Source organism: Pelophylax lessonae, assembly GCF_965119305.1.
Source record: "Pelophylax lessonae genome assembly, chromosome: 2".
NCBI classification, from domain to species: domain Eukaryota; kingdom Metazoa; phylum Chordata; class Amphibia; order Anura; family Ranidae; genus Pelophylax; species Pelophylax lessonae.
The window spans coordinates 540,887,285-541,175,642 of NC_138769.1; the positions used below are offsets into that span (position 1 = coordinate 540,887,285).

The 288,358-nt window shown below is 44.3% G+C and overlaps 1 protein-coding gene across 1 annotated transcript; it reads left to right on the forward strand.

The window, feature by feature from the left end:
- Positions 1 to 14,174: 14,174 nt before the first annotated feature.
- On the forward strand, positions 14,175 to 203,242 carry AKAP11 (A-kinase anchoring protein 11). Its single transcript, XM_082244878.1, has 12 exons — positions 14,175 to 14,275; positions 61,821 to 61,930; positions 72,637 to 72,747; positions 94,765 to 94,812; positions 98,356 to 98,490; positions 107,848 to 108,109; positions 131,502 to 135,819; positions 161,664 to 161,819; positions 180,101 to 180,184; positions 181,173 to 181,219; positions 198,988 to 199,148; positions 202,041 to 203,242. Exons 2-12 carry the CDS (start codon positions 61,868 to 61,870, stop codon positions 202,173 to 202,175), a joined length of 5,520 nt encoding a protein of 1,839 aa, XP_082101004.1. The 5' UTR covers positions 14,175 to 14,275; positions 61,821 to 61,867; the 3' UTR covers positions 202,176 to 203,242.
- The last annotated feature ends 85,116 nt before the right edge of the window (positions 203,243 to 288,358 follow it).

The following is a 288,358-nucleotide window of genomic DNA, read 5'->3' on the forward strand; positions in this document are numbered from 1 at the left end:
ACCATATACCCGTGTTCTCTGCTTCCATGGCCAGGACGAGATACGAGCAAATTCTGCGGTTCATGCACTTCAGTGACAATGAACTCTGTCGTCCTCGGGGAGACCCTGGATATGACCGGCTCTACAAAATTCAGCCCCTCATAAACCACTTCAATCAGCGGTTTGCAGCCTTGTTTACCCCCCCCCCCCCCCCAACAATTTGTCTGCATTGATGAGTCCCTGATTAAGTTTACTAGCCATCTTGCTATCAAGCAGTATCTCCCCAGCAAGCGTACCAGATACGGGGTCAAGCTGTATAAGCTGTGTGACAGGGCCACAGGCTATTCAGTTAGTTTCCGTGTTTACGACGGTAAAGATAGCACTGTGGAGCCCCCCAACTGCCCAGACTACATAGGGAGCAGCAGCAAGATAGTTGGTGTCACCCTTATTCGGAAAAGGGTACAATTTGTACATGGACAATTTTTCTTCAAGCGTGCCACTTTATAGTCACCTGCTCGAATTAAAAATTGGCGCTGGTACAAAAAAGTGTCTGTTTATTTATTCCAATTGGTTTTGCTGAACACCTTTGTGCTATACAAAGCTTCAGGATGAACTGGATTCTTTCTAGAATTCCAGGAAGAGATCATCAGTGCCTATCTGTATCCAGGAGGTGCTCCTGCCCAACTTCCCTTACCAGATTCAGTGAGCCGGCTGCATGAGAGGCATTTTCCACATGTCCTCCCGAGTACCCATACTTAAAGACACCCCCACAGAAGATGTCGTGTCTGTTGTAAGCGCGGATTTAGGCATGACAGCCGCACTTATTGTCCCTTCTGTCCTGGCCAACCTGGTCTCTGCATCGGGGAATGTTTCCAACGCTACCACTTACTAGTGGAGTATTTGCATAGGGTACAGCACGGTACAGTCTAGGGCACACTTACACAGGGTCTCGAAAGATGCTCGATGGCTATCTTCATTTTGAGAGACCCTACGCTGGAATGTTGCAGTTGAAGAAAAAAAAAAGTGTAAAAAAAAAAAAAGTTACAAAAAAAAATACAAAAAAATATAAAATAAAAAAGCCAAAAATAGTTGTCGTTTGAGTTATTTTTCTGTTCTTACTCTGCTCTTCTACTTCTACTCTTCCAACTTTTACTGTACTTTGTTACTGTTTTTCATTGGTAACCATTTTTTACTTTTCAGGTACCAATGTAATGTTTTATTTCTATTCTATTGTTAACCAGTTTGCCTTGCAGGTACACTCATCAGCTGCCACACTGATTTTATATATTCTGACACAAACAGCGTTTGCGCTCAGCATATTTGGAAATCCCTGATGGCAGCGCTGTAGGAGGTGATTTCACCACCGCAGTTAAAAAAAACAATAGGTATACGTGGCGTTTGTCATGTATACCCATCATTAGAAAGTGGGTTGGATGTTTGGGCAGATAATGATGGGTATACTACACATTTTCTGGCAGATATTTCTTCATCAACATCGATCGATGTGAATGAAGGAATCTGTTAGGTTCTCTTTTTTTCGTTCAGGCCACAGGCTGCATGAAAAAAAAAAAACCTACAATATATGCCAAACAAAGACCAGCAATGTACTGGTACATTGCTGGACTTTGAGTGGTTATACCAGGATGATGCCTGCAGATTTAGGCATCATCTTGGTATCGTTTTTTACAGCCAGCAGTCGACTTACATGTAAAAGTGATCCTAGTGCATAATTGGCCGCTACACTGCCTTTACAAATAGCCTTTACCCCCTCTCCCACCACCTTCCGCGGTTTTTCTTGGGCTCTCCTGTCCCGCTGGGTAACGAGAGAGTGCAGCCGGTGGTTCAATTATCTAACCATAGAGCTGATTGGAGACGAGAATGGCTCCAATCATCTCTATGGCCTAAGATACTGGAAGCTATGAGCATTTCATGACTTTGGTTTTGCCAGAAATAAACAGCGCCATTGGAAAATTGGGAAAGCATCTTGGTGTGGTCAGATGCTTTAAGGTCAGAGGAGAGATCTAGAGTCTAAAAGACCCCAATTTTTTTAAAAATGAGTACCTGTCACTACAGATTGCTATCATAGGGGATATTTAAATTCACTGTGATAACAATAAAAATGATTAGAAAAAAATGAAAGGGAAGGTGTCAAAATAACATAAAAAAGCAAAATAAATAATAATAAAAAAAGAATGAAGCACCCCTGTCCCCCCGTGTTTGCGCACAAAGATGCACTCAAGCATCGGTCTAGTGTCATATGTAAACAGCAATTGCAGCATGCATGTGAGGTATCGCCGCAAACGCCAGGTCGAGTGCAGTAATTATTGCAGTAGATCTCCTCTGTAAGTCCAAAGTGGTAACCCGTAAAGACTTTTAAATGCTTTTAAAAATGTTCGTATTTTTTTGCCGCTGCACGGGCATGTGCAATTTTAAATTATGTCATGTTTGGTATCTATGTACTCGGCATAAGATAATCTTTTACATTTTTCCAAACAATTAGGAATTATATAGTGTATTTGTGCATTAAATTTACAAAAAGGTCCACCATTTTGTTCTGTAGGGCCTCTGCTTTAAAAAAATATATAATGATTGAGGGTTCAATGTAATTTTCTAGTAATCTAGTAAAAAAAAACGGAAAATTTATATCAAATACTTACCGTAATTTTCCTTTCCTGATGGACTCCATGGCAGCATACGTTTGGGTAGTCCCGCCTCCACTCCTACCCTATAGGACCCCACTCCCATAAATCCTTGCTCCCTTTCAGCATCCGTGTTCTGTAACTAGCCTACTCAGGAACTGGGAGGGGACTCCTGCTGCCATGGAGTCCATCAGGAAAGGAAAATTACGGTAAGTATTTGATATAAATTTTCCGTTTTCCTGACAGACTCCATGGCAGCATACGTTTGGGAAATAACTCGCCAAAACACAATTGGGTGGGCAGATGCTGACAAATTTTAATTAACACCTGCAACAGATAACACTTGAGCACCAAAACCAACAGAAGAAAGAGCCGCCGGCTCAACACAATAATGTGACATAAATGTATGAATGGACGACCAAGACGCTGCTCTGCAGACCACATCCGGAGCGACGTGTCTTGAAGCTGCCCATGAAGTAGCGACACCACGCGTAGAATGTGCAGTCACCGCTTTTGGAGGAACCAGGCCCTTCTCTATATAAGCCCACTGAATCGCCTCTACTATCCAGGAGGCAACTGATCTTGAAGAGGCACGCATACCTTTGTTCTTCCCAGACAATAGGACAAAGAGATAATCTGTCTTCCGGAAAGAGGCTGTAGCTTCCAAGTACTGTCTGAGCGTGTTGCCCACATCCAGAGGATGGACTTCCGGAGGTTCGGCCGATGAATTGAAAGTAGGGAGAACAATTTCTTGGTTCTCATGGAAGACCGACGTGACTTTAGGCCTTGCTCCCACCATTGGAATGAGGACAACTCTGTCCGGGAAAAAAGTCAGAAAGGGTTCCTTACTTCCCAGACTTTGGATCTCTGACACCCTTTTTGCAGATGTGATGGCCACCAGAAAGACCGTCTTGAGGGTGAGATGTTTTATAGATATAGGATCTTCAAGACTTGAGCCAACTGAGGATAAGAAATCCAGGACCAAAGGCATGTCCCACTTGGGGAATCTCAACTTTTTCTGTGGCCTTAGCCTTACTGCCCCTTTGAAGAATTGCCTGATCAAAGGATGTGTAGCCCAGGAAATGCCTGTGAAAGCGGATATGGCTGAGACTTGGACTCGTAAGGCACTCACTGAAAGAGGTAATTCCAAACCTGACTGGAGAAAAGATAGAATATCCTGCACGGAAGGAGATGACCAGGACTTTCCTTTGGACTCTAGGAAAGAAGTAAACCTAGCCCAAATCCTTTCATAGGTTTTATTCGTGCTTTGTCTTCTAGCACTCAAAAGAGTTGGTATGGCTACTTCCGGACATCCTAACGCTTCCAGCCTTCCCCTTTCAAAAACCACACCCGAAGGTGCAGACGGGCTGGGCATGGGTGAAGGATGGAGCCCTGGGACAGCAGATCTGCCCTGAGAGGAAGAGGGACTGGATCGCGGTAGCTCAGCTGGAACAATAGGGGAAACCACAGTCTGTTGGGCCAGAACGGGATTACTGCAACCACCTTGACTGACTCCATCTGGACTCTCCGCAGAAATTGAAAGATGACTGGCACTGGGGGAAAGGCATAAGCCTTGTGAAACTTCCAGCAATCTGTCAGGGCATCCACCCCGAATGCTCTGGGATCTCTGTTCCTCGAGTAAAACTTCTGCAACTTCCTGTTGTTGAAGGAGGCAAATAGATCCACCTCTGGGATGAACTCCAAGGACAGGATCCAGTTGAACACATCCTCGTGGAGAGACCACTCGTTGTTGTTGAGTTGTGTTCTCGAGAGGAAATCCGCCTGTGTGTTCTGAGCCCCTGGTATGTAAACTGCCGACAGATTGACCAGGTTTTTCTGAGCCCAGGTCATTATTGGCTCTACTTCCCGAAGCAGGGATGCACTGCGAGTTCCACCTTGTCTCCTCACATAGGCTACTGCAGTCGTGTTGTCTAACCTCAGCATGACTGAGGTGCCCCGAATGAGGTGGCTGAAGGCTAGTAACACTTGAAAGGCCGCTCGTAGTTCTAAGATGTTGGACACAGTCTGGCGAGACAAAAAGTCCCATTTCCCTTGGGCCATCTCTGTTCCGCAATGACCGCCCCAGCCGGTGTTGCTGGCGTCTGATGTCACTATCACCCAAGATATGGGGGCTATGGAGTGACAATTGTGCAAATTCTTCAGCTGTAGCCACCAAGGAAGCCAGCTCTTCATGGTTGCGGTTATTACTATTCTCTGAGAATTGCTGACTCCGTTCCATTGCTGAAGAAAACCCCTCTGAAAAGGCCTCATCTTCCAGAGAGCCCACTTCACCATGGGGGCTGTTGACACCATGGTGCCAATTACTCTTAGGCCGACAAAGCCATAGACACTCTGTCCCTGATTATTGGAATCTTCTCCTCTGGCAGAGAGATGGTACTGTTCTTGGTGTTGAACAGCGCGCCCAAAAAGACCAGGGACTGAGTGGGAATCAGATGGCTCTTTTCTCTGTTCAGGATCCAGCCGAACTTCTCCAGAGACGAGATGACCAGAGCTAGATGTTCCAGGATGACAGACTTGTCTTGGGCCAGAAGAAGGAGGTCGTCCAGATAATGATAAAGACGGACCTCTCTCAGTCTTATTAAGGCTACCACCGCTAACAAGACCTTCGAAAAGGTACGAGGCGACGTGGAAAGCCCGAAGGGGAGACATACAAATTGCAGATGACGTTGGCCGACCGAGAACCTCAGATATTGCTGAAACTCTGTTGCCACTGGCACGTGGAAGTATGCATCCTTCAGGTCTACTGAGACCATCCAATCTCCCGGTTGAACGGCTTGCTGAATGGAGAATAGAGTCTCCATCTTGAATTTTTCTCCTTTGATGAAGCGATTCAAGTGCGTCAGATCTATCACTGGTCTCCAGGCGCCGCTCTTTTTGCGCACCATGAAAAGAGGGGAGTACACTCCGAGTCTTCTTTCTGATTCTGGCACTGGAACCACTGCTCCTTGAGTGACTAGCGAGTCTACGTAGGATAAGAGAATCTCTCTCTTGTCTCCTGACCGCGGAAGGGAGGTAGGAACAAATCTGTCTCCGGGAATACTGATGAAGATCCAAGAATGACCTGCAGAGACTGTGTTGACGACCCAAGCATCTCGGATTGAGGCCGCCCAGACCTGCCGAAAGTGAAAGAGACGACCCCCCACCTGACCGGCCTGAGCGGGCCCAATCTCAAAAGGACTTTGAGGTGTCTCTATCCCCAGATGGATTGCTCTTGGGGCCTTTCCGAAAGGAAGACTGCCTGGACTTCCAATTTCTTCCAAACTCCCTTCCTGGCCTATAACTACGTGCCTCCCTGGCACGGTCAGTACTTGGTTTTCTAGGAGGAAGTCTCTTCTGACCAAGAAGACGCCTATCCTGGGGAAGGAAGCCCGACTTACCACCAGTAGCCTTAGAGATGGCGCTATCCAACTTATTCCCAAAGAAGGAAGAACCCTCAAAGGGAATGCGGCACCATACCTGCTTAGAAGCAGGATCAGCCAACCAAGGGCGTAGCCAAAGTGCACGCTTTGCCGTAACTGATGATAGCCTCCCTGGAGCTAACAGGCGGATCATATCAATAGACGCCTCCCCCAGGAAGGCTGATGCTAATTTCAACTCCTGGATAGGAGAGCTCTTGGCTGCATCTTCAGAGAAACTTCTGAGGGAGTCATCGACATTGTCCACCCATACTTCCATGGCTTTGGACAGGGATGCCAAGGCTAGGGCCGGCTTGCAAGCAGCACCCACTGAAAGATAGACACGCTTCAGATCCGTGTCAATTTTCCTGTCAAGAGGATCCTTAAAGGAAACCGTATCCTCAAGAGGCAAAGTGACATGTTTCACAAGCCTCATCACAGCCGCATCCACAAGCGGAGGAGATTCCAGGTGTCTGACTTCCTCTTCCTTGAACGGATAAAGTTTAGCCAATTTTGAGACCATGGAGTTCTTTCTCTCCACCTTGCTCCATTCTTCCGTTATGATTTCCCCCAATTCGGGAATAAATGGAAAATTCAGCCGCTCCTTGCTCAGCTGCTTAAAGTATTTTCTCTGCTTTGGGGCGGAGACCGCTGGGTCTTCCCAATTTAAGGTTTCTCTGACGGCCTTTACTAACGGTGGAACCAGATTGAACGAAAATCCTAAGCTAGGCTCGTCTTCATCCGAATCGCTGTCAGACTCAAATACGGAGGGATGGCTAGGCTCAGACGATTCCAGGGCCCGTCCGCCAATGGACTCTCTAACAGGGGAAGCGGATGGATCTGGCGTTGGAGACTGCCGCTTATTAAGATCAGCCAGGGAGTCTTTGACTATGCGTTTGACCATAGATTCAAGATGCTGGTCAGAACCTCCTCTTTCACCCGCTGCCCGGGAATAACAGGAGTCGCATAGCGATTTTCCGTCCAGTAATCGGATACCACAGCCCCAGGACTTTGTCTCGCTGGATTGGCGTGAAGACCTAGGAGGTGACCGGTCTTTACTACGGTATCTGGACTTGGATGAGCCATGTCTGGAGGAAGAGCGATGAGGCTGCGTTTTAGCATGGCGATCTTCCCGCGTGCCCTGAGGTTGTTCGGACCTAGAGGAGGAGCTGCAAAGAGAAACATAGGGAATACAGAATAAGACTGACCAAATGTCCTGCTCCCCCCATTCCAGCCCTGTGCTTACCTAAGAGAGGGCTGGTCACAGGGGAGCGGTGCAGTATCCATTTGGAAAGCAGCAGATACACTGGAAGAGATGATGCAAAGTATGCTAACAACTGGCATAATACTATTATAGCCACACATAGTAAGCCCCCCATAATGTAGATCCACATACCTGTTAATATCAGTGAAAAAATGTGGGAACGCCGATCTACAGTCAGTCCCACCGAATGTGGGACTGACATCTCTTTAAATTTGGCGCCGGCCGTGACGTCACGGCCGCGTCAACTGCGCATGCGCGAATAGCGGCATTTGCCGCTACTGCGCATGCGCGAACCAAGCCTCGTTCCCGGCCGGCGCGCATGCGCAGAGCGGCCGAGAATCACCGGAGATGGAACGCAGAGCGTTCCACGGCGCCATAGAGCCTCCAGGAAGCATACCGAGAGGAGATTTAGTCCGCACACTAAACCACCAGGGAACTGAAAAGACCACTAAGAGCCACCAGGTAAGAAGGGGAATAAAATAAGGCAAAGGTACTTACCCCCTCCAGAACGCTTACCACTAGACACCAGGGAAAACATCAGAGTCAGCCACCGGGACACACATACTCCATTGTTGGGGCAAAACAAGACGGCCACCCGCAGCAGCAGGGCTAATTGGCCATGCCATATGGCCTGCTTAGTCAGGCATCTAAGGCTCCTCTTCGGTTTGCCCTCCCCATACCCCGCAGCAGCAAGGGCTTATCGGGGACTCAATCCTGCCGACTCCAGTGACCCTGCGTCTTTTCAAACGATCATCAAGTAGCAAAAATGTAGGAATTCAGCACCAAACAGGTGCAGGAGGAGGACAAAAAAAGAACACGGATGCTGAAAGGGAGCAAGGATTTATGGGAGTGGGGTCCTATAGGGTAGGAGTGGAGGCGGGACTACCCAAACGTATGCTGCCATGGAGTCTGTCAGGAAATATATTTTTTCATGTAAACAAAAAGTCACAGAAAAGGATTGGTCTTCAAGTGATTAGAAGAGTGGGTGATGTGTGGCTAAGATTGAGCATAAAATGCCAGGACAGTTCAAACACCCCCCAAATTACCCCTTTTTCGAAAGTAGACACCCAAAGCTATTTGCTGAGAGGCATATTGAGTCCATGGAGTATTTTATATTTTGCCCTAAGTTTCAGGAAAATGACAATTTGTTTTCTTTTTACACAAAGTTGTCACTTAATGATATATTGCTCACGCATGTCTTGGGTATATGTGAAATAACACCTCAAAATAGATTCTGCTGCTTCTCCGGAGTACAGGGATACCACATGTGTGAGACTTTTTGGGAGCCTAGCTTTGTACGGGACCCCGAAAATCAATCACCAACTTCAGGTTTTCTAAGGGCGTAAATTGCTTATTTTACTTCCTCACTACCTGTCGGTAGTTTTGGAGTTTCGGAGGCCCTGAAATTTCAAGATAGCACAAACCCCCCCAAATGACCCCATTTTGCAAATTAGACACTCCAAGCTATTTGCATAGAGGCATGGTGAGTCAATGGAATAATTTATATTTTGCCACAAGTTTTGGGAAAATTATTATTTTTTTTTGTTTTGTTTTTAACACAAAGTTGTCACTAAAAGATAAATTGCTCACACATGTATGGGGATATCCCATGTGTGAGACTTTTTGGCAGTCTAGCCGCATACCAGACCCCAAAAACGAATCACTGCCTTCAGGCTTTCTAAGGGCGTACATTGTTGATTTCACTCCTCACTACCTATCACAGTTTTGAAGACCAGGAAATGCCAAGATAGCACAACCCCCCCCCCCCCCCATGACCCCTTTTTGAAAAGTAGAGACCCCAGGGTATTTGCTAAGATGCATGGTGAGTATTTTGCAGCTCTCATTTATTTTGAAAAATAAAGAAAATAAAGGAAAATTTATTTTTTTTCCTCTTTTTTCCAATTTCAAAACTTTGTGACAAAAAGTGAGATCTGCAAAACACTCAACATATAGCTTGGAGTGTCTACTTTCCGAAAAGGGGTCATTTGGAGGGGGGGGGGGGGGGGGTTGTGCTGTCTTGGCATTTCATGGCCCCTGAAACTGTGATAGGTAGTGAGGAGTGAAATCAACAATTTACGCCCTTGGAAAGCCTGAAGGTGGTGATTAGATTTCGGGGTCCTGTACGCGGCTGGACTGCCAAAAAGTCTCACACATGGGGTATTCCCATACTCAGGAGAAGCAGCAGAATGTATTTTGGGGTGTCATTTCACATATACCCATGGCATGTGTGAGCAATATATCACTTAGTGACAAATTTGTGTAGAAAAAAACAAAGATTCCCGAGACTTGTGGCAAAATATAAAATATTCCATGGACTCATAATGCCTCTCAGGAAATAGCTTGGAGTGTCTACTTTGCAAAATGGGGTCATTTGGGGGGGGGGGGGGGTTTGTGCTATCTTGAAATTTCAGAGCCTCCGAAACTGTGATAGGTAGTGAGGAAGTAAAATAAGCAATATACGCCATTAGAAAACCCGAAGACGGTGATTGGTTTTCGGGGTCCCGTACACAGCTAGGCTCCCAAAAATCTCACAAATTTGGTTTCACTGTACTCAGGAGAAGCAGCAGAATGTATTTTGGGGTGTCATTCCACATATACCCATGTCATGTGTGAGCAATTTATCTTTTAGTGACAACTTTGTGTTAAAAAAAATAATAAAAAAAAAAGTTATTTTCCCAAAACTTGTGGCAAAATATAAATTATTCCATGAACTCAACATGCCTCTCAGCAAATATCTTGGGGTGTCTGCTTTGCAAAATGGGGTAATTTGGGGGGATTTTGTGCCATCTTGACATTTCAGGGCCTCAAGAAACCGTGATATGGTAGTGCAATGAGAAATTTACGCCCTTTGAAATTCTGAAGGTGGTGATTGGTTTTCAGGGTCCCGTACAGAGCTAGGCTCCCAAAAAGTCTCACACATGTGGTATCCCTGTACTCAGGAGAAGCAGCAGAATATATTTTGGGGTGTAATTACACATATACCCATGGCATGCGTGAGCAATATATCATTTCAATGGCAACTATGTTTTAAAAAAAAAAAAAATGTTTATATTGGATATTTTTTTTAAAAGACAAAGTAGAAAATTTAATTTTTTCTCAAAATGTTCACTCTTTTTTTATTAATATCGCAAAAAAAAAAAAAAAAGTGCAAAGGTGATCAAATACCACCAAAAGAAAGCTCTGTTTGTGGGAAAAAAGGAAGTAATTGTCAGGTAAAGTCACGCAGTGCCAAGTTGAAAAAAGTGGCCTGGTCATTAAGCAGGAAAATGCTCCGGTCTTAAAGTGGTTATAGGAATGAGGGTTTTTTTCCCCTTCACAGAGGAATTACTTATTTGGTACATGTGTGTATATATATATATATATATATATATATATATATATACACCCTTACATAAAATACATTTAGTAGACAGAACACTTTTAAAAAAATATATATATTAACCCCCCCCCCCCCAGTGTTGCCAACCGTCCGTATATTTACGGACAGCCCGTAAAATCAGGGCACTTTAAGGCTGCCCGTAAATGCCCGTAGGAGCCAGTAAGTGCCAGTAAAAATGGCTGCTTCGGGCTCAGGTGAGAACTGCGCATGCGGAAATCATTGAGTCAGTCATCCGATCTTGAGTCTGCGCCGCCGCCGCCACCCACTGGTGATGTTATGCCGCACGGGAGGCGGGAGCCGTCGTAAAAATTTAAAATGATGCCGGGCAGGAGGAGGAGGGAGAATCCTTTCATACCGGATGCGGTTCACCGCCACGCCACCGGGCCCATGCATCGGAGGGGGGTAGACTAGAGGGGCAAAGGCACAGCTGCTGTAATTAGCCCTCCTAATGAGGCGAGCACACACACACACACAGCGTCAGCAAGAGGCGGGAGGATGCAGCTTTTACATCTGGCGCTGTGGCTAGAGAAGAGGAGGACAGAATGACACTCATGTAAGAAGGGGACAGGAAATGACAGTGCTGTGGGGTCTGAAGGGGACACAGGACAGTACTATGGGGTCTGAAGGGGACACAGGACAGTACTATGGGGGCTGAAGGGGGCACAGGACAGTACTATGGGGTCTGAAGGGGACACAGGACAGTACTATGGGGGCTGAAGGGGGCACAGGACAGTACTATGGGGTCTGAAGGGGACACAGGACAGTACTATGGGGGCTGAAGGGGGCACAGGACAGTACTATGGGGTCTGAAGGGGACACAGGACAGTACTATGGGGGCTGAAGGGGGCACAGGACAGTACTATGGTGTCTGAAGGGGACACAGGACAGTACTATGGGGGCTGAAGGGGACACAGGACAGTACTATGGGGGATGAAGGGGACACAGGACAGTACTATGGGGGCTGAAGGGGGCACAGGACAGTACTATGGGGTCTGAAGGGGACACAGGACAGTACTATGGGGGCTGAAGGGGGCAAAGGACAGTACTATGGGGGCTGAAGGGGACACAGGACAGTACTATGGGGTCTGAAGGGGACACAAGACAGTACTATGGGGGCTGAAGGGGGCACAGAAGGACAGTACTATGGGGTTGAAGGGGGCACAGAAGGACAGTACTATGGGGTCTGAAGGGGGCACAGAAGAACAGTACTATGGGGGAACAGAAGGACAGTACTATGGGGTCTGAAGGGGGCACAGAAGGACAGTACTATGGGGTCTAAAGGGGGCACAGAAGGACAGTACTATGGGGGCTGAAGGGGGCACAGAAGGACAGTGCTGTAGAGGGTATATGAAGGTGGGCAGAGGAGGACTCTGCTGTGGGAGGGTGATGTAAAAGGTGGCAGAGGTGGACACTGATGTGGAGGGTGAAGGGGGGCAGATTAGGACACTACTGTTGGGGGGGAATGGGGGATGTCTGCAGCCTCTCAATACCTCCTGTACCATGTCCGCGCAGCCTCTGACCATCTCCTGTAGAACGTCCGCAGTCTCTGACCTCCTCCGGTATGATGTCCACAGCATCTGACCACCTCCCGTATCATTTCCGCAGCCTCTGACCACCCTCAGGTAAGTGACAGCGCTGCCAGGCCAGTTTAAGGAGGGTCACTGATTTAAGGGCTGGGTGAATACAATAATGTAAGGGGGAACTGATATAAAGGTTTCCCCCTTATAGCAGGGAACCCCCCCCCTTACCTTAGTGTAATTAATCTGTGGAAGGTGGTCTCTGGTCACCAGAGTCCCCCCACCCCCCTATCAGAGTTCCTGATATTCCTCTCTACATCAGAGTCTGCAGGATTCTCCCCTTACAGTGCAAAGGGGGAACTCTGCGGACCCTGATGAGAACTCTGATGTAAAGGGGAATGCAGTGGACTCTGATATAAGGCGGTTTCTGGTCACCAGAGCACCCACTTAAATCAGAGTTCCCGCTTAAATCAAGATCTGCAGCATTCCTCTTTATGTCAGAGTTACACTGTAAGGGGGAATCCTGCACACTCTGATATATGGGGGAACGCTGTGCTAGCTGGGTTATATTAATCTGATCTTCATGTAAATGGAGAAATATGTTTTTTGACTTTTGTTTAACCTAAACACATTGCTAATAGCACTATCTACATGTTTATAGTTTAAAGCGGAGTTCCGGGCACAAAAAAAAAAAGATCGATTTTGTGCCCGGAACTCTGCTTGTTCTCCTTCACCTGAAACAGAATTGGATAGTTAGGTTTTTTTTTTTTTTTGTACTCACCTTGTAATTGTAGATCGAATTTACTCACCTATTCTTCACTTCCTCCCTCTGCGACGCGGCTCCGCTGTCACTTCCTGGCTTGCAATGATTCCTGGGAGCTGAACGTCATCGCTCCCAGGAATCAATGCGACGGCACCGGCCCCGCTCGTCACTTCCGGGGCGACGCCGCATTCCCTGCTAAACAGCTTCTGGGCATGCCCAGAAGCTGTGGAGGAATGCGGCGCCGCACCGGAAGTGACGAGAGGGGCCGATGCAGGCGCATTCTGGGAGAAGAGGATGCGGAAGAAGACATGGAAGAGGATCACGCCGGCTTCAGCTGCCCACAAGAGAGATGGCAACGCTGTGGAAGAAATTTTAAAAGTGAGTATTTCTTCTTGCAGGTAAGTGCGAACCGGGACAGATCAGAGGCTATCCATTGTGGAATGTACTAGCCCTGACTGTCCCGGGGTATGTTCACTGAAAATGTTTTTCTGTGCCCGGAACTCCGCTTTAAGTATTGATATTTGCATGGTCTAGCACTGAAAACAGCCTGTTTATGTACATTTTTGCAATGCCAGCAAAAAATTTGTGCCGTCCGTAATTTTGGACGTTCTGCCAGTAAATTTCCCTCCGGGGGGTTGGCAACACTGCAACCCCCCCCCCCCCCCCCCACACACACACACTTTTTTTTTTTTTTTTTTTTTTGAGGGAGGAAAGAGAAAAAGGGGAAAGGAAAAGAGGAGTAAAATATAAGCTGAAGACACCTAAAAATATTTTTCTAAAGTTTTGTGTAAACCAATATCTTTCCATATTGTCATATCTTATTTATTCTTATTGTTTGATTTGTTATGTATGTGAAGCAATGTAATAAAAATATTTAAAACGTATTATAAATACTGTAATGTACTTAAAAAAATGAACTTCAGCTTTAAAAATCCACTTTCAGCTCATACCCTGTTAGAGACATACAGAGACTCATGGGCAGCCTTTTCTGAGATGACTATCGCTACAATTTGCTGTGTACTGATGAGTGATGAGCAGAGGCAGCCTCCTACCCACTTGCCAATCACAGCACTCCTTTGCCAATCAATGCGCCACAGGCAGCGCGCTGGATGATGACGTCAGAGCCGTCAGTGGATGGAACCACAACACCTCCGTCAGCTGCGCAGCTGAGCCTGCCCGGGATCGGGCTGTAGGGAGGATGAAGATGCTGCATGATCGTGTTCTGGGGTCCTGAGCTACCGAGGGCTGCAGTCAGGAGGGATCCGCTAGGCCGCAGCTGTCCTCCGGGAGGAGCAGTCAGTAGGGGGGCCTGAACCTGGTAATGACGGCTGTCCTGTCACTTGTTGGCTTCTCATGAATCTGTGTCCTGTGCGCTGCCTGTCATGTGCCTATGCCCTCCATTATTCCATCTTACACATTACTGCTGTTTAGTACATAATTCAATGTACAGGGGGTGGGGACTTATCAAGACTGGAACTGATGTGCATGACAGCCAATCAGCTTCCAGCTTCAGTTTGCTCAGTGAAGCTTTGGAAACGAAAGCTAAAAGCTGATTGGTTGCCATGCACAGTCCCTCCAGTCTTTGTAAATCCCCCATTGTATTGCAATGCAAGTCGTTGAGATATGTCTGTGTAGTATCCATGCAAGATCAACCGCATGTCAGTGCGCTCTTCTGTATAAGAAGGGTATTTGTGTAATCTCTTCTTCAATCCCTTTCTGGGCAAGATGTAAAGGTGCCACTTCCTGCTGGATTGCTCATACTAAGTGAGCCTGCTTCCCATCCATCGCGCCTGCCAGTATTCCCGCACACCATAACATGATCTGTAACTGCCGCATTGATTTATAGAACTCCTTTCTAGAGGACCTAAACCCACAACAGTAAAATCAGTCTGTATATGCAGTAAGGAATGCTTGTTATACCCACTGTGGTACCTCCTCTGAATTGTGTAAAAAGGCTGTTTGATCCTGTCTTCACTGATCCCCCCCTTCTTTTACTGTCCCTTATCTGCTGATAAAACAGGGCCTGGGGGCACATGCTCAGTTTGGTGTGTATTTCTCTCTCCTTCCACTGTCCCCAATATATTTCCTGATAACACAGAGCCAATGGACAAGCTGCACATGCTCACTTTGGTGTGTATTCCTAGTATTGTTTTTTCTCTCCTACTTCCACTGTCCCCAATATATTTCCTGATAATAGAGTCAGGGGACAGGCTGCACATGCTCAGTTTGGTGTGTATTGCTAGATGATTGTTTGTTTTTTTTTTTTTCTCTCCTTCTTCCTCTGTCCCCAATATATTTCCTAATAATACAGAGTGCAGGGGACAAGCTGCACATGCTCAGTTTGGTGTGTATTCCTAGAATTTTTCTCTCTCTCCTACTTCCACTGTCCCCAATATATTTCCTGATAATACAGAGCCAGGGGACAAGCTGCACATGCTCAGTTTGGTGTGTATTGCTAGAATTTTTTTTGTCTCTCCTACTTCCACTGTCCCCAATATATTTCCTGATAATACAGAGCTTGGGGACAGGCTGCACATGCTCAGTTTGGTGTGTATTGCCATAGTTTTTTTTTTTTTTTTGGAGGGTACATGTGATCAGCACAGGGCCAATCAGTACTGTCCAGATGGAGGGTCTGTGGTCCTGCAGCCTCATAGGACAGTCAGAAGAGAATGAAAACTCCTACAAAGTTTAACTAGGCACTGCTAGAAGTCACAAGACTGCTATATACTGCTAAAGAAAAAAGTATTTTGTTTATATTTACTAAAATATTTGTGTTTCCATGTTCTGTGTACTGTGGGAGACCAGATATAGTGAATGCAGGGTCCTGGGTTTAGTAACACTTTAATCGTTTTCCAAAATGGTTCCATTCAAAAAGCATGCCTTGTGTAATAACTGTCATAGGTGCTTGGGATCTCAAGAGAACTGTCAGGCCATCAAATGGCTGCTTTCTTGTTTGCAAAGGATAGAAGGGTTTATTTCTGTTTTTAATACATTTTACAGTCCGGGAGTAACTTCTGTTGGATGGAGAAGGCCATGCAAGATTTATTTGAATGTTGGCTGCCAGGATAGTGTCAAAGCTACAGATAACAATGACTTGGTATGTGATGTCTAATATTGTGTCTAGAATGATTCCTCCATTTAACATATATAATAAACAGGAGGGATTTGATTAAAATCAAGTCAATTTAAATTACTAGTAAAAAGGCTTAATTTAAATCAACTCTAAATTTTTTTTTCTAAAGCGCAAATGTCATTTCTGTCCTACAGCGGCTTCCGCTGTTGACTCACCGGCAGTCCCATTCACTTTAATGGGACGGCTGGTGATGCGGCAGTGACACAACAAGGGGAGGGATGTGGGGGCAGCAGGTGAGTGGATGCCCGCTAACAGGTGCTGCCATGATGGATCTGAAATGACAGGTGCTCTTTACATATAAAAACACATTCTTGCCGGTAGTTAGTGTGAAATTGTGTATGTTATCCCAGCTTGCAGAGCTTGGATTCATTGAATGAGTTTACCAAAAATGTCAATATTGCAGAATATACAGCCTGATGCTACATAACTACTATAAATATTATAAGTATTAGTTTTCTATTTAATAAACACTATCTTTAGATAGCTTTATACTCCAAAAGCATTTTATTAAAATAAATTTGATAAAAAAAAAAAAAAAAAAAAATACTGATTTAAATAAAAAATCTGATTTTTTTTTTTTTTTTAATTTTTTAAAAATCAATTGATTTTTTTTTTTTATCCACACTGATAAATAATCTGCATGTTAGTTGCACCTATTGTTAGAAAAGCCTCTTCTCTTTTTTTTTTTTTTTTTTTTTTTTTAATGAAAATATACTTTAGGCTGGGTTTATGCATATGCAATGTGGCAAACCAGCGTGATTCCAGTGCGGGTCCCCGCATCGCATTTAATGTGCAGGCAGTTCACACTGCTCTCTGCTGCAGATGTCAATAGAAAGTTAATGACACCCTCAAATTGGTTCGCAGATCAGTGTGAAATGTGAAATCAGACAAGAATTGGATCGCATGGGTGTGAACACCCATGCGATCTGATTCTGGTGCAGATAGGAACATGGGTCCAGCACCAATTTGGTCCTGAATGTGATGCTAATTCAGCCATACAAACTGTATGGCTGAATTCACATCGCAGGTGATCTTGTACAGCAATGTGGTGCGAATCCCATGCAATGTTAGTCATTGCTTTAGTGTGAACCCAGCCTTAAGGCCTCCATTTAATGCATACCTCATGCAGGCAGTCACATTGATGTAAATCCGGGCGCAGTGGCTGGAAGGACACAGGCGCTGCTCCCAATTTGACGCACTGTCTGTGTTCAGAGTTAGTGCACAGATATCCTATAAGGAGCAGCACCTGTATCCAAAGTTGCACGATTTCCAGAGCGACTCTAAGTGCGACTTTGATCTAACTTTACACTCTCTTGCACGAAGTCCCATCAAAGTAGTGCGGGCACTGCGTCTTTAAGTCACACCGATCTGAGTGGGTGCCATTAAAAACAGTGGGCTGCATCTTGTCATGCGACTTTATGTTCCAAAGTCGTTTTCTGGTGGTTTTCATGCTTACCTGGCTGATTGGAAAGCCCGAGAACCAATCTGGCGCTGGCGGCTGACCATAGAGATGAGCAGAAGAAAGGTGGCCTCTGCTCATCTCTATGGCCTAGGAGGACCACAGCGATGTCACTTCCGGTTCATGGCCGATGTAAGCAAGGCCTTTTTTTTTTCTTTTGTATTAGATCAATTTGTTTTTTTGTTTCCAATCAAATGCTTTCCTTTTGTGGAGGAGAGATATTATTGACCCCCGATCTCTCCATACAGAGGCCCTATGATGCCTTATTTCTATCACAAGGAATATTTGCATTTCTTGTGATAGGAATAAAAGTCATCCAAAAAATCTTTTTAAAGGGACAGTGTAAAAATTTACAACGGTGTTGGCACCACACATGTGAGGTATTGCCGCAAACGTCTGAGGGAGAGCAGAAATTTTAGCACTAGAACTTCTCTGTGATGCTAAACAGGTAACCTGTATAAAATTTTAAAGCGTCGCCTATGGAGATTTTTAAGTAGCAGGGTTTGTTATATGAATAATGTTTGGGGGTTCTAAGCAGTGTTAATTTTGTCGACTAAAACGTTTTTGTCGACTAAATTAACACAATTTTAGTCGACTAAAATACGACTAAAACTAAAACAATTCAGATGACTAAAATACGACTAAAACTAAAATGGCATTTTAGTCTTAAGACTAAAATACGACTAAAACTAAAGTGGCATTTTAGTCAAAAGACTATAACTAAAACTAAATCGAAATTTGCTGCCAAAATTAACACTGGTGCATGCTCAAAGCTTAATACCATAAATAATAACATGTTCGATTTTTCACTCCAGGAACAGCAGTCGTATATAATGAGTTTGGAAATTGTAGAGAAATGCTTAAATAATGCATTACAAATTACAATTGAACTACACCCATTCGATTATAGATGACTAAAATGAGTTATAGTCGACTAAAATATAGGACGTTTTAGTCGACTAAAATGTACTGGAGTTTTAGTCGACTAAATATGACTAAAACACTTGCAGAAGACTAAAATGGGACTAAAACTAAAATGCCATTTTAGTCCTAAGACTAAATTGAAATTTGCTGCCAAAATAACACTGGTTCTAAGTAATTTTCTACAAAAAATACATATTTTTACTTGTAAACAAAAAGTGTCAGAATAGGCCTGGTAAAGGAACCTTGCGGTAAGGAACTAAGGGGCTGAAATGTATAATTAACTTCATAAAAGACTAGTTGCCTTGCTGTCACAAAACACAGTTCTGCTTAAATCGCTGATCTGAGACTAGGCAGACGGCCAGATTTAAAGTGTTACTAAAGGCTATACTGTAGTTTTTGTTTAAAATAAAAAATAGGTCATACTTAACTACTCTGTGAATTCATATTGCACAGAAAGGTTCCTTACCTTTCCTTCTGGCAGTCCTCTGCCTGGTCCCCAAGCAAAACATGACTTAGTACTTGGTGGAGAAACCCTTGTTGGCAAGCACAGAGGTAAGACGTTTCTTGTATCTGGTTACCAGGTTTGCACCATCTCAGGAGGGATTTTGATGCACTCTTTACAGATCTGCTCTAAATTCTTAAGGTTTCATGGCTGTCATTTGGCTCCCTCTATAAATTTTCTATAGGATTAAGGTCTGGAGATTGGCTAGGCCACTCCATGACTTTAATGTGTTTCTTCTTGAGCCACTCCTTTGTTGCTTTGGCTGTATGTTTTGGGTCATTGTAATGCTTGAAGACCCATCCATGACCCATCTTCAGTGTTCTGGCTGAGGGAAGAAGGTTCTCCTCTAAGATTTTACAATAAATAGCCCCATCCATTGGCCCCTTGATGTGGCAAAATCGGTCTGTACCTCTAGCAGAGAAACAGCCCCGAAGCATTGTTTCCACCTCCGTACTTGACTGCAGGGATAGTGTTTTTAGAGTCAGCATTTATCTTCCTATAGTCGAGTTAATGGCAAAGAGCTTAATTTTGGTCTCTGACCACAGCACTTTCTCCAAGTCTTTCTCTGAATCATTTAGATGTTCGTTGGCAAACTTCAGACGGGCATGTGTCTTCTTAAGGAGGGGGACCTTGCGGGCGCTGCAGCTTTTTAATCCATGGTGGTGTGTTGTGTTACCAATGGTTTGTTTGGTGACTGTGGTCCCAACTGCACTGGGATCATTCACAAGCTCCCCCGTTTAGTGCTGGGCAGATCCCTCACTTTTCTCATGATCATCCTTACCCCATAAGGCAAAACTTTGCATAGAGCTCCTGACCGAGGGCAAATTGATGGGTTTTTTGTATTTCTTCCATTTGCAAATGTTCGCTCCAACAACTTGTGCAGGTCTACGATCTTGTCCCTGACATGCTTTGACAGCTCTATGGGCTTGCACATGATGTGAGATTTGAATGGAAGAAAGAGATTCTGTGGACAGGTGTCTTTTTTATACACATTACAAGTTATTAGGAGCACCTTCTTAAATTGACAGGACCAATCTGTGTACCATATAAGCACATACTGTTGCCAGTCTGTGGGAGCCAGAATTATTGTTTGTTGGTCGGGGATCAAATACTTATTTTACTCACTGAACTGCAACTCAATTTATAACATTTTTATTATGGTTTTTTCTTCCATTTTGGTTAATATTCTGTCTTTATCATTTAAAATGCACCCATGATAACACTTATAGATCCTTCATTTCTTTGTAAGTGGGAAAACTTACATAATCTACAGGAGATCAAATAATCATTTTCCCTACTGTAGCTGGTTAGTTATATCTACTACTGCATATACAGTAGATGTTCAAGAATATTTTTTGTTTTAAACTTCTTAACTAAATTGCATAATACACTTTTTTGAGGTTTCTTTCCAATTTATCAAAACAATATTCAGCCAACTATCTGATTATGAAAATATTAGTTGCAAACCTAGTCTCAACTGCTCTATCTATTTTTATATATTGGCCCCAACTGTTGGATCTATTTTTAGATCACGGTCTCAAGTGTTCGATCTATTTTTAGATCCCCAATCTATTTTTAGATCTTGGTCCCAACTGTTCGATCTATTTTTAGATCCCTGATCTATTTTTAGATCTTGGTCCCAACTGTTCGATCTATTTTTAGATCCTGGATCTATTTTTAGATCCTGGATCTATTTTTAGATCCTGGATCTATTTTTAGATCTTGTTCCCAACTGTTCGATCTATTTTTAGATCTTGTTCCCAACTGTTCGATCTATTAGATCCCCGATCTATTTTTAGATCTCGGTCCCAACTGTTCGATCTATTTTTAGATCTCAGTCCCAACTGTTCGATCTATTTTTAGATCCTGGATCTATTTTTAGATCTCAGTCCCAACTGTTTGATCTATTTTTAGATCCCCGATCTATTTTTAGATCTTGGTCCCAACTGTTTGATCTATTTTTAGATCCCCGATCTATTTTTAGATCTTGGTCCCAACTGTTTGATCTATTTTTAGATCCCCGATCTATTTTTAGATCTTGGTCCCAACTGTTTGATCTATTTTTAGATCTTGGTCCCAACTGTTTGATCTATTTTTAGATCTTGGTCCCAACTGTTTGATCTATTTTTAGATCTTTGTCCAAACTGTTCGATCTATTTTTAGATCCCGGATCCATTTTTAGATCTTTGTCCCAACTGTTCGATCTATTTTTATATCTTGGTCCCAAACTGTTCAATCTATTTTTTGATCTTGGTCTCAACTAGGGCTGACACAACTAATCAACATAATCGACTATAATTGATAATGAAAATTGTTAACTATTTTTATTAGCAATTAATTGGTCAGCTGATTAATTGGCTTTCATACATAATGCATTATTTGTTTACATGTCAATATGCACAGTGTACTGAGCTGTATGTGTGCTGCACTGTAGATACGTGTCAGACATACAGCTCACTACACAGTTCACACATCAGTATATACAGTACAACACATGTGGAACTGAGTACACCTTCCATGCATGACAGTAAGTTCCTGAGAACGTGAATGTGTGAGAAGCAATGTCTCATGGGACATGTAGTCCTTGGCAGGAGAAAGAAGTGATTCTAAAGGCAGATGGTTTTTACCTTAATACATTCATACATTCCTCCTCTGTATACTTTACTGATCCCAATCTTAAACCAGCATTTTGGCCGGGAGCTGCAGCACTGCTCTCTTTCTTCCTCCTCACAGGATTCAAATGGTTGTCCATCACAGTCAGTGAGGAGGGCCAAGCACACAATGCAGAGCGGATCGAGGCTGCTCTGTGCAAAACAATTGCACAGAGCAAGTAAGTATATTTTTTGTTATTTTTAAAAAATTCCAACATTTATAGTCCCTTTAAAGACTGTGCAGGGAAGATCCGCATCTGAAGCCAGAGAAGGTAAAGGCTAATACGCTAGAGGTAAAACAGGAGTTCCACCTGGAGAAATTTTTTTTTTTAAGTCAGCAGCTACAAATTCTGTAACTGCTGACTTTTAATATATAGACACTTACCTGTCCAGGAAGCCCACGATGTCAGCACCCCAGCCTATTTTCAGATCGGCTGACTTGTGCTGCCGCCACCATTTTTTCTAAGGGAAACTGGCAATGAAGCCTTTTGGCTTCACAGCTGGTTCCCTTCTATATATATTATACACACACACAGTAGATGTTTGGCTACTGGAATTTGGCTGCAAAAGTGGAAATACACTTTAAATCAAGGACTAAAACGAAAATTAAGTTAGGAACCACATTGTGTATTTTAGTTCTAACAAACCATTTTTCTTACATAGAGCGTCAAACAATAGACTCACATTGTAAACAAAAGGAACATGTACTTGCTTTAATTAGGCTGTCCATCTTCCCTGCTCGATTACTGCAAAGTGTTATATGTTAGAGACACTATTACAAGTTTTATTTGATAAAACTTACTTTTTCCCCATGCACTGGGCACATGTATTAAAATCAGTTTACGATGCCAAAAAACAGTACAGGATCTCTTACAGCCAACATGCAAGAGGAAAGTTAAAATTAAGTGGTTACCTTTCATATATTTTGGGGTTCAAGTATTTGGAAACACTTTTCTATTTCCTCTATAGGTCAAATGTTATTCATTAAAGAAAATATATATATCGAGTGGTTTTGGAAAATACCTCATTAAGACCACTAGATGGAACTGAGGAATTTTCCATCCAGTGGAGAAAAAGCGGTGTATTACCGAATCCTTCCATTTGTGAGCAGCTTTCCAATTTTGCTTAAAACAAATGAAAACAGGACAGTGGATGGAGCCAATTAAATCATTACTTGATACAAATAACTATAACTTTTTTTGATGACCGAAGAAGGTTGGCTTTCACTGTACCATTTTTTTCTGTTGTATTTTGCTACAGCAGGTTTCTATTATTTGATGTATCAGTAAATAATTTTGCGCACCAGCTTAATAAAATAGAATTTACAAACCAGTGATAAGTGATAGAAATGCACCGAAACTTCAGCCGCCGAAACATATCTGCCAAAAATGGTGTTTTGGAATATAGTCAGTTTGCATCTCAAGATAGTGCCGCGTCCCAAAAATATAAGAAATATGGAAAATCTCCTAGGGGTGGGACTTCAATGGCACCAAAAACTAGTTTTAGAGAAAAGCGCTTTTATTTAGTATACATTCATAAAAATACTGATACAAAAAAATACATAGCAGCATAAATAAACAGATATGGTACAGCCAAAGAAAAAGGACATGGAGATATCAAATATATAACACCATAGGATACAACGGTATGACCTCAATCACCCAACGCGTTTCGGGGCTGAAAAGCTCCTTCATCAGGGGTATAATTGAAGATGACAACCTACTGAAAAATGTAAGATATAAATATATTTGAAATATCATAGTCTGACAATATTTGTAATTAGATAAAATACAATATACTATCAAGAGGTGGTGTATAAACAAAATCCATGTCATAATTAAAAGCAATACATCGACAAAAAACGAACTCCCAGAGGAGTGTGTCAGTACATCCTGCCCATCAAATATAGTGATATTGTATAGGAGCACTAAAGTATGCAGAGAAGCTATGAAATCACCAGCTGAGTCATCTTGGATGCTGGGGTCAAAAAGGAGTGCAAAACCCTGAGAGGTAGATAGTTCACAACAATATCAATGTGTCCGTTTGGAGGTTTAACTATGAATCAAGTAATATGTCAGTTAGATATATAAGTCATTGGGGGGGGGGGGGATGAAAAAAAAGGGGGGGGGGATAATGGCATCTCACAAGCATAGAAATGACAAAGGGGTACAACCATATGTGATTGAAACCATATGGAGGTAAAAAAACGCTATATAGCAAATAAAATTAGAATTAAAAAAGCACTCAAGTAAAGTGGCGTTATCTGCATTTTGCTGATCCTGGCCCCCGAAAACGCACGGCTGTTTTGCAGCGATTATACTGTACTTATGGCTTGTTTTTCATAGGTCATGTGACTCAAAAACTGCAACAAAAATGTAACATGGGTGCATTATTGATGCGTTTTTGCTGCATTTTCAATGCATTTCAACGGGGAGGTGTGCTTTTGGTGTGGTTTTTGTAACTGATCAAAAATGCAGCAAGCAGAATTTTTAACATCACAGCGGAAGCACAAAAGACCAGTGTGGTGATTTAAGCCTGGATTCACACTGCTGCGGTGTAAACACGGCGTGTAATTGGCACTGGAATTGGAGCATATTCCTGTGCGAATTACATGCAGTGTCTCTGGGGTGCGATTTGAGCCATGGATTTGCATTGCATTTGCAGCAAACATGTGCAGGACCCTTTTTTTTTTTTGGCCGCATTAGAATTGGATCGCATGGGTGTTTCTGCAAATCACACTGTGTTTTGCAAACCGATTGCAGGGTCCTTAACATACACTCCACAATCAAATTCGCACCGTATCTAGTGTGAACCCAGGCTAAAAGGATGCATTTTTCTTCAGCTTTTCTTGCGCTAAAGGTGCCATTAATGGGCAACAGTAAATTCATGATACTGAGGCCTCATGCACACGTGGGGGTTAGAAAAAACATGCTGCAAAGCTAGTTCTGACACAGGGAAAAAGCAGCTGTAAAAACTTGCTTTCAGTAGTTTTTTCCATTGGCGTTATTGCACGTTTGGCCACGTAGCTTTTAGCAGCGTTTTTTCTGCCTCCATTCAAAATCAATGGTTCCCTATGGGAGCCTATTGATTTGAATGGAAGGCGCACCGCAAGTCGGATCAGTATGATCCGACTTGCGGTGCGACTTGCGCTGTGAGAATCTTGAGGGGGAACTCCACGCCAAAATGTGAATAAAAACTGCGTGGGGGTCCCCCTCAGGTGTCAAACCAGGCCCTTCGGGTCTGGTATGGAATTTGAGGGTAGCCCCATGCCGAAAAAACGGCGTGGGGTCCCCCCAAAATCCATACCAGACCCTTATCCGAGCATGCAGCCCGGTAGTTCAGGAAGGGGGAGGGGACGAGCGAGCGGCCCCACCCCCCGCTGGACCATACCAGGCCACATGCCCTCAACATGGGGGGGGTGTTGGTGCTTTGGGGCAGGGGGAGCTCTGCACCCCCCACCCCAAAGCACCTTGCCCCCATGTTGATGACAAGGGCCTCATCCCCACAACCTTGGCCGGTGGTTGTGGGGGTCTGCGGGCAGGGGGGCTTCTCGGTATCTGGAAGCCCCTTTAACAAGGGGGGCCCCCCAGATCCCGGACCCCCTCCCTATGTGAATGGGTATGGAGTACATTGTACCCCTACCAATTCACCCCATAAAAGGCAGTGTATGTAAATAACGACAGAAGACGTTTTGGAAAATGTATTAAAAATCTTCATCCGGTCTTCTACACTCCGGTCTTCTCCTCTCCGCTCTTCTTCTCCCCCTCTGCTCTTCTGCTCTTTTGCTGTCCACTCTTCTGCTCTTTTGCCCTCCGGTCTCTGCAGCTTGTTATATAGCCATTGTGGGCATGGCCGCCCAGTGACGTCATCAGGGGACCCCACCTCCTTATGTCACAGATGACATCGTCTGTGACATAAGGGGGCGGGGCCTCCCGGTGACGTCATAGGGAGGGGGTCCGGGATCTGGGGGGCCCCCCTGCCCGCAGACCACCCACAACCACCGGCCAGGGTTGTGGGGGATGAGGCCCTTGTCCTCATCAACATGGGGCCAAGGTGCTTTGGGGTGGGGGGGGTGCAGAGCCCCCCTGCCCCAAAGCACCCACACCCCCCCATGTTGAGGGCGTGTGGCCTGGCATGGTCCAGGGGGGGTGGGGCCGCTCGCTCGTCCCCTCCCCTTTCCTGGCCTGCCAGGCTGCATGCTTGGATAAGGGTTTGGTATGGATTTTGGGGGGACCCCACGCCCTTTTTTCGGCATGGGGCTACCCTCAAATTCCATACCAGACCCGAAGGGCCTGGTTTGGAACCTGGGGGGGACTCCCACGCCGTTTTTTTACAATTTTGGCGTGGAGTTCCTCAAGATTCTCACAGCGCAAGTCGGATCTTCCTGATCCGACTGATCCTGACATCGTATTTTCCTTCCTTTCCGTTTTTTGAACGGAACAAAAATAGGGTTCTTTTCCGTTCCCAAAAATGGAACAGAACTGAAAGGATGAAAATCGGATGTCAGCGGATGGTCATCCGCTGACATCCGCAATCCCATTGACATTCATTATGTCCGTATATCATCCGCAAACGGATGGGGTGATATACGGACATACGGAACACCCGTGTGAAAGGCCCTAAGAGCTGTGAAAATGTGGAATAGACTCCCTCCAGAGCTGGTTCTGGCTAGCTCACTAGATTGCTTTAATAAAGGCCTGGATTCTTTCCTGGGTGTACATAATATAAGTGGGTACTAATATTTATAGGTAAAATAATATAAGTGGGTACTAATATTTATAGGTAAAGTTGATCCAGGGAATATCCGACTTCCTCGCGGGGAATTAGAAAGGAACTTTTTTCCTTGCTGGAGCAAATTGGATCATGCTTTGCTGGGGGATGGGGGGGGCGGTTTGCCTTCTTCTGGATCAACTGTGGGTATAGGATTGTGTATATGGGATTGTAAAAAAAAAATTGCTGTTTTTTTTTTTTTTTTTTTTTTTTTTTTTTTTGATTTGAACTAGATGAACTTTGGGTCTTTTTTTTTTAACCAGACTAACCAGACTATGTAACTGAGGCAATGTGGATCCACAGAAAAGCTGCAACCTTTTTTCCACTTTAGGCATTCTCTCACCTTAAGGCCCCCTTCACACTTGTGCGACCTAAAAGTCTCGTGATTATGCCGGGATTTTGACTGGACTTGAAGCAATACCTGTGTAATCTTGAGGTCTCGATCTCAAAACGCATACAAATCTGACCAAAGTAGTACAGGGACTACTGTGAAGTTTCTGCGACTTGAAGTCGCACAGATATGAACGGTACTCATTGGAAATCATAAGATACGACTTGTCGTGCGACTTAGCAGTCCTAAGTCGCAGGGCAAGTTGCACAAGTGTGAAAGGAGCCCTAATGCATGACCCTCTTTACAAAGGCCATATATGAGCACTTTAAAACACATGCTAATAAACCACCAATCATGGAACTTCCAACTACAGATGTCCCACGCAGATTCAAGCTCATCATCAAACCTAGGTTACTGGTATTAATATTACTATGCAAACTTCGGCCCTTTTCACATGGGCGATCCGATCTGCCTGTCAGTTTTTCAGGTGGACTGGATTGGATGCTCCATTCATCCCTTTGGGGCAGCGGATGTCAGCAGAGACATCAGCGGAGACACCCGCTGTTAATCCGATTCCGTTCCTGTCCATGAAATTCGGATGGATGGAAACCCTATTTTCCATCCGTCTAGAGAATCGGATCAGATCGGATGAGAATGGAAAGGCGGTGCGTTCTCATCCGATCTCCCCATAGGGGACAGCGGGGATCTGACAGTTCCGTCTCTGCACACAGAGCGGAGCTGTCATCCGCCTGCTCAGCGGGGATCGGTGGATCGATCCACCGCTGAGCAGAATGGACTCCGTTGCCGTGTGAAAGGGGCCTTAAGGAAAACAGACATAGTGCTCGCTGCTGAATATTTTATTAAAAAAATATCAAAGGAGAAGTTTACCTTCTGGAGCATGTTACATCTATGTTTAGGGTGTAACATGATCTAGACATACCCTCTGAATTACCTGTGATAGTGGGTTGGGGATCCTCTCCTTGCACCCGCTGTCACATTTTGAAAACAGCATTGTTGTGTGGGGCTCCGCCCACACAGCCATGTTGTTTATTTACAGGAATCTGTGCATGAGAAAACTACAAGTCCTGTCTTCCACCGTGGCAAACTGATTTGTAGTTTGAATGGGCTGTGCGCATACTGATTAGCTTTCTCTTTGTCCATTCGCACGCACTCCAGCTTGCAAGCTGACAGCTCTTACGTCGGTACAAACTTAAAGCCAGAGGGAGACCGTGTAGGAGCCTGAAACTGATCGCTGGTGCAATACTTTGCAGGCTCCGGTTAAAAGAAATAATAGATGCACGTTTTTTTTAACCTGCAAACAAATGTGCATTTATTATTATTATTTTTAGTAATAGAATAGGTTAGCCTTTAAAATCACACTTGTATCGAAAAGGTGTAAAACCTCATGGCAACAGATCCCATGAAAACGTGCTGCTGCACCGGAACCAACCCGTGTGTCTTAATCTAAAGAGATCCACCAACCAGCAGACAGCCTCTTCTCTCCACCTTCACTTGAGACTCCACCCAATGCGTTTTCCTATCCCTGAAGATGTCAGTGTGAGAAAACCTCTTTTCATTTTTTAGTGCAGTGCATACACAATTGATGTATGCTGACATTTGTTGGTGTTTTGGGCTACTATGAGTTGTTTACTGATGTGATTTGGTATTTCCCTCTGTCCTTCCCTCTTATGTAGTGCTAGCTAGTTCAGTCCTAACTAGACCTTCCCAGTTTACATCCTTGTTCCTTCAGTCAGTGTCAGTGCTTCACTAAGAAAGACAATGTTGTTGATTTACTAAAACTGGAGCGTGCAAAATTTCGTGCAGCTGTGCTTGGTAGCCAATCCGCTTCTAATTTCAGCTTGTTCAATTAGAGCCGGTTCTCACTGGGGCGACTTGTCAGGCAACCTGGTCGCCTGACAAGTCGCCGTGGGTCGCCTGCCATAGATTAGCACAGGACCCGTTCTAATAGGAGCGACACAAGTCGCTCCGACTTAGAAAAAGGGTCCTGTACTACTTCGGGGCGACCTGGAGCAACCTGCATTGACTTCAATGATATGAAGTCTGTGCATGCCGCTCCGATGTCGCGGTGCGTGCTGTGCACCGCGACTTCACAGGTCGCCCCGGCAAGTTGGGTCGCTCCTATGTGAACCGGCTCTTAGGCTTTGACAACCTGGATCTGCACCAGATTTTTCACTCTTCAGTTTTAGTAAATGAACTCCATTGTCTTCTTACACCTTAACCACTTAGGTTTTACCACCCTCCAGAAGGTTTTACCACCCTTAATGATCAGGCCATTTTCTGCAATACGGCACTGCGTTGCTTTAACTCACAATTGCGCGGTAGTGCGACACTGTACCCAAAAAAAATTGGTCTTTTTTTTCCCACAAATAGAGCTTTCTTTTGGTGGTATTTGATCACCTCTGCGGTTTTTATTTTTTTGGGCTATGAACAAAACAAGAACCACAATTTTGAAAAAAAAACAACAATATTTTTTACTTTCTGCTATTAAACATTCCCAATAAAAGAATCACATTTTTTCATCAATGTAGGCCAATATGTATTCTGCTACATATTTTTGGTAAATAAATCCTAATAAGTGTATATTGATTGGTTTGCGCAAAAGTTATATTGTCTACAAACTAAGGGATATTTTTTTTTTATGGGATTTTTATTTATTTGTTCATTTGTTTTTCTTTTACTAGTTATGGCGGTGATCAGCGACCTATAGTGGGACTGCGAAATTGCAGTGGACAAATCAGACATCAAGTGACACTTTTTGGGGACCAGTGACACTAATACAGTGATCGGTGCTAAAAGAAATGCACTGTTACTGTATAAAAGACACTGGCAGGGAAGGGGTTAACACTAGGGGCAATCAAGAGGTTAAGTGTGCTCCTAGGGAGTGCTATCTAACTGTAGGGGGAGTGGATGCACTAGACTAGAGGAAAAGAGAAATCTGTGTTTCAGCTTAGCTTAGTTGAAACACAAGATCTCTCTTTTTCTCCCTGGCAGAACAGCGGTCTGTCTTGTTTACATAGGCAGACCGCAGTTCTGTCCTTCTGCCGAACGACTGACGGATCTGCTGATTGGCTCCTGCTGTGTCCAATTACAGCGGGAGCGGTGCTTCGGGGGCACGAGTGCCCCTGAAAAACCTGTGCACAAATTCTGCGCAGCCGTGCCAACCTGCCGCAGTATATATGTGGCAGGCGGTTTGGAAGTGCTTAACAGACTGGAAAAACATCCTCTGTGTTGGAATTAGCTGAAATAAAAGTTGGTTGATTTCAGCTTCTGTATCCTGTTGAAGAGTTACGCTGCCTGTGGATATTGTCAAGTCAGAAGGTGACCATGCTGTTCGGTCTGTCTGGGTCTTTGGAGCCAAGTCAATGTATAAGGCATTTTAAACAGAACAGTATGTTTGCTATTATTGAAGAAACATTGCAAATATTTGACTTCGTAGTGTTGATAGAAAATGCTTAGCCTAAACCTCTTTGTTATAGGAACTAAATGTAAAGTCTTCTTGTACCTGTTTGGACAACCTATGTAAAATAATATTGTATTGTGATCATTGTGCAGTTACATGCATAATATATATAATGCCATGGGTATAATAATTCATTTTCATTTCATACATCTTTAATTTATGTTCCACTCTACCTTTTACAAGCAGGTTAATGTGTCCAGAAAAGTTACATTACCAGGGGTACTTGTGAAGTTACAGCAACTGTTTTGTTATAAAGATGGTTTAAAGTACAGTATAACTAACTAAAGGCAAAACTTTTTTAGTTTTGGATAGAGTTGATTAGAACCCCTGTCAGTTTTTATTGCTGTTAGTGCCCCTGATTCTCCCTCTCTGTTTCACCTGAAAGTAAAAGAAAATCCCAAATTTTGGGTTGTCCACAGAAAAGTAATAGAGGGAAAATCATCCAATGGGGACGCTAGTTCTGGTGACCTGGGAGTCCCCAAGGAATCTCTTAATTTGCAGGGAATGCTTCTCATTTCCTGTTTTGCTATGGGAGAGGAAGTGATGGGAAACCTCCTCAATGGGACACAGATGGCCAAAAAAAATGACAGGGGTTAAAACCATCCCTTACTCTATCCACAATGGGGGGAAAAACTTTACCACTTTAAAGCAGTATTGAACACAAAATCAGGCTTTTATTATAATGCAGGTTACCAATTCTTAGATGTGATGGCTGCATTAGTTTTTCCTTTTTTTAGATTTTTTCCTATTTTCATCTGGCGATCCAGCAGGCAAGTTTGTTGTTTTTTCACAGCACAGACTCTCCGGCAGAATTTATCGGTTTACATGCATGAGGTAGACCTTTAAACACTAGTAGGCGTGAATAAACTGATTAGCCGTTATTTATTCATGCAAAACCTTTATCGCAAAAAAAAAACTGTTGCTATAACTGCATAAAATTGTTAGATGGATTTTGGCTTCATTTTGTTAGTGTATCTAAATCTGCTAATACATTTTTAACACTCTTCTTCTAACAGACTGACAATGCTACTGTCAGCTGTGCTTCCTGTGCTCATTCCTCCAGAGTTGTCTCGCTAAAACAGGAGATGTTTTACTGGCCAGGTCACCAGGTGAAAACAGAGGGGAAAAAAGACAAAGAAAAAAGTAATGCAGCCACAACATCTAATGATTGGTATGCTGCAATATAATCAGGGAACAGGTGGGTGGATGGCTGCTAACAGGCGCTGCCATGATGGATGGTGCTCTTTAACCACTTCCCGCAAACCTGTACTTGTATGTCGCCCCCACCCACCGCTCTGCCCGGGTCTCCTGTCCCTTCAGGAGACCCGAGCATGTCCGTCAGCTGGTTAAAGTACCGAATGAAGTCAGATTCGGCTTTGATCGGCTCTCTGATCATGTAACCCAGGAGTGACGTCAGGATGTCACTTCCGATTTACTTGGCTGCCAACAGCGCCGATTTAAAAAAGTCAGTATTCAAAAATGCCAATTTCGGCCTTTTGAGTACTTTGAAGTGCAGTGGAGGGGTTTGGGTTCTTTTAGACCCCCAGATCCCTCCATAAAGAGTACCTGTCACTCCCTATTACTTTCACAAGGAATGTTTACATTCCTTGTGACAGCAATAAAATGAATCAGATATTTTTTTACTTTTTTTTTTAAAAACAGTGTTAAAAATAAAAAATTTTAATAAGAAAACATTTTTTTTTAAAGCGCCCCCATCACCATGAGCTCGCCCACCAAAGAAAACGCATACGTAAGTTGCGCCCGCAAATGTAAACTGTGTTCAAATCGCACGTGAGGTATTGCCGCAATCGCCAGAGCGAGAGCAATAATTCTAGCAAAAGACCTCCTCTGTAACTCTAAACTAGTAACCGTTAAAAATGTTTAAAGCGTCGCCTGTGGAGATTTTTAAGCACTGTAGTTTGTCGCTACGAGTGTGTGAAATTTTAAATCGTAACATGTTAGGTATCTGTTTACTCAGCGTGACATCATCTTTCACAATATACAAAAAAATCAGGCTAACTTTACTGTTTTTTTTTTAAATTCCGCGTGTAGCACTGCCCCCTTGAGGACTGCTGCATTTTTCACACTTTCAGGTCCCCCCTGGGTTACCGTTAGCAACATTGATAATTGATCCAGGGGTATGTAGTTTGGTTTTTATTGTATAAATTAGGGATGGGAGAAGGGATTAGTGGGATACTGCAGATTAACTATGCACAAAGTTTGGAGGACATCTATCTGTTGGTACAGCCAGGCTGTTAATCCACCTTGCCACTAGATGGATTTAAGATTAAGTCTCTTTCCAGAAGACTTGATGAACTAAAGTTATCTTCAGGACACTCTCCTAGTATCCTCTTTCTTGACCACTGACATCCATCCACTGACTATCCTACTCCGGGGGTGGCCCCACCTCAGGTCAGGCCCCTTGACATTCCCTGTACTCACGATACTGTTTTTCTGGGGTCTCCAGTGTCTCCCCCTCAGTCAGCTTTCCTGGATCTCTGGGTTCAGCTCCATTTCTCTGGCCCTCAGGATGACCTCCTGATGCCACGTGCCACTACTACAGAGGAGGAGGCAGCCGCCACCCTCCCTCCGGGACTCTGCTCACCAGTCAAAGGCCCCGCAGCACATATGCTCCTGGCTCTTATACAGTATCCAAAATGCACCGAAACAGCCTGTCTCTCAATCACCAGGACTGTATCAAAGCCTATGTACCCATTGGTCAGGTTTCCTCCCACTGTCCAACATGCCTCCCTATTGGACCAGTGTTAAACACTCCTCTAGACCCAATGAATCACATACCGAGCACACTGAACAGACCTCACACACAGATCCTTCTCTCTGGTAGGCAGAAAGCAATATAGATTCCCCTGCTGCTCCTCTGATAGGCAGACAGAGCCAAAAACTATTCTCTCTCACTAGCACCTACCTAGGAGGGTGCTACACGTGAAATGTATTTTTTCCAAAAAAATTGTGTTTGAAAGACCGCTGCTCAAATACCGCATGACAAAAAATATTGCAATAACAGCCATTTTATTCTCCAGAGTCTTTGCCGAAAAAATATTTATAATGTTTGGGGGTTCTAAGTAATTTTCTAGAAAAAAATACTGATTTTAACTTGTAAACAACAAATGTCAGAAATAAGCTTGGTCCTTAAGTGGTTAAGACTCATTCTTGCTGGTAGTTAGTGTGAAATTGTGTGAATGCATCAATGCAGTGCATGTTATCTCAGCTTGCAGAGCTTGGATTCATTGAATGAGTTTACCAAAAATGTAACTATTGCAGAATATAGTCTTATGCTACATAACTAAGCTCAATTTCATGCTGAATAAACTAAATTATTAATGTATATTAAAAAGAAAAGTATCTTTTAGATAGTTGTTTTTTTTTTTTTTTTTGCTTAACCACTTAAGCCCCGGAAGATTTTACCCCCTTCCTTGACCAGGGGGTATTTTGCGATTCGGCACTGCGTGACTTTAACGGTCAATTGCGCGGTCGTGCGACGCTGTACCTAAACAAATTTGGCGTCCTTTTTTTCCCACAAACAGAGCTTTCTTTTGGTGGTATTTGATCACCTGTGCGTTTTTTTGATCACGAGCTATAAACAAAAAAAGAGCGTCAATTTTGCAAAAATAGCAATATTTTTCACATTTTTTTATATGAAATTTCCCCAAAAAAAAATGTAAAAATCTAAATTTTTTAACATTTTCGGCCAATTTGTTTTATGCTACCTATGTTTGGTAAAAAAAATCGCAAAAAGCGTATTTTGATTGGTTTGCGCAAAAGTTATCGCGTTTACTAACAAATGGAAAGATTTTTGTCATTTTTGTTGTTTTTTTTTTAACGCGTAATGGCGGCGATCTGCGATTTTTTTTTTTTTTTTGCGGTACTGTGACATTGGGGCGACAGATCGGACCCTTGACTGACATTTGTGACACTTTTGGGGTTACCAGTGACATTTCTACAGTAATCAGTGCTATATATATGCACTGTTACTGTAAAAATACACTGGTAGTGAAGGGGTTAACTTTATTTGGGAGGGAGGGGCTGTTTGTATCCCTAGGGGCGTGCTTTCTACTGTGATTGGCTGTGGCTTGAGCTGTAAGGACACTGATCAACGGATCTACATACTAGATCCGTGTGATCAGTGTCTTTACAGCGAGGAGAATGACAGGTGGCTTGTTTACACAAGCTGCCTGACATTCTCCCTCTCCCCCGCCGATCGCCGAGTGACCGGCGGACATCGGGTCCGCTGGTCACACGCGCGGGGGGGTCCGTGACCACGCGGGAGCGGGAGCGCGCCTCCGGCGGCGTGCGCTCGCTCCCTAGACCCTCACAAGCTAGTGACGTAGCCCTACGTCACTTTGCCTGTGAGGGGCTGACTGCCGACGTAGATCGGCGTTAGGCAGTCGGCAAGTGGTTAATGCCCCGCTCACACTGGGGCGATCCGACTTCCCGGGGCGACCTCCAAGGTCGCGGTGCGAGCAGTGCGCCGCGACCTCGGAGCGGCCGGCACGGACTTCATAACATTGAAGTCTATGACGGTCGCTCCGGGTCGCCCCAAAGAAGCTCCGGACCCTTTTTCTAAGTCGGAGCGACTTGTGTCGCTCCTATTAGAACGGGTCCGCAGCTTCCCTATGGAAGGCGACCTGTGAGGCGACCAGGTCGCCTCACAGGTCGCCCCAGTGTGAACGGGGACTTACTCTAAAAGCATTTTATTACAATAAATAAATAAAAACCAAACAAATCTGATTTAAATTAAAAATAAATAAATATACTGTATCTGATTTAAAAACCCTGAATATATTAAGTTTGCTTTTAGGTGCATTTATGATGCAAGCAAGGGTCTTCCTGACCTTCTTTGAAGTCCTCTCAAACTGCTTTTGCATTTCCATTGATGCTTATGCCTTTTGCCAGTGTTTTAGTTTGGCCTAACTGCTGTTGCTGTCATATTTGATGGACGGCTTAGTTTGCTTGTAAATGTGTAGAGGCCTATTATTAAATACAAGAAATACTATAATTACAAGCATTGACTCTATAGAGTTATTAGAACCATTTCCTTGTTAACTCTGCTTGCTTGCTCGTTTGTCTTGGGTTGTACAGCTGTCTTCAAGGAAGTACAGGCATACCCCGTTTTACATACTTTACGTACACTCGCGAGTACGGATATACCCGAGAGTGTACGTAAAGTGCCTCGCAAGTACGGACATTCCCGCACCGCGCAGCCGCAGTATAGCCTGGGAGAGGCGGAGCTGCCGCCCGGAGTTGTGAGGCAGCTAGTGAAGTCTAAAGATGTGAATATCCCCCTGCTTAACTACACTATGGAGATTTCTTTTTAAATTACATGCATACTATACTCGGCAGGAATATCCATTACCTCCTTATATGCTCGGATATCATTAGATGCCCATCTCTCTATTTGTTCTGGTGAGTGGGTTCACTATTGTTTGGAATACAGCACCAGCACTTTTCTATGAACTAATCCTTCAACACGGTTTTCCATATTTACCACTATATTTATAATCTTTTTACTATGTTTATTTTAGTTATCAATGCATTATTTATATCAGTTGTGCATGTTGTAAATGGACTACTGGAATGCAGTACATGCATTGAGAAGTGAAAAAAGGTATTGCTTCACTTTAAGTACATTTTCGTTTTACATATATGCTCCGGTCCCATTGTGTACTTAAAAGTGGGGTATGCCTGTATAGGCATTTGCACAAAGAAAGTTATAGAGACGGATATCTTTATTGGAATAAAGATATAAAAAGAGATGTACAGAGAGTTCGAGGACCCCCCCCCCCTTTCCATGTCTTATTTCCCCCCCTTACATTTTCTTTGTTGGGTTATCCACAAATAGCATAGTCATACGCCCTTTGAATCCAGGGGTGTTCTTTTGTGATCCGCTGCTGCTTACCCAGTCCTGCGTCGCAAGCACTAGGACTTCCTAGAACTAAGAAGAGATGGCTGACTTCCTGATTAAGTGCTGTGGCACATGCACTGTGGAGTACCCAGGTTCTCCTGGGATTTGTGACTTAAAGATCTTAGGAGGCTACAGACAGCTATGTCATTCTCACCCTTTGATGTGAGTAAGAATGATTCACTTATGACCTTTTTTCCTCCAAAAAAGCGAATAGCGGAAAAAAAAAAAAAATATTCTGATTTATGCTAGTTTAAAAATGTATCTATTAAGAATCCATAATGCACAATAGTGGTGCACCGAAATGAAAATTCCGGTGCCAAAAGCTTAGGATGCACTTGTCCGAAAACCAAAATAGCCAAGTTTCTAAAAATGTTTTTAGAATTTATCTAATGTGACTGGTGTTTTTGCATGGATGTCACTATGGGATGTTTTTGCATTGAAGTCAATGGGACGCGATTTTGCATTGATGTCAGTAGGATGCAGCATGCCATTATTGCCACTTTTTTTTTTTCCCTCTATCTGCAAAACGCAGATAACCCTATTTTCGGCAGCCGATATCGATGCATCCCTAATACACAATTATTTCTTTAGAGGATTCTATCCTTTAATCAGGGACTTCAGTCATTTCTGATGGTTGATGCATACTTCTGTAATGGTAAAAAGGAATCTTGATCAGGGAGCAGAGGCAAAGCCATGTGGTAAAGTAAACTCCTTCCTCCCACAATTCCACTTTTGCCAACATCTCTTCCTGTTTAACCAACCCTTCAGACCAGCTAAGCAAGTTCATTAGCATTTACATAGAGGAAACCCAGCAATGGACAGACAGCAAACTCAAATTAACACCTGCTTACGGATGGGTTAAAATTTTATTCATTATTTGCTACAAAGAAAAATCATTAAATCGCCACAGCAACACACGTAACACTAAATGGATAAAGCTGTCATTCACACATGTTTGCTTGGAGTAAAGTCAACAGTCTTTGTACTGTGCAGTATGCGAGAGTATGCACAGAAATCCCTATGATGTTTGATGATAGAACAGTTGTCTAGTTTTTACTGCACCGTTTTGTAGTTATAGTATGATCACTGTTCACAAAGACCTATTAATGCCCTACCCCAAGATGTATTTAGTATATCCTGGAAGGACAGTAACCCATAACCAATGTAGTGATGTGAATGGGAGCAGAAGAAAGCCAAGAGCAGAGGAAAGGCATCAAGCCTTTGGCTCAAGTCTTTCCTTGTTCTGCCCAAATCAACAAGCTTCTCATTAGCTGATGTAAAGCTCTTACGGAGGTATCACACCACGTCATTCAGTCTAAGGACACTGATACACAATGACTTGGGGGCCCTGGACCAGGTGGCGGTAGATGGCTTATCGCCCTAAAATTCTTCTTGTACGGCTGTGCACACTTGTTTGGTGTTGGATGGCTTTCCACCAAGCCTGTGCTGTTTTTTTGTTTCATTGTTGTTTTGTGTAAAGTAACCCGTTCATTGGAGAGAATTACAATCAGGAGAGAATGCCCCACAAAGAATGATCCTTGTTAAACTGCCAGTATGTTTGAATAGGGGATTTACCGTGATTTTAAAGCCATGAGTAAGCGCGAATCTAGCCTGAAACGTGTTGACTTTTTCTTTGCCCCCACAGTTTTTTTTCTAGTGTGTTATGTTTTTTTTTTTACATATTCAATAAATATCGACGCTTTTTTTCGGAGTGTAGCTGTCCAGATTTCTTCCACTTTCTACTGTGCAAGGCTAGATGAGCTGAGCTGGCACCTGAATATATGAGAGTTATAGAGGATTGTAGCGGCAGACCCACCTTGATCAGCGGCACACTTCTAGCCATCTTCTCCCTATGTTCTGTACTCATTTATCTCTCTCACTTTGTCACACCTGTGTGTGAATTTGGGGTCGTATTTAGAAGTCATGGGGCCCAGTCACATCCATACATACATACAACCATGCAAACATACAGAGGGGGCGACAATCGCACAACAATGCAAACCCAGAGGGGGTGACAATCGCACAACAATAGAAGCACATGGGGGACGGCAATCGCACAACAATGCAAACACAGAGGGGACAACAATCGCACAACTGTACAAACACAGAGGGACTTTATATGCACAACTGTACAAACACAGAGGGGACAGCAATCACACAACAGTACAAGCACAGAGGGGATGGCAATCACACACAAATACCTAGATGTGCAGTTATCTTGCAAAGCGGAATCATTTCACACAGTTACATGGATAGGAGGGTCCGCCATCCTCCACACAGCAGGACAGTGACCAGGATACACAAAGGATTCTCTCCTTACCCATAAGATGTGATACCATTCAGTGCTTCCTCTGGGGATCTTTACACTCTTCAAGCTTTTTTAGTCAGGTGACCCCTCTGGCTGGATTCTTCTGGAGCTACTGACACAATTCATTGCAATGGCAGCGTCTTACTTAGCACACAGGCCAGCCTTTGGAATGCTGAGTGTGCACAGTATCGCTACACACTCCAGTCAATGTGACAACTTCTTGGCACCATGGCAATTGAGTCAGCACAAGAAGGACTCTGCACCGTGCCACCTCTTGGCTGGCTTTCCTTATTCCAAGGATTATTCTAGTGTATGACTGTATGAAACATGGATATAGGCCTCCACTTCCCAGTCGAACCTGACCTCATCTGCTGACCTGCTGGGGCCCAGGCCTGGTATGGGAGCTCTGCCTTTACCCCTCTATTAGTGGCATTGCTTGATCCCAAATAGTAAGTGTCTTTACAGCTTTCTGGCTTGGGTGTTTTGGGTAATTTGGCATTATCCAGCTTTTTTTTTCCAGTTCCAAATTGTCTTAGCACTGAGGAGGTATGTATAGCATTATCATACATACTGCCCCAGAACACCTCCAGTGGAAAGGTTTTCTTTAAAATGAATTTTCCCTGACCCATGTTACCTGTATGTATAACCTCTGATGGATGCAGCTTTTCTGTAATTCCCACACAAGATCTGAATGTGCTTTTCTGGTCCTGCAGGCCACAGTTGCAGAATATTATGCCTGCAGTGTAATTTTGAACATCTGAAATAGTTCCAGATGTGTAAAGCTTGGAGCTTGTGTGAATGTATGGTGCATTAAATTGTACTGCTTATGTCCATTGTGCACAGTTCAAAACTAGGCCAATCCAGCATCAGTGATGAGATCTGTTTTTTGGATTACTGATAAATCCTTCTGCAGTTGCATATCTTAGATTTTTCTTTGTCATTACTTAAAGTGGTTGTAAAGGCAGAAGGTTTTTTTTTATTAATTTTATTTTTTTACCTTAATGCATTCTCTGCATTAAGGTAAAAGAACCTTCCATGGTCAGCTCCACCCCCCAATACCTACTTAAGCCCAATCTTGATCCAGTACTGCGCCTGAAAACAGCGATGCTGCGCGTGCGTGCTGTCTCTCTGTGTCATCATTAGAAATGGAAGCAGCAGCAGGAGCCATTGACAACAGACAAAGGTACAAGAGCTTCCTTGGGGCGTCATGCGTCCCGCGATTTTGTTTGCGCGATGTTACCGCGATTCGGCAGGTGGAAATCGCGGCAACATCGCACAGCGTTTGGGGTGCCATTGCAAATCACAGCAACGCACAGGCGTCCTGCGATTTGCAATGATTTTCGGATCGCGGGCAGAATCGCGGTGATTATGCCCGCGATCCGCTACTCCCACGTGTGAATGTAGCCTAAGATTTGCTTTACCCTTAGGCGCATAGGGCTTAACATGTGCGATTTTTTTTTTATTTTATTTTTTTTTTTATTTTGCGGGTGTACAATGTTACACTCCATTCATGTCTCTGCATTGCAGCATGTTATGCAACTGTGCCATCTAAGTGCGCTGCCATCTAAATTTAGCATATCTTTATTACACCTCAATAGGGTGTGCTGCTTGGCATTGATTAACTGTAGAAAAAAGGCGGCTCACCAACTCTCTGTGTGCAGCCCACTTTGAGGTGCATTAAAGCCCATTCATTTTAAATAGTCTGCCTAGCTTGATGCAATGTTCCTCAACACACAAAAGTGGACAGCTATTGTGTGGCCCATCTGGAAGTTTTGTTAATGGGATTGGAGATCCTCTATTATTTTCAAGTTGACCACCACCGCTCAAAGGCTCAGACATGGATGTTCCTGCTCTTCCTAAATTCTGTGTTACATGTGCACTACAATTGTGCCTGGATAAAAATCAGATGTATGCGACTGTAGGCTTTCAGTTTGGGTTTTTGGATACACCTAGGGGGGGATTTACTAAAACTGGAACACTCCGAATCTGGTGCAGCTGTGCATGGTAGCCAATCAGCTTCTAACTCCAGTTTGTTCAATTAAGTTTTGACAATAAAGCCTGGAAAGGAATTTGTTTCTATGCAGAGCTGCACCAGATTTACCTAACAGCTAAGAGCTGTAGGCCGTGAATGGCGGTGTGTTTATGTGGCTGGAGCTGCTAGGTACTGTGTGTGCAGTCCATCCATGCAAGTGTATCGGGATGCAGTAGCTGCACAGACACAGCTGCTCATCCCAATGGCGTGTGTGTATAAGTGGCTCCAAATGCACACTGTGACAGGAGTCATTTTGGGCATGGGGTTTGTGGACCCCAAATTCCTTTTAGGCCCCTTTCACACAGGCGGACCGTTCAGATCCGCCTGTCCATTTTTTTGGCGGATCTGAACGGTCCCCCCCATGCATTCCTATGGGGCATCGGATGTCAGCGGAGACATGTCCGCTGACATCCGACCCGATCCGATCCGTCAAATCTGGACGGATGGAAACCCTATTTTCCATCTGTCCAGCGGATCGGATCGGATGGGATCGGGTGAGAACGGACTGACGGTCCGTTGACATCCGATTTTCCCCATAGAGATGCATGGGGAACTGTCAGCTGTGTCTCCGCACACAGCGCGGAGACACAGCTGTCCTCCTGCTGCTCAGCGGGGGATCGGCAGCTCGATCCCACTGAGAAAAACAGACTCCGTCCAGCGAACAGAGTGTGTGAAAGAGCCCTTAGAGAGGTTGGGGGGCACCATGCCCAGCCTTATGGGGCTCTCTTAAGTTTAAGTCACCCTGCATCTGTTATGGATGCAGGGTGACCAGGAGGGTGGTGAACACTGAGAATATGGTTTGGACTACTACAAATGGGACAGCCATATTCAGGAATAATGTCTCCCTTGTAATATGAAGATGTTATTCCCTGTACAGTATGAGGTCTCTGACCAGGAAGTACAACTCCTAATATGGTCATTCCAGGAAGTTCAATGAGGAGACTAACAATGTTGCTTTTGTCGGAGTTGGCTTTCCATTCACCTATTGTCGGGTGTGCTAATGAACTCACCTGTTGTCTGCTAAGGGATGTATTGACACTCAGAGTAATGTGTATTGGGGGCTCGTTATGGAACCATTGTTCTGTGTCTGGCTACTGTGTACATTGATTGTCCCCTGGGGGTTTCTGTCTCATTACACATAACAGTCCTTCTAATCAAGCTATCGGACCAATCCCTGCTGACTCATTTTCAAGTCCTCATTTGCATGGCTAAGGAGGACCTGAAGGAGAATGACATGTACTTTGCAATTGACCAATGGGAAAGCGGTTGTTGGGGGCAGGATGTTCCAAATTCTGTATAAAAGTGTGTTGTGTACTTCCAATAAATGTCTTCCTGTTTGAACTTACATACAGCCTGCCTGGTGTTTGTTCTAAGGGATTCCGAACGGCACATAGCTGTAGTTCGGATCCCGGAGCCTTGGTTGACCGAACCATCAGACGTTGCGATCTGCAAGCTGACTCACTGGAAACAGAGGAGCGTCGGGAGAGCGGAAGCGAGCGAGGGTCTCGTCACACACACTGTCTGCATTCAGGGACACTCACCCACACCCGCATGGCTGTCATATATGGACAAGCGGCTGTGTCCATGCAGCCATGACATCCCCATATATTTGCACGAACTGCCTGCATACACAACCTGGCAGCTCAAGCCACAAAAACACGCTTCCTATTAACGGACTACAGGCCTCAGCGCCTTATGAATGAGGCCTTTAGGAGGTAACAGACTGCTTGAGGGGTAAACAAAACTTGTATATCAAATTCATAAAATTTTTTATTGTACACAACTAATATATTGTAGTAGCAGTAGTAGTAGGGTATGCTATATAAGATTGATTACAAACTAAAAACAGTTCCTTTCACACAAATATATGACAAAGTAACTTATTTTTCTCTGTCGCTCATTGACAGACGCAGTCCTCTTTGATTAATATCAAATTGGGTTATACTGCCCTCTACAGGAGTAGGACACTAGGCAGAAGAAAACGTTCTGGCCACACCTTAGGGGCAGTCCCAGAGGGTATATCCTCTCTCTCTCTGCTACAGGATGTCAGTTTTTTTCTGTCTAGTCAGGAGTAAGGACCTAAGTTCCTTGCTGGGATCTTCGGTCCTGGCAAGATTTTTCAGAAAATTTTTTTCTTTTTTAGGCAGCTTTTTTCTCCAGTTGTTCCTGTGAGATCTTCAAGCAATTATGCCGGATCTGGGCGACGGGCTGGATTTTGAGGTCCAGTGGTCACCCCAGCCGGCCTACAAGCGCGTGCAGATTCCAGCTCCGCGCTGGATCGGCCGCGACATATTTCAACAATTTTGCTGGAACTGGGCGACGGGCTGGATGTTAAGATCCAGTGGTCACCCCAGTCAGCCTACGAGCGCGTGCAGGCCCTAGCTCCGCGCTGGGTCGGCCGCGACATAGTCCCACTGGACGGGGACTGGCCCTGCGAGTTAAGCGTCTCGCCGGGACGCCGACGACCAGTTGGAAACTGAGTCGCGGCGTCCGTATTGGTTGACAGCCCCCCACCTCGGTGGAGAGGGGTTCTGTTAGGAGTGGGTGCCCGCCGGTTCCGGTATGGTGAGTAGTATGTTCCCCCTCTCCCCTGGCGGGTTTTGGGAATAGACACGGGCCCCTCTGTGGATGGGCCCCTCTGTGGATGACGTCATTGTGACGAAACGCGTAGGGCGGAGTCTCCGACGTCAAACGTCACTTCCGGTTGTCGGCCGTGGAACGCGGAAGCCTCCCGGCGAACACGACTATTCTGATCCTGATCTACTGTACGAGTGAGTCTACTACGCCGCTTATTTACAACTGTGTGTTACTATTATTCACCATGGGGTATTTTTCCTTTCATGTGAGCACTCAGGGCACCCGCCGCTGACTTCTATGACTGCTCGTTCATCTCGGAAGGGAACATCTCCATACATCAACATACAGGTTGTACCAAGCTATTTGCGCCACCTAGTGGCCACTCGTGAAATTTCACTTATCCACTTTTTTTATTTTATTTTATTTTTTTCACTCACGCTGATACAGATCACGTGGCACATTCATTTGGAAATCACTCACATATCTTCGGTTGTGGGTCTTTTGTCACGACATCGGTTTATATATATATATATATATATATATATATATTTTCTTCGCATTTATTGTTTGATTTGAATATATCTTTGTTATCCATTTCTATTTATTATTATTTTTAGATATTGCACCATTTGTGGGTTATTTTTTACCAGTATACTTCCCCTTACACTTCACAAGGGGCATTTTTTATTTCAGAGGTAGCGCCACCACCAATCTTCACACTTCTTTTATAACCCTCTGTGGATGGTCGGACCCTCTTGATTCTGGGTCCCCCCTCTATCCTATAACGTGTGTCACAGATCTCCCTCTTGAGTGTGATTTGGTGAATAAGAACCAGGAGGCTTGGTTTGGGAGCTGACTATCGGATAGTCACTGTAAAGACTGAGGTCAGGGGCTGGCATTACTATTTAGGATGGCCATGTAAGAGGGTGATATGATCCTACCTTATGCATAAGGTTGCAGTTACCTGGACTACCGCCATCCGCCGCCGCCATCCTCCCGCAGGCCGCACACCTCCCGCAGGCCGCACAGGCCGCTGCCTTCCTTCCGCAGGCCGCACGTTTTAGCAGGCCGCCGCCAGCTTTCCACAGGCGCAGGCCGCCGCCATCTTGGCGTAGCCTCATGTCTCCTGCATGGGGGCGGCCATTTTGGAGACGCCCAGCTACCTCGAGGAGTAGCAGGGGCAGCGCCGGAAGGCGTGTAAAGGGGCGGAGCCGCCTCCTTTACCCGGGAAAACGATCCACAAGACTTCCTGTCTGTAAAGGACAGCGCTGAGAGCAGTTTGGTAGAAGCTTCTGTGCATCAGGTGGTGAGCCCTTGGGGTCTCTCTCTCTCTCTGTGGGGGTCCGAAGCAGGTAACACTGAGGGGCGCTGTTGCGCTGGGGGATTAAAAAAAAAAAAAAAAAAGTTTTTTTCTTTTGCAATTTTTGTTTGCTGGCAAGTGTCTTGGATTAATCATGGACCCTGCCACACATGTATCCCCACCTGATCCCCTCGAGGTGGCCGCAGGACCCTCCAGTGCCCCACTTATGATTGATGCATTGTCAACGGTTTTGGAGTCTTTTGTATCCCGGGTGGAGGTGGCCTGTCAGGGACGGGGGGGCAAGAAAGCGACCCCCGCCTACCCCTATTTCATCTGACACTTCAGATACGGATTCTGAGCTTGTCACTGCAGCTGCAGGTCCCTCTTCTGGGGCTGCTGTCTTGGGTACGGTCTCCTCAGACAGTGAGGAGGACGTTTCTGCCTCCGCCATAGCACAAGAAGAAGCGTTGGTGGATGCACTAGTTGTGTCTGTCCGGGAAACCTTAAGTCTTGAGGTTACACCGGCAGAGGTAGCTGATACTGAAATTCCTTTTGGTACTAGCAAGCCTACCAAAATGGCGAAGGTTTTTCCCTTGCCCAAATGTTTTGGTAATCTAATTAAAGAAGAATGGGGTCGTCCGAAACAAACCTCTGCTATTTCCAAACGCATTGCTAGGCGCTATCCGTTTGAGGAATCCCTCCTTAAAAAATGTACGGTACCACCATTGGTGGACTTACCGATTTCCAGACTAAATAAAGCCACTGTTATCCCGTTGGAGGACGCTCCGTCCTTTAGGGATCCGGTGGATCGTAAGGTGGAAGCGGAATCCCGCTCCATTTTTTCCCTGATAGGGTCAGCCTTTAGGCCAGTGGTTGCCATTGGTTTAGTTTCACAAACTTTGACAGAATGGACCAAATTGTTACGCCGTGACCTAGAGGGGAGAAGTATCCCCCCGGCAGTATCAGATTTGCTGGAGCAGATAATACAGGGGCTACAGTTCATCTGTGATGCCGCCCTGGACGCCACTCCATTGTTGGGGCGTGCATCGGTTTCAGCAGTGGTCCTCAGACGCGTGTTGTGGTTAAAGTGCTGGTCGGCGGATCAAGGTTCCAAAAAAGCTTTGGCTAATCTCCCCTTTCAAGGGAAACGCCTGTTTGGGGCCACCTTGGATGAGATTATAAAGGATCTCACTGGGGGCAAGAGCACTTTTTTGCCACAGACTGCTAAGGGTAAAGGACCTCGTAACAGACGAGGACCTTCCTTTTCCGCTCATAAAAAGTTTTTTCGTTCCGCTGGGGCGGGCGATAAGGCGAAGCCCTCCAAAGCCCCTGCAGGGGGTTTCAAAGGGCGCTGGTCGGGTAAACAAAAGTCCGGCTCAGCCAAACCTGAAGATAAGACCAATACAGCCTGAAGGTGCGCCCCCATCCATCTCTGGGGTGGGGGGACGTCTTCACCGGTTTCCGGATCCATGGCTTTCCAGAATCCTGGACAAATGGGTTCGCGAGGTCATACGGTCGGGATACAAAATCGAGTTTCGATCACTTCCACCGGTGCGATTCTTCCCTTCCAATATTCGACTATCCCCGGATCGCTTAAAAGCTTTGCGGGGGGCAGTAATGGACTTGATGCAACAAGGAGTGGTAGTTCCCATTCCTTGGACAGAACGTTTTCAGGGGTTCTATTCGAACCTGTTCACAATACCCAGGAAAGAGGGCAAGGTGCGTCCAATTCTGGACTTGAGAGCACTCAAGTGTTTTGTCCGGGTACAAAAATTCAAGATGGAGTCCATCCGAACAGTGGTGGCCTCTCTGCATCAGGGGGATTTCCTGGCGTCCATAGACATCAAGGATACCTATCTTCAGATCCCCATCTTCGCAGGAAATCAGCGTTTTCTTCGCTTTTCCCAAAGATCATCCCTGGTTCCCACCAGGAGACTGAACTATCTGGGCCTAACTTTGGATACATCCTTGGAAAGAGTGTTTCTCCTTGCGGAGAAACTCCAGAAGATTCAGTCAACGATTCGGATGTTGCTGTCCGTCAACTGGCCTTCCCTTCGGACTTGCATGAGGGTCCTGGGACTGATGGTGGCCTCCTTTGAGGCAGTACCGTTTGCCCAGTCTCATACCCGAATTCTCCAAAAGGAGATTCTTCTCAAATGGAATCGGAATACCGATTCCCTGGACAATCGGATCCGGTTGAGCGAGCGGACCAGGGAGTCTCTGGTCTGGTGGCTTTGGTCTCCGATGCTCAGCCAGGGGAAGTCATTTCTTCCGATAGAATCCAGGTTACCGATAAATGTATTGGAACTGAGAGCGATCAGACTTTGACTGATTTACTGGACCGTGCAGCTCCAGGGCAGCCCGGTTCGGAACCAGTCGGTCAATGCCACGGCCGTGGCTTATGTCAATCACCAAGGGGGCACCAAGAGTGTCCTGGCGGCCATCGAAGTGGTCAGCAATCTTCGTTGGGCGGAACGGTTTGTTCCGGCTCTCTCCGCGGTATTCATTCCAGGGGTGGAAAATTGGCAGGCAGATTATCTCAGCCGTCAGATTCTGGATCAAGGGGAATGGTCTCTTCATCCAGAGGTATTTCACCAGCTGTGCCTTCATTGGGGCACCCCGGATGTGGATCTGTTGGCATCTCGGCTCAACAGGAAGGTGCGGAGGTTTGTAGCCCGCTCCCGAGATCCTCTAGCGGATGCAACAGACGCGCTGGTCGCCCCGTGGGGACAGTATCAGCTACTGTATGCCTTCCCTCCTCTCAAGTTGCTGCCGAAACTTCTTCGCAGGATAGAGGTGGAGGGAATTCCAGTTATCCTGGTAGCTCCGGACTGGCCTCGTCGACCCTGGTACGCCGACCTGGTCAGGCTGGTCGTGGACGCTCCTTGGAGACTTCCTCTCAGGGAGGATCTGCTGTCTCAGGGACCCATCTTCCATCCTGCTTTACAATCGCTGGCTTTAACGGCCTGGCTGTTGACCCAGGTGCTGAAGGACAAGGGATTGTCAACTTCAGTTATTCCTACTCTAATTAAAGCAAGGAAAGCGACTTCCAGAAAAGCCTATCATCGCACATGGAAGTTTTATATTGCGTGGTGTGCATCCCTTGGATTTTCTCCACGTGCCTATTCGGTGACCCGAATCTTGGCTTTTCTGCAACAGGGGGTTGAGCAGAAGCTGGCCTTGAGTACTATCAAGGGTCAGGTTTCAGCGTTGGCAATCTTCTTTCAGAAACCTTTGGCTATTCATTCCTTGGTGCGGAATTTCATCCAGGGGGTGCGGCACCTGGCTCCGCCAGTGCGCGCGCCTTTACCGCCCTGGGATCTTAATTTGGTGTTGTCGGTTCTTCAGAAACCTCCCTTTGAAGATATTAGGGAGATTCCCTTGCTTACGTTATCCCAGAAGGTGGCCTTCTTGGTGGCCATCACTTCTGCACGCAGGGTGTCAGAACTGGCCGCATTATCTTGTCGTTCCCCATATCTGGTGGTTCATAGGGATAAGGTGGTTCTTCGTCCGAATCCATCCTTCCTTCCTAAAGTGGTTTCAGAATTTCATCTGAATGAAGATATTGTGTTACCTTCCCTGTGTCCTAAGCCCAGTCATCCTCGGGAGTTTGCGTTACATTCCTTGGATGTGGTTCGAGCAATCACGGTATACTTGAAAACGACGGACTCGTTTCGTAAGACGGATTCACTTTTTGTGATCACGGATGGGCCCAAGAAGGGGTTGCCTGCATCTGCCGCGACTATCTCCAGATGGATCAGACAGACGGTGGTACAGGCTTATTCTATTAAGGGTCGGAATCCTCCGTTCCCTGTTAAGGCGCACTCCACTCGGGCGCTTAGTGCTTCCTGGGCCTTCCGCCATCAGGCGTCAGTGGTCCAGGTTTGCAAGGCGGCTACCTGGTCGTCGGTTCATACCTTTACAAAATTTTATAAAGTTGATGTGATGGCATCGTCAGATGCCTCTTTTGGCCGAAACGTTCTGCAGGCCGCAATTTGAGGAGACCGTTGGTCTACCTCGAGGGTTTTTTTCTGTTGGGTTTTCAGTTGAGTCTCATCCTTTTGTCTGATGAGCCTTTAAGATTTCTAGTCGGCACCGGTTGGGCCTTCTAGATTGGATTTTGATTTCCGTTATCCCACCCCTCATTTGTGGCACTGCTTTGGGACGTCCCAATTTTGATATTAATCAAAGAGGACTGCGTCTGTCAATGAGCGACAGAGAAAAATGGATTTTTGTAAGATCTTACCGTAAAATCCGTTTCTCTTAAGCTCATTGACAGACGCAGTACCCGACCCCTCTATTTTTGAGTTGGGTTGGGTTAAATTCTCTGACACTGCTTTGTGACATAACTGACATCCTGTAGCAGAGAGAGAGAGGATATACCCTCTTGGACTGCCCCTAAGGTGTGGCCAGAACGTTTTCTTCTGCCTAGTGTCCTACTCCTGTAGAGGGCAGTATAACCCAATTTGATATTAATCAAAGAGGACTGCGTCTGTCAATGAGCTTAAGAGAAAAGGATTTTACGGTAAGATCTTACAAAAATCCATTTTTAAATGCAGAAATGTGAATTGGGCTTTTTATCTTAAAGCAGAACTTAACTGTATCTGAGCAACACAAATCAAAAATGCTGTTTAATTCATTTTTATTATTCAAAGCAAACTTGCCAATCCATGCGTTGATTTTGTTGAGAAATAACCTCCTAGTAATTCTAGCTGCATCCATCTTGAGTAAGGGCAGATGATTAGTGTAGTACGTCCTGGAATCCATCTACTCTTAGCTCAAGCATGCAGTCAGCGGGGTGTGCTGAAAGCGGTTGTATACCGCTGGATGTCTTTTTTTTTTTTTTCCCCCCCCTGCAAGGTAAAGTAAATAATGGGCTAGTATGTGCCATCTCATACTAGCACATTATGCAAAACTTGCCTTAAAACAAAGCTGTTCCAGTGCTGCGGAGGCTCCCATCTTCACCCATCTTGGTTCCAGGTTTGCGGGCTCCGGCTCTGTGACTGGCCGGAGCCATGATGACGTCACGCATGGGAGTCGCTGTTCACGGCACAGGGCTCTGAAGGAACGTTTAGGGTGGACCTTCCTTCAGAGCGCATGTTTCTCCTAAAGGGTGCATGTTTAGGAGATGTTTACACTACCTATAGGTAAGCCTTCTTATAGGCTTACCTATGGGTAACAGTTCCTCTTTACCTGAGAAAGCCCCTTCTCCCCCTCCTCCAGGTGAAAACAAAAATGCCCATGAAGACTCCTGGGATGTCATCATGTTTGGCCTAGGCCAGAATCCAGGAAGCAACTGAAGAAATGTACAGGGGGGAAAAAAAGTTTAAAACACGTAAATATAATATATCTTCCTATCTGTGGCTAGGATTAGAAATAATTATGTTGATTATGAGAGTAAAGTTCAGCCTCAACTAGCTTACACTGTTCTAGCTTTATTTAGAAAGGTCCTAGGGGGCTTGTTAACAACTCACCTGGTGAAAGTTTATAAATAGTGTTTTGTCGTACGCTCTTGTAGTTAGTACATCTGTTTTATGGCTTTTAACTAGATGCACCGAAATTTCAGTGGCCGAAACTTGACTGAAAATGGTGTTATTGGCATTTTGCCGCTAAGAGAAAAAGGTTTTGTGATTTTACAATGCTTTTTGTGACTCAAACATAACAGTGGTGCGCTATTGATGCGTTCTTTCTGCGTTTTCAATGCATTTTAAGGTGTTGTGCGTTTTTGGTGTTTTTTTTTTTTTTTTTTTTAACTGACCAAAAATGCAGCAAGCAAGATTTTTACACTAGTGTACAAATGTGTGTGTAGACATACATAGAATTTAAAGGAATACATTTTTCTTGAGCTTTTATTGGTCAAGAGGTGCCAATAATGGCTAACTAGAAATTCATATTCATTTAAATTCATGCTATTAATTAAAAAGTCGAATATAATACAATTAAACATAAAAATATATGTTTTTAAAAACTGTCCTTTTCAGTTTTCGGCCTAGTACATCCTGTATTTTCGGTTTCGGCACCAAAATTTCTATTCATTGCACCTCTCATTTTAACTGTTGCCCGAATTATTATGGGTAAAAAAATTTTTTGGATTAATCATTTATTGATTAATTCACATACACCAACTATATGAATAAGCCTGCTTCTGAAAAACCTGCAGCGTATCGTGCAATACCAGGATGTCCACAGTCTTCTGGGCTTAACGACACAGGGTCCATAGCTCTAAAGGCTCGTACACACGATCAGATTATTGAACGATCTGTCGTCCATTTTTTGTTGCATGCTAGTCTCATGTGGAAAGTGAAGAGGTTTCTTTCATATGAAAATTCAACTTCAGAAGTGATGTCATGTGTTGAATTGTTTTGTATGTGTTCTTTCATTTCTGAGCATGCCTAGTCCTTGCTCTTAAGATTTTTTTCAGACAACTGTACTAATTAAATGAAAATCGGACGTTGTATTGACGTATGATAAAAATTTTATAGCCTGCACATCCAGTTTTTGTCGTCCAAAAATCCGTAATCGGCTGTCGAAAGCACTATATTAACAATCCGAAAATCGGCAGATCGTTCGATTTTTGTTTAATGTGTACGGGCCTTAAGTCTGCTGTTCATTTTGGTTTATGGTTTTCACTGGAAACCTCCACTTACGTTTATCATTTTTATGTCAGTTGGTAAGATTATATATTTCATATATTCATATAGCCAACGTTTGGAGTTTTAGCCTTGCACATTTTACCTACTGGACAAGCCCATCTCTGTACTGTATATAGGTATATACTCTAATCTATATTCCAGGGTTCGTACGGTCATGAAAAAGTTGAAAAAGTCATGGAATTTTAAAATTGCAATTTGCAGGCCTGGAAAAGTTTTGGAAAATATTTTAACCCACAAAGTTTTGGAAAAGTCATGGAAATTTGTTTCACAATCACTGTACATTCGAATATGCAGAAAAGAGAGAAAGGCGCCACTCAGTTGAGCAGATGTAAATAATTTTATTGACACATATTAAAAACTTACACAGAGGTAAGCGTCTATCTTCATAGCTCGGCGTCCTTCCGGGTCCGCTGTGTTTCCGCCCCTGAGGCTGGCCAGCAGCAGGGAGATGACACTAGGGGAGAACCAATCAGGGGACCCAGTCTGATCGAGGCAGCGGTGAAGCGCATACCTCACTGGAGGGCCGCAAGAACGTGAAGATGCAAGGGGGTGGGGGGGCGGTAACCAGTTTCGGAGCATGCGTGAACCACTCCTTCTTCAGATCCCTGAAGGAGCGGTTCACGCATGCTCCAAGACCGGTTCGCGCCCCTCCCCCCCCCCCCCCGGGGTCATCACGTTTTGTGCGGCCCTCCAGTGAGGTATGCGCTTCACCGCTGCCTCGATCTGACTGAGTCCCCTGATTGGTTCTCCCCTAGTGTCATCTCCCGGCTGCTGGCCAGCCTCAGGGACGGAAACACCGCGGACCCGGAAGGACACCAAGCTATGAAGATAGACGCTTACCTCCATGTAAGTTTTTAATATGTGTCAATAAAATTAGTTACATTTGCTACACTGAGTGGCGCCTTTCTCTCTTTTCTGCCTGTTCGTGGGACTGTTGCTTCGGCCTAACAAAGAGCTGCCCTTGATGTAAGCGCCGCATTTGTGCATCTGTGCCATCCATACCAGTCCAGCTGCACCTTCTCCATCATGACTGCCTGAACTGAAGCTTTATCCCCAAGCAGGAGCGCCCATCACATTTTTTTCTTTCTCCAGTATATTCAAATATAGTTGAAAATATTGGTTAAATTACAATAGTTAACTTTCGTGCGATCCGTCACGTGACATTCTCCACGGGGGGTAACCTTTTTTACAGTCTATGGGGGTAACGCAGTTTCAGCTAACGTTAGTGTGTAGCAAAAATATGCTGGGTGTTGCATGGATTTTCTTCTTCATTAACATGTATACATAGACATATCATGAAACATTCGGTCATGAATATCTACTTGAAGTCCTGGAAAAGTCTTGGAAATGTCATGGAATTTTATTGGTAAAAATGTGTACGAACCCTGATACTCTTAACGTGTTTTACGTGTGCACACTGGCACATGAGGCCGTAAAATGTAAATTACTGCTGAATTTTCACCGCCAGGGGATACACAGCTGCCATGTGGTACACTGCTCAAAAAAATGAAAAGAACACTTTGAAAATACATCATATCCCAATGGGGAAAAATATCATGCTGGACATCTATACTGATATGGAATGGGTAATTTTTTAGGAACGAAAGGATGCCACATCGTTTGATGGAAATGAAAATGTATGAACCTACAGAGGGCTGAATTCAAAGAAGATCCCTAAAATCAAAGTGGAAAAATGATGCAGCGGACTAGTCCATTTTGCTGAAAGGTCATTGCAGCTACTCAAAATGGTACCTAATGAGATGACAGATGGTGTCCTGGGGTATTTTCTCCCAGGTCTGGACCAGGGCATCAATGAGCTCCAGAACAGACTAAGGTGCAACCTGGCGTCGTCGGATGGACCGAAACATAACGTCCCAGAGATGTTCTATTGAATTTAGATCAGACGAGTACGGGGGCCATTTATCGGTATCAATTCTTTCATCCTCCAGGAACTGGCTGCATACTCTCGCCACATGAGGCCGGGCATTGTCATGCACCAGGAGGAACCCAGGACCCACTACACCAGCGTAAGATCTGAAAATGGGTCCGATACCTAAATGGCAATCAGGGTGCCATTATCTAGTCCGTAGAGGTCTGTGCGTCCCTCCCAGGCCTTCTCAGACCATCACTGACCCACCACCAAACCGATCATCCTGAACAATGTTACAAGCAGCATAATGTTCTGGATGGCTTCTCTAGTCCCTTTAACGTCTGTCACATGTGCTCAAGATGAACCTGCTCTTGTCTGTGAAAAGCACATGGCGCCAAGAAGGGAACTTGCCAATTCTGGTGTTCAATAGCAAATGCTAATCGAGCTCCACGGTGCCTGGCAGTGAGAACAGGGCCCACTAAAAGACGTTCGGCCCACAGGCCACCCTCATGAAGTCAGTTTTTTTTTATTGTTTGATCAAAGACTTTCACACCAGTGGCCTGCTGGAGGTCACTTTGTAGGGCTCTGGCAGTGCTCACCCTGTTCCTCCTTGCACAAAGGAGCAGATACCGATCCTTCTGATGCTAAGGACCTTCTACAGTCCTGTCTAGCTCACCTAGCCTGTCTCCTGGAATCTCCTCCATGCTCTTGAGACTGTGCTGGGAGACACAGCAAACCTTCTGGTAATGGCACATATTGATGTGCCATCCTGGAGGAGTTGGACCTCTATAGGGTCCAGGTACTGCCTCTTGCTACCAGTAGTGACACTGACCCTAGCCAAATGCAAAACTAGTGAAAAACAGTCAGAAAACATGTAGGGAAAAAGATGTCAGTGGCCTTCACCTGTAAAATCATTCCTGTTTTGGAGGTCGTCTCATTGTTGCCATTTAGTGCACCTGTTCATTTAATTAACACGAAAGCAGCTAAAACTGATTAACAACCCCTCTGCTACTTAACCACTTGCCGACCGGTCACATTGACCGTACTGCGGCAAAGTGGTTCGTTATCGTCCAGCGGCGTAGTACTACGTCGCTGGACTCCTCCCCCTGTAGGCGGCGCTCGTGCGCCGGCGGAGGCGCGCTCCCGCTGTTTTCATTCACAGCGGGAGTCGGGCCAGGGGAGGAGCGGCGGCGATCGTCGCTGCTCTTCCCCGATCGTTGGGGAATCTAGTTTGGAGATCCGCCCGCCTGTGTAAACAGAGCGGATCTCCTCAGTGACAGGGAGTGACAGATCGCAGTGTTCAGCATAGCTGAACATCCGATCTGTCCCTGACTCACTCAGTCACCTCCCCCCACACACGTCAGTAAGCACCAGGCATACATTAACCCCTTCCCTGCCAGTGTCATTTTTACAGTAACAGTGCATATATATAGCACTGATTACTGCAGTAATGTCACTGGTAACCCCAAAAGTGTCAAAAATGTCAGTCAAGGGTCCGATCTGTCCGCCGCAATGTCGCAGTCCCGCAAAAAAAATCGCAGATCGTCGCCATTACTCGTTAAAAAAAAAAACACCAAAAATGACAGAAATCTTTCCCTTAGATAGTAAACACAATAACTTTTGCGCAAACCAATCAAAATATGCTTATTGTGATTTTTTTTTTTTACCAAACATAGGTAGCAGAAAACAAATTGGCCAAAAATTTAAAAAAATTTTGATTTTTACATTTTTTTTTTGGGGGGAATTTCATATAAAAAAATGTTACAAATATTGTTATTTTTTCAAAATAAACACTCTTTTTTTGTTTATAGCGCAAAAATTAAAAATCGCACAGGTGATCAAATACCACCAAAAGAAAGCTCTGTTTGTGGGAAAAAAAGGACGTAAATTTTGTTTGGGTACGGCGTTGCACGACCGCGTAATTGTCAGTTAAATTCGCACAGCGCCGAATCGCAAAAAGTGGCCTGGACGTAAGACAGCAAAATCCTCCGGTGGTAAAGTGGTTAACTGACCATATCAATATCCCAGGGGTTTAATTGACTTGATGCTTCACTCTAAATAGAAAGTGTTCCTCTAATATCTTTGAGCAGTGCAATAAATGGCTGTATGCAGTTTAAGCCGCTGCTTGCACATACCCGCGTATGCTTAAAGCTGTTTGCCTCTGAATGCAGACTAGCTGTGTCCGGGGTAGTAAGCCCATACTAAGACAATATACTCCTACAGGCACACTGACTTAAAAGTTCTATAGACACAAGGGTTAAAACAACTAATCGATTAATCGTCAACTAATCGATTATGAAAATAGTTGTCAACTATTTTCGTAATCAATTAATCGGTCAGCCGATTAGTTGTCCTGCATACAGAATGCATTATTTGTTTACATATCAGAAAATACAGCGCAACGCACATATAGCTCAGTACACCGTCCCTACATGTATGTAGATGGCCGAGAACTTGTGAATGTGTGAGGAGCAATGCCTAATGGGAAATGTAGTCCTGGGCAAGAGAAGGACCCAAGTGATTCTAAAGGCAGAGGTTTTTTTTAACCTTGCTATAGGGACACTCTATACAGTACTATACTTTGCTGCTTCCTATAAGGGCACTTTGAAGGCAGGAGGGGCCAGAAGTGCCGAGGGAGGGGGGGGGGGCGCAGGGCGCAGAAGAGGAGAATCAGTGCTGCTCTGTGAAAAATCATTACACAGAGGGTAAGTATGTCAAGATTGTTGTTAAAAAGAAAAAAAATCCAACGTTTACAATCACTTTAAGGGCTCTGTGCAGGGAAGATGAGCATCTGAACCCAGAGAAGGTGGAGGCCGATAGACTAGAGGTGATATAAGGCATTACAACATTTAAAGTAAAAGTTTACTAGTATTTTGCATTATATTTAAAATTATATCCATGAAAAAAAAAGTCTCAGCTTTTAGTACTACTTTAATATATAAATGTTATCCCCCCCCCTCCACCCTTCATATTCCTTCATGTTTGACTCCCAGTTAAAATATCCTGCATATCCGACTTCTGGGCATATTTTTTTTTATATACATGCACGATACAAAATATAATACTTTCACTTTTTCACAGTAGAAATTATAATTATATATTACAGTAGCGATTTTTGCTGTTTTTCTACTATAAAGGGCTATTTTTTTTTTTAACCCCCATCATGACAGGTGATAAAAAAAAAAAGCATGCTGCTGCTACTAAATGTCTTCTGCTGCCCATACACGTATTGGATTTTTGGACAGAAATATTTGCATCTATATTTGTTCAAAAATTATTTGTATATTCGTTGAATGGACGAGTGGTGTTTGAAAATTTCACTTGCTTTTAACAATACATTTTAAAATGAATATAACTTCTGAGCAAAAACCACATATACACTTTTTGTTTCAGAAGTTTTCTATTCTGCTCCTTCAAATTTTAAACCTCTAATAATACATATATCTGTCTCAGAGTGGATTAAATATCCAACTATATAGCTGGATAGTTATATTTACCACTGCATATAGATATTCAAGAATATTAACTAAATTATACACTTATTTGTTTGTTTTTTTTTTTTCAGGTTTTTATCCGATTAGTCGATTAATCGAAACAATAATCGGCCAACTAATCGATTATGAAAATAATCGTTAGTTGCAGCCCTAATAGACACTGGCCTCCTATTTAGGCCGTTTTTATAAGCAATGCCTATTTAAATTGTAACATGCACACTGACACCTAGGACCGCACCACAACAGCACCTTGTATTTTACCAGTTTTAAAACCAAGACATAGTAAGTGAAGAGGTCTTACTAATCCGTTTCTGAAATTTTAAATATCTGTTGTGACTCTTGACCACTAGCCAGATTTAAAGTGGTTTTAACCTCTTGCATAAAAATAACAAATGTCATGCTTGCCTCCTCCTGTGGTTTTGCACAGAGCAGCGCAGATCCTCCTCTTTTCGAGTCCCCCTTCGGCGCTCCTGGCCCCTCCCTCTTGTTTCTCCTCTTGTTTCTCCTCATTGGCTCACTGACTTTTGAGTTTTGAGCCAATGGCACTCCGCTGCTGTCTCAGCCAATGAGGAGGGAGAGTCCCAGGCAGCCGAATTCCTCCTGCAACATCGTTGGATAGAGGTGGGCTCAGGTAAGTGTGAAGGGGGGGGGGGGGCTGCTGCACACAGAAGGTTTTTTATCTTCAAGCAGAGTTCCGGCCTCAAAATCTAAAACGATTTTGGGCCATCCGCTTGCTGAGGGCAACCTGAAAGAGAAATGGATGGTGACGATTTTTTTTTTTTGGTCACTTACCTTTATTATAGAAGAAAATATACTCACCTTCCTTCCACTCCCTCCCTCTGCGGCCGTGGCCCGCACCGTCACTACCGGTTTGCGATGATTCCTGGGAGCTGAACGTCATTGCTCCCAGGAATCAATGCTCCTGTACCGGCCCCGCTCGTCACTTCCGGTGCAGGCATGGAATTCACTACCAAACAGCTTCTGGGCATGCCCAGAAGCTGTGCAGGGATGCCGCGCCTGCACCGGAAGTTGCGAGCGGGGCCGGTGCAGTGCATTGTGGGATTTCAACGTCACGGAAGAGGACACGAAGATGGACGCTGAGGCTTCAGCTGCCCACACCTGAGATGGCAGCGCTCGTCAGTTCCGGTGCAGGCACGTCATTCACTGCTAAACAGCTTCTGGACATGCCCAGAAGCTGTGCAGGAATGACGTGCCTGCACCGGACATGACGAGCAGGCCAGTGCAGGGCATTCTGGGACGAAGAGGACGCCAAAGAGGATGCGCTGGCTTCAGCTGCCCACACCTGAGATGGCAACGCTGGACAAGACATTTTCAAGGTAAGTATTTCTTCTTACAGGTAAGTGTGACCCGGGACAGTTCAGAGGCTATCCATTATGGAATGTACTAGCCCTGACTGTCCCGGGGGTAAATTGACCCCCGAGGCCGGAACTCCGCTTTAATGCATAGAATGCATTAAAGTTATACTAAAAGTCTTGTGTTTTTTTTTTTTTTCTGTAAAAATAACAAACATGTTATACTTACCTGCTCTGTGCAGTTGGTTTTGCACAGAACAGCCCCGGTCCCCCTCTTCTGGGGGCCCTCGCTGGCTCTCTTGGCCCCTGCCTCCTGTTGAGTGCCCCGACAGCAAGCCACTTTCTATGGGGGCACCCAAGCCGAGCCGCAGCTCCATGTGTCCATTCAGTGATGGAGCCGCGTTTCGGCCCCGCCCCTCTCTCCTTTTCGGTTGACTTTGACCGCAAAGAGAGGCAATGGGGCCGCTGCTGTGTCTCAGCCAATCAGGAAGGAGAGTCCCAGATGGCCAAGGCACTCATGCACATTGCTGGACTGAGATGGGGCAGAGGGAGACTGCTGCAGACAGAAGGCTTTTTATCTTAATGTATAGAATGCATTGTCTGTGTTCAAGTAAAACAAAACCTTCCAATGTTGTGGTTTCCCATCCACACCTCTCCTCTAACACTTTCCTGAGTTCTTTATCGATCCAGCGCTGTGCCTGGCTGCAGGTCTTCTGTTCTCTCTTCCTGCTTTCACAGCCATTGGCTCATACCGATGTCAATCAAGTTCTGTGAGGTGAGAGCAGGGGGTGGGACCAAGCCACACTGTGTGGTCTGTGGATGCACGCAGCTCGGCAAGGGAGTGAGCCCACACATGTGCCCCCCATTGCAAGCAGCTTGCTGTGGAGGCACACACAGAAGAGAAGTGGAGAGCACTGGCTGGGGACTCCAGAAGAGGAGGTAAACAACAGGTAAGTGTAAACCTCTTTAACCACTTGAAGACCACCCACCGTACATTTATTGCACAGGGTGGCCGCTCTGTGTCGTGATCTGACACTTAAGAGTCTGGGGCGTGCGACCGCCGGTGACTTGCTCCCTCTGTGATCACAAACAGCGGGAGCCCAGTGGTGGGTACCGCGGACTCAATGTCTGTCAGCACCTGTCGATTACACCGTACACAGGCAAAACGACAATCTTTCTATGTACAAGGCAGATTGCTGTTGTGTCAGAAGGGAAGTTATCGATCCTGTGTTTCTGCAATGCAAGAACATGGATCAATGCCTTCCCCCTAGTCAAAGCAGCTCCAATGCAGTGAGTAAGCACAGGCTAGACCTAGTTAACCCTTTGATCGCCCCTGATGTTAACCCCATCCCAGCCAGTGTCAGTACAGTGACAGTGCATATTTTTTAGCACTGGTCCCCAAAAAGTGTCAGGTGTCCGATTAGTCCTCTGCAGGAAGGGGGTCCTTAGTCAGGAAGGGGGTAAAACCTTCTGGAGCTGAAGTAATTAAAAATGGGGGTATACAATCACTTAATGCAATGGAAAAAATGGAAGTTGGGATGCCACTTGTGGATCAATGGATCAATATGACTTTAGAGTTGGGTTTCAGTCACTTAGAAGTTAGCAGTAGCCCCCTTTCCTACTGCTCATTCCATCTAGGGAGGAGACCTTAGATTGATCCCCTGTCAAGTCAGATCAGAGTGGAAACTGATGTCGTCCTATATGACATCAGTGTCCATTCTGATTGTTCCTGATTTTGGTTTTTCCTTTATTTTGTGATTTTCTATTTGTAGCACTACTCCCAAGGGAGCTGCTGGTTACGGGTCCCCCTGGGTTACCATTAGCAACAGTAAAACAATCTGGCATTTTCCAAGTGTTTTTACCTCAGACAAGAATCAGTCCAGTTTCTTTGGTTTTTATGTATTATTAGGAACTTGGATAGGAGAAGGGATGAGTGGGATACTCCAACTGAACAAAACTATGCACAATAGGGAGGGACGACTTGAGTAAATGCTGGTTAATTCTGAGTAACCCTGAAATTGAGCTAGTCATTGCTAGGCCGCTGGTTTCATTCTGTCACTAGCTTTGACGCAGAACTGAAGTAATTCTCTGAGGTAATCTGTACTCCGAAGTAATCTGTTCTCTGAAGCAACTGAACTGTACTGCTGAAAAACTTCAGGGCCCTTCCTGGCACCCCCTTTGTTCCCAACCTTCAGGGTTCACTACACGACACCCCCTTTACTATAACACTCTGAGTGAGCTGGTTCCTTGATCCCCTGACTTCTCTGGAGTGGTCCCCTCTCTTAGGCAGACCCCTAGGCAGATCCCTTGGTACTCACGATTCTGTTTTTCCCAAAGTCCTCTACCCAGCAGCTCCACTGGTCAGCACACTGGATCCTCTGCAGCCTAGCTCCACTCCTGGTCCCTAGGCCGACCACCTGGACCACCTTCCTCACTCTGCAGGAGGAGAGACAGCCGTCCACTTCCTCTTGGGACTTTGCTCCTGCCAAAAGTCACATGCTCCCGCCCTATTTTTGGCCAATCCCAGGATGCATTGCCCCGTGCCCTCCCACTGGGACTGCAGTGAAACAGGATGTGTCACTGGCTAGGTTTCTTCCACTGTCCAACAAGCTCCCTCATTGGATACAATGGGAACACTCCCTCAGACCCAGTGAATCACACCTGGGAACATGTGACAGGCAAAACTAACATCAGCTCCCCTGATAAGCAGCAGGAGCAAAATAGATGCTTTTACCTAGCACCTGTCTAGGAGGGTGCTACATACGCAATCCTTATGGGTAGCCAGATGTAACCGAATAAGAGTTAGCCTTTACCCACATTCATTCAAGCCAGTAAAGGAGGACCTGAAAGAAAACTATATTTTCGGACTGACAAACCTGATAGGACCTTGATGTAAATCGATGCACATCTACTTGCATCTGACTGACCATAAAAGTATATTGCAGTCCATTTTTGATCCCAATGTTTACCTTAACCAGAAATTTTCTCCTTTACATCCCTTCACAATATTTTCAATTCTACAAATTGTGTCTAATCCATGACGTTTACCAATCCTTTCAATTAAATTGCTGCCCTCTTCTAGCTGATGATGATTGTTATTTTGTTTGTTCTTTCAAATGTGTTTGTGTTTTTTAGTCACTCAGTATTTGGAGATTTATTATTTAGCCTATTTAGCCTTCTGAAATATATATTTTTTTTAATTTAGTTTTTTTTCAAAAAGCAGTATAAAATAAAAGGGGCAATGTTTGAAATGTTAAAATGGTTGTTTGATGACTGTAAACCCATCTTGGCAATGCTGAGAAATGTGCAAGTTATCACTGTCCTATCTTGCTAAGTCTTTAAGTGGATTGATTTACAAAAGGAAATAGAAGATGTGAATTCTTGTCATGTACTCTGAAACAAAAGTGAAGTGGGTTTTTAGTAGTTTCCTGTACTCTTGTAAACATTTCCTTTCCACCGACCAAAGATGAGTAAAGGTCTTGCTGAGCATGTAAAATAACTGCCATGTCGGAAATGCTTTGCAGCCTTTTTTGATCATAGGGCCCCAATAGACAGCCATAGCCAAACAGATTATACATTCACCTTTTTATAGAAACAGTATAGTACAATTTTACCTAGTAACTATTGGACAGTCTCAGAGCTAAAGACTGCTTTAAGCCCCGTACACATGGGCCAAATGCCGGCCGACATCGGTCGGTTCAATAAAGACAGGCTGACATTCAGCCTGGGTGTATGCCAGCTGGTCCGACAGAAGCCGGCCGTGGGAAAATACCCTCCAACATTGGTGGTCAGGGTTGGAAGAGATCAATGTTAAAGGAACCCCTAGAATCCTCTGGAGGAGCCACAGGATTCATTTGAAACCCAATTTTTTTTTTTTTTATTGATACTGGTATTTATAAAGCACTATCAATTTAAGCAGCACTTTACATTATATATTGTACATTCACGTCAGTCCACTCGAAAGTCCCTTAACTTGCATTCAAACCCTTATTGAGAATAGCTGCCTTAGATTGTATTTGTGCTTTTTCTTTTGTTAACAGTATTATCAATAGTATGTAAGTATATGCATGTAATTGTATAGCTTTTTAATATAAAGAGCTGGCTGGTGGAACTCAGTTGTTGTGCATTTTTTTTCCCCACAGATATGCCCTAGTGGACTGTATTTTTTTTCCTCCATTTTGCACCAAATATGGACACCTGTACGAGAAGCCAGGTTGGCCAAATGAAGCCTAAAATATCGGTGAAAAAAGAAGTAAGCTTTATGTTTGTGGCATTGTATGTCCTGCACGAGACCATGTGTTGTTTTTTTTTTAATTGTCTAATGTGGTAACAATGGACACTAATGCCCCGTACACACGTACCAATTGTCGGCCGTAAATATTCGGCCGACGACCGATCGGCCGATTGTAGGCTTGTTAGTATGATGCTTCCGACAGCGCATTTTCGGCCGAACAGAATCTGTCGTGCAAGCATTAAAATTTTTGTTGGCCAACACCAGAACGGCCGATTGTTCGCCAGTCAGTACAGATTTTGGCCGACAGACAGCAGATTTGCAAGACTGGGCATGCTCAGAAAAGAAAAAAGACAAGGAAACTTAACCATCAAATGACATCACTTCTGCAGTCGGCTGTTGTTGGCTGATAAAATTCGTGTGCAGTCTTTTGCAGTTTTCAACAGACACGACAGCCCTGGACAAAAGACGGCTGATCGTTCGGCCGACGATCGGTACGTGTGTATGGGGCATTAGGCCCCTTTTGGATGGGTGGACTAATTGGATTTGCTTGTCAGTTTTTTAGGCGAACCCGATTGTCCCATCCGTTGCCCACATGTGTCCGTTGACATCCGATCCTATTCTCTAAAAACAGACAGATGGGGGATACTACCCAGCCGTCTGGCGGCCCGGATGACAGTCATATGGAAAGGGACAGGCGATCAGTTTCCATCTGATCGCCCGTAGAGGAAAGCGGGCCGTGTCTGCTCTACATAATCGGAGAGGACACGGACCTGTTATCCACTTGCTCAGCAGAGATCAGTGATCATATTCTCTGTTGGCGGAGTCTGACCATTTGTAGGGGCCTTAGAAATTACGTTTTTAGCTGTTTTCTAGATATAGATATGTATACCCACAAATTATTCTTGGTTGTCAAATTTTGTTTTTCCATGTTGAACACCTTCACAAGTTAAAAAAATTGTAATGCCTAAGCACACTTTTGCAACTTTGACATATGCTAGTAAAACCGTACATATCGACACAACTACTTTGTGCATCCATGTGGATTATAATGCTTTTTTTTTTTTGGGACTAATTGGGCTTTCATTTTGTGGTAAATGTTAATGGTTTAAATTTTATTATCAGAGGAAAACTGTCCCGTATAAAAATTATTATTATTTTTTTTTTTTAATTTAGCTGTATATTTCTTGTTTCTACCATAACCTTCCACCAAAGAACAACCCAAAATAAATTCTCCTGATGATGGGAGCGATACCACATATGTGTATGTTAGTTGTTGTTTGTACCCGTAGTACAGCCCAAAAACAATAGTGCTCATGTTGCTTCTTTTTTTTTTTTTTTTTTTTTAATCCTACCTAAAACACACTGGCACTGACTATAAGTGACACTGATAATAATTAAAAAAAATAAAAAAATCCTGTCCAAAAAACACGTGAAAAAATACTTTGACCATGACCTTGACCCAAACACTAACCTAGATCAAATCTTGATGTAGATATTTCTTTGTATTTTTCATCATTTTATTTTGTTGTTCCTTTTTTTTTTTTTTTCTCTGCAAGGGTAGAGAGTCTTTCGTGCACGCTCTCTCTCTCTCTAAGAGAGAGAGAGCGAGAGAGAGAACACAGGGAGGGGCTTCACACTGACCAATCAAAGGCTATCACAGTGATAAGGTGACCCGGAATCAGGAGTTCCGGGTCCCAATAGTTAGTGCGGGGCCTGGGACTCTCGGGGAGATCCTAGTTTCTGTGCTGGGAGCATGCCGTATGGTGCTGCCTCACGGGAAAAAAAACCCGGTCCAGTGGGGCCGCATACTTGTGTACGCTTGGCATGAAGGGGTTAAAGGAGAATCTTGTTTGTTCTCCATTTTATTTGATGGAAATGTCTATCTTCGTCAATAACAAATAAAAATATTGTTTGTATCTGGTGTTTATGAGCAACACAAAATACCCTACACAAGTCTTCCATGCAACAACCTAAGGGCTCATTCACACTTGTGTCAATACCATGTGTTTATGCTGATTTATTCAGTATTTTAAAGCCTCATATCTGCCCTTAATGCCTGCCAGGAATATTGCTATGGTCCCACATAGTGCTGATCCCACAGGAGACGTAGCGTTGTGTTGTGTTGAAAATAAAGCTGTTAAAGATGTTGCTTTCATGATGCATTGACACATGTCAACTGCTTTCATTGCTTTCAATGGTGATGCCCTGTAACCGCACCTTAACAGCACCTAGAGCATTTATATGTTAGTGAAGCTTTTATGAAGTGTTAGCTGGCCATTGGCGGAGAGACAGTGGAAGCTCCAGTATCCCAGAATGCACTGGGAATTAATAGAGAACTGGGACAGAGCAGCTTCAGCCTCTTCCTGCTTGTACCGGGCAGCCATGGGGTAACGCTATTTGCTTCTGTGCGTGGGCAAAAGCATCATCCAGCCAGCAATGATAATACCAGGCAAGAGCAGAAGCATTATTCATTATTGCCAGTGCAAATCTATTTGTGTCGGCAACATTGAGCTGGACCAAGTTAAGTGTCAATGAGATCAAAGTAAATAAATCTATCTTGTAGAGAATTCACAAAAATGTCACACCACAACCTAACCACACCTCAAATTTTGATGATTTCCTCTACATCACTCCCCTTTAAGCATTTCCTACTTAAAAAGCAATGCTTCAATTGGCATTTTTGGAGCATTCGTGATCTTTTTGCAACTCTATAGAAATACGTCATCAATGCTATACACTGATGCTATATAATGCTATATTGGTGAGCATTACTTTATTCTTTATAATCGACACGTGTGAATGAGCCCTAACCTATCAGGCCTAGTATTGTCTTATTTAAGGAGACTCTGTCATCCACACCAAAACGGGAACTGCTGTAGGCATAAAATGCAGGAATCTAGAATACACGTGTATAAGTCTACTGCAGTCTCAAAACCCATTCTCTCTGGGCCAAACCCAAGATGTTCTTACAGGCAAAATTCATACACGAGTAGTTTCAGCCGCCAAGCCGTGCCTCCACACTTTCCAATTTGCTCAACAAATTTCCATGGTGGGTAGCCCATACCCCTAAATCATCACTATGGAGCAACCTTACTGGCCCAATAGGAATATGCAGGAGGTGAGGAAAGCTCACAGCCATGTCATTTATTCAGAGATCTGTAAATGAATGAACTACAAGTCACGTCTGCCGCAGGCTTGTAGTTCCCAACGGAATACAACTTCCGTGATCACTTCACTCGTACTTACATTTCCTCCAGATCTCCAACCGACTGCCTGTACAGGCGGTCCCTGGGTTACAAACAAGATAGGGTCTGTAGGTTTGTTCTTAAATCCAATTTGTTTGCAAGTCAGAACAGGTAAATTTTTTACGTTTTTAGATCCAGCCAAAAGAATAATTTTTTAAGTTTTTTGGATAGCATAGGGAAGGGTTAAAACTAGTGATCGACCAATATAGTTTTCTCTTGCGTCCTTTGACAGTCGCCGCCGACTCATACAGTCTTCACTTATGGGTATTGGTCTTATCCACAGGAGCAAGCTAGGCATAAGATTTTGTTATAAACATTCACAAAACACTTTGCATAGACACACCTATAGGGGGCTGTCCCTCTGGTACAATACCCCCCTGCTAGCAGCATTCCCAAATCAGTTTGTCTTTTGCCTAGTCAGGAGTAGGCAGGCTTCCCTTAGCTGGGGCTACAGTCTCAGCCTTTTCTTCTGTTTTCTTGATTTTTATTTCTGCTAAGTGTTTTTTCTTTACACTGATAGCTTTTTATTTCTTCCTGCACTTAGTTAGTCAGACTTCGGAAGACTACAGCGTTTGCGGAGCTGGGAATCGGACTGGTTGTACTAGAGCCTTATGGAATTCCAGCCCGCCATCGAGCGTTTAGCAGGCTATGCATACGCCCTGGCTTCGCAAACGACCTGTCCCTGTCCTCAGGGACAAAGCCCGCGAAGTGGCTCCTTCGCTAGGATGTCTCAACTGCGGTACGCCGCGTGTTGCTAGCGTCCTGTTTGGCTGACGGCACCCCCACCTGGGTGGGAGGCTTCCCGTCGCAGAGTGGCACCCACGCTTTCACTGGATTGGTGAGTACCATGCTACCCCCTCTGTCTATGGCATTGTATTTCGGGGGGTGTGTGTGGGGCCTCTGTCATGGGGATGGCAGTCTGTTTGGAGTCTGTGATATCCCCCTCATGTCTGTCTGTATGGTCCCCGTGTGTCCTTCCCGGTCCCTGCGGGGGCGCTATTGTGGGTGCCGCTGTGATGTAAAAATCGCGGGGCCACCATTTTGGGTGTGGGCAGGCTGTTCGGCTTCATGTGAGGGCATCAGCAGCCATTTTCTCTGTACTGTTCTGGCGCCCTTTCGGGCGCCATCTGTAGTGTGGACAATGTATTTTCCCATGTGCTCGGCTGCCATTTTCCCGGAGCCTCCCCCATAGAATTACATTGGCAACCATTTTTCCTTGGCTCAGTCCTATTTTGGCCTCTAGCGGCGTGACATCATTTCCTTTCTCCAGGCAGTCGGATCGAGCTGAAAGCGTGGTATTGTACAGATACACTTCTGGGGGTTTTTTTCTGCTATTTTTATGGGATAATACCTTTGCTGGCAGTTATATTCTTCAATATTTAGTAGCCCAGGCTAGTCCTCATTGGGGTGGGATCCGCCGCTATCGCTGAATTAAATGGACAGCGCCATAAAATTTTTATGGAGTCCCAGGACAGCAAATTCCCCCCCAGCTCTGGTGGAGGGTTCAGGTACGCCTGAATCCTCTGCGATGGGCTCCCTTACTGCTGCACTTGCGACTTTAGCGTCTAAAGTGGATCTGTTGATGTCTGAGCGGGCTTCTAAGAAAAGACCCAGACTTTCTCATTCTTCTGATTCAGAGCTAGATATGGTTGCCATGGACAGTGTACCCCCTGAGGGGTCTCAGTCCTCTCAGTCGGAAGGGGAGGAAGAGGAGGGGGACGACCCCCCCCCCCGGGACGGCCAAAGAACGCGCTGCTATGTCTGCGCTTATTAGTTATGTTGAGGATACGCTACATTTAGAGGATGAGCCCCACCCGCCGGGTAAGCGGTCTTCCTTTGGGACCCGCAGAACCCAGAAAGCAGCTCAGGTTTTTCCCTGTCCTGCTGAGTTTCACGAAACGGTGAACGAACAATGGTGCAATTTGAAGCGCAATTTTGTTGTACCAAAGCGGTTTCAGTACCGTTATCCCTTTGCATCTCCAACGGATTTGCGCTGGACCGTGGCCCCTAAGGTGGATCACATGATGTCCAGGTTGAACAAGGCCACTCTGATGCCCGCGGAGGATTCTCCGGTGTTTAGTGACCCGACGGATAGACGGGTGGACTCTCTTACTCGCCACTCCTATAAGGTGGCGGGTTCCTTAATGAAACCTGTGTTCGCCTCTGTAATGGTTTCTCAGGCTGTGGTGGAGTGGACTAAGGTGCTCAGACGCACCCTTGTGGCTGATTCCGCCCCTCCTGCTACCTTGGAGATGGTGGACCTAATTATTCAGGCTGTTTTATACCTGTGTGACGCGGCCTTGGATGAGGCCCCTTTAGTCTCACGCCTATCTGCTGTCGCAGTGATAATCCATTGTATAGTGTGGCTGAAGAGCTGGTCGACCGACCAGACTTCCAGGAAGACGGTATCTGACATCCCTTATGCAGGGAATCGCCTTTTTGGGGACTCCCTGGACGAGTTGATTAAGGGGGTCACTGGGGGCAAAAGCACTCTGCTGCCCCAAGTGTCCAAGGGTAAGTTTTTCCGCGGTAAGCGGGGCCCTTCCTTTAACCTTAACCAGGGGTCCTTTCGTGCCTTTAAGGCAGTGGTTCTCAATTCCGGTCCTCGGGACCCACTAACAGGCCAGATTTTAAGTATTACCTTGGGGGATGCAGACTAGAATACTGCAATCACTGAGCAGCAAATTAGATCACCTGTGATGTAATTTAGTTATCTTGCAAACCTGGCCTGTTGGTGGGTCCCGAGGACCGGAGTTGAGAACCACTGCTTTAATGCACAAGACAAGGGCAAATCCTTCAAGGCCTCTGGTGGCCAGAAGAAACCTTAGGCGGACAAGTCAAAAGCTGCCCACACTGGCACGGCGGCCCAGTCCGCCTCGACCTGAAGGGGCGCCCTCACCCATTTCAGGAGTGGGGGGACGTCTGCGCTGTTTTCCCGAACCTTGGCTGCCCCGGATTCAGGACAGGTGGGTTCAGAAACTCATTCGGTCAGGGTACAAGATTGAATTCCGATCGCTCCCAGCAGACAGATTCTTTCCCTCAAATCTTCATTTGACCCCAGATCGTTTTCACGATCTTCAACGGGCAGTTCAAGATCTCATCGCCCAGGGGGTGATCGTTCCGGTGCCACATCGGGACAGATTTCGGGGGTTTTACTCGAATCTGTTCATGGTGCCCCGGAAGGAGGGCAAGGTGCGTCCGATTCTGGACTTGAAGTTTCTGAACCGCTTCGTGCGGGTTCAAAAATTCTGTATGGAATCCCTTCGATCGGTGGTGGCCTCCCTGAGCCCTGGAGATTTCCTGGCTTCCGTCGACCTCAAGGATGCGTATCTACACATACCTATATTCGAGGGTCATCAGAGGTACCTCAGATTCGCAATCGCGGAGGAGCACTATGTGGCGTTACTTTTCGGTCTCGCTTCGGCTCCAAGGGTGTTTACCTAAGTGTTGGCTCCTGTCCTGGCCCTGTTGCGGGTGCAGGGTATTGCAATCCTGGGATATCTGGACGATCTCCTGTTAAGATCGAGTTCCAGTCTAACTCTGTTGCGCGGTCTGTCAACCACGGTTCAGACGCTCCAGGAGTTCGGGTGGACCATCAATTTTCAGAAGTCGACATTGTCCCCTTCTGTTCGTCTCCCTTATTTGGGGATGGTTCTGGACTCCGCCCATGCAAAAGTTTTCCTGCCGGAGGACAAACCCTGGACTCTGCAGAACGAGGTCAGGTCCCTCAGGGATAACGACTCATCGCTCAGGACCTGCATACGGTCCCTGGGATTGATGTTGTCAGCCTTCGAGGCGATACCATTTGCACAGTTCCACACACGATCTCTGCAAGCGGAGATCCTGGCCAGGTGGGACAGGCATCCTCATTCCCTGGAAAGGAGGATATCCTTGAGCCACCAAGTCAGAGCGGATCTTCTCGCCAGCCTGTCGGACTGGGGTGGCGTTCTGGGTAATTTGTCTGCCCAGGGCACTTGGTCGGAGGAGGAATCCTCCCTACTGGTAAATGTCTTGGAACTGCGAGCGATCAGACTATGTTTGCTCCGTTGGTCGGATCATCTTCGGGGCCGCCCTGTGCGTGTGCAGGCGGACAATGCAACTGCGGTCGCTTACATCAATCACCAAGGGGGCACCAGGAGTGCGCCGGCGGCCCAGGAAGTGACCAAAATTCTTTCATGGGCCGAGACGCAGGTCCCGGCAATTTCGGCAGTTCACATTCCAGGTGTGGAGAACTGGCAGGCCGATTATCTGAGCCACCAGACCCTGGACCAGGGGGAATGGTCCCTACATACAGAGGTGTTTCAGAGGCTGTGTGCGTGTTGGGGATCTCCGGAAGTGGATCTGTTCGCGTTTTGTCTAAACAACAAGGTGGGAAGGTTTGTGGCAAGAACACGCGATCCTCTGGCAGACGCCTTGGATGCGCTGGTGGTGCCTTTCCCCCGATTCAGTTGTTGTCCAGGTTCCTTCGCAGGTTGGTCTCGGAACTGAAGTTGGGGATTCTGGGGGCCCCGGACTGGCCGCGGCGGTCTTGGTACACAGACATCATGCAACTGGTCGTCGAGCCTCCCTGGCGGCTCCCATTACGAGACGATCTGCCGACTCAGGGGCCGATCTTCCATCCTGCTTTACAGTCGCTGGCTCTAATGGCGTGGCTGTTCAAAGCCAGGTCTTGAGAGATCGGGGTATCTTGTCGGCGGTCATTCCTACCCTACTCAAGGCTAGGAAGGCCTCGTCCGGTAAGATTTATTATCGTACCTGGAAGGCTTATTTCGCCTGGTGTGAATCGCAGGGTTTTCATCCTCGCTCCTTTTCGGTGGCGAGGGTGTTGGCCTTCCTGCAATCTGGTGTAGACCAGCGTCTGGCGCTGACCACTATTAAGGGTCAGTTGTCTGCGCTAGCAATTCATTTCCAGTGACCTTTTGCCGTCTAATTCCTTGATCCGCACTTTCATTCAGGGGGTGCGTCATCTGGCTCCCCCTAGGAGAGCGCCCTTACCTCCTTGGGACCTGAATTTGGTTCTGTCCATTTTGCAAGTCCTCCATTTGAGAACATCGGGGAGATTCCTCTGCCTGCGCTGTCACGGAAAGTCGCTTTTCTGGTGGTGATCACATCTGCTCGCAGAGTGTCGGAGTTGGCGGCCCTGTCTTGCTGCTCCCCTTACCTGGTTGTTCATAGGGATAAGGTGGTCTTGCAACCTCACCAATCTTTCCTTCCAAAGGTGGTATCCGATTTCCATCTTAACGAGGACATTATCTTGCCTTCGCTGTGTGCGAATTCTAAGCATCCTAAGGAGTTTGTTTTGCATTCCTTGGATGTAGTCCGGGCGATCAGGGTTTACCTGTCGTCTACTGAATCCTTCAGAAAGTCGGATTCTCTTTTTGTCCTTCCTGAGGGATCTCGGAAGGGTATGGCTGCATCTGCGGCAACCATTTCTAAATGGATCAGACAGACGATTGTACAGGCCTATTCAATTAGGGAATGGGTGCCGCCCTTCCCTGTCAAGGCGCACTCTACCAGAGCGGTGAGTGCGTCCTGGGTTTTCCGCCATCAGGCGTCGGTGGCCCAGGTGTGCAAAGCGGCGACTTGGTCGTCCGTGCACACTTTTTCCAAATTTTACAAACTTGATGTTTTGGCATCGGCAGATGCCTCCTTTGGCCGCAAAGTTCTGTGTGCGGCAGTGCCTTAAGGGTGACATGACGTTTAGCCTGTCCCCGCCTGTTGGGGTTGTTCCCCCTTTGTTAATTTGCTTTCCTGGATTTGTTCGCTCCTGTTAAGCCTTCCTGTTACCCAGCGTGTTACCTTTCTGGCTCAGATAAGGTTCTTTTCTCTGACCTGGGTGCTGCGTTGCCTTTGTGACGGTTGCGCTTCCCACCCCTCATGTCTACACTGCTTTGGGACATCCCATAAGTGAAGACTGTATGAGTGGGCGGCGACTGTCAGAGGACATTAGAGAAAATATAATTTTTGTAAGATCTTACCGTAAAATTATTTTCTCTGAGTCCTCTGACAGTCGCCGCCCCAACCCCTCTTTTCTGGGGTTCTTGGACTATCTACTGCTTGCTACCAAACTGATTTGCGAATGCTGCTAGCAGGGGGGTATTGGACCAGAGGGACAGCCCCCTATAGGTGTGTCTATGCAAAGTGTTTTGTGAATGTTTATAACAAAATCTTATGCCTAGCTTGCTCCTGTGGATAAGACCAATACCCATAAGTGAAGACTGTATGAGTGGGCGGCGACTGTCAGAGGACTCAGAGAAAATAATTTTACGGTAAGTTCTTACAAAAATTCTATTTTTTTGATGCCCATACCGATATTTTGGTCATTGGATATCGGTATCAGCCAATATCTGCTGATATTTTTTTTTTTTCTAAAGGTACTCCTTGTGGAGGGTTCTGGGGGTCTAAAAGACCCCAAACCCCTCCTCAGCACCGAAAAACATTCAAAACGCCAAGTTTGGCTGTTTTGAATGCTGTCAGTTTTTTAATTCGGCGCAGAGTACCCAGAAGTGATGTCATGATATCACGATATCACGTCTGGGTTTTTTACATGGCGATCCAGGTCTTCTCTTCGGCGGCGGTGGAGGTAGGATGCCCGGGTCTCCCGGTGGGAGGGTAGACCCGGGCGAGCCGCGGAAGGCGGTGGGAGGGGGGAGGGGACTTCCCCTCCCGCTCCTTGTAATGACAGCTGAGCGGCTTCTCAGCCGTATCGGTTGTCATTACAAGTCAGCCGACCGTTGGCTATGGACTCCGGTAACGGGGTGATGCCTCTAGCTGCAGGCATTACTACAGTACAAGCCCTTTACCTAAATATCGGCAATATCGGTAACCTCAGCAGGGGCCGATCCTGATATATCGGGGAAAGTGCAGATCGGCCCTCGATATATCGGTGTTGCTGATAATCGGTCGATCCCTAGTTAAAACTCCTGTAATGTTTGTTTTGCTGTCTGTGCCCCTGACCAGAAGATGTCACCTCCCTTTCTGTCCCTGTGACAACTGAATTTTGAACATTTTGGGTTGTTGTGGAAACCAGGATTGGCGATGAAGCTTCAGTGGACACCTTTTTTCCAAGAGAACTCTTAAAGGAGTGAATTTCCCTTCCTATGGGTAGATTTTCTCTCACTTCCTGTTGTCTCTCTCCGTTTGTAAGTAGGAGTTGTTCGTAAGTGGGATGTTTGTAACCCAGGGACCGCCTGTACAGAGGTATGGACAGGGAACTGGAGGAAGAAACTACAGGAGCATGAGATTGCACCCCTGATCCACTGATTGCAGATGCAGTGCTTTGCAGGTTCCTGTGAAAAAAATAAATGCACTTTTTTTTTTCTCTAAAAAGTATGTACATTTATTAGAAGGCAAACTTTCCATGCTTGTTCTATTTTAGAGCGAATAATAGCTTTTCTGAATAATACCCCAATGCATTTCAGCTGTCTGTGTGCATGTGTGGTTAGTTATTTCACTTCAGCTTTTTCTTTTCTTTTCCAGAATATCGGTGAGGGGCTGCTGAGTTCTATGAAATCAGTACTTCAAAGTAGGAAGGAGCTGTGTTCTATCACAGACTGTCTGAAGAGTGGCAACAAAGAGGATTTCATTGAGGTCAGTTTTTTCCACTGCTAACAGTTCAATTCCTTTTCATTTTTACATGTTACCACAACACTGCAAAGTACATAGCATTACTCCAAAGAGATCCAAAGCCTTTGTCAGTTTGTGAGCTATGTGAATCAAAGAATATAAACTTCTGTGAGAAGCATATTTTGTACATGGGTGTTCTGACAGTTAATACAGGCTTTTTGCTCAACTGCTACTACAGTGAATGTAATCTGTATGACCATCCCGAGCCGCTTGTTTTTGATGGACTTTTTTTTTTTCTTCTTTGTTCATTCTGATAATATGGGAAATCAGCTGCTTTGGAAATTAGGTCGTACACAGTTATGGCCACCCAGGCTCCGGGCCATTGCATTGTTTAGCTATTATACTTTTAAATGGTGTGAACTTTTCAACTAAGAAATTGGAGGAAGTTTATTCTTAGCATACTGCTTGTTAACTGGTAATACTATTGTCTAAGCTTTGTGGATGCCTTTTAGCTTAACGACATTTAAAGGAGATTTGAGTATTATTTACATCTATACTGGTATCAAAACCTAACCCCAGTTTCATTTAAAAAACTCCAATCACAACAAAACTGAAAAAAAAAAAAAAGAAGAATGTGAACAAGCGTAATTGCCTATTTTGTTCCATTTTCATAGAGAACAGCAAAAGTGTGCTTTCTGTTACATGGGATGAATATAGAATAATTGCGCATGCAGTTGGCATGTCAGTGAAGTGACAGTGAGCTTAGGAAGAGGGGGCAAAGTGGGGGTGAGTGTAGAAGTGCACACCGGTGCAGTGGTGGTGAGTGTAGAAATGCACAGCGGCGCAGTGGTAGTGAGTGCAGATGGGTACAGTGGCGGTAAGTGCAGAACTGCACATCAATGCAGTTGCGGTAAGTGCAAAAGTGCACGCCCATGCAGGTGGGGGGTGAGTGCAAAAGTGCATGCCCATGCAGGTGGGGCGCGAGTTCAAAAGTGCACGCCCAGTGCAAAAGGGGACCCCCATGCAGGTGGGGGGCGAGTGCAGAAGTGCACACCCATGCAGTCAAAATATCAGTGTAGTGGCTGTGAATGAAGAAATGGACATAGTTGCAGTGGCAGCAAGTGTGGGAGTGAATATAAGTGCAATGACGGCAAGTGTAGAAGAGTGCATCGGTACAGTGGGAATGTCAGTACATGAAAGGCAGCTGCTAGGGACTCAGGCTACCATCCACATGCAGCTGCTCTTTAGTAAATAAGCCTTGCTCAGGCTGATGGCACAAATCCATAAAAACGATCTTCAGAGCAGGGATGCAATGTATGGAAGTTTATTGAAGCCCAAAGCACAGACCTATTGGTGAACACCGCTTACGCCCCAAAGCATTTTGCAGTGGCAGGTGCTTCATCATGGCTGCAAGTGCAGAAGTTTGCATGGGTGCTGTGATGGTGAATGAAAATGCCTGCATCAGTCAGTGCTCTAGCGGACAGTAAAAAATTACCGTATGAAATGAAAGTGTACCGCGCTATGGATAAATACAACGTGCATTACCTAAATGCTGCTGTTCAAAAATTAGGTGAAACCAAAATTCTCAATATAAAGTGCCAATACACAGCGCAGAAAGGTTTGTGATATAACAATAAATACTAATAAATAATCACACCAAATAATTATAAATAATCATAAAGTGCAACGTGCAAACCATGTGCAAAAATTACTAAGCATGTACCATACCCCTTGTTAGGGTGTCATAAAATGTGGCATAATTCAACGTGATAGTCCAAGAAAAATATATAGTGATAGTACAATAAGTATAAAATATAAATATAGTGATAGTCCAATAAATATATATATATAGATAGTGATGTCAGCAAGTGTCCAAAGAAATCCAAAAAGTGCTTAAGTGTCAGAAGAGAAGTGCAGAATCATGCCATCAATCCAGTGCTGTGGAATGTGCCAATCCTCCCCCTTTGGATGTTCAACTTACCGGACTCAATGACCCCTAGGCTGTATAGCTGAGTGGGTCAAAAAGGCTTGTGTCCCAGTAAGGAACCTGGTTGAAAATCCTTGGAGGTCTGATATCTGTAGTTCTCAATGGCCCGATATGCATATATAGAGGGAAGAAGCTCTCAATAGTGTAACTCCGTGATATAACTTTTATTTGCAATACACATAGAGTGACACTCACATTTTGTAGAGTAAAATCAGGCTGGTAATAGGTAAAGAGTTGATCTAGTATCGCTTCCTGGCCGCGGTGTGCGCTCGGGATTTATCCTTGATCCCGGCATGTGTTCCACTGTACTGGAAGTAACGTGACGACGACCGTAAGCCGGAAATTGTGTCAACGCGTTTCGCCCTCCCCTTTGGGCGTTATTAAAGATGTGGTGAAAAATGACCGGTTCAGTGCCTGGGTTTAGTACAAAAGTGCCCACTGGTGCAGTGGTAGACAATGGGGTAGCAGCATTCTTTGATGCAGTGGCAACAAATGCAGAGGTATGCGTCAGTGCAGTGGATGACATGTAAATGAGTGGTGATGAGTGAAGAGATGCAGCATGATAAACACTAAAATTGCAGCGAGTGTGGAAGTGTGGATGGGTGCTGAAGTGATGAGTGCAGAGGTACTCATTTGTGCAGTGGTGGAACCTGTGAGTCTGGGTTATGTTGCAGCAAGTGCAGAGGTGTGTTGGGACATGTGAGGCTCTAAGATCATGTATGTTGCTGAAGATGGGACACATGGCAGGCTTTGTAACCAGTTTAGAGACTGCATGTCCAATATGGCAGCACTTTTACACAGGAAGTGGTTTGGAGATTCGCATGGCCATCTAGTGCATGCGCACCCGAGGCTGATGTGCATATATCTAGTGCAAGTCTTTCGAGTCGCCTTCACAATCTTTACAATGATTTAAAAATTGAGCCTCACTGGAACCCATAGGAAAGTCAGAGTTGGTCTCCTAGTACTGGAGCTGCACATGACTATGGTCCCTTTCACACAAGCTTTCTGATCAGGTCTGCCTGTCAGTTTTTCAGGCGGACCTGATCGGATGCTCCGTGCACCCTTATGGAGAAGCGGATGTCAGCGGTGACATGTCCGCTGACACCCGCTGCCATCTGGTTCAATCCTGTCCGTGAAATTCAGACAAATGGAAACCCTATTTCTCTTACGTCCTCCGACAGTCGCCGCCCACTTCATATTCATCACCAATGGGGTTATGTCCTTTATTCCGTAGGAGTAGCTAGGCAATAGAATATGTTAGTACAAAGACTTTTAACATATCCCACCCCCAGGGGGTGGTCCCCTCAGTACATAACCCTCCACTTCCTGTATCCAACTCAGTTTCATTTGTCTAGCTGTCAGGAGTAGCTGGAAGTTTCTGTGCTGGGGCACCTTGTCTCAGCTCTCTTTCCTTTCTTTGGATTTTATTTGAGTTTTTTCTCTCTTTCTTGTTAGCTGTTATTTTACCAGCGTTAGTTAGTTCTTCGGAAGAAGAGGATCATGCGGGCTGCGTCTCGGGCTGACCCTTCTGGTAGCAGGCTGTGGGTCAGTGGTTTCTCAGCCCGCCATCGAGCGTTCAGTCAGGTATCGCTCCTGAGTTATCTGAACGACCCATCCCTGTTCCGTGCAGGGATGCTAGGTGAGGTGGCTACCTCACCGGACGCTGTGCGGTTTCTCAACCCACCTTCTGATGCGTCCTGGATGCGACTCTCCCTGCCTTATGTGCAGCGGTTTGTTCGCCTGTGCGGGTCCCCCACGCCATGTAAGAGGTAAGTGCATTTATGTGGGGACCTGTCTGTCTGGGGGGTGTCAGTCTGGGACTGTGTACCTTGCCCTGTGTTCACACTATTACGTTTTCCCTATCTCTCACATTGCATGCTGTGGGCTGCAGGAGGGGGGGCTGGCTGCACTCTGTCAGTTTTCTGTCTGTGTGAACGGCTGTGTGCTGTGGGGCTTGAGTTTCTCATGCTTGGGGCACATTACAGCGCCGCTGCGGCAGTTTACCATGTTCCTTTTTTGGGCAGATGGTGTGTTTTACTTCACCCTTATGGGGTGTGGGAGCGGCGGTTTCGGCGCCAAAACGGCGCCATTTTGGCTGCGATCGCTCCGGCCGCATGTTTTACATGCATGGCGGCCATTTTCTTGTAGCCTCCATAGGCTTTAATGGAGCGCCCTGTATGCCAGCACTTCCTTTCCTTCAGGAGCACCGCAGGCAGCAGCAGCAGCACCGATCTCTACAGGTTCATTTCTCTCTATTCCCTGTATCCTACCTTGGTATACTTGTCCCTGTGGGGGTCCCTTGTGTGGGGTGCTTAGTGTGAGTGGGCTACGATCGCAGCGCTCTCTTAAAGGGGCGGTCACCCATTTATTTTTGCTACTACAGGGGCATGGATTCTCAGGAATGCTAGTTTCCTGCCAATTTAGTGGGAAGCCGGGGGACTGCGGTTTCCCCCCCCGGGGGGGATTTGGCTGCGATTGTGGCTAGCCTTGCGACTCAGGTGCAAATGCTGGTGGCTGCTCAATCCTCTAAAAGGCCCAGAGTTTCAATTTCCTCTGATTCAGAGGGTGATGGTACTGGGGCTGCTGTGGCAGAGATCTCCTTATCGGGGTCTCGTTCCTCCCTGGACCTTATAGGGTCAGAAATGGAGGCTGAGGTAGAGGGGGTTGATAATTCTCCCCCTGGCTCGTCTGAAGAGCTTGCATTCAAATTGGTTGCTTCTATCAAGCAAACTCTGCGTTTGGAGGAGGACGCATGTCCTCCAGCTGCCTTGGCGGCTTATGGGACGCAGAAAAGGCGCAAATCATCGCAGATGTTTCCATGCACTGATGATTTTCAGCGCGCTGTGAAAGAACGATGGCGTAATATACGCAAACCTTTTGCTGTACCAAGTAGGTTTAAGCTGCGCTATCTTTTTACGCCCGCTACTGATGGCCGTTGGTGTGTCCCCCATCCGGTGGACCATGCGTTAGCAGTTTTGAACAAGTCCACTGCGATTCCTGCTGAAGACACCCCGGTGTTCCGGGATGCCACGGACAAGAGGATGGAGCCCCTTGCCCGTTGCTCCTGTTCTATTATGGGTTCTATGTTGAAAGCTTTATTTGCTTCACTTATGGCGGCCCAGGCGGTCGCGAGCTGGACGCAGGTGCTTAGGCGTGTCCTGGTGGCTGATTCTGCCCCCCAGGCGACTTTGGATATGGTGGATCAAATCCACCAGGGTGTCATGTATTTGTGTGATGCGGACCTGGATATGGTTCCGTTGGCTGCACGTGTACACAGTGTGGCAGTGTTATCTCGCCGCCCGGTTTGGTTGAAGTGTTGGTCTGTGGATCAATCTTCACGTAAGACCTTGGCCAATCTGCCTTTTGATGGTTCTCGCCTTTTTGGCGAATCCCTGGATGCCCTAATTAAAGGGGTCACGGGGGGTAAGAGCACGCTCTTACCTCAATCCCACGAGACTAAGACGGCTCCTGGAAAAAAGAATGCCTTCTTTCGGCCCCCTCAGGGGTCCTTTCGTGCCTTTCGGTCACACTTTGGGGCAGCCGTCCATGGGTCAAGGCTCCCGCCAGAAGCCGTGGGCAGGTAAGCAAAAGTCCGGCCAATCCGGTTCTGCGGCCCACAACAGTGCGGCCTGAAGGGGCGCCCTCACCCAATTCACAGGAAATCGTTCGATCTGGCTACTAGATCGAGTTTCTCTCTCGGCCGGAGAGCAGATTTTTTCCCTCAAGTCTTCTGTTATCCCCGGAGCGTTTGCGGGACCTGCATCTAGCGGTGCAGGACCTGAGGGCTCAGGGAGTGGTGGTTCCGGTGCCTCATCGGGACAGATTTCGAGGGTTCTATTCCAATCTGCTCACCGTGCCCAGGAAGGAGGGCAAGGTGCGTCCGATTCTGGACTTGAAGGCGCTGAACCGCTTTGTGCGGGTGCGCAAGTTCCGCATGGAATCCCTGCGGTCGGTGGTGGCTGCCCTGGTTCCGGGGGAGTTCATGGCTTCCATCGACTTGAAGGATGCGTATCTTCACATCCTGATTTTCGAGGGTCACCAGAGGTATCTTCGATTCGCCATAGCGGAAGATCATTACCAATTTGTGGCGTTGCCTTTTGGTCTCGCCTCGGCTCCGAGGGTGTTCACCAAAGTGCTGGCACCGGTTCTGGCTTTGTTGAGGGCCCAGGGCATTTCGGTTCTGGGGTATCTGGACGATATTCTGGTTCGGTCTGCGACCAGCCAGAGTCTGGAGAAGGATCTGTCCGTCACGTTGCAGACTCTGTAGGAGTTTGGTTGGACGATCAATTTTCCAAAGTCGACATTGTGCCCATAGGTTCGGATTTCTTACCTGGGTATGATTCTGGACTCTGTCCAGGCGAAGGTCTTCCTGCCGGAAGAAAAACTCGCAGCTCTTCAGGAGGGAGTCAGGTCCCTCAGGGACGTTCCATCTCCGTCCATTCGGACGTGCATGCGGTGTCTGGGATTGATGGTCTCGGCTTTCGAGGCGATTCCCTTCGCCCAGTTTCACACACGGGATCTCCAAGCGGAGATGTTGTCCAAGTGGGACGGGCGTCCGCAGTCTCTGGATCTCCAGATGTCATTGAGTTCTCAGACCAGAAGGGATCTTCTGTGGTGGCTTCAATCCCCCTCAGTATCGGGGGGCAAGTCTTTTCGTCCCCTTTCATGGTCGGTGATCACCACGGACGCCAGCCTGTCTGGCTGGGGTGGTGTTTTGGGCGTTCTGTCCGCCCAGGGTGTTTGGTCGACGGAGGAATCCTCCCTTCCGATCAACGTTCTGGAACTGCGAGCGATACTCCTCTGTCTTCGTCGTTGGACGGACAATCTTCACGGCTACCCGGTTCGGGTGCAGACGGACAATGCCACGGCGGTGGCTTACATCAATCACCAAGGGGGCACCAGGAGTGCCCGGGCGGCTCGTGAAGTGGCCGCGATTCTGTCTTGGGCCGAGACGCATGTCCCGGCAATATCGGCAGTTCACATTCCGGGGTTGGAAATTTGGCAGGCGGTTTATCTGAGCCGCCAGACCCTGGACCAGGGGGAATGGTCCCTTCACCCGGCTGTCTTCCAGATGTTGTGCGCGAGGTGGGGTCTTCCGGAGGTAGACCTGCTCGCGTCTCGTCTGAACAACACAGTACCACGGTTCGTGGCAAGGACGCGCGATCCTCGGGCAGACGCGTCGGACGCGTTGGTTGCCCCGTGGCTTCAGTACCAACTGATGTATGCGTTCCCACCGATTCAATTGCTGTCCAGGTTCCTTCGCGGAACCGACCACGGTGATTCTTGTGGCACCGGACTGGCCTCGCCGGTCCTGGTACGCAGACCTCGTAAATCTGGCAATCGACGCCCCGTGGCGTCTGCCTCTTCGAGAAGATCTTCTGTTGCAAGGACCGATCTTCCATCCTGCTTTACAGTCGCTGGCTTTGACGGCCTGGCTGTTGAAACCGAGGTCCTGAAGAACAGGGGTCTTTCCCCTGAGGTCATTCACACCTTAATAAATGCGAGGAAGTCTTCCTCGGGGAAGGTTTATTACCGTACTTGGAAGGCGTATTTTGCCTGGTGCGAATCCAGGGGTTTCTCTCCTGACACTTATTCAGTGTCTAGGGTGTTGCCCTTCCTTCAGACGGGTGTTGACCAGCGTCTGGCGCTGGCCACGATCAAGGGTCAGGTGTCTGCTTTGGCCGTTCTTTTTCAACGGCCTGTGGCATCTGATTCTTTGGTTAGCACTTTTGTGCAGGGGGTACGTCATCTGATCCCTCCTAGGAGGGACCCTCTTCCCCCTTGGGACTTGAATCTAGTTCTATCAGTATTGCAGCGTGCTCCTTTTGAAAGGATCAGGGAGATCTCGCTGTCTTTGTTATCCAAGAAGGTCGCCTTTTTGGTGGCTATCACCTTGGCTCGTCGAGTGTCGGGGCTGGCAGCCTTGTCCTGCAAGTCTCTGTATCTGGTTGTGCATTTGGACAAGGTGGTCTTGCGACCTAACCCTTCTTTTCTTCCAAAAAGGGTTTCGGACTTTCATCTCAATGTGGACATTGTCCTACCTTCGCTTTGCGCGAAGCCGAAGCATCCGACGGAGGTGTTGCTTCACTCCTTGGATGTTGTCCGGGCGATTAGAGTCTATCTCAAAGAGTCTTTTCGCAAGTCGGATGCCTTGTTTGTCCTTCCGGAAGGTCCTCGGAAGGGCATGGCGGCGTCGGCTTCTACAATCGCCAAATGGATCAGACAGACCATTGATCAGGCCTATGCTTTGAAGGGGAAAGTTCCCCCTGTACCTGTGAAGGCGCACTCTACCAGATCTCTGAGTACGTCTTGGGCCTGTCGTCATGGGGCCTCTGTGGCCCAGGTGTGTAAGGCGGCGACTTGGTCGACCGTACACACTTTCACGATATTCTACAGAGTAGATGTTCAGGCATCGGCTGATGCTTCCTTTGGCCGCAAGGTTCTTAGTGCGGCAGTTCCCTAGAGCCCTTGTTACGGGTTCTTTGGCTTTTTGGGATATTTGTTTTTTCCCTGGGTTTTCTTGCTCCTGTTGAGCGAGTGTTTTGTTCTTATGCCCAACTGGTTTCCTTCCTTTGGTAAGGTTCCTTTCTCTGATGGGGAGACGGCGTTGCCTTGGGCGCGGCTGCGTTCTTCCCACCCCTCATGTTTACACTGCTTTGGGACATCCCCATTGGTGATGAATATGAAGTGGGCGGCGACTGTCGGAGGACGTAAGAGAAAACGGAATTTTTGTAAAATCTTACCTGTAAAATTCCTTTCTCTGAGTCCTCCGACAGTCGCCGCCCCCGCCCCTCTTTTGGGGTTTTGATGTACTCTCTACTGCTATTCCACTGAAACTGAGTTGGATACAGGAAGTGGAGGGTTATGTACTGAGGGGACCACCCCCTGGGGGTGGGATATGTTAAAAGTCTTTGTACTAACATATTCTATTGCCTAGCTACTCCTACGGAATAAAGGACATAACCCCATTGGTGATGAATATGAAGTGGGCGGCGACTGTCGGAGGACTCAGAGAAAGGAATTTTACAGGTAAGATTTTACAAAAATTCAGTTTTTCCATCCGTCTGGAGAATCAACTGACTGTTTTCATTTGATTTCCCATAGAGGAGAGCAGGGCTCTGATAGGTCCATCTCTGCAAAGTAAGCGGAGACAGACCTGTCATCCGTCTGTTCAGCAGGATCAACTGATTAATCCCCGCTGAGCAAAACTGAGTCCGCCAGGCGGAAAGCTCATGTAAGAAAGCACCCTAAAGGTAGATAGAGGCAGAAGGCGGCCAGTAACCGCTTCATGTGTGAGCGTGCCTCCTTCCCCAAGTGATGTCACCCCCACACAGCAAATTGAGAGTGCAACATGGGCTGGTGACAACACTGTCTGCTGCCATTGTCTGTTTAATGTCCAGCCACATAATAATTTTTTTTTTTTTGGTTTCTGTTTAACGGCTATCCAGGACTTTAGTAAATAGATTCCCCCCTCAGTTCCTGCCCTGCTGACATATAACGAGATTGGAGGTGATGGCAACTCTCGAACAGCAACACTGACCAGAATTGAAAAAAATATTTGGTAGTGTAGGGGGAAGACTAGAATCCCTTTAGGTCACATTTTTAGTTCTGTGTCCCAGTGACACCCACTACCATCCGGTCCGATCCTGTCCATGGTATTCAGACGGATGGAAACCCTATTTTCCATCTGTCTGGAGGATCGCCTGTCCGTTTTTATCCGATTTCCCATAGAGGAGAGTGGGGCTCTGACAGGTTCGTCTCTGCCAAGTAAGTGTAGATGGACCTGTCATCCGCTTGGTCAGCGGGGATCCGCGGATCTATCCCTGCTGAGCAAAACTGAGTCCGCCGGGTGGAAAGCCTGTGTGAAAGGACCCTAAAGGTAGATAGAGGCAGAAGGCGGACAGTCACGACTTCATGTGTGAGTGTACCTCCTTCCCCAAGTGATGTCACCCCCCACACAGCAAATTGAGAGTGCAACGTGTGCTAGTGAACACTGTCTGCTGCCATTGTCTGTTTTATGTCCAGCCACATAATCATTATTTTTTTTGGTTTCTGGTTTTTAACGGCTATCCAGGATTTCAGTAGGCCGATTCCCCCTCAGTTCCTGCCCTACTGACCTATAACCAGACCAGAAGTGATGGCATCTCTCGAACAGCAACACTAACCAGAATTGAAAAAATGATTTGGTACCGAAGGGGGAAGACTAGATCCCCTAGTTCTGTGTCCCAGTTTCAGTTTTCCTTCTTTTCCTGTCTGGTAAAATGTTTTTCCTCTTTCGTTCATCGACGGACACAGCGCTCCATAAATCATAATTACTGGGCTATATTGCCTCCTCCCAGAAGAAGGACTAGACAGAACAAAAAACTCTTGGCTAAGCCCATGAGCCATCCTCAGCTGGTATATAACCCCACTCTCTGCTCCTGCTCCAGGTAATTAGTTTTAATCTGTCTAGTAAGATCTTAGGCTCCCTGCTGGGATCTCTTGGTCCTAGCAATTTTTTCTCCTTCCTTGCATCATCTTTATTTTTTTCTCTTGGGAGAGCTACAATCAACTGCTGGCCTGGGCGACGGGCTGGATAATCTAGATTTAGTGGTCCCCCCCAGCCCAGCCAGCAAGTGCTTGCAGACCGCAGCAACGAGCTAGGTTGGCCGCGACATAGCCTCATGGACAGAGGCTGGCCCACGAGTTTAGCGTCTCGCAGGGTCGTGCCCGAGTCACAGCGTTACCTTGGCCGACCGCCCCCCTGCTCAGGTGGCGAGAAGTTTGTCTTGAGCATCACCTGCACCATGGAAGGGTAAATACAGCCCCCCCCCCCCTTTGGATAGTTTTGGGGTGGAAGCAGGCACCCTCCCGGGATGGTCGGACCTGCCTGCAGGTTCCCTCCTCCCATCCTAAAATCCTTCGATTGAGTGCCCCCCCCCAAGACTGGTGGGGGTCCCAAGGCAGGCGGCAGAGACCTCTGGGGCGTCTCTCCCATCATTTCCTATTTGTTTAAGTGGTGCGTATCCTGCCCTGACAGTATGGGGGGGGGGTCCAGTGCACAAGGTGCATGCCCTACTGTGTGTGGGTATGGGGCAGTTTGGGGGTCCCCAGTACAGAGGGCGCAGCAGAGCACACAGCGGAGTTCCCCTAAATGTTGTCCCTGCCTGGGGTGTACAGTACCTTTTTAGTGAGGGGGTTTCCTTGCAGAGGGCACAGCAGTTAGGAAGGCACAGCATGGGCAGCATGCTTTCAGCATCCTCTGGAGCCAGGGGCCATGTTTGGGCAAGTCTGATGACGTAATAGCGGGCATTTTCCCTTGGTTTGGCTAGTCTCTGGCCGGCGGCCAGGTTTGTGTAGTCCGGTGACGTCATGGTGGCCATTTTCCCTTGGTCGGCGAGACGCTGGACATGGCCAGAACCTCATGGAGAGGCGGGAGCTCTTCCTCTTCCTCCTCAGTCTTCTCTTCCTGTCCCATGATATATGAAGCCGATGGTGTCCATGGGTTGCTGGGTCTGGATTTTCAACACTCCTCTTGTCGATAGGGTGAGTCCTTGGGGGTGTCTGTTATCTTTCTGCTGATAGGTACCCTCAGCTTTGGGGGGGGGATCCTTTAGTGGTGCTTAAAGATCGTTTGTACTGCAAGGTCTTCCTTTCCTTATGGAGCCTCAGGGTCACATCTTCCCCACTGGACGCCTTATGGAGGTGGCAAGTCACTTGGAATCCCAGCTTCCCATGGTTGCGCTGACGGTGGTCCTGCAGTCCTTAGTATCCTGGGTGGAAGTGGTGTGTGGCAAAGGCCCAGGAGAAAGCGTCCCCCATCTTCCCCTGCTCAGTCTGTCTCCTCTCATTCTGAGCCTGATGCCACTGTGGGCATGACCCATCCAGAGGGGATTAATATTGCACCCCCAGATCCATCTGATAGTGAGTCTGATTCCTCAATGATCGCAGCAGCGAATGAAAAAGCGCTGGTGGACGCACTTATTACTGCAGTGTGTGAGACTTTAAAAATGAAAAATGCTGCTGAGGTGGCCACGGACATGGCTGTGTCTTTTGGTGCGCAGAAGTCACTTCGCACACCAAAGGTGTTTCCTTATATGCCTTATTTTGACAGGTTTACCTATAAGGAATAGGAATAACCAAAGTTACCCTTTGTGGTCCCCAATCGTTTTGCAGTACGTTACCCTTTTGAGGAGTCACTTTTAAAAAAGTGGACTAGTCCACCAGTTGTGGGCCCTCCTGTTTCCAGGTTGACTAAAGCAACCATGATCCCAGCAGAGCAATCCCTGTCCTTTTAAAGACCCGGCTGACAGGAAAGCGGAGGCTGTGACATGCAGCGTGTTTACAATGGCTGGTTCTGCATTGCGACCATTTTTAGCCTCGGCACTGGTGTCTCAGACCCTAACTGAGCGGGCAAAGCTTTTGCACCAGGCCTGGGGGGGCAGGGGGGGAGTTCCCGCTGCTTATGTTGATTTAGCGGACCAGTTGGTCCACGGGTTGCAGTTTTTTGTGATGCAGCTTTAGATACAGCTCCTGTGCTGTCCAAACTTTTAGTTTCATTGGTGGTGATTAGGCACGTGCTATGACTTAAGAATTGGTCTGCAGACCAAGCCTCTAAGAAAGCTTTCATGAATCTGCCCTTTCAAGGCGATCGCCTGTTTGGGGCTACTCTTGATGACATCATTAAGGGTCTCACGAGGGGGGGAAGAGTACCTTCCTGCCACAGTCTAGGAAAGGGAAGGAGCTTCGTCGCAGACAGGGGCTCTCCTTCTCATCCCATAGAAAATTATTTTGTGCTTCTGGGACTGAGAATAATGGAAATGGAGCTTAGATATCTTCCCCAGGAGGTTTCAAGCAACTTTGGTCTGGTAAGCCTAGAGCTAGCTTCTCTGGACCCACAGACAGAACCCCTCCAGTGTGAAGGTCTGCCCTCACTCATTATTGGGGTGGGGGGACATCTTCACTGGTTTACGGTTCCATGGACCTCCGTCGTGAGGCAAAGTTTGTCCTTTCCAGGTCTTTTAGGTCCGTAGTCTCCTTGTGCAGATTTAATTCCTGCAAAGGTTTGGGTGACGTCCGAAATACCTAAGGTCCCCCCTGTCCAGGGATTTGCATTACCTAGGTGTAATTTGTATATATTTTTATTTTTTAATTCCTTATTTAAAGGTATGCAAAAGAAAAGTAGACAGTAGTAAGACATGTTATCACAGTCCTGGGATCCGTTATCTGTGGTACATAATAGGGAATAAACTAATGTAGGTTGATAGTTATTAACCAAAACATATATCAACTGTCAGTTCATTAACAGAACATAACTGACAATTCAAAATAATAGGTAATTTGTAGGAAAAGACATTGCCATGTGATAGACCACAGGTGTCAAACACAAGGCCCGCGGGCCGAATGCGCCCCCCCAGGTCATTTCATGTGGCCCTCACACCTCTCCTGCAGCTGCAGCACCCCCCTTTTCTCTGCCCCCACCTTGTCTCAGTAGTCAACAGCAGATGGGACAGAACTCCTTTGCCAGATCCAGTGCTTCCCTGTGCAGCTTTGCCCACCCAGTAGTCCACAGCAGAGAGGAGGGCTGAACTCCTCCTACAGATCCTGCACCTCTCTGTGCAGCCGCAACACCACCTTGTCTCTGCCTCCCCTGGTCTCAGCATTCAGCAGACTTATTCCTGGCAGAAGCACAAGGTAAGGGAGTGCATTGTGATGTAAGGAAGGGTGGGTGACTCTTGACTTCTGATGGTGGGGGGGGGGGGGTCTTGACATCTAATGTAAGGGTGTAAGGGGTCGTGGGGGTGCTCTGGACATCTAATCTTACAGATATAACCGGCCCTTTGAGGGCAACCACAATGCTGATGTGGCCCGCGATTAAATTTAGTTTGACACCCCTGTGATAGACAGTGCTAGAAGGAACATGCCTCGTATGAACCTAATAATAGATTCCGGTGGGGTTCATGACTCTATCTCTTGGCCGGTATTAGGAGGTAATGATCCTCTGACAATAGGGGTAATGATGACTACACACGCGATATTCCTACCAGCTGATATGTGCATACCGAAAGGCATTTTCAAATGGTTTCAGACAGAAAAGAGGACACCTTGTCATAGAGAAGAAGAGAAAAGGGGATGGGGTGAAACAGATGGAAAGGATGGGGGTGGGAAGGGGAGAAAGAGGAAAAAAAAAAAAGAGGGTGAGGGGGTCTGCAGTGGTGGTGTCTACACTAAGCAATAAGCACTCAGTTATTTATGAGTAGTATAGATATTCATCCGAAAAATGAAACCTGTCCCAGTAAAGCCAATGCATATTGTGCTCCTCTGTCTTGTCTCTGAGGACTGCAGCGAGATGTCTTATTTGTTGAATGTCATTCACTCTGGCAAACCATTGAGATATAAGGGGAGGCGTTTGTTGTTTCCACATATTGGGAATACAAGCCCTGGCGGCATTCAGGAGATGCTTCAGTAAGAATTTACGGTATCTTTTACTTGACATAGGCGTCAGATTAGGAAGCATCACAGCTGGGTTGTCGATTAGAGAGTAGTCTGTGAATTTGTGCATGATTTGCAAAACCTGTTGCCAAAAAGGGCAAATCACGGGACAATCCAAAAAAACCTAAATAAATGTGCCAGTCTGGGTACCACAATGCCAGCAAAGTGGGTTATGTCCTGGAAAGAGGGACGATAGCACTGAGGACGTCCGGTAGCAGCGCTTTAAGATTTTGCAAGATGTCTCTTGATATTTACCAGAAAGGGAAGATTTGTGTGCGTAGAAGATTATCCGATTCCTTTGGTCCTCCGAGAATGTGGTATTTAGATCTCTTTCCCACCAGTGCCATCTTAAGAGCATTATAGGGCCCCGGGCAATGCAGTGCACTGGGGCCCCACCTATGCAGTCACCCACGAGAATAAAAATGCAAATTATCGATAAGGCGATATTTATTGGTACAGCAGTGCCAGGCTAATGACGACGGGTCCAGTGAATACACACAAGGACGGGAGTCAGACTCAACTGTCCTGTGTGTGCCTGTTCCATGGAGGCAGACAGGCATTCCTACAGTTGTGGGCTCCCCCCTCCACGGCTCAAGTGGTTTGACAGCAGCGCAGGGCCGACGGGTGCTTGCCTCCTGCTAAGTTTGGTGGCGGGATGCAATGGGAATCAGGACTAATTCTTGGCTGGGGCAGAGTCACTGGGCAGGTGGGGCCCCCAGGCAACTGCCCAGCATGCCAATTCGGTAAGATGACCCTGTTTCTCAATTGAACATATACGACTGGTCCTTGCTGAGAAGTAACTGTGAGTAAAATTACATAAGAAACAGAGGGATTTTCTAATCCGTCCCTCACCCACACAGAGATCTTTAAATGACGTTGGTTGTCTTCAAAACCTGGAGTGATCAGGAAGGGTTTGTGATTTTAATTCTGACCAGGGTGGTGCTTCCTCTGGACAATCTTCAGGAACCACAGGGCGTGATTCACCGGCTGCTACCACCCAGACAGTTCTCTCTCCCGAATTTACATAGTTACATAGTCCAGTTGAAAAAAGACTCAAGTCCACCTGGCTCAAAAAAAAAATAAAAATTACAAGACTTGCATACAGGCCGTAAATGTCACTAGATGGGGCACTGTAAGGCCAGTATCCTCCTTGGCTCCAGCTTATTCCGCAGTTCCTGCAAGGAATCAAGGGGGAGGGTCTTCCAATCAATCTGCTGGCCATAAACATCCCTTGGGGGCTACCACTCAGAGAAGACCAGTTGTCCAAAGGGCTGATCTACCATTCTGCTTGACAGTCGCTGGCTTTAATGGCTTAGCTATTGAAAAGCCAGGTACTGAGGGATAGAGGTTTGTCTGGATTAGTGATCCCTACTATAGTGAAGGCGACAAAATAGTCTTCCAGCAAGATATACCATCGTATGTGAAAAGCGTACATTTCTTGGTGTGAGTCGATTGGCACTCATCCTCGTTTCTTTTCTGTGGCTCGGATCTTAGCCTTTCTTCAACGGGGCTTTGAGCAGAAATTAGCCTTGAGTACGATCAAGGGACAGGTATCTGCCTTGGCAACCTTTCTTCAGTGACCCCCTAGCCACACCCGCTCTTTAGTTTGTACCTTCATTCAGGGGGTTCGACATGTGGCTCCACTGTTCTAGACATGGGATTTAAGTCTAGTGTTTTCGGTTCTCCAGAAACCTCTATTTGAGAATATTCAGGAGATTCCCTTGCCTACGTTATACCACATTCTTGGTGGCTATTACCTCGGCCTGCAGGATTTCGGAGTTGTTGGCACTATCCTCTCATAGTCCATATTTAGTGGTCCATAGGGATAAAGTGGTTCTTCGTCCCTGTCCGTCATTCCTGCCCAAAGTTGTCTCTGACTTCCATTTGAATGAGGACATTGTGTTGCATTCCTTGGGATGAGCCTCAACTGACTTATCCCAAGTAATTTGCTTTGCATACCTTGGATGTGATTCATGCGATTCTGGTGTATCCTGCAGCTACGGAGTCCTTTCGGATGTCAGACTCGCTTTTGGTGGTTACGGACGGACCAAGGAAAGGGCTGGCCGCTTTTTCGGCTACCATCTCCGATGGATCAGACAGATGGTAACTCAGGCCTATTCTATTAAAGGTTGGTCGGGTTCCTCATTTCCCTGTCACGGCACATTGTACTGGGACGTGCGTCTTGGGTCTTCCATCATCAAGCATCAGTATCTCAATTTTGCAAGGCAGCCACATGGTCGTTGGTGCATACGTTCACAAAATTCTACAACGTAGATACTTTGACATCTGTGGATGCTTCTTTTGGCTGCAAGGTTTTGCAGACTGCTGTTTTAAGAGGGGCTGTTCCCTCCTTGAGGGGTGTTTTTCTTTAAACTTTTATTTTTCAGATGGGGCTCCTGTGTGACCCGGTTAAGGCTCCTGTGTCCTGGTTAAGGGCACTTATGTTTAGCCTTGGGTTATTTTCCCCACCCCTTATTTTCCTTTTGGCACTACTTTTGAATGTCCCAGTAGTTATGATTTATGGAGCACTGTGTCCGTTGATGAACGAAAGAGAAAATGTGTTCATCAACAGACCCAGCTCTGCTTAATCATAGACTATAGGGTTATGCTCCTCCCACTAGGGATAGGTACTAGGCGGAAAAAATAATTTTTCTGGGAAACAGACAACCTGGAAGCCCTGAGTCGCAGCCTCCACTTGGTGATCTGTTTTGGAGTAGCGCCTGCCTGGTACCGCGGTATGGTGACCTTTATTCAAGCTGTGCTCCATTTGGCGCCTCCGCGGCTATCCTCGTTACAGCCATGGGATCTCAATTTGGTGCTGTCTGTTCTATATGGGACATCCCTATAGTCTATGATTAACCACTTAAGGACCGCCTGCCACAGATTTACTGCGGCAGGCTGGCCCTCCTGTAGCTCTACGTCGGTCGCGCGGCTTCCGCCCCTACTCAGCATCAGGGACTCGTGCGTGGAGCCGTCGGCTCAGATTGCCGCCGGGCACCCGCGATTGTTCCCCGCTGAGAACAACGGTCAACTGTTGTAAACACAATGTGAAAATGTATTTTTTTTTTTTCAGAATTGTCGCTCTTTTTTGTTTACAGCGCAAAAAAAATAAAAATCGCTGAGGTGATCAAATACCACCAAAAGAAAGATCTATTTGTGGGAAAAAAAGGACATCGATTTTATTTAGGTACAGCGTCGCACAGCCGCGTAATTGTCCATTAAAAAAACAGTGCGGGATCGCAAAAAATGGCCTGGTCATTAAGGGGGCAAATCCTTCCGGTCCAGAAGTGGTTAAGCAGAGTTGCGTCTGTCGAACGATAGAGAGCTGGATTTTTGTAAAATCCTTTTCTCTGAAGTTGGACAGATGCAGCACCTGCCCCTCTACTTTTGAGTTATGGGGTCTTTTTCTGTCACTGCTTGCAACACAACTGTTTGAGTAGAGCAGAGCCTGAGGGGTTATGCTTGCTGGGACAGCCCCTATAGGCGTGGGCAAGCCTTTTGTCCGCTGAGTGCCTATCCCTAGTGGGAGGAGCATAACTCTATAGTCTATGATTAAACAGAGCTGCGTCTGTCAATTAGCTTCAGAGAAAAGGATTTTACGGTAAGTTCTTACAAAAATCCATTTTTTTGTAATTCCACGTTCCACGGAGTTCGATAAGCACCCACCCCTCTAAGGAGTTTTGATACTTCAAATACTGCTTGCTACTAAACTGATTAACTAGAGCAGAGAGGGGGGTTATATACCAACTGAGGATGGCCCCCCTTTTTTTTGTTCGGTCTAGTCCTACTCCTGAAGAAGGAAATATAACCCACTAGTTATGATTTATGGAGCGCTGTTTCCATCAATGAACTCAGAGAAATAGATTTTACGTTGAGTACAAAAATCCAATTTTAGCAGGACAAGAGTTTTCTCTCCCTTCCTGCTGGCAATCGTTTCACCAGACAGGAAGTTTGGGGGAAGTTTGGGGAGGGACTTTCCAACAACGCAGACAGAAATAAAAAATACTTTTCTTTAAGAGTAGGGGAAGGCTAGAACACTCTGTCAGATTGTACTTCTGTCCGTGCCCAGGTTGCAGATTTTCCCTCACTTTTTTGTTACGCTGACACAAAATGTGAGGGAAAATTTCTCTAATGGAGAGATGGATAGCAGTAAAAATTCAACATTAGTTTTAATCCTTCACCATTATATCTAAAACTAGTAAAAAAAAAAAAAGACTTGGCATACATGTTTATAAGGTTTATATTTATATTGAGTTTTAAAAATGAAATGCCTAAAACAAAACTGTTATTGTGCCTCTAGATGGAGCTCTAAACTCGCTTCACCTGAATGTGAAATGTGGTAAACATTGTGCTACTCATTACTTACTACCTGCCACACAGCGAATTATACCATAGCTATTTTCAGATAATTATGAGTGGGGTTGATTTACTAAAGTTGGAGAATGCAAAATTTGGTGCAGCTCTGCATAGAAACCAATCAGCTTCCAGGTTTTTTTTTTTTTTTTTTTGTCAAAGCTTAATTAAATAAGCTGAAGTTAGAATCAACCCCAATATGTCCTGGCAAACTCTTTTTTTTTTTTTTTTTTTTTTTTAATTTTGATTATTTTTACAGTTTTGGATAGAGTGCCAGTCAGAACTTGTGCCAGTCCCCAGACTGCTTACAGGGCCTGCTTGAGGCAGTACAAGACCTGTTCCTTCAAGGGGTGAATGTCCCGATTCCAACTTCGGAATGTTTTCAGGGTTTTTACTCAAACCTGTTCACAGTCCCCAGGAAGGAAGGCAAAGCACATCCAATCCTGAACTTTAAGGTGCTGAACTGCTTTGTGCGGGTACAGAAGTTCAGAATGGAATCTGCATCAGGAAGATTTCTTCGCCTTTATCGATATCAAGGATGCCTACCTTCACATTCCAATATATACTAGTCACCAGCGTTTTCCCTGCTTTGCTGTGGTAAAGGAGCATTATCAGTTTGTGGCGTTACCCTATTGTCTCACCTCTGCTTCTTGGGTCTTCACAAACATGTTAGCCCCAGTGCTAGCTTTGCTACACCAACGGGGGATCATGGTACTAGGCTACCTGGATGATCTTCTTCTGCGAGCACAGTCTCCCTCTGCTCTAGTGGAAAACCTGGAGATCACAATACAAACTCTGCGGGAGTTTGGCTTGATTCTGAATTTTCAGAAGTCTGCTCTGGGTCCATCCACGAAGCTGGACTATCTGGGCCTGACTCTGGCCTCGGCCTTGGCCAGAGTGCTCCTTCCTCTGGACAAGGGTCAAGGGATCCTCTGGCGGATGCCACAGATGCACTGGTGGCCCCGTGGAGTCAGTATCTGCTGAGTTACGCCTTCCCTCCTCTCAAGCTTCTGCCAAGACTTCTACGCAGGATCGTGGCAGAAGGGATTCCAGTCATTTCAGTGGTTCCAGACTGGCCTCGCTGGGTTTGGTTTGGTACACCGATCTGGTGCGGCTGTTCGCCCACGTTCCTTGGAAGCATCCTCTCAGGTAGGATCTTCTGTCCTAAGGACTGATCTTCCATCCTGCTTTATAGTCCCTGGCTTTGACGGCTTGGCTGGTTTATCTGAATCGGTGATTCCTACATTGTTGAAAGCGATGAAATCTACTTCTAGAAAGATCTACCATCGTACGTGGAAGACGTATATTGAGTGGTGTGAGTCGCTTGGGGTTCTTCCTTGTTCCTTCTCAGTGGCTCGGATCTTAACCTTCCTTCAACGGGGGGCGGGGGGTTGAACATGAATTGGCCTTGAGTACCATCAAGGACTGGTTGTCAGCTTTGGCGGTCTTCCAACAACCTTTGGCCACCCACTCTCTGGGTACCTTTCTTCAGGGTGTTCGACATTTGGTCTCTCCAGTGTGGGCTCCGTTGCCGCCTTGGGATCTCAATTTGGTGCTTTCAGCTCTACAGAAGCCTTCCTTTGAAAATATTTGGGAGATTCCCCTGCTTACGCTGTCCCCGAAGGTGGCCTTTTTGGTGGCTATCACCTCTGCACACAGGGTGTCTGAACTGGCGACATTATCCTGTCATTCTTCCTATCTGGTGATTCACAGGGCTAAGGTGGTTCTTTGCCCCTATCCATCTTTCCTTCCAAAGGTTGTCTCTGATTTTCATTGAATGAAGACATTATGTTGCCTTCCCTGTGTCCCAGGCCTAAACATCCGAAGGAAATTGCCTTGCATGCCTTGGATGTGATCCGTACAATTAGGATGTACCTGGCAGCTACAGGGTCTTTAAGGAAGTCAGATTCTCCATTTGTGCTCACGGATGGACCTTGAAAGGGTTGTCCGGTTCCTCTGCGACCATTTCCAGATGGGTCAGACAGACAGTGGTTCGGTCCTATTCGCTCAGGGGACAGGTTCCTCCTTTCCCTGTCAAGGAGCACTCTACTAGGGTGCTCCTGGGCCTTACGTCATCAGGCGTCAGTGACGCAGGTTTGCAAGGCGGCCACCTGGTCGTCGGTGCACAGTTTTACAATGTTTTATAAAGTGGATGTGTTGATATCTGCGGATGCTTCCTTTGGCTGCAAGGTTTTGCAGGCTGCTGTTTAAGAGGACCTGATCCTCTTTAAAGGTGTATTGTTTTTTTTTTATTTTTTATTTTTTTTCAGGTAGGCTTCGGTTGTTTGCTTGAGCTCCTGTTGCCTGGTTGACTGTTTAGCCTTGGGAATTTTTTGGTTGTTCCCACCCCTCATTTTTAATAATGCTTTGGGACATCCCAATGGTTATGAATACCAGGAGCTGTGTCCGTCAATGAACGAAAGAGAAAATGGGATTTTTGACTTGCCGTAAAATCCATTGAAGTCACTAAGCCTTTAAAGCTTACAATACCTGATGCTTTGTCACTGATAAGATGCAGGCACTCTCAACACAGTGAGAAAGCACAGCCTGTTCCCTGCTATTACTCACAGAGAGCTGGAGGCTTCACAGTAGTCACACACCCTGGTGGGCCAGGAGGGAGAGGGAGGAAGTGGTGCAGGCTGTCCAGAACTGCCGGGGTAAAGAAAACGAATAAAATGAATGCAAGGGCATTATAAGTAAGTGCTTATTGTAAACATTTATTTACACGTGCAGCCCGGAAAGTATTCTTAGTGTCTCTTTAAGAACTAACAGGCAACTTTTAAGGCACTGTACATATTTACTACAAATTCAAAAACCCGATGTCCATCACCAGCTGTAATTTCCTAGGTTCATCGACTGAGAAAAACAATATGTCAAAAATACTATAAAATATGATTTTCAGTATAGAACTAATTTTTCTTTCACTATGTAGTCTGAAGTTATTCATAACATTTCAGGGCTGGTGACTTTAGACTTTCTCAGTGCTTATTTTCTCTAGCAGTGCAGCAAATTCAAACATTCAGCTTGTAATGATCGCATCATATTGGGGTAACTTTATGGCCATCTCAAGTATTTGTGAACACCAGAAACTGTCCTGCTTTTTTATTTTATTTTATTTTTTTTAAATATGTTTTTATGTGAGAATGCATTTAAAAATAATAGTGGCTGCAACATTTGGCCAGTAAAACAGAAATTGTCTAAAGTAATTTATAATTCTTCTTCTTTTTCAGATTACGTTTCTTGAGCTTTCTAGGGAGCATGGAATAAGAAACATTCAGGTATTACTTGATGTTGGGTTTAATCCTGCAATCTTTGCTTTTGCTCACAATGTGCACAAAGGAGTGAATATTAAAAAAAAAAAACTTTAAGTAACCAATATTGATCATCACATCAAATTCTACCAAATCCATATTCTTAGTAATTTTGATATATATTGTACGGGATCAGAGGGGTGAACAGCCGGCTCAGAGACTGTCCAGTGAAATGAAATGTGCTTTTATTCAGCAAAACAGCAAAACAAACAGAAAATGACAGGCCTGTCTTGAAATAATATTCCACAGCAGGGTAAAGCACAGTCTTTGCAGCAAACAGGCTTTAAAGGCAACTTTTTAAACACAGCTCTAGCCAGAGCTACAGTCTCTCCTAAGACTTGGCTCACCCAATACAGGTCGCAGACAACAATGGCGCTTCCCTCGCAGCGTGCTGGTATCTTCACTCCTAGAAAGCAGCTCTCAACAAACCGCTCCTCACACAGCTCCACTGACACTTTCAGATCAGGTGCTTAATAAGCAGATGTACAAGGGAAGTACCTGCCCTCTATAATTAACCCACTCTACAGCCTGTCCCAGGCTGACTCTCTACAATATACAGTGTCTCACAAAAGTGAGTACACCCCTTACATTTTTGTAAATATTTTATTATATCTTTTCATGTGACAACACTGAAGAAATTACACTTTGCTACAATGTAAAGTAGTGAGTGTACAGCTTGTATAAATTCTGTTTCGTGTAAATTTGCTGTCCCCCTCAAAATTACTGTTCTGAGTGGAATCTGTCCGATTAAACCGCTGTATGGTCTTGGCTACCGTGCTGCATCTCAGTTTCAGGGTCTTGACAATCTTCTTATAGCCTAGGCCATCTTTATGTAGAGCAACAATTCTTTTTTTCAGATCTTCAGAGATTTCTTTGCCATGAGGTGCCATGTTGTACATTTTGTGACCAGTATGAGAGACAACTGCTCCCCATTCACACCTGAGACCTTGTAATTCTAATGAGTCACATGACACCAGGGAGAGAAAATAGCTAATTGGGCCCAATTTGGACATTTTCGCTTAGGGGGGTACTCACTTTTGTTTCCATTGGTTAAGACATTAATGGCTGCGTGTTGAGTTATTTAGGGGAAAGCAACTTTACACTGTTATAAAAGCTGCAAACTCACTACTTTACATTGTAGAACGTGTCATTCCTTCAGTGTTGTCACATGAAAAGATATAATAAAATATTTACAAAAATGTGAGGGGTGTACTCACGTTTGTGAGTGTGTGTGTATATATTAGGGATGCACCGAAATGAAAATTCTGGGCCGAAACCGAAAACGCAGGATGCCCTTGGCCGAAAACCGAAACCGAAAATGACTTTTTCCCCCCAAAAAAATTTAAAATAGTTAGAACAGGGGCATACACCAAAACAGGCAGCGACGTACACCTGTCGCTGCCACCCTGTCACAGTATATGTACTGTGATGGGTTGGCAAGAGTTTAATTTAATTACCAAAGGTATTTGTATTATGCAGCATGAGGGGGTTAATGTATTGCCACTGCTGGTCACTCATCTATTAGTGACCGACCAGTGGCAGTTAATTAACCCCTTTGTGCTGCATTAGTGCAACCAGTATCAGTGCAACCAGTGTTAATTATCACTGATACTGGTTGCACTAATGCAGCACAAAGGGGTTAATTAACTGCCACTGGTCGGTCACTAATAGATGAGTGACCAGCAGTGACAATACATTAACCCCTCATGCTTCATAATACAAATACCATTGGTAAGCTGCCTCAGCTCTCCCCCATCCCCCCCCCCCCACTGCCTCAGCGTCCCCCTCGGCAGTACACGCTCCCCCCCTGTGGCTCAGCGTCCCTCCTCAGGTGTCCTTCATTCAAAAGAAGCGCCTCTGGCCGGCGGCCCGCCTCCCGGTGATGTCACTACTACGATCTGTGTATGAATGAAGTGACACACCAGGCGGGAGGGCTGGGCGAGCGGCCGCTAATTGATATAACTATGTGATCCTTACCTGTCAGCGGGACTGTGTGTGAATGAGAACTGACCTGACATCGGGGGGGGGGGGGGGCGGGGGGAGCGGCCGCTAATAACTATAACTATGTGAGCCTTCACTTCCCTGTCAGCGGAGATACATGTGGCATATAGATGCGTTACACACAGAGTGATATATTTCAAGCATTTCTTTCTTTTATTTTGATCATTCTGGCTAACAGCTTGTAAAAACCTAAAATTCAGTATCTCAGAAAATTTGAATATTACATAAGCCCAAAAAAAAAAAAAAAGGATTCAAAATGCTGGCTTACTGAAAAGTATGTCCAAATACAGTATAGTATGCATTCAATACTTGGTCAGGGCTCCTTTTGCATGAATTACTGCATCAAAGCGACGTGGCATGGATGCAATTAGCCTGTGGCACTGCTGAGGTGTTATGGAAGCCCAGGTTGCTTTGATAGCGGTCTTCAGCTCATCTGCAGTGTTGGGTCTGATGTGTCTCATCTTCCTCTTGACAATACCCCACAGATTCTCTATGGGGTTTAGGTCAGGCGAGTTTTCTGGCCAATGAAGCACAGTGATGCTATGATCATTAAACCAGGTATTGGTAGTTTTGACAGTGTGGGCAGGTTTCAAGTCCTGCTGGAAAATGAAATCAGCATCTCCATAAAGCTGGTCTGCAGAGGGAAGCATGAAGTGCTCTAGAATTTCCTGGTAGAGGGTTGCACTGACTTTCCTGGTACTTAATTTGTGTACAGTAAATACACCCATACCTAGGGGAGTTTTGCAACCCAACTTCCTCATGTTTTTTTCTACAGAATTGTATGCAGGTCTGTGTTTTTAAGATGTTATAGTCATCTCACAGTGTATCAGCTTGGAGATATTCCTGGTGGCAGCTGATATTTTGCACTTTGGCAGAATTGTGATTCACTTACGACTTCTGAGCTTGGTCTTTGACATTGGACAAAGCCTTCGGTAGATGGGTCGTGGGTGGCAGTGGAGGGTGGAAGGTGCTTGATAGTCCCCAATTGTTTGGCTGTTTAATGACAGACAATTGTTTAAATTCTGTTTAGTGTTGTGTTTTTTTTTTTTTTTTGGGTTGCTTCAGATGTTACACTTTAGGTATAAAAGACAATTTTGTTTTTGGTAATGCCTAGCAATTACCAAATAGACTAACCTCTAATATGGCATCTGAGATGACCAGAATTACCCGGTGTGTGTTTGCATCATGGGAATAATCCATGAATAGGGTTGGAAAAGAGTGGCAGTGGGGGAGGTGAGAAAGGAATCAGAAGCCAGGACCGTAAGGGGGGGGGGTCTGTCCTATGTCTTAGTCTGCATCTGTACTATGTCTTAACCCATATTTGTAGAACAATTGAATGGGCCTGGTTTAAAAAATATGTTGGTTTCTACAATTAACTGAACAATACATGTACATAGTTTCTTACTTTTTCTTTTATTTCCTTTTTTTTCATGCATTTGAGAAATCCTGAGAAATGTCTACACTATTTTATCTCTTGTAAACCATTAGTATGTATATTTTTTTTCATAGGGTGTAACAGCACTTTACGTGGATGTCCCAGAATTGATACATTCTCCCTATCTGTGTAATTTAAATGAGAATGAAGTTATTTTGATGAACAATGGAAAAGAGAATGCAAAATCTAGTACAACGCAAGTAACAGAGGTGTGTAATGCTGTGAATAAGGTTGTACATTGATCAGTGTTCTATTTGACAATGACAGGTATACTTGTTGTACAGGGGATATGGCAAACTTGAACTAGTGACACTATGAAACATTTGTCTCATTGCTGATTCTACGCCTTAGACTCACATGATCTATGCAGTGCCGAAGAAAAAGACATTGCTGGTTCACATCTGTGCATTTTTTTTTTTTATTGCATTGCGTTTTAAACTCACTACTATTGAGCTTTATAGAATGTGCATTTTGATGGAAGCTAATCAAAGATGCAGCATGCAGAACTTTTTTTAACACAGATACTGATATAAGTGGTTCTAAAGGCAGAAGGTTATTTACTTTAATGCATTCATTACATTAACCTTCCTAGCGGTATTCCCGAGCGTGACTCGGGGTTAGATTTTGCAGCCAAAAGCGGTAACCCCGAGCCACACTCGGGGTAGCGCTAGGAAGATCGCTGGATCCTGGTAGAGGTTTTACTTACCTTTTCTCCGGTATCCAGCGAAGTATGCGGGCGGTATGCGGCGGCGGAGCTTCCTCCCGATCGTCTGCGAGCCCCAGTTTCCGTCTCCGGCGACGTGACGTTCGCAGGGGGGTGGAACCGGCGGCAAATTCAAATGTAAAACACACCAAACACACTGATACCATTCAAAATAAAAAAAATTCACATTACATTGCCCCCCAGTGCCCTCTCCTGCAGTTTTACTGTACTTTTTATGTGTGTATATATACAGTGGGTACGGAAAGTATTCAGACCCCCTTAAATTTTTCACTCTTTGTTATATTGCAGCCATTTGCTAAAATCATTTAAGTTCATTCTTCTTCCTCATGAATGTACACATAGCACCCCATACTGACAGAAAAACACAGAATTGTTGACATTGTTGCAGATTTATTAAAAAAGAAAAACTGAAATATCACATGGTCCCAAGTATTCAGACCCTTTGCTCAGTATTTAGTAGAAGCCCCCTTTTGATCTAATACAGCCAGGAGTCTTTTTGGGAAAGATGAAACAAGTCTTTCACACCTGGATTTGGGGATCCTCTGCCATTCCTCCTTGCAGATCCTCTCCAGTTCTGTCAGGTTGGATGGTAAACGTTGGTGGACAGCCATTTTTAGGTCTCTCCAGAGATGCTCAATTGGGTTTAAGTCAGGGCTCTGGCTGGGCCATTCAAGAACAGTCACAGAGTTGTTGTGAAGCCACTCCTTCGTTATTTTAGCTGTGTGCTTAGGGTCATTGTCTTGTTGGAAGGTGAACCTTCGGCCCAGTCTGAGGTCCAGAGCACTCTGGAGAAGGTTTTTGTCCAGGATATCCCTGTACTTGGCCGCATTCATCTTTCCCTCGATTGCAACCAGTCGTCCTGTCACTGCAGCTGAAAAACACCCCCACAGCATGATGCTGCCACCACCATGCTTAACTGTTGGGACTGTATTGGACAGGTGATGAGCAGTGCCTGGTTTTCTCCACACATACCGCTTAGAATTAAGGCCAAAAAGTTCTATTTTGGTCTCCTCAGACCAGAGAATCTTATTTCTCACCATCTTGGAGTCCTTCAGGTGTTTTTTAGCAAACTCCATGCGGGCTTTCATGTGTCTTACACTGAGGAGAGGCTTCCGTCGGGCCACTCTGCCATAAAGCCCCGACTGGTGGAGGGCTGCAGTGATGGTTGACTTTCTACAACTTTCTCCCATCTCCTGACTGCATCTCTGGAGCTCAGCCACAGTGATCTTTGGGTCCTTCTTTACCTCTCTCACCAAGGCTCTTCTCCCCCGATAGCTCAGTTTGGCTGGACGGCCAGCTCTAGGAAGGGTTCTGGTCGTCCCAAACGTCTTCCATTTGAGGATTACGGAGGCCACTGTGCTCTTAGGAACCTTAAGTGCAGCAGAAATCTTTTTGTAACCTTGGCCAGATCTGTGCCTTGCCACAATTCTGTCTCTGAGCTCTTTTAGGCAGTTCCTTTGACCTCATGATTCTCATTTGCTCTGACATGCATTGTGATCTGGAAGGTCTTATATAGACAGGTGTGTGGCTTTCCTAATCAAGTCCAATCAGTATAATCAAACACAGCTGGACTCAAATGAAGGTGTAGAACCATCTCAAGGATGATCAGAAGAAATGGAAAGCACCTGAGTTAAATATGAGTGTCACAGCAAAGGGTCTGAATACTTAGGACCATGTGATATTTCAGTTTTTCTTTTTTAATAAATCTGCAACAATGTCAACAATTCTGTGTTTTTCTGTCAGTATGGGGTGCTATGTGTACATTCATGAGGAAGAAGAATGAACTTAAATGATTTTAGCAAATGGCTGCAATATAACAAAGAGTGAAAAATTTAAGGGGGTCTGAACACTTTCCGTACCCACTGTGTGTATATATATATATATATATATATATATATATATATATATATATATATATATATATATAATATATGTATACATAATATATGTATATATAATGTATACATAATATATGTATATATATATATATATATATATATAATAAATGTATACAGTTGGTTTGGGCTGCTCATTCACAAGAATTACATGCAAAATAATGGTACCGCTTTCAGCACCTAAAATCCAAAAGTATCATACCGCCAGGGAGGTTAAGGTAAAAAACCTTCTGGGTGCAGCTTCCCCCCACCCCCCCCTTACATTTACCTGAACCCCATCTAGATCCAGCGATGTGCATGAGAGCAGTGGCTCTCCCTGAGCTCTCTCTCTCTCCTCTTTGGCTCACACAGCAGCGGGAGCCATTGGCTCCTACGGCTGTCAATCACAGTTATTGAGCCAATGAGGAGATAGTGGGGCTGGGAGTGTGAATGGATATTGTCAATTCACTGGAGCGAGGCTTGCTATTGTGGGCACTTGGTAGGAAGGGAGGAGCCAGGACCGCTGGTGGGGACCCAAAAAAAAAGAGTTTTGGGGCTGCTCTGTGCAAAACCTTTGCACAGAGCAGGTAATTATAACGTGTTTTTCCCCTATCGTCTTTCAGGACAGCCACCTTTGAGAGACCTTGGCTCCTCCCGTCTCAGGAAACACCGCCCCATTAAGCCCCCTGTTAGCCAACGCTCTTCAGTTCTGGTGTTTTCACAGTATTTGAACTTTCTGTTCAAATACTGTGAATGAACAGGAAAGTAAATTTCATAAGTTAGATTTTAGAAGGTGTGTCCTTTAGTAGATGGAGGGTACAAAAGAATTTAGGAAGTCTGGTTCCTTCTTTGTTCTATTTGCTGGCTCTAGTAGAGGATCTAAACCCTCTAGACATTCTTTAGCCAGATGGCTTAGGTTAGCCATTAGCCAGGCCTAAGCTTCAAGCGGTAAGGAGGTCCCGATAGGAATCAGGGCACACTCCACTAGAGCTATGATGACTTCTCAGGAGGAAAGAGCTGGTGCTACCCTGGAGTAGATCTGTCAGGCAGCAACCTGGTCCAGTTTTGCAACTTTCACCAAGCACTACAGGCTGGACCTGTTGTCCGCTAAACACCAGGCTTTTAGGCGTAAAGCCCTTCAAGCGGTTGTCCTTAGGGGTAAGTACTCATTTATCCTCTCAAAGGTGGCTGTCCTGAAAGACGATAAAGGAAAATTAGATACTCTTACCGGTAACGTCTTTTCCAGTAGTCTTTCAGGACAGCACCGTTACCCACCCCAAAGAAGGTCTGGACATAAGACGATCAGAAAATGGAGGTTAATATGATATGTCTGTGTCTCCCCTGCTGGCAGGAGGTACTCTTGGAGAACTGAAGGGCGCCGGCTAACAGGGGGCCTAAATCTGTATGGATGGGGCGGTGTTTCCTGAGAAGGGAGGAGCCAAGGTCTCTCAAAGGTGGCTGTCCTGAAAGACTACTGAGAAAAACGTTACCGATAAGAGTAACTCTATTTATTTATTTTTAAATCACAATCTTTAGAATTACTTTAAAGTGCACAGCTGTGATTGGGGACTGCGGGCTAGATGCTTGCCAATATCTGGCCCTCAGGGCACTATTCCTCCCACTGATATGAGGCACTGTTCCTGCTAATAATATCAATGATTAGTCAACATTCCTTTCATGACACCAACAGTGGGCAACTATGCTTCCCACCGACCCAAACAATAGGGCACTCACTAGTTATCAAACTAATACCAAGGCAATGGCACTATTTCTCCTCCTGATCACCGGTATTTTTTTTCCAATTTTTTTCTATACTTCCACTGACCACCAAGCTGGAGGCATTCTTCCTACTACCACTGGGCATTTCTACTTCCACTGACCAGTCTGGCTCCCCTTGGAGTTTGAAGGACAGTGAACTTGGCCCTTTGCTTAGAATGTTAGGGAACAGATTTAATTTCTCTTATGTCCTCTGACAGTCGCAGCCCGTTCAGATGTTCTTCATTATTGGGTAATGCGCCCTCTCTGCAGGAGCAGGCTAGGTAGTGAAAACTTGACAAAAAAGAGTTAAGCAAGGACACACCTCTAGGGGGCTGTCCCTCTCGACATTACCCTCAGCTATTCAGTGCTCCTCTGCAGTTTCTTGCTGCCTAGCGTTAGGAGTAGGACTAGGTTTCCCAGCTGGAAAATGTTTTGATGTTATTTTCCTCACTCATTAACTCACTATCACTAGTTAGGGGGATCCTCCTGGAGAACTACAAGCGACAGCCGTGCTGGGCCTCGCACTGGATAATCTAGATCCTTATGGTGTCCCAGCCTGACCAACGAGCATGTGCAAGTTGTGGTCCGCCCAGGCCTCTCCACGATGGTGCCCCTGTGGATGTGGACGAGCCTGCGAAGAGCTTTCTTCGCCGCAATGTCTGAACTCTGGAACGCCCTGTGTTGCAGCGTCCCCCCCTTGGCTGACGGCACCCCCACTCAGCCAAGGAGGTGGTCCATATCGGAGCGGAGCCCGCGGTCCGTGGTATGGTGAGTGATGCTACCCCCTGTGTCCCTGGGACAGTTATCTGAGGGGGAGTTATGTGGGCCCACTCCTTGGGGATGTCAGAACATGCGGTCTCTGTAGTGTCCCCCCTGGCCAGTTTGGACGGTCCCTACCTCCCTGCCCCCTTTTGGGGGCGCTCTGCGGTAAATGCTGCATGGGGGGGGTGTGGGGGATTGTTACCTTGTCCTGGGGGGTCTTCCTGGTTGATTCCCACGGTGGCCAGGTCCTAGGTTTCTGACAAATTGGCGCCGTTTGTTTCGGCCTCCATTTTGGGTGAGGGCAGCCTGGCTGACTCCGTGAGGGCAGCAGCCATTTTATTGCTGTATTTTGGCGCCATCTTGGATGTGGGCAGCTTTGGTTGCTTATTCGCTCGGTCAGAAATTTTGTTCACAATTTTAAATTTAAATTTTGCATGATGAGCCCACCCAGTCAGGTTAGCAGTTTTCCTTTGGGTCTCGCACAGCCCAGAAGTCGGGTCAGATTTTCCCTGTCCCGAGGAGTTTTTACAACATTGTGAACGTACAGTGGCGCCGCGTTAAGCTCACGCTGGCGGTGCCTAAGCGGTTTTTCAACGCTGCTATCCTTTTGCAGACGTTGTCAACTTTCCGTCAAACATCTGTGTGTCTCCCGATTTGTTTACGAGATCTCAAGGGTGCTGTGCAAGATCTTCTTGCCCAAAGAGTTGTTATACCAGTCCTTCAGCGGGACAGGTTTTTCGGGTTCTATTCCAACCTGTTCTCGGTGCCCAGAAAGGAGGGCAAAGTGCGTCCGATTCTCGACCTCAAGTCTCTTTACCGCTTTTCCCGGGTGCATAAGTTCTGGATGGAATCCATCTGGCCGGTGGTGGTGTCTTTAAATCAAGGAGATCTTATGGCCTCCATGAACTTAAAGGATGCGTATCTGCACATCCCTGTCTATGAGGGTCATCAGCGGTTTCTCCGTTTCGCGGTGGCAGAGGACCATTTTCAATTTGTGGCATCATGATGTTTTCAGCTTTCGAGGCGGTCCTGTTTGCACAGTTTCACACAAGGACTCTGCAAGCAGAGATTCTTGCCAGATGGCACAATGATCCTCAATCCCTGGACAGGATGATATGTTTGAGCCGTCTTGTGAGGTCAGAGCATTTGTGGTGGCTTCTGCCACCCACTCTGAGCCAGGGTGAGTTTTTTCTGCCCCTGTTGTGGACAGTAATCACCACGGATGCCAGCCTGACGGGCTGGGGTGGTGTACTGGACACCCTGTGTGCCCAGGGGACATGATCAACGGAGGAATCCTTGCGATAAATATTCTGGAGCTCAGGGCGATCAAACTCTGCCTGCCCCATTGGGCGACTTGGTTGCACGGTTGTCCGGTTTGGGTTCAAACCGACAATGCCATGGCTGTGGCTTGCATCAATCACACTAGGAGTGCCCGGGCGGTCAAGGAAGTTGCCGTGATTCTGACTTGGGCCGAGGCACACGTTCTAGCTATCTCTTCTGTTCACATTCCGGGAGTGGAGCACTGGCAGGCGGACTATCTCAGTCATCAGTCCTTGGATCAGGGGAAATGGTCCCTGCATCCAGAGGTGTTTCGTCCCCTGTGTGCCCGGTGGGGGACTCCGGACATTGATCCGTTCGCGTCTCGTCTCCACAAAAAGGTGGGAAGGTTTGTGGCCAGGGCCCGAGATCCTCTGGCGGACGCCACGGACGGGTTGGCAGTGCCCTGGCACCGGTATCAGCTGATTTACGCCTTCCCTCTGATTTCAAACTGTTGTCAAGGTTCCTCTGCAAGTTGGAACAGGTGCAGGTAATTCTGGTAGCTCCGAAATGGCCTCGTCAGTCTTGGTACGCGGACCTCGTTCAAATGGTCGTAGAGCCTCCCTGGCTCTACCTCTGAGTGAAGATCTGCTGTCTCGAGGGCCGATCTTCCATCCATTGAAAGCCAGGTGTTGAGAGACAGTGGTCTCTCGGATGCTGCCATTCCTACCTTATTGAAGGCTCGGAAGACTACCTCCAGGAAGATTTACCATCGTACCTGGAAGGAGTATATTGCCTGGTGTGAGTCGCAAGGGTTTCATCCTCGCTCCTTTTCGTGGCGAGGGTTTTGGCCTTCCTGCAGGAAGGTGTGGAACAGCGTTTGGCGCTGGGCACGATCAAAGGTCAGTTATCAGCCTTGGCTGTTTTTCTTCCAGTGTCCCTTGGCCCAGTGTCCCTGATTCGCACCTTTTATGCAAGGTGTGCGTCATCTGGCTCCACCGCTGAGGGCTCCTTTGCCTCAGTGGGACCTGAATTTGGTCTTGTCCGTTTTGCAACGGTCTCCTTTTGAGAACATCAGAAAAATCGTTCTGCCTGTGTTGTCCCAGAAAGTGGCCTTTCTGGTGGCTTTCACCTCTGTTCGCAAAGTGTCTGAACTGGCGTCTCTGTCTTGCCGTTCGCCTTATCTGGTTGTTCATAGGGATGCAGTGGTCCTACGACCAACTCAGTCTTTTCACCCTAAGGTGGTGTCGGATTCCCACCTGAACGAGGATATTGTGTTGCCTTCGCTTTGCGCGAAGCCCAAGCATCTCAAGGGGTTTGCCTTGCATTCATTGGATGTGGTCCGGGTGATCAGGGTTTACCTGTCAGCCACGGAGTCTTTTAGGACGTCTGATTCTCTGGTTGTCCTTCCTGAGGAACCTAGAAAGGGTTTGGTTGTGTCCGCAACCATTTCCAATGGATCAGACAGACTATTGTTTCAGGCTTATTCACTGAAGGGTCAGGTGCCTCCTTTCCCTGTGAGGGCGCATTCTACTAGAGCTGTTAGTGCCTGTTGGGCTTTTCGCCATCAGGTTCTGTGGTTCGGGTGTGCAAGCGGAGACCTGGTCCTCTGTGCACACCTTTAAAAAATTCTACAGACTTGACGTGATGGCATCCTCGGATGCTTACTTTGGCTGCAAGTTTTGAGCGCTGCGGTTTTGTTGAAGAGACATGTTTTTTTCTCTTCGTGGGGTGATTTTTGTTCTGGGGTTAGCTCCTGTTGAGCTTCTGTTGCCCTGTTGGCTCAGTTTTTTCTGGCCTTGTAAACACGTTGCCGTTCTTTGTTTGCATCTTTTCCCACCTCTCACACCTGCACTGCTTTGGGACATCCCAATAGTGAAGAGCATCTGAATGGGCTGCGACTGTCAGACGTAAGAGAAAATAGAATTTTTGTAAGAGCTTACCATAAAAAATTCTTTTCTCTGAGTCCTCTGACAGTCACAGCCCCCGCCCCTCTATTTTGGGGTTTGTTGACTTCCTATACTGCTTGCTACGAAACTGAAGAGCAGCACTGAATAGCTGAGGGCAATGTTGAGAGGGACAGCCCCCTTATTTTTGTCAAGTTTTCACTACCTAGCCTGCTCCTGCAGAGAGGGTGCTTTACCCAATAGTGAAGAACATCTGAATTTATGGGAAGTTCTTAAAAAAATTTAATTTTTTTCTATTTCATTTCTCTGCAGTGGCATTCAGAATTACGCCACACAATTCAACATAGTTTTAGCACGGACGAATACTTTTTTTTTTTTTTCTTGCCATGTCCACTGAACATGTTTGTTTTATATGTTCCCTCATCACACCATACACGTGCTGTGCTGTACAGAAAAAATACATCTCAGTGGACTTGATATGAACAAGCCGGTAATTTTCCAGTACTTTGCTTGGTAGCGCACTCTAAATTTGACATAGGTTCAACTTGCAAAATGGCTGCTGGAGAGATGGATTGTAGATTGAGTTTTTAAATACATGTAAAGCCCTTTACAGTACATTGTTTGTAGTACCTTGCACATTGTATGTAGTACTTTAAACGTTCTATGTATGTATACTGTATGTACAGTAGAAAATGGGGAAAGAGACCCCAAATCTCTGGGCAGGGAGCTTGGAGTGGGGGGATGTTAGTGTCACACAACACACAAAAGTGAAATGTTTAAAAAGAAACAATACATCTTTATTAATATATAAAACAAACTTTTCTTGTTAAAAATGGGTCCATATCTACATGATAGGAGTAGACGGAATACAAAATCTAGAGCAATAATTACTAAATTTGTACATCACATAATTCTATTCATTATGTGATGTAAATATTGTATCCATATTTTGATATAGTGAGCTTGTGGAACTTGAAGAACTAGATCTATGTGAAATGCGTCGGTCCACTAGGCTCTATAATTTGTATCCTGTAAACTTATGTAGATATGGATTCAATTTGTTTCTTTTTAACCTCATTTCATTCACTTTTGTGTATTGTGTGACATCCCCTCAACTCCAAGCTCCTTGCCCGGAGATTTGGGGTCTCTTTCTCAGTTTTTTGTTTATAACAATTTAATGAGGGATGTTGTCAGTTATTTTGAATAAGGATACAGTCTCTCCTTTGACATGTATATTTATACTGTATGTACAGTATTTTCATTTACTTTTCTTTATTTCTGCAGAATGTTTTTTCCGGCTCTCTATGTATGATGACCTCTGCACCGCTTTCACTCTTTAAAAATGACTATCTGTATATCCTGCTGAGCAAGTATTCAGCTGGAGTACTGTATGTAATAAACCAGGACTGCTTGAGAATGAATAAAAAGGAAGATCATCATGAGGACGATGACACAAACCATTCGGTCTCTTCAATTGAGGATGATTTTGTAACTGCATTTGAACATTTGGATGAAGAGGATCCCATAAATACAAATGACAGCCGAGGTACTGTATCACCTCTTCATGCAACCTACAGTATATTGGTTGTGAAATCCATGAATACAATGCTGTGTCTGCATAGGTTTTGATTTCCCTAGGTTTTGTAAGTGTACTGTAGAACGCTGCATGACTACTACCAAAATAGTTAAAGCAGTATTAAACCCAAAACCACAAATGTAATATATTGAAGATTGCCAATCATTATATGTGGTGGCTGCATTAGTTTGCTCTTTTAGGTTTTTTATCTCTGTTTTCACCTGGTGATCTGTCCAATAACACACCTCCTGTATTATGAACTCACTCTGGATGACGGAGCACAGGGGGCACAGCATTGGCAGTCAGGGGGAAGGATAGTGCTAGATGTACTAGCAGAGTTAAATACAGTAACAAATGAAAACTGAACTAAAGAAAATACTTTATAATCAGTTACCACAAGCAGTTTTTTTTCCCTTTTGGGATAAAGGTTTCCCATAAATAAATAAAAGCTGATCATTGTAAGCACACCTGCCAGTGTTAAATGGTCTGTCTCATCCCTGTAATTGCAAGACAGCTTCTCTGTATAAAATCGACAGCCAATGGCTGGATCACCAGATGAAAATAGAAGAAAGAAAGAGCCTGCAAATGGAAATGAATGCAGCCATCACATCTTAGATTTGGTAAGCTGCAATATAATGTTTGCTTTTGGATTTGATACTGCTTTAAATCTTCCTGCATGTCCTTTGCATTGATATTAGGGCTTTTGTTTTGTGTTTGACCAGTCTACAAGCCGTTCTGCCTGGGATTTATCGAGGTCTTTTAACCTCCCTGGCGGTATGATTGTTTCCGATTTTAGCTGCTGAAAACGGTACCATTATTTTGCTTGTAATTCTTAAGAATGAGCAGCCCAAACCAACTATTTACATATGATTTTTTTTTACTGTGCATTCTACTTTATAACATCTCAGGTATGATAAAGTTTGAAACACAAAATCATAAATTATAATATAATCAATAACTATAAATAAGTTAAAGTATATATATATATATATGTATATATATATGTGTGTGTGTGTGTGTAATATATAAAGTACAGTAAAACTGCAGGAAAGGGCACTGGGGGGCAAACTAATGTCAATTTATTTTATTTTGTAATGTAATCCAATAGGATTACAATATATCAGTGTGTTTGTGTGTTTTACTTCTCAAATTTGCCGCCGATTCCACCTCCTTGCGAGCGTCACGTCCTCACTTGCTTTACCAAAAAAAAAAAAAAGGATTGCCGATTAGTTCTACTTTATTTTCTGTTCTAAAAAAGATTGAACAGTCTGCAGAAGGGCTGGTTCTCAAATAATCTTGGAAATCATTCCTTCCTGTTAATAAGCAGAATTACCAAATTGTCTGACTGAGCCTGTATCGTGGAGATCTGTTTACTGGATTTACCATTCCAATTCTTCCACCATAGGCATCAATATGCCTTGCTAATGTTTGGTAGCTGCCCATTTAATTTTTCATGAAAGTCATGAAACTCAACTAATAGTTGTTGTTAAAATAATAGCAGTGGGGAATTAGGATGCTTATTCAAATCTATAGAAAATGGGTGAAATCAACTCTTGAATTTTTTTTTTTCTCGTTCAGAAAGAAGTCTAATGCTGGCCATACACTATACGAAAAACCGTTCAAGCTCATTTTCGAAAAATGAACACTCGGCCGTGAGCGCAAACAATCGTGCCATCATGTAATGACCATTCGTCAATGGAAATAAATCAGTTTAAACACATTAACCTTTTAGTTTATCGTTCGTTCGGCAGAAAATTTCCAAACTTGTCCTTCGTTTTTTCCGCTCAAAAATGTCACAACCGATTACCGATTCGTGCCCATTAACTTGCTGAGAAACGAAAGAACTGTCCAAATGACCGAATTTCGGTCGGTTTTTCGTATAGAATATGGCCAGTTATTTTGTCCTATTTGGTGGCCAGCTTTTGTAGCTGAGATGCATGGTGGAAACTGTCCTTCAGAGAGTTTGAACTTGCTCAAGAGACATCTTCTCTTTTTAGATGAGTAATCTCCTTTTAAAGTATTCTGTCATGCCGCTATTGACCTTCATCTCTGGCCTCATGCACACTGCAGTTTGACAAAGCTCAGTACAGCTTTTTTTTTTTTTTTTTTACTGAGCTAAAATACAGCCCATTAATTGTATGTGTCTATGCACACAGGGCGCATAAACAAGCGCCATGCATTCTTCAGTAAAAAAAACAACTGCTTTTTGGTCAGTAATTTAAGCCTCATGCGTGCAAATGCACACAAATGTGCGCAAATGGCCATTGACATATCATGTAGAGCAAGAATGTGAGAATAGATTTTTGTGCAAAAATGCGTGTAAATACGCGCAAATACATACAAAAACAGAACGTCTGAAAAAGTAGATGCTCAAACAGGAGTATCATGTGCAAGAGGCCTTAAAATGCTGGTTGCCTGGCTGTTTCTGACTTTCTGAGTAAATTTGGAGTCACAGATCTTGAACAGGTGTCAAAACATCTGGCATGTATGCTTGTTCTGTGGTAATCTTCGAGGACTCATTCACACGGGTAGAAAACACACTGCATTTAGATGGGTACAGCAATAGTTTTGTATGCATCTAAACACAGCATTATAGTCATCAATTAATCCCTTACATGTCCTTTTTTTTTCTTTTCTTTTTTTCTATGTAATCAATTGTTAACTTGCAAACAAAAAGTAATTAAAAAATTATTTGACTTCGCCCATACACACAGGACTTATTCACACGGGCAGAAAAAAATGCTACATTTAGATGCATGCAGTAGATCAGGGCTTCCCAAACTTTTTTGGGCTGAGACCCACTTCTGAATACAGTTATTTTTTGGGACCCACTTGCTTGTAATTGAATATTGTAAAGCGCTACAGAATTTGTTGGCTATATAAATGCAAATAATAATAATAATGCATATTTTAAAGGGAGGAGGATGTTAAATTAAAAATATCAATTTACTACTTTTCAATTTATTTTTGAATACACTTACTAATTATATAAATAAATATAAGGCTATATGGCACTCACCATCCTTCCTCTCCCAGCTGTCTACTTTGCCCTCTCCAGGGCCCAGCACACCTCACCCAGAGTCTCCATGATGAGGAGCTCTATGCTGGTCTTGGTGTCCTGGCTCTTCTCCTTCAGATCCTTTGGGGTCACAGAAGCTGCCATGAACTCCTGATCTCGCCGGGCTACCTGGTCCTCCTATGACACAGAGGCTGCCGTCTCGGCTGCGACAGCTGAGAGAATCCCGCCGCCAGTCTGGCCACCACTGCTGCCGCCAGCAGGACCGAGGAGCTGGCTCTGCATCCCATAAACATATCCTACATAACAACCCACATACGTACTCACTGATGCAAGTATCCTCCTCGTGGGATATGCAGACCAGCCTCTGTAAACTGGGCGGGGTCCTGAATACATTGCAATTTGACTGCTCTGGCTCCCTATAATTTGCACAGGCTTGCACAGCACAATTTAGGCAGGCCCTTTCTCAGTGATTTCCGGCTCATCGTAACCCACTCAAACGCAGCTCGCGACCCACCAGTGGGTCCTGACCCACAGTTTTGGAACTCCTGCAGTAGATAGTTTTTTTGAGCATCTAAACGCAGCACAGCTGTGTCTACATACGAAAATGTGTGCTGCGTTAGGACACAACTGCAGATTGTACTCCCATACGCACATAAACTCATACTGTATAAACATGAGTGCTTTTAGGGTTTTTTTTTTCCTTGCTATGTGAATGAGCGCTTAGCTTTGCCAGCAAGAACCTTTTTGTTATGCAGAAAATACTCATCTAAACACTTTTTTTTTTTTTCTCGCGTTTTTTTTTTTTGCCTTGTTTTGAAACGCTGACAAGCCTCAGGGGCTTCTGCAGGCCCCTGGCGCTAAAATTATTGGCACTAGAGCTAAAGCACTGGAATTGCTGCCTGTCAAACACTAAGCCCAGGAGCTGAAATAATGCGCTTCCGACATTTCTGCAGATGACTCCATAGGTGCACACTGTAGAAGCAAATGTAGTCACAACACTTGGTGATGTGTTTACATCGGGAATGTAATGGCTTCACCTCTCTGTCAGTACAGAGACTCTGACTGAGCTGTTACAGCTCTCTACAGCCTCTCCCTAAAGCAGTATATTACTACTATAGTGATCTATTGCTGGCTGATTGCAGCCAGTAATAGATCGTTCTTAGAGGTGATCTGCTGATGCACAGCTGCATGCGGGACCAATAAGGACCAGATCCACGTCCACATGGAGAAAAAAAAAAAAATACAGTAAAACCTTGGTTTGAGAGTAACGTGGTTTAAGAGCGCTTTGCAAGACCAGCAAAATTTTCAAATAAATTTTGACTTGGTTTACAAGCGATGTCTTGATATACAAGTAGCCTCAAGTCACAGCTGAGTATAAAAGAGAAGAGAGGCGCCTCTAAGTGTAGCAATATGGTTACATTTAATGAAGGTACAACATTTAGCAACTCACATAGTTGATGATTGGAACAGGCACATCTAAGGATGCAGGCATCAGGGGTAAAGCTGTCCACATAGGACCATCCTCCGCATCGCCATCTACGTCATCCCTTCCATGTTGCCCCTCGCTTTCAGATCGCTTTACTGCAGGGTGGTCTTCCCGGTCAGGATTACAGACTGGCAGCCGGCGGTGCAGAAGATGGTCTATGTGGACAGCTTTACCCCGGATGCCTGCGTACTTAGATGTGCCTGTTTTATTCATCAACCTTGTGAGTTGCTAAATATTGCACCTTCATTAAATGGAACCATATTGCTACACTTAGAGGCGCCTCTCTTCTCTTTGGTACTCTGTAGCTCCTGCTGGATTTTGCTTCTAATCCCGTTGTGGAAGCGGCTATTTGTGGATGGACATTTTATGGTTATATAACCTATCGCAATGCTATAATCTTTTTATATGGACTATAAATTGAAGGATTTATGAATAAATGGTTGTGGAACGAATCATCTGAGTTTCCATTATTTCTTATGGGGAAATTCGCTTTGATATAAGAGTGCTTTGGATTACAAGCATGCTTCCGGAACGAATTATGCTCGCAATCCAAGGTTTAACTGTATATGTAAAAAGAAATGCATTTAAATACTTGCGGTATATACAGTAGCATGTGTGTATATATTTTTAAAATGAAATACAAATATCATATAGGTTGCACTAGTGAGGTTGGATTCACTGCACGCCCACTAAATGTTTATGTACAGTATCTCACAAAAGTGAGTACGCCCCTCACATTTTTGTAAATATTTTATTATATCTTTTCATGTGACAACACTGAAGAAATGACACTTTGCTACAATGTAAAGTAGTGAGTGTACAGCTTGTATAACGGTGTAAATTTGCTGTCCCCACAAATTACCTCCAGACACAGCCATTAACCACTTAAGCCCCGGAAGGTTTTACCCCCTTCCTGACCAGGGCCTATTTTGCGATTCGGCACTGCGTGACTTAAATGGACAATTGCGCGGTCGTGCGACGCTGTACCTAAACAAATTTGACGTCCTTTTTTTCCCACAAACGGAGCTTTCTTTTGGTGGTATTTGATCACCTGTGCGATTTTTTTTTTTTTTTTTTTTTTTTTTTTTTTTTGATCATGCGCTATAAACAAAAGCGTAAATTTTCCAAAAATATCAATATTTTTCAAATTTTTTTTTATATGAAATTCCCCAAAAGAAAAATGTAAAAATCAAATTTTTTTAACATTTTAGGCCAATTTGTTTTGTGCTACATATGTTTGGTAAAAAAAATTGCAAAAAGCGTATTTTGATTGGTTTGCGCAAAACTTATTGCGTTTACTAACTAAGGGAAAGATTTTTGCCATTTTTGTTGTTTTTTTTTAACGAGTAATGGCGGCGATCTGCGTTTTTTTTTTTTTTTTTTGCGGGACTGTGACATTGCGGCGGACAGATCGGACCCTTGACTGACATTTTTGGGGTTACCAGTGACATTACTGCAGTAATAAGTGCTATACATATGCACTGTTACTGTAAAAATGACACTGGCAGTGAAGGATTTAACTTTATTGGAGAGGGAGGGGTTAAGTGTGTCCCTAGGGAAGTATTTCTAACTGTGATTGGCTGTGGCTACTAGTGTAAGAACAGAGATCAACAGTCCTACATAGTAGAACCGTGTGATCTCCATTCTTACACAGGGAAGAATGACAGGCAGCTTTGTTTACATTAGCCGCCTGCCTTTCTTCCGGTGTAACGGACGATCGCATGTGCCCGGCGGCGTCCCTAGAGCTCCCTAGAGCCTTACAGGCTAGCGACTTAGCCCTACGTTGCTTTGCCTGTGAGGGCCTGACCGCCTCAGTAAGTCGTGCGGGGGCCGGCAAGCGGTTAATGTCTAAACCGCTGGCAACAAAAGTGAGTACACCCTAATTGAAAATGTGCAAATCGGGCCTAATTAGCCATTTTACCTCCCCAGTGTCATGTGACTCGTTAGTGTTACAAGGTCTCAGGTGTAAATGGGGAGCAGGTGTGTTAAGTTTGGTGTTATCGCTCTCACTCTCTCATACTGGTCACTGGAAGTTCAACATGGCACCCCATGGCAAAGAACTCTCTGAGGTTTTAAAAAAAAAATAATGGTTGCTCTACATAAAGATGGCCTAGGCCAGTAATGGCAAACCTTGGCACCCCAGATGTTTTGGAACTACATTTCCCATGATGCTCAACTACACTGAAGAGAGCATGAGCATCATGGGAAATGTGGTTCCAAAACATCTGGGGAGCTAAGGTTTGCCATCACTGGCCTAGGCTATGAGAAGATTGTTAAGATACAAACTGAGGTGCAGCACGGTGGCCAAGACCACAGGTTTAACAGGACAGGTTCCACTCAGAACAGGCCTCGCAATGGTTGACCAAAGAAATTGAGTGCACGTGCTCAGCGTCATATCCAGAGGTTGTCTTTGGGAAATAGATGTATGAGTGCTGCCAGCATTGCTGCAGAAGTTGAAGGGGTGGGGGGTTAGCCTGTCAGTGCTCAGACACACTGCATCAAATTGGTCTGCATGGTTGTCGTCCCAGAAGGAAGCCTTTCCTAAAGATGATGCACGAGAAATCACGCAAAAAGTTTGCTGAAGACCAGCAGAAAGCAAAAAAGCAGCGCCAACTAAGTGTAGCATTTAGAGTTTAATAAGGGTAAAGAATTTGTACACTCACAAAGGTAAAACGATATGCCAGCATGGTAAGTAAAATGGGTCATCTGCAGAGTCTCTCTAGGCTAGTGACAGATGGATGCTGCTTTGACGATGTGCTCATTGATGGCTGTCAGCGTTTTCGGACAGCGTTGGTGTTTCCACGGTGCCTGGGTCTGTGCAGATCCGAGGGTGACGTCCGATCCGACAGCTGAGAAGGCAGAAGAACCTCATCTGACAGCTGGGAAGGCAGCAACCTGCAACCATGTCTACACTAGTTGAGTGCCATAATATTGCGGTTTGTTTGCTGAAGACAAGCAGACTAAGGACATGGATTACTGGAACCAAGTCCCGTGGTCTGATGAGACCAAGATAAACTTATTTGGTGCAGATGATGTCAAGCGTATGTTGGGGCAACTAGGTGAGGAGTACAAAGACAAGTGTGTTTTGCCTACAGTCAAGCATGATGGTGGGAGTGTCATGATCTGGGGCTACAGTTCATTGAGGGAACCATGAGCTACAGTTCATTGAGGGAACCAAGAATGCCAACATGTACTGTCACATACTGAAGCAGAGCATGATACTCTCCCTTCGGAGACTGAGCCACAGGGCAGTATTCCAACATAACAACCCCAAACACACCTCCAAGAGGACCATTGTCTTGCTAAAGACGCTGAGGGTAAGGCTGCATTCACACTTGAGCGTATCGTTTTCGCACGTTTTTTTACCGCGATTTTACTGTGATTTTACCGCAATTTTTACCGCGATTTTCAGGCGTTTTTCTCTTACGTCCTCCGACAGTCGCTGCCGCCTCTAAGTCATCACTGTTGGGTATTGACTTCCGCTCCGCAGGAGTAGCTAGGCATACAGACTTAGTCAAAAGAACATAGGCATTTGCATATACACACCCATGGGGGCTGTCCCATCTGGTCAATACCCACCTGCAGTGACCACTCCCAACTCAGTTTTAATCTGCCTAGCGTCGGGAGTAGTTAGGCTTCCCTGTGCTGGGGCTACAGTCTCAGCACATCTAATCTTTTATTTAATTTTCTTTGAAAATGTCAGTTTTTTCTTACTTTACTAGCTGTTTATTTTGTCAGCTTTAGTTTTAGTCGACTCTTCGGAAGAAGATGGATCATGCGGTGCTGGTATTCGGACTGGCCGCCCTGGGTCTCCAGGGCAGAGGGTCAGATGGACCCCCAGCCCGCCATCAAGCGTTCAGCTATGGTTCGCCCTGGCATTATGAACGACCCATCCCTGCTCACAGCAGGGATGCAGCCGTGAGGTGGCTACCTCACTGGACGCATCTGCGATGCTGCAGTGCAATGTCCCTGGCTAACGGCATTCCCTGTCAGATGAGGACAGTGGCTTTCCGTTCTGAGAGGCGCCCCACGCCATCTGGTACAGGTAAGTACTTCTGTGTGGGGCCTCTGTCTGGGGTGGCAGTCTGTGTTGCTGTGTGTTCCCCATGTCTATGCCTGTGTGACTCCCTGATGCGGTCCCTGCGGGGATCGCTTGTACATGTGCTGCAGTGCTATGTGTTTTTGGGGGTCCCCTTCCCTGTGTCACTTCGGTGTTGGTGGGGGTGCAGACTGAGTGTGTGGCGACCGCAGCGGGTGAATCCGCGCGGCCCGCCATTTTAATTATGGGCAGGCATGTTGGGCTTCTTTGTGGGCTATCTACATGCTGTTTTTGGCGCCATCCACCGCCATTTTGCGGTAGCCGAACGATCGTTCCGACCGCATGTTCGGCGGCCATTCCATGCAATCCTATGGGGCAGCCATTTTCCCTGAGTCATGCAGCCTATACGTTCAGCCTACTCTAGCAGCAAGGAAATCGGTGGCAACACTCTGCGGGGCTCTGCAGGTTATTGCTCTCAATATTTTTTTCTGTATGGTCATTCTAGCTCAGTTTTGTCTTCTCCTGTTTTGGGGTCTTTGTCACTGTAGCTGTAGCGGTGGGCTGCGCACTCTGCAACGATCTTAAAGGCGCAGTACAAACTTTTTTTGCACTGTTGTTTGTCATTTGAGCAATGGATTCTCAGGACAGAAAATTTCCCCCCAACTCTGGTGGGGGTTCCCAGTTCTCCTGTGGCCCCTCTGAGACCTGATTTGGCTACTGTAGTGGCATCCTTTGGAAATCAGGTCTCAGAGGGGCCACAGGAGATCAGTGTCAATCATGGAAATGCTGATGGCTGAACGTGCTGCTAAAATAGAGGCTCGGATTGTCTCTCTCCTCTGATCAGATGGTGATATGGCTGCTGCTGCTGCGAGCGTGCCCTTTTCAGGGTCTCGCTCATCCTTGGACCCGCTGGGGTCTGAGAGGGAGGCAGAGGTGAAGGGGGTTGATACCTCCTCCCCGGGGTCGCCTGAAGAGCGGGCGACCATGGATGAATTAATTGTTTTCTGTTAAGGAAACACTGCATTTGGAGGATGAGCCCAGTCCTCCGGGCGTTGTGTCCTCATTTGGGACGCACAGGACACGCAAGTCGACGCAGGTTTTTGCCTGCCCTGCTGAGTTTCATTACACAGTTAATGAAATATGGCGCACGTTAAAACGTCCATTCCTGGTGCCTAGTCGGTTCAAATTGCTTTATCCCTTGATCCGGCTACGGAATCACGATGGTGTGTGCCTCCACAGGTAGATCACACTGTGGCCGTGTTCAGCAAGGCTACATTGGTTCCTTCTCAGGATACCCTGGTTTTCCGGGATCCCACGGACCGGCGGTTGGAGTCTCTAGCCCGCCATTCCTATACGGTGGCGGGCTCGTTGCTCAGACCCATTTTCGCGTCCGTTTGGTGGCTCAGGCGGTGGCAGAATGGACTAGGGTGCTTAGGAGCAACCTCGTGTAGGCTGGAAATGGTGGATCAAATTCACCAAGGAATCATGTATTTGTGTGATGCGGCCTTAAATGAGGCCCCTTTAGTGGCACACCTCTCTAGTGTCTCGGTGCTTAACCCGCGACTGATATGGCAGAAGAGCTGGTCGGCTGACCAGTCCTCGCGGGAAACAGTTGCTGATTTTCCCAATGCTGGCTCTCGCCTTTTTGGCGAGGCGTTGGATACCCTGGTGAAAGGCGTCACATGGGGCGAGAGCACTTTGCTGCCCCAGAACCCGAAGAACAAGTCCTTTCGAGGCAAGCGGGGTTCTGCGCCTAGATCCACTCAGGGTTCCTTTCGTGCCTTTCGGAACCAATCCAAGGGCAAGCCCTTCAAGGCCCAGGGCAACCAGAAGAAGCCCTGGGCGGGTAAGCAGAAGTCAGGCAATGCCGGCTCGGCGGGTCAGTCCACCTCTGCCTGAAGGGGCGCCCTCACTCATTTCTGGGGGGGGGGGGGACGTTTGCACAGTTTCTTCCGACCTTGGCTGCTCTGTATATCGGACAGGTGGGTTCTGGAAATCGTTCGATCGGGATACAAGATCGAATTCCTTTCCCGGCCGGCGAACGGATTCTTTCTCTCAAATCTTCATTTGCCTCCGGGGCGTCTGCAGGAGCTGCACCAAGCGGTGCAGGACCTTACTTGCTCAGGGGGTGATTGTCCCGGTGCCTCATCGGGACAGGTTTCGGGGGTTTTATTCAAATCTGTTCGCTGTGCCCAGAAAGGGGGGCAAAGTGTGTCCTATTCTGGACCTGAAAGTACTGAACCGCTTTGTGTGTGTTCGAAAGTTCCGTATGGAGTCTCTCCGTTCGGTGGTGGCCTCCTTGAGTCCAGGTGAATTCCTGGCCTCGATAGATCTGAAAGATGCGTACCTGCATGTCCCCATTTTCGAGGGTCATCAGCGTTACCTTCGATTTGCTATCGCAGAGGACCACTACCAGTTTGGGGCGTTACCTTTCGATCTCGCTTCGGCACCAAGGGTTTTTACCAAAGTGTTGGCGCCGGTTCTGGGCCTGCTGAGGGCACAGGGCATTGCGGTCTTGGGTTACCTGGACGATCTACTTCTGAGATCACGTGCCAGCCAGGACCTAGTGCGCGATCTGTCCACCACGGTACAGACGCTCCAGGAGTTCGGATGGACCATCAACGTTCAGAAATCGACGTTGTCTCCATCGGTTCGTCTTCCCTATCTGGGAATGATTCTGGACTCTGCTCAGGCAAAGGTGTTCTTGCCGGAGGACAAGCTCCGGACCTTGCAGGACGAGCTCAGGTCCCTCAGGGACAACCCGTCCTCGTCACTCAGGACCTGTATGCGGGGCCTGGGGTTGATAGTGTCGGCCTTCGAGGCGATACCCTTTGCTCAGTTTCACACGCGGGCTCTCCAAGCGGAGATCCTGGACAGGTGGGACAGACTGCCTCAGTCCCTGGATCTGAGTGTCTCCTTGAGTCGTCAGACCAGATTGGTTCTTCTGTGGTGGCTCCAGTTCCTGTTGGTGGCGGAAGGCAAGTCCTTCCGTCCGTAGGTATGGACGGTGATTACCACGGACGCCAGCCTGTCGGGCTGGGGTGGAGTCCTGGGCAACCTGTTTGCCCAGGGCACTTGGTCGGAGGAGGAGTCCTCCCTCCCGATAAATGTGCTGGAATTGTGAGCGATAAAACTCTGTCTCTTCCAGTGGTCGGACCGTCTTCGGGGCCGTCTGGGTACAGATGGACAATGCTACCGCGGTGGCTTACATCAACCACCAAGGGGACACCAGGAGTGCTTGGGCGGCCCGGGAGGTGACCGACATTTTGTCTTGGGCCGAGACTCCTGTCCCGGCGGTCTCAGCAGTTCACTTCCAAATGCTGTGTGCGAAGTGGGGATCCCCGGACGTGGCTCTGTTCGCGTCTCGGCTGAACCGACAGGTGGAAAGGTTCGTGGCATGAACGCGCGATCCGCTGGCGGACGCGTTAGTGGTCCCTTGGCATCAGTATCGGCTGATGTATGCCTTTCCTCCGATTCAGTTGCTATCCAGGTTCCTCCGCAGGTTAGCCTCGGAACCGCACCTGGTGATTCTGGTGGCGCCGGACTGGATACGCCGGTCCTGGTACGCCGACGTTGTTCACCTGGCGGTGGCGCCTCCGTGGCGGCTGCCAATGCGGGAAGATCTCCTGTCTCAGGGTCCGATCTTCCATCCTGCTTTACAGTAGCTGGCTTAACGGCCTGGCTGTTGAGACCCAGGTCCTGAGCAACAGGGGTCTCTCCTCTGAGGTCATTCCTACCCTTGTCAGGGCTAGAAAAACCTCCTCTGGTAAAATATATTACCGTACCTGGAAGGCTTATTTCGCCTGGTGTGAGTCCAGGGGGGGTTCTCCCCTCGCTCTTACTCGGTGTCGAGAGTTTTGGCCTTCCTCCAGTCTGGTGTGGACCAGCGCCTGGCTCTGGCCACGATCAAGGGCCAGGTGTCCGCACTGGCTTTTCTTTTCCAACGCCCTGTGGCATCCCATTCTCTGGTTCGCACCTTCATTCAAGGTGTGCGACATTTGGCCCCTCCCCGGAGGGAGCCTTTACCTCCATGGGACTTGAACTTGGTTCTGTCCGTGTTACAGCGTGCTCCCTTTGAAAACATTCGGGATATATCGTTGCCTCTGCTGTCTAAGAAGGTTGCCTTTTTGGTGGCAATCACTTCGGCTCGCAGGGTGTCGGAACTGGCAGCGTTATCTTGCCGTTCTCCATACTTGGTGATTCACCTGGATAAGGTGGTTTTGCGTCCGCATCCCTCCTTTCTTCCTAAGGTGGTCTCTGAGTTCCACATTAATGAGAACATTGTCCTACCTTAGCTTTGTACAAAGCCTAAGCATCCTAAGGAGGTTGCTCTGCACTCCTTGGATGTTGTCAGGGCGATCAGGGTTTACCTGTCGTCTACGGAATCCTTTCGGAAAACGGATTCCCTCTTTGTCCTTCCTGAGGGACCTCGGAAGGGCATGGCTGCATCCGCAGCGACTATTGCCAAATGGATTAGACAGACCATTGAACAGGCTTACGCCTTTAAGGAACGGGTTCCACCCTTCCCTGTTAAGGCGCACTCTACCAGATCTGTGAGTGCGTCCTGGGCCTATTGGCATCGGGCCTCGGTGGCCCAGGTGTGCAAGGCTGCGACTTGGTCGTTGGTGCACACTTTTTCCAAATTCTACAAAGTAGATGTTCTGGCATCAGCTGATGCCTCCTTTGGCCGCAAGGTTCTCAGTGCGGCAGTGCCATATTGGACCCTTGTTTTTTTTCTGGGTCCCTGGCTCTTGGTATTTGCTTTCCTGGGCTGTTGCTCCTGTTGAGCATTGTTTTTTCTGTTGCCCAGAACATTCCTTTACTGTGCATGTAAGGTTCCTTTCTCAGATGTGGGTACTGCGTTGCCTTTTCTACGGTTGCGTCTCCCACCCCTCATGTCTATACTGCTTTGGGACATCCCAACAGTGATGACTTAGAGGCGGCGGCAACTGTCGGATGACGTAAGAGAAAACTGAATTTTTGTAAAATCTTACCTGTAAAATTCCTTTCTCTGAGTCCTCCGACAGTCGCCGCCCCCCGCCCCTCTTTTGGGGTTCTTATTACCTACTGCTATGCTACCAAACTGAGTTGGAAATGGTCACTGCAGGGGGGTATTGACCAGATGGGACAGCCCCCATGGGTGTGTATATGCAAATGCCTTTGTTCTTTTGACTAAGTCTTTATGCCTAGCTACTCCTGTGGAGCGGAAGTCAATACCCAACAGTGATGACTTAGAGGCGGTGGCGACTGTCGGAGGACTCAGAGAAAGAAATTCTGTTTTTTCAGGCGTTTTTGGAGGCAGGCATTGACATCTATCAAAAACGCTTGTAATCAGCCCAAAAAGAAGCTCATGTACTTTTTTCAGCTACAGGCATTTTGCAAAACGCTCAGATGTGAACAGGGGCCATTTTAAATGAATGTGGTTTTACTTGTTGGGTGTTTTAGAACCGTTTTTTTTTTTTTAGCGTTTTTGGAGCTGAAAAACACTCAAAAACGCCCAGATGTGAATGGAGCCTAAAGGTGATGGACTGGCCAAGCATGTCTCCAGACCTAAACCCCATTGAGCATCTATGGGGCATTCTGAAACAGAAGGTGGAGGAGCGCAAGGTCTCTAACATCCACCAGCTCCGTGATGTCATCATGGAGCAGTGGAAGAGGACTCCAGTGGCAACCTTAAAAGCTCCGGTAAACTCCATGCCCAAGAGGGTTAAGGCAGTGCTGGAAAATAATGGTGGCCACACAAAAGATTTACACTTTGGGCCCAATTTGGACATTTTTACTTAGGGGTGTACACACTTTTGTTGCCAGCAGTTTGGACATTGATGGCTGTGTGTTGAGTTATTTTGAGGGGACAGTTTACACTGTTATACAAGCTGTTCACTCACTACTTTACATTGTAGCAAAGTGGACATACTGTAGATCGTCCACATTTCTTCAACACTCATTTATCAGAGCATTAGCACTTCCTGGGCAGAAAAAGCTGGTGCCACCCCAGAGCAGATCCTCAGGGCAGCCATTTGACCAACCAACGAATGGTCCCTCTATCCAGAAGTTTTCAGGTGAGTCATATCTTTAGGGATCCTTCCAGAAGTGGACTTGTTTGCCTCCCCGTGCAACGTCAAACTGAAGAGGTTCTACACGAGATGGCGTTGTCCTCAGGCCTTCGGAGTGGACTCCCTGACGGACTGGTGGAAATTCCACAAAGCATATGCTTTTCCCCCGGTTTCTGTCATCTTCAAGTTCCTGCGGAGACTCAGAATGGGGAAAGTGGAAATCGTGGTGGTGCTTCCGTTCTGGCCGAAGAGGCTGTGGTTTCCCCTATTACTGCAGCTGAGTTTTCGGAACCCGGTTCCCCTGCCCTCCAGACCAGATCTCCTGTCTCAGGGCCCTGTGTTACATCCCTCTTTGGCACAGCTGCATCTGATGGCCTGGTCCTTGAGAAGGAAAGATTGGAGACCCTAGATTGTACAAGCAGAGCTACTTCTACATTATTAAACGTTAAAAATGTAAGACATCCTCGGATTTCTCCAGTCAGGCCTAGACTTACCCTTCGCGTCCAGGTCTCGACCATCTCCGCCTTCACCGGTACTTCCTGGGCCAAACATCCCCTTGTACGCCAGTTCTTCAGAGGGGCTACTAGAGTTAGACCTCCTAGGAAACCCAGGTTTCCCAAGTGGGACCTTCTGTTGGTCCTGGACTTTCTTTCACTGACCAAACTGGAGCATGTAGATCCGCTCTTTATCAAAAACCTCTCTCTGAAAACGGTTTCCATCACGTCGGCCAAAAGGGTCTCCGAAATCAGTGCTTTAGGATGCAAGGAGCAATTCTTAACTGGTAGTATTAGTTCCTATGTTGGGTTCAAACCCTAAGGTGTACTCAGTTTTCCATGTCAACCAGGAAGTTGTCCTGCCAACATTCAGATCTCCTGGCAACCTTAGCGCTCGTCCCCTGGATGTGGGTGAAGTCTTGCAACTTTATTTGAAAGTCACGGCTCCTTTCCGTCAGTATGATCATCTATTCATTCTCTTCTATGGGAAAAACAAAGGCCGGCATGCCTCTTCAAGATCAATTGCGACTTGGATAGTTCAGACCATCCAGTGGGCCTATAGAGCCAAGGGCCTGGCACCTCCGGAGGCGGTGACTGCTCACTCCACCAGAGGGATCTCTACATCATGGGCGGCCTCCTGGCATGTTGTGCCTGAAGTGATCTGTAAAGCGGCCTCGTGGTCCTCGATCAATACATTTTGACACATTACTGCGTCGAACCAGCCTCTTTGTCCTCTGTTAATTTTGAAAATTTTGTCAGTTGATGGGGCAAATTAAACCATTTTGTGTTTGACCAGAAGTTGCCCACCCGGGTGGGTATGGCTAGTTATTTCCCGTACGTATGTTGCTATGGAGTCTGTCAGGAAAACTGAACATTTTCTATCAAATACTTACCGTATTTTCTTTTCCTGATGGACTCCATCGCAGCAGGAGTGCTGGAGTAGGTTAGTCGCGGAACACTGCTCCTGGCACGGAGCAAAAATGTATGGGACTGGGATCCTATAGGGTAGGAGAGGAGGCGGAGCTACCCATAGGTATGATGCCACGGAGTCCATCAGGAAAGGAAAATTACGGTATTTGATAGGAAATTTTCCATTTTCTCTTTCGTTCATTGACTGACACAGCTCCTGATCGTCTTAACCATTGGGTTATACTGCCCCCTACAGGAGTTAGACACTAGGCAGAAAAAGTTTGACTACACCTATGGGCAGTCCCAGCGGGTAGACTCCCTCTCTCTTCTATAGGTACTCAGTTTTTTATGTTTTTTGATGTGTGGTAATTTTTACATTTTTGCAACAGTAAAGCATTTTTGAATATACCGCGATTTGACATGCCCCCTTCCTCCTAAATAGAACTTCTTTTGCTGGGACTCTCCCAGTTTCCTTTTCACTCAGTTTTTTCTGCCTAGTCAGGAGTAAGGACCTAGTTCCTTGCTGGGATTTCTGGTCCTGGCAATTTTTTCTTTAGATAAAAAAATTTCTGCTTGTTTTATCCTGTGAGATCTACAATCAACTGCCAGACTGGGCAATGGGCTGAATAATCTAGATCCAGTGGTCACCCCAGTCTGGTCAGAGAGCGCATGTAGACCTAAGCTCCACACTAGGTCAGCCGCAACATAGCCCCACCGGATGGGGGATGGCCTGCGAGTTAAACGCCTCGCAAGGTGGCATATGACTGGTCCGAGTCGCAGAATTCCTCCTGGCCGACAGACCCCCCATTTTGATGGCGAGGAATTCTGTCTGGAGCGGTGCCCGCCTCGTTCCTGGTATGGTAAATAGCTGTCCTCCCTCCCCCTGGAGGGTTTTGGGGTGGACGTGGGCCCCTGGGACAGTCGGACCCCTGGGTTTCCCTCTTTCCTGTAAGGCACCCACCTTCATCTGTCCCCCCATCCTACCCCCCCTCCACGTATGCTGGAGCTGTTTGGGTGGTCTGGTCCACCTCCTGGGGTGGGGACAGGGCGCTATGCTAGCTGTGCGGGTGGGTGCGCCGCTGGCGACTGGACGATCGGCTGTGTGTGTGTGGGGGGCGGGGTGGGTTGTACCTGGTGGGGGCTCCTGCCAAGGCCCCCGTCCTGTCTGGGTTTGTTATTGAGGCCTAGGGATCCCTCCCAAGTCCCTCTGAGCTTCGTGGTGCCACATTTTGCTGTAGCCTTGTGTGTGCAATGTACAGCGGCCATGTTTGTGTAGTCTGGCTGCCATTTTGCGGTGGCTTACCATTGAAAATGACGCCGGCCATGACTGTGGATCGCTTTGGGCGATGATTTTGGCGGTGGGAGCCCCTCCTCATCCGCTGGTGCTGACTCCTGGATCTGATTGCTTCATGTGGAGTGCAGATAATCCTGGTGGCTGCAGATGCCTGTTTCTGCTGGCTGGTGAGTTTGGTGGGGTCCTCACCCTCTCTGCTGAGGATCGCATGGTGCTTTGTGCCTGGCGACCAAGTGGTGCTGCCAGTGCAGTGGGGGTTATCCCTTTGCAGTGTTTTTCACTTTTTGTGGGGTCCCCCTCGTGACTCATGGAGTTTTTGGAGCACAGCTCCCCACCTGATCCCCTCTCTAAAGGCTGCGCACCCTTCTTTCCCCTGCTTCATCTGTCTCATCAGATCCTAAATTTGACTTGGCCACCACGGATGTGGGTCACCTTGCTCGGTCTTCGACCACGCACCCGGAATCCTCAGATAGGATAATTCCTCCACATTGGCAACCACACAGGAAAAGGCACTGGTGGAAGCACTGCTTGTAACTGTGCATGAGACCTTAAAGATGGACACAGCTGTGACGGAGGGGCAGGTTCTCTTTGGCACTAAGCCTTCCAGAGTGGCAAAGGTGTTACCTTTCCCCGCCTATTTTGACAGAATTATCGCTAAAGCGTGGGAACGACCAAAGCGTCTCCTTGGGATATTCTTATGAGGAGCCCCTTATTAAGAAGTGGACTGTTCCACCAGTGGTGGACCCCCGGGTTCCAGATTAAACAAGACAATCATGATTCCGGTTGAAGAGTCCCCGGCCTTCAAGGACCCGGCTGAAAAGAAGGCGGAGGCTGGTTCAGGACTGAGGCTGGTATTCACCATTGCCCTGGTGTTGCAAACTGACTGAGTGGGCTAAGCTTTTACACCGTGACCTGGAAGGAGCACTGCTCCCCCTGCCCTTGCTTAGCTGATGGACTAGCTGGTCCAGGGGCTGCAGTTTCTGTGATGCAGTTTATCTTTGGATGTGGCTCGGCTCTTTGTTTGTCTTTTGGCTCAAATCCTGGTCTGCGGACCAGACTTCTAAAAAGGCCTTGACTGATCTCCCCTTTTAAGGGGATCGCCTGTTTGGAGCTACCCTGGATGACATCATTAAAGGTCTCACAGGGGGGAAGAGTATCTTCCACAGGCTACTAAGGGCAAGGACCCCCGTTGTAGATGTGGGCCCACCTTAACGGCTCATAGGTTTTTTAATCCCTCGGGGTCAACTGACAAGAGCTCGAAGCCTTTTAGAGCCTCCTGTGGAGGATCTAAACGAACCTGGTCTGGCAAGCCGAGAGCGGCCCTCTCCAGACCCGCGGACAAGGCTGCTTCAGCATGAAGGAGCACCTGCATACCGTATCAGGGGTGGGGTGCTGGTTTCCAGACCCGTGGACTTCCTTGGTACAAGACCTCTGGGTCTACGAAGTAATTTGGTCCGGCTACAAGATTGAGTATCGCTCTTGTTCCCCGGCAAGGTTCTTTCCTTCCAACTTGCGCCTGTCCCCGGACCGCTTACTGGATCTGATTGGGGAGGTACAAGACATGTTACTTCAAGGGTCGATTGTCCCGGTTCCTGCTTTTGAACATTTTTAGGGTTTATACTCAAACCTATTTACAATACCCAGGAAAAGGCAAGGTGTGTCCAATCCTGGACCTCAAGGCGCTGAGCTGCTTTTTGTAGGTGCAGAAGTTCAGAATGGAGTCCATTTGCATGGTGGTTGCATCCCTGTGTCAGGGGGATTTTCTTGCTTCTGTTGACATAAAGGATGCTTACCTTCACATTCCAATATATGTCAGTCACCAGCGCTTTCTCCGATTTGCCTCGGGAGAGGAGCATTATTAGTTTGTGGCGTTACCCTTTGGTCTCGCCTCTGCTCCTCCGCTCTTCACAAAAGTGTTGTTCCCAGTTCTAGCATTGTTACGCCAACTGGGGATAGTGGTACTATGCTACTTGGACTACCTCCTTCTGTGAGCAGAGTCTCCTGCTCTGGTGGAAAATCTGGAAATCACCATACGAACTCTGAGGAAGTTCAGCTCGATTCTGAACTTTCAGAAGTCTGCCCTGGTTCTGTCCACAAAGCTGGACTATGTGGGCCTGACTCTGGACTCCGCCGTAGCCAGAGTGCTCCTTCCTTTGGACAAACTCCAGAAATTGCAGGCTGCAATTCGAATCCTGCTGTCCAGCAGATGGTCATCCCTCTGGATTTGCATGCAGGTGCTGAGCCTGATGGTGTTTACCTTTTTGAGGCAGTTCTGTTTGTGCAGTTCCATACAAGGTCCCTGCAAAGGAAGATTCTGGCCAAATGGGACAAGACTTCGCAGTCTCGTGGCCAATCAGATCGGGCTTATTTGGGGCACGAAGGAGTCCCTGATATGGCTTCTTTCTCTGGCGCTTCGGCTGGGAAATGATTTCCTCCCCTTGTATTGGACAATAGTCACCACAGATGCCAGCCTATCCGGCTGGGGAGGTGTCCTCGGAAAGCAATCTGTTCAGGGAATCTGGACACTGGAAGAGTCCAGACTCCCGATCAATGTCTTGGAATTCCAAGCGATCAGACTGTGTCTGAATCATTTGACAAATCGTCTTTAGAGTCGTCCAGTGCGCATTTATTTGGACAGTGCCACAGCCGTGGCTTATGTCAATCACCAGGGGGGCACAAGAAGTGTCCTGGCGGCCCTGGAGATAGCCGGCATTCTAAGGTGGGCAGAACAGTTCGTTCCGGCCCTCTCCGCCATACACATTCCCGGGGTGGAAAATTGGCAGGCGGATTGCCTCAGTCAGCCGGCGTTGGACCAAGGGGAATAGTCCTTCATCCGGAGGTGTTTCATTCAATGTGTCTCTAGTAGGGCATCCCTTAGATGGATATTTTGGTGTCTCGGCTCAACAGAAAGGTGCAGAGGTTTGTGGCTCAATCACAGCTTGTTTGTGGCTCCGACTTCTTCTAAGCAGGATTGATGAAGAAGGGATTCCGGTCATCTCAGTGGCTCCGGACTGGCCTCGCCGGGCTTAGTGCGCTAAACTGGTGCAGTTGGTCGCTGATGTTCCTTGGAAGCTTCCTCTCAGGGAGGATCTGCTGTCCGAACGTCCAATCTTCCATCCTGCTTCACAGTTGCTGGCTTTGACAGCTTGGCTGTTGAACACCAAGTGCTGATGGATAGAGGTATGTATGTCTGCGTCGGTGATTCTGACGCTGTTAAAAGCTAGGAAATCGAATTTGAGGAAGATCTACCATTGAATGTGGAAGTTGTACATTGCGTGGTGCGAGTCTTTTGGGGTTCATCCTCTCTCTTTCTCGCTGGCTTGGATCTTGACCTTCCTTCAACGGGGGATTGAGCAGAAACTGACCTTGAGTACTATTAAGGGTCAGGTGTCGGCCTTAGTGGTCTTCTTTCAATGGCCCTTGGCCACATACTCCTTGGTGCATAATTTCCTTCAGGGAGTTAGGCACTTGGTCCCTCCAGTGCAATCTCCACCTTGGGACCTTAATTTGGTGCTCTCTCCTCCATAATCCTCCTTTTGAGAATCTTCGGGTGTCGGAATTGGCGGCGTTATCATATCCTACACCTTACTTGGTGGTTCACAGATATAAGGTGGTTCTTCTATCCTATCCTTCCAAAGGTTGTCTCCTGATTTTCATTTGAATGAAGACATTGTGTTGCCTTCCCTGCATCCAAGGCCAAAACATGCAAAGAAAATTGCCTTGCATGCTTTGGATGTGGTCCGGGCAATTAAGATATACCTGTCAGCTACGGAGTCTTTTATGAAGTCAGACTCACTATTTGTGCTCACCGATGGGCCTTGGAAAGGGTTATCTACTTTCTTTGCGACCATTTCCCGATGGTTCAGACAGACGGTGATCCAGGTCTATTCCATCAGGGGTCAGGTTCCTCCTTTCCCTGTCAAGGTGCACTCTACTTGGGTGCTCAGTGCTTCCTGGGCCTTCCTTCATCAGGCGTCAATGACGCAGGTTTGCAAGGCGGCAGCCTGGTAGTCCGTGCACACTTTCACAAAGTTCTATAAAGTGGATGTGTTGGTATCTGCGGATGCTTCCTTTTGGCCGCAAGGTTTTGCAGGCTACTGTTTAGAGGACCTGGTCCTCTTTTCCTCTTTGAGGGTGTACTGTTTTTTTCAGATGAGCTCCAGTTGTTTTATTTAAGCTCCTGTTTACCTGGTGGCTTTAAGTCTTGGGAATTTCTTTTTCGCTGTTCCCACCCCTCATGTTTTTTTTTTTTTGAAAAATTATTTTTATTGAGTATTGCAACAAGAAAAATACAGACAATAACAAATACCAGTCCCTGGTAGAGGCGGGACGGCATAACACCCAAATATAACCCACCCCACCTGCCCCCCCCTTCCCCCCAACCCCTAGGCAGCGCATTCAACAGAACGGAGTAATAGGGCCCTGAGGCGACTGGAGCGGAGCAGCCCACCCCCAGTCGCCCTTCCATCCATAAAAGGTGCAGGATACAAAAAACATTACATTACAGCTGGATTAGAACATAGAACTAAAATAATGGAGACATCCCCAGACTGAATCCGACCCCTCATGTTTAACACTGCTTTGGGATGTCCCAATGGTTATGAAGATCAGAAGCTGTGTCTGTCAATGAATGAAAGAGAAAATGGGATTTTTGACTTACCGTAAAATCCATTTATCTGATGTTCATTGGTGGACACAGCACCCACTCCTCTGTGGTTTCTATTTCTTCTAAACACTGGTTGTACAAAACGGAGTACCTATAGCAGAGAGAGGGAGTATACCCCTACCCATAGGCATAGTCAGACTTTTTTTTTTTTTTTTTCTGCCTAGTGTCCTACTCCTGTAGGGAGCAGTATAACCCAATGGTTATGAAGATCAGGAGCTGTGTCTGTCAATGAATATCAGAGAAATGGATTTCAGGGTAAGTCAAAAATCCCATTTTCATACTTTCTGCTATAAAACCTATCCAATAAAAAAATTTAAAAAATCTAATTTCTTCGTCAATTTAGGTCAGTATGTATTCTGCTACATGTTTTTGGTAAAAAAAAAATCCCAATAAGCATATATTGATTGGTTTGGGTAAACGTTTTAGCATCTAAAAACCTTGGGTTTTATGTCAATTTAATTTTTTTACTAGTAATGGTGGTGATCAGCGACTTATAGTGGAACTGTGACTAAAAATATGCACTGTCACTGTACTAATGACACTGGCAGGAAACAGGGTTAAAATCTGGGGCGATCAAAGGGTTAAATGTGTTCCTCAGGAGTGCTTGCTAACTGTGTGGGGGTGCTTTTTCTGTGGGAAGGCAAAGATCCATGTTCCTGCTTTGTAGGAACACCAGTTAACAGCCTTCCCTTGTCACAGAATGGTTATGTGCCTTGTTTACATAGGCAGACCGCCCTTCTGAACTATCGCCAGGTGCGATCTATTGTTTGGCTCTTGCTGTGTCCAATCGCAGTGGAAGCGGGTCGCCCACAGCGCGCGTGCCCCAGACCTGGAAAAGCAGAATGACGTACCTGTACCTGGTTCTGCGCACAGGAGCCGCCGCCCCCCTGCAGTAAATGTATGTGAGCCGGTCTGCAGCAGGTTAAAGGCTATCCTGGAAGACTACTGGTAATAGTTTACCGGTAAGTCACATTTTTTTTTTTTCCCTTGCACCTGATTTGCTATTCTTTTAAAAGTGAAGCTTCACCACATTTAATAAGCCAAAAGTAAATATATAACTGCATGAATTTGTGTTTACAAGATAATACAAGAAGTGATGACCTTTTTAAAATTTTGAACAGAAAGGGGCAGATTTAAAGCTGTCATGAGCTAGGTATGTGAGAAATAAGCACATTGGTTTGGGCACAAAAAAAACATTAGAAAAGGCTTATATTAACCATGAAAGGTGAAATTCTGCCTGAAAAGGTGAACTTGACCTTGGGATTCACTTGTGTGAATGTGTGAGTGCTAGGTGCTAGTTGTGTGAATTTGTGTGCAAGTGTTCTTAATGGAGTCCTTAATGTTTTTTGTGTTTTTAAACTAAATTTTATAAACAAAACCTAAGATTTTTTTTCTCTTTTAGGAATGCAGTGGGGATCCTCAACAAATCAACGTGATGCTGCCTCTCAGACACAGTCTCCTCACTGCCTAGACATCCGTGGTACAAAAATCATCTTTAGTTCTGTGCGTCGTAGATCATCTATCAAGTCTACAGTGCTAATGAGTTACTTGGGACATCAGGATTATTCGTCATTGGCTAAAAATACTGGCAGCACATCATGTGATGCATGGAAGCATACAAATGGCCAAGACAAAAACACGTTTTCTCCATCTCCTACAGAAACCTCTGAGTCGGAATGCTCTAGTCCAAGTCCTATTATTTTCTTAGATGAAGAAGGGTATCAGAAAAGCTTAAGAGCAAAACTTAGCCTTCCTAAGATTCCAGTTGGGAAAAATGGTGTTGAGGACTCGGATTCAGAATTAAGTGAGTTTTTTGATAGCTTTGATCGTTTTGATGAGCTGGATCCATATTTAGAAGACAATTTGCAGGTTAATAAGAAGCCTATTCTAGACAGTCCTCCTAAGAAAAGAAAAAATGCAAAAGTAAGTGTAAGCACAGTCTGCATGAATCCACAAAAATTTAAGTTTGATCGCCCCACACTGTCAGCTAGTATAAGAAAACCAACCCCTCGTAAAGCAGAGTCTCCGTTTAGTAGTACAGTTGATGTACCAGAATCTCCACGCCCGGCAAAGACAGGTGCTGAGGATAATGGATCCTTATTTAGTCCCATTAGATCATCTGCTTTTAGCCCACCTGGAATTGCTATAAGCTCAGATGGGTCAGTTCAAGCAGGAAGCCAAAATCAGGCTGCATCTTGTAAGGAAAATTCTTATGTTGCTTTTAGCAATTATGCAAACCGTGTATGTGCTGACATGTTTGATTCTGTGTTAAAGACTAAACCATCCTCTGAGCCTTTGAAAAAACAACCTGAGAAAGTTACAAAGTTCAAACGCAAATCGAATAATAAAGAGTCTGAACGAAAAATTAGGACAAAGCATAAATCCATTAAAGGAGGAATTCAGAAATTTGCTGCAGATCTGGTGGAAAAAAGCTTTGGAAGTGCATTTAAAGACTTACAAAGAGGGGTTTCTTCTTGTACTAGTGCATTGTGCCACCTAGCAGCAAGGCTAACATCATATGTGTTTCAAATGGCTTTCTATGAAATTGGTAGGAGACAGGCGTTTTCAATTAAGAAACGTGCTATTAATGGCTTAGCAAATCTTATGGTAAGTGAAGTTATGACAAGTGCTTTGCAAGAACTCCGCTATATAAAGAAACAAATGGTTACCAATGCAATTACACGTTTTGCTGCAGACCTTGCAGAAGAACTTGTTTTTGAAGGTATTATGGAAGTATGCCAGTTCTCTCACCCACCTACTCCAAATGTGTCTTCTGATGCACAGTATTTTGATTATGAAGATGTTGTAGTAAGTTCGTATGCTAAGGATTTATCAGAATCTGTAATTCAGGAGGCCTTTATTGAACTATCCCAAGTGAATGTGACTTTCACCACAGAAGCTGCTATAAGTGTTTCCATGGACAACCTGAAATACGTAGGTTCCGAAGGAATTAATCAGTCAACTCAATCTTCATCCTCTTGTCTTAGTCCTTCTGTACCTAATTTAGCCTCACCTGCTCCACCTGAGTCCAAGAGAGACTTCACTGTTCACTATGCTTTACTGTTTACATCTGGTCTTATGAGTTCTGTTCCAGTGCCTGTAGCAGCAAAAGTGCTAAGCCAGCATTCACTTTCCAATGACCACAAAGAACTTTCCACTAATAATCTGTGCATTAATAATGCAGACAATTATCATTTCTCGAGAAAAGACTTTGATGAACTACCATCTGACGACAAAGCCATTTTTTCTTCATCCAGTAGTTGTACAAACAATAGCTGTCAAGAGCAAAGATATGTAGACTTTGTAAAGGAGGAAGTGGATGGAGTAAAACCGTTGTCAGTGACTATGGTGGATATGATTGTTAATGAAGCATATGATGTTATTAAATCATCCAGAGCTGTGGAAGATTATGCTGAAATGATGACCAAAAGAATAATTGAGATCCCTCCTAAACACCTTTCATTAGGAGGTGGTTGCTCACAGCATCAATTTTCAGATGAGTTAGCTAAATGTTCTTGTAGGCATCCAAGTGGAAAAAATTCACAATCTCTATCAAATAGATGTTGCGCAAGTACATCTAACCAAGATATCTCTGTTAATTTGGTTGGCTATCATACAAATAGCTGTGCTCAAGTGGAACATGCCTCTTGGAATCCTTGCTTTACTGCAAAACCTTCTGCAAGAGACAGTAAGTCTGGGTCTGCCAATAAACCTGCAACCATTGCCCTTCTAGGTAATTCAAATAATGGTAACAATAAAGCCAGTTTGGGAGGTTTAACTGCAAGAAGAAATGTAGAAAGCAATGAAGCCACAGACCTCCCATTGTTTGGCCTTCAAAGTTGTCTTCCTCATATCAATAGCTTTTCCTCTGTGATGTGCAATTGCGGTGAGGATTTCTTTATGGAGGATAGGAGTTCCTATAAAGGTTCAAATGTGACCTTACTGCCTGGCACGCCACCTTCTACACCTCTAATGTCCTTTGACATAAGTCCTGAGAGAAGCATGAGAAAGCTAAGTAAAAAATTAAAGGGGCAACTGGCAAAAGAGTTCTATCCTGCCACCCCACCATCTACACCCCATTTGTCTGCTTATGAACATAATGGTTTGAAAAAGGATGACTTTATGCTTAAGCTTATGAGGTCTCTCTCAGAAGAGGTCGAAAGTTCCAGTAGTGATGAGAGTTTTGAAGAGTATGAGGTATCTGAAGAAACTTGTAGATATGCTGAATATATGTCAAGTAACATCATATCCATTGCTACTGACATGGCTGCTTATTCATTAACCGAGGAGTCTGTCCAAGGACCACCAATGAAGAACAGGTCACAGTTAAGCATACTGAGTGATAAATGGGGATACCCGGCCTACATGAGAAATATTACAGAGGAACTTTTAGAAACCCTATGTTCATATGCGAACTGTGTTGCTGGTGAAGTCATCAGTGATGCAAAGGAAGTGCTAGGCAGCAGAAAGAACTCAAGCTGTGACCTGGAATATAGCAGTTCTCAAAAATCTGATAAAGATTGTAGACCCAAAGAAAGAGCTCATTATTCCACAAGCTTTAAATCTTCAGATGCAGCAACTCTTCCCCTGCCTCACCATTATGGTGGTGCAGGTTTGACTTCAAAATTTCCAAGCTGTGAAAGTGTAACTGAAGAGTATGCTGACCACCTCATACGGGTTCTAAAAATGGAAGGAGGGAGTAGCGAGTTAATACTGGATCAATATGCAGGTAGATTAGCTTATAGAGCTATAAAGTCTGGCTTGCAGCAGGCCTCTAAGACCATTAAGTCAAAGTGCAATAGGAAAAAAATTCCCAGAACGAAACCTGAAGCAAGTAGTAACAAGGACATATTCAGACTGTTGGGTAGAACTCACCATGCAGGTAAAGACAATCGAAGACAAAATAACTTTATCCTCCCTTCTTTCGCTGAGAACTCCGCACATAAAGCAGAGTTTAATAGGCTGGTTCATTTTGCAGAATCTCTTGCTAACACCATAACATGTGATGTAAAGAAAAGATTAAAAATGTCTGCTGCTTCTCTTCCCAAATCATTAACTGATTCCTGTCTCTATACAAAATCCAAAAACGATTATGTCAATGGAGAAGTTGTCAAAACCTCATTTCCCAAGACACCTTTAAATTTCTCTTGTAAACAGAAGCTCTATCACAGCACAGGTAGTTTGAATGATAATGGTTATAGTGAAAGTTTTGTACAAGCTATTGAACAATATGCCTGCAAGGTTGTAGATAGCACTTTAGAATTCAGCTTGGAGCGGGCAAGGCTTCAAGCGATGGAAAACCGAAGGAAAACTGACAAAGACTCGAATGCCACAAAACTTGTACATTCTTATGGAACTGCTTGCAGGTTATGTAGTGCAAAAGAACAGCAAGGAATCCCTTTGTCATCCTGTCACTTCTTACTAGGACACGATGTATCCAGGAAAATTAAACAGTCTGCAAAGCCGAAGCAAAATACTGGTCAAAAATCAAGACTTTTTCATCTGAACATCCCCAAAATTCAAATAGATCTTGATAAAAGAGCAATGTTTGCCGATAAAATAGTGAGTGCAGCTATTGAGAAAGCAGAACGTGAACTCAGCAGCACAAGTTTGGCGGGTGATAGTGGTATTGGACACGATGGGGTCAGCTTTGCAGAAAGCCTTACCACTGAAATCTTAATGTCTGCTATGAAGAATATTGGCCATGTTGTTAATATAAGGTAAGCTGTTCAAAACTTGTGAATTTGTGTTTTCTTTTTTTTTTTTTTGCTTTCTCTGCTTTCATTTATTTAGTTAAACTCTGTCATTCTATCATCATTACTATGCTGACCACTAAAAATATTTTCTTTTGGGGTTCTGATAGAAAACAAGCATTTTTGAGTGCCAGGTAACTAGCCTTAAAGGCTAAGTTCACCTTTTAAAGCGTAACTCCACTTTTGTTGAGAAAAAATTATTTCCCTCCTGGTGTTTTATGTACATTGCAAGGATTTTAACAAACTTTGTTCCAGATTCCTACCTTTTTTGTTCTAAAGAAATCCCTGTTTATTCCTCTGTGCTCTGTGTCAGTCTCATGGGAGTGGTTTCATAATTATCAATCAGCTGCTGCACCTGCAGGGCCCTTAAGAGGAAATCCGCTCTGCCTGAATCCCTTTAGACATGATTTCCTGTTGGGAGTATCTCACTAAAAATGACATTTTTGTTGCAGAGGATGCCAGAAATCTGACTTGTATCTTAGTTCAGACTTCTGGGAAAGTCAGTGAGCAGGAAATGTTTCTGGGGTGTGTTCATTACACATTCTGTGTACAGAACTCGCCCAGGTAGCCATATTGCATTGCATTTTCAGAAAATAACAGCGGCTGCAGATTGACAAGGAAAGGTATTTTTATATAACATTCAATTACAATTTGACTTATGTCACAATTGTATACTCCTGTTATTTTTTCTTAATTTGCTAATTCTTTTCCCCACAATAGTGAAGTTACTCTCTAAAGTGGTTCTAAAGGCTGAAGATTTTTTACCCTCATGCATTCTATGCATGAAGGTAAAAAATCTTCAAGTGATTGTAAAGAGGGACCCAAGAAGATCCTCCTCTCCTTGGGTCCCTCTTCACTGCTCTTGGCCCTTCCCTCCTGTCGAGTGCACCCCCCCCCCCAGCAAGCAGCTTGCTATGGGGCAGCTGAGCTGCAGCTCAGTGTGTCCATTCAGACACGGAGCTGTCGTTCGGCTCCAACCTCTCTCTCTCCTGATTGGCTAACTGACTTTGACAGCCGTGGGAGCCAATGGCGCTACTGTGTCTCAGCCAATCAGGAGGGAGAGTCCCAGACGGCCGAGGGACTCGTGGACATCACTAAAAAGAGATAGGGCTTGGGTAAGTATTAGGGGGTGCTGGGGAGCCTGCTACACACAGTAGGCTTTTTATCTTAATGCATAGAATTGATGAAGATAAAAAACCTTCTGACTTTACAACTCCTTTCAGTGTGCAGCTCCCCTCCCCCACCTGAGCCTGATCCAGCAATATTATTTACGAGAGCAGAAGCTCTCTTGGGTCTTTACCTCATTGGCTGATACACAGCAGTGGGCGCCGTTGGCTTCCATTGCTGTCCATCACAGCAGGTGAGGAGGGAGTGGGGGACGGGCCGAGCCACGCTCTGTGTCACTCACAGAGGTGGCTCGGGAGCAAACGTACGCAATTTCCCCAAGACCAAGCAGCTTACTATGGGGGGAAAGCCCAGGAGCACAGGCGGAGGACCCAAGAGGAGGAGGATCTGGGCTGCTCTGTGCAAAACTATATATATATATATATATATATATATATATATATATATATATATATATATATATATATATATATATATATATATATACATACACATACATATACATTATTATAGCCAGCAGGTAGAGTTTTAGCTATTTTTGTACATGTCTTACAGACTGCTCAGCATTTGCCTACAGCAGATCTGTAGAATCTAAGCAGGACCTTTGAAATCTGATCTGTATCTGGTGGCATTTTCTAACTAGCCACATAGTTAAATTCAATTTCCAATGCCCTTTGCTTTTGTTCAGATTGTACACTGGTACACTAAAATGCAGATGACATCTCATCGTAATTTACAGATTCTTGTGGAGTCAACTAGGTGATCATGTGCATAAAGCGTTTGGTTCTATTCTGCTCCATAGATGCATTATGCAATAAAAGCACATCTTTTTTTTTTTCTGTTTCTGCTGCCTGTCAGCTCTACCTCAGGCTGAAGCCCAATTCATGGGTTTTCTTATGGGCGAGTTATAGCACAGCACTGTAGCTACCAATCTCGTGTGTAGGCACTGACCAGATGGGGCTGGCAAGTTCAGCAAGGATCAGCTGAGACAGAACAGTACAGCACTCTGCCTAAATGCCTACACAGGAGTGCTGTCAGGCCCCCGGGCTATGATGAATATAGGGGCTCTGCTACCAGAAAGGAGTGCGATTTATTCATGCCTCATTAAAAATGTGTGTCCTGCTGAATAGCATGACCAAACGATGGTGGGAGGGACGGTGCACTGTCGACCATACTTGGCAACCACAGCACCAAATGCTCCCCAGGGATACATACACAGGAGTGCTGACAGGCCCCTCCACTGTGGTAATGGTACTTTGTTGCCAGAAACGAGTCCTGTCACGCCTCAATAATAATTTGTCTCCTGCTTAGTAGCATGATCAAACCGTGGTGGAGGGAAGGATGATACACTGCTGACCAGTGGCGGCTGGTCTACAGGGGGGCGCAGGGGCGCCGCCCCCCCCCCCAATCAGCATCTTCAAGGATAAAAAAAATTACCTTTTAAAGCCTGCTAGGGGCGCCGGACCTATTGCAGTCTATGGGGGGGGGGGTTGGCATCCCACGTGGTTAGAGCAGATTGGCAGCCTTCTGGGTGTCATTGGGGCGCAGAGCAGTGCGCCCCGACACTCCCACTTCTACACTTCTTGTCCTGTGATTGGTCCAGACTCCAGCCTGGACCAATCATTCAGGACTCCCGTCTGACGTTGGGGGCGGTGCGTGCGTCAGTCACTCTGACTCACTTACCTTCCCAGTTCCTGCCCGCCGCCAGACTCAGAGCGAGGAGGAGCAGCGTGGTCGGCGGTCGTGAGTAGTCTCCAGTCAGCCAGGAGCAGGTAAGTCCCCCCCCCCTCCCTGCTGCCCTTGAGTTTTTCAGTTACCTGCACGGCAATGTACAGCTGCCTGTGCTATTCAGGAAGCAGCTTCTGTCCCTGCCTCTACTCACACTGAAGCACAGAGCGGAGGAGCCATGAAACTCCGCCCCAGCTACAGTTCTAAAGTCTCGATCAGCTTTAAACAAAAAAAAAAGCTTGCACAGCACAGACCATATAGACTGGAAGTGGAAAAGGTAAGGGAGCTAAAAAGAAAAAACGGGGCTGGGGGGCTGCAGAAGAGGTGAGGGAGCTGTGAAGGAAAAACGGGAGGGGGGAGAGGCGAGGGAGCTGTGAAGGAAAAACGGGAGGGGGGTCTGTGAAGGAAAAACGGGAGGGGGGGGCTGTGGAAGAGGTGAAGGAGCTGTGAAGGAAAAACAGGAGGGGGAGAGGTGGCAGGCTCCAGAGACTAAGTTCATGTTCAGGGAGAGAGGAGAACTGTAAAAGAAGGGGGAGGGGGTATTTGGGCAGAGAGCAGTGTGAAAGTGTGTGTGGGGATTTGAGCACAGAGGAGTGCTGGGGGGGGAGTTTGTAGAAAGGAGAACTGGGAAAGTGTGTGTGGGGGGGGGGGGGAACTACTGTAGGGACAGCTCGGAATATGTGACCAAATGCCATGGGGAGGATCCTAAGCAGCAAATTATCGAAGACCGGTATTTCTGGGTTTCTTAAACCACTTGCACTCTGCTCCTACATGTAAAAATCATCATTTTGTTGCTAGAAAATAACTCAGAACATCCAAATATTATATATTTGGGTATATAATGTATCTTTTGGGTATGTGTATTGGGTTTTGGGTATGTATATTTTTAGCAGAGACCCTAGGGAATAAAATGGCAGTCATTGCAACTTTTTATGTCACACGGTATTTGTGCAGCAATTTTTCAAACGCTTTTTTTTTTAAAAAAAGTTTCATGAAAAAAAAAAAGGAAAAAAACAGTAAAGTTGGCCCAATTGATTTGTATAATGTGAAAGATGTTATGCCGAGTAAATAGATGCCTAACGTGTCACGCTTAAAATTGCGCACACAATGGCATCAGACTTTGGTACTTAAAAATCTCCATAGGTAACACTTTAAAAATGTTTACAGTAGGGATCGACCGATTATTAGCAAGGCCGATATATCGAGGGCCGATATGCACTTTCCCTGATCTATCGGAATCGGCCCTGGAAGTTACCGATAGTGCCGCTATTTTCGTGATGTCATTCTGCCTTCTTAGGCCGCCTCCCTCGCCTTGGACAGCCTCGTCTGGAGGCGGGACTAGTCTCGTGGCAGTAAATTACAGCCATACACCCACCTAGAGCAGCCCGGTGCCAGCCACCCACACCCACAGGCCCTGTACCAGCTAGCCAGCCACCCACAGGCCCTGTACCAGCCAGCCACCCATAGCCCCTGTATCAGCCAGCCACCCACAGCCCCTGTGCCAGCCAGCCACCTACCACAGGGTGCCAGCCATCCACCCACCCACCCACCCACCACAGGGTGCCAATCACCCACCCACCCACCACAGGGTGCCAGCAAGCCAGCCATTAAACATTAAACAAAATTAACATGTTCAGTACCAGATTTGTGTCAAAAATTTGTCTTTATTTTTCAAAACTTTAAATGTACATTGATAAATGATATGCGATGGCCAAAATATCGGTATCGGCAACGTAAAACTGATATCGGTTGATCCCTAGTTTACAGGTTACCTGTTTAGAGTAACAGAGGGGCTCATGGGCTAGAATTGTTGCTCTCGCCCTAACGTTCGTGGTGATACCTCACATGTGTGGAGTGAACGTCCTTTACATATGTGGGCACGACGTATGTATGCGTTCACTTCTGCGTGCGGGGACGTGGGCACTTTACAACTTTGATGTACAATGCTTGATAAGTCCCTTGTACAGCATTTCATCATGACACTACTCATCCTAAAACACTTCATATGAACCTTTTAATGACACCCCGTGTGAAGGCATCCATTATCTGTAAAGTACATCCATTCACTAGGCACCGATGACGGCTCTTATGCCCAAGAGTTTAGAGTACAGTACTAATGAAACCTAGAGGGGCTTAGAGTGTGCAATTGTCATTTTGTTCAGTGTACATAAGGGCTGCTTAAATAACATATCAGTGGCAAGTGCACCTTCAAAGGTTATCAAGCAATTTGCAGATTTTAATTGCTTTCTCCTATGTTGATTTGTTAAAAGATTTAAATAGTTATTAAAAACATTTTCATGATGCAGCAAATGTATTTTAATTTTAATTCTTCCTAAATCAGGTGCCTTTTGTTTCAATGAGAATGTAAAATACTGTTTTTAATCTATACTGGGAAAGATATCCCAAAGGGTGAAACCGACAGCTAAAACCTGAAGTGTGCAGGTAAGTGCTGGGGTAAAAAGAAAAAAAAGGAAAAAGTATAGAAAAGGAAGGGAAAGAAGAGAGGAAGGAAGCAGGGGAAGGGAGAGGGATGGGAGAAGCAAGGAAGAGAAAGTAAAAGAAGAGGGACTGGGGAGGGGAACTGGAAAGGACAAGAAATGGGGAAGGATGAGACAGAGAACTATAAGACAAAAGGAGGTGGGAAGAGAAATGGGAGGGCTGGTGGGACTTTTAAGGTACCAGGTAATTCAAAATGATAAAGACATGATTAAAAACTAGAAATGTTTATTGACATAACATCGTTAAAATCAAAGACCAACAGTGTAACATAGATACATATATATATTTTTTTGACATATACAAATACAAAAGGAGCAAATACATAAGACATAAGGCTGTAAATAAATGGTAAGGATGAATGCGTCCAATGATGAACATCAGACCAGTCCCGACATGTTTCACGGGCAACAATGCTCCGTTTCTTCAGGGGAGTGAGAATATATCAATATATCAATATACAGTGCCTCATTCGATTCGTTAGGCAGTTCCGCGTGGGACCGCCATACCGACAAACGCCAACTCCTGAGTCAGGAGTTGGCGTTTGTCGGTATGGCGGTCCCACGCGGAACTGGCCTATTAACGGCTGGCCTTTCTTGACCCAGCGACAACAGCACATAAATCCAGTATTTGGGCTCTCTTTCAGACTCCTAGTTACAAACCCGTACTAGAAAGGGCCTATCTATCCATTTATTACTTTGCAGTTCATTACCCTGCGTGTTGGTTCCAATATGGCCGCCATACTTGAGCCCTCCTGCTTTTAACCTTGTCTATCTTGACTATACAAACGAGTCTATCTTATACATCGAATGAGGCACTGTATATTGATATATTGATATATTCTCACTCCCCTGAAGAAACGGAGCATTGTTGCCCGTGAAACATGTCGGGACTGGTCTGATGTTCATCATTGGACGCATTCATCCTTACCATTTATTTACAGCCTTATGTCTTATTTATTTGCTCCTTTTGTATTTGTATATGTCAAAAAAAATATATATATGTATCTATGTTACACTGTTGGTCTTTGATTTTAACGATGTTATGTCAATAAACATTTCTAGTTTTTAATCATGTCTTTATCATTTTGAATTACCTGGTACCTTAAAAGTCCCACCAGCCCTCCCATTTCTCTTCCTACATCCTTTTGTCTTATAGTTCTCTGTCTCATCCTTCCCCATTTCTTGTCCTTTCCAGTTCCCCTCCCCAGTCCCTCTTCTTTTACTTTCTCTTCCTTGCTTCTCCCATCCCTCTCCCTTCCCCTGCTTCCTTCCTCTCTTCTTTCCCTTCCTTTTCTATACTTTTTCCTTTTTTTTCTTTTTACCCCAGCACTTACCTGCACACCTCAGGTTTTAGCTGTCGGTTTCACCCTTTGGGATATCTTTCCCAGTATAGATTATATACAGATTAGGGATGCGGTACCTTTTATTTACCATCTTGTGCTACAAACACACTCTTTATTTGAAAATACTGTTTTTAAAATAGGTTTATATATTTAATAAAAATAGGTTTATTAGGTCAACATGAAACATTGCATATTAAAGTGGTATTAAATTCAAAAGCAAACATTTTATTATATTGCAGCTTACCAATTCTTAGATGTGATGGCTGCATTCGTTTTCTGTTTTAGGTTTTCTTTCCTTTATTTTCATCTGGTGGTCCAGCCAGTAAATGTGTTATATTACAACAGAACAGTTCTTCTGCATATGTAGCGGAGTGCAAAGACAAATAATTTACCACTGACAGGGGTTCTTACAATGGTAAGCTTTTATTTATTCAACCTTTATTCCAAAAGAAAAAAACTGTTTCTGTAACTGCAGTTGGTGAGCCGCAGTTTGGCTTAAATTTATTAGTGTATCTAAATCTGCTAGTACATCTAACACTCCACTCCCCCCAGTCTGACAATGCTGCTGTTTGAAGGTGCCTCTCCACTCTTTTATCCAAAGTGTGGACACTCTAATACAGGAGGTGTGTTACTGACCAGATCACCAGGTGAAAACAAAGGGAAATTGCCTAAAAAAAAACAAAACAAACGCAGCCACTACATTTAATGATCGGTAAGCTGCAATATATAACATTTTTGGTTTTGTGTTTAATAACGCCATACTTTTATATTTACAGCCATACGGTGACGCTCTAATCTAACTTTCACAAGTTTACTTGTCTTTTAGCTTTTGAAAAAGTGTCTACCTAGCTCAATAGCTCGAGCTCACTTTTGCACACATTGGAACGATTCAGAACACTGAACCCTCCTCTTCCCTGTCTGCTTTGTTTGAGCAGACCTATATTAAAATTCAATCTGAAAGAGAAAGGCAGTCACTTCCAGCACTTAAAGGTCCTCCACAGCCGGATAGGACTGTACAAACTATAAAGAAACCGTCAGGAAGGCGCAAGCACCTAGTGCTTTCCTGAAAACGATTTATTGGAAAATGTAACAATGGATATTCACAAAGGTACAAGTGAGAGTGTGTGAACAAGAGGAGACTAAGTGCAGGATGTGCATCTCCCATGGCACCCCGCTATGCTGGCAGGTTGCCCCTCTTTCCTCAGAGCTAAGCTGACCAGCTCATCCTATGTTTAGAGGCCTAAATACAGACATGCACACATCATCCCTCCCCAAAATGGAAGGGTCGGAGCCAGAATTTCAAAAGGGTAAATAAAGGGTACCAATAATAGACTGGTATGGTGAGTAGCTGTCCCCCTTCTCCTTCTGGAGGGTTTTAGGGTGGCCGTGGGCCCCTCCATGGGATAGTCAGACCCCTGGGTACCCCTCCTTCCCGTCAGGCACCCCCATTCATCTGTAACCCCACCCACCCCCCCACTTAATCTCGGGCAGTTTGGGTGGTCTAGTCCACCTTCTGGGGTGGGGGCAGGGCGCTATGCTGGCAATGGGGGTGCGCCGTAGGTGACTGTACGATCCATGTTTGTGTAGTCCGGCAGGCATTTTGCGGTGGTCTGTGGAGCCTTCTGTGCGGTGTTTTCGGCGGAGGGAGCCCCTCCTTATCCCCAGGTGCTTACTCCTTGATCCTTTTGTTTCCTGATCACCGCTCGTGCAATGCAGATTCTCCTAGGGTCTGCGGTGCCTGGTTTCTGTGAGGTGGTGAGTCTGTTGGGGTCCTTTCCCTCTCTGCTGAGTATCGATTGTGGCTCTGTGACTGGCTATCGGGTGATGCTGGCAGAGCGGTGGCGGTTTTCCCTTAGCAGTGTTGTACACTTTTTTGTGGGGTCTCCCTGGTAACTCATGGAGTCTTTTAAAGCACATCTCCTCACCTGTTCCCTCTCTGGGGCTGCTGGTCCTTCCGGGTCCCATCCATCCATTAATGCACTGACTGCGGTCCTGGAGTACTTTGTGTCCTGGGTGGAGGTGGCTTTTGGGGGATGGGCTGGCATAAAGCGCCTTCCGCCTTCCCCTGCCTCATCTGTCTCCTCAGATCCTGAATCTGATTCAGCCTCCGGGGGCGAGGGTCCCCTGCTAGGTCTGCGACCACGTGCCCTGAATCCTCAAATAGTGAGTATTCCTCCACTTCTGCAACCGCGCATGAAAAGGCCCTGGTGGAAGCACTGATTGTTTCTCTGCTTGAGACTTAAAGTTGGGGGACGCAGCTGCGGCTGCAACGGAGGGGCAGGTTCCCTTTGGCACTCACAAGCCATCCAGAGCGGCAAAGGTGTTACCTTTCCCCCTCCTATTTGACAGAATTGTCACTAAAAACTAAGTTGCTAGGTGATACCCCCTATAAGGAGTCCCTTCTTAAGAAGTGGACTGTTACACCCGTGGTGGACCCTCCGGTTTCCAGATTAAACAAGGCAAGCCTGGTTCCGATTGAAGAGTCCCCGGCCTTTCCCTCTCGGCTGACAGGAAGGTGGAGGCTGTGGCCCGCAATTTGTACACCCTGGCTGGTTCGGCACTGAGGCCGATATTCCCCATTGTCCTGGTGTCGCAGACTGACTGAATGGGCTAAGCTTTTGCGCCATGACCTTTGCTGAGTTGGTGGACCAGCGGGTCCAGGGGCTGCAATTTATCTGATGCCTCTTTGGATGTGACTAGGCTTTCTGTTTTGGCAGTGGTCCTTGCGTGTCTTTTGGCTCAAATGCTGGTATTCAGGCCACACTTCTAAAAAGGCCTTGACCGATCTTCCCTTTCAAGAAGATCGCCTGTTTGGTGCTACCCATGACATCATTAAAGATCTCACAGGGGGGAAGAGTAGCTTTCTTCTGCAGCCTACTAAGGGAAGGAACTTCATCGTAGTCGAAGAGGAGCATTATCAGTTTGTGGGGTTACCCTTTGGTCTCACCTTCTCTCATTGGGTCTTCACAAAAGTGTTGGCCCCGGTGTTAGCATTGTTAAGTCAATAGGGGATTGCTGTACTGGGCTACTTGGACGACCTCCTTCTGCGAGCGGAGTCTCCTACTGCTCTGGTGGAAAACCTGGAAATCACCATACGACCTATGAGGGAGGTTGACTGGATTTTGAATTTTCAGAAGTCTGCTCTGCTTCCCTCCACAAAGCTGGATTATCTGTTCCTTCCTCTGGACAAACTTCAGAAACTGCAGGCTGCAATTTGTCTCCTGCTGTCTAGCTGATGGTCCCCCCCTCCTGACTTGCATGCTGTTGCTGGGCCTGATGATGTCTACCTTCCAGGCAGTTCCGTTTGCACAGTTCCATACAAGGTCCCTGCAAAGGGAGATTCTGGCCAAATGGGACATGACTCTGCAGTCACTGGACAATCAGATCCATCTGACCCGGAGCCCGAAAGAGTCCCTGATATGGTGGCTTCATTCTCCGGTGCTTCAGCTGGGCAAATACTTCCTTCCCTTGTATTGGACAATGGTCACCATGGATTACAGCCTGTCCAGCTGGAAAGGAATCATTGGCAAAAATTCTGCTCAAGGGATCTGGACACTGGAAATGTCTAGACTACTGATCGATGTCTTGGAACTCCGAGCGATCAGACTGTGCCTGGAACATTACTGATCATCTTCAGGGATATCCAATTCGCATTCAATCGAACAATGCCACAGCCATGGCTTTTGTCTATCACCAGGGGGGCACAAGAAGTGTCTTGGTGGCTCTGGAGGTAGACGGCATTCTAAGGTGGGCAGAACAGTTCGTTCCAGCCCTCCCTGCCGTACACATACCAGGGGTGGAAAGCTGGCAGGCGGATTACCTCAGTTGGCAGGCGTTGGACAAAGTGGAGTAGTCCATTCATCCGGAGGTGTTTCATCAGTTGTGTTTCCAGAGGGGCATCCCTGAGGTGGATTTGTTGGCATCCTGACTCAATAGAAAGGTGCAGAGGTTTGTGGCTCGGTCACGGAATCCTCTGGCGGACACCCCAGATGCGTTGGTGGCCCTGTGGGGTCAGTATCATCTGATTTACGCCTTCCCTCCTCTCAAGCTTCTGCCAAGACTTCTTCACAGGATCGAGGCAGAAGGGATTCCGGTCATCTTTAATAGCCCCGGACTGGCCTCGCTGGATTTGATACACCAATCTGATGTGGCTGGTCGCTGCATTTTGTGGAAGCTTCCTCTCAGGGAGGATCTGCTGTCCCAAGGACCAATCTTCCATCCTCCTTACAGTTGCTGGCTTTGACAGCTTGGCTGTTGAACGCCAGGTGCTGATGGATGGATGGAGGCTTTTTCTGAGTTATTGATTCCAACGCTGTTAAAAGCTAGATAATCTACTTTTAGGAAGATCTATCATCATACGTGGCAGTCATAAATTGCGTGGTGTGAGTCTCTTGGGGGTCATCCTCTCTCTTTTTCGGTGGCTTGGATCTTGACCTTACTTCAATGGGGGTTGAGCAGAAACTGGCCTTGAATACTAGCAAAGGTCAGGTGTCGGCCTTAGAGGTCTTATTTCAACGGCCCTTGGCCACATACTCTCCTTTCCTCAAGGAGTTAGGCACTTGACCCCTCCAGTGCGGTCTCTGTTGCCGCCTTGGATAATCAATTTGGTGCTCTCAGTCTGCCAGAAGCCTCCTTTTTAAAAATCGAGAGATTCCCCTGCTTACGCTGTCCCAGAAGGTGGCCTTTTTGGTGGCTATCACCCCTGCGCGCAGGTTGTCGGAATTGGCGCCGTTATCCTGTCGTTTACCTTACTTCACAGAGATAAGGTGGTTCTTCGCCTCTGTCTGTCATTCCTTCCTCAGGTTAGCTCTGATTTTCATTTAATTGAATGCATTGTGTTGCCTTCCCTATGTCCCAGGCCAAAACATCCAAAGGAACTTGCTTTGCATGCTTTGGATGTGGTCCGGGTATATAGGGTGTACCTGACAGCTACAGTGTCTTTTAGGAAGTCAGACTCAAATCAAAAGGTTGTCGGCCTCCTCTGCGACCATTTCCAGATGGATCAGACAGACGGTGGTTCAGGTCTATTCCATCCAGGGTCAGGTTCTTCCTTTCCCTGTCAAGGCGCATTCTACTCTGGCTCTTAGTGCCTCCTGGGCCTTCTGTCATCAGGCATCTGTTACGCAGGTTTGCAAGGCAGCCTCCTGGTCGTCAGTGCACACTTTCACAAAGTTCTATGAAGTGGATGTGTTGGCATTTTTCAGGTGAGCTCCAGTTGTTTTGTTTGAGTACCTGGTTGGCTGTAGTTAGCCTTGGGATTTTTGACTTGCTGTAAAATCCATTTCTCTAATGTTCATTGATTGACACAGCACCCACCCTTCTGTGGAGTTGTAATTCTTCTGACACTGCTTGTAACAAAACTGAGTATCTATAGCAGAGAGAGGGAGTATATCTCCTGGGACTGCTCATAGACGTAGCCAGACTTTTTTTTTTCTGCCTAGTGTCCTACTCCAGTAGGGGCAGTATAACTCGATGGTTAAGAAGATTAGGAGCTGTGTCCGTCAATGAACATCAGAAAAATGGATTTAACGGTAAGTCAAAAATCCCACTTTCTCTTTACCTACTTGTGGCTGGAGTGCAAAAGTTTTATTGCAACCATTCTTTTTTATAGCAGGAATGTAAAAAAAGCTGTTCTTCTTGGCAGTGCGTAGAGGGATCTATATATTGTGGACAGCATGAGATAGTTTCTGATCACACCACTGGAAGCACTTTGAATAATCCTAAGATATGCAATGCTGAGTTGCTAAAAGCACCTGCTGTTGTCAGGATATTTAGTCCCGGTTAAAGTGGTCCTTAAGGCTAAAGTTTTTTTTTTTATTTACCATAATGCATTCTCTACATTCAGGTAAATAAACATTTTAGATGCAGCCCCCCCTCCAACCCCCTAAAACCTAAGTCTGATCTTGGTCCATCACTGTGCACGAGAGCTCTGTGTGAGCTGGATTCTGTGAGAGCATCGGAAGCAGTTGGCTCCTGCTGTTGTCAATCAAATCTAGTGATGAGGGGGCGGGGACGAGCTGCACTATGCGTGTCAATAGACACGCACAGTGCGGCTTGGGATCAAGCCTGCATAAGTATCCCCCAGCAAGCAGCTCGCTAGGGGGAATACTTGGATGAGAGGAGCCAGGTGCAATGAGGGGGGACCCAAGAAGAGAAAGATCAAGGGCTGCTTTATGCAGTTGCACAGGGCAGGTAAGTATGACATGTTTTGTTATTTTAGAAAAAAAAATCGGAACCTTTTAATATCACTTTAATGTTTTAAGGGTTAGATCACCATTTTCAGAAATTTTCTAGTGCAATGCCTGGCCATAAAACTTCAAGTCAGTCTAATCACCACTGTCCTCAATATGATCCTGGGCAGGTGGACCATTGAGAAGACCAAAGAAATGTAAGCCTCTTATTAGGTCTCTTTCCTCTTATGTTGGCAGAGCTGAGGTCACAGGAGGTAGGAGAATTTATTGCGTGCTCTTATACATACAGCGATGTCTGGCTTATAAATAAACACCTAACCTGTTTTGGATAATTACTGTGAAGTCCTTCATCAGAGGAGGCACAGTGTGTACTGGTATAGTCTAGAACACAAACGTGCTATTATTAACAAAATTAGGGATAGACCCTAGTCTAGGCCGATATATCGGGGGCCGATATGCACTTTTCCCACTATATCTGTATCGGCCTCGGAACTGGCCGATATTGCTGATATGTTTGTGACGTCATTCTGCCTTCTTAGGCCGCCTCCCTCGCCTTGGACAGCCTCGTCTGGAGTCGGGATTAGTCTCGTGGGAGTGTATCACAGCCATACACCCACACACAGCAGCCTGGTGCCACCCACACCCACAGGCCCTGTACCAGCCAGCCACAGGCACTGTACCAGCGAGCCAGCCAGCCACCCACAGGCCCTGTACTAGCCAGCCACAGGAACTGTTCCAGCCAGGCACCCACCCACCACAGGGTGCCAGCAAGCCAGTCATTAAGCATTAAACAAAAATTAACATGTTTAGTACCATATTTGTGTCAAAAATTGTCTTTATTTTTCAAAACTTTAAATGTACAAAATATCGGCCCATATCAGCTGATACCGATACGTTGTGACCAAAATATCGGTATCGGTCCTGAAAAAACCATATCGGTCTATCACTAAAAAAAAATAATAAATTCATTCTTCTTATACAGTTAATATGTCATGGAGATATAATAATATCACATTAGTACAAATCATTATACAGGCTGTATTGTGCTTCCAAAATTCAACAACTATATTGTACAGCAAGTCTTGATACAGGATAGATATTGATATGGATGGTTAAGGACCTAATGAACATGTGTGTCCCAGGAAGAGCAGGGCTACTGTCAGGACCCGGACTTGAACCTGGGACCTCCATGGTGTATGGCAATGACTCTACTCGCTGAGCTACCTGGAATGCTGGACAGCTCCCTGGACAAATCCTTGAATGATCCTGCTGTGAATCTTAATTGCATTGAACCTTGAAAACTTTGCTCCTCCCATGAACTTCCTGATATGAGCAATGTCTTTGCACTTCCTGGTTTCCAGAATATTGTGCCTTCAACAGCCGATATCTCGCTTGTCTCTCCTGCTGCCGTCCATATCTTTGCTACCATTCTGGCCCAAAACATGGAAGCCGTTATAGCAAGCATCGTGACTCCTCTTAGGCAACAAATTGCTGAGCTGCAAGAATTTGGTGTTACCTGCCAAGAAAAAGTTACTAAACTAGAAAGTCTATTGGAAATACAACAGGAGGAGATTCATGCTCTGCAGAGTCTACTACTGGACTGAGGTGATACTATCACACATATGTCTCAGTCTTTACCATCCAAGTTTAATGGAGACCGCCATCATTACAGAGGTTTCCTAAATCAGTGTCGTTTATATTTCCAAACACACCCTGCTGCATTTACTTCTGAGAAGAGGAAGGTAACCTTGATTCTCGAACTTCTGACTGGAGAAGCTCTAGCTTGGGCCTCCCCATATATTGAACAGGACAGTGCCATTTTAAATAATCTGCAGACCTTTTTGACCACAATTAATTAGGTTTTCGATGATCCCAACCGCTGTGCTACTGCTGAAGCAAAGCTGCATAGTCTGAGGCAGGGAAAACGCTCTGTCGCTGAGTACACAGCAGAATTCAGATGTTGGGTTGCAGATACTACTTGGAACCCTGCTGCACAAAAGAGTCAGTTCCGCCGAGGGCTTTCTGAACAGGTAAAGGATGAGCTCGCTAGAGTTGAGACTCTCTTATGATCTTGATGCCTTCATCCAATTATGTATCAGAATTGATCAGAGACTTACAGAAAGGAGGAAGGAGAGGCCGGGAATGTTTGCAAGTAAGAGTGGCATGCGTTTCTCTGCTACTCCATTTGTTCAGCAGGATTTCAAAGTTCCTCCTAATTCTAACACTCCTGAGCCAATGCAGGTAGATGCAATTAAGAGATCCATTTCCATTCAGGAGAAAGAAAGAAGACGTTCTGAGAACCTATGTCTTTACCGTGGAGATTCTGGTCATTACGCAATTAACTGCCCTAACAAGGTTAGAAGAACAATTGCATTGGTTGATGTGATCACGCCTGAACAAATAAACTCCATTAGCCAATCCATTTCCCCATTGATCCAGGAAGAAAATAAAGTAAATTCTTCACTACCTCATTTTGTCCTCCCTATTAAACTTATCTCTGAGGGCATTGAGATTCCTTGCTCTGCTATGCTGGACTCTGGTGCAGGGGGGAACTTTATGGACATAGACTTTGCCAAAATCAGTAGGATTCAGACAAGAAATAAATTAGCCCCAGTCGATATGGAGACAGTGGATGGTTCACCCTTAACTTCAGGACCTGTTACCCATGAAACAGTCCCTTTGGTTCTCCAATTTGAGGCTGATCATCGTGAGACCATCAGTTTTCAGCTAATTACGTCACCTAAATTTACTGTGATCTTGGGCATCCCTTGGTTTTCCACCCATAATTCCTCAATCAATTGGGAAGCACGAGTTATAAATTTAACATCCCCCCCATTGGGAGGAATACTGTAGAGAGCCTTGTCTACAGTATAAACATGAGAGACAACAGAAAACATCGTTCAGTGGTAAAGCAATCACAGCAGTCGGCTATAATAGCCCCAAAGGGGCAAGCAGTGGAAATACAACAAGGACCCATACTGCATTAGAACAAGAATAATGGTATATGCATGGTACCCTAAGTTACTAGTGGAATGGTGATTCTGTATCCTCGATCCACAGTACACTATAGCTCTGGAAGCGAGCATCCCAAAACAAACAACCTTGCGGCCTGGTATGACCAGCCCATATTAAAACCAAAACAAATTTGTGTGCAGCATTGTGCAACCACTGAGTAAACCTGAAAAAGGCATTCATCAAGATGACAAGATTGAGAGATAGAGAGAAGAGAAAACATAAAGGAAGAAAGGAAAAGAAGCGATAGAAAGAATGGACCCAGCCCCGCCCCCGGACCCATGCATGGCCCTCAAACGTTCCCGGTTAGGTACTTGTGCATTTTGTCATCTAGTTGAGCCGACAGCCGTTCAGTCACCATGATCCAGGAAAATTTATGCCTGAGCTGCTCAAACTACAGGACAGGAGACCTCCAAGATCTAGCAATTGTAATTTTCGCTGCGGTAAAAATAAAAGTTATAAGCCTTCTCTGTGCTTTCGTGGCCGTGTCCACCTTCCGGCCCAAAAGTGCCTGCTCTGGGGACTTGGTCAGGTTAACTTGCGTTAAGGTGTAAATGAAATTATACACCCTAATCACAAAACGTCTCACCTTGGGGCATTGCCACCAAATGTGGAACATAGTTCCATCCTGACCACAACCCCGAATACACAGAGGAGACACTCCAGGCACAAAAGATGCAATCCTAGCCGACCCCATATACCAGCATAGTAGTACCTTTATAGTTAGCTTCTATGATTTAGGTGTTAATGATCTGGAGGCCTCCTGAGCCATAGCATGCCAATCCGCCAGATCAACAGTGTCCTGGACGTCAGTTTCCCAACGGTCCATATAAGGAAATTTCAAAGGCGAATCAGATAACACATTGTAAATCATGGAGATATAACCCTGCAGCTTGTCATATTTGCGGCACAGAAATTCCATAGAAGTCATGGTGGTCAGGTCCGAGAGGCGAGACAGTGAGCGCAAATAGTGTTCAATTTGAGTGTACCGAAAATATTCAGATATAGGCAAGGCATGTTTATCAATCAACTGCTGTCATTTAAGGATACCCCTATGATCACACAAGTCCGCTATACGGATCAATCCCTTGTTCGTCCACCATTGAAAGGATCTGGGGGAGAGAACCGGGGGGAACCCGCTGTTATCGAGAATGGGGGCCAAGGGGGTATGTGGAGACCTAAAGCCATGCGATTTGGACAGCCGATCCCATATGGCCAGAGAGTGGGACAAGGCCGGGCAGAGAACAGGAGGGCGAGTTTTGGGTGGCAACCACATTATATGGGAGATCTCCTGGTCAGGGACGGAGCTAGCCTCCAGTCTCATCCAGGCCGTAGGGGACTGATGAGTGTGATATTTTACCAACCGGGCCAGCTGTGCAGCATAGTAATATTTCATCAAGTCCGGCACCCCCAGCCCGCCCCTGGATTTAGGAGTATAGAGCGTTCGCTTGTTCACCCTAGGTCTCTTGTTCCCCCAGATGAATGAAAGGCTATGACTCTGGAACTTAAGCACATCAGACCTCCGCAAAGCAACAGGCAGAGTTCTAAACAGATTCAACACCCTCGGAAGGACGTTCATCTTAACCGAATGCAACCTACCAAACCATGAGGGGGGATGCAGCGACCACCTTTCCATGTCCTCCTTTAGACAGGCTAACAAAGGCAGATAATTTTTCGTGTATGTGTGCAGGGTCGGAGTCAAATTAATGCCCAAATAGGGTAGTGATTCAGAGTGCCATACAAATTTATATGATTGCTGTAACGTAACCACCGTCCTGTCATCTAGGGAAATATTCAGTGCTTGCGATTTTGCCTGGTTAACATGCAACCCTGATATGTGTGGGAAAGTATCTAACAACGCAAATAAGTTGGGTAAAGTTGTGAGAGGAGAAGAAACTACAGCTAGAAGATCATCCGCAAAGAGGACGCACTTATGTTCGGTGTCCCCGCAGACCAACCCCCTGACGTCCGGCGAAGCGAGAATTTTGATCGCAAGTGGTTCTAGCGCTAAAACAAAAAGGAGAGGAGACGGGGGCAACCCTGACGGGTGCCCCTACCAATCGGGATAGTTCCAGAAGAGTATCCCTTCAGCCTAAGCATTGCCTTGGGTGTACTATACAGGGCCCCTGACAAAGTAAGAAATGGAGAACCGAAGCCGTAGCGGGCCAGCACGTCAAAAAGATAATCCCACGACAGAATCAAAAGCTTTGTGGACATCTAACGATAGAAGCATTCCCCTGCGAGAACCCCCCCCCCCCATCCCAATCTGATTGAATAGCTGAAATGATATCCAGGACCCGCCTAGTCTGATCAGAGGTCTGACGGCCCGGGAAAAAAATAGCCTGGTCAGGGTGTACATAGCTGGCCAGAAAAGAACCAAGTCTGGTGGCCATAACCTTAGCCAATATTTTCAGGTCGGAGTTGATCAAGGAAATCGGGCGGTAGTTTTCGCAAGTACTATAGTCCTTTCCCGGCTTAGGAAGGACATGAATGTATGCCATGTTTTCCTGGGGTGGAAGGGACTCTCCGGCCCGAAGCGCGTTAAAAAAGGCACATAGATGAGGGGATAGAATTTCCTGAAATTTACGATAATATGCACCCGAAAAACCGTCAGGCCTAGGGGCCTTGGAGGGGTGCAAGCCCTTAATAGCCCTCGTCACCTCCGCTTCCGTGATCGCTCCGTCCATAAGATTGATATGAGATTGTTGTGACAACAACGGCAAATCAAGGTCCGCAAAAAAGGAGTCGGCCAGTCCCCGATCATAATTCGCTGGAGCCCGATAGAGCTTAGTATAAAACCTTGTAAATTCAGACGTAAGCAGGTCAGGATTGCGGGGGAGTGCCCCAGTCCACAATCGTAACCTGGGTAGTGCAGACGTAAAGGGGCAGGGGGCCAGTTTCCTCGCCAAAAGCGTGGTTGGTTTATCTCCCATGGTATAGTATCTATGACGAGACCATCGAAGACATTTCTCAGCTTGGGTCTTGAGGCTCAGGTTAAGTGCCAGTCTAGCAGCGTCTATCTTATGTCTAATGTCCACCTGGGGATGTGTCTTCTGTTCATGGAGTAAATCGGTCAGTGTTTCGTCTTGCGTTTTTATGGTGCTCTTCCGGTTGCGCTTTAGTCTAGCCGCAATCTGGATCAATTTTCTGCGGACCGTTGCCTTATGCGCGGCCCAGGTGATGGTCGGAGAGGTGTCCCCCGAACAATTTTCCTGAAAAAACAATTTTATGTCCCGTTCAACCTCCCCCAGGACCCCAGGATTATTCAGAAGAGTCGTGTTGAGCCTCCACGGAGAGGGACCCGGTTTAGACCACAGGGCCGTGAATTGCACCATCACCGGCGAATGATCAGACCAGGGGGTTTCCAGGATCCGCGCCGCGCACACATATGGGGCAAGAGCTGAACTGGCAAACACATGATCTGTTCGGGAGTAGGTGCCATGAACACGAGAAAAGTGCGTATAGTCTCTTTGGGACGGATTGTGTTCCCTCCAGAGATCCAACAAATCCCAGTCGTGGAGAAGACGGGCCAATTTATGCCCGTTCTTTGGCAAATGTCTATATCTGGGCTTGCCCGGGATGGATTTATCCAGGGTGTGTTCCAGGGGAAGATTGCTATCGCCCCCCCAGAATCACCCTGCCCTTTGCCTTGGGAAGCAGAGTTCGCAACATGTCGTGGAGTTAGGGGTATAGTAGGAAATAAGAGACTAGTTGGTCGTTAACAAAGCCCCACCACCATAAGGTACCTACCCTCCCTATCCCTGACCACCGTAACCGGAGTAAAAAAAAACCTTGCGAGAAAAACATATGGCTACCCCCCTTCTTCTTGTCCTGACCAGAGGACAGATAAAACTGAGGATAATAGGGCGAGAGGTATCGAGGGGCCAAAGTTTTTGAAAAGTGTTTTTCCTGCAACAGCAGAATGTCTGCTTTTTGACATTTGTAATGCAAGAAAACCTTGGTACGCTTCACTGGAGAATTAAAACCCTGCACGTTATGGGAAATAAGGGAGAATTTAGAGGAGCCCAGAGGTGACATGGTTTTTTGGTAGTTTGCACTCACCTAGTCACAGTACAGCAAGTCGCTGCAGGCTAATATTCGACATCCAGCCATCTATAGGGCCCAGGAGCATCATAGTGGGGCCGGCACGCAGAATCGGGGTCCAAGAACAGAAAAGAGAAAAGAAAAAGTTAGAGAGTACAAAAGAAGGCAGGAGGAGTTACCTCCCATGCCGGTAAGGCAATCAAAGTAGACACAATAGAAAGTACATGGGATTTGTATTCTCCCAGTTACCACACCTGGGGTAAGTGGCGTGAGGTTGCCCCCATCACAAGATAAGGGCAAGTTCACCAACACCCCGGGCCACAACCCGACAAACATAAAAAGGCGGAGGATCTGAGGGGAGCCACCCCCCAAAACCGCCCAAGTCCCTGAGATAAACAAGTCGCCAAGAGACCCAGCCCCCCCCGCACCCAAAACTAGGGGAGCAGGGCAACGCCAGGCCCCCCGTCGACTGGACTGCAAATCACCCCTGTATATAACCCAGGAATCAGTCAACACAAGTAATAAAAAAAAAAACAACCGGGGCTCAAGACCCTCCTAGCAAAGAAGAAAAAATAAAGAAATGGGAGGGAGGCGAGCCCACCAGGGCGACCGCCCCCCCCCCCCAACAGGGAAACCTCATGATGAAAAAATTTTAAAAAAATAAAACCAAAACTGTCCGTGACAGCGGAGTTCAGGCCATCAGGGCAAAATAAATGCAAACAGGGGGTGGTCGTTAATACCACCTTTCCCACCCCTACCCAACCTCCGCCGCAAACGCGACGTCGGCCAGGATTGACAGGGCCGGGAAAAAACATTATGAAACACATAAAACAGGCAATTAAAAGTGAAATAGAAGTAGGTGGAAAAAGTTCTCGATCACACTTCAGGGCTTGCGTCTGCCCTGCTTAGTGGACGGAGTGCCCAGATGAGACCAAACCGGGGACAGAGGACGATCAGGCAGGGCAGCTTGAGGCGAAGAGTGTGGTTCCCTGGATAAGATGCCCAGCTCCAGGAGCAAATCCTCCCCGTCATGAAAGTTAGTGAATGAATAGTTCTTGCCATTATAGGAAAATGAGAGCCTGAAAGGGAAGGACCATCGATACTTGATATGGTGGTTTATCAGTTGTTGCAGTAAAGGCTTAAGGGCCCGGCGCTTCTGCACCATGGAAGGGGCCAGATCCGTGAAGAGCTGTATTGGTGAGCCAAACAGGGTGAGGTCCTGCTGATTCCTAGCTGCAGACATCATCTTCTCTTTAATTTTATAGTAATGCGGCTTCAAAATGATGTCGCGAGGGAGACCATCTGACCATGGTGCAGTCAGGGCTCTATGAACCCTATCCACTTCAAGTTGATGAGGGGAAATGTCAGGTATCAAGTCCTTCATGAGGCCATGAACCGCCGTCTCCAGGTCCTGATGCGTCTCAGGGAGACCTCTAATGCACACATTGTAACGGCGCAATCTGTTTTCAAGATCTTCGATTTTAGAGTAGGCCTCCTCCATCCTGTCATGCAATTGAGTCACTAGTTTAGTATTCTGGTTAACCCTTTGCAGAGAGCCATCCACCTTGTGTTCAATAACGTCCAGCCGTACCCCAAAACTTTGCAGGTCCTGTTTTAATGTCGGTAGTGATTATGGAGCACGTCTTGGATAGTTCCTGCTGCAGCATAGTGGAGAAGCGTGACAGCAAAACTGCATCCCCAGAGTAGGGGGCCGGGGGGGGGGGGCGCCAGATCCACACCCGGGGGGCTAGGTTGGCTGAATAGGGAGTCCGCCAAATCGGCCATATTCCGGTCCATTGAGGAGCCTGGGGAGCATGATGGTTCAGGTCTACCGTGGGAGGAGGCGGGGGACGGAGCATGCAACCCCGCCGCAGCGCTCGGACTCCCCCCCCCCCCCCCCCCCCGATTCCCCCCATATCTGAGAGGAGAAGGGGTCCCCCAAGTCAGAAGGGGTCCCCCAAGAGGGAGAATTAGCCGCCAGGTGGGGAGATGTGGGGTCTGGAGGTCTCTCCAGGGCCGCGCCCCGGCCGCTCCGTGCAGTCTGCTTGCCCGGCGCCATTTTAGGTGAAGTGTTTTGCCGGCAGAGGTAGGCCTCGAAGCGTCCCGCTTGCCACCCTGCTTGTACTGCCTTTTTCTGGGCAATCCCTTGGTCCCCCGCCTCATGGCAGACTCACCGCCTCCCTGGATGTCTTTCAGGACGATCACACAGTCCCCCGCTGCTGATGGTAGCTAAGTTGTGGCTGGTGGTGTGCGGAGCGCGACTAGGACATGTCCTCTCTCGTGCCCGCGCGCATGCGCACACTAATGTTTTGTTAATGTGATGGATCAGAACACAATAGTCTAAGTTGGTGAAGTGAAATGAGAAAAATATATACATAAATCTATTTTTTAGAAATAGAAAATTGCCATGTGCGTATGTATTCACCCCCTTTCTTATGAAGCCCATAAAAAGCTCTGGTGCAACCAATTACCTTTAGAAGTCACATAATTAGTGAAATGAGGTCCACCTGTGTTGCAATCTAAGTGTCACATGATCTGTCATTACATATACACACCTTTTTTGAAAGGCCCCAGCACCTAAGCAAGAGGCACCACAAACCAAACACTGCCATAAAGACCAAGAAACTATCCAAACAAGTAAGGGACAATGTTGTTGAGAAGTACAAGTCAGGGTTAGGTTATAAAAAAAATATCCAAATCTTTGATGGCACAAAAAGCAAACCTGCCAAGAGACGGCCACCCACCAAAACTCAGACCGGGCAAGGAGGGCATTAATCAGAGAGGCAGCACAGATACCTAAGGTAACCCTGGAAGAGCTGCGGAGTTCCACAGCAGAGACTGAAGTATCTGCACATAGGACAGCAATAAGCTGTACACTCCATAGACATGGGCTTTATGGCAGAGTGGCCAGAAGAAAGCCATTTTGAGTTGGCGAAAAGGCAAGTGGGAGAATCCCAAAATGTATGGAGGAAGGTGCTCTGGTCTGATGAGACTAAAATTGAACTTTTCGGCCATCAAAGAAAACGCTATGTCTGGCGCAAACCCAACACATCACATCACCCAAAGAACACTGTCCCCACAGTGAAAAATGGTGGTGGCACCATCATGCTGTGGGGATGTTTGTCAGCAGCTGGGACTGGGAAACTGGTCAGAGTTGAGGGAAAGATGGAGGGTGCTAAATACAGGGATATTCTTTTGCAAAACCTGTACCACTCTGTGCATGATTTGAGGCTAGGACAGAGGTTCACCTTCCAGCAGGACAATGACCCCAAACACATTGCTAAAGCAACACTTTAGTGGTTTAAGGGGAAACATGTAAATGTTTTGGAATAGACTAGTCAAAGCCCAGACTTCAATCCAATAGAAAATCTGTGGTCAGACTTAAAGATTGCTGTTCACAAGTGCAAACCATCCAACTTGAAGGAGCTGGAGCAGTTTTGAAAGGAGGAATGGGCAAAAATCCCAGTGGTAAGCTCATAGAGACTTATCCAAAGCGACTTGGAGCTGTGATCGCCGCAAAAGGTGGCTATACAAAGTATTGACTTTAGGGGGGTGAATAGTTATGCACATTGACCTTTTCTGTTATTTTGTCCTATTTGTTGTTTGCTTTACAATAAAAAAAAAAAAAAAATTCAAAGTTGTGGGCATGTTCTGTAATTTAAATGGTGCAAATCCTCAAACAATCCATGTTAATTCCAGGTTGTGAGGCAACAAAACACGAAAAATGCCGGGGGTGAATACTTTTGCAAGGCTATATATGTTCCTCCCCTGTCCAAGTTTAGCAAAAACTTTTATTGAGGAACCTAGGGAATAAGTATTAGCATAATGAAATCATACCTGTTGTAATATAGTATCAATGTTTATTCAAAACAGCTCACAACACAGCTGGCCATTAGTGTGGTGGAAGTGCCTGTTGTCCTGACAACAAGACATATCCACCAAGGGTCCCTCATAGGCCGAGTGTCCGTGTTCCAAGCTTTAACGGGAAGAGGACTGCACCTGGAGGATCAAGTATACGTTCCATGCAGCCTGCTAGAAAAGGCCCGCTAACCCTCCATATGGGAGCGAAAGGGGCCTTTGTGCTTCAGGTGCTGTATCAAACCACCCCCCCATAGGCCAACAGACCCGCCCATGGGTTGCCGCCATGTTTCACCATTACCGGCAAACAAGAAAATACAGTACATATTAACATGGCAAAAATTTGCCAACATTAGTTATATTTTACTTGCCATAGACAATGTAAAGACCATACTAACAGAGTGATCTATTGACTTGAATGCATCATTAATGAATTACATTGAGCAAACAGCATTATAATAGAATGGGTATTCACTTTGTATATAACATTCAATTTATAACATCATAAGGATAGACAGAGAGCATGTAGAATGAAAGAATGTGTCTGATTGTAGTTTAAAGGTCCAATTCACACAAACCTGATTGAAAACCAGGTAGATATGGTTTAAAATGAAACGCTTCATTCAAACCAGGGGGCGATGTGGCTTTAAGATGAAATATCCATCTAAACTCGCTCTGTAATAGGATTTTATTTAGATCACCACATCTCAGGTTTGAATGCATGTGATCCAGAGCCAAAAATATCACTCTTGGTATCGAGTCCTTGCAGACTAAATTTCTTGCACTGTGTCTACCAAGGGGAAGCTCAGGGTCCTTTTTGTTAATGCTTGCCAAGTGTAATTCTTCTCCAGAATTCGAATTTGGTTTCCCTAGCATAGTAGCACCTGCACTCACAAAATGAGCAGATATACCACGCTGAGGGTTTTGCAATTTACATATGTAATCACAGGTTGTTTGGGTACATATGGGGTCAAGGACGGATCCATACCATCTAAATGCCAGTACTTTCCAAAAATATGCTTAATTTGTTCATGTTTTATTGAGTGATGATTCTGGTTGTAGTTTCACTTTTAGTTTTTTTTTTACACGATCTACCCTTGGCTTTTTTGTAAGCCTTTTTCCAAAGATTTATGAGTAGACCTCGATCAAGTAATCTGGATCTTAATCTTTCTGCTTCCCGTTCAAAGAGAGTATCATTTGAGCAATTACATCTAAACATTATGTAAATTGCAAAACCCTCGGCATGCTGTACCTGCTCATTTGTGAGTGCGGGTTCTACTACATCGGGAAAACCAAAACTTAAAATCGGGAGAAGAATCTACCGACACTTGGCAAGCATTAACAAAAGAAAAAGGGACCCTGTGCTTCACCTTGGTAGACACAGTGCTTTAGTCTACAAGGACTCGATACCAAGGGTGACATTTTTGGCTCTGGATCACATTCATTAAAACCCGGGAGGTGGTGATCTAAATAAAATCCTAATATCCTAATACAGAGCAAGCTTAGATGGATATTTCATCTTAAAGCCACATCGCCCCCTAGTTTTAATGAAGCGTTTAATTTTAAACCGTATCTACGTGGTTTTCAAACAGGTTCATGTGAACTGGCCCTTTAAAATATGATCAGACACATTCTTTCATTCTTCATTCTATAGTCTGTCTGTCTACCCTTATGTAATGGGTACTAGTTCATATTTTTATATGCATCTTCCTTTTAAATGGATTTAATTATTTTTCTACCTCTATTTTTACAATTGTACAATAAAAATACTTTTTTACTATATTGGTCCGTCTTTAAAGTCCATGAGGGGTGTTGATGCAGTTTTCTGCTCATAATTGTGTTCTCTATACCAGAATTGAGGGATAAGTAAATGCCTTTAGGAATGTGACTATGCACATGTTCATTTGTATTCATACTAGGTTTAATCGCTGCAGAGGTTTTTTTTTTGGGTTTTTTTTGTTTTTTTTTACACTATCAGAGGTGAACTAACCCTTTAATCCATTTGTGTTTAGTTCTGTTGGAAAGGATGGGTTCCAGTCAGTGGATTCAGTGACTAGTCAACAAACCAGTGTTAGCGTTGGTGATGACAGCACAGGAAGCTGGTCCAATCTGAGCTTTGAGGATGAACACCAAGATGAAAGCAGCAGTTTCCTTCATCTCAGTGACAGGTAAATAGAATGTACTATATGTATTTAAATGGCTAGCTGAATTTAATTATTTAAAATAAAACATTGCTGGGATTATGAACAGGTAAAGGTATCTAGTCTCTGTAAGTTTTCTTTTTGACCATGTGTACCTTTATTCTAGTCTGGTATCTGAAGATAAAGCTTCACTGGCAGTAGACTGCCTGTAAAAGGTTTATTTGCAATAACACCATAGAATATTGCCAGAATCTGTAATATGTCGCTGTGTTTCAAAGATAGTTTACTCTATTTGTCAAAGTTTTAAAGTATATCTGTGATAAATATATGGGTTGCTATTGCTGTCTTCCTTCAGAAAATGCTAGTTGCTTACTTCCTTTGATGGTGAACTCAAGTCCCCTGCCACCTTTTTCTTGTTGACTAAGCACAGTTTCATGACAGCATTTTCTCTTTAACGAAGGGCTCCATTTATCCATGGTCAGTTATCCAAGACATGTTTAAAGCCCCTCCCTCAGAACGTTTTTGACACCCAGATTGGACACTGGATCGCATCGCTCATACGAGATAAAGATCTCGCTACTATTTTGACCACTTTTGAACATGCTCCCCTGGCGCCCAAATTAATCTTCATAGTTTATTCTAACCCTAGTGATTACCCTCACCTTCCACACACACACCTATGTAGCAAAATAGGATAGTGGACCTAAAAGCCACAAAATCTGAAAAAGATAGATAAGACGTGTAGACTAGAGTCACCGTATAAGGTGTTAACCAGGTGCTACGTGGTGCCCTCCAGTCTCACTCATATGTTCTCGAGACATTTGGACCTCTTTTTAACAAGTGATTATCTTCATATCTCGTGGTCCTGTACAATGCTTAGTTGTTTCTGGACCAGTATTTTCACTTTTATAAACTCTATATGGGGATCAACTTCCTAGATATCCTTGGCTGGCTCCCTTACGTTTTAAACAGCCAAATATTACTAAAAACTGTTTAACCACTTCTGGACCGGAAGGTTTGACCCCTTTAATGACCAGGCCATTTGTTGCAATACAGCACTGCGTTACTTTAACTGAAAATTACGTGGTCGTTCGACGATGTACCCAAATAAAACTGATGTCCTTTTTTCCCACGAATAGAGCATTCTATTGGTGGTATTTGATCAGTTTTATTTTTTTGTGCTATAAAGACAAAAGAAAAACGACCATTCCTGAAAAAAAAACCACACACAAGAAATACCCTCTAGGGTGTGGGATTATGTGGGCGACCAAACATCCAGAGAAAATGTATATATTAAAATATGTTCAATAAAAGAGCAAATTTTATTACACAAGCATTCTAAAATGTGTACAAGAACAGACCGTCTTAAAGTGTCATACAGAGATAAAAAATAGAAAAGCACAGCTTACAACAATAGGTCATATGTACAAATGGTGATTGAGGTAAGGCATGTGTTCCAAATGGACCCAACGCGTTTCAGGTAAATATACCCTTTTTCAGGGGTCTGTTGATTGGACACTTAGAACTTCCACATGTATCACCTGTATTGACCAGAGAGCCGTATATTAAAAACAAGTATTGCACACAAAGATAATTAGAGATGCCAGGATCATGACAATCAGAAGCTCAGTGCAAGTAACTAGAAGAGACAGTGCTGTCGCATAGTGACCGGGTATGTCCCTCAAGGATCCCTGCTCAGGCCAAGGAATGCGTCCCTTCAAAGGGAAGATGAGGCAGACAGAAGGGAAGTCAAATACAGTGTCTTCCTTCATATTTTTCCCAAAAATCAAATTTGAAGAGGATTGGTCATGATGGTGAGCTCCACACTCATCAGCATCATCTGAAAAAAAAAAAAAAACTATTTTTTACATTCTGCTATAAAACACAGCCAATAAAAAAAAAAAAAAAATCTAATTTATCATTTTAGGCTAATATCTTTTCTGGTAAATAAACAAAAACAGGGGGAACAGTGAGTGTTTAAGAGGTGTCTAACAGAAGGAGACCTATAGGTACTTACCCACTCACTTAAATAAAGTGGGGCTCTATGGTCAGAACAAAACGTATACAAAAACCTACAGATAAGAAGAAACTGCATAAAGTACCACAATGATGAGCCTCTGGGGTATAGTAGAAAAAAAAGTAACAAAAACATCAATAATCTATAAAAGTAATAATTTTATTTAAGCTCCAAAATCCATTAAGCAAAAATGAAAAACAGAACCACCTCCCATCACCAATCAATAAAACAGACAACGTCTATAAAACCAAAAAGGTACGCCGGACTCCATACCCACATACACACTATTCAAACATCCCTCTAATGATGGACAGTTCCAAGTTAGTGCATCTAAATCAAACTGGGGTTCAAAAACATACTGGCAACGCCACAGATACAGACCGACATGTGGATATGACCACTACAAATATTGAATGAATATTTCACTACTGCTGCACCAGTGTGTGAAGTCCACCGGGTGGATAGAATTGCAAACTAGAGAAAATGATTGCATAGTAGCCAGGCTGGATTAATTGGCTTAAAGAACTCTTCTCTAGAACTTTGCAAATGTCACGTCATGAGGTAATGTATGCCACTTAGATCCAGGTATCCCCAGTCATATGAAATAGATCTATATGTTCCTAGTCCTTGAATGTGCATATACACAAAGTGGTATAAGACGAAAAAAGCATGTAGATGGCAAATAGCAACTAAGCAGTAGAAAATGAAAAGGAGCAAATAGCAAATCTAGGCAAACAGATGATGATCAGGTGCAGTGCCTTTGACCAAGGAGCGGAGGACAGAGACAGAGTGACATGTCCAGAAACTCAGACACGAGGCTTGGTATTGCTTTTATTTTTTTGGAACTATATTTTTGCAATAACATACTCATTATGAGGCATTTATTTTACAACCTGGCTAGACCTGTACCTGTGCATACACATTTACCTTTATAGGGTAAAACTATTTATATAAAAAAAATGTATAGATGCCACAAATGTATTTTATAATTCTTAAAGCCCCATTGAACTCTATTTAAATTGGCTAAATACATTCCAAGTGCATCAAAACAGAATGTGTGCAAAGTATTAAAGCTTGCTTTGCTTTTTTTTTTTTTTAAATAGCCATATTAGAGTAGAAAAGCTTGTCCCTTGCCAGCATACTACAGAAAAAGACCCTTTCTGTGTGAAAGCAGTGGTCTTGCTACTGAGAGCTGATAGTCAGAGCTGGAGCTCTCTAATCCACTGCTTCCACAAGAGCAGGAGTCCTCTGCAGCATGCAGGCTTTTCTACTCAGGCTGTGGCTGTTTTCAAAAAAAAAAAAAAAAGGAAATGATAGTGCAGTTGGCCTTTAATTAAAATTGGCTTTCTATTCCAGTCAGCAGCCAGCTATCTTTTTCTAAAACTGGCAAAAGTATTCACATACAATTTCATTATATAGGATATATTTGGGTCTGGCTTGTGTACTAAATGCTGAACTCGGCCATAAATGTGTCTTCCGGTCTGATTGGCTTACTTCTTTTCCCAGTGTTATAACACTTGGACTGACCATGTGACAAGCAGGAAGACTCTACTTCCTAGGACGTGAATGGAGTCCATTTGAGTCTGAGTTGGGATTCTGCAGTAAAGTTTTTGCAAGATATCCAACTGATTGGGAAGGGTTTTTTTTTTTTTTTTTCTCGCTCTGTAAATCTGGATTTACAGTTTAAGTAGGGCAGTACAAATAGATGTTGATGTTTACATTTTCAGATTATATTTCACTTTACTGGAAACAAATCGGATGAGATGAGTTCAGATTGATTGCTGTGGTCACTTAACCTTTCACACGCCCTCATTGCACTTTCCTCTGCTTTGTTATGCCTGACACATTTGTTTATGGCTTGTCTTGGTAAAACTGTAAAAACAGTTCTTTTTATAGATTTATAAATATATATACATGTATTTTTTTATTTCTAAATCATCTGCAGGCTGTGATACAGGGACAACAGTGAAATATACATCCTCTGTTATATTAGAGTTTTACCACTCATTTCAAAGTGTGGGCAAAATATTGGAAATTTATTTGCTGTATATGTGTCTTCTAAAAAAAGTGGCTTTTCTACCCTTAACCACTTGCCTACTGTGCACTTAAACACCCTTCCCATCCAGGCCAATTTTCAGCTTTCAGCGCTGTCACACTTTGACTGACAACTGCGCGGTCATGCTACACTGTACCCATATGAAATTTTTATCATTTTTTTCACACAAATAGAGCTTTCTTTTGGTGGTATTTAATCATCTCTGGGTTTTTTATTTTTTGCAAAAAAAAAGAATAAAGACAGAAAATTTTGAAAAAAAAAAAAAGTTTCTTATTTTCTGCCAGTAAATTTTGAAAATAAATTTTTCTCCCTCACTGATGTGCGCTGATGAGGCTGCACTGATGGGCACTGATAGGCTGCACTGATGGGCACTGATGAGGTGGCACTTATGGGCACTGATGAGGTGGCACTTATGGGCACTGATGAGGAGGTACTAATATGCCGCACTGATGAGCACTGATAGGCGGCATTGATAGGCGGCACTGATAGGCGCCACTGATAGGCGCACTGCTGGGCACTGAGAGGTGGCACTGCTGGGCACTGAGAGGCGGCACTGATGGGCACTGGCGGGTGGCACTGATGGACACTGACGGGTGGCACTGATGGGCGGCACTGATGAGCACTGATGGGCAGCACCATCAGTGCCCACACTCAGTGCCCATAGTGCTGCCGGTCAGTGCTCATCAGTGCCTAGATGAGCAGGCACTGATGGGCACTGACTAGCATCACTATGGGCACTGATTGTGGGCATTGATGGGGGGCACTGATGGCGGGCACTGTGGGCACTGATGACGGGCACTGTGTGTGTTTTTTTTACCTTTAGTAATCAGGGCACTGGTGATCAGTGCCCTGATTACATCGCTGTGTGTCCCCGGCGGCTGACTGCTCCCCCTCCTTCCTCACACTGCAGGCTCTGTGTGAGGAAGGAGCGCCGGCGATGAGAGATGATCTCCTATGTTTACATGTGAGATCATCTCTCATTGGACAGCTTGATCACGTGGTGAATGGCCGCTGTGATTGGCCATTCACCACGATCTGTGATCGGCCGTGTCCCTTGGACACGGCCGACACAGATTCTCCCCGATGCACGCTCGCGGGAGCGCGCGGGGGGCGTGTCACTGGGAGGCCGTTTAAAAACGAGTCCGCGCTGCAGCCGTATATAGGCTGTAGCGCGGATGGGAGCAGGTTAAAGTGATACTAAACACACACTGTGTACAGTGTGTGTTTAGTATCACCGTGTACACCGACCGTGTACAGTGTTCCTTCTATTTCTGTATGTGGATGATGGCACTGTAATTTTCTAATGCAAAACATCTAAGTACCTTTTTTTTTTTATTCTAAATAGAGCTGTCACATGACCCAGATCTTTCCCAGCCTGTCTGCAGGGAAACATAAGCAGGAGGAGCTTCTAGTCCTCTGCTACTGGTCACATATTAAAAAAAAAAAAAAAAAACAGGCTTTGCAATACAGAAAAACAAAATCAATAAATTGTTTTAAATGGTTATAAAAATATATATTTGAAATCAAATCTTATTTTTTGTCAATACCATGGTGTGGGCGGATTTCTGCCAGTCACAGGCAGTGTCACGCCCCTCCAGCCAGTGTCTTAGATTAACAGGAAGGTGAAGCCTCCATTATTTATGTATTATCATGCCCCCATTAAGTTTAGCTGGTTGATGGGCATGTAGGAGGAGGGAGGGAGTGGGTTGTCATTTTTTTTTCTTTTTTCAAATTCTTTATTTAAGCAGAAAGTACAAAACATGAAACTCAATGACATCGTATACGCATTACATCAGTGCAATCCCTGAGGTACACAAGATAACCTTGGTAGAGCAGCAAAAAGTGATATAATTACATGTAGACACTCAGAGCAAGGTAGGAGTCGGCAAAAAAAAAAAAAAAAAACGTAGACTTCAGCATTGTAATACAGGTCAGCATCTGAATGTGTAAGCCACCATAAGTGGCTATCAACGCAGGTTTGCGATATCAAAAAGGAATAATAAAAAAAAAAATAGGGGTATACAAAAGAATAACTGAACTGAGAGAAAATCAGGATATTTTCGAAATTGTGGAGATGATGTGGGAAAGCGGGAGGAGAATGGAACAGGGAGGAAACAGAAAAAGGGGGGGGGGGCGGAGAGGGGGAAGTAAGAGAAAAGTGCAGAAGTGGGTAGGAAGAGGCAAGAGGAGGGCGGGCGAGGACGAGAGGTAGGGAACCCCGTGCGGGCGAGAAGGCCCCAGAGCATCTAAGAGTCTGCACTAGCGCTCAGGGCCTGGCCCTCGTGGGCTGTCATTTACCACCGTGTATAGGCCCCACATGTGTGACTCTATAGTCAAATGGGCTGCTCAGATATGATGGGGAAGAAATCATGAGCATAGAAATTCACTGAAAACTGCATGTGCAGAGTTGCCACCACAGCTGCAAAATACCCAGCTGAATTGGGGACATGAACAGAAGGTGGAGATGGAGAGCAGCAGGATCAACCAGGTTTTCTCTTTCGTTCATCGACAGACACTGCGCTCCATGAATCATAACTACTTGGTTATATTGCCTCCTCCAGGAGTAGGACTAGGCAGAACAAAAAACACCTGGCTACGCCCATGGGCTATCCTCAGCTGGTATATAACCCCCTCTCTGCTCTAGGTAATCAGCATTAATCTGTCTAGTCGTGGGCCATTTTCCCTTAGTCTGGTTGGTCTCCAGCTGGCGGCCATGTTTGTTTAACCTGATGATGTCACATCATTAAGGGTATCACGGGGGAGGGGGGAGAGAGTACCTTTCTGCCATAGTCTAGGAAAGGGAAGGAGCCTTGTCGCAGACGGGGGGCCCTCCTTCTCAGCACATGCTTTTGGGATGGAGAATAAGGGAAATGGATCTTTCAAATCTTCCCCGGGAGGTTCCAAGCATCATTGGTCTGGTAAGGCGAGAGCTAGCTTCTCCAGACCGGCAGACAAGACCCCTTCAGCATGAATGCTTGCCCTCACCCATTATTGGGGTGGGGGGGCATCTTTGCTGGTTTCCGGCCTCGTGGACCTCCTTCGTGAGTGTATCCAGGGGATCCACGAAATTAAGTCTCCTTGTGCGGATTTAATTCCTACAAAGGTTCAGGTGATGTCTGAACTACCTAAGGTCCCCCCTATCCCTGTCCAATTAATTGATTTACCTAGGTCTGATTCTAATTCTGACCAGATTGTTCCTTCCTCTTCAGGAACCACCGGCTGCTGTCATTTAAGATAGTTCTCTCTCCCATTTTGCATACAGGTTCTGAGTCTAATGGTATCAACCCTCAAGACAGTTCAGTTTGCACAGTCCTACATGCAGCTCCTTTAGCAGGTTCGACTCCACAGGAGGATACCGAGGTTCTTGGCGAGATCACGGGTACTTCTGGCAGAGTCGATTGGCGCTCATCCTCGATCCTTTTCTGTGGCTCGGATCTTTCTTCAACAGGGCGTTGATCAGAAGTTTGCCTTAAGTACCATCAAGGGCCAGGTGTCTGCCTTGGCAATCTCTTTTCAGCAACCCCCTAGCCACGCACTTTTTAGTTAGTACTTTCATTCAGGGGTTCGACATGTGGCTCCATCTGTACATTCTCTTTTACCACCATGGGATTCAAAAGTAGTACTTTCGGTTCTCCAGAAACTTCCATTTGAGAATATTCGGGAGATTCCCTTGCCTACGTTATTCCAGAAGGTGACATTCTTGGTGGCTATTACCTTGGCCCGCAGGGTATCGGAATTGGCGGCATTATCCTATTGCAGTACCTATTTAGTGGTCCATAGGGATAAAGTGGTTCTTTGTCCCTGTCCATCATTCCTGCCCAAAGTTGTCTCTGACTTCCATTTGAATAGGGAGATTGTGTTGCCTTCCTTGTGTCCCAAACTGGCTCATCCCAGGTAATTTGCTTTGCATACTTTGGATGTGGTTCTTGGGATTCGAGTTCTTTCGGAGGTCAGACTCGCTTTTTGTACTTACGAATTGACCAAGGAAAGGACTGTTCGCTTCTTCGGCTGCCATCTCCAGATGGATCAGGCAGACGGTGACTCAGGCCTATTCCATTAAAGGTCCGGTTCCACCTTTCCCTGTCATGGCGCATTATACTCGGGCGCTGAGTACTTCTTGGGCCTTCCCGTCATCGGGCACAGATATCGCAAGTTTGCAAGGGGGCCACTTGGTCGTCGGTGCATACCTTTACAAAATTCTAAAAGGTAGATACTTTGGCATCTGCGGATGCTGCTTTTGTCCGCAAAGTTTTAAAGGGCTGCAGTTTAAGAGGAGCTGTTCCCTCTTGAGGGTGTTTTTCTTTAAACTTTTATTTCTCTTTTATTCATTAACAGACACCTTCTCTGATCTTCATAACCATTAGGTCTTACTGCCCTTACAGGAGTAGGACACTAGGCAAAAAAATAATCTGGCTACGCCTATGGGCAGTCCCAGGGGGAATGCGCCCTCTCTCTGCTCTAGGTACTCGGTTACAAGCAGTGTCAAAAGTATTACAACTCCACAGAGGGGTGGGTGCTCTGTCTGTCAATGAACATCAGAGATATGGATTTTACGGCAAGTCAAAAATCCCATTTTCTCTTTCGTTCATTGACGGACACAGCTCCCAATCTTCTTACATGTTGGGACGTCCCAAAGCAGTGTTAAACATGAGGGGTGGGAACAGCGAAAAAGAAAATCTCAAGGCTAACTATAGCCAACCAGGTAAACAAGAGCTCAAACAAAACAACTTGAGCGCACCTGAAAAAAACAATACTGCCTAGTCAGGAGTAAGGACCTAGTTCCTTGCTGGGATCTATGGTCCTATCAATTTTTTTCTTTTTAGATAGAACTTTTTTTTCTGCTGGTTTTTCATGTGAGATCTACAATCAACTGCCAGACTGGGCGACGGCTGGATAATCAGTCTGGCCAGTGAGTGCGCACAGACCTCAGCTCCACGCTAGATCGGCCGCGACATAGCCCCACTGGATGAGAGCGGGCCTGCAAATTAAACACCTAGCGAGGTCGCATATGACTTGGCCCAGGTCGCAGCATTCCTCCTGGCCAACAGTCCCCCCCTATTTCAATTGCGAGGGGTTCTGACTGGAGAGGTGCCCACCTGGTTTCTGATATGGTGAGTAGCTGTCCCCCCCCCTCTCACCCTGGAGGGTTTTGGGGTGGACGTGGGCCCCCCCCTTGGGATGCTCTGAGGACCCCCAGGTGTACCCCTTCTTCCCATCAGACACCCCCCTTTTATCCATCCTGTCTCCACCCCCCCCCCACATATGCTGGGGATGTGTGGGTGGTCTAGTCCACCTCCTGGGGTGGGGGCACGGTGCTATGCTGGCAATGGGGGCCAGGGGATGTGCCCGCCGGCCACCTGGTGATCGGCTGTGCTGGAGTTGGTTGTACCGGGTGGGCCTGTCCTTGAGGCCTAGGGATCTCTCCTGGGTCCCTGGAGGCCTCGTATTACCGAGCTGGGCCACCATTTTGCTGTAGCTTGTGTATTTCTATGCACGGCGGCCATGTTTGTGTAGTCCGGCGGCCGTTTTGCTGGCCGAACTTAGAGTGCAGATTATCCTGGTGGCTGCAGGTGCCTGTTTCTGCTGGGTGGTGTCTGGTGGGGTTCACTGCTGAGGATCGCTTGGTGCTTGTGCCTGGAGACTGGGTGGTGCTGCCAGCGCAGTTGGATTTTCCCTTTGCAGTGTTTTACACTTTTTGTGGGGTCCCCATGGTGACTCATGGAGTCTTTGGAGCACATCTCCCCACCTGATCCCCTCTGAATCCTCTGATAGTGAGGATGATTCCTCCACATCTGCAACTGCGCATGAAAAGGCGCTGGTGGATGCCCTGATTGTATCTGTGTGGGAGACCGTGCAGATGGAGGACGCAGCAACAGCTGCGACAAAGGCGCAGGTTCCCTTTGGCACTCGCAAGCCGTCCAGAGCGGCAAAGGTGTTTCCTTTCCCTGCCTATATTGACAAACTTGTCGCTAAAAAGTGGGGGCGACCAAAGCGTCCCCTTGGGGTCTCAAAGTGATTTTCTAGGCATTACCCCCATAAGGAGTCCCTTCTTAAGAAGCGGACTGTTCCACCGGTGGTGGACCCTCCGGTTTCCAGATTGAACCATGATTCTGGTTGAAGAGTCCCTGGCCTTTAAGGATCCAGCTGACAATGAGACAGAGGCTGTGGCCTTCAATATGTACACTCTGGCTGGTTTGGCATTGAGGCCGGTCTTCTTCATTGCCCTAGTGTCACAAGCTCCGACCAACTGGGCTAAGCTCTTACACCATGAGCTGGAGGGAGAACAACCCCTCTGCCTTTGCTGAGCTGGCGGACCAGCTGGTCCAGGGGCTGCAGTTTATCTGTGATGCCTCTTTGGATGTGGCTCCCCTAGTGGCTCGGCTCTTTGTTTCGGCAGTGGTCCTTCGGTGTGTCTTTTGGTTGAAATGCTAGTCTGTGGACCAGACTTCTAAAAAGGCCTAGACTGATCTTCCTTTTCAAGGAGATCGCCTGTTTGGAGCTACCCTGGATGACGACATTAAAGGGCTCACAGGGGGAAAGAGTACCTTTCTTCCGCAGGCTACTAATGGCAAGGAACCTCATGGTAGACATGGGCCCTCCTCGGCTAATAAGAAATTTTTTTGTCCATCGGGGCCAACTGACAAGAGCTCGTAGCCTTTCTGAGCCTTCTCTGGAGGATCCAAACAAACCTGGTCTGGCAAGCTGAGAGCGGGCTTCTCCAGACCCGCAGACAGGGCTCCTTCAGCATGAAGGTGTGCCCTCACCCGTATCGGGGTTGGGGAGGATGTCCTCGCTGGTTCTCTGACCCGTGGACTTCCCTGGTACAAGACAAACGGGTCCACAAAGTCATTCTGTTCGGCTACAAGATCCGGTTTCGCTCTTGTCCCCAGAAAGGTTCTTTCCTTCCAACTGGTGCCTGTCCCCAGACCGCTCACAGGGTCTGTTTTGGAGCGGTACAAGACCTGTTGCTTCTAGGGATGATTGTCCCGGTTCTCACTTCGGATAGTTTTCAGGGTTTTTACTCAAACCTGTTTACAGTTCCCAGCAAGGAAGGCAAGTTGCCTCCAATCCTGGACCTCAAGGCGCTGAGCTGCTTTGTGCGAGTGCAGAAATTCAGAATGGCGTCCATTCGCACGGTGGTGGCATCCTTGCATCGGGGATTTTCTTGCCTCTATCGACATCAAGAATGCTTACCTTCACATTCCAATATGTGTTGGTCACCAGCACTTCCTCCGCTTTGCAGTGGGAGAGGAGTATTATCAGTTTCTGCCGTTTACCCTTTTGTCTCACCTCTGTTCCTCAGGTCTTCACAAAAGTTTTAGCACCAGTGCTAGCTTTGTTACGCCAACTGGGGACCATAGTACTGGGCTATTTGGACTACCGCCTTCTGCGAATGGAGTCTCCTACTGCTCTGGTAAACAACCTGGAAATCACCATACAAACTTTGTGGGAGTGCGGCTGGATTCTGAATTTTCAGAAGTCTGCTCTGGTTCCCTCCACAAAGCTGGATTATCTTGGTGTGACTCTGCCTTGGCCAGAGTGCTCCTTCCTTTGGACAAACTCCAAAAATTGCAGGCTGCAATTCGTCTCCTGCTGTCCAGCAGATGGGTCATCACTCCGGACTTGCATGTGGGTGCTGGGCCTAATGGTGTCTACATTTGAGGCAGTTATGTTTGCACAGTTCCATTTGAGGTCCCTGCAAACGGAAATTCTGGCCAAATGGAACAAGAATCCACAGTCTCTGATCTGGCCCGGGAACGAGGGAGTCCCTGATATGGTGGCTTCTTTCTCTGGTGCTTCGTCTGGGAAAACCCTTCCTCCCCTTTTGTATTGGTCAGTGGTCACCACGTATGCCAGACTGTCCGGCTGGGGAAACATTCTGTTTAGGGAATCTGGACACTGGAAAAGTCTAGATCTTCCAATCAATGTATTGGAACTCCGAACAATCGGACTGCATCTGGACTATTGGAGGGATCGTCTTCAGTGATGTCCAGTGCGCATTCTGTCGGACAATGCCACGGCCGTGGCTTAAATCATTCACCAGGGGCTGGAAGAAGTGTCCTGGTGGCTCTGGAGGTAGCCGGCATTCTAAGGTGGGCAGAATGGTTTGTTCCAGCTCTCTCCGCTGTACACATTCCCGTGTGGAAAACTGGCAGGTGGATTACCTCAGTCAGTAGGCATTGGACCAAGGGGAGTGGTCCCTTCATCCGGGGGGGGGGGGGGTTTCATCAGCTGTGTCTCAGCCCCCCCGAGGTGGATCTGCTATCATCTCGACTCAACAGAAAGGTGCAGAGGTTTGTGGCTTGGTCAAGGGATCCTCTGGCAGACGCTACAGATGCGCTGATGGCCCTGTGTGGTCAGTATCGTCTGATTTACGCCTTCCCTCCTCTCTTCCAATCACAGGATCGAGGCAGAAGGGATTCCGGTCATCTTCATGGCTCCGAACTGGCCTCGCCGAGCTTGGTGCACGCCGATCTGGGGTGGCTGGTCACCGACGTTCCTTGGAGGCTTCCTCTCAGGGAGGATCTGCTGTTCCAAGGACCAATCCTCCATCCTGCTTTACAGTCCCTTGCTTTGACGGCTTGGCTGTTAAACGCCAGGTATTGAAGGATAGAGGTTTATCTGAGTCGATGATTCCTAAGCTGTTAAAAGCTAGGAAATCTACTTCTAGGACAATCTACCATTGTACGTGGAAGACATACATTGCGTGGTGTGAGTCTCTTGAAGTTCATCCTCGCTCCTACTCGGTGGCTCGGATCTTAACCTTCCTTAAATGGGGGGGTTGAACAGATATTGGCCTTGAGTACCATCAAGGGCCAGGTGGCGGCTTTGGCGGTCTTCTTCCAACGACCCTTGGCCATACACTCCCTGGTGTGTACCTTTCTTCAGGGTGTGCAACATTCGGTTCCGTTACAGCCTTGGGACCTCAATTTGGTGCTTTCGTTCCTCCAGACGCTTCCCTTTGAGAATCTTCGGGAGATTACCTTGCTTACATTGTCTCTGATTTTCATTTGAATGAAGACATTGTGTTGCCTTCCCTGTGTCCCAGGCCTAAACATCCAAAGGAAATCGCCTTACATGCCTTGGATGTGGTCCGGGCAATTAGGCTGTACTTGACAGCTACGAAGTCAGACTCAATTGCAAGTTAGACTCACTATTTGTGCTCACGGATGGGCCACATCCTCTGCGACCACTTTCAGATTGATCAGACAGACGGTTATTCAGGCCCATTCCATCAGGGGTCAGGTTCCTCCTTTCCCTTTCAAGGCTTAGTGCCTCCTGGGCCTTCCATCATCAGGTGTCAGTGACGCAGGTTTGCAAGGCGGCCACCTGGACGTCAGTGCACACTTTCACAAAGTTTTATGTTGTGGATGTGTTGGCATCTGCGGATGCTTCTTTTGGCCGCAAGGTTTTGCAGGCTGCTGTTTAGAGGACCTGATACTCATTGAGGATGTATTGTTTTTTTTTCAGGTAAGCGCCAGTTGTTTTGGTTGAGCTCCTGTTGCGTGGTTGGCTACTGTTTAGCCTTGGGAATTTTTTTGCTGTTCCCACCCCTCATGTTAAACACTGCTTTGGGACATCCCAATGGTTATGAAGATCAGGAGCTGTATCCGTCAATGAACGAAAGAGAAAATGGGATTTTTGACTTACTGTAAAATAAATTTCTCTGATGTTCATTGACAGACACAACACCCACCCCTCTGTGGAGTTGTAATTCTTTTGACACTGCTTGAAACTAAACTGAGTACCTATAGCAGGGAGAGGGAGTATATTCCCTGGGACTGCCCATTGGCATAGCCAGATCATTTTTCTCCTGTAGGGGGTGGTATAACCCAATTGTTAATGAAGATCAGGAGCTGTGTCCGTCAATGAACATCAGAGAAATGGAATTTACGGTAATTAAAAAAATTCTATTTTTTCAGATGGGGCTCCTGTGGCCCGGTTAAGGCTCCTGTATCCTGGTTAAGGGCTCTTATGTTTCGCCTTGGGTTATTTTCCCCACTCCTCATTTTTCTTTTGGACGTCCCAGTAGCTATGATTTATGGAGCGCTGTGTCCGTCGATGAACAAATGAGAAAATGGGATTTTTGTACTTAACGTAAAATCAATTTCTCTGATTTAATCGACGTACACCGCACCCACCCCTCTATGGAGGTCTTGTACTTCTAATACTGCTTGCTAAAAAACTGATTACCTAGAGCAGAGAGAGGGATTCTATACCAGCTGAAGATGGCCCATGGGCATAGCCAGGTGTTTTTTGTTCTGCCTAGTCCTACTCCTGGAGGAAGCAATATAACCCAGTATTTATGATTTATGGAGCGCTGTGTCCGTAGATACCCCCAGTAGAAATGGATTTTACGGTACAAAAATCCAATTTTTTTGCAGAATACAGAAAATGAATCTCATAGTGACTGAGTATGAGTACAGCATGTAATACACCATTTATTGATAGTTTTTATCATGTGGGTTTAGTGGCACTTTAATGAGCCCTTTTGAGGTATCAAAATATTGCTTTTCTGATCATTTTGGATTTATATTAAATGTTTAAACTTGCTATAAGTTATAAAATAAATAAATCTGCTAGAAGGCATAAAATACAGCTAGATGGCCCTAAAAGTGCCTGCACATACTAGCAGCATCTTTATTTGCTTCCTGCATGCCTGAATGCTGGTTTTCCTGAACCAAAAGAAGTCTGGCCCGCCCGCCCATGTGATGAATCTCATCTGTCCTATTTCTGTTCCTATGCATTGCTATTGGTTAGTAATGGAAGCCTACTAATGTGATGGGCCCAAAGGTATGTATGTGTGGTGGATGAGTGGCTGGGAAGAGGGGTTGTCAGGCGAGTTCCTACACTACTCAAAAGTATTTGGGCATGCAGGAGCAAATAAAGCTGCTGCAGTTATGTGTAGGACCGCCAGGTAAACAAGGCGGACTTGCATGCGGGTGCTGGGCCTGATGGTGTCTACCTTCGAGGCGGTTCCATTTGCACAGTCCATACGAGGTCACTGCAAGGGAGATTCTGGCCAAATGGGACAAGAATCTGCAGTCTCTGGACAATCGGACCCAGCTGAGCCAGATGCTTTGGCTGGGCAAATTCTTCCTTACCTTGTATTGGACAATGGTCACCATGGATGCCAGCCTGTCTAGTTGGGGAGGCATCCTTGGCAAATATTCTGCTCAGGGGATCTGGACACTGTAAGAGTCCTGACTACTAATTAATGTCTTGGAACTTCGAGTGATCAGACAGTGCCTGGAACATTGGACAGTTCGTCTTCAGGGATGTCCAGTGCATATTCAGTTGCACAGTGCCATGGCCGTGGGGCTTATGTCAGTCACCAGGAGGGCACAAGAAGTGTCCTGGTGGCTCTGGAGGTAGCCAGAATTCTAAGGTGGGCAGAACGGTTCCTTCCAGGCCTCTCCACTGTACACATTCCCGGGGGTGTGGAACTGGCAGGCAGATTACCTTATTCGGGAAGGCATTGGACCAAGGGGAGTGATCTCTTCATCTGAAGGTATTTCATGAGTTGTCTCTCTGGTAGGGCATCCCGGAGGTCGATCCGTTCGCTTCCCGGCTCAACAGAAAGGCGCAGGGGTTTGTAGCTCGCTTACGGGATCCTCTGGCGTATGCCACAGATGCGCTAGTGTCCCTGTGGGGTCAGTATCGTCTGATTTATGCCTTCCCTCCTCTCAAGCTTCGGCCAAGATTTCTACACAGGATGGAAGCAGAAGGGATTCTGGTCATCTTAGGGACGCCGGGCTTGATACGCCGATCTGGTGTGGCTGGTCGCCGACGTTCCTTGGAAGCTTCTTCTCAGGGAGGATCTGCTGTCCCATGGACCAGTCTTTCATCCTGCTTTACAGTCGTAAATCTGTTTCCATCACTGTTAAAAGCTAGAAAACCTACTTCTAGGAAGATCTACCGTCATACGTGGAAGACGTACATTGCATGGTGTGAATCTCTTGGGTTTCATCCTCGCTCTTGTTCGGTGGCTCGGATCTTGACCTTTCTTCAACTGGGATTAAGCAGAAACTGGCCTTGAGTACTATCAAGGGTCAGGTGTCGGCCTTGGCGGTCTTATTTCAATGGCCCTTGGCCACATACTCCCTGGTGCGCACTTTTCTTCAGGGAGTTGGGCACTTGACACCTCCAGTGCGGTCTCTGTTGCTGCCTTGGGACCTCGATTTGGTGCTCTCTGTCCTCCAGAAGCTTCTTTTTGAGCATCTTCGGGACTTTCCCCTGCTTACGCTGTTCTAGAAGATGACCTTTTTGGCGGCTTTCACCTCAGCGCGCAGGGTGTCGGAGTTGGCAACGTTATCCTTTCGTTCACCTTACTGGTTTTTCACAGTGATTAGGTGGTTCTTCACCCTTGTCCATCGTTCCTTCCTCAGGTTTGTCTCTGATTTTCACTTCAATGAAGACATTGTGTTGCCTTCCCTGTGTCCCAGGCCAACACATCCGAAGGAAATTGCTTTCCATACCTTGGATGTGGACTGGGCAATTAGAATGTACCTGGCAGCTACTGAGTCTTTTAGGAAGTCAGACTGACTATTTTTGCTCACGAATGGGCCTCGGAAAGGGTTGTTCATTTCCTCTGCGACCATTTCCAGATGGATCTGACAGACGGTGGTTCAGATCTTTTCCATCCAGGGTCAGGTTCCTCCTTTCCCTGTCAAGTGCATTTTACTCGGGCGCTTAGTGCCTCCTGGGCCTTCCGTCATCGGGCATCTGTGACGCAGGTTTGCAAGGTGGCCTCCTGGTTGTTGGTGCACACTTTCACAAAGTTCTATGAAGTGGATGTGTTGCTATCTGTGGATGCCTTCTTTGACCGCAAGGTTTTTACAGCTGCTGTTTAGAGGATCTGGTCCTCTTTGAGGGTGTGTTATGTTGTTTTTTTTCAGGTGAGCTCCAGTTGTTTTGGTTGAACTCCGGTTTACCTGGTTGGCTATAGTTAGTCTTGAGAGTTTATTTTTCGCTGTTCCCACCCCTCATGTTTAACACTGCTTTGGGACATCCCAATGGTTAAGAAGATCAGGAGCTGTGTTTGTAAATGAACGAAAGAGAAAATGGGATTTTTGACTTCCTGTAAAATCCATTTCTCTGATGTTCATTGACGGACACAGCACCCACCCCTCTGTGGAGTTGTAATTCTTTTGACACTGCTTGTAACTGAGTACCTAAAGCAGAGAGAGGGAGTATATGCCTTGTGACTGCCAATAGGTGTACCCAGACATTTTTTCTGCTTAGTGTCCTACTCCTGTAGGGGGCAGTATAACTCAACGTTAAGAAGATCAGGAGCTGAGTCCATCAATGAATATCAGAGAAATGGATTTTACGGTAAGTCAGAAATGCCATTTTTTTTTAATTTTAGGTAAAGGGAATAGGCCCAATGGACTAAAAACAAAATGTGCAGAGATTTCAGCAGTAATAAACCCAAAACCAAAAGTGTAATTTTTAGCTTACCAGTCATTAGATCTGGTGGCTGCACTTGTTTTTTCTTTCCCCTTCTGTTTTCACCTCATCTTGCCAGTTACACAGGTTCTGTATAAGAGTGCCCCCACTCTGAATGAAAGTGCATAGGGGCACCTTTGGAAGGCAGCATTGTTAGTGGGGGGGAGGGGAGTGTTAGATGTAGAAGCAACAGACTTACTGGCTGGATCACCAGATGAAAATAGAAGAAGGCCTAATACTGCTTTATTTCCCTATTCTTTCAAAAATGGGGAAAAAAAAGTTTCGAACAGAAATACACTTTAACATGGAGGAGGATAAAGGCAAACCATGACCTTCCCGTTTGGCATAGCTAAAGGGCTCATGTTAGGGGGTGGTGTTTTTCTGCATCTGACAGGCATTTGGAATGCACTTCAAATGCAGGTCAGCAAAATCCTATTGACTATGAGCAGTACATATGGAAGTTCAGAAGCTCCTATTGCACACTCTATTTTTTGCGTTGCTTTTCCTTAGATCGTACATGACCTATTAAGGTGCTTTTGAACTATAGACAAAGCAGGTCAAAGACAGCCTTTTCTGGTCAAAGGTTACATTTTCCAAATGAGAGTTCTGAAGTATTTCGAGCAGGACTAAAACTAATGGAAGGGAAGCCATACTCCTAAAAAGGTGTGTGTGTGTGTATTAATATATTATTTGGTGTTTCCTTTATTTTGTTACCCTGTATACTGGTGTAATATTAGCCCTGTTGCCTAACACTTGAGGTTTTTGAATATTGTCTTTTTCTGGTAGTAATGGTAACAGCAGTAGCTGGAGCAGTCTGGGATTGGAGGGAGACATGTGCGAAGAAAATTTATCCTTCCCACCATCAGACAGGTTGGTTTAGCTAGAGGCTTTTGCATGACAATTGTCTAGTCGCTCTTCTCGTGCATTAAAGGTTTACTGGGTTCTTCATAATTCTGCATGTTTTACCTAAATTGAGACTGCTACATTTTTTACTTTCTACAGCCTTTATTTCCCAGCATGTCTTCATTCTGTCCCATAGACTGTAGCTGTGTTATTTGTAGTGCAAATGTATGCTCTAGTCTATTGGTTCAGCTGTCATTTTCAACCAAAGGGTAAAATTTGAGTTTTAGTTCTATTAGTTTGGATTACACCAAGCTCTGTAACTCTGTAACTTTTTAAAGATGGAAAATGCAAAGCGGACCTTCATCTTACCATCCAAGCAAAAGTTGAATATTTGATTTTAAGGCAATAGTGAATTTCATGTCCCTACAGTAGCTGAGATGGATAATACAAGTAGGACATTTATCACGTGGTTTTTTTTTTATTAAAATACTTGAATAGTCAATCCGAGTACAATAATCAAATCACAATGAAGGCAGTAAACTACTAAAATTGTATTCATAGCTGTAGCTTGTTGTATAAAGTTTCCCCAATTTATTATACAATAGGATCATATTTACAATGATGAAACTACAGTAGGCAGTTTGTGGATTAATAATGCTACAGAATAATAACAATAACGTAAGTCGCTGAAAATCACTAAAAAACTGACTAAGAACTGAAAATCAGAGCAAAGCATCTTTGGGATCCACAGTCTGTGTCCATTGTTTTTCTTTCCGTGAAATAATCAATGTTTGAGATAATAGAGTAGTGGCAGAGACTAACCTTGTCCATCTGTTAGATTATGTTAACGGATCAGATTGTAATCCATTTATCTTGTAATAATTTGCATGCTGCTATGTTTTCCTGCATGAATAATCTATATTTTTATAGCCAATTTTTTGGGGGGAAAAAAAAAAACCTTCAAATAAATCGGTGTGTAATGATTGTTACACTTTTTTTGTTTCTTAAATATTAGTGATGGGGCAGAAGAAAAAGACGAAGAACACAAAGTAACAACAGAAGGTACAGAGTCATCATTTTATTTACCATTTATGTCTACATTCATCTGTTGATTTTAAAACCAAAGGTAAAGGTAGATGCTTGTGGTACAATGTTTCCCCAAAGGGAAGTAAAATGGGGAAACATTACTCATCTCACACTAGTTCACCAAAACGTATGTGGTGCCTTTACCCACAAATTCCTCCTCCCCCCCCTTCTCTTACCTTACATTAGCAAAAAGAAGATACAACTAACATTTTTGCAGATCTTGCGGGTCTCTGTGTGTGTGCATATGTGCAACATCTTGCAAGTAGCCTTCTGGGATGTGCGACGTAGCCATCTCAGGAGCTGTTTGTGAGATCAGACACGCACACAGACCTGTGGTGTGTTTACCCAGGTGTGGGGAATCTGGTGCATGTACAGACTTGCCTTCAGAGGTCTTTGCTAGGTTCCGTAAACTTTGCACAGACTCACATGGCGAAAAAGTGCTCAAAAATAATAAATAATACAGTTCTCTAGTGATTAACAAGTCCCATTCATCTAAAGTAAAGTGCTCTTGCCAAAACAAGAACTTATTTGCTAGAGGACTGTATAATTTATTATTTTTGAACATTTTTCATTATGATTGGGATTGATCATTTTTTAATAAGCAGATTGGATGATTTATTAGTTAATGGAGGAAGACCTTTTAAAAAAGTGGTGACAGCGCTGTGTATTAGAAATAGCCAGTAGATTTCAATACCTAATGTAGGTGGTTGTTGAAAAGCGGCAGTCACAGATACACATTGGTCATGTCTTGAACACAGAGTGCAATATACAACAGGGCTCAAAATTTAAAGTCCTGAGCTACTAGCCAGGCCTTAAGAGTTACTCGCCACTTGTTGCCTCACCCAAACCCTACCCTGCTCCGCCCCTAAACACGCCCTCGTAAAATATCTCATAAAATGACACTGTTAAATGTTTTATTCAGAATTAAGTTACAAAAACAAAAATAAATATTAACAACAACAACAACCGAGAGAGAGGAGGTTTGACAGAGAGAGACAAGGGGGGTGGGTTGACAGAGAGAGGGGGTGACAGGGAGAGAAAGGGGGTGATGGAGAGAGAGGGGGCTGACACGGCAAGAGGCAAAGGGGGTGACGGAGAGAGAGGGGGCTGACACGGAGAGAGGCAAAGGGGGTGACGGAAAGAGAGGGGGCTGACACAGAGAGAGGCAAAGGGGCTGATATGGAGAGAGGGAAAGGAAGCTGACACGTACAGAGGGAAATGACACGAAGAGAGGGGGGGTGAAACGGAGGGAGAGAGGGGGTGGCACGGAGGGAGAGAGGGTGTGTTAAAATGGAGGAAGAGAGGGAGGTGACACTGAGGGAGAGAGGGGGGTGACATGGAGGGAGAGAGAGGGGGGGTGACAGGGAGAGAGGGGATGACAGGGACAGAGGGGGGGGGTGACAATGACAGGGGGGGGAGGTAGGGGGGGAGGTGACAGGGACAGAGGGGGGGTGACAGGGACAGAGGTGGGAGATGTCAGGGACAGAGGGGGGGGTGACAGGGACCGAGGGTGGGATGACAGGGACAGAGGTGGGGGTTGACAGGGACAGAGGGGGGGGTGGGTGACAGGGTAGGAAGGAGTAAGTCCGGGCACAGCGCTCATGTTACTCACTCAGTCAGAGATGTTCACCATGTAGCTGCTGGCTGCTAATGAAACTTTCCCGCCCACACATCTCCTTCACATACAGCACGCATGGGCTGTACTGAGTGTGTGGGCAGGCACAGGGAGAGAGAGAAGGGCGGGAGAAGGCAGAACAGATGCAGCCTCACCCATTCCTCTTTAGTGGCTTTGTGTGGACAAAAACTGGACTTGAAACATTTAATTGTCCAAACCCAAAATGTGTGTTTTCCTGATTAGTGGCATTTTTTACTGTCAACATAGTTTTGCACACCTATCCGTGATTAACCGCCTTGCCAAAATATACATTGGCCGGATGGGAGCAGCATCGGTAAGGGTGGGCGTACGGGTACATCCTCCACAATCTCCAGCTCATGTACGTCTCTCAGAGCGTGCGCCTATCAGCCAGTGATAGGTGTGTCCCCTAGACACAACGAATAACAGGACCGGGTACAGCACCAATGAAATTGCTCCATGTAATTGCCATGTCCAGTCACAGCGATCTTATTTGTGAACAAGGAAAGTGAAAGTAAAGATTGGTTCTCTCTCCTCCCACAGAGATTGTCTGTGAGCGGCGAGAGAACTGTTCCAGCAGCCTGTGAGTGTTCTCAGCCTGCCCACTTAATGTACACATATGCACACCAGTGTCAGCCAACATTGAACCTGATCACTAGCCCTCAGTGTAGTAGTGTAAATAAACAGTGCAGCCTGTCACACCTGTCCCAGTGTCACCAGTGCTGCCAGAATAGTGTACTTCATTACTACCTACACCAGTCAGTGTCACTAGACCATTGCTGCCAGACATTGTCCCAGATTCCAGTGAAGACAGACTTTTACATGCCATATTAGAGTCCTGATCACCTCCACACTAGTGAACAGAGCCAGTGTTCCCAATTGTTTCCACTGCCTTGGTGCTCCAGGACCTCCAAAAATGTGATAAGTAGTCAGGAAATGAGATGTGTAATTTATGCCCCTAGAAAGCCTGAAGGTGCCTTAGATTTTGGGCCTGTGTTGCTAGGCGGTGAAAAAGTGTCACGCATGTAGTACCCAGGAGGGGTAGCAGAATGTTTTGGGGTGTAATTATAAGTATGCCTATGCTGTGCATGAGAAATCACTTGGAAAAAAGAATTTTGGCAAAAAATTACAACTTCAAAAAACTCACCATACCTCTTACTAAATACCTTTGACTGTCTACTTTCCAAAAAGTGTAATTTGGGGGTATGGAATTTTAGCGCTTCAAGAAATTAGGCAGTTAGTACTTTAGGATTGATACGTTGTCAGATAGATATAGAGGTTCATCTCATAAAATTAGAATTTCATCAAAAAGTTATTTTATTTCAGTAATTCAGTTCAAAAAGTAAAACTCACTCTGTGATGATTTGGGGAGCCTTGTCATCTGCTGGTGTTGGTCCACTGTGTTTTGTCAAGTCCAAAACCAGCTCAGCCCTCTATCAGGAAATTCTAGAGCACTTCATGCTTCCCTCTGCTGACCAGCTTTATGGAGATGCTGGTTTTATTTTCTAGCAGGACTTCCACCTGCCCACACTGCCAAAACCACCAATACCTGGTTTAATGATCATTGTATCAATGTGCTTGATTGGCCAGCAAACTCACCTAACCTAAACCTCATGGAGAATCTGTGGGTATTGTCAAGAGAAAGATGAGACACCAGACCTAACAATGCAGATGAGCTGAAAGCCGCTATCAAAGAAACCTGGGCTTCCATACCACCTCAGCAGTGCTACAGGCTGATCGCCTCCATGCCACGCCACATTGATGCAGTAGTTCATACAAAAGGAGCTCTGATCAAGTATAGTGCATACTAAACGGTACATGGAAATACTTCTCAGTAAGCCAACATTTTTGTATTAAAAATCCTTTTTTTACTTGGTCTTATGTAATAATTACATTTTCTGAGATACCAAATTTTGGGTTTTCACTAGCTGTAAGCCATAATCCTCAAAATTAAAAGAGAGAAATGCTTGAAATGTATCACTCTGTGTGTAACACATCTATATAAAATGGGAGTTTCACTTTTTGAATTGAATTACTGAAATAAATTAACTACTTGATGATTTTATAATTGTAGGAGATGCACCTGTATATATACAGAGAGAGAGAGGAATATACAGTGCACATAGAATATTTATAACATAGTTTGTAGACTAACTTTCACACAGATTAAACCATTTTTCTGATTTGGATTGTTTTTACCAAAGAACTGTAGTGAAATACATTCTGGCATAAAACGTAGGAAGAAGTGATTAAATGCCACCAAATGAAAGCTCTAGCTTTAAAAAGAAAAAAAGATATAAAATTAATTTGGGTACAGTGTTGCATGGCTTAGTAATTGTGTGACAGCTCTGAAATCTAAAAAGTGGCCTGCACTGGAAGGGGGTGAAAGTTGTCCGGACTTGAAGTCGCTAAAGTGGTTGTAAAGCTCAGCCAAGCCCCCCACTTATGGTGTGAAATAATGGAAAATAATTCACAGGAGTGAAGAGACGGTTGAAGTTATTGTAGGCAGTTGAGTGGGCTGTGTAATGATTCATCACTTTTCTTTATTATTATATTGTAAGTACCATATTTATTCAGAGGTTATTTCAACATTCAGGGCTCTAGAAAAATTCCCTATTCGCTGTATATATTGTGTTCAAGTAGAAAAATGTCCTCCCATTAAAAAAAATGGGCTGAGGCCCCGCTCAGCCAATAGCAAAACTGCACCTGGGCAGTGGATCAGTTATCCTGACAGGCATCATATCATGTCCTTCAGGATCTGTTTCTAGTGCGCTGCCCCGGGGGCATGAAGCGCGTCGAACGGTAGTGTAGTGTGTCGTTCCAACACACTACATCTCTGAACACTGTAAAGAGCCTATGATGTAGACTCTTTACCTTGTGACCAGCTGTGTCCAATCACGATGTAATCAGGAAGTGCCGGTTATCGGCATTCCTCTATTCACTTCTGACCCGGCGTGAATAGAGAAGAGCCGATAAGCGACTCTCCTGATGGGTGGGTCTGCACTAATAATCAGTGCAGTGATGGTCAGTGCAGCCCCCTCAGCGATGCCCATCTGTGAGGCCCACCAGTGATGCCAATCATTTGCCATCAGTAATACCGGTCAGTGCCGCCCATCAGTGCTGCATATTAATGCCACCTCATCAGTGCCCATCATTGCCGCCTCATCAGTGCCTGTCAGGGCAGGCTCATCAATGCCCGTTAGTGAAGGAGAAACTTACTTATTAACAAAATTTTATAACAGAAATTAGGAAATTTTTTTCTACATTTTTGGCCTTTTTTTATATATTTTTTTTTTTTTAGCAAAAAAAATAAAAAACTCAGTGGTGATTAAATGCCACCAAAAGAAAATGTTATCTGTTGCATGACCATACTATGGTCATTCAAAGTGACAGCGGCAAAAGCTGAAAATTGGCCTAGGCAGGAAGGGGGTGTAAGTGCCCTGTATTAAAGTGGTAAACTGAATCTGCACTAACCGTTTTCTGTTAGTCTCCACGCAAATTTCCACAAAAGCCTGGTGATCTTACAAGTGAGGTCCACCCAATACAACCTATTCTGACTCCAACTATTGTAATAAAGACTTATCCCTTGCTAAGACTTTTATACCTGGCCTGTATAAGCAGATATAATCACCGCAAACAGAAGTTATCAGATAGCTGAACTCACCAAAACACTGTTTCATCAGCGTGGTTCTATATTGCAAGCAGCAGGTATAGCAGACAACAAGATGTAGCAGGTGATTGAAAGACTGTATTTTGCAGGTCAAAACATTGTAATGTGTTCCCGGATGCAAGCAGATTGCATAAAGCCTATACAGAAGTGGCCATCTCTTAACCCATCAAGACAGTGAAGCAGGATTAGGAAATACTTAACAAGATGGGAGGGGAAGAAGGAATATAACAGAAAAAGATGATGCTATAACCAAAACAACCACAAGATGGCAGTATAATAACCAATTTTATAGACATTACCATAACTATGCATTTTATTCTATGTTACATAAAAGTTTAACTGCACACTCCCTGTCTTTTATTGTAAATACCACTATGTTACATCATAACGGTAGTTAGGCAATTTCAAATAAACAATGGTGCGATTTGCAGTTGTCTTGAAGACCTGAAAGGCAAAAGTAAAGAGCATGCATATATGCAACTAAGGCATTAAAGAAGTGTCAATCAAAGTCCAAGACACATTCTTCTTGTGACAGAAACTGGATCCAACAAACCCAAGTAAGAAGTTCAGTCTCCAAAGGGCAAGAGTAAAACAAGTTATGTAATGGGTCTGAGGAAAGTCTTTACAGTTCCTTGTCTGGCAATCTTTACCTCTACCTTATGTACCATACCGTCATCACTAGGAATGGTCTTTACAATGAGTCCCATGGGCTATTCAGTTATTTCGGCTTACTGTTCCTTGAGCAGAACAAGGCCTCCAACTTGGAGGTTCGGGTTCAGATGTTGCCATTTTCTGCGTCCATGCAGAAGAGAAACATACTCCATCTTCCAGCGATTCCAGAAGCAGTTGGCAAGATGTTGTACTCGCTTCTATTGCTCACGGTTTACATTTCCCCCTTTAAAGTCTCCAGGTGGAACAGGAATAGAAGAGTAGCTGGAGTAAGGATAGTTGGGGATTCTGAATCTGTAGATACTGGAATGAGCGGTCTTAAATTATTTATGGCAGACACTTCTGCCAGAAAGTCGGTTAAACGCTCATGAGAAAGCCATGTGTAGTTCGAGTCCAGTATCCTATGTGTAATGCTTATCATCAAGAATGAGGAGGATTAATAATCGATGTACAGCCCTTTTCAGCTAAAAAGTCCTGGATTGGCTTAGAATCAAGTTTTAAATCTCGGCAGGCTCCAGTAAAGTTGGTTCCACAGTCAGATCTAAATGACTTCACTGGCCCTCTGGTGGAAAGGAACTGCCTTAGAACATTGATGAAACTCGATGCACCATGGATTCTATTACTTCAATGCAGGTGAACAGCACTGCCCATCCTTTGCTATTTACTTTGCCACCTTGGGTTCTGCGTGCTGTTACCATCCATGGCCCAAACGCATCTAGACCAACGTGAGTGAAAGGTGGGTCAGTACTTAACCTCTCAGCTGGCAAATCTGAAATTTGCTTTTGCTGATGTTTCCCTCTTAGTTTACGGCATTGGACACAGTTGTGCAGTATAGTTAAAATCTGTCTTTTTGCTCCAACAATCCAAAGGCCTACAGCACTTATGACACCCTCTGTGAATTGTCTACATTGCCCTTACCCTTTCATGGTAGTGCCGTATAAGCAAGGTGGAGAGTTGATGACGACCAGGTATAAGAGGATTTTGTTCTTGCTCCCCCTACTTAGCTTTGTTTAAACGTCCTCCAACCCTTAGTATGCCATGACTGTCAAAAAAATGGGTTCAAGTTGGCAGTTGGACTGTGTTTTTTTGAATTTCCTTATTGTCACAGATACATTTAATTTCTGTGCTAAAGACATTCTGTTGTTCACTGCGTTTTACGATCAGTTTACTTTCAGTAATGTCCTTTGCAGAAAGGTTTTTGACATAAGTGCCAGCCTTGACAGCATAATTGGATTTAGTGTGATAGCAATGAGCAATATGGGCTAACCTTGCAATAGTACGTAAAAGTACAATACACTTGGAGAAACGTTCAAAGCATTGAGAACTCAAGATGAATTGTTCAGATCAAGAGTCTTGGCTTCAGGACGAATCTCTGGATCGTTGTCAGGATCTAGAACAGGAATGTCCAACCTGCGGCCCGGGGGCCGCATGCGGCCCAGAACCTCAGGCAATGCGGCCCACTGCCCCCTGACAATTTTTTTTTTTTGGGGAGGAAGGAAGTCAAGTCGGGGGCACGGCCACAGAGGCAGCCTAAGAGGGGATCATCAACTAGTTGTGTTAAATTAGTGCTGGGGAGGGGGTGGGCGCGGCAGCACGGGAAGGGCGCGGCGGCGTTTTATTACTTATATACCTTAACTATAGTATATATTTTATATGCGGCCCGAGACAATTTCTCTATACTCAATGTGGCCCAGAGAAGCCAAAAGGTTGGACACCCATGTTCTAGAAGACTGAAGACCTTAGCTGAAGTTTCTTCTGTATAATCCAACTGGAATTCAGGTCCTGTTGACCAAGAAGAATTTGCAGACACTCGCAGACATTGGTCTGGTGGCATGATCTACAGGATTAAACTCTGATGAAACATAATGCCATTGTTCAGGCCTGATTCTTTCTACACAGTTGCTGACATGGACATAGAAGCGTTTTGTCTGATTGTATATGTAGCCCCAAACAACTTTGCTGTCTGTGTGGAATTTGATGTCATCTATCTGAATGTCTAGCTCATGCAGTATAAAATCTGCAATTTCTACAGCTAGCACAGTCCCACAAAGTTCAAGCCTGGGAATTGTGTGTTCAGGCCTAGGTGCTAACTTTACCAAACAGAAACTCTACGTGGGTATGATTGAAAGAGTATCTTACCTTAAGGTAGGCAACAGCTGCTATTGCCTCAGTGGATGCATCTGAGAAGACTTCTCTGACTTGCAGCAAGGGAAGCTGAAGTGTAGCAGTGTGGAATGTCAACTACATCAAAGGCATGTAGAGATTTGTTTCCAGTACTCCCACTTTGAATATTAGTATGTTGGTAGTAGATCATTCCAATCTTGAATAGTCTGATAGCTGTCTTAATGTGGATTTACCTTGTCTGGTGATCCCAGTGGATCATATAGACTGTTCACCGCGTTTGGTGAATGGCTTGTCTGCAGCACTGACTTGAAAGCGAAAAGTGTCTTTTAATAAGTTCCACCGTAAGCCCAGGCTTCTCTGAACAGGAGACATGTCCATTCCCAAATTTAAATCCTTAAAGCCTGTGGCATGATCGCCAGGCTGAAAGGCTTTCATTACAGCAGCACTGTTTAAAGGCAATCCTGTGGAGTCTGAGGTTGGCCTCAGAAAGCATACCTTGAGTCCTTTGGAGCAGCTCAATGGCTTCTTCATCTGTGGGTAAGGATTTGAGTCCATCGTCCGCGTAGAAGTCTCTCTCAACAAAGTGTCGAGCATCTGCACCATACTCTTTTTCACCATCAAGAGCAGTCCTTCGTAGACTGTATGTTGCAACAGAAGGTGAGGCACTGTTTCCAAAGATATGTATTTTCATGCGTGCGGTATTCAACCACTTCACTGTTTGTTGTTGTTGTGGTGCCACAGAAACCTTAGGAAGTTCCTATGGTCTTCTCTTAATATGAAGCAATGGAACATTTGTTCAGTGTCAGCAGTTATGGCAACTGGCTCTCTTCTGAACCTCATAAGTACTCCAGGGTTGTTAGGTTAGGACCAGTGAGGAGAACATAATTTAGGGATACACCGTGATGCTTGGCACTGGAGTCAAGCACTACCCTGATTTTCTTTGGTTTACATGGAAGATACACTACAAAGAAATGCAGATACCAACACTCTTCTTTTTAGAAGAGGTGGAGCTGGGTCAGCGTGATCATTGTCAAAGATCCTTTTCATAAAGGCAATGAAATGGTCCTTGATTTCAGGCCTGTTCTTTAGAGTTCACTGAAGTGAGTTGACGATTGGAAGTCTGACTCTTGTAGCACAAAGAGGTAATGGCTCGTTATTATGATGAATTCTCTATCTTCAATTGACAAGGCTATTCTGTTGTCATCATGTGTAGTACAAAACACTGTGCTACCTAAGTTGTCATCACAAGGGATGGGAGTAACGTCCGATACCTGAATGATGTCAAGCGGCTTCTGCTTTACTTCATAATGATGAGGGTATTGTCTGAAGTGAGATGCCCGCCCATTCCTTAACACTTGAGTCTTAAAAGGAGTTGATCTCAGGTGGTGTGCGCATCCTGTTTAAGCATACATCACCGACTATTACCCAGCCTAGGTCAAGTCTTTGTGCATGTGGGGCGTTGTCAGATCCATTAGACTGCTGGTTCACTTTGTACTTTTTTACTCTGAGAATGTCTCTTTCCAGCAAGACTAAAATTTCAGAATCCATGTCCATTGGGGGAATCTCAGAAACCAGGTGCCTTAAGTGGGGATGGGGATGCGCAGCTTCTGGAGTAGGAATTTCTTCCCTTTTGTCTGGTATTTGGCCACACTCAACTAATGTTGGCAAGAATATGCCCTTCTTTGCCTTGATATGGGAGACCATGAACCCATCGGCCCTTCTGCCGGAGGTTTCTACTTAACCAGAACAAGTGTTCAGATTATATGGTATTGCGTGTCTCTTTATGCCAAAGATCTCACAAAATGTAGGTTTAACCAAGGATCTGTTGCTCTGCTTGTCTATTATGGCATATATCCTGGTAGCTTACTCAGGTTGATCCTTTGGATATATTTCGACTAGACATACCTTGGCACAGCATTTGTGGCCTAATCCTTCTCCACAGACTTCAGTACATGAAAAAGAAACGTTTGTAGTGGCTGGAGCATAGCTTTGTTGCTCCCTGCCATGATTTGATGCAGGGTTCAATGTTGATGGCTGCTGTGGATTGTCTAGAAGTGGAGCGGGGTGCATAGCGATAAAGTTTTTGCACTACTGCAGTCTGTGCACTTGATGACAATTTTTAGCAAAATGGCCATAGGAGGCACAGCACCTATAGCATATTCCAAGTTTCTGGAGAATCTCCTTGCGTTCTTGGACAGTCTTTGCCCTAAGCCCATGACATTTCTTAAGAGAGTAAGGTTTTTTGTGAATAGGGCACTGACGATTAGGATCCTTGTCTTTATCGTCCGAATCACTCTGGTGATCAGGAAAGGATACGGGAGTTGAGATGTCTTTTTAGTAGATACAGCTCTATTTAAGTTTCTATGTTTAGCTGCTTTGTTATCAGACGACGATGATGATGATTTTTTCGTCCAGGCTTGTTCACTGATGAACCTGCAAAAATATGAGAATGGAGGAAAAGATACATTATAGTCTCTTTTATATCTTGAGCCCTGTTGTGCCCATTTCTCCTGCAGGTTGTATGGCAGTTTAGACACCACTGGATTCACACCCAGAAATTCAGTGTCCAGAAAGCTTACCCCTGGTAGGCGAGGGTCTACCTACCTCCTCCATGAGGAGGTCGCTTAGCTCTTGAAGCTTGCGATGATGTTTGTTACCAATTTTTGGAAAGTTTTGCAGTCTTTTGAATAGAGCGCTTTCTACGGCTTCTGAACTACCATAGGTTTGCTCAAATCTTTCCCAGGCAGCAGCAAGACCTGCTTCTGGGTAGTCAACATGTACTACTCAGTCTTTTAAAACGATCTTCAGATTCTGGCCCCAGCCACTATTGAGCAAATCAAGTTCCTCCTTGGCATTAAGGTTGAGATCAACAATAGCAGCTTTGAAGGTTGATCTCCAAGCCCTATAAGTCTCTGGACAGTCGTAGAACCTTGAGAGGCTAATGTTAATTAGCTTGCGGCAAATCCTATATCTGGCAAAGTCAGACAGGTCTGATCTCTCACTCTTTGGTGCCAAAACTTGTGGGACCCATTGGGCGTGAAAGTTCTTTGGTGAGTAAGGGTGAGGTTTACCATGCAAAATGACATTGCAAGAGCATTAAGCTTAGGCTCAAAGGCTTCTGCTGGTTGCTGCTTGAACTGTGGCTTGTTGCTTGGAGTCACCTTGTCATTGACAGGAGGCGATGTGGTTTGCTGTTTTGGTGTGTTGTGGACTTGAAGAGGCTCAGGCTTTTGCAGGTTTGATGTCTCTGTGTTGAGAGTCTGAACAGTAATGTTAAGAGGTACTGGAGATGATTCTGTATCATTGCAAACACTATGCCCAGTGCTGTATCCTGGCCTAGGCCAACAAGGCCCAGGCCTAGGGTGCCACTTTGCAGGAGGACAGCAAAAAAGCTGCTCCCCTTATGAGAAAAAAACAGCCTCCTCCCGGCTCCCACACGAAAAGGGTCCCCGCCGGCTTGCTCTTCACTTTTAGTATAGTGCCAGTTTTGTGGGGCGAATTGGGGGGCCAGAGTCAAGGAGGCAGATCAGTCTGGCACCTCCATAAAGCGGTCACACAGCTAGCTGCCGGTATGAAAATATTGGCGGGTGAGGACATTCGGACAGACAGCAGGCTGCTGACCACACTTAATACAACTGTTATGGCAGGCATCATGTCAATAATATAATTTCATTTCTTTAAACATCCTTGTCCTTGAGCGAGCATACTGAATTGCATCATATACAAATAAGACTTTTAATTGTATATGATGGCAATAATATTTTGGACCTGCTCACCTTATATGTGCTATCGCAATATGTCACTGGATTAGTAACATTACTCCTGTCTTATAATATATTTGGACTTATATTTGCTGCCTCTGGTTTTTTCACTTATTTGTATAATGACTATGGACTTCCTATTTATTATACAAATCCATGAAATAATGCTATGATTTCAATCAGTGGCAGTAAACACAAGTCCAAATATCTTAAAAGAAAGGAGTAATCTTACTAATCCTGTGACATAAGGCTGCACTAATGGGCACTGATAAGGCTGCACTAATTGCCACTGATGAGGTGGTACTGATAAGCTGCACTGATGGGGCTGCACTGATAAGGCAGGACTGATATGCTGCACTGATGGACACTGATATGCTGCACTGATGGACACTGATATACTGCACTGATGGGCACTAATATGCTACTCTGATGGGTACTGATAAACTGCACTGATGGGCACTAATTAGGCTGCACTGATATGCTGCACTGATAGGCACTGATGAGGCTGCACTAATGGGCACGAGGCGGCACTGATAAGCTTCACTGATGGGGCTGCACTGATATGCTGCCCTGATGGGCACGAATATGTTGCACTGATGGGCACTAATATGCACTAATAGGTTGCACTGATGGCCGCTGATGAGGCTGCGCTGATGGCTACTGATGAGGCGGCACTGATAAGCTGCACTGATAAGGCAGCACTAATGGACACTGATATGATGCACAGGCTGCACTAATGGCCACTGATGGGGCTGCACTGGTGGCCACTGATGGGGCTGTACTGATTGCCACTGATGAGGCCAGACTGATATACTGCACTGATGGGCGGTAATGAGGCAGCACTGATAAGGCTGAACTTATGGGAACTGATGAGACTACGCTGATTAGCACTGATAGACTGTGGTTGTGGTCTGTGGTTTACAGATGACAGGGCGAATCATAAACAGGAAGGGGTGTGACCTTTACAGGAAGGGGTGGGTCATATTTAAAGGGCAGCACAAAACCTAAATACACCACTGACTATGCCTTAGCACATTTTCACTGGTGCATTCAACTGGATCTTCCAGTTCTGCTACCATTGCTCGTTCCAAGGACATTTAGCCTTCCTAGGGCAGCTGCTTCCTCTCTTTCCATTTGCAGAATCTTTATTTGGGATTCTGCCTTTGCTTGGCGAGCTGCTATCTCAGCTTGAAGAGTTTTTTGTTCTAAGCTTCTATCTTTGCTTGGCGAGCTGCAATCTCAGCTTCCTTTCTAGCAAATGAGCTTCGGACTTTATTTGCTTCCAGACTTGCACAGGCCTCTATTAGCTTGTCACTTAATGTTGAGCTTCTAGAGTGAGAAGAAAGTGCTGTGAGCTTAGTAGATGTTGATTTTTTGAGATCTGGTGTCCTGCAGTTGAGTGATGCAGAGTTCTGCCTTATCCTTAGCATCTTGCACTAAGAGAACTTTGTTGGTTTAGTTCATCGGTCTTAGTTCTGCTAAAGTGCCCTCTATATTAGAGTCCTTTAAGAAAGCTATGTATTTAGCAGACAGCCTCTGGTAGCGTTCGTATGCTGCAGAGAAGCGATCTGTAGAGTTTCCTAATTCAGCTGGTTGATTGAAGCTTCGGAGGCTTCTCTAGACATTTTTTCAAGTTTTGCAAAAAATGGTTACTGTCTCTTTAAGAATTCTAACAGCAGCTTAGACAGGTGGGATAACAGTCCAATGCAGATAAACCTTTTGCAACATTCACAGATGACTTGCAGTAAGTTTGTGCTACCATGTGCTTTCACAAGATAGCGGATGGCACTGAGCTTGATTGCAGGTTAACCATATACACATCTACACAGCATGCTGTAGGAATTCGACCATGTTTTGACTATTGTACTCCAACTGTTGTAATAGTGACTTATCCCTTGCTGAGACCTCTATGCCTGGCCTGTATAAGCAGATAATCACCGCGAACAGTCTTTATCTGATAGCTGAGCAGAGGGTGAGATTGTGCTATCTGGATGGTTGTGAACCCTGTGTCCATATAGGATGTAGGGAGCCAATGGAAAGTCTCAATGCAGTAGTATTGGCCCCTTACATCCTATATGGACACAAGGTTCACTATCCCATCCAGATAGCACTGTCTCACCCTCTGCTTGTCTATTTTAGTACTTCCAAATACTATCTATGATGACTGCACCTGGCTGGCCCTGGTACAAGGGGCAGTGTGGATCAATATAGGGCTTAGCGCTTGGGACACTGTGTTGTTTCTGTCTGATAGCTGAACTTGCCAAAACACCATTTCATCAGCATGGGTTTTTATTGCAAGCAGCAGGTATCGCAGACAACAAGATGTGGCTGAGGATTGAAAGATGGTATTTTGCAGGACAAAACATGGTAATGTGTTCCTGGATGTGAGCAGATTCCTTAAGGCTTATACAACAATGACCATCTCTTATCCCATCAAGACAGTGAAGCACGAACAGGAAATACATCACAAGATGGGAGGGGCAGAAAGAATATAAAAGAAAAAGATGATGCTATAACCACAAGATGGCAGTATAATTATAATAATATACATATAGCCATTACCATACCATAAGTCGCACAGATTTGAACAGTACTCATTGGAAATCATGGGGTACGACTTGTCATGCGACTTTGCAGTCCCAAGTTGCAGGACAAGAGGCACAAATGTAAAAGAGGCCTTAGGGAAATTTTTCATTACTTTATCAGGCTTGTGAATCACATAGTAATTGGATTTGGCCCTTTTTTAGACTATCATACAGATCATACAGGAGCCTTTAGAGGTAATTTGCCTGATAAATTCACACAAAATTGTATATTCTTTTTTCATGTCCACTTCAAAGCTGAACTGTAGCCACTGCAATAAAGTTATTTTATATTTCTGAGGAACAATTTTCTTGTGAAATGTATTTGTTAGGGCTCTTCCACATAGACGGCTGAGCCTGTTCAATATAAATGCAAAGCATGAGTATACAGTACGGACATATGCAAAAAATAGAAAACTTTCACATTTTTGCAAACGCCCTTACGCTATACTCATGTTTACGGGAGCAGCGAACCACCGCGCCGAGTTCCTCTACATGCGTGTGATGTTTTATGTTTGTAACTCGGGACTCACTACTTCCAAGGATCATACTGGCAATATTACTTCTAACAGCATTGAAGCTATGCATAGAATGTAATCAGCTCTTCATGCCTGCTTATAACCACATTGTGGTAAGTAGATAACCACGGGGGGTGACCCCATATCGAGCACGGATTCAGCACCAAAGCACTTTGTTCCATTGAAGGATCTATTTATGGACATTGTATTTTGATATTCTAATAATCACATATTTTATGGATTTATGATTTTTTGAAGCTAATGTATTTATTTATTCATTCATAAGTGAATTTGCACAGTATATTTTAAGCAGCGCTGCAATCACCAATTCACATCCTTAAAGAGCACTAGCACTTTCTCTTGCAGCAAGCAGCTTGCACATTTATTCATTTTATTTATTTAATTAATTTAAATAGTTTTTACTCAATATTCAAGCACTTTAAACACCACAAGCGCGAGGACCTATAGTTTTACATATACCCAGCTACAATAGGGCACAGACATTCATGTCTATGCGAGGCTATACACTGCACCTTGGCTTCCCTGGCAGGAAAAAATGTCAGCCTTTACAGTAAACAAGATCAGCCACCTGTGTGCAAGAGGCATTCTATAATTCCAAGCTTTTGTATTTGGAAATAACTTTCCTGTCCTGCATGGGTTGTCAACAGGACAAACCGCAAGGGAATGTCTTTGGCCACTGTGTGTAGAAACCCATTTGAGGTAAGGCTGCAAAATATCAGAATTTTAGCCGATCCCAGCTGAATCTGCTAAAATTTGATTTGTTGGTGCTTTGATGGTACCACCCAGCTTGACAAGTTGATTTTTCAATTGACTTGTCTTAAAGCTAGCAAGTGGAAAATTGTCAGCCAAACACAGTCTACACCAATCAGATGCAGTCACTCTTTAAGTATTCTAAGAGCCATTGGTATCGTCTTTTTAACCACTTGCTGTGGGAGCTGCTTCTGTCATTTCTATCATACATGTAAAAATTGGCATGTTTTGCTAGAAAATTTCTTAGAACCCCCTAAACATTATATATTTTCTGAAAGCAAAAGCCCTGGAGAATACAATGGTGGTTGTTGCAATTTTTAATGTCACACAGTATTAAATTCAAATCTTCAGGATAAAAGCACATTTTATTATATTTTATTTCACATAAGCACAATATAATACTCATATATTTGGAAAAATTTAAAAGATGACGATGTTACCCTGAGTATATTGATACCCAACATGTCATGCTTTAAAATTGCACATACCCATGAAATTACGACAAAGGACTGTACTTAAAAGTCTCCATAGGCAACGCTTTAAAGCCTTTACAGGTTACCAGTTTGGAGTTAAACAGAAGGTCTGGTGCTAGAGTAATGTTCTCTAACCTAATGTGGTGTATGTTTACATATGCGTGCGGGACCTACATATGCATTCGCGTCTTCACATGTTGACGGGAGGGCTTTAAAAATGTTTTTATTTTATTTAAATATATTTTTTCACACTGTTTATTTTTCTTTTGGATCAAGATTAACATAATCCTGATAGCATCTCTTCTTTAGTGAGCGATCCTGGGTCTAGTAGACCCCGGATCTCTTGTGTGCTCTTAAAGACATCAGATCAAACTGAGATTGGTTTTATTAGATGCTTCACAAGCGAGTAACTGCTTGTAAACAACCAACTAAAACCAAAAGCGATGAAATTGTTGCTTCTGGTTTCATTTATCACAGAGAAGGGGTAGGTATGGATGTACCTGCCTTTCCTCTGTGTTCAGCTGGCCCCACAGTTGGCACCAGTGCTGAGTTCATGGCAGCCCCTTCCATGCCATGTAGGCATCATTAGAGAGCTTTAGAGCCACTTGGTCACTTCTACATGAAAACCCATTTGCAGCTGCAAATTTTGATACCAGGGTCATGGCAGGATCATGGCTGCAGCTGTAGCCATTTTCCTGGTACGACCACTTCCATCTGAGGATGCAAAGGTACAAACAACGGATGGGAAATGTTAATACAATGGCCAACAAGGAAGATTCCTTCATTGATACTGTTTAGTGTGGATGGGGAAATTTAGATTTAGATTTCTCTCGTTTACCACAGGCTGGGTAAGAGAAACTTACTTGTAAAGCTAGTTTTAGACGAGTCTAGCCACAGCACATCCCACATCTCTGGTTACATTTACAGAGCATGTAGTGGGTGTAAGTGAATGGAGCGTGTTTTTACTGGATCCCTCCTAGATCAGTGCCTAGATAACCAGTCTGCAGCGGGTCAGCTTGACAAAAGCCAATTATGAAAAAAAATAGAGTAAGAAAAGGGAAAACAAAATGGAGATGACATTTTCCAAGGAAAAAAAAAAATAAAGAAATACGCTAGTCCAGCTGTTTCCTTCAGATAGCTACAGTTCAATTTTGTGTATGCTACAAACATACTCCCCTTGGACATGGGTGCACTAGGAAGCATTTGCAGCAACATATTTATTTGGACAGTGCATCTAAAAGTAAGAACATGCACTTTTGTATGCACAAGATACTATGTCTACTTATATGTACTCCACTTGTATTACAGTCTGTGTTTTTTTTTAATCAAGAGAACAGTCTGTGTTTAGTTTGAATGCACAATGTGAATACAATAAAACTGCCACTTTTAGAGAACAGTGACATTGCAAAGGAAAAAAAATGCATCTTTGTAGGGCTATTTATTTATCCATGAGCATGTTTCATTGCAATTGTTCAATCATAAGATTAAATGCAGCGCCTATTTCTTTCTTTTGATAACTATAATCCATTTTTTTCCTTTTCAGTTGTTGAAAAACAGTGCAAGATTCTGCTAATTAGAAATCTTGAGATGGGACCAAATACAGTTGAATCACAGTTGAGAACAATATTGCAATGGATTGCTGCCTCGGAGTGTGATATATTGGAGCTCTGCTTTCCTGAGAATGCCATAAAAGAACTTTTACTTGTAAGTTAATCTTTATTTTCCATACAATAGATGCACATCTCTGCTGCTTGTAAAATGCACATGTATTTAGAAAGAAATACATGCTGTTAGTGGTAACTTTTATTTGTAGTGGTTATTTATAAAACAAAATTGGAGAAAAGAAAATTGAAAAGAAAGTGGATTTGTTGCCCATAGTCAAGAATCCGGTTTGATCTATTGTTAGGTAGGAAAATTCTAATTTGCTGCTATGGGAACAACATTTTAGAGGAGAAGAACATTTTGCCAAAATAGCTTGAATAGTTTGGAATAGTCGTCTTCGGACAAGTCTTCATGTTGTTGTCTTGTAGTTGGGAGGAGTTCTTGTTTTCAGAGGAGGTACTAACAAGACGAGCAGCATTCTTATCCAGCCATATTCATCAACCTCCTCTGGCTCCTTCAGAACAATATTTGGAGCCTTATGTTTAGATCCCTTTCTCACTGTGAGCAGGAGAGCAAATATAATTTATCCAGTCGTATACAATTTTTCAGGAATTGTTTTAACTGGCAGGGGGATAAAAGCCTAAAAAAGAAAATGAATGCAGCAAGCACATCCAAGGACTAGTATCCTGCATAAAGCTGGGTTCACACAATATGCGCTTTGCGAGCTGCATTTTGGGCAGACACGGCAGCCCATTCATTTGAATAGGCTGCCGTGCCACCTAAAACGCAAGGCAAAGCTCCCTGCAGCATTTTTTAAATCGCAGCTCGCACACCGAACCACAAATGCAATGTGGTTTCCAGTGTGGGTGCGATTTTCAGAGTGTGCGACATGCCATTAGGATAATGACACACATCCATCGCTTTTTGAGGCTTCAGGAACAGGTGCAGACCTGCAGCGGGAACCACCGGCACAAATGGGAACCAAGCCTAAAGTGTATTTTTTTTCTTACGTTTAGATATGCTTTGCCTATTTAGACTGGGTTCACGCAATTGCGGGTTGGTAGTTCTTGCAGAATTGCTCCTAAACACAGGCAAAACGCAATACTCTTTAGCAGTTGTGAGGAGGTGCCATTCTTTTTTTTGAAAAGATAAACTTTTATTGAGAACAGCCGGATGCAGGCGTCACAAAAGTCACACATGAGGAACATGACAGATGTAAATATCAAGCAACAACGAACAAAACAAGAACGAACAATTCAACACATCTGTCCGTGTCCATGTAGGAGATTAAGTCAGTATAAAGTTCCTCAATGAGGGGGTGCCAAAAGTAGGACAACTCTCCTCGTAAGTGCCATTAAAGGAACCCTCTCCGGCATGTAACCATTTTTTTTAGGTAAACAGATAGACGGTCCCTCTCGGAGACCACAGGAGGTGCCATTCTTAAAGGAACTCTGGCACCCTCATGCATCAGAAAATCTTCACATTTGTGCCTGCATAAAACCGAATAGTACTGCAGCTTGTTTGTTTTTTTTTTTTAAAAGGGTCCAGGACGACTTTACCCGCATTTCCGTTGTTGCCCTTTGAAATGAAAGCAGAACACAGGTCACACAAGTGTGAACCTAGCCCTTAAGTCATGTTTTGCTTTCAGAATATTGTAACACGGTTATTTACGACAACTTGGATTCACAACCGTTAATTTGGGATTTGAAGATTATACATTGTGTTCCCCCGACTGCAGATTTTTAGTAAATGTTTTTGTCAACTACTGACTTATTGGAGATCGCTAATTACAAAACGAAGCCTGCCCAAGTCTGCCATCCCCTGCATTTGTGTTACAATATTACTACATGCATGCAGATGTGGCAGTGTTGAATAATCATTTGCAGTATCTGAGCACAAATATTACTTTCAGTGTCTGAGCATAAAGCAGTCGTGGGAGCTCCAGACTTTACATAGGTTCAATCAAGCCTTCTGCAATATTAAATAATGTAATTCTATCACCGGAGAACTACCGGGCTACCATTGCTACTTTCTGGTCAGACCCTTCTGGCTTTTTATTGAGATTGAGACACTGACTCAAAGCACATTTTCAGGAAAGGAAAGTTGGAGAAAAGGGAAGCCTTTTTCTGTATACTTTTTCTGACTTTGTGAATCAAAATGATTTAAACAAGAAGGTCAGTATGGCAGACAGGCAACTAGCATTTTCAGAAGGAAAGAAGGTATTAGCCTGCATTTATATTTTAACCATTTTCTTGTTCCAAAAGCATTGCTTTTCATGGCTCATAATCTGACAATTTTAGTATCATCATTTAAAATGATTTTTAAATCTACTTTGCAACATAGTGATGATCTTCCCACATGCTTTAGCTTTAGAAATGATAGTGTATAAATTATAACTATAAATAATTCTTACTTTCCTGTTGTAAATTTATCCTACATAAATCCATACACTTTACAGATAATTGTGTTTGCAGCCCTTTGCAGATAGATGTGTTCTGAAGATTTTCTTACCTAACCACTGACCTTAACTGCCGCTATTACGTGTTGCTTGCTTGTGCCAGTTTGGAAGCAGTGAATTCAAATAGGTCTGTGAAAATAAATAAATCATATTTGAGACATTTACTTTGTGAAACAGACCATAGTGCGAAATGCTAATTCCTAAATAGAAAAACTGTTTTGGTTGAAGGTGGAGCAGAACCCAAAAAAACCACACTTTGCCACAATAGGAAAATCCACATCAATAATTAGGCTTGTGTTTCTATGTGTGGTATCAGGGTGCGGTAGCCAACTTATTACCTTTTTGTTCAAAATTTCCTGTTTTTACCCTGCTTAAAAACCCACAAACCACTAGATTGTAAAGGTTTCTATTTCAAAATATTTATCTTAACAATAAAAAAAGAGAAAACATTGTAGATCATCTCTGCACGAAAAACCTTAGCCTAGCATGCATTTGGGTTTAATATGTCCTCACACTCATCCATTTTCTTTCCTCAGCTTTACAGACGAATCCAAGAAAAAGGCTGGAAAACTGGTGACCTCTTCCAAGCCGTTGTTCAGTACTGTGAAAGTTCAGAGATGTCCTCAAACATGCCAAGTCCATTATTTAGTTGGCTTTTGGAAAAAGTTTAACAAGCACTTTATAGATTCGATTTACTGGAAAACGTAATAGATTATCTGTGAATATATCTGCAAAAGGCTATTTGAACTGACAGTTTTATAAATAAGCAGTATAATGCTGTAGCTTTGCATTGTGGCATTTGTGTGCACAAACTTACATATGTGATTGATGCATATCTTTGTGGTTGGTACCAAGGTGTTTTAAGTAATTGTGCTGTTCTTGCATAAAGTGAAGATACATATTGGCACTAATATCAATTGGAGGGCACTGCTTTTAGCATCACATATCTCTATGAAAAAGATTCTAATTTTGTAAAAGAGGTTTTAAACATAAATTTAGTGTTGCATCACAATTAATGCTGTTTTCCTAATTTCATTAAACCCTTAAGAAGAGGAAACTGCCATTGCTTATTTCTCCTGACTTTCTGGTCTGCATGCTACAGATCGGTGACTCAGAAAGAACTAAAGCCAGAGACAAGCAGACAATTAGTATTCTTAGATGGTCATCTGGCATTTTTCTTTATAATAGGGAAATTGCTGTACAGGGGCACTTCTGCTGACTGATGGTATTGGCCTTTCCCAAGGCCTTCAATGACCAGCTGTCTTAGGACCAGTTGAGGGCAACTACAGGGTTGCTAGAGGGTGCTGAGCTGCAAACGCATTCTTGATGAAATTTGTAATTCCCTTTTCACGTGCTCCCTTTATTATTTTGCTAAAAAATAGCATCCATTACTGTGCTGTATTTAATGTCATTCTCATTGTATTGATCCTAACCGTTTTTTAATTGGACCTGTAACTGAAGGCACACTGCCCATGGGGACCTCTGAAGCTTTAGGCAGCTTATGCTTATGAATACTCGTGCTCTAGCTGGCTTGCATATAGCTTGTATTTGGTCACCAGCAATGAAAATGAAAGGTCCATTTCAAAGTGAATGCCGCTCATGCATATTAAAAAGCAGTTTAAGCCAGATAATGGGCTGGGTTTTATTTCATAGCACTTCACAAAGAGCAATAAGCTTTAAAAGTGACCAGATATCAGATTTCAACATTTAATTATAAGCAAAGTCTAGTCCGCAGCAAAGTACTGTATAAGAATGCATTTTAAGTAGAAATTGCATTCTTTCCTATATGGCTGGTTCACATTTTCATGCTGCAGTTAATGTTTTTTTTACAACGGAAACTATAATGGCCCAGTCACACTTGCTAGGAGTCTATGACCCCCTCCTCCCACTACAGCATGTGCACATTGGGCTCCTAATCCTTGCTGCTATGTAAAGAACTGCACTATACTGCCTGATGAAATGTACAGAATAGTTAATACCAGGTGAATAAGGCCTAGTTATTTGTCAATTAATATCCAATCCTCACATGTATGGTTAACCTAAGACCAATTTTCATGAATGCATATGGATAGCTCTCAACAGTATATGCTCAATTCACAAACCTGTATTTCTCTTGTTCTGGTTTTTTTTTTTAAGTAACACATCAGAACAGAAGTAAATCTTCTAAATGCACTTTCTGATGAATAAGCGTATTCTGTGATCTGAATAAATGGGAGAGGGCTGCTTAATGAGAGATATTCCTGCAGTAAATTTGTGATACCGGTAGCAACCAGTCAGAATTCTTGTTTAATCTGTAATCCTGCACGGCAGAAAATTGTTGGAAGCTGACCGGTTGTTATAAGTAAGAAAAAGTGTTCCTGTTAGATGGCACACAAAAGCCTCATGAACTTTACTGTGTAGCTTTATATTAAAGCAAGGACGACAAGCTCATATTATGGGGTGTTTCCTTGTGCTACTAATACATTTTGAATCTGGCAACATTTTAAATACATTTCAGTGATGGAATCTATATAAATCGTTTTTTCATACTAGGTAAGCAGTGCAATGACAGATGAGAGCAGAAGATCCTGGGTGCCGCACATCAGAACAAGACCTGCTGTGTGTAGACAAGTGGCAGTCTGGGCCTGCACCCCTGCCAGGCTATGCCCCCAGCACATTTTACTTCGCCAACTGGAGCTGTCTCATGTGTAAGCTCCAGTGGGCGGAGTGAAATATGTTGAGGGGCGTGGCCTGACAGGGGTCCAGGCTGAGACTGCCACTTGTCTACTCACAGCAGGTCTTGTTTTGATGTGCGGCTCCCGGGATCTTCTGCTCTTATCTGCCATTGTCTGGAGCGTGGGAGGGCTCCTTCCAAGCCAGCACTCAAAGCAGCAGGCACAGGACATTTCCTAGCAGCCTGAGCGGCTCACATTCATACCATGGGTTCGCAAGTAAGCAGTGCCTCAGATATGGCTATAGTACAGATCAGACATATTAATAATCAAATCAAACTGTGCATGCTTTTATTCCAACATACACTTTTTACATTGTATTCAGAATTCACAGATTCATGCAAAAATTAGAAATCACAGATTCATGCAAAAATTAAACGTATCCCTTTTCTACATCCAACTTAGACTTTTACAGGGTACATTCACTTTAAACTACAGGGTTTTATGATTAAAAAAAAATACATACTGTGTATCTGCAAGTACAACTGTGCTACCCCTATTCCTCCAATAATTCTTTCCTTTTTTCTAATACTCAAATATTGAAACAAAATAGGAGTACGAACTGTTCTTCTTCACATTTATTGTAAGGCTTCGTTGTTCTGAAATTGATCAACCAAATTGATAGTATTTATAAACTACTAGACAACAGCTGCTTTGTGACTAACCACGACATATTCAAGTGTGTAACCTGTAAATGAGTTATCAAGGTGTTTTGAGTTATCAAGGTGTTTTTGAAGAAAAAATAAAATTAAAAGTACAGAAAACAATTGCACAAAAGTGATAAAGTCATGCACATGTGCAAACTCAGAACACAATTGTAAAGCTAGTATTTCACAAAATCATAATGCATGCAAATATTTTTAGTACCACACTTTTACTGGCTAATCACATTTTTAAAAATTCACTTAAAGTTTTATTAGCACAAATCTACTGAATTTATCACATATTTTATATGCACAGAATGCCTTCTGGCTGATGGCAACATTAAGTTTCTGTTAGGTGATTACTGAACAGATCAGAAAAATGAGCCATCATTCGAGGTCCACATAAAATAAGGATACTGTTTCACGAGAAAGAGGCTTTCAATAGTTAAATAATATTTTCATGCAGGAAAAATGAAGATTTTAAATAAATGTGTTATTTTTATTTTTGGGAAATGAAGAAAATTTGTAAAATCTCTAATGGAGACCCAAACATTCTAGATATTAATTTATTTTTTTAATCTCTTTAAAAGAGTCTGGAAACCTACACTCACCGGCCACTTTTTTTGGTACACCTGTTCAATTGCTTGGTAAAACAAATTGCTAATTAGCCAATCACATGGCAGCAACTCAATGCATTTAGGCATCTAGGCATGGTGAAGAAAACTTGCTGTAGCTCAAACTGAGTATTTAAGAAAAAAAAAATGCTGATCTACTGGGATTTTCGCACAACCATCTCTAGGGTTTACAGAGAATGGTCAGAAAAAGAGAAAATATCCAGTGAGCGGCGTTGTGTGAACATAACTGCCTTGCCTTGTTGAGGTCAGAGGAGAATGGGCAGACTGGTTTGAGATGATAGAAAGGCAACAATAACTCAAATAACCACTTGTTTTAACCAAGGTATGCAGAATACCATCTCTGAACGCACAACACATCGAACCTTGATCAGATGGGCTACATCAGCAGAAGACCACACTGGGTGCCACTCCTGTCAGCTAAGAACAGGAAACTGAGGCTACAATGCGTCCGAGCTCACCAAAATTGGACAAAAGAAGATTAGACAAACGTTGCCTGCCCTTGATTTCAGCTGCAACATTCAGATGGCAGGGTCTGGCTTAAACAACATAAAAGCATGGATCCATCCTGCCTTGTATCAACAGTTCTGGCTGGTAGTGTAGGGGGGGGGGATATTTTCTTGGCACACTTTCACACTTTGGGCCCCTTTGTACCAATTGAGCATGGTTTAAATGCCATGGCCTACTTGAGTATTGTTTCTGACCATGTCCATCGCTTTATGACTACAGTATACCCATCTTATGATGGATACTTCCAGCAGGATAATGCATCATATCACAAAGCATCTAAAACTGGTTTCTTGAACATGACAATGAGTTCACAGTACTCCAATGGCCTCCACAGTCACAAGATCTCAATCCAATAGAGCACCTTTGAGATGTGGTGGAATGAGAGATTTGCATCATGGATGTGCAGCCAACAAATCTGCAGCAACTACATGATGCTATCATGTCAATATGGACCAAAATCTCTGAGTAATATTTCCAACACCTTGTTGAATCTATGCCACGAATAATTAAGGCAGTTCTGAAGGTAAAAGGGGGACCAACCGGGTACTAGCAAGGTGTACCTAATAAAGTGGCCGGAGAGTGTATTTGGTAAATTTCCAAGCGCAAAAATGATATGCAAATTTTAGCAATGCTTAGCTAGATATTCTCTCTTTCTCTCTTCATATTGTACCTGTACCTTTCTTATTCAGGGCACATAACATTTTTGTTGTAAACCAGACATTGTAGGTAGCCTCTTAACAGAATAAATGCTCTGCCCTTGCCCAGTTATACTACCAGAGCTGCCCTGCCACATATTTTGGCATTTTCAGCTTTTGATCTGTTGTAATACTTGAAGAAGCTTTAGAACCCCAAAAGCTCGTATTTGTTAAAAATGTTATTTACCCACTAAAAGGTATCACTTTGACAAAAGAAACAGTCTACTTTCCCTTCCCCTGCCTCTTAAAATGCAGTCCTTGCTGCTGGAGTGGCTGACTACAGTCACGTGGGGAGGTCCTTTTTCACAGTGTCCCTTCTGATGCAATAAAAGGGGTCACTTGGAAGGTAAAGGCTGTTATCCAGCAATCCTGTTACTTTATGCTTTATGTACACACATTCATTGTATGTATTTGTATACTGTATATGATTATAGAAAAAGAGGTGCAGGTTCAAACAAATGAACGTAAATATACATGCAACATGAGCTACATTTTTCTGATGCTGGCAGTATTATAAAATATACTTGTAGTAGGGCACCTAAAATAATTTAAAGGAGCTAAAAAGGCTTTGATTCACTAATATACCTGTAGGTCACCTTTATTAAGGCCTTGATAAAAGTAGATTGTGACCCACCCAAACATCAGTGAATGAAAGCCTTCTTGGATGACATACAACTGGGCAAATTTGTTGTTACTCTTGGAGGAAAAAATGAACCTGGAAATTTCTCTAAAATAACTTGAAACTTACAATGTAATTGACATGCATCATTGTTACATTTTTTATAAAATCCGACTTTGCTTTTTGATTCAATAGAAAATATTAAGAAATAAAACAAAATGGCATGGGCAAAAATATCCTTTATCCTACTTTTTTTTTCTTTAGAGGCAATTACTGGAAGCAAGTGTAGTCTGTAGCTGTTCTGAGACATCTGAACCTGCCAAAAAGTGGTTTAGCCCTCACTTCTTGAGCAAACTGCTCCAGCTATATCAGCTTTGAAGGGTCATTTTCTTGGACTCCATGTTGCAGCTCTTCCCATAGATCAGGGGTGTCAAACTCAATTAAATTTAATCATGAGGCTCATCAGCATTATGATTGGAACAGTTGTATCTGTAAGACTAGATGTCCAGAGCATCCCCTACCCTTACATAAGACTTTGAGAGCCTCTCCACCATCAGAAATTGGTTCCCCCACCCTCTCCTACCTTGTGCTGCCGCTGTGAAGAAGCTGGAGACATTGCTGGAAAGTAGAAAATACAGGGTCTGGAGGGAACCAGAGGAGGGTTGGAGCAGGAGAGGTGGGAGGGCCACGAGAAATGGCCTGGATTGCCGTATTTGGCCCACAGGTCTTGTGTTTGACACGTGCCATAGATGATAGGATTCAGTTGAGGGCTCTTAGAAGCCCCATTCAGAATAGTCAAATGTTTTGTTCTTAGCCATTCTTGAGTGCTTTTAGCTGTATGTGGGTCTCTAACATATAACCTGCAACTCACACAGAGCTGTCTGACACTAGGCAGTACATTTTACTCCAGAATTTCTTGACAGGATTTGAGATTTCATTGTGCCCTGAACAGATTAATGGCATCCTGTTCCAGATGCAGCAAAGCCGTTCTAATACATGACCAAACCTCCTCCATGTTTTACAGTAGGTACAGTGTGCTTTTCTTTGAAACTTTTTTTTTTTTTTTTCATCTATGAACATAGAGCTTATGTGACTTGTAAGAAAGATTCAGTATGTTTTTTCTGCCCAAAGGACATTCTCACAAAAGCATCATGGCTTGTTTGTTTTTTCTTGCAACAGTAGCATCCTGAGTGTTTTTCCTTTGAGCCCACTGTCGCTCAAAAAGTGATCTTACTCTTAGCCTTGTTGTTCAGCTTCTATCTTTGGAAGTTTTCCTTGGCTTTTTGTCTCCCCTTTGTAGACTGGTGTTCATTATTCTGTTCAGCCAGGGGTATTTACCCACTTGTTGCATAGCCCAGGGAAGTTTGCTATATTCCCATAACATTAACCAGTTGCCGATCACCCACCGCAGATATACTGTGGCAGGGCGGCTCGGCTGTGCAAAATCACGTATATCTATGTGATTTTGTGCATTTGGACTCGGCGGCGGCACTGGAGCCACACTCCCGCTGTGATTAGACACAGCAGGAGGCGGGCCGTGGGAGGAGCGGCGGCGATCGCCACCGGTCTCCCGCGATCATCAGAGAAACTGACCGAAGACCGGCCTGCTTATATAAACAAAGCAGGCGGGTCTTCTGTCACACAGGCCGAGAGAGATTAGGAGTTTCAGCTAAGCTCCCCCCACAGTCAGTACGCATTGTTAGGCATACATTAACCCCTTTGATCACCCCCAGTGTTTACCCCTTCCCTGCCAGTGTAATTTATACAGTAACAGTGCATATTTGTATCACTGATCACTGCATTAATGTCACTGGTCCCCAAAAAGTCTCAAAGATGTCAGTTAGGGGTCCAATATGTCCGCCGCAATGTCGCAGTCCCGCTAAAAATTGCTGATCGCTGGCAATACTAATAACAAAAAAAAAAAGTCCTAACATCTATCCCGTTGTTTGTGAACACTATAACTTTTGTGCAAACCAATTAAACGCTTTTTGGGATTTTTTTTTACCAAAAATATGTAGCAGAATACAAATTGGCCTAAACTAATAAAAAAAAAAATATTTTTTTTAAAAAAAAAAATAATTTTTAATTTTTTTTTACTGGGAATGTTTTATAGCAGAAAGTAAAAAATATTGTTTTTTTTTTTTTCAAAATTGTCGCTATTATTTTGTTTATAGCGCAAAATCTAAAAACCGCAGAGGTGATCAAATACCACCAAAAGAAAGCTCTATTTGTGGGGAAAAAAAAGAACATCAATTGTATTTGGGTACAGCGATGCGCGACCATGCAATTTCTCGTTAAAATAACGCAGTGCCGAATCGCAAAAAATGGCCTGGTCATTAAGGGGGTAAAACATTCCGGAGCTGAAGTGGTTAATATTTGCAGCTGTAGTCACAGGAACATGAAGCTACTTGGAGATGGTTTCATCACCTTTGTCTTTGACATGCTGGTCTAATATTTTCCTCAGACTGCTTTCTCATTTACTTTTTTTGGCCCATGTTTAGTATGGTACATATGATGATATCAAACAGCAGAGTGACTACTTTTCTCCATTGCAATAGGTGGACTGACTGATTACAAGACGTATTCTATGGTTAGTTTGAAATATCATTAAGATCTATTTATTTATATTCTATTGTAGGGGTAACAACAAATCTGTCTGGGCCATTTTGGTAAATCTTTGTAGAGTAAGCTATAATTTTATATTTTTTCCACACCTTCATTTTGCTCTGACATACAAAAGACATCCGTGCATGAACCAATTGATTTTATTTTCATCATTTTTTTTTTTTTTGAGGAATGGATGTTTCATTGAGATGTAAGGGTTCAAACAAATTTGTCTGTGTCTGTATGCTCCTTTTGAATGCCTGTATGTGTCCTACTACTACAAATATTTATTAGATATTTATTCATTGTGCATCCAGGACCTTACTATCTGATGTAAGTGGGGAACAGCCATTGCTTCTTTTTAAACCAATAAACCATACCATGACCACTGACCTAATATTGAGTAGATTATGTACATATATGATCATGATAGGTAAGTGTCCAGTCCAGTGATTCCAGATGCAGCTAAAATCCACTTGCTACCTGGTAATTATTGGCTTCGTTGGGTGAAAGAGTAAGCAGTAAATAATTAAAAACAATAAGGGCCCTTTCACACGGTCTGTCCAATCAGGTATGCCTGTCAGTTTTCCAGGCAGACCTGATTGGACTCTATTCACCCCTATGGAGCAGCGGATGTCAACTGTGACATGTCCACTGACTCCTGCCACTATACGATCCGATCCTGTCTGAAAAATCCAGATGGATGTTAGTCCTATTTTTCATCTGTCTGGCGGATCGGATATGATCGGATGAAAACGGACAGTGTTCACATGAACTTCCTATAGAGGAGATTGGGACTGTGTCCGTCTCTGCCCTGCACAGTGAGCAGCTACGGACCTGTCATCCGCCCGCTCGGGGGGATCAGCGGAGCGATCCCCCCTGCTGAGCAAGCGGATCCTGCAAAACAATGCGCCCGTGTGAAGGGGGTCTAAGATTTTTGTTTCTAGCATTGTAGAAAAAAAAAGCTGTTTGGTGTTAGTGCCTGCTTTAAGAAAAAGCTTAGCTGAAACCAAATGTAATTTGTCAATGGATGGAGATACACTTAACATGCACATAGCAGATTAGACCTGTTAACTTTCCTGGATAAAACTTTTCAATCTTTAATGCACATACGTTATTCCAGCTTTGCGTATACAATTATTTTGAATGTGCAAATGAATATATATTTGTCATATGCAACTGTTATTAAACAAATGGAAAAAATCTTAAAATGATAATTTGGCTAACGTCTAGTAGCAGCCTTTTCCTATAGGACACTGATATGTGCAAAACAACTGCTGTTATGTTTTTGTGTACACTTTTGCACAACTGTACATACTAATAAAACACTTATTGTTAACATTGATAATGGATGATTTCTGTAAGAACGTGGTTTATGCAAGTTAATGCAAGAAAAAAACAAAAAAAAAACTGGGAATTGTAAAAAGCTTCTCCCCACAAGAATTATAAAGGAAATATTTATCCTGTATGGAAAGGAAGATACAGTGCCTTGAAAAAGTATTCATGCCCCTTGAAATTTTCCACATTTTGTCATGTTACAACCTAAAATATAAATGTATTTCATTGGGATTTTATGTTATAGACCAACACAAAATGGCACATAATTGTGAAGTGGAAGGAAAATGATAAATGGTTTTCACATTTTTTTTTTTTTTACAAATATCTAAAAAGTGTGACGAGCATTTGTATTCAGCCCCCTTTACTCTGATACCCCTACCTAAAATCTAGTGGAATCAATTGCCTTCAGAAGTCACCTAATTAGTAAATAGAGTCCACCTGTGTGTTATTTTATCTCATTATAAATATAGCTGTCCTGTGAAGGTCTCAGAGGTTTGTTAGAGAACCTTAGTGAACAAACAGCATGATGAAGGCCAAGGAACACACCAGACAGGTCAGGGATAAAGTTGTGGAGAAGGTTAAAGCATGGTTAGGTTATAAAAAGTATCCCAAGCTTTGAACATCAGGGGTGCACTGTTCAATTCATCATCCTAAAATGGAAAGAGTATGGCAAAACTGCAAAGCGACCAAGACATAGCAATCCACCTAAATGGACAGGCCGGGCAAGGAGAGCAATATTCAGAGCAGCAGCCAAGAGGCCCATGGTAACTAGAGGAGCTGCAGAGATCCACAGCTCAGGTGGTAGAATCTGTCCACAGAACAACTATTAGTCATGCACTCCACAAATCTGACCTTTATGGAAGAGTGGCAAGAAGAAAGCCATTGTTAAAAGAAAGCAATAAGAAGTCCCGTTTGCTGATTGCAAAAAGCCATGTGGGGGACACTGCAATCTTGTGGAAGAAGGTGCTCTGGTCAGATGTTGCCAAAACATACATTTTTGACCTAAAAGCAAAATGCTATGTGTGACAGAAAACTAACACTGCACATCCCCCTGAACACACCATCCTACCATGAAACCTGGTGGTGTCAGCATCATGTTATGGAGATGCTTTTCTTCAGCAGGGACAGAGAAGCTGGTCAGAGTTGATGGGAAGATGTATGGAGCCAAATACAGGTCAATCTTAGAAGAAAACCTGTTAGAGTCTGCAAAAGACTTGAGACTGAGGCAGAGGTTCACCTTCCAGCAGGACAATGACCCTAAACATACAGCCAGAGCTACAATGGAATGATTTAGATCAAAGCATATTCACATTTGTGAATGGCCCAGTCAAAGTCCAGACCTAAATCTAACTGATAATCTGTGGCAAGACTTGAAAATTGCTGTTCACAGACGTTCTCCATCCAATCAGACAGAGCTTGAGCTATTTTTCAAAGAAGAATGAGCAAAAATGTCATTCTCTAGATGTGCAAAGCTTGTAGAGACATCCCCGAAAAGACTTGCTGCTGTAATTGCAGTGAAAGGTGGTTTTACAAAGCTTTGACTCAGGGGGGCTGAATACAAATGCACACCACACTTTTCAGATATATATATGTGAAACAGGCACCTCCATCCCTATTTCAGACAAGGAAGGGGAGAATATATGGGACTTGGCATGAGACAGGTAGCAAGGGAGTAAAATACAATGGAACAATATATAAATTTATAATACCATGTTTGTTACGTAATTACATAGGTAATAGCGACTACATACATGTGTGTGTATATATAAATAATAAGGTTCCTATGAATACATAAAGGGGATATTTGGGACTTTACATGAGGTAATTGATGAATAAGTAAATCAAAATTAGTCACAACATGTTTATTACACAATTGCATAAGTAATAGCAACAACACATGTATATATATATAAAAATGTAGTTCATATATGTACGTGGATAAAGGACATTTCATATATCTACATAAAGTACTGCAGCAGCACACTCCAGTACCCAATAAACCAATAAGTAAACCATAAATGGTGATATTACATGTAATACAGTAAATGTTGACCCAAGATGTGAGGTATATAAAAACTGTAAATAAAAAAAAAAAGCTGCATCTTGGGAATCTCATGGTAAAAAAACGCTTCCATGTTCCATCATATTTACAGTTTTTATATACCTCAAGTCTTTGGTCATCATTAACTACTGTATTACATGTAATATCACCATTTATGGTTTACTTATTGGTTTATTGGGTACTGGAGTGTGCTGCTGCGGTACTTTATGTAGATATATGAAATGTCCTTTATCCACGTACATATATGAACTACAAGATTTTTATATATATATACATTTGTTATTGCTATTACTTATGCAAATATGTAATAAACCTGTTGTAACTAATTTTGATTTACTTATTTGTCAATCGCCTCATGTAAAGTCCCAAATATCCCCTTTATGTATACATAGGAACCTTATTATTTATATATACACACGTATGTAGTTGCTATTATCTATTACTATCTATTACGTAACAAACATGGTATTATAAATTTATATAGTGTTCCATTGTATTTTACTCCCTTGCTACCTGTCTCATGCGAAGTCCCATATATTCTCCCCTTCCTTGACACTTTTCAGATAGTGATTTGTAACAAATTTTGAAAACCGTTTATGATTTTCCTTTCACTTCACAATTATGTGCCACTTTGTGTTGGACTATCATATAAAATACATTTACGTTTTTGGTTGTAACATGACAAAATGTAAAAAATATCAAGGGGTATGAATATTTTTACATGGCACTGTATGATATAAAACATACCTAAACATTAATTTGCTATTGCAATTTTGTATTCTGGTGCATTTTTTTATATGATCACTACCATTATGTTACTGTTTACTGGGTGTTATTGGATTGTTTTGTCTTACAAAGGAAAAACTTTTGGGTTGATTTGCTAAAGCCTCTCCCCAATAGTGCAGTGTGTTAACGCATCTCATTCACCACAGTGGACATTCTACTGCAACTCCATTTTTTCTTTAACTACACACCATAATGCATAGATAATATTGCATTGGGTGGCATTCGCCATTAATGCCACTGCATCTTGTATGGTAATGTAATTCACATTAGTGCATTTTAGTGCGTTAAAATTAACATATCACAAAAATATATATGAACAAAGTACAAATAGGGTGACCCTCAAAATCTGATCTGTGTCAATCAGAATATATAGGTCCATGCAAATATAACCGATAGTCCTCGGATTGTGACCACAAATTCTTCAAAAGTCAAATCTTAATGTGTGCTCCACCATGTGTCACTACACCTTAGTACACACAATGGCTTACGAAAAATCGTGTGACACCCCCCCCCCCCCCCCAATAAATGAGAAGTCAGACTGCGCTGCATGTAAACACCATAATGCGGTTACTATGGCATTCCACCAATTCTCCAGTGACAATAGCTCTCAACAGGTCATATTCATGAGAGAAAGAGAAAAAAAAAAGTCACGCTCCAATAGTGTAAAATCCACAAATAAAAGTTTTAATAAATCGGGTGAAAACACTCACATGTAAGAAGCAGTGATCAGCATCAAACTACATTTCCCAGAATTCCATCAATGATCGCATGCATGTGTGGTGATGTCACAGCTTCTGGCTCTTCTGTATGGTTTTTGGCAGAGCTCACATGCTCAGGGTTTTGAAAACACAGTGGGTCACTGTGTCTTTTATACTACATTAATGTTTAGGGAAGGGAGGAATGCAGGACATCGGAAATATTGAATCTTGCATAAAGCATAAAAAGGCAAATTAATTGGGATGCTACACCAATTAATTTTATTATGAACTGTGGACACAGAGCAATGTGCCTTCTTGCCAGCACGTTATATTTTTTAAGGACTAGCCAGTGTTTCCTGAAAATGTTTTTTTAATAGCATAGTGCTGGACAGAAAAAGTAGTAATCCTAAACCAAGAAAAATCTTTCTCAGGACACATTTTTATCCCTATTCTTCAAGAGGGTATCCCTCTCTGTTGTATTTAAGAAATAGTAACATTGCGGCCTTCCTCATTGTAACCTTTATCTAAGACTCTTGCTTTGTTGAAATCCTGTAAATGTAATTCTGCCTCAAAGAAATTGACTACAGGGAACTGATTTGAGCCAAGACTCATAACAATTGCTCAGAGGAACAAATGACCTGTCAGTAAATTTTAAATAAGTGCTCGTAATAAGACTCCCATTTTCCACTGTTTTCAAAAGGTGTATATGATGGTATTTGATATGATATACCTCTGTCATTCTAAATACATTCTTCCATAAAAAGTTCCAAGGAGCTAAAATTTCCATCCCATAGGAGAAAAATGTCATTGATGTGCCTCTTCTACAAGATCAGTTGTGGTCTGGAGTTGGAATAGATTGCATCTTCTGTCCATTTGGATATGAAAAAACTGGCTAATCTGGAGGAAAACATTGCCCCCTCCCCTGTTGCAACTCCTCTGTTTTGAAGATCATACTGACCCCCAAACCATAAATAATTGCATGGTGGCAAACTGTAACAAATTCACGATAAATTTATTTTGAACAACAGGCATGTTCTGATCCTGGCCTAAATAATATTCTATGGCCTGGTACCCTAATTAACCACTTTACCACCGGAGGATTTTGCTGTCTTCCGTCCAGGCCACTTTTTGCGATTCGGCGCTGTGCGACTTCAACTGACAATTGCGCAGTCGTGCGACGCCGTACCCAAACGAAATTTATGTCCTTTTTTTCCCACAAACAGAGCTTTCTTTTGGTGGTATTTGATCACCTGTGCGATTTTTACTTTTTGCGCTATAAACAAAAAAAGAGCGTTTATTTTGAAAAAATAACAATATTTTTAACATTTTTTTATATGAAATTCCCCCCAAAAAAGATGTAAAAACCAATTTTTTTAAAAAATTTTGGCCAATTTGTTTTATGCTACATATGTTTGGTAAAAAAAAATCGCAATAAGCGTATTTTGATTGGTTTGCGCAAAAGTTATTGCGTTTACTAACAAAGGGAAAGATTTCTGTCATTTTTGGTGTTTTTTTTTTAACGCGTAATGACGGCGATCTGCGATTTTTTTTGCGGGACTGCGACATTGCGGCGGACAGATCGGACCCTTGACTGACATTTTTGACACTTTTGGGGGTACCAGTGACATTACTGCAGTAATCAGTGCTATATATATGCACTGTTACTGTAAAAATGACACTGGCAGGGAAGGGGTTAATTTTATTGGAGAGGGAGGGGTTAATGTATGCCTGGTGCTTACTGACGTGTAGGGGGGGAGGTGACTGTGTGAGTCATGGACAGATCGGATGTCCAGCTATGCTGAACAGTCCGATCTGTCACTCCCTGTCACTATGGAGATCCGCACGCTGTGTGTAAACAGATCCGCCCGCTGTGTGTAATCTCCAGACTCGATCCCCGACGATCGGGTAAGAGCAGCGGCGATCGCCGCTGCTCCTCCCCTGGCCCGACTCCCGCTGTGAATGAAAACAGCGGGAGCGAGCCTCCGGCGGCGCGCAAGCGCCGCCCAGAAGGGGGAGTGTCCAACGACGTTAATACTACGTCGCTGGACGATAACGAACCACTCTGCCGCAATAGTATTACTGTGAGCGGTTCTAAAGTGGTTAATGGAAGATTATATTATATATGTTTTTGTGCATAGTTGATTTGTTGAGTAAAAATTAGAAATATTTGGCTGTAGCAGGAGGCAGCTTGTTCACGAAGGACTGGAGAGTAGTTCAATAAGTTTCTGCAGGCAACTGTTAAGCATAATGGAGGTTCCTTGCAAGTTTGAGGCTGCATTTCTGCAAATGGAGTTGGAGATTTGGTCAGGATCAATGGTGTCCTCAATACTGAGAAATACAGGCACTTAGCCAAATAAAGAAAAGAAAACTCAATGGTGCAAAGAAGGATAATAAAATCCCAAGATAAGTTAGTCAAATTTGGGAGAACCACTTGTATGATGGCTGCAGTTCTTCCAGCAGAATATTGGATGGTCTGTGCACTACAACAAACAAAAAAGCAGGAGGCGTTACCCTCTAAGTGTATCAGTTTATTAAAAACAACTTTAAAAAATGGTTAAAATGAACTCACAAGGTTAGAGAAAAGACAGGCTCATCATCAGTCTTAGGTTACTGGCAGAGTTCGATGGAGAACGACTGAGATGATGGCAGATGGAAACAAGGAAGCTGCTGTGTTGTACAAGTGAAGTCCAGCTGAGGAGGGATGCAAGGCTCGAGCAGTGTCCACCAGCAAGAGCCGTAACCATGATGGAATGCAAGCCATCGTCAAGGCTGGTATCGGAAGTGACATCGGACGTGATGACTTCAATAGGATAAGGACAGTAACATGTTTCAAAGCTCCACAACGCTCATTTATCAAACCATAAGGGGAAATCAAAGGACTATGTAGGATTATGGATTATATAACAGAGGAAAGGAGAGGGGAGGGGCGATGGAAGGGAAGAAACAGGGATACTATGCAATGACAATATACTGGTCTTGGCTAAAGCCACCCTAACAGGAAAGAATTTAAAGGGAAACTCCAGACTAATAATAAAATTTACATATAAGCTTACAGGGAAACAGTAGAAACTTTGTGAATACAACTGTTAAGCAATAAAACAATATTAGGAAAGTGAATGTACACAGGAATATATTATAATAAAAATGCCATTATTTGTTAAGGAATGAAGAGATATATTATGACAGTATGGGTTTCAATTTCCTTAATAAGCCCTGGTAGAGTCAGAGTGCTCAAAGAGAAAATCCAATACGTCTCATATTCACACAATTTTTTACAATCTTTCAGCTTTGTAGAAAGATATAGGGACCTGTTCTATAATACAAACTTGTAGCCCTGCTTTAGATTTGCATGCACCTTTTTAAAGTGTCTAGGATGTGTCTATAAGCATGTTACATATCCAGGAAGAACTCTTGTGGGAGAAGTTGGATTCCAGAACAAACTAATTTTAAACTTATATCAGTTTTTAATCCTAAACATATAAAAGGGGCCTTCCTCGACACCTTTTACATCATGGTATTTTTCTCTATCATTTGACAGACACAGCTCCATCTATTCTTTAGACCATTGGGTTTTGCTCCTCCAATCAGGAATAGGACACTAGGCAGGAAAAAGCTTTACCACGCCTATGGGGGCTGTCCCTGCAGGCATAACCCCACACACTCTGCTACAGTAGCCAGTTTGTTTCTGCCTAGTTTAGGTATAGGACCTAGTTCCCTGCTTGGAATTTGGTCTTCGATATTAAAGGGAAATTTGTTATTTTGCGAGTAGAGTCCAAACTGCCAATAAATGTTTTGGAGCTCAGAGCATTAAGCTTTGTCTGAGCCACTTGGCGATTCGTCTGCAAGATTGTCCAGTTCAGATTCAATCAGACAGTGCCACGGCTGTGGCTTTCATCAATCACCAGGGGGGCACCAAGAGTGTCTTGGCGGCCAGGGAGGTGGCAGAGATTCTGGCTTGGGTGGAACAGTTTGTTCCAGCCCTCTCTGCTGTGCACATCCCAGGTGTGGAAAACTGGCAAGCGGATTACCTTGCGGAGTCATCAGGTGTTGGATCAAGGGGAGTGGTCTCTACACCTGGAGGTGTTTTCATTTCATGTGTGTTCAGTGGGGGATGCCTGTGGTCGATCTGTTTGCTTCTCGTCTCAACAAGAAGGTGCAGAGGTTCATAGCCAGGTCTTGAGATCCTCTGGCCGATGCCACAGACGCACTGGTGGCTCCTTGGGGTCCGTATTGGCTGATTTATGCCTTTCCTTCGTTGAAACTCCTGCCGAAGCTTCTACACAGGATAGAGGTAGAAGGGATTCCGGTCATTCTGGTGGCTCCAGACTGGCCTCGTCGGTCTTGGTAATCAGACCTAGTAAGGTTGGTGGCCGTGGCTCCTTGGAGGCTTCCGCTCAAGGAAGATCTGTTGTCTCAAGGTCTGATGTCTGATCTTCCATCCTGCTTTACAGTCACTGGCTTTAACGGCATGGCTGTTGAAAGCCAGGTGTTGAAGGATAGAGGTCTTTCTGACTCTGTGATTCCTACGCTGTTGAAGGCTAGGAAGTTGACTTCCAGGAAGATATATCATCGTATGTGAAAATCGTACATTTCATGGTGTGAATCGCTGAAAGTGCGCCCTTGCTTGTTTTCAGTAGCTAGGGTTTTGGCCTTTCTGCAAAAGGGGGTTGAACAGCGGTTGGCTTTGGGCACTATCAAAGGCCAAGTGTTGGCTTTGGCTATATATTTTCAACGCCAATTAGCTACACATGCCCCCTACCTACCTCCATGGGATCTGAATCTGGTATTATCTGTTCTTCAAAAACCTCCTTTTGAGATTCCTCTGCTTTCATTGTCTCAGAAGGTTGCCTTTTTGGTTGCTATCACTTTTGCCCACAGAGTATCTGAATTGGCAGCATTGTCATGCTGCTCACCTTATTTGGTGGTTCACATACATTAAGTGGTACTCCCACCAAATTAGTCTTTTCTCCCTAAGGTGGTTTCTGATTGTCATTTGAATGAATACATTGTGCTGCCTTCACTCTGTCCCAAGCCTAAGCATTCCAAGGAAATTTCCTTGCATTCTTTGGATATGGTTCGGGCGATCAGGGCTTACCTGGCGGCCACATCAACAGACGCAGCACCCGCCCCTCTACTTCTGAGTGAATGGGGTTTTTTTGTCTTCTAAACACTGCTTGCAAGGAAACTGGCTGCTGTAGCAGAGTGTGTGGTTATGCCTGCAGGGACAGCCCCCATAGGCATGGTAAAGCTTTTTCTTGCCTAGTGTCCTATTCCTGATTGGAGGAGCATAACCCAATGGTCTAAAGAAGATATGGAGCTGCGTTTGTCAAACTTCAGAGCAAATGATTTTACGAGAAGTACAAAAATCCAGTTTTACCTAGTGCCTTACTTTTATTACCTGCCTAAGGTACATAAAAACCCCACCCATCCCCCAGGCAGACCTACTCTGGTATCCATGGGCAGTCAGTGGCGTAGCGTGGGTTGTCAGCGTCCGGGGCAAGGCAAGTAATTTGTGCCTCTTAACCCATGGACTTTTAGCACTCCAGGAGTCCCTTTCTAATCCCTTAACTATAAGCACATGTATTGATCCTGGTGCCATTGCTGCAGCTGATGGGGCGCTACCATTGAAATGGGTGACGGAGTTCACCTACCTGGGAGTCAGGGTGTCGGCGAGGGTGGCGGATTATCTTACTCTGAATCTTAACCCACTGCTGGAGGTCTTTAAACGCAGGGCGGAGGTGTGGCGCGACTTACCTTTGTCGGTTCTGGGGCGCATTAACTTGGTGAAAATGAAACTTCTCCCTGTCTTTCTGTATTTCCTTAGAAATTCCCCTGTGTGGGTCCCGCGTTCTTTCTTCCGCCGCGTTCATGGCCTGATAGGTTCCTTTATTTGGGGTACCTCTCCTCCTAGAATTGGTCTGCAGGTGTTGCAGGAGCCCTGGGGTCAGGGGGGATTGGCTTTACCTGATCTTTATAAATATTTCCTGGCTGGGCAGGGGGTGGTGGCGCGACGCTGGCTTGCAGGGGACGATGGGGACTCCGCCACGGTGCTGGAGGCGGCTGTTTTGGGCTCCTACGAGAGTCTTCGCCTTTTACTGCATCGAGGGTCCAGGGCTACATTTCAGCTGACAGGAACGATGCGTTCTACCATCAAAGCCTGGGAACAGATGCAGGTGCTGGTGGAGCCAGGAGCCACTGGTGTTTCCCCGGCCTCCCCATTGTGGTGGAACCCCAAGTTTCCTCATTTTGCCTCGATCCCTGATCCTACCATCTGGGCCGTTAAGGGGGTGAAGTTGCTGGGGGATATTGTCTCTGGTGGGGAGCTGTGCTCCTTTGATGCCCTGAAGGCGCGTTATGATCTTCCAAATGGGTATTTTTTTCGCTATCTCCAACTTCGCCATGCGTTTGTGGCACAATTCGGTTCCTCTCGGGTTGTGATTAAAGCTTCAGCTCTTGAAACAGCGATACAAGCGGCGGGTATGCGGAAGCCTCTCTCAGAATTGTATAGGGAATTGTTCGCTGTCACTCCGCCTGCTGTACGTAGATGTCGGGAACGCTGGGTGGAGGAGGTGCCTGACCTGGATGGTGATGACTGGGATGATATGTGGAGTTCACCCTTCGCCTACCTGGTCTCTGCGAGGGACCGTCTGATTCACTTTAAATTTCTGCATCGGATTTATTACACGCCGGCGAGGCTGGCACGTATTTATCAGACGGCCTCGGCAGAGTGCTGGCGTTGTTCCCATTCACCGGCGGACTTCAGTCACATCTTCTGGGGGTGCCCGGTGGTCAAGGACTATTGGGCATCCATCTTAGCTTGTATTGTGGAGGTGGTTAAGATTCCGGTCCCCAGCTCCGTGGAGGTTTGCCTCTTGGGGTTGGTGGATGGCTTGGCCCCTGCGAGGGCCGTTCGTACTCTGGTCAGCTTGCTGCTTTTCTATGCGCGCAAGGCTCTGCTCTTGCACTGGAAGAGTCCCTTGGCTCCCACGATCCTTTTCTGGAAAGGCTTGGTTAATAAAGTGACTCCGCTCTATAAGGCCACGTATCTCAGTAGGGGATGCCCCCGCAAGTTTGATAAAGTATGGAAAACATGGATAGACTCTCCGGCCTCGACCTCCGTTGATCAGCTTTAGTGTTCTATGTGCTACTGTTCGGGATTGTCTGGGGGGGGGGGGGGGATGGCCATGCCGGTCGGTGATATATTCCTGTTCATTGTACTCTTACTGCATGTATAGAAGTCTCTCTATTTTTTTGACTAAGCCATGGGGTTGCTGCTAGTGGGCTCTGTGCTGGACTAATCTATAATGTTCTATGACCTTACTACTGGATAATTGGAGCAGTCTTGAGGGGTATCTTTATTACTGATGGATGCTTTGTTTTTCCACTGGACGTGCTGGATGGAGCCTGGGGTGGGGGGTGGTATGGGAGGGGTTTGACCTGTTGTCACTGTTTATGGTTGTTGCCCTGCGTGGCATTGTCTTGTCTGTTTTTTTTTGTGCAAAAATTCAATAAAAACAAATTTTCAAAAAAAAAACTATAAGCACATGTATTGTATGTAATGAAAATACTGATGTATTTAAAGTAAAATGCAATAAAATACAGGTATAGCCAAATTTATTTTTATATTATTTATATTATATTCTAGCATTTAAATTTATGGTGTGAAAATGCATTACACAATCTTCACATATTCAGCTGGTCTATGAATACATTGTAAGTGAAACAAAAAATCTGATCATTTATACACCATCTGAAAGTGGAACGTTAATCAGAAAATGAAGCCCTGCTAGATCGCTTCAGGCCCCTTTTACTGGTAGAGCTACAGTGGGTATAAAAAAGAATCACCCCCCTTTAAAATAATCACATTTTGTTGCTTTGCAGCCTGAAATGAAGACACACAATTTTTGTTTTATCCAGCCGTATTTACACAGTGCAAAGGGTTCAGTGATCCTTCCAGTGTCCCTGCCAAGCATTCAGCATGTAAGGGGTTCAGTGATCCTGCTGATGTCCCTGCCCAGCATTCAGCATGTAAGGCAGGGGTAGGCAACAGTGAGCACAGTGTTCTGAAAAATGTTTTCAAAGAAATCAGTGCTGGTTATATAAAAATGTCAACTTCACACTCTCAATCACGAAAAGGAATTTTTATAAACGAAATGCTGTACATTACTTGAATATTAATAAGAAATAAACACCCTAAATTCACCCAAATTCCTGCACCTTCACACATCAGATCACCCCAATTTTTGCACCATCACATCTCAGATTAGCTCCAATTCCCGCACCTTCACATCTCAGATCACCCCAATTCCTGCATGTTCACACCTCAGATCACCCCCGATTCTTGCACCTTCACACCTCAGATCACCCCAATTCCTGCACCTTCACACCTCAGATCACCCCAATTCCTGCACCCTCACACCTCAGATCACCCCAATTCCTGCACCTTCACCCCTCAGATCAGTCCCAATTCCTGCACCTTCACCCATCAGATCATCTCAATCGCTGTACCTTCACACCTCAAATCACCCCAATTCCTGCACCTTCACACCTCAGATCAGTCCCAATTCCTGCACCTTCACCCCTCAGATCACCCCAATTCCTGCATGTTCGCACCTCAGATCACCCCAATTCTTGCACCTTCTCACCTCAGATTAGCTCCAATTCCTGCACCTTCACATCTCAGATTACCCCAATTCCTGCACCCTCACACCTCAGATCACCCCAATTCCTGTACCTTCACACCTCAGATCACCCCAATTCCTGCACTTTCACCCCTCAGATCAGTCCCAATTCCTGCACCTTTACCACTCAGATCACCTCAATTGCTGTACCTTCACCCCTCAAATCATCCCAATTCCTGCACCTTCACCCCTCAGATCACCCCCAATTCCTGCAGCATCACACCTTAGACCACACCAATTCCTGCACCTTCACCCCTAAGATCAGTCCCAATTCCTTCACCTTCACCCCTCAGATCAGTCCCAATTTCTGCACTTTCTCTCCTCAGATCACCCCAATTCCAGCACCTTCACCCCTCTGATCACCCCAATTCCTGCACCCTCACACCTCAGATCAGTCTTAATTCCTCAATTACTGCACCTTTACCCCTCATATCACTCAAATTTCTGCACCATCACACCTTAGATCACCTCAATTCCAGCACCTTCACCCCTCAGATCAGTCCCAATTCCTGCACCTTTACCCCTCAGATCACTCCAATTTCTGCACCATCACACCTTAGATCACCCTAATTCCTGCACCTTCACCCCTCAGATCAGTCCCAATTCCTGCACCTTCACCCCTCAGATCTGTCCCAATTCCAGCACCTTCACCCCTCAGATCAGTCCCAATTCCTTCACCTTAACCCCTCAGATCACCTCAATCGCTGTACTTTCACACCTCAAATCACCCCAATTCCTGCACCTTTACACCTCAGATCAGTCCCAATTCCTGCACCTTCACCCCTCAGATAACTTCAATTCCTGCATGTTCGCACCTCAGATCACCCCAATTCTTGCACCTTCATCCCTCAGATCTGTCCCAATTCCAGCACCTTCACCCCTCAGATCAGTCCCAATTCCTGCACCTTTACCCCTCAGATCACCTCAATTGCTGTACCTTCACCCCTCAAATCACCCCAATTCCTGCACCTTCACCCCTCAGATCAGTCCCGATTTCTGCACCTTCTCTCCTCAGATCACCCCAATTCCTGCACCAGCACACCTCAGATCATCCCAATTCCTTAACCATCACACCTCCGATCACCCTAATTCCTGCACCTTCACCCCTCAGATCAGTCTCAATTCCTGCACCATCACTCCTCAGATAATCCCCAATTTATGAACCTTCACACCTCAGATTCCCCCAATTACTGCACTAACACAACTATGATAATCCCCATTTCCTGCACCATCACTTCTCAGGTAATCCCCAATTTCTGAACCTTCAAATCCCACATCAGCCCCAGTTCCTGCACCTTCACACTTCAAATCATCTGCAATTCCTGCACCTTCACACTTAAGGTCGCTGCACCCCCTTGCAAATCTGTCCCCACATCTGTACCCCCTTTTTGATCTGTCGCACCACTGTACCCCCCGTCATCTGTCCCACCACTGTACCCCCCGTCATCTGTCCCACCACTGTACCACCCCCGTCATCTGTCCCACCACTGTACCACCCCCGTCATCTGTCCCACCACTGTACCACGCCCCTGTCATCTGTCCCACCACTGTACCCCCCCCTGTCATCTGTCCCACCACTGTACCCCCCCTGTCATCTGTCCCACCACTGTACCACCCCATCATCTGTCCCACCACTGTACCCCCCCACTCATCTGTCCCACCACTGTACCCCCGTCATCTATCCCACCACTGTACCCCCGTCATCTGTCCCACCACTGTCCACTGTACCCCCCCCCTCATCTGTCCCACCGCTGTCCACTGTACCCCCCCTCATCTGTCCCACCGCTGTACCCCCCCTCATCTGTCCCACCACTGTACCACCCATCATCTGTCCCACCACTGTACTGCTGTACCCCACTTCTCATCTACTCCACCACTTTCCTCATCTTTTCACTTCTGTACCCCTTTTTCTGTCCCACCACTGTGCCCTCCCTTATCACACGCCCCAGGCAAGGATGGGGCAGAGTTTTTCCAAATTTAAAAAGGCCAATGTTGTAGAGCAGCAGCAACAGCAAGGTAAAACAAACTGGCCTCTGACTATTCTAGCAAAGTTCTAAGAAGCTCATTAGTATTTACATAAACTTTCACCTGATTGACATTTTTTCAGCCATAGTGTCAGTGAGATCCCTTCATTGCAGCCAAACGTGCTACTGCCATCTTCTATTTCATGGTGGGTGGGACTAGCAGGACTGTGATTGGCCTTTCCAGTGGCCAATCACAGGCCTTCTATTTGTCTCCGATCTGCTCTGTGGCCTCTGGCAGACACACACTGCCACAACGAGGAGGAGATCCGGAGCGGAGGACAAGACAGACACAGCAGCAGCGCGCGCCAGTGGACAGTTTGCCCAGCCAGCAGTGCGGGACTTCGGGAGAAAGCGGCTGCACATGTGCCGACTGCTAGTTTCACCCACAGGAAAGCCCTGTGGCTGCACGTGACAGTTTCGGCCAATCACAGGGCACCCATGTCTGCCACCCGTCCATTAGCGTCGGTCAGAGCTCATTGACAGTATATAAATAGAGAAGTACGGTGCGACTTTGTAAATGGTGGGTGCGGAATGCGCCCCTTCAGATGTTGCGCCCGGGGCCGCTGCCCCCCCCCCCCCCACTCTACGCCACTGTGGGCAGTGTTACCTACGATTTGTCACAATATATAGATCATTTTTTGCAACCCTTGGTTAAAGAACTACCATCATTTATTAGGGATTCTGCCCATCTGATTGATATTTTGAAAAATTATTCATGGGAAACAAACTACTGTTGGTCACTCACTTGTACACCACCATTCCTAACCAAATAGGTCTTCAGGCTGGGGAACATTTTCTAGTACATCATTCAGATTTACACTACAAACAGGTTTAGTTCATTTTAGAAGCCAATTTTTATTGCCTGGAGTACAAATATTTTGTGTTTAATTGGTCAATATTACCTTCAAGTCAATGGGACAGCTATGGGAGCGGGTTTCGCCCCTAGCTATTTAACCATAGGGCTGTGAGAAAACCAATACATCTACAACCATAACCCCTTTGCACGGAATACCATTTTTACTGGAGGTACATTGACGATATTGTCAAAATCTGGCCTGGCCCACCCTCCACAGTCCTAGAATTTGTTCAATATTGCAATATTAATCCTGTTGAGTTATCATACACTTATGTGGATGATACTCGATCCCTTATTTTTCTTGATTTAGTATTAAGCTAATGAATGACTATGGCTGATGACACACGTATTATCATCAAAAATAATTTTACAGAGACTGCTCGTAACTGCTATGTCTTTTCCAGTATCTGCCACCATTCTAGATGGAAACACAATGGTCCCAAAAGCCAATTCCATCTCTCCATAGAAGCTGTATCTTAGATGAAAACTTTTTGGGCCAGGGACAAGTTTTAAAACTAAAATTCAATGAGAAAGACTACCCAGCTAATCACATCCATAGCACCTTTGTCACTTATAAAAATCCCTCAGTGAGAGTTAAAGGTCCCCCTGAAAAGGATAACCCCATCAGATTTATTACACAGTATCTTTTTCAATATAAATGGATGGAAACGCTCTTAAGGCAACACTGTGGAATTTTTGTTATCTATGCCCTCAGGTGCCCCTGTGGTCTACTTTATATGGGGAGGACCATCAGGGCTCTGTGAACTAGATTCCGAGAACACAGGAGAGCAATTGAGCAAGGTGACACAAACAATAAATACATTAAATATAAATATAACCAATATACAGATAAGTTGCGCTAAAGAATGAAAAACATATAATAATCGTATGTTGTAAAGTCCGTAATAAAGTCCGTATAAAAGCAAACAGCACGTCAGATGAAATAACTGTGCAGGTACCGCTTACTGGAAACTAATAGTATATAGACCCACAAGAAAGTTCAAGAAGTCCTCAGGAGATAGACGTCTATTGAACCTCGTATTCCTGGATGGATCTCCTCAGTGTTGTATGATCATGTGAAATACAAAAAATACAAACGCCATAGCGTAAAACCAAAAAATTAATTGAATAAAACACCCCAAGTGATAGGAATGCCAGAAAGGTGCTAAGATAATGATGGTGAGTGAATGTTACGAGCTCAAACACCTCTAGACCCGTATAGATACTCCTTACCAGAGTAATAAGAAGTGATCAGCAAAGACAAAAATCAGGAAAGCCTCCCCCGATAGGACTGCAGCTTACCAAAGGAACAAGTATAGTGAACATATGTGAATTCCAGCCGTGCCACCGAAGAGGGCTAACCATATATATATACCCTTACCAGCTCCAAATATTATGAGGCAGAGGGGTTCCAAGACCGACCAATATACTTCCACTGGAGGCACTGGTAGAGGCTCAGCATACAGGTGAAGATGTCAACCAGTGGTGCAGGGTTGCTGGGAGGGGGTGCAGTGTGGTCTCAGGGTGGTCTCAGGGTACCATGGGACCCTGAGACCACACTGCACCCCCTCCCAGCAACCCTGCACCACTGGTTGACATTAGGGCTGCAACTAACGATTAATTTGTCTGTCGACTAATCTATCGATTATTTTTACGATTAGTCGACTAATCTAACGATTATTTAAATTTTTTGTTTTTTTGCTTAATCTAGTGTTCTTTTGCTTAATCTAGTGTTCTTTCTTTGATTAGTTAAATAATCCTTTGAATAACTTTACAAAAAATGATACGTAGAACTTCTAATATAATATTTCAACTTTTATTAAAGTTTTTCCAAAAAATACTTCAATGTGGTTGAAGTTTCAGTGGCAAAAATAAAATGTAAACAACACTTTAACATCAAGCAGGAATAATGCCATTATTTCAAAACCAAAAGCATTCAAAATGCCATATAAATTATAAAGCACTGCAGTCAGTGCTCAACAACACTAACTTGTGCAACTGTGCAAAAATACAAGAGACACATAAAGTGCCAAACACTTTAGGGCATCAGGCATGAAAAATGCCATATCTGCCTAACAGTACTTTAACTTCTTTAAACTACAAGTCAGCTCTCTGCCTTCAGGTAATCTTTTGCTGTATTGGCCATTACTTTTGCACAGTGTTGAGCAGTGCTTTTGTTGGACAAGTTGGCTCCTTTAAAACTTGGTTACTTTTTAGGTATGTTTTCCATATACAGTGTTTGACCAGTATTTTTTTGGTGTGTGTGTTACTTGTAAATGTAAAACATACCTAAAAACGAACATAGTTTTAAAGGAGCCAAGTCCAACAAAAAGCAAGCATCGCTCAACACTGTGCAAATTATAATGGCCAATACTGAGGAAAGATTACCTGAAGGCAGCCAACAGCCTTCTTGTAGTTTAAAGAAGTCCAACAATACAACCCAAGAGAGTGCAACAGGTACAGGTTGGGGGCCTGTACCTATAATATAGCATTGCAATGGAGGAAGGTTAGCATATCGACATGCTCTGCAGTTAGGCTTGCTCTTTTTTTAGTCACAATGTTGCCAGCAACTGAGAAAAGCCTTTCAGATGGGGTTGATGTTGCAGGCACACACAAGTAACTCTTTGCCAGCATGGCCAAGATGGGAAACCTCCCTTCATTTTCCTTCCACCATTTCAGTGGATTGTCTTCCTTTGGAATGGCCTGCTCACTAAAGTACATGTGTATCTCATTCCTCACAACTTCACTGTGAATTTCTGGATCTTGGATGTGAGTGTCACCCTCACCATTACTGTGGTGTTCATCTGAATCTGAACCGAGCAAAGAGTCCAACATAGACACTTGCCTCTTTTCTGAAAGTTTCATGTCTGGACTCATTGCACTGGCTGACTGAACCTGTTCCTCACATTAACGTTGATGTGTTTGCTCTTCCTCATATCTTCTTTTCTCTTCAAGAGCAAGAGCTTGGACCTTGAGGTGAACTTTTAAACTATCCTCTGCTGCCAGGAATTTTAGCTTGCGGAATCTGGGGTCCAGGGCTGCTACAATAAGACATATATTTTCTCCTCCGTCATCTCTGAATTTAGTTTCCCTCTCCCATTGTGGTCATGTCCTGTGCAGCAACATTTTGGAAAGCCTTGACTGCCGCTATCTCGCAAATTGTGCTCTGTATGGATTTCTGGAGGCCTTTTACCAAAGGAGGTAGAGCGGAACCAGTCACATAGGACTCTCCACTCAAAAAAACAGTAGCACACTTAAAAGGCTTCAAGACTTGTTCCACTTCCTCAAGTAAGCTCCACTGATCATGTTTTAAATCCAGGAAGCGCTTCCCTCGTGGTGTGACATCAGGATCGGAAAGTGTGGCAGTCACAGGCCACCTCTGTTCAAGCAGGCGACTGATCATGTGAAAAGTACTGTTCCATCTTACAGATACATCATTTATTAGTGCATGATCAGGGGTACCCATTTGCTGTTGCTTTGCTTTAAGCTTTGTAGTGGCCAGCTCACTTTTTTTAAAATGTTCCACAAGGCACTTCGCAGCCCTCAGTGTCTTGCTGATCTGGGGATCCCTCAGGGCATGGTTGACAACTAGCTGCAATGTATGACCAGCACACCTGAGAGAAGAGATGCCAGGATGCTTTTCTTCCAAAATACGCAGAGCAGCGACAACATTTGAAGCATTATCATGAACAACTGCAATTACATTGGCCATGGATATCTCAAACTTCTCAGCTGCTTTTTCCACCCAGTTAGCAATGTTTTCAGCTGTGTGGCGATCTTCAAGTGGCATAGTGGTCAGATTGTAGGATGTAAGCTTCCAGTCTTCATTAATGAAGTGGCATGTGACACCCAAGTATGCCTCTGTGGCAATACTGGTCCATGCGTCTGTGGTGAGAGCCATTTTGGATTTGACATCTTTGATTGACGCTTTCAATCTTTCAAAATTCTCCTCATATTTCCTCTCCATCAGCTTCGTGAAATGGGACCTGGAGGGAAGTGTGTATCCTGGGTAAAATGTGCTGATCATCTCACGAAATCCTTGACCGTCTACAATAGAAAGAGGTCTCATATCTTTTACAATCATGTTGAGTATGCTATTGGTAAGTGTAATGGCCACTTGGGGTGTGCAAGCAGTGACATCCTTTTTATGAAAGTAGAAATCTTGTACACAGCTTTGCCTCTTCCTGAGGAAAAACAACAATAATAATAATTAATAATAATAATTAATAACATTACCAATTTACACACATCTATGAATGCTCAGCCTCAACGCTAACAATATTAATCGTATTTTTTCTAGTAGAATTTTGAGATATCCATGGCCAATGTTGTAATTAATAATGCTGCAGACAGAGTGCAGTGACAGTCAAAATAGCTCTCAGGTGTGCTGGTGGTCAGATCATTGCACTCACTGCACTCACTTGTTGTCAATCATGACCTGAGGGATCCACAAGACAGACACTGAGGGCTGCAAATGCAAAATGCCTTGTATGTAGTCCACTCCATTTAAGAAAAGTGAGCTGGCCCGGCCTAAGCAATCATCAGCTAGCAATGCAATGCATTAATTATATTGTTGAAATTAGTAGTACTAGTACTTACAAAGATGGCTCGTCCTTTGTGGTCAGTGCACCAGGATGTTTTCTTCTGAGGTGCTCATGCATAGCAGTTGTGCTGCCGTGGTATGCCATTTCACTTTTGCAAAGGGAACAGAGGACCATTTTATTTGGCCTCTGCTGAAAGTATTCCCATACTCTTGATGACCGTGATTGGGCTCTCGCTGTCTTTTGTACTGGTGGTGTGCTGCTGGAACTGCTGCTGGAAGCCTTTTGTACTCTGCTGCTGGACGTGGAACCGCTGCTGCTGCTGGCTTTTTCTCCCCCAGGATCAGATGTCGCCATTACCGCTGCTGTTCCGCTATTTTAATGCAACTCGCGCGAGATGCATGTGACGTCACGTCACGTGCTGACGCGTCGACGCTTTTTCCGCACGTCGACGATTTTTTGTAGTCGACGCGTCGTGGCAGCCCTAGTTGACATCTTCACCTGTATGCTGAGCCTCTACCAGTGCCTCCAGTGGAAGTATATTTGTCGGTCTTGGAACCCCTCTGCCTCATAATATTTGGAGCTGGTAAGGGTATATATATGGTTAGCCCTCTTCGGCGGCACAGCTGGAATTCACATATGTTCACTATACTTGTTCCTTTGGTAAGCTGCAGTCCTATCGGGGGAGGCTTTCCTGATTTCTGTCTTTGCTGATCACTTCTTATTACTCTGGTAAGGAGTATCTATACGGGTCTAGAGGTGTTTGAGCTCTTCACATTCACTCACCATCATTATCTTAGCACCTTTCTGGCATTCCTATCACTTGGGGTGTTTTATTCAATTTATTTTTTTGTTTTACGCTATGGCGTTTGTATTTTTTGTATTTCACATGATCATACAACACTGAGGAGATCCATCCAGGAATACGAGGTTCAATCTCCTGAGGACTTCTTGAACTTTCTTGTGGGTCTATATACTATTAGTTTCCGGTAAGCGGTACCTGCACAGTTATTTCATCTGACGTGCTGTTTGCTTTTATACGGACTTTATTACGGACTTTACAACATACAATCATTATATGTTTTTCATTCTTTAGCGCAACTTATCTGTATATTGTTTTTTAAGGTGTCGGTCACACTTGAAGTTGCAGCTTCACAATTTTTTCGTTGGTCTAGCGCAGTTGTTCACATTTTTCTTTCCATAAATATAACCAAGTCACGCTAAGTGATAAAGGGAAAATTATAATAATGTCCAAAGTATTGAATAAGATGGTCAAAAGACCAAAAGAAGTGTGAATAACAAATAATAAAAAGTGTCCAAAAAATTGAAATTAGTCCATTATTCAGGACCAAAATACAGGTGAAGTTGAAATATCCACAGTAAAAGGCCAATAAGTAATCTGCTTACCAGAAACCAGTAAGTAAAGCACCTGTAAACTGGTCAAACTACCCCAAAGGACCAGGGTGTCTTCATAACGATGGACACTTTGACATAAGACCAATTTGCTTGCAGTGATGTCCCCCAGGCAGTTGAGGTGAGTACACAATAACCACGCATCACCAATTCATGGAATGAAAGATATAAATGCCATGGCTTGCGTTCCAGCTTGGTTACAGTTCTTGCTAGTGGACACTGTTCAAGCCTTGCATCCTTCCTCAGCTGGACTTCACTTGTACAACACAGCCGCTTCCTGCTTTCCATATGCCACCATTTCAGCTGTTCTTCATCTAACTTTACCACTAGTGACCTAAGACTGATGATGAGCCTGTCCTTTCTTTACTCTTGTGAGTGCATTTTACCCATCTTTAAAATTGTTTTTAAAAAACTGATACATTTAGATGGTGGCGCCTTTCGCTTTTCTGTTTGTTGTAGATACTTACCTATCATGCCATACTACCAGGGAGTCATGTGAGTGGCCCCTAATCAATTCTGTACCAGGTCAATGACTCCAAATAAGCAGCCAATGTAATTAACCGCTTGCTGACCGTATAACTTACATATACAGCGGCAAGTACTTGATCCTGCACTTCTGGGTCTGGGCCACGCAATTGAGCTGCTGGCGACCCACTCCCGCTGCAGGAGCTGATCTGCAGGTTCTGCAGACTCCATATCAGCCAGGACACGCCGATCATTAGGCAGACAGCCAGAATGGCAATCTGCCTATGTAAACAAGGCAGATTGTCGTTCTGTCAGTAGGGAAGACCTTGGTCCTGTGTTCCTGCATAGCAGGAAAATCGATCAATGCCTTCCCCTAGTAAAAGCCCCTCCCACACAGTGCACAAGCACTGGCTAGTCACACAGTTAACCCTTTGATCGCCCTTGATGTTTTCTTTTTTTTTTTAATTCAACATTTTATTGTTTTCCAAATACATTACATATTATATACATATATACATTTATATCAACAACATTTACATCAACACTTCGCCCTGCCTCCCCCCATCCCAAAAAAAAAAAAAAAAACTTTCATTAGTGCACTCTGACCTTCGATCCATCTGAGTGAAGGAGGCATGTGAGTCAAGCAAAAAGCAAAACAAAAAAAAAAAAAAAAACTTTCGTTAGTGCACTCTGACCTTCAATCCATCTGACTGAAGGCGGCATGTGAGTCAAGCAAAAAAAAAAAAAAAACTTTCGTTAGTGCACTCTGACCTTCGATCCATCTGACTGAAGGAGGCATGTGAGTCAAGCAAAAAGCAAAAAAAAAAAAAAATATCTTATATTTCCATTAGTGCACTTTGACCTTCGGCCCGACGGGCAGAAGGAAATTTGTAATCTCCAAACAGTGAGTGAAAACATAATAAAAAACAAGGAAAAGAACATAAGAGGAGGGGGGGTGAAAACTCTCCCACCTCCCCCCCATATCGTGTGCATTTCCACACATTTCCACACAGTTCGTGAGTCCCCACACCAAAACATATTAATTGTCCCCCCGTGACGCCAGACCGCACAAATCCAAACACATCCGTGGGATATTACAAGAAAACACAAAAAAAAAAAAAACCCAGAAAAAGAAATCATTCTTTCTTGGAGAAGGGGAGAAAATCCTCCCCTTTCTTCTCCCCCTATCCTTGGAGGAGGAAAAGAGGAAAGAAAAAAAAAAAAAAAGGGGGGGGAGGAGAATCCCTTACCCAGACAAAACATACACAACATATATATCAGATAACCCGCCTAATTGTCAAACTTCCCAGAACTACTTCCTCCACTGTCACACCAGGTAGAGAGAGAATAAGACAGAGGATCGCGGGAGAAAGGAGGAAAAAAAAAAAAAAAAACCCAAACAAAAAAAAACAAAAAAAAAAAAAAAAAGGGGAAAAAAAAGGGAAAGAAATTAAAATTGAAATAACCTCTCTCCCACCCTCTCCAGTCCCCCTCCCTCCCCCTCCCACACCACCCTCCTAACCCACTGCCTGTAAGTATTCCTCTGAGCATGTGAACTGCGTCCAAGGTTGCCAACGTACCCTGTGTCGCTCTTCCATGCTTAATCGTGCTGCTGTTAATGATTCCATCCTCTGGATCTCCCTTATTTTGGAGAGCCACAAGCGTAATGTTGGTCTCTGTGTCTGTCCCCACATAGCTGGTATGCAAGCCTTAGCTGAGTTCAATAAATGTATCAAGATAGAATTTCTATATCTTTTGATAGAATTACTCGTACAATGTAATAGGCACAATGCCGGATCTTCTCTTACCTTAATTAATGTCAGTTTCTCGATTATTCGGGCCACCTCATTCCAAAACTCCCCTATTGCTGGGCATGACCAAAATATGTGTATCATAGTCCCTCCCTCTTCCCCGCAACGCCAACATTTATCCGGGTGTTTTCGGTCCATTTTGTGAAGGATCCTCGGCACCCTATACCATCTGGTTAGTACTTTATAGCTAATCTCCTGATATCTGCTGGCTATAGATGCTTTATGCGCGAGTCTCAGGATTTTGTTTACTTGTTGTTGGTTAAGGGAGACAGCTAGATCTTTCTCCCATTTCTGCACGAAACTCGGGCGGCATGAGTCCTGTGTACCCCCTAGGAGAGAGTACATGTAAGATAGTACGTGCGGAATTCGCTCCCCGCCCTTGCATAGAGACTCAAATGGTGTTAATGACCTCGGGATATAACCCCTATTTTGTAACTGTTTACAGTAGTGTCTAATTTGAAATGCGCTGAAAGTGTCCAGCTTCCCTTCGGGCCATGTCATTATCTCTTCAGTAGTTGGGGGGTCTTTTTGAGTCCATACGTCCCTCAGACGAGCTCTGCCCGCCTTGGCTAGCTCTATGATTTTCCTATTGGTGTTCCCAGGGATAAAGGAAGAATTTCCTACCAAAGGCGTCAAGGGTGAGATCGGAGGTGCTACTGCTTGATGGTTTTGTAATTTTGTTGCTACAAGTAGCGTAGCCCCTATTGTCGGGTGGGAGAGTATTATATCTGTTTTCAGAATGGGAGTCCATGGGGCCAATGGTGTAGGCGAATTCATAGTCTCTCTTTCCATGTGTGCCCACTGTTTGTGTAATTGGTTGCAGTGCCAATCATACACCCTCATAAGATGAGCTGCCCTATAGTACCGTAACAAGTCAGGCAATCCTACCCCTCCCTTTGCCTTCGGGAGGGTTAAGGTCTGCATCCCTATACGGGGAGATTTTTTAGCCCAGATAAAAATTCGGAACAATCTTTTGACCTGAACAAAGAAATCCATTGGTATTGCAATTGGTATAGCTTGTATAACGTACAAGAGTCGGGGCAGCACATTCATTTTTAAAGCGCTGCATCGGCCGAACCATGACAATACCAATGTCTGCCATTTCTGTACATCGGTCCTAAGTGTCTTCAGAAGTGGAGAGAAATTTACCTCAAACAAATCCAAGGGATTTGAAGTAATATGTATTCCTAAGTATTCTATTGATTGATTATTCCACTGGAAAGGAAAACATTGGCGCAGTTTTTTGTATTTTCCTACGGGTATCGATACGTTTAATGCCGATGATTTGGATATATTTATTTTGAAAAATGATACCTCCCCGTATTTACTGATAGCATCTAAGATTTGTGGGAGCGTTTTTTCGGGCTCTGTCACAAAGAATAGCAGATCGTCTGCATACGCTGCCACCTTATGTTGCCCCTTTGCCACATTAGGTCCCGCTATTTCCGGATTTTGGCGGATATTCCATAACAAGGGCTCTAGCGCAAGAATAAAGATCAATAGGGACAGAGGGCATCCCTGGCGAGTGCCATTTTTAATCTGAAAAAATTCAGAATTCCACCCATTGACCCTTACCGCCGCCGTGGGCCTAGAATATAATGCCATGATGTAAGTCAGCATTCTTTCTCCTAGGCCAATATGAGTCAGGGTGGCCCTGATGAAATTCCAGGCCACCCTGTCAAAAGCCTTCTCGGCGTCTATGGCCAACAACATCATTGGAACTTTCCGTCGTCGCGCATTGTATATTAGGTCCACTGCTCGGGTGGTATTGTCCCTCGCCTCTCTTGTAGGGACAAACCCCACCTGATCATAGTGAATTAGGCTCGGTATATATGGGAGAAGCCGATTCGCAATCACCCTTGCGAATAATTTGGTATCCAAATTCAGCAAGGAGATTGGGCGATAGTTTCCACATATCGTTGGATCCTTCCCTTCTTTATGGATAAGGGTGATGTATGCCCGCAGTGAATCTACTGGCATGCTTCCCCCCTCCCCAATATAATTCAAATGCGCCAATAGAGGAGCTTTTAGGATCTCAAAAAATTGCTGATAATATAGAAAAGAGAAGCCGTCTGGGCCAGGGGCTTTGTGTGGTTTTGTTTGCGAGAGGGCCAACTATAGCTCTTCCTCTGAAATCCTCTCCTCCATTCCGCTCGCCTGGTCCGGATCCAATGTACGCATGTCCGAGTTTTTAATATATTTGATCGTCTCATCGAAGCCAGCCTCCCCCCCTCTGGCTGGCTCCGAGGAGGCGATGTCATATAATCCTTGTTAAAATCTGCTAAATTCCTCTGCGATTTCTGCTATTCCAGATATTTTTTGTCCCCCCTTTGCACGTACAGTGGGTACGGAAAGTATTCAGACCCCCTTAAATTTTTCACTCTTTGTTATATTGCAGCCATTTGCTAAAATCATTTAAGTTCATTCTTCTTCCTCATGAATGTACACATAGCACCCCATACTGACAGAAAAACACAGAATTGTTGACATTGTTGCAGATTTATTAAAAAAGAAAAACTGAAATATCACATGGTCCTAAGTATTCAGACCCTTTGCTCAGTATTTAGTAGAAGCCCCCTTTTGATCTAATACAGCCAGGAGTCTTTTTGGGAAAGATGCAACAAGTCTTTCACACCTGGATTTGGGGATCCTCTGCCATTCCTCCTTGCAGATCCTCTCCAGTTCTGTCAGGTTGGATGGTAAACGTTGGTGGACAGCCATTTTTAGGTCTCTCCAGAGATGCTCAATTGGGTTTAAGTCAGGGCTCTGGCTGGGCCATTCAAGAACAGTCACGGAGTTGTTGTGAAGCCACTCCTTCGTTATTTTAGCTGTGTGCTTAGGGTCATTGTCTTGTTGGAAGGTAAACCTTCGGCCCAGTCTGAGGTCCAGAGCACTCTGGAGAAGGTTTTTGTCCAGGATATCCCTGTACTTGGCCGCATTCATCTTTACCTCGATTGCAACCAGTCGTCCTGTCCCTGCAGCTGAAAAACACCCCCACAGCATGATGCTGCCACCACCATGCTTCACTGTTGGGACTGTATTGGACAGGTGATGAGCAGTGCCTGGTTTTCTCCACACATACCGCTTGGAATTAAGGCCAAAAAGTTCTATTTTGGTCTCATCAGACCAGAGAATCTTATTTCTCACCATCTTGGAGTCCTTCAGGTGTCTTTTTAGCAAACTCCATGCAGGCTTTCATGTGTCTTACACTGAGGAGAGGCTTCCGTCGGGCCACTCTGCCATCAAGCCCCGACTGGTGGAGGGCTGCAGTGATGGTTGACTTTCTACAACTTTCTCCCATCTCCTGACTGCATCTCTGGAGCTCAGCCACAGTGATCTTTGGGTTCTTCTTTACCTCTCTCACCAAGGCTCTTCTCCCCCGATAGCTCAGTTTGGCCGGACGGCCAGCTCTAGGAAGGGTTCTGGTCGTCCCAAACGTCTTCCATTTGAGGATTATGGAGGCCACTGTGCTCTTAGGAACCTTAAGTGCAGCAGAAATCTTTTTGTAAACTTGGCCAGATCTGTGCCTTGCCACAATTCTGTCTCTGAGCTCTTCAGGCAGTTCCTTTGACCTCATGATTCTCATTTGCTCTGACATGCATTGTGATCTGGAAGGTCTTATATAGACAGGTGTGTGGCTTTCCTAATCAAGTCCAATCAGTATAATCAAACACAGCTGGACTCAAATGAAGGTGTAGAACCATCTCAAGGATGATCAGAAGAAATGGAAAGCACCTGAGTTAAATATATGAGTGTCACAGCAAAGGGTCTGAATACTTAGGACCATGTGATATTTCAGTTTTTCTTTTTTAATAAATCAGCAACAATGTCAACAATTCTGTGTTTTTCTGTCAGTATGGGGTGCTATGTGTACATTCATGAGGAAGAAGAATGAACTTAAATGATTTTAGCAAATGGCTGCAATATAACAAAGAGTGAACAATTTAAGGGGGTCTGAATACTTTCCGTACCCACTGTATATGATTGATTACCGTTCGTTTCTGCGGGCCCCTTAAGGCTCGGGCCAACATCGCCCCGGGCTTATCTGAATATTCATAAAAATGTCTTTTTTGTGCCACTATAGATCTCATTACTTTCTCATATAGCAATTCATTGAGTTTTTCCCTGGCCTTTGTTAGGGGCGACAGATGTTTTTTCGCCACTGTTTTTTTGTGCACTAAGCTCAGAGTCTCTATCTGGGCCAACAACTCAGCGATCTCTCTCTCTTTTTCGCGTTTACGTTTGGAGCCCAGTCGTATCAGCACCCCTCTAATGACACACTTGTGTGCCTCCCAAATGCTCGATGGTGTCGCTTGCGCCCTCGTGTTTTCCTGGATATACCTTTCTAATTCTGTCTGAATCTCCGTCTTTGTGTCCACTATTTGTACTAAGAGTTCGTTCAATCTCCATGTCGGTGGCCTTTTTGGGCCTGCTTCAAAATTTATTGTGATATGGATAGGCGAGTGATCCGACATGGAGAAAGATCCAATCTGAGAAGACACTACTCTGGGAAGATCCGTCTGTAAAATCAGAATCCGATCTATCCTAGAATATCTATTATGTATTGGGGAGAAATAAGTATAGTCTTTCTCCTCTGGATGCATGATTCTCCAGGGATCAATTAAATTGAGCAGGGAAAGCTCCCTGCTTAGTTTTTTCAACCGAGCATATGGGAGATGTGACGTTCCCATTGACGTATCTAACATAGGCTCGGCCGCGTAATTGAAATCCCCACCCATAATTAACGAACCCTCTTGGAATTCAAGAATTATTGGCGTCAAAAGTAGTAAAAATGCCAGCTGGCTATTGTTAGGGAAGTATGTGTTTACCAATGTGATCATTTTATTCCCAATCTTGCCTTTTAACATTAAATATCTTCCCTGTGGATCTAAGCGTGTATCAATGTGGGTCCAAGCTACCTCTTTTGCTATAATAATGCTAACTCCCTTAGACTTTGCTACTGGGGATGGGGCATGGTATGCCCAAGGGAAATCCTTATTATGTAGCCTTGGGATTTTTTCATATTTAAAATATGTTTCTTAGAGAAATGCGATGTGCGTTCGACTGCGTCTCATGTCCAGCAACACACGTGATCTTTTTTCGGGGGTCGATAGCCCCCTAACATTTAGGGACGTAATTTTGGTACCTTGCATTCCTCAACCTACTTGCCTGGTCCTTCCCTGTCTTATATTCCTGCCTTACTAGGCAGGCACGAAACCCACAGCTACCCTCCCACTAATAGTCCACCAAATAGCGCAGAGGGGACAAGGCAGGGAGAGAAGAGGAGAGAGAGGGAAGGGGCAAGAGAAGGAAAAACAGGAGAAAGAAAGAGAAAAAAAAAAAAAATAATAAACCCCCCCCCAACCCCCCACCCCGCTCCCCTCTGTCTCCCGCTCCCTCCTCCACCGGTGTGTCAGTGTGTTTGACTATATTTGGTCAAATCTTGACCTTGCATACTAAGACGCGTCCTATTTGGGCGGGCAATCAAAAGATGCGCGCCGTGAGGAGGACTTATATATACCTTTACAAACTAAAAAAAAAAAAAAACCCTTCACGCTCGACTGTATCGGGTGGGTTTGGGTTTGGGGGGTCCTGAATGGGCATCATGCAACAATTAATAATTCTTATATCTCTTCTCACCACATTATCATATGGCACAACACCCGCTCATTTATTACCTCTAGTCCCATCTAATATCACCCCCCCTCCAACCCTTATCCCACCCCCTTGTTTGTAGATACCAGCAAAACCCCCTCCCCATTATTTGCGGCCATTATATTCATCAGATAGCTGACTCCTGTATACCCAACTACTTGAATTAGATAAACAGCTTTATTCAGCTCATCCCTGCTTCACCCCGTCTGACTACCCGCCCTCTCCCTCGTGCTACTTAAATTGCCTCAAGAACTTTTTACGCTGTTAGTATATCTAGCCAGTCTGCTACCTCAATCGGCTGTATTTTTAAAAAGGAAAAAAGACCTTGCAGCTGATCAGGCCATCTCAAAATAAACATGGAGTCCCCCTTCTTTATCCTTATGTGGAATGGGTGTCCCCAATGGTAAATAGCCCCTGCTTTCCGGATTTCTTCAAGCAATGGCTTGACCACTGCGCGCATTCTTAGTGTCTTCTTAGATAGGTCTGGCAGAATCCTGATCTTTGACCCATCGTAATTGAAGGGGCCCCTATCCCACGCTTTCATCATAATTTGTTCTTTTTGAGCAAAAAAAATGAATCCTTGCTAGTACGTCCCGAGGGAAGTCCGCCCCCACACTGCGGGGAGCTCTGACTCTATGGGCTCTGTCTATTTCAATGGCCTCTGTAAGGGGTCGTTCTAGTAGGTCATTGAATATTTCAACAAGCTTGCCCCTTAATTCCGGACCTGGGATGTCTTCAGAGAGACCCCTGAGACGTATGTTATTCCGCCGTTGTCTGTTCTCCCCGTCATCCTGTTGTAACTGTAGCATGATTAATTTATTAGCCATTGATTTCTGAAAAACCTCAATGTGTTCCACTCTCTCCTCTAGCTGACTTTGTCCGTTCTCCACCACCTCAATCCTGCTATCCAATTTATTAATCTGTCCCTTCAAAGAATTTATTTCAGTAGTTAAAGAACTTACTATATTTGCAGCTATTTCCGTCAAGTCCTTCTTAGTAGGCATCATGGCTAGGATCTCCTTGCAGCTCTCTGGCTGCGTTTGCAGGGCTTGAGGTGAGGGGGGATGTGCTGCCGTCCGCTCTTCACATACTGTGGATATCTCATCCCTTTTGCCGACCGTAGGTTGCTCTTGGGTTTCCTTGTTGTTACACGTACTTTTAGCGTCCTTTTTTGCCGCCACCTCGGCGTTTGCAACCGATCGCTTTGGCGCCATACTAGCGCGTTCTTCCACCCTACCGCTCCGAGGCCCCCGGAGGAAATATGTGGATATATCCACGCTCCGGACCGTCAGACCTTGGCTCCTCACGCCGGGCACTTCTTCAGCTAGCATGAGCTGGTCTCAATCGCTATTTGGGTGTCCTCCTCTGCTCAAACCTCCTAAGAAAATTCACCTCCGTTCACTCCTCTGCAGATGGGAACACCAGCGGTCGGCTGGAGGCTGGGAACCTCTCGTTCCTCTATGAGTATCCCTCCGCCTCCGCTCTCCTCTCTAGCAACGGAGCCACGATCCGGTCAGATGCGGAGGTAGCCTTGTGGCTTCAGATGTATGTCTCCGCCGCCACTCGTACCCCTGCTTCCGGAGCTACACGCCGTCCAGCTCCGGGTGTACCCTCGCAGTAAGGCGATGTGTGAGCTCCGAGGTGTGCCGCTAGTCTCGCAAGCTTTCCGGGGAGGGAGATGCCGGTCATTCACTAATTACTGGCGGACGCCATGACAGAGAGCACGGAGCTCCTCAGCGAGCCTCCTCACGGCACCATCTTCCTGCCCCGCCCCCCACTGTGAGTTGATCGCCCTTGATGTTAACCGCTTCCCAGCCAGTGTCATTATTTCTGTCTTCCACAATTTCAGACGTTCTCTATCGAACTTTACCAGTGACCTAAGACTGATGAGGAGCCTGTCTTTTCTTTACTCTTGTGAGTACATTTTAACAATTTTTTAAAATTGTTTTTAATAAGCTGATACATTTCACTTTTCTGTTTGTTTTAGATACGTATCTATCATGCCATACTTTCAGGGAGGCATGTGAGTAGCCCCTAATTCATTCTTTAGCCTTTTTTTTTTTTTTTTTTTTTTTTTTTAGCACTGATCACTGTATTAGTGTCACTGGTCCCCAAAAAGTGTCAAGTGTCAGTGTCTGATTTGTCTGCCGCAATATCGCAGTCCCGCTATAAATTGCTGATCACCGTTATTACTAGTAAAAAGTAATCCATATATATCCCATAGTTTGTAGATGCTATAAACCAATCAATATATGCTTATTGGGATTTTTATTTCATATTGGCCTAAAGTGATGAAAAAATTTGATTTTTTACAACTTTTTTTATTGGATATGTTTTATAGTAGAAAGTAAAAACTTATTTTTATTTTTTTCAGGCTTTGTCTGGCTTTTTTGTTTATAGCGCAAAAAATAAAAAATACAGTGTCACATGACCGCGCAATTGTCAGTTAAAGTAACGCAGTGCCGTATCGCAAAAACATGGCCTGGTCATGAAGGGGGGTCAAGTGGTTAAGAACTATCTTCAATGTAAAGAAGAACAAGGAGTCCTGGAGGTTATGGTTTGGCCCCCACAGAGCCCTAATCTCAACATCATAGAATCAGTCTGGGATTGCATGAAGAAAAGAAGAATTTGAGGCAGCCTTCATCCCCAGAAGATCTGTGGTTAGTTTCCAAGATGTTTGGAACAACCTACCTGCCGAGTTTCCTCAAAAAGTGTGTGCAAGTGTACCTAGGAGAATTAATGCGGTTTTGAAGGCAAAGTATGGTCACACCAAATATTGATTTGACTTGGATTACTCTTCTGTTAGTTTCCTTCTGTTTTTATCCATTAACAGCATTGAAACTATTTACACTTCTATTTCTGAAAGCTTTCTTAATTTACAGCATTTTTTCACACCTGCCTAAAACTTTTGCATGGTAGTGTATATCTGATTTTGAGTGACACCCTATTTGAACAGAAGAAAGAAGATATAAACGCTGCACACCAAAGCCCAGCCACTATACAGACAGATGAAGATATGGGTTCAACCTAAGTGTTATGATTAAGCCCTGTGGGTGAGGGGAAACACGTCAGAGGAATATAGTTAGGAGGATTTTAGGCTGGAGCCGTATCTAAACCTGTCTGTATAGTGGCTGGGCTTTGGTGTGAGGCATTTCAACCTTCTCTCTTCTGATTCTGCTAGCCTGGAAGATCTTGTTTAAAGGCAAGCATCTGTTTTGTGCTTTGAACTGCAGGGGGAGTTTTGTAGTAGGAATCAACCGATTATCAGCACCACCGATATGCACTTTCCCCGATATATCGGAATCAGCCCCTGAGGTTACCGATACTGCCGATATTTCGGGAAAGTGCTTGCCCATAGCCGACAGTCGGCTGTCTTGTAATTACAACCGATGCGGCTGAGAAGCCGCTCAGCTGTCGTTACAAGGATCGGGAGGGGACATCCCCCCCTCCCGCCGCCTTCCACGGCTCGCCCGGGTCTCCTGTCCCACCGGGAGACCTGGGTATGCTACCTGCACGGCCGCCGAAGACCCGATCAAAGCCACATTTGGCTCTGATCGGGTCTCCATGTAAAAACCCGGAAGTGATCTCATGACATTACTTCCGGGTACTCGGCACCACATTCAAAAAACTGACAGCATTCAAAACAGCCAAACTTGGCGTTTTGAATGCTTTTCAGTGCCGAGGAGGGGTTTGGGGTCTTTTAGATCCCCAGTTCTCTCCACAAGGAGTACCTGGGAAAAAATTTACATGTCTGAAAATATTGCCCGATATCGGCCGATACCGATATCCGATGACCAAAATATCGGTATCTGCAAAAAAAACATCTTGGTTGATCACTAGTTTGTAATACTTCAAACAACACTCCCAAGTTTTTTGCACATGGGTCACCCACCCTATTTGCACAATTCTATTTTGTTTACCTACATCTTTCACTGCAAATTTATTTTTCTACACCAAAGATTGAAGTTGAGATAAAAAAGAACTGTCTGATGCTCATAGCAATCAAGTTGCATTTTCCTTTTGTTACCATGTGTTATGGAGATCACAAACAGTTACAATTTTACTGCCCATGCACAAGGATTATTTTGTGGCAATTTTCTTCAGCTTTCAATTGCTGAATTGTAAAAACAAGTGGCTGAGCTGCGGTTTTACTGCCTCTTGGCTGCACTCCTGAATTCTGACATTACAGCTTGACTGGCCATGCTGTAAACATGTTGTGGCCGTGATGCTTTGCTTCATGACTACGGCAAAAAAACTGATTCAAATGCTTGACTCGTAGTTGCAGTATGATACAGCACTGTAAAATTGTAATTTAGCCCTTGAAAAAAAGGCATCAAAAGGCCACTGTAGTGAATCCAGAATGTCTGTCAGCAGCTGCTATGCTGACTTCTTGAAAGCAATACACTGCTGATCACTTTTCAGAGGGAAGTAAGCTTACCACCTGTCTGAAAGAACCCTTAGAGAGAGGGTAGTGCAAGACTGGTCACACACAGATGAAGGAAGCTTGCTGGAGCCAGGAAAAAGGTATGTAATGCACCTAAACCCATGCGGGCTTGGGGGAAAAGGGGGCACTAAGGGTAGATTTTGTCTAATTCCCAGAGCACAGTCAAGATTCTGGTGCAACAGAAAATAATAAGGAAAGATTTAAGATTTCCATAACTGTGTAGTGAACTTTGAGAACTAATTTTTTCTCAGTACTTGTAGTGGTGAATGAGGACTTGTATTAGAGTGCCTTTTACGTCTTGTTCAAAATCTGTAAATACTTTAGCAGGCATGATCTGGGCATGGATTTACTTTGTGCTTTAGAATTCATGGATTCACTTTGTACTATATAATATCCAGACCTATTCATTTCTGACCTAGGTATGGTTTGGTATTTCTTTGTATTGAACTCCTTTGTAAGAAGTCATCAAATACCTAGAATTATTTCCGATAGGAATTTACTGTATCCTTCCAAGTAGCACTTACAGTAAACCTGCATTTACAGAAACTGTGATTTGCAGTTCTGTTTTATTTGATCTGAATATCAAAAAGGCTTTGTCAGACATAATATAATTTACAATAATCTTTGGCTAGATGAGGGATTTCCCCTCTGTAATGTGTCATAATAATCAGCAGTAATAATGATTCATCCCTCGGATGTATGTGGGAGACATATGCCTGTGGTTTCACTGCTTGTTAGGTCTGTATGAATGATGTGACAATATGGTGAACTTTCTGAAACTCGCTCTCTGCAGACAGACTGGAAATAAAAGGTGTAAGTAAAGAAATTGATACATATACAGATCACAGCCTAACAAAAATTCTTTTTTTCTTAATGCCTTGCTTTTTAAACCTTTTCTTGGGGTTATTTGAGGCGCTGATGCAGAAAATTGCATTAAACTGCATCAGCTCTAGTTTCCTAAATATGGTTGAATTCATATATTTTTTTAGTCAGTCTTAAGCTCAGTTCACACTACTGCAACTTGCACCGTGACTTTCCAAGGCAACTTCCTGGCAATTTGCTGGTAACTTGATGAGACTTGAGTACTACTTTGATGTGATTTTGAAGCAACTTTCATGCCTGATCTGTGGGGGGGCTACACCGCAGAGAGGAATGCTTGGGTAATCTTCCTGTATTTGTCGGATCCAAACCACATCAATATAGGTGAGGATCCGACTTGGAGGCGAATTCCAATTAAAGTCTATGGGCACAAGTTAGATAGCAGTCACCTTAAAGTAGTACAGGAACCTTTTCTAAAGTTGGAGCGACTTGAGTAGTGCTAATTAAGACAGCCCTCATTGACTAACATGCGATTTCACATGTCATGCGACTTGGGGTCTCACAAGTCGTAGCAGTGTGAACTAAGCCTTAGAAAAGACCTTGCTGATCAACTTGTTCTTCGGTTGCCTAATTTGTATTTTTGCATACAAGTTAGCAGATATATGAGAGTGAAATTAGGACCGCTGAGAGTTCAAGTGTGACCTCAATGCAAGTTATTTGGCAATCATCTTATAGTAGAGGATATACAAATGGTGCAAACAGTGCAATCTTTGTCTCTGGAGCTATTTTTTTCCTGAGGTAGATTCTGAAGTATACATCTATAGCTATCATAAATCTGGTCCAACATAAGAGACCATAGATAGCGTAGATAGTATGACCTCAATAATCAGAATATATGCAGATAGAGTACAAGAGAGTGGTCAATTACAGCTAAATACTGATAGGCTATTATTTCTCTATAGGGAAAACTCCAGACTTCTGTGTAACCACATCACCCCCCTTCCTGACCAGACCATGTTTTGCGATACGGTACTTCGTTGCTTTAACTGACAATTGCGACACTGTACTCAAATAAATTTTTTTACCACAAATGGAGCTTTCTTATGGTGGTATTTAATCACCTCTGCAGTTTTTATTTTTTAATAAAGAGTGACAATTTTGAAAGAAAACCAAAAATATATTGTTTACTTTCTCTCTTCCCCCTCGCCCTCTCTTTATATCTCTCTCTCTCCCTTTCCCCCTCTTTCTCTCCCTCTACCCCCCCTTTCTTCCTCTCCCCACTCTCTCTCCCTCTCCCCCTCTGCCGGCCTCTCTCTCCCACCCTCTCTATCTCCCTCTCTCGCCCCCTCTCTCTCTCCCTCTCCCCCTCTCTCAATCAACCCCCTCCCTCCTCTTCCCATCTATCTCCCCCCATTCTTTCTCCCCCTCCCACCTATCTCTCTCCCCCCTCGCCCTCTCTCACCCTCTCTCACCCTCTCTCACCCTCTCTCTCCTACTCTCTCTCTCCTACTCTCTCCCTGTCCCCCTCTCTCACTCCCTCTTTCCTTCTCTCTCTTCCTCTCCCCATCTATCTCCCCCCACTCTCTCTCGCTCCCACTCTCTCTCCCCTTCTTTTGCTTGCTCTCCCCCTCTCTTGCTCTTTCCCTCTCCCTCCCCTCCCTCTCTCTTTCTCTCTCTCTCTCCCTCCCCCTCCCTCGCTACCCCCTCCCTCTCTACCCCCTCCCTCTCTCTTCCCCTCCCTCTCTCTTTCCCTCCCTTTTTAATTAATATTAATAACAAAATGGTGTGAAGTTTGTGGAAATTGGTTAACATCTAAGCTCTTTTTTGTACGTTAAGCCACGTTAAGCTCCTCAAAAAACAAGGTTAATGTCCCTAGTTTGATTTGTGGAAGACCAAAACTCATGAAACATCCAGGATAGGTTGGGGAGTTTGAGAACTTAGGTTGTGCAAAATTTCAAGACAATTGATTGAGGGGTAGGCAAATGATGGTATGTTAAGCTGTTTTTACATTAAGCTGTTCACATTAAATGTTTTAGGATTGTAAAATATAGCATAATGTGAATAACTTTTGTTGTGATTTACCAAATGATCTGAAATTTTCAGAATATGTTGGCATGGACAGAGTCTTGTATTCTGTAAAGATTTGGGAAAATTGATTAACATCTAAGCTCTTTTTTGTACATTAAGCCACATTAAGCTCCCCAAAAAACAAGCTTAATGTCCCTAGTTTGCCTTGTGGAAGACCAAAATGCATGAAACTTCTAGGATAGGTTTGGGAAGTGTAGAACTTTGGCTGCACAAAGTTTCAAGGCAATTGATTGAGGTTTAGGGACATTATGGTACGTTAAGCTCTTTTTACATTAAGCTGTTCACATTAAACGTTTTAGGATTGTGAAAAAAAATAGCTTAATGTGAATAACTTTTGGTGTGATTTACCAAATGAGCTGAAATTTTCATGTTGGCATGTATGGAGTCTTCTATTGTGTGACGGTTGGGGGAAATTGGTTAACATCTAAGCTCTATTTTGTACAATAAGCCACATTAACATCTAAGCTCTTGTTTGTACATTAAGCCACATTAAGCTCCCCAAAGCTTAATGTCCCTAGTTTGCCTTGTGGAAAACCAAAATGCATGAAACTTCTGGGATAGATTATGGAAGGTAAAAACTTTTGGCCCTTCCTAACACCTCCTGGTCCCCCCAACTATGACACTTCAGTACATTCTGTTCCCCCCACTACTTTGGCCCCACTCCTGCAACTTCTTCACTGACCCCTTCACATTTTCACCCCATAGTACCCCCTGCCCCCCCCAACTCTTTCACCCTAGTATCTCCTACCTTTGCCTCTAATTGAACCCCCCTGACTCCTCCATCCTCACCCTGCACACGCCTTAGCACCACTGGTGCTTTTAGGGCGATGATCCCAACCTGACTGTATCCCAACCAGATTGCTCAACCCTGCCAATTACACTGGGAGAGCTGATCTTCCAGTATAATCAGTGGAACACCACTACATTGTGACAGCCACCTGTTACTGTTTGTATCAAGAAAGCTGACCTTCAAATTGTGTATTGCAATAAACCATATCCCTTATCAATATATAATTTTTTCCCAGGTTTACATCTCAGGTGTTGTGGTATGCTAAAACACATGTGCATTTTGCATTGGATTAAACGGCACTGAAAAGAACCGTTTCTAATTTTGTGCATTACCAAGTGTTACTTAATGCAAAAGTCTGAGCAGTTTGCCTGGAGTTTCACTTTAATCATGTCTCTGAATATTAAAGAATTTTGTGTGTGTGTGTTTTTTTTTTAACTAGAAACCAGCATTTTTACCAAACGGCATTGAGGGTACAGTTTGCAAACTTACATTTAACCCTCCTACACTCATTATCATTGTTTTTAAATAGTGACTAGTGAAAAACACAGCATGGCATTGTTAATTGTGACACTGGCTGTGTATTTTTGTTCCAGTTTTGTCATAACAAGAGGTGTGTGTACTGCCCTGTGACCGCTGGGAACTCGATGCCCTGTCTGTGGTTTGAAGACATCTTATTATGACTGCTGCCATTTAGATCACATTGCCTAGTCCTTTCAGGTCACTGTCAATGCAGGGTGTGCAGTATTTCTATTTCTTACTACCATACCGATGGAATGAATTTGTCAATAATATTGAAGCACCCTGTTAAATTTAGCTCTCAAAATACCAGTTTCCCTCTGCTATTAATTAAATCATATCTATATTGTTAATTCTGCTCATAGGTGGAGTGTTTCTATGTATTTCTATGAATATATATATATATATATATATATATATATATTTTTTTTTTTTTTTTAAAACATATTTTTTTGGGAAAATGTGCACATTGTACCTATATAAGGGTACTTATACAATAGACAGAATGTCAATCCTACAAAAAAGAACAACCACATTAATTGATGCTGATAATAGGTATATAAGTGTGCACTGCGCTCTAGAATGTCTATTTAAATAAGCGTGCCACTACTTAAATCAGGTATTCAAAAAAAAAGGTGAAAATATATATTGCAATCAAAAAATATATACATTTCACAGTAGCGCACTAAAGTACATCAACACGTGAGAATACTGAAAAAATCAAAATAAAGTGTCCATAAATGTAACTCAGTGTCCATAAAAAATATGTAATCAATGTCTTGCAGCCTTATGCAAAAAAATGTTGAATAGGATCCACTTGAATGTGATGAAAAAGGTTTAACAAACTAGTATTACAACACCAACATTCTTCCACCTCAGTGATGTGTGTCACTTCTGGTCCCTTAAGAAACAAGCTCACCAGAGGCTGTTGCCATTCACTCTCGTGTCTGGCAAATCTTGCTCATGTGTTATATTGAAGAGCTGCTCATGCATGCCAAACTCCATCCAGATACTAACTTCAATCAGTTTGGTGGCCCTGTATAGCTCCAGTCCGATGATGTGATGCTCCATGCTGACCCCCGGCTTGGCTCCGGGCTGTGTGTGTGATAATATGTATATTTCTAAGTATTTCTGCTGCTTTTGTTTTCTTTATTTACATTTTTCTAGACAAGTGGCAAATCTTATCATTTTTGTGTTAATGTTTAAAGGTCTTTGTCATTAAAAAACAGATTTAATAACACAGCTCACTGTGTAGTTTTGATATATCCGCTATTTATTTAGTTTTTTGGAAAGAGAAGAGTTAGAGCCTCTTTTAGATTTTTATTAGGTCTCTTTCAAACAGGTGGTTGGAAGGCAGTAAAAATTGGCAGCTGAGCTGTGGTTTTACCACCCCAACCGCCCACCTGAATGGTAAAAAAAAAACATCTGGACAGGGCTGTTCACTTGCCATGTTTGCAATGACCTCAGGAAAGTGATTCAAATGTGAAATGTTAAAGAGTCCTTACTGTTAGGGAGATTTTCACTCTATTTCTGTCATTATAGGAGGTTATATGAAATATCTAAAGCACAAAAAAAAAAAAGATTTTTTAGTAGAAGGAGAAAGGGCTAGAAATGAAAATGTTTTTATTGCTGTCTATCCATTCCTTTCCCAGAGATAACAGCACCTCCCCCAAGTGCTGAGGACTACAGTGGGAATGATAAGTGGGCACAACTCAAGGGCCCACGACATGGGATTGTAAAAAAATTTCCTACACATGGATCTGGGGCTATAAAGAGCTCCACATGACAGATTCTCTCCGCAGGATTGGCGAGCTCCACCAGCTATAATACTAGAGCTATAATACAGGAGCACGCTAGCCGTGACAGCCCATGAAGATGCTCGTGAGGGCGGCATCTAAAGAAGGGAAAGAGTGGCTGCGGCGGTGCCTTGTGCTGACGGAAGAAGATCGAACGTCGTAAATGTGCACAGAGGAGCATCGAGTCTCCCCTGGAAGAGACGAGCCGCAGCCCAAGCAGTTCCAGTGAGCTACACCTACCATGGTCCAGCGATCTATAGCCCGCAGGCTTCAGCGGAGCCTCTCGTTGGAATGACCAGGGTCCTCGGCAGAGTCAGGTCAAAGGGAAAGGACCTGGCCACCAGAGGAGGAGGAAGGAGTGGTCCCAGTGGTCCAGTGTGCTGGTCGGTGGCTCAAGAAGAGGAGGCAGGCTTTCTCACCATCCCCAATTTGCAGCAGTGAAGGGCTTGGGTGGGTTTGGTGCTTCCCGTCCTCTGGTGGGTTGACTCCTCCGGCAGCGGCAGGCTTCAGGCAAGTTTCACTGGTTTCCAGGGCAATGACAACACAGGTATCCAGGCTGGATTCAGTGGTGGCTCTTCAGTCTTCAGCATTGCAGGCGAGGTCTGCAGCTGCCAATCCACCCACACAAGGTGAAAGCATTTGTTATTCCTATTCACTCTGAGCTTTTTCAGTTGGGTGAGTCTTCTCAAGGTTTATTGATGACTCACTTGATTAACTCCTTGACTAAATTTACTGAATCCTTGTCTGCTCAACAGCTGTGTCTTCTCCAGCTAATGTATGGTCTGCTTAGTCTATCCTTGTCCCAGTTACTAATCCAATGGCTGAATCAATTAACACTCTGGTTTCTGTTTCTGTTTCTTCTGTCCCGGAGGTCTGCTACAAAGAGCTTTTGCCTTGTGAGATGTCCCCGTTGGGATTTCACTTAGCTACATCTTTTTGAATTAGGGAGTAAAGGTAACAAATCTAAGGATTTTTCAAATAAAAATGATAAAATAGCCAATGACGGTGCTGAAGAGAATGGGCGCCATCAGATCACTCTTTTTTTAATTGGTTGCAGGTTTTCTGCTTCTTTTCAGCGGTCATGGGTGAGAAACACCCTGACAAATGTAGTGGTCTGTTCCAGCATTTGGAACATATACTTGAGGCTTATAAAAAATTTTGCGGACTCGGTTGGTTCAATTATCAGGAATATGTTCGCCAGAAAATTTCAATTTATCCTAATCTTAAATGGGGGATGAAGGATGTGGGGTTTTGGTTAAACCTCATCATCCCTCATAAACCTGTATTTTCAAAACAGCCAACAGTAACAAATCATAAAATATTAAATCAGTTTATAAAAAGGGTGTATGCTATGCCTATAACGAAACCCAATGTAAATGGTCAACTTCATGCTGATATAGGCATGAATGTTCTTTTTGTTATGGCACTCACCCCGTATCCAAATGTTTTAAAAGGACCTCACATAATCAAGCCCCGAGGGACAATATCAAAAACCTGCACACCAATGAGGCTGGGAAATATGTTCTCCTGGTTAATGCTATACCCAGACAGGGAGAAGGCCCCGCTTTTAATTGAAGGATTTTCCACAGGTTTCAAGCTTCCTGTTTTTTCTGGTTCTGGTTGTCATATGGTCAAGAATTATAAGTCAGTCGTAATGCATCGTAAAGTAGTAAGAAAAAAATGAATTAAAGAAATGTCAGCAGGTAGGGTCGCTGGCCCTTTTCTTTCTCCCCCTTTTGAGAACTTCTGTGTATCCCCTTTGGGTTTGGTACCTAAAAAGGAGCCAAACTCGTATCGCCTCATCCATCATCTTTCTTTCCCCTCAGGACGTTCTTTTTTGAATGATGAAATTAATGCATCTTTATCCTCCGTTACATAAGCGACTTTTGATGATGTGATTCAGCTCATCAGAAAATTTGGTCATGGGGAGTTATCAACAAAAGCTGATATTCAATCAGCTTTTAGATTATTACCTATTCTCTTTTGAGTCTTTTAATTCTTTAGGTTTTTGTTTTGAGGGATATTTTTTCTTTGATATGTGTCTTCCTGTCTTGTCATTATTTTGAAGTCTTTCATACCTAAGGACCCACTGAAGAAAGGTGGCAATCTGAATCTGGTTCTGATGGGAAAATTCATTATATGGATGACTTCCTTTCTATTGGTCATCTGGATTCTCCTATCTATTCATTACTGCTGCATTTATTTTTTCTTATTTCTGAATTTTTTGGTATCCCCTTGCTATTGATAAAACTGTTTTTCCCTCTCCAGTTATTAAATTTGTGGGGATCATCATTCATACTTCTTTGTTTCAGTACCAACTTTCTTCACTTAAAATTGCAAGGCTGCAATCCTTGATTTTGTTTTTTTTTTTTCTGCGAAGAAAGAAGAACGTTTTATTAAAAGAGCTTCAATCTTTTTTTTTTAGGTCTCCTTGCTTTTGCGACATGGATAATGTCAAAGGGGAGAATTTTTTTCAAGGAGTTTGTCATTGGCTATGTCTGGTTTTAAATTCCCTTTTTCACATATTCGCATTACTTCTGACCATAAAGATGACCTGTTGATATGGTTCTATATTTTAGCTGAATACAGCGGTCGGTCATTTTGTCCGGAAGGTTTTGTTTTTTCTGCAGACCTTGATTTATACACAGATGCCGCCGGTTCTTTTGGTTTTGCAGCCATTCTTTCGTACTCATTGGTGTTGTGGTACGTGGCCTCCATCTTAGGTGGCTAACAAAGCCACCAAGAATATAGTACTATGAGCTTTTTCCAGTCGTTGTGGCTTTTGAAATTTGGGGGCACTATTTTGCAAATAAAAGAATTATTATTAATTCTTAATTCTAATAAATTCAATAAGGGTGTGATTTTTGCCCTGAATTACCTATCTTCCAATTCTATATTTGTTATTAATATTTTGTGTAATCTGGTTTTATTATGTTTAAGAATAAATATTTGGGTTAAAGCAAAATTTGTACCAGGTGAGCAGAATGTTATTGCTGATGCATAATCTCGCTACCACATGGCCCGTTTCAGACAACCTTTGCCGGATGCAGACATATTTGGGTATGCCTGTCCGAGTCATTTGTGGAACCTGATCTAACACCAGTTATATCTGCTATAAAAAAAATTCACATGCTCCTAGAACATGGACAGATTATTCAGTTGCATGGCAGAGGTCGCTTTTATTTAATAAAGAATCAGGCCTTTCCAGTTATTCACCTACCGAACAATCAGTTTTAGGACTTTGTTCCCTCATGCAACAACCATATTCTTTGTCACATTAATAAAACTTTAGCTGCGGTTTCCTTTTTCCTAAAACTTCATAATTTACCTGTCTCTAATAGTTTATTTCTCTGGCAGACAGGGACTTAAGGGATAGAAAAAAAGTTAACTTAAAGCCAGATATGCGTAGACCAATGTCCTTTGTCCTTTTATCCAAGCTTTGTTTAGCCACCACGTCAGTCTGTAATTCAGAATGCGAAGCGTTGCTATTTCATTCAGCGTTTGTTTTGATTTTCTTCTCTGCGCTTTGTATTTCTGAAATGTTGCCAAATAACAGAGACTGTCAGGTTTAAGGTACGCGATGAGGTTTCTTTTTCTGATAAGGTTCTTATGTTTATTAGGAGATCACAAACTGGTCAAACCGACAAGGGTCAACTCTAAATGCTTGTGGCGACTCCATTATTTGCCCCCTTTTGGTGTTTAAAAAATATCTTTCTTCTAGGCCGTTATGTTCAGGTAAGTTTTTAGTACATTTGGATTTTTCACGTCTTGGAAAATTTCAATTTTTGGCAGTTTTTAAATGCTGTCTCTCTCATTTAGGTCTTTCTCATTTCAAATTTTCACCTCATTTGTTTCGCATTGGAGCCGCCACGGAAGCCGCTAAATTGGGTCTTGATAATGCTGTTATTATGAAGTTAGGTAAATGGAAGTCTCAGAGATTTAATCTTTATGTTCATCCTAATTTATCTCTCTGATTTTGTAGGTGTCATGTCTACATATGGATAGTTGGACATTCTTATGTCTATTGGGCTCATAAAAAAGCATCTCAGCATTGTTACACTTCCAATCTTGTTTAATTTATTCATAAATGATCTAGAGGAGGGGATATCTAGCACAATCTGGGTATTTGCGGATGATACTAAACTAAGCATGCCAATATCTTCTATGCAGGATGTGGAAATCTTACAAGCGGACCTGAACAAAATAATGGGGTGGGCAACTACACCCCATTATAGGCAGATGAGGTTTAATGTTGAAAAATGTAAAGTAATGCACTTGGGCGTCAGAAACACAAAAGCAAGCTACTCACTAGGGGGGAAACCTCTGGGTGAATCTAAGATGGAAAAGGACCTGGGGGTCCTAGTGGACAACAGGCTTGGCAGTGGCATGCAATGCCAAGCCGCTGCAAGCAAAGCCAACAGAATACTGGCATGTATAAAAAAGGGGATTCACTCCAGAAATAAAGAGATTATTCTCCCACTCTACAAGACTCTGGTCCGGCCACATCTGGAGTATGCTGTCCAGTTCTGGGCACCGGTCCTCAGGAAGGATGTGCTGGAACTGGAGTCCAGAGAAGGGCAACAAAAATAATTAGGGGAATGGAGGGCATCGGCTATGAGGAAAGACTACAAGCATTGAACTTATTCTCTCTGGAGAAGAGATGCTTGAGGGGGGATATGATATCAATGTACAAATACTGTACTGGTGATGACCCTAGCATAAGGAACAAACTTTTTAGAGAAAGGGAATACAATAAGACACGTGGCCACTCACTAAAACTAGAGGAAAAATGGTTTAACCTTAAAATACGTAAGGGGTTCTTCACTGTCAGAGCAGTAAGGATGTGGAATTCGCTTCTACAAGCAGTCGTATTAGCAGGGAACATCGATAGTTTCAAAAAACTATTAGATGGACACCTTAAAGACTACAACATACAGGGGTATACAATGTACTGACACACACATCATAGGTTGAACTGGATGGACTGATGTCTTTTTTCAACCTCACAAACTATGTAACTATGTAATTTATCCTTACCTTCAGATAATTTTCAAGTCCTTTTGAAAGGTCTACAATGGACTTATCTTTTCTTTAACCTTTCTTGTTTGTCTCAGTCAGGGGCGTAACTACAGGGGTTGCAGGGGTTGCAATCGCAACCGGGCCCCATGCTCAAGGGGGCCCATGTGGCTCCCCTGTACACCTGAATAGGAGGGGCGGCGGGGGCATCATGTAGAGAAATCACTGTCCTCCTTTTTCCTTCTGTAGCTGCAGGAAGAAAATGGAGGAGATTGGTTCCTCTGTATGCTGCCCCCGCCACTTCTCCTATCCAGTATACTTGTCTTCTGCTGTCTCTGGGCCCCTGTGTGCTCCCCTGGTCCCCCCCCCTTATGTGCTGCCCCCCCCCTTTAGAATTCTCCCTTCCCTCACCGTAATAAAGGGCCCCGCAACTAGAGTAAAGGGCCCCAGGGCGCCAGGGGGCCCTTCATGGTTTCTTGCACCGGGGCCCTGAAGGTTCTAGTTACGCCTCTGGTCTCAGTCATGGCAATCTCCATCTATCTTGATAATTCACTTGGTGGGAAATTTGAATGACGGCAGATTAAAAACACTAGATATAATTTTTGTTATCATATTGTATTGTCTTATTGGAGATGTTGTCTCATCTTGTCTGGTTATCTTCCTCGGAGGGTAAACCTCTTGAGAAGATTAGGAGGTGAGTCAATCGATCTGTTGAGAAGTTCATGCCATTGCTGGGGGGTTTTCCTTCCGACGTGTAGATTTTGACGGAGGCTTTCCTGTTTTAGACATTTTTAATTTAGCCCTGCAAAACATAATTGAAATGGCCACGGTTTTGAGGTATTTGTAAATTGCTATCATATCCCCTCTTCTCCAGCGAGAATAAATGTAGTGCTTATAGTCTATCCTCATAATTGAGGTCCTCCAATCCCCATATTATTTATGTTGCCCTTCTCTAGACTCTTTCCCGCTCCAGCACATCCCTTCTGGGGACTGGTAACCAGAACTGGACAGAATACTCTAGATCTGGCTGGACCAGAGGTTTAAAAAGTGGAGGGGATTATAGTTTTATCCTTGGAGTATATCCTCTTTTTTTATGCATGCTAATATTCTGCTGGCTTTGGTAGCTACAGCTTGACATTGCATGCTAAAGTAGTTTCAAAAGAGCCATTAACCGAGCCATAGATTGCATGACAGGTAAGTATTACTAATCTTTTGCAACGGTGGTCATTTATTTAACCCCTTCGTGCCTAAGGGTAAAACAAATGTTATTGCCTAAGCACAAATATGCAGCATGTTTTTTTCAGGACAAATTGGGCTTTCATTTGGTGGTAAATGTTAATGGATATCTTCTGATTTTTTTTTTTATTATCAACAGTAAACTGGCCAAAAATAGTATTTTTTGCTAAAGAACAACCTAAAATAAATTCTCCTGCTCCTACTGATTACAGCACTACTATATATATATATATATATATATATATATATATATATATATATATATATATATATATATATATATGTATGTATGTGTATATTCATTGTTGTTTGTACCCGTAGTACAGTCCAGAATCAATAGTGCGCATTTTGCTTTTTTCTTTTTTTTTTTTTTTAATCCTACCTAAAAACACAGTGACGCTGATAATAATTAAAAAAAAAAAAAAAACCCTGATCCAAACACTAACCCTGGTACTGACCTAGATCAAAACTTGATAGGGGTATTTTTTAAATAATATTATTAATTTTTTTTTTTTTTTTAACACACAGTTTTTTTTTCTCTGTGCAAGGAGAGAGAGATACAATGTAAATCTCTCTTCCATTTAGAGTGAGAAAACACAAGGGCGGGCTTCACAGCAACTGATCACTATAATAGCCGATCCGAGGCTATCACAGCGATCAGGTGACCTAGAATTGGGTGTTTCAGGTCCTGATCATTCGTATGGGGCCCGGGGCTCTTGGTAAGACCTCGGTCTCTGCGGTAGAAATACACCCTGCGGCATGCTCTCAGCAGAGGGACAGATATGCAAATATTCGGCCCAACGGAAAAAAATGTCCAATCCAGGGGGCCCGCATATTTGTGTACGCTGGGCACCAAGGGGTTCATTTTGTTATGTAGCAACAGTCACCTTTAACCCTAAAGTGAGTATTTAACCCGCATCCCCAACCCCAACACTGAATCCCCTCTCCCCAATACTTGCCCTCAAAGTAAACACTTTATTACCAGTCAACCCCTCACCATAACACTTAAAACAGAACAAAAATGCATCTGAGCATTACAAACTAAAAATGCTGTTTAATTCAGTTTTAATATTCAAAGCAAACTCACCCATCAATCCATGTCTCCATGCTTTATTTTGTTAAGAAATCACTTTGAAAAACACCGTCCTAGTATTTCTAGCCACGTCCATCTTGAGTAAGGGGAGATGATTCATGTATTATCTACTTTCTGGAAATCATCTCAGATGTGGGCAGCTCAGGCATGCATAGCTCAGAATGCCCCTCCTCCCATCCTCCAGACAAAAGAAAAAAAAAATGGCCATAATATATGACATCCTTTTGGCCTAGGCCAGAAACTAGAAAGCAACTGAAAAAATGTAAAAAAAAAAAAGTTTAAAATAAGTATATATAATATACATTAATTTCTATTTATGAATGCTAGCCCTAGACTAACCTATTAGCTAAATTAAACCCTAATCCAGACCGCTATTCTAATGTATACATCCTGCATCAGATTTAAAGAATGTGTAAACCCAACATTTCATATTCCCGATATGTGTCTGCTGTACCATGTATCTTGTTCTCCTTGTATTGCTCTCTTTATGTGAAATCACTGGTGTTCCTGCCAGTCCCTCTGCTTTCCTATTAAAAACGGATGACAGTAGGAAGGAGAACACATCGTGGTCAGTTCTCTAGCTATGCTTGGAACTTGGTATGCTCTCCTCCAAGAACAGGTTTGTCCTGACACCCCCCCCCCCCGCACAGCCTTTCACTGGGAAGATCAATGGGCTGCTGTTTCTCCTCTACCAACTCTAATGCTGCTGAGAACAGAGGGAATGTGATCACTTATAAAAAAGGAAAAAATAGGTATTTATATTTGCTTTTTTTTAATATCTATGCACAAATGTTTTGCCTTTCATTTCTATTTTAAACTGAATGGGTTGTTTTACGAGGTGAGGGTTTACAATCACTTTAAAGTGGTAGTAAACTTTTAGAAACCAAAAACAAATTTCCCCCTGCAAGGTAAAGCCATAATGTGCATGTATGCTTTACGAACTAGCACATTATGAAAGAGTTACCTTAAAATGAAGCCCTCCAAGTGGCTCGCTGTCTCTGCTACAGAGGCTTCCATCTTCACCCAGTCTTCCTTCCAGGTTTGCGGGCTCAGGCTGCTTGAATGGCCAAGCCATGATGAAGGGTATGCCGTTCCTGCGCCAGTGTCGTCAGCAGCTGCTGCTCACTGGAATATCTCCTAAACAGTGCAAGCTTAGGAGATATTTAATTTAACCTACAGGTAAGCTGTATTATCAGCTTACCTGTATGTAAAAATACAAAAAATAGAGTTTATTACCACTTTTAGCATTACTTCAAAAATCCTGGTAGCAGCTCTGAAGTAGTTAATTGCAAAAAATATTTCTCTCCTAGCACAATGGCAGAGGGTAACTGAAACTGATTTTCAAGTTTTAGTAGATGCTGAAAAAATAAACCAATAATGGTCTATTTATGTTCGTCAAAGTGTTGAGATCTCTATGTTTGAGTTCTCAGATCTGCACACCTGCTGCAAAATGTATAAGGGGTCCTATTTTCTGTTCATTATTGAACTCCTAGTTTGTTTTAGAGAATTGAACAGGAAGAGTATAAACAACAGACAAGAAAAGTGAGACTTGAGGATATGTAGGTACAGAGTTGCAAAATATGGCAGTGAGCTTGATCTCCTTGAACCCTTATTAGATATAAGGAGACAACATGACCACCCAAGGGGTTCAACCTATTTCTGAAATCACAATTTTAAATGGGCTGCCATTTGCACTTGTTAAGTCTGGTTAAAAGGAATTCCTATAAATCAATGTAAATATAAATATCAGTAATAGTCTCCCTGAGAAAGCAGCAAATTGCTGAATATTAGTATCAGAAACAATGAAAGTTTGAATGTATGATATGGTGAATGTTATACCTATTGACTCATATATTATGTGGTAAAAGACATCCCACATAACACTTTCTTCAAAGCTCACCGACATTGTTACTCAGAATAAAAACATACTGACATTGCATTTCTTCCTGCATCTCTTCGTTATGAAACTAAATATTCTGTAATGAGAAATGATTACCTGTAGATGTATTTGTATCAAACATAGCTTTTTCCACACTTCTTTACTGGTAGAACTTTGCTTGTGGCTTGAGGTTTACCTTATATCACATATGAAAATTTACTGTAAATATTAAACCATAAATCAAACGAAATATGTGATTAAAGTGAAACTTACTAACTCCTAAGCATAGCCCCTAAATTAAGCCCTTCTCACTTAGGCTGGCTATACATTATACAATTTTCCTGTACAACTTTCCTTTAGATTTACCAAAACCAAATAAAACAGTATGCGATCAAACCTAAACACTTTTAATTTGTATGCAATTCAGGAAGGCCCTTGTACTACATAGTTGACTGTGAATCTAAAAGAAATTGAATAAAAATGGTATAATGTATGGTCAGCCTAAGTGAGAAGGGCTCAATTTAGGAGCTATGCCATCACTGAACTCAGAAATACATACTTTCTTCAATGTCACCATGCAGCTATGGACTTGATTACTGCTGTATGTTACTGCAGCTTGGTCTCTGCTCCTCTTTTGCCTTTGTCATGCCTTTGTCATTTTCTGTTGTATCTCTGAGACTGATATTAGGGTAAATCTCCCAAATGGGATGCATTAACACACATTGGGGGAAAAGAGGCTTTGAATGGGCCCTTGAGACACGTTGGGGTTTTTTAGCTCAATGGTAGTGCCAAACAGTGAGTTTACTCCACACCAGATATCGTTTTTAGGGCTTGCCTGCTCGCTTTTATTTAAAAGAACATCAAAACTTCACACTAATATGTCTTCCCATGCAGGGGGTTCTCACCATCACTAAGAATAAAAAAAAAAAAAACATTCAGCCTCCTGGCTTTCTTGTGGCAGCTTTACTGCTCCAAGTACCTCTTCAGGGTACTCCTGAATGTTAGTACCTTCTTCATTCTCCTGACCATGAAACAGTGTTTATGCACAGATGCTACACCCCAGCTCTGCGTCTTCCTTACAGCTCCCTAGCTCTTTCGTCCCTCATAAACTCGCTCTATAGCTTCCAAGTTGCTCTGTCTCTCATGAACTCACTCTCAGGCTCAGGCCTTGCTCTATCTTGACCTGGACACCAGGGTGTATAGCAGCACCTCTTACGGCTCCCTTAACACACTGACCCCCTTGGGTTGGTGGGGCTCTTGAGGTCTATCTCTGGCTCTCATATGAGGCCAGCACACACCTTTGCCATCAGTGTGCTTGCTTCCTACAAATCTGGCCTAAACCACCATTTTACCCAGTGGCACGGGGTCACCCTGCTACAGCCCTTACAAGCTTCAATGCATGAAAAAAATGTATCTGCACTTTTTATGGCCACCTAGTCACGACAGGACATGACAAGGCAAGATTCCGCAGCTAGCTGAGCTTGTCAAGAGAGCCAAGTGCTGAGCTATAGAGGGCGTGACAGGTATGTATTACTAATATTCTTTTGCAAGGCGGTCTTTTCCTAAATTTTGTTATGTGACATCAGAGTCACATTAAACCCTAAAGCCCCCTCCCTCCAGTGCTTAGCAACCAAAGTGAACAGTTATTGCTAGACAAACTCTATTAAAATAAGAGAGTTATGGTTGATATTTAAAGGGAATTTTCACAACTAATTAAAAAAAAAAAAAAAAAAAAACCACAAGCCTCAAAGGCTAGGTTAATGATTAGGGTGAAGAGTTGACTAGTGATAAATCTCTCCAAAGTAAGGAAAATCCCTTCTTAGACAGCTATCAATGAAACATATACTCATTGGAATATCCCATCGTTTGCTTGTTTCAGTCACAATGGTGAACTGGACATATATCAAGAAGAGATCTCCCCAGCAGGAACAGAGATAGCAAAAAACATGACCATGTGTTTTAACACTTACCATTCAGGTCAGGTCACAGGGAGCTCCTGTTAAAAAAATATTATATTCACAATTCCCAGCATGATAAATAGGATGTATATATAATAATAATACATATATTGAAAAAAAAATTAAAATGAATGCCTTTTTACATTTGTGGACAGGGGAGAAAGGTCTCATTATATTGGTAATGCCCCTTTTAACTGGTGGTTAGTGTAGGACACCCTTACTTTTCTGTTTTAGTGGAGAAAGTTCCTGTTATATTGGTAGTCAATGGAGAAGGACCCCCTTATATTGTTGGCCAGTGGAGAAGAGCCTCATTACATTCATGGTCAGTATAGTACCCCCTTATATTAGTGGTCAGTGGGGGTTATATTTGTGGTATGTGAAGAACATTCTTATTGGTGGTGAGTGGAGAAACATGTCCATTGGAGAAGAATCCTATTCCATTGGTATTCAATAGAATGCCCCTGGTTGGAAATGTCTATTTTAAATAGATACACAAACATCTTTTAAAAGGGTGCACACAGTGGTCAGGGCATTATTATTATAAATAAATGGCACAGGTTTGGATTCATGCTCTAGCAATAATAAAATAACATTGTATGGTATTTTTGTTTTTGGCATGTGGTAGGACCCAGTCACAAGTTTGTTTTAGTGCATCTTTTACTGGTGCATTTTCTAAAGAAAGTAATGGAAATGCATCAAAACATATATGTATATAAATACACATTGCATTGCACGTTAACATAATAATACGTATCAATGAGCAGGGGCGGATACCTCTGACGAGCCGGCAGCAGGCTTATTTTGCACAGTGTTATTCTTTGATGAACTGTTACTCGTGGATTGTCTTCCATTGCACCGTATTAATTTATTCATGTATATATTGATCCTTTTTGCACGTTGTCACTTTTTGATGGCACTTTGATTGATCTATTATATTTTTTGCAACATATATATATATATATATATATATATATATATATATATATATATATATATATATTTACATTGGGCACATAGTCACCTTGATATATGTCATTAGCACTTTATTTTGGCACACTGCACCCTTTTATTTGCAATTGTGGTTTACTTTTTTTTGAGAAGTTATTGGTATAGCAGCTCCTTTTATATTTCATTTATTAGTTGCGCTGATTTCTACATTTTGCAAAACAACTGCCTCTATGTCTAGGGCTAGTATCATTCTATTACTGAAACCAGGAAAGTCTGCTACAAAACCCAACTCATATAAGCCCATTTCTCTGCTTCAATCAGACAATAAAATACTAGCTAAAGTGCTTGCTAGACGGTTAAATAAAGTAATTGCTGATAAAAAAAGATACTTCTGACCCACTGGTTTCAGTATACATTAAAATATTAACTTGTAACTGATATGCAGATAGGGAAAGTGAAAGAAATGTCAAAAGTCCTTGTCTGCAAACTTTTTCAGTGGCTTAAAATATTAAAGTGAGTGGTTTGGCATCACTGCCAGGCAGCTAGCATTTTCAGCAGGAGATGTTAGCAGTGTCAGCCTTTAATGTTTTACTCTTGAAGGGTTTCCTTTGCCCCTTACTTTCACTCTTGAACTACTCCATTTAGCCATTAAAACAAATAGAGGAAGCCCTGTGTAAACTTTGTGGAATTGATAAGTCCCCTATTCCTAGCCTGGACCTCCTCAAAGACCTCAGCCCTTCCAACACACAGAGCATCAGGTATATTACTGAATACTACAAAAACAGACAACTGTCTAAGAAGGAAATTTCCCAATGGGAGATTTCCTCTAACTTCCTTTTGCAACTCTGGCACAAAAAGTGAAAGGAAATTTGTTAAGTGGTACACAGCTAAAAAAATAAAAACTGGCAGGGGGATACATTTTTCCACTAGCTAAAAACCTTGGCCTATTATAAACTCAATTCACAAAGCTTAATACAATGATAAGGCCATGTGACCGTGTTTAAAAATCTAATTGGATTTACTGGATATTAACTGTCACTTTTTGAAAATAACTTCCTCGCCCTTTTGTGAGTGCAACAACCTTGTCCAGAATCCCTACCATTATCAATAAATAAATTCCTCTGTTGAAGAAGAATCCAGTGTAGGTGGTCTGGCAAATGCTAACAGCAGACAACATGAAGGTTTGGCTGTACTATAAGGGTTTACATTGAGTATTTATGGTGATCAAAAGCATATGTTTGGCTGGTTGGAGATGGTCATTATTATTTCCAAAAATGTAAACCTCAGTCTTTACTGCAGTAACGTGATGAAATGATTCAAATGATTCACAAAACCTTTTGCAATGTTTAGGATGTGAGTAACCATATTAATTATTTCACAGTAGAAGACGTCAGCACTGTATATTTGAGGTCCCCTATATGTTCCATGAAGAGTGGGATTTAAATATTACTAGATTGAAATGAATACCTCAGATCCACCAACAACTGACTCAATCTACCTCTGTTATTCTTCTTGCAAAAAATACATTGCAAATCACAATTTACCTCTGTGGGTTTTTATGGAAAATCATAGCCCCTTAGACCTCCCACACATTTTCAACCTGAACGCATATTTAGAAAGTGTCCCAAAGCAAAATATAGAGGAAACATATTGCTAGACTTTATGCTTAATCCTTTTTCAGTTTCCCTTTTTGGGATGATATACTAAGAACACTGGCATATAAGGAACTGCCAGTACATGTAATTTTGTGAATTTCTCTTTTTAGCAACAGAAAGGACTTTTTTTAAGGGTCTGCTTCATTGCTGGCCTTTGCCATAGTTAACCACTGTTTTAAAAAGTATTGTATTCTGTATACTGCATGTTGTTAATATATGTATTGATAGTATTCAATATGTGACGTTTTTTTTTTTTTTTTCACAAGCCTTAATTTATGATTCTCTTCACCTGTAGCGCTACTCCCGAAGGAGCTGCGGACTTAGATGGGTCTCATGTTCCTGGCCTCAGCCCTACTGACACACCTGGCTAAAAGAAAAACCCCACAATATTGCAAGAATTCACTAGTTCTAGTACTAGATACCCAGCAATGATGCAGTTGCACAAATGCACTTGCACTCAGCAGTTAGAGAAAGAAAAAAAAAAGTTCTATATTGTCAGAAATGAGAGTATTAAGATAACAAAATCACATTTTTTTGTGACAGTAGGAATACACTTTGGTATGCAAGATAATCAGCATAAACTGGAACAATGACACCTATAGTGCAGCAATGTTCAGTAATAATATTTGTGTAGCAAACACTGGAAACTATACTGTCAAAGTTGACTAGCTGTAGCTACACTAGGCCTAAGGCTGTCGTAAAGCACTGCCATTGCTTAATAGAAGAAAAATAGGTGAACGGTGATGGGGCTATTGGGCATGTTCTATAACAGGAGCAGTCCTTAAGAAGTTTTTTCTACCAGCTATCACTGGGGCCCTTTAAGGAAAGTTGGTGCACTTAACAACAGTCCTAACAGAACTGCATGCGGTTGATGTAAGCTGTAGAAGTGAAGTAGTCTCTTGAACAGATGCAAAGTAAAGGTGGGTCATTGGGGATAGTTCAGTAGAACTACAGTAAAGAACTAGTAAGGGTGAAATGTAGGTCTGCAAGGGATGCTAGATCAGGTTTGTGGCAATGCAACACATGAGAAATGTATTTAGCATCCTGCCAGCAGTAATAATACTGAGACAATAACCCTCTCATCAATCCTTGGGTACAGCTGTGGATACTCTTGGCTAAAGGGGGTCACCTTAGAGTCTCCATGAGGCTTTCAGGGAACAGTGATGGTGGCTGGCAGCAGAAAGCACTCCAACTTCTTTGTAACAGCAGTCTGGTTGTGGCTAGTGTAGCTGATACAGTGCTGCACCAGACGTTCTCAGCCCACAGTCACAGGACCCAGATCTCATAGGCCTGTCGGGATTATTGGGGAAATTAAATAAAAGAAAACGGAAATATTTAAAAGCCATGTAGACTATAGAGATTGAGAACAGCATGGCTTCCATCTTGTTTTGGAGGTGAATGAAAGTTCATATATGTTCTTTTGCAAAATATCTCTTACAAGAGAGTCTAAAATTTCAACAGAGATCTTTGTATTTCTTTTAAATCATAAATAAGTGGTACATGGACATTTCATCAGATAAGACATAACGGTAGTGCCGGTCTGTCTAAGTATTTTAACAATGGACAATAGCCCAGTGTACTCTATCAGACATTTAAACTATATAAGTTTTAAAGATATATTATATCGTGTGTAAGAAAATATGAGTAATAATTATACGTATATGTATACATATATATTTAGGAATGTTATATCATATTTTGGTTTTCTATTCTTGCTACAGTAATAATCTTACTTAGACAAAGAAACAGTAATTCCACTTAAATCGCTTCACTTATAGGGAGTGTTTGTATAAGATTTGTTTCAGTCTTGGCTAGGTGATATAAATCCTACAATACTAGCCTAAATGTCTGAAGTGTTTGACAGAATTCAAATAATTAATGGCTTTTCACTAGCCAAGAGGTCAAAAAGGTCATCAGATAATAATAATGGTAATTATTCTATATGCTGAATCTTATCTGAATTATGTATGTACTGAGAGTATGGACAAACTTTTATGTGGTGTTTTATGATTACTTTTAATGAAATTAAAGGATGATTTCTTTATACTTATCCAAAGTATTGGGTTAATTAAAGAGGCGTGACTATGACCTCACCAGTTAATGTATAAAATGTCCCAACCAATGGGGATAATTTTTCCTCCCTCTGGGTTTAACTTATGGTAATTTTAATAGTCCTTTGTTCAATACAATATAAAAAGGAGAACCTAGATGTAATAGGACACATTACATTACTGACAACACCCATTACACCTACAACACACACACTACTCACATCCATCTATATACTCATCTAAACATACTCCATCTTGCTCCATCATTTATCTGAAACTTTGAGGGACGCTAAACGAAACTCCTCCCTAACTGGCCACCATTTTAAGAAGGCATCCATCTTAAGGACTCTGGTAATGACCATTTAAGCTAGCAGCCATCTTAAGTGTGTTAAATATACCTAGCTATTTATTTGATATTATTTACAACTGTTTATTTCCTTCCTTATATGCTTTATATTGCATATTTAAGGGTAATAAGATTACAATCCCAGCCGTATAAACCATGGTAGATTTTTCTCTAAAAAGCTGATTTTTGTTTTTATACATTTTTATTAATATCAGATTCAGCGCAATATTTGCGATTTTAGTCTTCCGTTTTGCATAGCTTATTCTCGCTCCATCTGCAGTGGAGTGACTATCGGCTGCGCAATTCACAGACAATTGTGGTCTGATTATATAGAACATGTATATATGGTTTATGCTATACCTGGGGGAAAAGGTAATCTTGCTTTTATTTTTACTTTCATGATTGAGCTACATATCACATTGCATTTATTGTTTGTATTTTATGTAAAGTTATCTTTTTGTGTCATTTCCAGTTTGATCATTTATTGTGAATACATGTCTTGTGAATAAATATTCTTATATATTCCTTACTGTAGACTGTTTTCACTAAGATTGGTATATGCTTTTAAAAAGAAATTAATCAATTAAAAATAATTCGCTACATATTGATTTGTGGAAATAAGTTGAGATTCTCCTACCTCACAGATCCTTGCTTATTTACATAAATAGAAACTGTTATATTCAGAGCAGTATAAATATTCTGACAGGCCAGACTCCCTGTAGCCAGGAGCTGATGCAGAGAGGTCCTCTCTCTCTCTATCTTGGTGCTCAAGAAGTCCAGAACTTTCCCGGGCAGCATGGTAAAAGATCATCCTTCTTTCCTCCTGAGTCTTACGGTCCTTTGGGAGCTGTCGTTTCTTTGCCTCCTACAGTACAGCAATCCTTGCTCTCTCAAACCACGTCTCCCAGGGTGCAGAGGGGCAGCCCTGTCCCCCCCTACTGATTGGGCAGAGTAACATCAGTAGGAAGGGGAGGGGGCAGGGCTGCCCCTCTGCACCCTGGGAGATGTAGGTTGAGAGAGCAAGGATCGCCGTACTGTGTGGGGCAAAGAAACTGGAGGGGGGAAGGGGCTTTCACACACACACGCCACCCACTGCTGCTGCGCTGTGTCCCTGTGTGCAGCAATGGCAGAAAAGGTGAGCAGGAAACCTTAGCCAGCAGGACCCGGGCCGCACACCTTTAAGTGCAGCCCAACCTGGCCAGCAAAAGTGCCAGTAACAGGTGTTAGGAAGAACCATAACACTGCCAGGGATGCATGAGAAGCTGCATTAACATTTAAAGAGTTAAAGCTGGCCTCTGGTCTTCTTTGGAAAATAAATTGTGGGTGGCCACCCCCCCCCTATATATATAGAATAGAATGCTTGTGTAGGCTAGAGGGGCTGTAATAGAATTCTACTATAACTCCATTATTTTCTGGCAGCTGATTCCCCGGTCGCTTTCTCTCCTCTTTGCTGGTTCTGTATTTTATGTGATGACATTGACCTGTGAAATTGTGAAATAATGTAGGTATTCCTATCTATTAGAGCTCCCAAGATTAAACAAGCATTATGTGAAAGGGCACCAACATTTTATTTTTTTCTGCCCAGCCTGGAGTTTTAATCATGGCACCCTGGCAGTGTTGCTATAATTTGTCCTAACCCCTGTTACTTTCATATTTGTCTTCCTGTATGTAAACAAGCTGCAGTAAGTATATTTGGGAACACTTTTTCTGCTTTACAAACAGGTATGTGGGTGCGCGATCATTAAATAAACAACAAAAGTGAGTGAATGGCTTGGTGCCCTAAAACTATATTTGGATGAGAAACTGAAAAAAAAAATACTTTTTAATTGAGTATTAGAGTACTTCTGTATTTTTCACATCACAGAAAATCTACTTTATTCCATGCTGCTCACTCATTAGATGATTATTGTTATACAGCATTTATATAGCGTCATCAGTTTGCGCAATGTTTTACAATAATTAAATAGAAGGATTTATTGGCACAGGAATCAATAATGCATTAGAGGAAACATGCGCATAAGAAATTTGCATGGGAAAAATAATTCTTAAAAATTTTCTTTGAAATACATTTATAGGAACGTTTACAAAAAATGCAAATGAGTTTAAAGAGCAGGCCCATTCCATCTTAACCTAAATGTACAGTGTGCTACAAGGCCTGCGTATAAATGGTTTTCTTATTGATGAGGTGCCAACATTTCTTAGAAGCATACTCAATATGAACACAGGATAAGGAGAAACATAGTAAAGCATTCAGTATAGGCAGTTTAACATTTTTTATTCCTTCATTTATATAGCCTAAGATTACAGAACCACAGTGTCAAATTGTATTTATAATAAATTATATTTATTAAAAATTTGTTTTTTTAGTAAATAGGAGCGAGTAAACAAATCGGCTTAAACCAGACCTGCTCCATGCTAGGCTTTTTATTATCTATGCAAAAGCAAGTCACATATATTTGCTGCCAATTTTATGTTTATTGCTCCCCTATGCTTTGCTCTGAAGTGGTATGTGGGGAAGTATGGATAACTTCATAAAATAGCCCATAAATTGTAAAATATAGATTTGGATAATGTATTGAAATTGTTTTTCATTCAGCCAGATTGCTCTCTCGTTGAATAAGACAAGGTTCTAAAGAAGCTCAGTATGCAAAATGCTTTGACCCTGCAGATCTTATAACAAGGGAACTTGTAAAAATGTTACTGTTTGGTATTTTTGATATGAAACAGATGTTTATTTAATAATTTGGAGATTTTTTTTCTTCCCTTGTTTAAGTGAATACACCCCTCACATTTTTGTAAATATTTTATTATATCTTTTTATGTGACAACACAGAAGAAATTACACTTTGCTACAATGTAACGTAGTGAGTGCACTTACTTGTATAACAGTGTAAATTTGCTATCCTCTCAAAATAACTCAACACACAGCCATTAATGTCTAAACCACTGGCAACAAAAGTGAGTACATAGCTAAGTGAAAATGTCCAAATTGAATCCAATTAGCCATTTTCCCTCCCTAGTGTCATGTGACTCATTAGTGTTACAAGGTCTCAAGGTTACAAGGTATAAATGGGGAACAGGTGTGTTAAATTTGGTGTTATGGCTGTTACTCTCTCATACTGGTCACTGGAAGTTTAACATGACATCTCATGGCAAATAACTCTCTGAGGATCTGAAAACAATAATTGTTGCTCTACATGAAGATGGCGTAGGCTAAAAGAAGATTGGCAAGACCCTGAAACTGAGGTGCAGCACGATGGCCAAGACAGCGGTTTAACAAGACAGGTTCCACTCAGAACAGGCCTCGCTATGGTCAACCAAAGAGGTTGAGTACACTTGCTCAGCGTCATATCCAGAGGTTTTCTTTGGGAAATAGATGTATGAGTGCATTGCTGCAGAGTTTGGGGGGTCAGCCTGTCAGTGCTCAGACCATACGCCACATACTGCATCAATTTGGTCTGCATGGCTATCATCCCAGAGGGAAGCCTCTTCTAAAGATGGTGCACAAGAAAGCCTCCAAACAGTTTGCTGAATATAAGTAGACTAAGGCAGGGCCGGACTGGGAATAAAAACCAGCCCTGGAAATAATTTAATACCAGCCCCATAGCATTATTGAGAAAATTCTGGTTATAAGTGGTAAAAGTGGAGCAATCATCAAGGGGGACCCCAGGAACTCTGGGAATGTAGGAGAGGGGGGTACTGATATAAGGGGGGCCTTTATATCAATGCCCTCTTACAACACTGTATTTACTCCCCCCTTACATCACTGACCCCCCCCCCCCCCCAGACTGGCCTGCGGGGCTGTCCCTGACCTCCTCTCAGGTGTACTGTGCAGGGCTTAGTCAGTCGGCTCCAGCTTGGTGGCTCCGGTTTTATCCTATAGTCTCCTCTCCACAGTCTACATATGTCTGACTTCTCCTATGGCCCCCATCCTGGCGGCACCCCAACTCTTGACTCCTCTCCAGACTCCCCCTCAAAAAATGCAGACATTATTAAAGACAAGAGATGGTCATAGACTGCAGACATGATACAAGAGATGGTCAGAGACCACAGACATACAGGAGATGGTCAGAGACTGCAGACATAAATACAAAAGATGGTCAGAGACTGTAGACATGATACAAGAGATGGTCAGAGACTGCAGACATGATACAAGAGATGGTCAGAGACTGCAGACATGATACAAGAGATGGTCAGAGACTTCAGACATAAATACAAGCGATGGTCAGAGACGGCAGACATGATACAAGAGATGGTCAGAGACTGCAGACATAAATACAAGAGATGGTCAGAGACTGCAGACGTGATACAAGAGATGGTCAGAGACTGCGGACATAAATACAAGAGATGGTTAGAGACTCAGGACATGATAGAAGAGATGGTCAGAGACTGCAAACATGATACAAGAGATGGTCAGAGACTGCAGACATAAATACAAGAGAGGGTCAGAGACCAGTGCCCACCTAATGCAGCCTTATCAGTGTCCACCAAATGAAGCCTTACCAGTGCCTGGATCACACACATTAGCAATCTCCTGCAGGATCAGGGAGCTTGGATTTGAATTGCCTGGATCAGCCACTGTAACAAAGTCCTGCATCCTAGACCAGCTCCTATGATACACATTACACAGATTCAATTTCACAGCATTGGATCAGTAATCCATTTATCACAGGAGACGGTCTAGAAGGAGGGACTTTGTTACAGTGGCCGCCGAACATTTTAGACCCAAGCCTTGTGTGCAGGGGCGGACTGACAGCTCATGGGGCCCCCTGGGCAATAGGAGATTGTGGGGCCCCTGTGTCTCTGCCCAAACTCAAGCCACACCCACACAAAGCCCCACCTACATATTGCAGCTCAGCTGCATAGAGGGGGCATTTAAATATCTACTGCTGCATAGCTTGCATTGAATATCCAGGCTAATATTCATAGAAGCTGCTGGGCACTTTCAGTTTAAAGATGGCTGCTGAAGAGAGGAGGAAGAGAGGGAGGAGAGATAGGAATAGGAGGGAGAGATGGGGGAGATAGGAAAGTAGGAGTATAATGGGGAAAGGGAAGAGAGGAAGATGGGAGTGAGAAACAAAGCGGGTGAGAGAGTAAATAAGGGGAGGCGGGGGAGAGAGAGGGGGTGAGAGAGAAGGGGGTAAGAGAGAGGTGGTGTTTGAGGGGGGGTGAGAGAAAGAGGGGGTGGGGGGTATTAGATAGAGGGGGTAAGAGAGGAAGAGGGGGTGAGAGAAAAATAGAGAGCGGATGAGAGAGCGAGGGATAAGAGACAGAGAGAATAGGGAAGGGGGAGAGAGAAGGGTGTAAGGGGGGGAGAGAGAGGGTGGTAAGAGAGAGAGGGAGATAGGGAGTGAGAGAAAAAGAGGGGGATAGAAGAGGGTGGGGGAGAAAGAAAGAGGGGTGTGTGGGAGAGAGGGGGGTAAGAGAGGGGGATTAAGAGATTAAGAGAGAGAAAAAGAGACCAGGGTGTGAGAGGGAGTGAGAGAAAAAGAGGGGGTAAGAGAGAGGGGGTGGGTGAGAGAGGGGGGTATGAGGAGGAGGTGGGAGAGAGGGTAGGTGAGAGAGAGAGGGCGGTAAAAGAGATGGTGGGGAAGATAGAGAGGGGTGAGAGAGAGGGTAGGTAAGAGAAAGATGGGGGGGTGAGAGAGAGAGGGGGGATAAGAGGGGGGAGGTGAGAGAGAGGGAGGGAAATGAGAGAGAGTGGGGGGTATGAGAGACAGTTGGTGAGAGAGAGAGGGGGGGGGAGGTGAGAGAAAAATGGGGGTGAGAGAGAGAGGGGTGAGAGAGGGGGGGTAAGGGAGAGGTGGTGAGAGAAAGGGGGGTTGAGAAGAGAGGGGGGTGTGAGAGAGAAAGGTCCACCCTCTGAAAACTTGGCTTTGTTCCAGAATTCCTTACAAATTCACCATCTGCCACAGTAATGCCTCTTACTGTATCAGGGACGTAACTAGAACTTACAGGGCCCTGGTGCAAGAAACATTGAAGGGCCCCCCTCCCCCATCAGTCCTTCCCACTGATCTGTTCTGCTGTGGGCCCCTTTCCTACTGTCTACGGTGGCAGAAAGCAAGTGATATGTCCCCAGCACACCAGGGAATTCCACATAAGGGTCCAGTGCAGTGGCAGACCTACCAAGATTGTAAAGGTGGCACTTGTGACCGGGACCTGGCGTTCCGCCACTGCCAGGTACCCAGCTTTCTCTTGCTGTTTGCCCCTGCTTTTGGCAATGCTGGTCTGGCTTCTGTCTCTACGCCAGTGGTGGCAGTCTATTAGGACCCAGGTGCTGGTTACATTATGGGGCTGATGGGTGCATGCGGGGGAGAGCTTGCACTATTGGTTGTAGACAACTGAGACCCTGCCTGTCACCTAGCAGCAGTAATGTTGCAAAGCCTTCTCTATTGACATGTCAATCGGGATGTGATCCAGGTGATTCTCCCAGTTGGATCTACTAAACACCGTATTTATTAGCATCAAGAGTACAATCACACATATCAACCATAAGTTCAGCAGCCATGTGTGCTGGCCCTCCTGCACATGCGCTCATCAGCCCCATAAAGTACCCAGCAGTGTGTCCAATTCTGCTGCTGCCGCAGCCATGGATTTAGAGACCAGCGCTGCTCAATAGCAGGGATAGGACAGCAAGAGGAGGCTGGGAACCCCAATGATAGCGAAACGCCAGTCGCATATGCGACTTTTGTTATTCTGGTAGTTCTGCCACTGGTCCACAGTGGGAGGATTCCCCCATCCACTTGGAATGTGTAGATGGGGGAATTTTTTATTTTCATTCAATCTAAGGCCCCCCTTTCAGATTGGGCAGACACCATCCAGCGGATCTGCCTGCTCAGCGGGGATCCCTCCACTGATCCTCACTGAGCAGGTGGATGACAGGTCCATGTCCACCCCCCTATGCAGAGTAGACATAGACACAGCCTGCTATTCTCTGTGAGGCAGTCAGATGGAAATGGGCCGACTGTCCATTTCCATCTGTCTGACATCTGATCCGATCCGCTGGATGGATGGGGAATGGATCCCCATCCGTCTGCTTTTAGCAGATTGGACCAGATTGGATGCTGGTGGGTTTTAGCAGACACATTTCCACTGACATCTGCTGCTGGCTGCTGCATAAAGAACAATGGATGGTACGGTCGGGTCTGCCTAGAAAAACTGACAGGCAGACCCGATTTGTCCGTTATTGGCTGCCTAAGTGCTGAAAAGTGAAGTTTGGGAAGCTGCTGGAGGAACTGAGAAGGGGAGGGAGACAGATAGGGGAGAGAAGGGAGGGAGATAGGGACAGCTCACTTCAGTGATCACAGAGCAGAGATCGCTCACCTGGGAATCTGGTAGCTGATCATTGACACAGCTGGGAATGTGTAGCAGGCTGTTTTTCATATTTCCCGCCCACACATCCTCCTTCCACACATCCTCCTTCTCTTTGGCAGGCACAGCTGCATGCCGACTGCCGAGCATAGGAGAGTGGGCGGGGCCGGCCAGGCTGAGACACGAGAAACAGGGGCGGGAGGAGGAGGAAGTTGTATTCCCCTCTGCTCTCCTGTCCCTAAAGGGGAGGAGGGAGTGTGCTCGCTGGGCTGTCACACACACTCGGCTCAGCTCCAGCCTCCAGCCACCGGGCACTTTAGAGGAGGAGGTGGGAGGGGAGAACTTTGGCGTCCCTCCCCTCTGCCTCAGCTCGCGGCGCACCCGCTGTGCACTCGCCCAGGATCGGTCTTGGGCACCGCTGCAGCCACAGCCCCAAGCGGCCCCAGGGCAGGCGGCCTAGCGGGAAATTTCCCGCTATCCCGCTAGGCCAGTCCGGCCCTGGACTAAGGACATGGATTACTGGAACCATGTCCTGTGGTCTGATGAGACCAAGATAAACTTATTTGGTTCAGATGGTGTCAAGTGTGTGTGGCAGCAACCAGGTGAGCAGTACAAAGACAAGTGTGTCTTGCCTAGAGTCAAGCATGGGCCCAAATTTTCAATATTTTGTGTGGCCACCAATATTTTCCAGCACTGCCTTAACCCTCTTGGGCATGGAGTTCACCAGAGCTTCACAGGTTGCCACTGGAGTCCTCTTCCACTCCTCCATGACGACATCACGGAGCTGGTGGATGTTAGGGACCTTGCGCTCCTCCACCTTCCGTTTAAGTATGCCCCACAGATGCTCAAAAGGGTTTAAGTCTGGAGACATGCTTAGCCAGTCCATCACCTTTACCCTTCTTTAGCAAGGCAGTGGTCATCTTGGAGGTGTGTTTTGGGTCATTATCATGTTGGAATACTGCCCTGGGGCCCAGTCCCTGAAGGGAGGGTATAATGCTCTGCTTCAGTATGTCACAGTACATGTTGGCATTCATGGTTCCCTCAATAAACGGTAGCTCCCTAGTAACAAAGAAGCAACTTGGGTTTGGGCTTATAAGGAGCTATCACAAAATTTACTTGACAGTTTGTTTAAAATTCAAAAATTTTTTATTTGTAAATCAACATATAAAAATCATCATAAAATTTATATTATGCAAATGTCCATACACCAAACTTTTCTCGACATGTTTCGCTAGAAAATCATAGCTTCTTCAGGAGATTTTGTCTGGATATTATTAGCATTAGCTGACAACAAAAAAATTATAATGTTATTTATTACAAAGGCTACAAAACACATCACAATTATATCACACTTATAGTTACCATAAGAAACAGTATGCTTAACAACTGATGGATTTACCCACAGAACCCTGCATTTTGCTCAGTCAACTGCATCTTCAACTTTCACAGGGGAAGACCCCCCTAAAGGATCACAAAAACCCAAAGAAAGGACAACTAGGTTTTTGCATCAATTAGGTACTTGTTTAGATGGATATCAGTGCACCACAAGAAGCATTAGGAATTTGATTATACCACCTGGGGAGACAAAGTTAACATAATTAGACTAAATAATCCAATTTCTCTCTCTTAAATTTGTGCCTGATAATAATATACTTTTTTTTTTTTTTTTTGCTCCCCAGTGTCGGCAGCACTCATGCAGCCCCAGACCATGACACTCCCACCACCATGCTTGACTGTAAGCAAGACAGACACACTTGTCTTTGTACTCCTCACCTGGTTTTCACCACACACGCTTGACACCATCTGAACCGAAAAAGTTTATCTTGGTCTCATCAGACCACAGGATATGGTCCCAGTAATCCATGTCCTTAGTTTGCTTGTCTTCAGCAAACTGTTTGCGGGCTTTCTTGTGCCTCATCTTTAGAAGAGGCCTTCTTCTGGGATCACAGCCATGCAGACCAATTTGATGTAGTGTGCGGCTTATGGTCTGAGCACTGACAGGTTAACCCCACCCCCCTTCAAACTCTGCAGCAATGCTGGCAGCACTCATAGGTCTATTTCCCAAAGGCCACCTCTGGATATGACGCTGAGCATGTGCACTCAACTTCTATGGTCGACCATGGTGAGGCCTGTTCTGAATGGAACCTGTCCTGTTGAACGGTCTTGGTCACCGTGCTGCAGCTCAGTTTCAGGGTCTTGGCAATCTTCTTATAGCCTAGGCCATCTTTATAAGACCTTGTAACACTAAAGAGTCACATGACACCGGGGAGGGAAAATGGCTAATTGGGCCCAATTAGGGGTGTACTCACTTTCGTAGCCAGCAGTTTAGACATTAATGGCTGTGTGTTGAGTTATTTTGAGGGGACAGCAAATATACACTGTTATACAAGCTGTACACTCACTATTTTATATTGTAGCAAAGTGTAATTTTTTCAGTGTTGTCACATGAAAAGATATAATAAAATATTTACAAAAATGTGAGGGGTGTACTCACTTTTGTGAAATACTGTAATTCTATGTGTTTTTATCAATGTTTCTGTATAATCTTTGGATGTGGTACATTATATAGTGGCATTTGCATGTTTATTGCTCATGAAAGGCCATCATCTTCAGCATCCACTATGACCCAGGAAACAGATTTTTCACCATCTGCAGAAGCCAGTCGATAAGGATTGTCTCTCCTATGTAAATGTGTCAGAGACGAGTGTAGGAATGAAAGCTGTTTTAATTTGTTGTGGATAAGGATAGGGTTTGATAAAGTAATGGCTGCTAACAACACATTTACACAGATTCGCAATCAGCATCAGTAGGTAAAGCCAAAAATATCAGTTGCTTTCAGAAACTGAAAATCACACCCTGGTTAGCACTGTACTAGTCTATCTAGGTTGCTAAAAAACCTACTAGGTACTTACGGTACTTAGCATTAAAAGCACTTTGCCCTTTCCTGCTGTGATCCTTAAAATTGACCCTTAAAGAGGAACTGCAGTCTGCTCACATAATTTGTAATATAAACATCTTGCCATTCTGAATCTATCCTCCAACCACTTTACATATTATTTTATATGTATTGTGATTCTGTATTTACCAAATATGCTGCAGAAATCCCCCTCCGCTAAGTCTGGCTGCAGCCATTTTATCTGTGGGCAGCTGAAGCTGCTGCCTGTTCACTTCCTGGATTTACACAGAGGCACACAAACATACACACACACATAAATATACAGTTTATATATACAGTGCCTTGCGAAAGTATTCGGCCCCCTTGAACTTTGCGACCTTTTGCCACATTTTAGGCTTCAAACATAAAGATATAAAACTGTAATTTTTTGTGAAGAATCAACAACAAGTGGGACACAGTCATGAAGTGGAATGAAATTTATTGGATATTTCAAACTTTGTTAACAAATAAAAAACTGAAAAATTGGGCTTTCAAAATTATTCAGCCCCTTTACTTTCAGTGCAACAAACTCTCTCCAGAAGTCCAGTGAGGATCTCTGAATGATCCAATGTTGACCTAAATGACTAATGATGATAAATAGAATCCACCTGTGTGTAATCAAGTGTCTGTATAAATGCACCTGCACTGTGATAGTCTCAGAGGTCCGTTTAAAGCGCAGAGAGCATCATGAAGAACAAGGAACGCACCAGACAGGTCCGAGATACTGTTGTGGAGAAGTTTAAAGCTGGATTTGGATACAAAAAGATTTCCCAAGCTTTAAACATCCCAAGGAGCACTGTGCAAGCGATAATATTGAAATGGAAGGAGTATCAGACCACTGCAAATCTACGAAGACCTGGCCGTCCCTCTAAACTTTCAGCTCATACAAGGAGAAGACTGATCAGAGATGCAGCCAAGAGGCCCATGATCACTCTGGATGAACTGCAGAGATCTACAGCTGAGGTGGGAGACTCTGTTCATAGGTCAACAATCAGTCGTATACTGCACAAATCTGGCCTTTATGGAAGAGTGGCAAGAAGAAAGCCATTTCTTAAAGATATCCATAAAAAGTGTCGTTTAAAGTTTGCCACAAGCCACCTGGGAGACACACCAAACATGTGGAAGAAGGTGCTCTGGTCAGATGAAGCCAAAATCTAACTTTTTGGCAACAATGCAAAGCGTTATGTTTGGCGTAAAAGCAACACAGCTCATCACCCTGAACACACCATCCCCACTGTAAAACATGGTGGTGGCAGCATCATGGTTTGGGCCTGCTTTTCTTCAGCAGGGACAGGGAAGATGGTTAAAATTGATGGGAAGATGGATGGAGCCAAATACAGGACCATTCTGGAAGAAAACCTGATGGAGTCTGCAAAAGACCTGAGACTGGGACGGAGATTTGTCTTCCAACATAATCCCAAACATAAAGCAAAATCTACAATGGAATGGTTCACAAATAAACATATCCAGGTGTTAGAATGGCCAAGTCAAAGTCCAGACCTGAATCCAATCGAGAATTTGTGGAAAGAACTGAAAACTGCTGTTCACAAACGCTCTCCATCCAACCTCACTGAGCTCGAGCTGTTTTGCAAGGAGGAATTGGCAAAAATTTCAGTCTCTCGATGTGCAAAACTGATAGAGACATACCCCAAGCGACTTACAGCTGTAATCGCAGCAAAAGGTGGCGCTACAAAGTATTAACTTAAAGGGGCTGAATGATTTTGCACGCCCAATTTTTCAGTTTTTTATTTGTTAAAAAAGTTTGAAATATCCAATAAATTTGGTTCCACTTCATGATTGTGTCCCACTTGTTGTTGATTCTTCAAAAGAAAATGACAGTTTTATATCTTTATGTTTGAAGCCTGAAATGTGGCAAAAGGTCGAAAAGTTAAAGGGGGCCGAATACTTTCGCAATGCATTGTATGTATGTATGTATATATATATATATATATATATATATACAGACACACACACACCACTGCATGACTGCACATTTCTCCTCTCTTGATAAATACTCATGGATCTCTGCAGTCTTCTGTTATCTCCACCGTCAGCCAGGCCCCTTCAGATCAGCAGCTGTCCTTGGCTTTTCTATGACTCATCCCTCTTTCCCTCCCTTTCTGGCAAACTCTCACGAGCGTTAGAGAGACAGCTGTGCATGATGTCATCATATGTTTTACTATCCAAAGTTAAAACAACAAGGGCAGAGAATTGAATGGATGGAAAGATTAAAAAAATGCAGAAGAGCTGCTGTAAGTAGTTTGGCCCTTTGCTGTCAGTGTTTCCAAGCCAGAATGTGTAATAAAGGAGACTTCCAAAAAGCACCTACAATGGTGATATATTGAACAATTTGTTACCACATCAGCTTTTAAGATATCAGTGTCAAGTTTCCTATTTCATAGAAACAATTTAGCCATTGCAACTAATATCGGGATGTCAGCAGTTATTACAAATACCACTGAGATATTGCATTTAACATTAGGATCCAAGGATTTTAAGATTTTACAGTTAAAACTCATACAATTATGATGTCAGTAGACTGTCAACGGAGGATACTTTGAAGTTTTCAAGAAATGTTTTTAAGAAAAGGTTTTTAAAATCCTAAACTTAGAAAACCTTAGGAATCAGAGCTTTACACCTAAAATTTGGCTGCAGAGATTCAATATGCATGTTGCATCATAGTAATGTGCTGGAGCAATAAGCATCTTCTATGTTATGTTGTGACCAGAGTACCTCACATTACACTTGAAATCCAATTGCAAAAAAATACCTGGCAGAGGTAGAGCTGAGATTACTGCTTCTGAGCCCATAGTCGAGAGGCCCAAGCATGAGTGTACCCTAACTGGTTGTGTACTTGCAATACATTCTTTATCATGATAAAGTGATTGTAAAGTCTAGTTTTTTTTTCAATAAAAATAACAAACATGGTATACTTACCTCCTCTGTGCAGTTGGTTTTGCACAGGGCAGCCTGGATCCTCCTCTTCTCATGTCCCTCTTCGGCTCTCCTGGCCCCTCCCTCCCTTTGAGTGCCCCCACGGCAAGCAGCTTGCTATGGGGGCACCGAGCCAAGTCACAGCTCCTTGTGTATCCATTCAGACATGGAGCTGCGGTTCGCCCACCCCCCCTCTCTCCTCATTGGCTAACTGACTTTGATTGACAGCAGTGGGAGCCAATCGTGCCGCTGCTGTGTCTTAGCGAATGAGGAGGAGAGTCCCAGGTGGCTGAGACAGTCCTAGACATCGTTGGATCGAGAGGGGGTTCAGGTAAGCATCGGGGGGGGGGATGAGGGGGGCTGCTGCACACAGAAGATTTTTTATCTTAATGCATATAATTCATTAAGATAAAAAAACCTTCTGACTTTACAATCACTTTAACTATTATTTCTCCTTTGCATCCCGTTTTCATGCTGCACGAGCCTTTAGTAGACATACAAGAATTATTAGTGTGCGATTTTACTTTTTTTTAAAATAATAAATAAATATTTTTCTCAGTTCAATTAAAAACTAGTACAAAAAAGCTTAATGGAATTCTCAATGAGTTTTAATGGTACCCCAGTTTAAATCTGTTTTGAGAGCCCAGTGGCTTTTCTTTGCCTCCCTCCAATTTTTTTTTTTAAAAAAAGACGCTGAACAACATTTAATACAGGATGCCAGAAATATCAGCTGCATTGAACTCAGTTTTGGTAAATTTGCTGGAGTAATTGGAACATTTAATGAGTGAATCACTGCATGTCTGAAAACTGTGGTGTAAGAAATCACCACATAAAGCACAACTGTTACATCAATAGGCTACTGCCTAGGGGCTAAAGAAAACAAAGATTTGTTTAGGCATCAGTCACTGGAGAATAAAGGTAATGTTTTCTTTAGAAAAAGAATTTTACATTTTACCAGCAAGAACGATACCAAAAAATGAAATCAGGTTTGACCTTTTGTTTTCTGCTACATTAAAGATTGTAGTCTTCAATAAGTGTAGTGCAGTATATTGTTGTAAGCAACCAAAAAAGTCCCTGGCGCTGGTCCTCCGGACAACCACCTATAGGATTATAGGAGCCAACATCCACAACAGTGTGGTGGTGGGAAAAATTGCTGGGAGTTAAATGCCACATGCAGTGCTGCCAAATCCCTAACACAGTATGAGTTGTGTGGCATAGAAGGACTGGAAGGAGGGATGGCGCATAGCAATGTAGTGTAGAACTGATACCCCTGGATACCCCTGGATGAAGGACAACCAATGGATGATGACAATAAGAAAGTTTATTGGAAAGTACAATAAAATCCACAAACCGGTCACAAGGTCTTCGGTCGTCTTATTGTCATCATCCACTGGTTGTCCTTCATCCAGGGGTATCAGTTCTACACTACATTGCTATGCGCCATCCCTCCTCCCAGTATATTGTTGTACTTCTAAATATTTTTAGCACACATTTTCCAGCTATCCCTATTCTTGCTTGGACATTTCTGTTGTCAAGCCGCTAAGGCTTGATACTGTTTAAAATTTAAAAAGTTGTAGAATTTGACACCCGTGTTATAGAAATTTGAAGTGAACCTGTATTTGCAATAAACCTCATAACCTAATAAATGAATCACTGACACATGTGGCCACTTAAATAAGTGCATATCTTGCACAGTGGCTTAGGATTTTCAAAACAGAGTAGCTTGGCTTCCCAACTCTCAAGGTACTCACTATTAATGCAGCTCCTCCAGTTACTGGCTTCTTATGTAATAGATGTGCTACAAGACCTATTGGTTGCCTGCAGGTACCTTTAGTGCTTGTTTCTTATATAATATTTTGTGGCACAAGGCCTATTGATTGCACCACAGTCATTATGAATGGCAGGTGGATAGTATGATATCTGTAAATCATATGAATATTGGAAATGTTGTTAAGCAAAGATAAGCAATTCTTTGAAAACCATGCTGAAGATTATTAATTCAATTAAGCCCCACAATTCATTTCTCTGTACAAAAGCTTTGGTTCACATGCTATCCCATATGGACTCAATGTATTCTCAAGGCGAATGAGAGAAAACTATTGTTTCCTTAAAGTGTTACTATACTAAACCCAGGACCCTGCATTCACTATATCTGGTCTCCCACAGTATATATAACATGCAAATGCAATCATTTTAGTAAAAATAAGCTGTTAAATACCTTTTCTCATCAGCAGTTAGAGCAGTCTTGTGACTTCTATCAGTGTCTGGTTAAAGCTTGTAGGAGGAGTTTTCATACTGCTCTCACTGTCCTATAAGACTGCAGGACCCCTGATCCTCTGCCTGGACAGTGCTGATTGGCCCTGTGCTGATCACATACACTCTCCCAAGATAAAAAAAAAACTCTCTAGCAAAACACTGAGCATGTGCAGCTTGTTCCCTACCCTCTGTACTATCCAGAGATGAGTTGGAGACACTGGAAGATAGTGAGGATCAGAGGAGACAGGATCAAACAGCCTTTTTACACAATGCAGAGGATTAATCCCTTAGGTTCCACAGTGAGTATAACAAGCATGTTTTTTTTGCATATACACACTGGTTTTACTGTTGTGGGTTTAGTAACACTTTAAGTCACTCTAGAAGAGGAGGCATAGAGGGACTGGGGATGAGGGAGATTTTGAAGATGAATGTGGACCAGGGATAGAATGGACTAGGTTAGGCGCTAAGCACAACTGCAAAGAAGCTAGGAGTGGCAGCTGAGTGAGAGTCATTGGTAGAGAAGGCAGAGTTGGATATGATCACTGCTAGAAGAAAGATAGGAGTTGCAGATGAGTCAGAGTCATTGGTAGAGAAGGCAGAGTTGGATATGATTACTCCTATAAGAAAGCGAGGAGTGGCAGATGAGTGAGAGTCATTGGTAGAGAAGGCAGAGTTGAATATGATTACTTCTAGAAGAAAGATAGGAGTGGCAGATGAGTGAGAGTCTTTGGTAGAGAAGGCAGAGTTGGATATGATTACTCCTAGAAGAAAGCTAGGAGTGGCCGATGAGTGAGAGTCCTTGGTAGAGAAGGCAGAGTTGGATATGATTACTGCTAGAAGAAAGATAGGAGGGTCAGCTGAGTGAGAGTCATTGGTAGAGAAGGCAGAGTTGGATATGATTACTGCTAGAAGAAAGCTAGGAGTGGCAGATGAGTGAGAGTCATTTTCAGAGAAGGCAGAGTTGGATATGATTACTCCTAGAAGAAAGATAGGAGTGGCAGATGAGTGAGAGTCATTGGTAGAGAAGGCAGAGTTGGATATGATTACTGCTAGAAGAAAGATAGGAGTGGCAGATGAGTGAGAGTCATTGGTAGAGAAGGCAGAGTTGGATATGATTACTGCTAGAAGAAAGATAGGAGTGGCAGATGAGTGAGAGTCATAGGTAGAGAAGGCAGAGTTGGATTTGATTACTCCTAGAAGAAAGCTAGGAGTGGCAGATGAGTGAGAGTCATTGGTAGAGAAGGCAGAGTTGGATATGATTATTCCTATAAGAAAGCTAGAAGTGGCAGATGAGTGAGAGTCATTGGTAGAGAAGGCAGAGTTGGATATGATTACTGCTAGAAGAAAGATAGGAGTGGCAGATGAGTGAGAGTCATTGGTAGAGAAGGCAGAGTTGGATATGATTACTGCTAGAAGAAAGATAGGAGTGGCAGATGAGTGAGAGTCATAGGTAGAGAAGGCAGAGTTGGATTTGATTACTCCTAGAAGAAAGCTAGGAGTGGCAGATGAGTGAGAGTCATTGGTAGAGAAGGCAAAGTTGGATATGATTATTCCTATAAGAAAGCTAGAAGTGGCAGATGAGTGAGAGTCATTGGTAGAGAAGGCAGAGTTGGATATGATTACTGCTAGAAGAAAGCTAGGAGTGGCAGATGAGTGAGAGTCATTGGTAGAGAAAGCAGAGTTGGATATGATTACTGCTAGAAGAAAGATAGGAGTGGCAGATGAGTGAGAGTCATTGGTAGAGAAGGCAGAGTTGGATATGATTACTGCTAGAAGAAAGATAGGAGTGGCAGATGAGCATAAAAAATTGACAGAGAAGTCATAGTGGGAGCCAATTACTGTTTAATGGAAGTGAGGACTGGCAGCTGAGAATGGACCATTAGTAATGTTGGCATAACAGGAGCTGATCATTGTTGAAATTAAGCTAGGTGTAGTGGCTTAGCATTAATCATTGGCATTAAAGGAATAGGAAGGGCTTTTTACTGGTGAAAGGATAGAGAAAGTGACAGCTTTATTGAGATCATTGGTAGAGAAGGCATAGTGGGAGCTGATAGGCCTCATGCACACTAGACGTTTTTACAGCTGCTTCTAGGGGTGTCTGTCATTTTTTTTCCTGCCTCTAAATGCCCCCTCATGTTAGCCTATATGTCCATGCACACATAGGCTTTTAGCAGCATTTAGAGGAAAAAAAAAAGGAAAAAAAAAACTGCCAGTGCGTTCAGGAGCAGCAGAGTTTGGGCAGAAAAAAATGTTTGAAGCTACTAACAGCTGCTAGAAGCTGCTAAAAATGAGGGCTTGAGCATTAATTAATTTCAATGACCGGAATAAATGATTTATTCTGGCCAATTAAATGAATTAACATCCAAGACATTGACACCTGTAAAAGCTTGTAAAAGCTTTAGTGTCCATTCCCACTACCGCGACTTGTCAGGCGACTTGTCAGCCTGACAAGTCATGGTCCGTCTCGGTCCATGCAGTGCTACAGGACCCGTTCTAATAGGAGCGACACAAAAAAGGGTCCTGTACTACTTCGGGGCGACCTCGGAGCGACTTGCATAGACATTTCATTATATGAAGTCTGTGCAAGTCGCACCGAAGTCGCGGTGTACGCGACTTCACAGGTCGCCCCCGAAGTCGGAGCGACCTAGTGTGAACCGGCACTTAGACACTTTTACAAGCTGATGGCTTTTCATCTGCCAAAACATTGCTGGTTTCTAAATAAACGTCCTGTGTGCGTGGAGCCTTGGAAGGAAACTAAGACTGCCAGCAGGGTGAGAATCTTTGAAGAAAAGAAAGAACAACATCTCATCATGGTAAAAATCTGCATTAAGCAAATCTGCAAATGTCTGTCTCAATCTTAGCTCACATGAATTTGCTCACTCATCTGTAATTACAGCTAAATTGACAATAGTGTAGACTAGAGTAATAAATGATCTCTATCATATTCTGCTAGCAACTTTCGTCATTGTGTGGTTTTCTGGTTTATCTCTTTGTAGGAATCAGTTGTAGCAGATTCCAGCTAGTCCAGAACAAGCTAAAATTTGTGGTTGAGTTGGCATAATAGTTTATGCTAAACTACAGAAAGTGATAGTTTTGTGTGAGGCTTATATAGGGAAAAAACAAGCTTAGGAAAAATATTGATAAAAGTTTAGTAATAGAACGGTTTTTATTAGTACAACACTAATGTTTATTCTCTTTTCAGAACTGCAACTACAATTCCAGTATTCATTCAACAATTAATGTATTTATTTATTACAGTTACTTATATAGCATGGTCAATTTATGCAGTGCTTTACATATACTGTATTGAACATTCACATCAGTCCCTGCCCTCAATGAGCTTACAATCTAAGGTCTCTAACTCACATTCATACATACACTAACTAGGGCCAATTTGGACAGAAGCTAATTAACCTACTAGCATGTCTTTAAAGTATGGGAGGAAACTGAAGCACCCAGAGGAAACCCATGCAGGCACAGGGAGAACATGCAAACTCCAGGCAGGTAGTGCTGTGGTTGGAATTGGAACAAAAAACCCTAGAGCTGCCAGGCGGACATGCTAACCACATGCCAGCCACTGTGCTGCCCTTTGAAATAGTTGGGTGTAAATGTGTATAGCTTGTGTAGTTTGGTCCATGCTTTGGGTTAACTTTTGAATGAATAATGGAATCAACCAAAACAATAGGAGCTGCAGCAAAATATATGCAGTATTTTCTTAAATGAGCAATGTTGGTGGATAAACATGACCTCAATGTCATTTATGCAGGTTTATAGATAGAGCAGTTACTTACCACTGTAAGTTTTGCAGTTTTGTAAATTGTTTCAATGTTTGAACAGTTGTACGCAGCAGTGACAATATGATCTGATCATGTTTATACACATTTTTGTTTACCCGATATAATATTATGTTCAAAATAATGTATAGCCAACCATGAAAAGCTTTCTACTTTATCATGATATCATGCATGATGTATAGCCAACCTTTAAAAGATTTCTACTTTATCATGATGTCATGTAGTCATGATCATGAACTACATGACAAAGCTAGTATAACGGCAGGGCAATCATGTGTGGTGTTGATAGTTTATTGGCTTAATATTTAAAATGATCAGATTCTGAGTAATTGGTTCATGGAAAATTGCTGAGGAGTTTGTGGATTATATGGGGACACAAATCTGACAGTTGATTTGATTGGTCAAGCAAGCCCTTCTTGGACTTAGCTTTGTTTTGATTATTGTGATTTGGGTTTTAGTTTTTCTATGTAAAACCTGCATTCAGACCTACTATTGGTGAATACAGAAAGCCTCTCTTTCTATACAGATCCTTAACCTGACATGTCCTCCTACTCCATTGATGTGACCCTAAGTGTGACCTGCTATAGTAGCACAACAACTTCATAACTTGCCCTTTTTTTTGACACTCTTGATATTCCGAACAAGACGAAGATTCTGTCAACAGTCTGCATGGGGCTGCCTCTTTTATGATTGTTACAGAGCTGCCTTGCTTGCACACTATCTGTAATTCACTTAGATACTGGTAAATTATACTTTTCTGACTGATTTCCTCATTAACCACATGCTAAAAAAACTAACGGGCAACGATGCTAAGGAATATTGAAAAGAAAGGGGTGCGCTGATTAGGTGAAAGGCTGCAACCAGATGATAGGACGTGTATATGTTTAAAAGTGATGGTGCGCTTTTCTTAAATGTGAAAAATCATATATTGAACAATATATAACAAAAATGGGAAAAAAACCCAATCAAAATCACAGTGATGGGTGAATAGGTGTAAAATAAACAAACAAAATTGTCAAATAACACTCAATGTGACTATACAAATAAACATTAAAATAAAAGTCCATTGAATAATGTGATCCAAAATGTAAAAAATGGTGAAGAGAGTCCAATTAAAAATCAAGGTGATGATGTAGTGTTCCCTCCACCGGGTGAAATGCCTCCTTACCTGGTGATGCTAAGGAATAGTGATTGTCAAATCTGCTCGGGATTGATTCGGCAAAGGGTTCACTGAATCTTGTGCAAAATTTGATGAAACTCTACTTAATTAATTCAATCAATGCAAAGTAAAAGTGGGAAGAAGGAAGACTTTTATTAAATTCTGGCCATTTTGAGGGCTAATAAGCAAATGAGCAAAACAGTAAAAGTACAAAGGTAATTTAAATAATGTGCTAGGAGATGGCCAAAAAGCTGTATGTGTGTGTGTGTTGCCGAACAAAAAGGTTTTCCTGGACAGTCTCAGTGACAGTATACACTGGCAACTCATATTTGACTGTGGAATTTTTTTTTATCTTTTGCAATGAACTTGGCCTACATACAGCAACCGCATCCCCCAATCTTATTAATTTCAGTTTGAAAAATACTTTACCAGGTGGCTTTAGCAGTGGCACACGCCTTTTCATAAAACAGTAATACTGTAGGTCCATTATGACTGGCAGTTAGAAAGTGGCCAGGAGTTCATTGTGGCTGTCCTTGTTCTCTTTGATGCAAGACTGTCCTGCTAATTTTTATTAAGCACTCATTAAGTATAAAGAGACCACAGATGATACTGCAACGTAAAATTGACTAGCAGAAGGACAATTTTAATAAGAATTGTCCAAAATCGTCTAGAAAAAAGAATTCAGGTAGGTGTCTATTTACAAGAATTAAGAGACAGCAGATGACACAGCGGTGTAAAATTTGCCAGCAGCAGGCAATTATAAATCTATTGTAGGAATCAACAATGCTCCACTGACTACAGAAGGGCCAAAAACTAAATCTACCGAACAACCTAGCAATCTATCTTAGAGGGTATTTGTAGGTGTGTTCCCGCTATGTTCCTAAGCATGAGTGCCACATCCCGATATACAGAGCATATTTTTGGAAAATCCCCTAGGGGTGGGACTTTATAGGTCACTCGAAAAAAGTTGTATTGAAGATATAATTATTAAATGTAATATATTTTATTTTATTAATACATGAAAATATAGAAAAATACACATACAAAAAATGTGAAGGGTACAATTAAAATTTAGGCAAAACTGG

Coding starts and splice junctions, on each gene's coding strand:
- AKAP11 (XM_082244878.1), top strand. CDS start 61,868: ATGGACACCTGTACGAGAAGCCAGGTTGGCCAAATGAAGCCTAAAATA. Junction 180,185..181,172: donor TCCTTCCCACCATCAGACAG/GTTGGTTTAGCT, acceptor CTTAAATATTAG/TGATGGGGCAGAAGAAAAAG. Junction 199,149..202,040: donor CCATAAAAGAACTTTTACTT/GTAAGTTAATCT, acceptor TTCTTTCCTCAG/CTTTACAGACGAATCCAAGA.